The 288,358-nt window shown below is 43.0% G+C and overlaps 7 protein-coding genes across 22 annotated transcripts; 4 read left to right on the top strand and 3 right to left on the bottom strand.

Annotated features, from left to right (window-relative positions):
- Positions 1-30,155: 30,155 nt before the first annotated feature.
- On the top strand, positions 30,156-41,978 carry WNT2B (Wnt family member 2B). The gene is made up of 5 exons (XM_060086523.1): positions 30,156-30,346; positions 36,252-36,472; positions 37,519-37,796; positions 38,498-38,762; positions 41,749-41,978. Exons 1-5 carry the CDS (start codon positions 30,156-30,158, stop codon positions 41,976-41,978), a joined length of 1,185 nt encoding a protein of 394 aa, XP_059942506.1.
- Positions 41,979-58,798: 16,820 nt separating this feature from the next.
- Positions 58,799-126,938, bottom strand: ST7L (suppression of tumorigenicity 7 like). 8 transcript variants are annotated; one of them, XM_060090263.1, is made up of 14 exons: positions 126,347-126,528; positions 123,801-123,883; positions 120,336-120,498; positions 114,932-114,986; positions 112,162-112,277; positions 105,727-105,805; positions 96,801-96,955; positions 95,213-95,310; positions 94,666-94,780; positions 92,140-92,212; positions 91,100-91,202; positions 69,253-69,403; positions 65,835-65,927; positions 58,799-60,717 (listed from the first exon to the last, which is right to left on the bottom strand). In XM_060090263.1, exons 1-14 carry the CDS (start codon positions 126,447-126,449, stop codon positions 60,539-60,541), a joined length of 1,566 nt encoding a protein of 521 aa, XP_059946246.1. In that variant the 5' UTR covers positions 126,450-126,528; the 3' UTR covers positions 58,799-60,538. The 8 variants fall into 8 exon arrangements, with proteins under 8 accessions (XP_059946246.1, XP_059946253.1, XP_059946248.1 ...); XM_060090270.1 differs by lacking the exon at positions 126,347-126,528 and adding an exon at positions 125,591-125,822; XM_060090265.1 differs by lacking the exons at positions 123,801-123,883; positions 126,347-126,528 and adding an exon at positions 126,573-126,938.
- On the top strand, positions 125,932-174,326 carry CAPZA1 (capping actin protein of muscle Z-line subunit alpha 1). The gene is made up of 10 exons (XM_060090271.1): positions 125,932-126,546; positions 149,490-149,553; positions 157,779-157,830; positions 159,013-159,076; positions 163,393-163,599; positions 165,482-165,561; positions 166,514-166,592; positions 169,021-169,092; positions 171,951-172,013; positions 172,721-174,326. Exons 1-10 carry the CDS (start codon positions 126,508-126,510, stop codon positions 172,859-172,861), a joined length of 861 nt encoding a protein of 286 aa, XP_059946254.1. The 5' UTR covers positions 125,932-126,507; the 3' UTR covers positions 172,862-174,326.
- Positions 174,327-178,932: 4,606 nt separating this feature from the next.
- MOV10 (Mov10 RNA helicase) lies at positions 178,933-202,795 on the top strand. Of its 2 annotated transcripts, XM_060090272.1 has the most exons (21): positions 178,933-178,991; positions 179,096-179,313; positions 192,287-192,493; positions 192,742-192,977; positions 193,174-193,432; positions 194,814-194,948; positions 195,581-195,749; positions 196,520-196,674; positions 196,939-197,115; positions 197,226-197,373; positions 197,768-197,926; positions 198,181-198,284; positions 198,457-198,554; positions 198,655-198,871; positions 199,677-199,794; positions 200,013-200,204; positions 200,432-200,506; positions 201,626-201,751; positions 201,833-201,921; positions 202,401-202,522; positions 202,611-202,795. In XM_060090272.1, the coding sequence occupies exons 2-21, from the start codon at positions 179,177-179,179 to the stop codon at positions 202,694-202,696; spliced, it is 3,009 nt and encodes a 1,002-aa protein (XP_059946255.1). In that variant the 5' UTR covers positions 178,933-178,991; positions 179,096-179,176; the 3' UTR covers positions 202,697-202,795. The 2 variants fall into 2 exon arrangements, with proteins under 2 accessions (XP_059946255.1, XP_059946256.1); XM_060090273.1 differs by lacking the exon at positions 178,933-178,991 and having other exon boundaries at positions 179,000-179,313; positions 192,290-192,493.
- A 401-nt stretch (positions 202,796-203,196) lies between these two features.
- On the bottom strand, positions 203,197-209,557 carry RHOC (ras homolog family member C). 2 transcript variants are annotated; one of them, XM_060090274.1, is made up of 5 exons: positions 209,451-209,557; positions 205,800-205,963; positions 205,148-205,268; positions 204,715-204,845; positions 203,197-203,806 (listed from the first exon to the last, which is right to left on the bottom strand). In XM_060090274.1, the coding sequence occupies exons 2-5, from the start codon at positions 205,953-205,955 to the stop codon at positions 203,633-203,635; spliced, it is 582 nt and encodes a 193-aa protein (XP_059946257.1). In that variant the 5' UTR covers positions 205,956-205,963; positions 209,451-209,557; the 3' UTR covers positions 203,197-203,632. The 2 variants fall into 2 exon arrangements, with proteins under 2 accessions (XP_059946257.1, XP_059946258.1); XM_060090275.1 differs by lacking the exon at positions 209,451-209,557 and adding an exon at positions 208,885-209,259.
- TAFA3 (TAFA chemokine like family member 3) lies at positions 209,457-231,437 on the top strand. Of its 6 annotated transcripts, XR_009531149.1 has the most exons (7): positions 209,457-209,954; positions 222,334-222,391; positions 224,464-224,579; positions 225,178-225,327; positions 226,256-226,380; positions 227,482-227,628; positions 231,356-231,430. XR_009531149.1 is itself a non-coding variant. In XM_060090281.1 (6 exons), exons 3-6 carry the CDS (start codon positions 224,465-224,467, stop codon positions 231,365-231,367), a joined length of 402 nt encoding a protein of 133 aa, XP_059946264.1. In that variant the 5' UTR covers positions 209,457-209,954; positions 222,334-222,391; position 224,464; the 3' UTR covers positions 231,368-231,437. The 6 variants fall into 6 exon arrangements, 5 of the variants coding, with proteins under 5 accessions (XP_059946264.1, XP_059946263.1, XP_059946262.1 ...); XM_060090281.1 differs by lacking the exon at positions 227,482-227,628 and having other exon boundaries at positions 231,356-231,437; XM_060090280.1 differs by lacking the exon at positions 231,356-231,430 and having other exon boundaries at positions 227,482-231,038.
- On the bottom strand, positions 211,864-217,462 carry PPM1J (protein phosphatase, Mg2+/Mn2+ dependent 1J). 2 transcript variants are annotated; one of them, XM_060086535.1, is made up of 10 exons: positions 217,123-217,462; positions 215,405-215,519; positions 214,574-214,651; positions 214,175-214,287; positions 213,815-213,899; positions 213,107-213,225; positions 212,840-212,903; positions 212,576-212,683; positions 212,313-212,464; positions 211,864-212,168 (listed from the first exon to the last, which is right to left on the bottom strand). In XM_060086535.1, exons 1-10 carry the CDS (start codon positions 217,446-217,448, stop codon positions 212,021-212,023), a joined length of 1,308 nt encoding a protein of 435 aa, XP_059942518.1. In that variant the 5' UTR covers positions 217,449-217,462; the 3' UTR covers positions 211,864-212,020. The 2 variants fall into 2 exon arrangements, with proteins under 2 accessions (XP_059942518.1, XP_059942514.1); XM_060086531.1 differs by having other exon boundaries at positions 214,574-214,861.
- Positions 231,438-288,358: the final 56,921 nt, after the last annotated feature.

Consider the following 288,358-nt stretch of genomic DNA (forward strand, 5'->3'; position numbering starts at 1 on the left):
TGCTGTGGAGCGGCTGGGCCCGTGAGCCATGGCTGCTGAGCCTGCGTGTCCGGAGCCTGTGCTCCACAACGGAAGAGGCCACAGCAGTGAGAGGCCCGTGTACTGAAAAAAAAAAAAAAAAAAAAAAAGGACCCACCTGCCAATGCAGGGGACATGGGCTCGAGCCCTGGTCTGGGAAGATCCCACATGCTGCAGAGCAACTAAGCCCGTGTGCCACAACTACTGAGCCTGTGCTCTGGAGCCCACGAGCCACAACTACTGAGCTCACGTGCCACAACTACTGAAGCCCGCATGCCTAGAGCCTGTGCTCCTCAACAAGAGAAGCCACCACAATGAGAAGCCCATGCACCACAAAGAAGAGTAGCCCCCACTCGCCACAACTAGAGAAAGCCCGTGTGCAGCAATGAAGACCCAACACAGCCAAAAATAAATAAATTAAGTAAATAATTTTTTTTTTTTTTGCGGTATGCGGGCCTCTCACTGCTGTGGCCTCCCCCGTTGCGGAGCACAGGCTCCGGACGCGCAGGCTCCGGACACACAGGCTCAGCGGCCATGGCTCACGGGCCCAGCCGCTCCGCGGCACATGGGATCCTCCCAGACCGGGGCACGAACCCGCATCCCCTGCACCGGCAGGCGGACTCCCAACCACTTGCGCCACCAGGGAGGCCCAGTAAATAAATTTTTAAAAAATAATTTATAGGGCCTCCCTGGTGGCGCAGTGGTTAAGAGTCCGCCTGCCGATGCAGGGGATACGGGTTCGTGCCCCGGTCTGGGAGGATCCCATATGCCGCGGAGCGGCTGGGCCCGTGAGCCATGGCCGCTGGGCCTGCGCATCCGGAGCCTGTGCTCCGCAACGGGAGAGGCCACAACAGTGAGAGGCCCGCATACCGCAAAAAGAAAAAAAAAATAAATAAATAAATAAATAAATAAAAAATAATTTATAAAAATAAAATGTCTCCGTAAGTTTAAAAGGATTTATGTCATAGAAAGCATGTTCTCTGACTACAATGGAATTAAATTAGAAATTAATAACAGAAAGGTCTCTGGGGAATCCCCAAATATTTGGAAAATTGCACAGTTATAAATAGCCCATGGGTCAATAAAGAAATTAAAGAGGGAATTAGAAAATATTTGTATATGAATGAAAATGAAAATACAACATATCAATATTTGTGGGATACAGATAAAGCAGCACTTATAGGGAAATTTATAACATTAAAAGTCTACATTAAAAAAGAAAAATAGGATTAAAGTCAATTAAGAAAGTAGAAATAAGTAAGCAGGGAAAAAGGAATTACAAAGATCAGAACAGAAATCAATGAAATGGAAAACAAAAACAATAGGGAAAAATCAATGAAACCAGAAGCCAGTTCTTTAAGATCAATAAAATTGACAAAACTCTAACCAGAATAATTAGGAATAAAATAGAAAAGACACAAATGGCCAATATCAGGAAGGAGAGGTGCCATCACTATAGATTGCACAGTTATTAAAGGGAATATTGTAAATAATTTTATATCAATAAATTTAATAACATATGAAATGAACAAATTCCTTGAAAGACACAAATTAGCAAAGCTCACTCAAGAAGAAATAGGTAATCTGAATAGCCCCACACATATTAAAGAAATTGACTTCTTAGTTTAAAACTTTCCCACAGAAGAAACTCCAGGCGCAGATGGTTTCATTAATGAATCCTACAAACATTCAAAGAAACAAAATACTAATTCTACAGAAACTTCTCCAGAATACTGAAGAGATTGGATCACTTCCCAACTCACTCTATAAGACCAAGCAGTAACATGACAAAGAAAGATACAAACCAACTTCCCTCATGAACAAACATGCCAAAAAATCTTAACAACATTTTAACAAATCAAATCCAATAATATATAAAAAGATAATACATAATGACCAACTTGGGTTTATCTCAGGAATTCAAGGTTGGTTTGACATTCGAAAACCAATCAATGTAATTCACCATATTAACAATTGAAAAAAGAAAAACTATATGATCATGTCAATATTCCCAGGTGATACAGTTCTGGAGATGAGAGAAGTGATTCTATCAGTGAAAGAATTTCCTGATCAACATCATTGAAGATTACTCAAAATTTTCAAAGGCTTATGAGCCCAAGTTTGTTACTACATTATCATATTTACTGAATATATTTTCTGGAAAGTAACTTTAATACAGTTTACTCTCAAGGGAAAAAAAACAGATTTTTGAAATGTGGCTATTGTAATTATCCATCAAATCCAATGTCTGAGACAACTGGTAAAATGTCAAAGCATTTGGCTTTGAGGAAAATAAATGCAGATCTTTAGTGAAAATAATAGATTCAGAAAAAGAATTTGACAAAATCAACATACATTTCAGATAAAAACTCAGCAATCCAGAAATAGAAGGGAACTTTCTTGACCTGATAGTGGACATCAAAGAAAAAACCTACAGCTTATATCAAATTTAATCATAAAAGACTAAACACTTTCCCCTAAGATTAGGAATAGGGCATTAATACCCACTTTTACCACTTTTCTATTCAAATATATTGGAGGTACTAGCCAGTGCAGTAAAGCAAGAAAAAGAAATAAAGGTATTCAGATTAGAAAGGGAGGAGTAAAACTGTCTTTGCAGAAAATATAATCGTCGAAAATCTAATGGAGTCTATTTTTCTTAAAAAAACTACCAGAACCAATAAGTGAATTTATCAAGGTTGCAGAATAGATCAATTGTCTTTTTACTAGCAATGGAAATAGTAATAAACAGTACCATTTATAATAGCATCAACAATACGAAATACTTAAGGATAAAGCTGACAAAAAATGCACAAGACTTATACATTGAAAATGACAAAACATTGCTGAGAGAAGTTGAAAAAGGCCTAAATAAATGGAGAGACATACTGTTTTCATGAATCAGAAGACAATGTTGCTAAGATGCCAGTTCTCCCCAAATTGATCAATAGATTTAATGCAATCCCAATCAAAATCTCAACAGGCTTTTTTGTAAAAAGTGATGATTCTAAAATTTTTACAGAAATACAAAGAAAGTAACATAGTCAAAGCAACTTTGAATGGTAAGAGCAAAACTGGAAAATGTCACTACCTGACTTTAAGATTTCTTATAAAACTACATTAATTAAGACAGAGTGGTACTGGCATAAAAATAAGCAGATCAATGGAACAGAATAGAAACTCTAGAAATAGACCCTTGAATATGTAATCAGGTGATTCTGACAAAGGTGCAAAAGCAGTTCAATAAAGAAAGTATAGTCTTTTCAACAAATGCTTCTGGAGCAATTGGATATCCATCCACATGTAAAAACTAAAATTTGATCCATACCTCATACCATATATAAAAATTATCTCAAGATATATTGTACATCTAAATGTAAAACCTACAACTATAAAATCTGTAGAAAAAACAGGATAATATCTTTGTGACCTCAGGCTAGGCAAAGATTTCTTAATATGATGCCAAAAGTACCACCCATAAAGAACAAATTGATAAGTTGGAACATTATCAAAATTAAAAACTTCTGCTCTTTGAAAGACACAATTTAGAGAATGGAAAGACAAGTCATTGACTAGAAAACTATATTTTCAAATCACACATCTAATAAAGGACTGACATCCTAAATATACAACTAACTCTCAAAACTCTACAGTAAGAAAACAACTCAATAAAAAGGGGGAAAGTGTTCTACAAGATACTTCAAAAAAGAAGACATACAAGAGGCAAATAAGTAATTGGAAAGATATTCAACATTGTTAGTCATTAGGAAAATGTAAATTAAAACCACAATGAGATATCACTACACACCTATTAGAAGGGGTAAAATTAAAATGACCTTCCATATTAAGTGTTGATGAGGAAGTGGAGCAACTGGAACTGCTCATAGGAGTATAAATGGTACAACCAATTTGAAAAATAGTTTGGTAGTTTCCTTAAGAATTAAATATACACTTACCTACCATATGATTCAGCCATTCTACTTCTAGGTATTTATCCCAAAGAAATATAAGCACACGTCTAGGCAAAAGTTGTAAAATAATGTTCAATGTGTAACAGCAAAAAACTAGAAATTAGCCTAATATCTACCAACAAGTGAATGGATGAATAAACTGTGGTATATCCATACAATACCACTCAGCCATAAAAAGAATGAACTATCAACACATGCAACAACATGAATGAATCTCAAAATAATTATGTTGAATGAAAAAATACAGGTTAAAAAAAAAGAGAGAAAACCAGGTGGAAACAGGGTCCTGAAACAAGTATGGGAATTAAAGACTGGGGGGACCCAGTCAGAGGGACCCTCTCACACTTTTGTGAGTTTTATTTTTAGGAGCTCCACCAGATTCTTACAGTGATTATCGGAGAAAAATCTTCTCATGCTTCCAGCAGGGGGAGGAAAAAATAAACTGTTTTGAAATATCCCAGACCATTCTGGGGTTTTGTCTGCTTTTTGGTTTTGGGTTTTGTTGTTTTTTTCTTCCAGTTTTATTGAGATATAATTGACATACAGCACCATATAAGTTTAAGGTGTACAACAGCATAATGATCTGACTTACATACATCATGAAATGATTACCACAATAAGGTTAATGAACATCCGTCATCTCATATAGATACAAAATTAAAGAAATAGAGAAAAAAACTTCTTCCTGGTGAGAGAACTCTTATTATTTACACTCTTAACAACTTTCATATATAACACACAGCAGTGTTAATTTATCCTGTTGTAGATTACATCCCTACTATCTATCTTATAACTGGAAACTTGTACCTTTTGGCCACCTTCATCCAATTCCCTCCACTATATACCTCTGATAACCACAAGTCTGATCTCTTTTTCTATGAGTTTGCTTGTCTGTTTGTTTGTTTGTTTTTGAAGTATAATTGACCTACAACACTCAATTAGTTCCTGGTGCACAATGTAGTGATTAGATGTTTCTGTACATTAGAAACTGATCATCACAATAAGTCTAGTTACCATCTGTCACAATACAAAATATTGCACAATTATTGACTGTGTTCCCAACACCGTACATCTCATACCCACACTTGTTTATTTTGTAACTGAAAGTTAGTACCTCTTCATCTCCCTCACCTATTTCTCTCATTCCCCCACTCCTCTCCCCTCAGGCAACCACCCATTTGCTCTCTGTACCTATGACTATGTTTCTGTCTTATGTTTGTTCATTAGTTTTGATTTTAGATTCCACATATAAGTGATATCATACAATATTTGACTATTGTAAATAATGCTGCAATGAATATAAGGATGCACATGTTTTTTCGAATTAGTGTTTTTGTCTTTTTTGGATAAATACCTAGGAATTGAATTGTTAGATTGTATGGTAGTTCTAGTTTTAGTTTTTTTGAGAAAACTCCATACTGTTTTCCATAGTGGCTACACCAGTTTACATTCCCAACAACAGTGTACAAGGGTTCTCTTTTCACCACATCCTCACCAACATTTGTTATTTGTGGTCTTTTTGATGACAGCCATTCTGGTGGGTGTGAAGTGATATCTCATTGTGGTTTGATTTGCATTTGTCTGATGATTAATGATGTTGAGCATCTTTTCATGAACCTATTGGGCATCTGTATGTCTCCTTTGGGAAAATGTCTCTTCAGGTCTTCTGCCCATTTTTTTAATCAGGTTGTTTGTTTTTTTTTTATTTTGAGTTGTATGAGCTGTTTATATATATTGGGTATTAACCCCTTATTAGTCATATCATTTGTAAATATTTTCTCCCATTCCGTAGGTTGTCTTTTAGTTTTGTCAATGGTTTCCTTTGCTGTGCAAAAGCTTTTAAGTTTAATTAGGTCACATTTGGTTTTTTTGTTTTTGTTTCCTTTGCCTTAGGAGACAGATCCAAAATAATACTGCTACATTTTATGTCAAAGAGTGTTCTGCCTATGCTTTCTTCTAAGAGCTTTACAGTTTCCAGTCTTATATTTAGGTGCTGAATTCTTTTAGCTTTTGCTTATCTGTAAAACTTGATCACTCCTTCAAATCTGAATAATAGCCTTGCCAGGTAGAATATTCTTGGTTGTAGGTTTTTCCCTTTCATCCCTTTAAATGTATTGTGCCACTCCCTTCTGGTCTGCAGAGCAATAAGCTCTAGGGGTGTCCCCTATATGAGCTGCGTGGGCCCTTCTGTTGTGATGGACTGACTACTATAGGTGTGCTTGTAGGCATGGCTGGATCCTGGCCCAGTTGATTGTCAGGTCTTGCCTAGTGCAGAGGTTTCCAGCTGCTGATGGGCAGGGCTTGGTCCTAGCCCAGCTAGCTGTATTGCCTGGGGAGTCCCAGTCCTGGTGCTGGCCCACTGGTGGCAGGGCCAGGTCACAAGGTGGCTGGCTGTAGAGGCCCAGGGGGTCCCGAGGCCAGGGCCGGACCATGGGTGGGTGGGCCCAGGTCCCAGGATCTCTGACTTCAGGGGCCTTGGGGGGTCCTGAAGTTGGTATGGACCTGCTGGAGGGTGGGGCCAGGGCCCAGGAGGTCCCAGGGCTGGTGCTCACACACTGGTGGGTGAGGCTGGGTCTCAGAGCTAGTGTCAGCCTGCTGGTGGGCAGGGCCAGGTCCCAAGAGCTGGCTGCAAAGTCCCAGGGGTCCCAGGGCTAGTGCCAGCCCACTGGCGGGTGGGACCATGTCCTGGGTCCTCTGGTAGGTGTGGCTGGGTCCTGGGATGGCTGCAGCCTCAAGGTGGTCTAGGGCAGCCTGCATGCTTGTGGGCAGGACTGTGTCCCCACCCAGCTAGCTGATTGTCTCATTTCCCAGGACTAGAGCCAACAGGCTGATGGATGGGGCCAGGTCCTTGCATTAATAAGCTAGAGGGAGGGGACTCCCCTGGTGGCACAGTAGTTAAGAATCCACCCGCCAATGCAGGGGACACGGTTCGAGCCCTGGTCCGGGAAGATCCCACATGCCACAGAGCAACGAAGCCCATGCACCACAACTACTGAGCCTGTGCTCTAGAGTCCGTGAGTCACAACTACTGAGCCCGCATGCCACAACTACTGAAGCCCGCATACCTAGAACCCGTGCTCTGCAACAAGAGAAGCCACTGCAATGAGAAGCCCGTGCACCGAAATGAAGAGTAGGCCCCACTCACTGCAATTAGGGAAAGCCCGCAGGCAGCAACAGAAGACCCAACGCAGCCAAAAAATAAATATAATTAATTTTAAAAAAATAAAAACAAAAACTTAGAGGGAGGATTCCAAAATGGTGCTTGCCAGCTCCAGTGTCCTCGTAATAGAATGAGCTCCCCAAAATTGCTGCTACCAGTATCTATATCCCCAAAGTGAGCTCCAGTTCCCTCCTGCCTCTTCAGGAGGCTTTCCAAGATCAGCAAGTGTGTCTGACCCTTCTTTCAAATTATGCTTCTGCCCTTGGTCTTGGAGTATGTGAGACATTGTGTGTGCTCTTTAAGAGAGAATTCTCTGTTTCCTACAGCCCCCTGGCTTCCCCAAAATCAAACCCCACTGGCCCTCAAAGCCAAATGTTCTGGCGTTCATCTTCCCGGAGCAGGACTCCCCAGGTTGGGGAGTGTGATATGGTGTTTGGACCCCTCATTCCTTAGAGAGAACCTCTGCAGTTTTGATCATCTTCCTACTTGTGGATCACCTACCTGGGGATGTGAGTCTTGACTATACTGTGTCTCTGCCCCTCCTACATCTCACTGTGGTTCCTTCTTTATATCTGTAGTTGCAGAAGATCTTTTCTGCTAGTCTTCAGGTCATTCTCATTGACAGTTGCTCCGTAAATAGTTGTAATTTTGGTGTGCCCATGGGAGGAGGTGAGCTCAGGGTCTTCCTACTTTACCATCTTGACCTCACACTTCAGAGCATTTTTAACAAGGCCTGCCCTCAGGAGAAAACTATTTCACTTGAGCCTAAACACTGGTGTTTTTTTCAGAGCCTAACTGAACAGGGGAAAGGGAAATATGCAACTCCAATACACTTCAGTCTTCCATATGGAAAAAGAGGAATACCCAACTCTAGCCCACTCTATTCATTTTTTCCCTTGTAACTGGGTGGGTTGGGGAGTGGGGTGGTCTGAGAAGCACTTGGGAAATTCATAGTTCAGAAGAATAGGCTCATTAAAAAAACTGAGACCTGGGGCTTCCCTGGTGGCACAGTGGTTGAGAGTCCGCCTGCCGATGCAGGGGACATGGGTTCGTGCCCCGGTCCGGGAGGACCCCACATGCCACGGAGAAGCTGGGCCCGTGAGCCATGGCCGCTGAGCCTGCGCATCCGGAGCCTGTGCTCCGCAACGGGAGAGGCCACAACAGTGAGGGGCCCGCGTACGGCAAAAAAAAAAAAAAAAAAAAAAAAAAAAAACTTAGACCTAATCAAGGGCTATAGAATGCTTCCTCTCCTCCCACATCTTACCACCACATTGCTAAAAGTCTATATACTGAAGTTCCTTTTACCCAGTACATAATGTCCAGCTATCAAGAAAAAAATTACAAAGCACTCTAAAGGGTAAAAAAGCAGTTTGAAGAGACAGGGCAAGCACCAAAAACACACTCAAATATGGCAGATATGTTGGAAATATCAGAACAGGAATTTAAAACAACTATGACTAAGTACTAAGCACTGTAATGGACAAAATAGACAGCATGCAAGAACAGACAATGTAATGTAAGCAGAGAGCTGGAAATTCTAAGACAGAATCAAAAAGAAATATTAGCGTTCAAAGACACCGTAACAGAAATAAAGAATGCCTTTGATGAGCACATTTAGTAGATGGCATACAACTGAGGAAAGGATCTCTGAACTTGAGGATATCTCAATAGAAATTTCCAAAACTGAAAAGCAAAGAGAAAAAAAGATGGAGAATAAAACAGAAAAGAATATCCAAGAAATGTGGGACAACTACAAGAAGTGTAGCATACATGTACGAGGAATACCAGAAAGAGAGAAAGGAACAGAATACGTGAAGCAATAATAACTGAGAATTTCCCCAAATTAATATCAGATACCAAGCCACAGATCCAAGAAGCTCAGAGAACACCAAGCAGTATAAATATAAATATATCTATACAGGCATATCTAGGAGACATTGAGGGGTTTGTTCCAGACCACCTCAATAAAACAAATATCTCAACAAAGTGAGTCGCATGAATGTTTTGGTTTCCTAGGACATATAAAAGTTATGTTTATACTATACTGTAGTCTATTAAGTGTTCAATAACATTATGTCTAAAAAACCAATGTACATACCTTAATGTAAACATAATTTATTGCTAAAAAAATGCTAACCATCATCTGATAATGCAGGGTTGCCATAAACCTTCAATTTCTAAAAAAGAATTATAATTGATATGCTAAAGAGAGAAAATGGGTTCATGTAAAATGCTCAATTAAAACCATAAAAGGCAGAAAAAGAATGAAAGACAAAAACAGGAACAAAGAACAAGGGCGATGAATAGAAAACAGAAACAAATATGGTAGATATCAATCCAACTATGTCAGTAATCATTTTAAAGTCAATGGTCTAAATATGCCAATTCAAAGACAGAGATCGTAAGAGTGGATCAAAAAACAAAATGCAACCTGTGTGTTGTCTACACAAAACCCATTTTAAATATAAAGAAACATACAGATCAAAAGTAAATGAACAGAGAAAGATATATCATGCTAATATTAATCAAAAGAAAGCAGGAGTGGGGACTTCCCTGGTGGTCCAGTGCGTAAGGCTCTGTGTTCCCAATGCAGGGGGCTCAGGTTCGATCGCTGGCTGGGGAACTAGATCCCCCATGCATGCTGCAACTAAAGAATTTACATGCCACAACTGAGTCTGCATGCCGCAACTAAGAAGTCCGCATGCCGCAACTAAAGATCCCACATGCTGCAGTGAAGATCCCACATACCACAACTAAAGACCCAGCGCGAGCCAAAAATAAATAAATAAATAATAAATACGTTTAAAAAAGAAAAAGAAAGCAGGAGTACTATGTTGCACATGGGAAATTAACATAATATTGCAAGTCAAGTATACTTCAATAAAAAGCTTTTAAAATAAGAAAAGGAAAGGAGTAGCTATATTAATTTCAGACAAAGCAGACTTCAAAGTAAGGAAAATTATCAGGGATAAAGAGGGGTATTACACAATGATAAAGGAGTCGATTTTCCAAGAAGACTTATCAATCCTTAATGTGTATACCTAACAAGAGAGCATCAAAATACACGAGGTAAAAATGGATAGAACAGCAAAGAGAAATAGATGGATCCACCATTACAGTTGAAGACTTCAACACCCCTCTATCAGAAATGGCCAAATCTAGCAGGCAGAAAATCAGTACGAACATAATTGAACTCAACAGCACTATCGATTAACTGGTTGTATTTGACAGCTACTGACCACTTCATCCAACAACAGCAGAATACATATTCTTCTCAAGCTCACATGAAACATTCACCAAGACAGACCACATCCTGGGCCAGAAAACACACCTTGACAAATTTAAAGGAATAGAAATCATACAATGTATGTTCTCAGACCACAATGGAATTAATCCAAAAATCAGGGACTTCCCTGGTCATCCAGTGGGTAAGACTCTGCACTTCCAATGCAGGGGGCCCAGGTTCAATCCCTGGTCAGGGAACTAGATCCCACATGCATGCCGCAACTAAAGAGCCTGCATGCCGCAATAAAGATCCTGCGTGCCACAAGAAAGATCCTGCATGCTGCAGCGAAGATCCCACGTGCTGCAACTAAGAACCATCACAGCCAAATAAATAAATAAATAAACATTTTTTTTTAAATCCAGAAATCAGTGACAGAAAGATAGCTGGAAAATCCAAAAATACTTGGAGATTAAACAACACACTTCTAAACAGTTGGGTCAAGGGAGAAATCACAAGACAAAATTTTAAAATATTTTAAACTAAATAAAAGTGAAAATGCAACTTATCAAATTTTATGAAATGCAGCAAAAACAATCCTTAGAGGGAAAGTTATAACACTGAATGCACATATTAGAAAAAAAATCTAAAATTAATAATGTAAGCTTCCACCTTAGGGAACTAGAAAAAGAAGAGCAAATCAACTATAAGTAAGCAGAAGAAAAGAAATAATAAAAATTAGAGCAGAAATCAATGAAAATGGGACTTCCCTGGTGGTCCAGTGGGTAAGACTCCACACTCCCAATGCAGACGGCCTGGGTTTGATCCCTGGTTGAGGATCCCACATGCATGCCACACTAAGAGTTTGCATGCCACAACTAAACATGCCTCAATGAAGATCCCGCATGCCACAACTAAGACCCAACACAGCCAAAATAAATAAATATTTTTTAAAAGAATTTATTCTTAAAAAGAAAGATATCAATGAAATTGAAAACAGGAAATCAATATAGGAAATCATACAATGAGGTACCACCTCTCTCCAGTCAGAACAGCCATCATCAAAAAGTCTACAAGTGATAAATGCTGGAGAGGGTGTGGAGAAAAAGAAATCTTCCTACACTGTTGGTGGGAATGTAAATTGGTACAACCACTGTGGAGAACAGGATGGAGCTTCCTTAAAAAACTAAAACTAGGGTTACCATATGATCCTGCAATCCCACTCCTGGGCGTATATCCAGAGAAAACTCTCATTCGAAAAGAAACATGCACCCCACTGTTTATAGCAGCACTATTTACAACAGCCAAGACATGGAAGAAACCTAAATGTCCATCAACAGCTGAATGGATAAAGATGATATTGTACATATATGAAATGGAATACTACTCAGCCATAAAAAAGAATGAAATAATACCATTTGCAGCAACATGGATGGACCTACAGATTACCATACTAAATGAAGTAAGCTGACAGAGAAAGACAAATAAAGACAAATAATATATGATGTTGCTTATATGTGGAATCTAAAAAAAAGATATAAACAAACTTATTTACAATACAGAAACAGACTCACAGACATAGAAAACAAAATTATGATTACCAAAGGGGAAAGGGGGTGAGGGATAAATTAGGAGTTTCGGATTAACATATACACACTATTATATATAGAATAGATGACCAACAAGGACCTACTGTATAGCACAGGGAACCATACTCAATATTTTGCAATAACCTATATGGGAAAAGAATCTGAAAATTCATATATATATATATATATATATATATATCTGAATCACTATGTAAAAAGTGAAAATCCCTCTACCACCATATCCCCCATTCCATACCCCTTCTTATTTTTAAAAATATTTATTTATTTAATTTGACTGTGCCAGGTCTTAGTTGTGGCATGCAAACTCTTAGTTGCGGCATGCATGCAGGATCTAGTTCCCCAACCAGGGATCGAACCCAGATCCCCTGCACTGGGAGCATGGAGTCTTACCCACTGGACCACCAGGGAAGTCCCTCCATACTCCTTCTTAGAGTTAAGCATAATTACCTATTTCCTTCCAGATACTGTTATGCACTTGCTGTCATAAAGTATACATAATTATTTTAATAGAATTGGCATCAACTACTCATATTATACTCTTAACAACATACTTAGGTTATTTGCTATTCTTTGTAGTTGCCATGTAATATTCCAAGCTGTGCATATATCATAATTTACTTAACTACTCTCCTATTGATGAACATCTAGGTTATGTCCAGATTTATGGTACAATCAGTAGTACACATATATCTTGGAGAAATATGTGAGTATTTCTCTTGAAGTGAAACTGCTAGGTCAAAGGGCATGCCTGTTTTCAATTTTGATACATATTACCACAATGTCCTTTAAAAAGATTTTACCACTTTACACTTTTAACACTATATTATTGCCAATTTCCCTATACCCTTACCAAATTTGGACATAAGTATTTTAATTTTTTTCCAGTTTGATGGGTAAATAAGTGGTATCTTATTGTTTTATTCCATATTTCCCTGATTACCAATGCTCAATCAACATTTGTAGTTCTGAGAATTGTCTATTCATAGGCTTTGCCCATCTTTAGTGTCCTTTAAAAAAATTAGCCTGTTTTTTAGAGCAGTTTTAGGTTCACAGCAAAATTGAGAGGAAGGTGCATAGATTTCCCCTATATCCCTTACCCCTACATATGCACAGCTTCCCCCACTATCAAAATCCGACATCAGAGTGGTACATTTGTTACAATCTATGAACCTACATTGACACATCATTATCACCCAAAGTCCATAGTTTACATTAATGTTTATTCTTGGTGTTGTACATTTTATGGGTTTTGACAAATATACAGTGATATGTATCCACCATTATAGTATCATATGGAATAGTTTCTATGTCTTAAAAATCCTCTGTGCTCTGCCTTATATCACTCCCTCCCCCCAAACACCTTGTAACCACTGATGCTTTTATTGTCTCCATATTTTACTTTTCCCAAAATGTAATATAATTGTAATTATATAATTGAAATCATATAGTACATATACTTTTCAGACTGGCTTACTTCACTTAGTAATATGCATTTAAGGTTCCTCTATGTCTTGATAGCTCATTTATTTTTAGTGCTGAGTAATATTCCATTGTCTAAATGCACCACAGTTTGTTTATTGAGTCACTTGTTGACAGACAATTGGTTTCTTCCAAGTTTTGGAAGATCAAGTGGGAAGAATGGGCATTTTGACAATATTGAGTCTTCCTATCCATGAACATGGAGTATCTCTCCATTTATTTAGTTATTGATTTCATTCATCACTGTTTTGTAGTTTTCCACATATGGATCTTGTACATATTTTGTTAGATTTATCCCTAAATATTTCACTTTGGGGGATGCTAATGTAAATGGCATTGTGTTTTTAATTTCAAATACCACTTGTTTGGACTTCCCTGGTGGCACAGTGGTTAAGAATCAACCTGCCAATATAGGGGGCACCGGTTCGAGCCCCGGCCTGGGAAGATCCCACATGCCATGCAGCGGCTAAGCCTCTGCACCACAACTACTGAGCCTGTGCTCTAGAGCCCACGTGCCACAACTACTGAAGCCCGCGTGCCACAACTACTGAAGACTGCATGCCTAGAGTCTGTGCTCTGCAACAACAGAAGCCACCGCAATGAGAAGTCCACGCACCTCAACGAAGAGTAGCCCCTGCTCGCCACAACTAGAGAAAGCCCATGGGCAGCAACGAAGAGCCAACACAGCCAAAATTAATTAATTAATTAATTAATTAATTAAAAAATTAAACATCTATCCATGAACTAAAATAGACCTGGGAAAGCCCAAGCATTCAATTAAGAATCTCTGCACCTTAAACTTATGCAGTATTGTATGACAATTATATCTCAATGTAACTAGAAAAAATAAAGGGGAAATAAAGATATTCTAAGAAAAAAAGATTGAAAATAATCTATTAAAAAAAAAAAAGAACCTCCAGCCACATAGTGGAGCAAAAAATGGACAATAACCACACAGAAAGAACTGCTAGGCAGATTGGCTTAGCAGAGATATCTGGAAACAGCTAGGAATAAAGAATAAAGTCAGGGGTTATCAGTATAAGCCAGGCAGCAGATACATAGTCCCAGAGCAGCAGCCTGCTCTGCTTTGCAGCTGAGGACCTCAACAACCCTCATGACAGCCATGGACTCCATGCAGCTTTCACAGTGCAAGACTCTGTAGTGTTTGACAGTGAAGATCCCAGTGGTCTGCTCCACAGAGGATACTGGAAGCTTTCACTACTGAGGTAACCAACAGCCATTGTCACTACAAACCCCCAGGGAGGAAGACGCTGCCATACCTCTCCATCAGAAGGAGCTGCTGTTGCACTGCCTGAGGACCAGGGCTTCCAGCCCCCGTTTCTCCCCTACACACACCACTTTAACACTGTGCAAGACAAAGAACTGGACAAAGAATTCAAAATAATTGTTTTAAGGAAGCTCAGCAAGCTACAAGAGACTACAGACAGATAATTCAATAAAATCAGGAAAACAATATATGAACCAAACAAGAAGTTCAACAAGAGGGACTTCCCTGGTGGTCCAGTGGTTAAGACTCCATGCTTCCACCACAGGGGGTATGGGTTTGATCCCTGGTCAGGGAACTAAAATCCCACATGCCATGCAGTGTGGCAAAAAAAAAAAAAAAAAAAAAAAAGTTCAACAAGAGCTAAAAATTGTAAAAAAAAAAAACAAAAACAAAAAGTTCTGGGGGCCTTCCTGGTGGCGCAGTGGTTGAGAGTCTGCCTGCCGACGCAGGGGACGCGGGTTCGTGCCCCAGTCTGGGAAGATCCCACATGCCGCCGAGAGGCTGGGTCTGTGAGCCATGGCCACTGAGCCTGCACGTCCGGAGCCTGTGCTCCGCAATGGGAGAGGCCACGGCAGTGAGAGGCCTGCGTACCTCAAAAAAAAAAAAAAAAAAAAAAAAATTCTGGAGCTGAAAAATACAGTGAATAAAATAAAATATGCAATCAAAAGATCAACAACAGACTTGATCAAGCAGAAGAATGAATCTATAAAATCAAAGATGGGTCATTTGAAATCATCCAGTTAGAGAAGAAAAAAGAATGAAAAAGAATGAAGAAAGACTACATGAATTATGGGGCACCATAAAGTACAACAATGTAAAACAGTGTTTGCATTACAGGAGTCCCAGAAGGAGAAGAGAGAGAGAAAGGGACAGAAAGTTTATTTAAAGAAAAAATAATTGAAAACTTCCCAAATCTGGGAGGCATATGGACATTGAAGTACATGAAGCTCACAGGTCCCCATATAGATTCAACTCAAAGAAGACTTCACCAAAACACATTATAACAAAACTTTCAAAAATCACATACAAAGATAATTTTGAAAGCAGTGAGAGAAAAAAAAAAAACTTCATCTCATACAAAGGAACCCCCATAAGGCTATCAGTGGGGCTCTCAGCAGAAACCTTGCAGACTAGGAGAGAGTGGAACAATATATTCAAAGTACTGATGTTAAAAACTTCCAACCAAAAAGCTTTACCCAGGAAAGCTGTCCTTCAGAAATGAATGAGGGATAAGACTTCCCAAGACAAACAAAAGCTGAAGGAATTAATCACCACTAGACCTGCCTTATAAGAAATACTAAAGGGGGTTCTTTAAGCTGAAATGAAAGAAATATGGATTAGTAATGTGAAAAAACATATGAAAGTAAAAAATTCTCTGGTAAATGTAAGTATATTATCAAGTTAATAATACTCTACTGTAATGGTGGTGTGTAAATCACTTAACTCCACTATAAAGATTAAAAGACAAAAGTATTAAAAGTAAATATAGCTACAATAATTTGTTAATGGTACACAATATAAAAAGATGTAAATTTTTGCATCAAAAATATGAAATGAGGGCCTCCCTGGTGGCGCAGTGGTTGGGAGTCCGCCTGCCGATGCAGGGGATACGGGTTCGTGCCCCGGTCTGGGAGGATCCCATATGCCGCGGAGCGGCTGGGCCCGTGAGCCATGGCTGCTGGGCCTGTGCGTCCGGAGCCTGTGCTCCGCAACGGGAGAGGCCACGACAGTGAGAGGCCCGCATACCGCAAAAAGAAAAAAAAAAAAAAAAAATGAAATGAGGGAGGAGTAAAAGGGTAGAATTTTTGTATGTGATCAAAGTTGTTATCAGCTTAAAATAGACTGCTACAACTATAAGATAGTTTATGTAAGCCTCATGGTAGGCACAAAGCAAAAACCTATAGTAAATACACAAAAGATAAAGAGAAGGGAATCAAAGCATACCACTACAGAAAATCATCAAATCACAAAGGAAGATATGAATAGAGGAAGAAATAGAGGGACTACAAAACAGCCAGAAAACAATGAGAAAGTAAGAAGGCAATCCCATTTACAGTATTATCAAAAACAAAATTAGAAATAAATTTAACCAAGGAGGTGTAAGACCCTATCCACTGAAAACTATAAAACACTGATGAAAGAAATTGAAGAAGAGACAAATAAATAGATAGATATCCCATGTTCTTGGATTGGAAGAATTAATATTGTTAAAATGTCCTTACTACCAGAAGTGATCTACAGATTCAGGGCAATCCCTATCAAAATTCCAGCTGCCTTTTTCATAGAAATAGAAGAAACAATCCTAAAATGTATGAAACCATGAAAGACCCCAAATAGCCAAAGTAATTTTGAGAAAAACAAAGATGGAGCCATTACACTTCCTGACTTCAAACTATATTATAAAGCTATAATAATCAAAACAGTATGGTACTGGCATAAAAACAGACATGTAAATCAATGGAACATATAGAGAGTCCAGGGCTTCCCTGGTGGCACAGTGGTTGAGAGTCTGCCTGCTGATGCAGGGGACACGGATTCGTGCCCTGGTCCAGGAAGATCCCACATGCCGCGGAGCAGCTAGGCCCATGCGCCATGGCCGCTGAGCCTGTGTGTCCAGAGCCTGTGCTCTGCAACGGGAGAGGCCACATCAGTGAGAGGCCCACGTACCACAAAAAAAAAATAAAACAAACAAACAAAAAAAGAAAGTCCAGAAATAAACCCCACACATATACAGTCAACTAATCTTTGACGAGGGCACCATGAACACACAATGCGGAAACGATAGTCTCTTCAACAAATGGTGATGGGAAAACTGGATATTCACATGCAAAAGAATGAAACTGGGGACTTTCCTGGTAGTCCAGTGGCTAAGACTCTGCACTCCCAATGCAGGGGGCCGGGTTTGATCCTTGGTCAGGGAACTAGATCCCACATAACACAACTAAGAGTTTGCATGTCACAACTAAATATCCCACGTGCCACAACTAAAGATCCTGCATGCTGTAATGAAGATCCCACATGTCACAATTAAAAAAAAAGATTCCACATGTAGCAACTAAAAACGATCCTGCATGGCACAACTAAGACCTGGCGCAGGGACTTCCCTGGTGGTGCAGTGGTTAAGAATCTGCCTTCCAACGCAGGGGACACAGGTTTGATCCCTGGTCCGGCAAGATCCCACATCCTGCGGGGCAACTAAGCCTGTGCACCACAACCACTGAAGCCCACGTGCCCTAGAGCCTGCGTGCCACAACTACTGAACACACGAGCTGCAACTACTGAAAGCTGCATGCTTAGAGCCTGTGCTCTGCAACAAGAGAAGCCACCACAATGAGAAGCCTGTGCACCCCAACGAAGAGTAGTCCCCATCGGCTGCAACTAGAGAAAGCCCGTGTACAGCAACAAAGACCCAATGCAGGCAAAAAAAAGACCTAGCACAGCCAAATAAATAAATACTTTTTTGGAAAAGGAATGAAATTGGACCCCTATTTACCCACTCACAAAAATTAACTCAAAATGGATTAAAGACTTAAATGTAAGATCTGAAACTGTAAAACTCCTAGAAAAAAACATAGGGAAAAATCTCTTCGACATTGGTCTTGGCAATGATATTTGGATAAGATGCCGAAAGCATAGGCAACAAAAGCAAAATTATACAAGTGATACTACATCAAATGAAAAACCTTTCCTGCAGAGCAAGGAAGCAGTCAAAAAAATGAAAAGGCAATCTACAGAATGGGAGAAAGTATTTGGAAACCATGTATCTGATCAGGGGTTAATATCTAGGAGCTCGTAACTCAATAACAAAAACAAAAACAAAATAATCCAATTTAAAAATGGGCAAGAGAACTGAATAGACATTTTTCCAAAAAAGACATACAAGCAGCCAACAGGTACATGAAAAGGTGCTCAACATCATTAATCATCGGCGAAGTGCAGAGACACCACTTCACACCTGTTAGAATGGCTATCATCAAAAAGACAATAGATAAGAAATGTTGGCAAGGATATGGAGAAAGGGGTACCCTGTACACTGCTGATGGAAAAGTAAACTGGTACAGCTGCTATGGAAAACAGTATGGAAGTTCCTCAAAAAAGTAAAAATAGAACTACCATATTCTCCAGCAATCCCACATCTGGGAATATATCTGAAGAAAGCAAAATCAGTATCCCAAAGAGATATCTGTACTACCATGTCCACTGCAGTATTATTCATGATAGCCAAGATATGAAAACAACCTAAGTGTCCATTGACAAATGAATGGATAAAGAAAATGTAGTATACAATGGAATATTATTCAGCCATAAAAAATAAGAAATCCTGCCATTGTGACGACACAGATGAAACTTGAGGTCATTATGCTAAGTGAAATAAGCCAGAAGAGAAAGACAAATACTCTATGGTATCACTTACATGTGGAATCTAAGAAAAAAGTCAAACTTATAGAAACAGAGAGTAGAATGGTGGTTACCAGGGGCTGGTGGGTGGGGGAAATGGGAAAAGTTTGGTCAAGGGTACAAACTGTCAGTTATAACATGAATAAATTTGGAGGGTCTAATTTCAGCATGGTGAAGATAGTTAATAATACTGTAATGTATACTTGAAATTTGCTGAGAAAGTAGATCTTAAGCATTCTTGCCAAAAAAAAAAGTAACTGTATGAGATGATGGAAGTGTTAATTAACTTAATTGTGGGAATCATTTCATAATGTGTACGTATATCAAATCATTATGTTTTACACTTTAAATATATGCAATTTTATTCATCAAGTATAACTCAATTTAAAAAACCCCACAGAATGAATGCCTTTCTAGGTGAAGCAGAATCTTTACAGGAGGGTGACAGACAAAATTGTTAAGCGAAGCCTGATTGTTTTAGGGCTTGGATTACAGGCTAAGGAGTTTCTGTGTCATTATTCAGGCAGTGCGGAATTATTGAAGGTTTTTAATGATGGAGCAGTGTAATAAAGGCAGACATTTGGGGGACTTCCCTGGTGGCGCAGTGGTTAAGAATCCTCCTGCCAATGCAGGGGACATGGGTTAGTGCCCTGGTCCAGGAAGATCCCACATGCCGAGGAGCAACTAAGCCCATGTGCCACAACCACTGAGCCTGCGCTCTAGAGCCCGCGAGCCACAACTACTGAGCCCACGTGCCACAACTACTGAAGCCCACGCAGCTAGAGCCTGTGCTCTGTGACGAGAAGCCACCGCAATGAGAAGCCCGCCCACTGCAACAAAAAGTAGGTCCCGCTTGACACAACTAGAGAAAGCCTATGTGCAGCAATGAAGACCCAACGCAGCCAATAAATAAATAAATAAATAAATAAATAAATAAAATAAAATAATAAAGCCAGACATTTGGGGAAAAGAGTCTGACTGCAGGCTGAGCAGATCCAGTGGGGGTTTCTTTGATAGCTCAGGTATGAGAGTCTAAGGACTGCTTGAGGGTACTGTCTCTGGGAACAGAATAGCAGATGGGAGAGACTTTGAAAAAAAACTGACATAATAAAAGATGAGGCACAAAAGTATACAAGATGACTCAGAAAATGACAGTGGTATCTGGATCACTTGGGAGACTGAAGCTCCAAGAGCTACTTGCCCAGAGTGGACCAACAATGTTCATTATTTGGTTGACAGGATAGCAGCCCTTGTGGTTTGTGAGTAGCATTCTGTGGATGGAAACATCTCTACTGAAACTGAAAGCCCCAAACCTAAGTTCTTTTATTTATTTATTTATTTATTTATTTATTTATTTATTTATTTATTTATTTATTTATGGCTGTGTTGGGTCTTCATTGCAGAGCGCAGGCTTCTCATTGCAGTGGCTTCTCTTGTTGCAGAGAACAGGCTTTAGGCACACGGGCTCAGTAGTTGTGGCTCACGGGCTCTAGAGCGCAGGCTCAGTAGTCATGGCGCACGGGCTTAGTTGCTCTGCAGCACGTGGGGGCTTCCCGGACCAGGGCTCGAACCAGTGTCCCCTGCATTGGCAGGTGGATTCTTAACCACTGCACCACTAGGGAAGCCCCCAAACCTAATTTCTAAAGTCAGGAAGCTGCCCTAAATGTGTATCTCTTGGCCAAATTGGGTTTACCTGGCTATGGCAATGAGAGAAATTAATCTTTGCTAAAGCAAAGCAAATATCAAACTTACTAAATCACAGACTTATTCACAGTAGAAACTCAGGCTGATATGCAGGGGCAAGAGGGAGATTTCATCAGAAAGAGCTCTGATTCCGGAATTGTCTATAGTCATCCAACAATCATTTATTATGCATTTGATATTTTAGGGTTTGTGACACTTCCCAGCTGTTTACGAAAAATAAGACAGGCAACTCTCCCATTACTAAATGATTTTGCACCACAGGAAGGAAGCACAGAACTTTGCACATTAACTTCACAGAGCTACTGTGACTTGCGGAATGATGATCATGCTGACACGGACTGGGAAATGTTGAAAGCGTAGATGATTGGGGGTGGGGGGAAGGCAAGGGTATGATGACAAACATGACCAGAGAACTCAGTAGAGATGTTTCAAAGCTAGGGATTTCTAATTGGGAATCTAGAATCACAGTAATGGATGAGATCGCTAAGGCAGCAGTTCTCAAAAAGGTTCATAATAATACTAAGATGTCATTTGACCTTCTCACACTCATTCCCTCTTAAGTATAGAGTGGAGTTTTCCAGAGCTATAAGACATGCAATATCACAACAGGTTGAATGTAGAAACAAATATGAGAATCCTGCTATTAAGCCAGACATTAAAGATATTTGCAAAAATGTTACATAATGCCATTCTTCTCACTGTTTTTGTTTTTTGGAAATTACAGTTATTTTTCATAGAACATGACATTAATTTTAGCAAGTATTGAGTTTATTATTGTTAATTTTATTTTTTTAATATTTATTCATTTATTTATTTGGCTGCTTCGGGTCTTAGTTGCAGCACACAGGATCTTTGTTGCAGCATGTGGGATCTTAGTTCCCCCACCTGGGATTGAACCCGCGTTGCCTGCATTGGAAGGCGGCTTCTTAACCACTGTACCACCAGGGAATTCCCTACTATTGTTAATTTTAAATTAATTAAAATATCTAAATATTTTTAAAGATTTTAATCTTTTAAAACAAATTTTAATTTTTAGAACAGTTTTAGATTTACAGAAAAATTACACAGATAGTACAGAGAGTGCCCAGGTACCTGACACCCAGTTTCCCCTATTTTTAACATCTTACTTTCATTACAAATGTGTGGTGCATTTGCCAAAATTAATGAACCAATATTGACATTATTATTATTTAATAAAATCCATATGTTATTCAGATCTCCTCACTTTCCCCCTAGTGTTCTTTATCTTTTCCAGGATCCCATCCAGGATACAACATTACATTTAGTTGTCATGACTCCTTAGGTGCCTCTTGGCCGTGACAGTTTCTCAGACTTTCCTTGGTTTTGAATGACCTTGACAGTCTTGTGGAGTGATTACTAGTCAGGTATTTTGTAGAATTTCCCTCTGATAGAATTGGTCTGATGTTTTTCTTATAGTTAGACTTGGGTTATGGGGAGGAAAACCACAGAGGTGGTGTCATTTTCTTTCTTTTTTTTTTTTTTGTGGTACGCGGGCCTCTCACGGCTGCGGCCTCTCCCGTTGCGGAGCACAGGCTCCGGACGCACAGGCTCAGCGGCCATGGCTCACGGGCCCAGCCGCTCCGCGGCATGCGGGATCCTCCCGGACCAGGGCACGAACCCGTGTCCCCTGCACCGGCAGGCAGACCCCCAACCACTGCGCCACCAGGGAAGCCCGGTGGTGTCATTTTCATCACATCGTATCAAGTGTACACACTAACAACACGACTTATCACTGTTGATGCTCACCTTGATCCTCTGACAGAGGTTTGTCAGGTTTCTCCACTGTAAAGTTACTCCCCTCTCCCCCTCACACTTTTCTGTTTTGTACTCTGGAAGTCACAACCTGCAGCCCTCACCTAAGGAATGGGGAGTTAGACTCCACCTCCTCAAGGGCGAAGTAAATTATTTGGAATTGTTCTGTATGGGAGATCTGTCTCTTCTCCCCATATATTTATTTACTCAATCATTTATTTATATCAGTATGGACTCAAGCACATTTACACTATACTTTGGGTTATAATCCAAAACTATTTTGTTGCTCAAATTGTCCAGCTTTGGCCACTGGGAGCAATTTCACTTTGGCTCTTGCCGTTCGTTCTAATTTTCAACATGGATAGATATAACCCATATGAATAAAAGCTTTTTTTTTTTTTTTGCGGTACGCGGGCCTCTCCCGTTGCGGAGCACAGGCTCCGGACGCGCAGGCTCAGCGCCCATGGCTCACGGGCCCAGCCGCTCCGCGGCGTGTAGGATCTTCCAGGACTGGGGCACGAACCCATGTCCGCTGCATTGGCAGGCGGACTCTCAACCACTACGCCACCAGGGAAGCCCCTAAATAAAAGCTCTTTGGGGTCCTTGATAATTTTTTAGTGTAAAGGGATACTGAGACCCCGGAAGTTTCAGAAACTCTGCTCTAACGGACTCCCACCTGACCCCAACACCAGGTGTGGGCGTGGTTCTTCTGCAGGAAGAGGCTGAAGACAGGGCAGAAGCAAAGCAGGCCACACTCCCCGCACCCATGGGGACATCCACTTCTCCGTGCCACCCACTCCCTCGTAAGGTTTTCGACGCTCACGCTGCCATGCCTTTCTAGGAAACGCCACTGCGGGGCGCACGTCCCACGGAGTGAGTCACCCACCAGAGAGTCAGGAAGGAGCAGGCATCTTGGCTCAGGCTGAGTTTTCCTACGCGGAGCCCGCGCCTTGGCCTGGCCTGATGGGTCTCCTCCCCGCACCAGGCTCTGTAGGCTCGCCCTCCTGGGGCACAACGGGCGTGTAGGTGTGGCGCCAGTGGAAAAGAGCGCTCCTGCGGCAGTGGCGGGGTGCGCAAGGAGGAGCTGGCGGGATCTCCAAACTTCAGAAGCGCACCCCCTATGCCCTCTACCTGCCCAATCCCCGCTGAAAGCAGACGGACAGCTCCCCACCCTCCCCTCGCTGGCCGGGCTGGCTGGGCTGGGCCTTTCTTCTGCAAGCGCACAAGGATAGACAGAGATAAACGGCTGCAGCTGGAGACCAGACTAATTGATACAATAAGTTCTACAATTGCCTCGAAAATAAGGTAATGATCTGGCAGAGGGAATGCTTTGATCTTATCAGCCAATAAAGACCTCTCCAACTTGAAGGCCTCTAACTTGAAGTGTGAAATCCAGGGACTGCCTGCTTGCTCTCCCCTCCTCCCCCATATCCCTGCTCCCTGCCTGACACTAAGGCTTTACCGGAAGGGATGGAAAGACCCTTCTCTGAAAATCTGGAGAAGAAGATATGCATGGAGAAGGGGTTGCTTCTGGGCTGTTCGGGAACAGGGGGCTGGCTGGAATGATTTCTCCAGCCCTAGAGAAGCTGTAGAAAAGTGGACGGGGGTGGGGGAAGGGGGAGGAACAGACTGGGATTATGAAAACCCTGATTTGGTTCAAGCGTGATGAGGTTTCTTATATAGTGAGGGCTTGATTTGGGCTTTCGGGCAGGAGGGGGTAACAGAGGGAGGAGAACCTTGGTCCTGCCTTCTCCAAGAATCTGCACACACACACACACACACACCACGCACACACACCCCTCTTGCTCTGCTTGCTCTGTGGGTGTCCCTGCCTGGCAGAGGCCCCAGCACAAAGAGGATTAGAGAGATGAGCTAATCTGGTTTGTATCCCAGACATGGCCCCAGAAAGGGACCTTGTCTACCCTGATGTTTAAGAGGGTAAAGGAGTGAGGGGGGTCCTCCTTTTGGGGCCTGCTGGCTGACAGTATCCGAGACTCCTTCCCACTGAAGTCTGAAGGAGGCTGGAGTCCTAACTTCAGGGTGAAATTTAGAGAGCAGAGAAGCAGAACCCTCAGAAGATGGGATGGACTATGCTGCAAGAAAAAAGAGATAAAGACAGAAAGAGGCCCTGACCGAGGGAAGTAGATACCCACCTTACTTGTTTCACCAGCGAGGAAACTGAGGCCAGGAGTGGGAAAGTGACTTACAGAGTCATGCAAATCATGTGTGGTTGAGCTGGGGAGAAAAAACTCTGATTTCTTTCAGTCCAATGCACTTTGTACTGTGTTGGAGGGACTGCAGAAGAAGGTGTGAGACAGAGGGAAAGAGAAAGAGAAACAGACACAAAGAGAAACAAAGATACACACCGGGAAAAATATAGAGAGGAACACACACACACACAGTCAGAAAAGACATGGAAAGAGAGATGGAGTGAGATTCATAGAGAGAAAGATGGAGAGACAGAGATACACATCAAGAGACAAGGAGTGACAGAGATTGAGAGACAGAGGTTCCAACAGAGGAGGAAAGGCTGTCAGATACAGACACACAGAGAGACAAATGAAGACAGAAAGACAAACACCAAGAGGAATAGACACGGAATGACAGAAATATGAGACAGAGACAGACCCAGAGAGATGGAGACACGGAAGAGAGAGAGACAGAGTGAACCAAGGAAGGCAGAGTGGGAGGGAGGCAGATAGTGGGCTCTGCAGATTGTTCCACTGGAAGCAAATCTCACTTCCAGATTGTTCTGGGGCCCAAAACAGGTGGTGGGGAGAGAAAGAGAGCTCAGTGTGTAGCCTATCTGACATAGGCAGATTGTGAGGGGGGGCTGGGGGCAACGTGGGACCACCCTCCCTTGGGGTTAGGCTGGTCAGTGACCACCCAGGATCCCAGCAGCACACCCACTGGCCTCACACAGAACCTGGGCCACCCGCCCAGGATGGCTGTCAGCCCGCCCACCGCCTGGCTCCAGTCTGATTACAGCCAAAGTGCTAAAAAGGCTCCAGACCCCCAGGCCCCGCCTCTACGGTCCCGCCTCCCCAGGCCTCCTCTTCCCACTTCTCCCTTAGCTCTCTCTTTTCCTTTCTCCAGGCCCCATAGGGGAGCAGTCTACTCCCCTGTTTGGGCACTGGCTGGGAAGAAGAGGGTCTCTATCTCTAGCCCTGCCCCACCAAGCCCCCTTCCCTGGTTTGGGGCTGGATGCTCCTTCCTCCAAAGCCCTCTTGGCCTGGCCTCTTTGAGACACGTTCCATACCTCGCCTGGGAGCTCATAAATACCAAGGAGAGGCCGGGTCAGGCTGTGTACAAAGCATAGATCCCCACCCCACACGACTTAAAAGCCCCTGGGTTCTTCCCAATCTCCCTACTCTTCCCCAGACACCTGCCTGGGGTGGCTGGAGAGGAAGAAACAGGAGCGGGGGGCACTAGGGGCCTGGGTGAACCTGGCCCCATTTCAAATGAGACTTTTCTAGGTTTGCAAAGAAATCTCAGGAAAGGCGTCTCAGGGCCCCTTGTGCAAGCAGCAGGCTCAGGAATTCCTTGACTCCTATCCAAACCTCCCCCCAGCCCCTTCTCGGCCTTTCTCTCTGCTCGTTACCATCCACACCACCTCCCACCCACCGGGAAAGAGAGAAGGTCATCGCCAAAGGGGCCTAGGGAAGGGGGGCCTATAAGGGGGGGGTAGACCCGGGTGGAGTAAGAGCTGTTTACTCACACCCAAGCTCCCCTTAGCTCATCTCCACTCCCATCCAAGGGCCAGTAAAAATTCAAAATCATTCAGCCACACACAGCTGAGAATAGAGTGAAAAAAGATGAATCTTAGCTCTGAGTGGGCCCATGGGGGAGCAGAGCATGAAGTGAGGTAAAGGGGTGAGGGAGACCCTTTTCTTTGGGGCACCCACTTTTGAGAGGGCAGGAGGCTGGTTCACCTTGAGGGAGGAGGAAGGTGTGCCTCTGATGGCTGGGTGGAAGTTGTCCTGCTGGCGGCCCCAGGGAGTCTAGAGGCCTGGGTGAAGGGGAGGTCTGCAGCAAATAGCAAAGCCTATCATCCCAGCTCTCAGATGGCTTTATTGTATTTGCATGAAAATGCCTTGGGGGTAAGACCCTTTCACTCCTTCTGTGTCATTTAGGATGCCCTGGCCAGCGCTGGCACACAGCAGGACCGTGGTAAGTGACCTGACTCCAGGCAGGGTCCTTCAGACCAGAACTTGACTCCCAAGTCCGTGACTCCTCCCCCAGCTCCCATTTCGGGTGGAGTAGGGGTGGGGGATGGGAGGGAGAAGCAGGTCAGGCGCTAAGCCTGAGCCTCTGGCCTTGACCTTCTGCTTGGAAGCCCCACAGCAGGCCCTTGCGTGAGGAGCCGAGCTCTCCAGTAGAGTCTAAGGACCCTGAGACTGGAAGTTTATTTTGAGATTTGAAGTCCAAAGTGGCAGATCCCAGAAAACCTCTTCTCTGGCTCCGTATTTGTTCTCTAGTTAAGTGGTTGAGTGCAGCTCTTGCAGTCAGCTGGCTCCTGCAGCCTGGGCTTCCTCCTGTGCAGCTGGGGGCTCAGAGGGGAGGGGAAGAAGGAGCAGAGCGCCATCCTGGGTTGTCCACTCTAGGGCGGACGTAGCCTGGAAGCATTGGGAAAAAGTCTTGTTCCCTCACCCACTTCCCTCCCTCCTGGATCTGCTGATGTTTCTGGGGGCCCCCTTAGCTCAGCAACATGCTTTAATAGTTGAGCATCTATGTTATGCCAAGACACCGTCCCACTTGACTATGAAGACAGCTGAAGCCAAACAAGGGGCCTCATAAGTGAGTTTGGGGCCCATGTGGGCGAGTCCACCCAAGGTTAGGGCTGATGTGATCATCTCTAGCTCCCCACCCTGCAACCTCAGGCCCAGATGTAGGAATAAACACAGGGCCAGAGTCACACCCAGGCCTGCACACACAGGGGAGTCTGAGAGAGGCTGCCAGAGCTTGCAGAGCTTATAGACTGCTGCCCAGCATCAGGGTGGGACTGGGCTGGGAGGAGGTGACAGAATGGTCCCAGGAAAGGGGCTTGGTGAGGAATGAGCCTGGGCCCATTCCTCTTTCACCTGCCCCTCTCAGGGAAGCTCAGTATAGAGTCTGCTTCTTTTAAGCAAATGGAAGGGCCAACCGGAGCCTCCCAGACAGAGAGAAGGGGAGGGGAAGGGGAAAGTTGGCAGGGAGGATATGGCCAGCATGTGGACCCTGCCTGGCCTCTGTATTTGCCCCTCACTCATTCCCATCCAACTCCAATCCAGCCCTCATTTTCTAGCCCCCCCCAAGGGTGGGCACCTTCTCTCCTGCATGACCTAGACTACCGCTGTTACCTATCTGGACTCCTCTCCTCCTCCCTAGCTCACTCTGCACACCAGCCCACTCCCAACTGAGGGCCTCTGTCCTGGCTGTTCCCTCTGCTTGGCATCGTCTTCACCAAGAATCTACCTGGCTTGTTCTCTCGCTTCCTTCAAGTCTTTGCTTGAATGTCCTTAATGGGGCCTACCCTGATCATCCTAGTTACAACTCCATTGTTTCCCACCTGTACTTATCACTTTCTAATATGCTATATGTTTTACCTATGATGTTTACTGTTTATTGTCTATCTTCTCCCAATATAAGTTAAACTCCACACAGGCAGAAATTGTTCATTTTGCTTTGTTCACTAATGTGCCTAGCACAGTCTGTAACATAGTAGGGAATAAATATTTGTTGAATGAATGAATTCACTTCGCCCCCTGCTACAGAAAGTGAGATAAAGGGGTGGGAGATGTGGAGAGGGGATAAAGGTCTCTCTCAGCCCTTCTCCCTCACATCTGCCTCGGGGACGTCTGCGGCGAGCTGCGCCCTGTCGCTCACACTCCGGAGTCTCTAACAGCGACCCCCACCCCCAAGAACTGACAATGTCTTGGGCTGAAGGGGCTGGGCAGTTTCCAGGGCGTTGTTTACACCAGGGCTTTATAGTATAGATAAATCACGGGGAGAGGCACGAAAGACACCTGGGAATGAGAGGCTAGGCAAGAGAAACTGAGTCTGGAGAAGCGGTTGGGGCCGGACCCCAGGCGGACTCTGGAAGTTAGAAGATCCAGACCTAAAAGAATTTTTAGGTCTCAGTAAGGGCCACCCTGCCTCCAGAAGCTCTACCTGCAGGCCTGGGAAGTGCGGACGGAAGAGGGGAGTCAATTTCTACAGTCAGAACCTCCCCACCCCTTCCCAATTTACCACGCCCCCAGGCGGTTGGGGCGCTGGCGGAGGGAGGGAAGGGAGCAGTGGGAAAGAGGAAGGGTGGAAAGGCGAAGGAGAGAAATGGCTCCGGGGCTTCCACTCTCTCAGCAGGACCCCCACCCTGGCCTCTGGTTCGGGAAAGCTGCCCAGCTGTTTCTGATTCTTTCGTACTCGCAGCCCCGCCCGAAGGGGTGGGGGACCGAAGCATCGGGAAAGCTGGGAGAGAGTAGGCTCTGCCGAGCCCGGGCGGCCAAGGGCGGGGAGTCCGCGTCGGGTCCTCAGGTGTGCCGCTCCGCTTTGGCCATCGATTCCCGGTCCACAGGCCGGAGGGAAGCGTCGGGTCCGGGCAGGCGGGCGAGAGCTATTATGTCTATAAACATTGTGTGCGGGGGCCTGGGGGTGGGGGGTGGGGAATGCGGTGGGCAGCGGGTCGGAGGAACCAGGGGCAGCGAGCCGTAGATGAGAGAAGCCCCTACCTGAAGTCTGCTGCCCGTGGCGCCCCCCGTTGGCAGCGCTGGAAAGGGAGTTAAGATTCTCCCGCAACTCCCCGTGGCAGAGATTCTACCCATTTCACAGAAGCGCAAGAACGGAGAGAGAACCCGAGGAAATGACTGAGTCCTCTGTGGCTCACTTCAGTGTCAGTGTAGGTTAGGTGACAGGGGAAAGTGTCTGCAGCCCCCCTCACTCGGCCCTCCAGGCCATCACCCACGGAGGTTGGGGTTGCCGAATGAAGGGCGCTAGGACCCGGTGGCGCGGCGTGGGCAGGGACTGGGCGCTCCGGGCGCCGAAGGGCGCCGCAGCGCCCCGTCGCGTCCCGCCCGAGCAGGTGGGGGCGCGGCGCGGTGCTAGGGGCTCCGAGGGGCGGAGGCGGCCGCCACACCTAGGGCGCTGCGGGGCGCCCAGGGCTGGCGCGGGCGGAGCCGTCCTGAGGGCCGCGCGTGTCCCTGGCCTCGGCCCCGCCCCGCGCCGTCCAATGAGAGCCCGCGGCCGGAGGAGCTGTCGGCACACTCTGTCCGCAGCCCCACTCCGCGCCGCCGACCCCGTGACACCGCATCTCAGCCCAGGCAGCGTGCCCCAGATCCCGAGCTCGGCGCGGCGTCGTAGGCTTCCAGACACCGCTCCCTGCGCCCCTCTCCGGGACCTGGCGCCCCGGCTTCTGGATTCTAGGTGCCCTTAGGTCCCCAGCCGCCGGAGAGACTTATGGCCCCCCAGGGGGGTGAAGTGGGAGCAGCCTGACTACCCTCAGCCGGTGCCCCGTCCACGCCCCTCCGGGCCGCGTGGCGGGAGTTTTCGGGGAGCTATGCTGAGGCCGGGTGGTGCGGAGGAAGCCGCGCAGCTCCTCTTTCGGCGCGTCCGCGCCCCTGTCTCCGCTCCCGCGCCTAGACCCACGAGCCCCGACGGCTCTCGGGCTTCGACCCGCCTAAGTCTTGCTTGCCTTCTGCTTGTGCTGCTGCTGCTGACGCTGCCGGCCCGCGTAGACACGTCCTGGTGGTGAGTGTGGCTCTCAGGGCTGGGAGGGTGAGGTGCTGGGTTACAGAGGCCGGACGCGCCCAGAGAATATACAGCTCCCAGCACCCGCTGCTCAGGAGACCAGGTTGTCGCTTTGACGGAGTCAGAGACGATCCGTGCAGGGCTGTCACTGAAGCGGAGGGGCGCAGAGGGGCGGGGAGTGGATAAGGGGGCGCCGCTCCTTCCCCGTCCGGTGATGAGGGCGCAGGGTATTTGGAAAAAGGACGCCCGGTAATCGAGGCTTCCCAGACCCCCTGTATTTCAGCTCAATCCTCTTAGGGCAAAAGCTACCTTACGAGTTTCTCTCAGAATGGATTCAAGGAACCAATCGCCCATCTGGGGCCGCGGTGGCCGTCCAAGAGGGTCTCCTGATCCCCTAAGGTTGGCCCCCCACCCGGGGGAGGTGGAGAAAGGGGCAGCTGGCAAGGGCGGACGAGCCTCTTGCTCGTCTACCCTCACCCCATAACGCAGTAAAGCTTTGGTGAGGCAGGAGCACCCAGCGCAAGGTTTAGAAATGGAATTGAGGCCAAAACTACCCCCATTAACTCCCACAACTAAAACAAACAAAACACTTGGGTTTGCATACTTTAGACATTCAGTCTGTTTTGAGGATCTCACTTCGAACCTTGATATCTCTCTCCCTTCTTCCTTCTCTTCCTTCCCCAGATGGTCCCATCTCCCATCTTTCCCCTCCAAGAACTAGCGGCTTCTAGAGTCCCAAAGCATTAAGAGATCCTCTCCTCAGATTTCCTGCAGGCCTTAAGAGTCCGGACACTTCACAAGACGGCAGATGAGGCAAAAGGAATTAAAAATCCACTGGATATCTATTCTTTTCGGATCCCCTTCCCCACGAAAGCTCTGGATGGCACTCATCGTTTTCTCCCAGAAGAAAGAGCTGCTCTCTCTCCTCCCCCACCTTCTGGGGGCTGAGCAGGGGGAGAGTGGGACTGAGAAATGACTCTTGTCATTTCCTCTTGTCTTTCCTCTTCACCCCCCAATTAAACTGGCCGCTTGGACTGGGCTATTGCCCCTCTCTATCCATGCAGTGCCCCCGTTCCTTTCCTTACTCTGCCCCTCCCCCCAATACTCCCCTCCTCCACAGAGTGTGGTCTCTTTTCCCCTTGCACCCTGTGGCTTCTCTCCTCCGGATTTGGAATCTTGGCTGGAAGGGTGAGGGGTAGCTGGCTGAGGGGCCAGCGAGCTTGGGCTGCAGATTCCTATCATTTCAAGATGCAACTTTCTCCATCCCCATCACCCCCCCCACCCCACCCCCCGTTTTTCCTGTTTCAGGAAAATCTCTCCTTTGGATCTTTTTTATCTCTGCAGTGTTGGGGAAGGCAAGGAGGGGGGTTCTGGATGGGGGAGCAGGGAGGCCCATATCTTACATCTGGCTTGAAACATTCCTTTAGAAAGGGAAAAGGAAGGGGACGAGGAGAAAAGCCTTTCAAACTTCAGAGTGAGCTTAAAGCCACCCTTTACCTTCATGGTCTCAGTCTGGCTGGGGGCTTGTGTCTTCAGAGGCCCTGTAGAGAAAGGATGAAGTGACCACTGTGCATCTTTATCCATTCCAGATGACAGTTTGCTTTTAGGGACTCTTGATTGCTTCTTACCAATTTGGGAGGCAGTCTTGGTCCACATGGTGTTTAGGTGAGGAAGTCACTCTGGTAATTTCAGCATCCTGGTAGTGGTTCCTAAAAACCCAATTGGGGTTCTTCCTAGTCCCCATTTTGTCCCCTTGGCTACTCCTTCTTCCTTTTCCTTTCTCCCTCTACTACTCTCCCCCATGTGGTTCATATTAAAGATTTTGGAAAAACTCCTGGGTGGAAGAGCTAGCTAGGGAGGGAGGCGGGCGGGTGATACTGAGGGATTCGGCAGTCCCTGTGAAATGGAGGAAGGCAGCAACAGGGCCAGGATGGGCAGTGAGTGCACAGGTCATTTCAGTCTCCTTGCCTCACAGGGGTCATAGCTGCAGGCCCCAGATGCCTGCCTCAGTGGTCAGTCACTTGTGGGATAAAGTAGAAAGCTGCTTTCCAAAAGCAGGTCAGGCCCCAAGGTGATTATCTCTCTTTCTCTTAGGAAAAAAACCCAGCAAGATTGATATTCTGTACAACCCCCTGAAGAGATGCCTGTTGACTCTGTGTGTGTCCATGTTCCGCTCAGGAGCAGAATGTCATCACTATCACCAGCTAACAGTCTGATCTTCCTCACAGCCCTTCCCCTTACTCTCCAACCACCCCCTTCCTCTCCCGACCTTTAACTGAAGGAGGAAACGGATGGTCTCTTCTTAATCTATGAAAAACAGAACAAGAACTAGGGGTCTCCTGGCATGTGCCTCCCTGTACTATTTTGTACTCTGCAGGGGCTGGGATGTAGGGAATCACAAGAGCAGGACTGTGGATTTACAGGAGGAACAAAGTGATATCATGACATTAACATTATTGTTTTTTTTTCTTTTTGGGCCATGCCCGGGGCTTGTGGGATCTTAGTTCCCAGACCTGGAGCGACCTGGACTGCCGGGGAATTCCCCGACATTAACATTATTGTTATCAACCGCAGCTGCCATTTAATGAGCCCTTCCTAAGCTCCAGACACTATAGCTAAGCACCTATAAGCATCATCTTTTACAATCCCCAAAATAATTCAGTGAGGCAGATAATATTATTATCCCCATTTCACACATGAAGAAAGTGAAGGATAGGAGGGACGTAGTACGAAATTCAAGTTCACACCAATTTTGGAGCCAGATTGGTCTACTCCTGGTTAATAAGCACTGTGTGCCTCTCTTACGCTTGGAATTGAAAATGAGCTTGGACTTTGGAGTCAGATGTCCTTGGTTCACCCCAGTTCTCCTCTGACTAGCCCTGATGGACATAGCTGGGTATTGTTAATCTTTGTGATCTCAGTTTCTTCACCTGTAAAATGGAGATCTTTCTCTCTCTCTCTCATAGGATTTTTGTGAAGAAAAATGTTTTGTGAACTGTAAAGTGTCATATAAATTATATTGTATTAAGATATTTAGGGAGAATAATAGTTTTATCCTTGTGTTCAAAGCCCTATATGGGCTGAGCTAAACCATGTACATGCACTAAAGACTGTAAAAGAAAGGGGGTAAATAAAAAAGGACCCCCTAGCCTCATTAAAAAGACACAAACCTAAAACATCTGCAATGTCAACAAGGAATAAAGCTATAATTGAAATGAAGCTTATGGCTAGCTAGGAGGAGAGGGGAGTTGGGGATAAATCAGAGCGATCAGGTTTTGTTTTTTTCACCAAATCATTATTAGGTACCTGCTTTGTGCCAGACATTGTCCCAGGTACTGGGGATACTGAAGTGAACAAAACTGACAAAACTCCCTGCCTTCATAGAGCAGCATGTCCTAATCACCTGAGGAGGTAGGTAAAGTGCCATTTCAGTAGGGCTGGAATGGGGCCTGAGGCTCTGCATTTCTAACAGATTCCCAGGAGATGCTGACCCTGCTGTTCTGGGGACCACACTCTGAGTAGCAAGGAGCTAGAACAGGGCATGAATCACTTTGTCAAAGGAAGGGGTATGAATTGGTCAAAAGCAGGTAAAGAGAGCATTCTGGAGCAGGAAGCTGGGAAGGAAGTAAAAACCTCTGGAAGGGAAACAGAGCTACAGAGTCAGGGGCATCTCACCCTTCTACCAGCCCATCAGCTGGGAGATGCCTTAAATACCTTTGTGCCCCTAAAAGATGAGCTCAGTGCTTGGCACATGGTAGGCATTTTGTAGGCACGCGCTGAATTGAGGGGGATGGGCTGGGCCTCAGGCTGCCTCGCTGGAGGCCCCCACACTGACTGCAAGGTGCTGACCACAAGGTCAGGAGGCAAGTGCCCTGCTCTGCAGAATCTTGAAGCAGCTACTTAGTGGGATAAGGGTGGTAGTAAAGAAAATTATGTTCCTGTCTTACTGAACAGATGTTCCCACGCTCAGTGAGGATGTAACAGGAAGGACCGATGTGGGCTGCAGCAGAATGGAGTTAAGTCAGACCACAGGAAGGACTTTTTACCAGGGTTTGGCATGCCCCGCTCCACACTGTCTCATGAGGGCTGGATTACTGGTCTCCCATTCCCATCCAACCCCCGTCTTCCCAAGCCCCAGTAAAAAAAAAAAAAAAACAACAAACACCATTGCCTAGAGCAGTGCTCAGGGGGTGAACTGAGGAAGCAGAATGGTGGTGAGACAGGGACGGGCTCCAACTCCAACCGTCTTGATTCTCCAAACAAAGCACCGCAGCAGTGGGTGTAACTCCCGTCTGTGCGTCAGGCAGCCCTTTCCGGCCTGGCCCAGCCCAGGGTGTTTATTTTGTTTGTTCCTGGAAGCTGTTGCCCTGATGGACAGTGCTGGGGATGCTGATTCCATGGGATTTGTTAGTGGTGGACCAGCCCTCTCACCCCTCCCTGGGACAGATGGGCCCCATCAGCCCTGCTGAATTCCAGAAGAGGCAAACATCAGCCCTCCTTGTGTTTGAGTTGGTATCACCAGCGGTGATCCAGTCTGTGGGTGAGGGCTGGGTTTACAAATGCAGGGGGCTGGTGGGGCGGGGTGGGGTGAGTGTTGCAGAGAACACAGAGCCCGGGGCAGTCCAGCTTTTCCCTTCTCCCCACTGGCTGCCCTCCCTTCTCCTCACCCACTTCTAGGCCCATTTTGGGGCCCTTCCCAAACCACAGGCTCATTCACAGCCCAAACCAAATCTTTTCTGTCTGTAGCAGCAACTGCCCTCCATGGTCCCCACCTGTTCAGAAAAGGGGAGAGAAGGCGTCCCTTTGATGTGTTAGGACAGGAGAATAGAGAATTCACAGCAAATCAAGGCATGTGTGTGCTGGGTGCTGGAGAGATGGAAAGGGAGTGAGAAGTGGGTGTATGGGTCAGATCTCATTTGGTGGCCTTGTGGGGAGAAAAGGTGATGATGAACTCCTGTCCTCTCTCTGAAATGTTCTTCCTGAGGCTTGTGGTGGAGTCCAGGGCTAAAAAGTGTTTGAATGAAGAAAAACTACTTCCTTGAGAAAATTGAGAACGACTCTAGCAACTCACCTATCTTTTATTAGCTCACCCAATTGATCTTATAATTCTTCACATTGGGCAGATTGGGGACTGGAATATGGGGAGTGTCACCCTGTTGCTTAATCTTGGTCTTTGGTTTCCCACTGCAAACAGCCCTCTGCCATGCAGATTCATCCAGGACATTATGCCCTATAAGTTGGGAAGGATGATTTTTAAAGACTCATTAGTTAAGAAGGGTCATGGGACCTTGAAACAAAGGGTGTGGGGAAGAGAGTTGGGGTGAGGGGTCTTCCTCCCAAGACCTCGGGATTGGGAATGAGGACTCTTAGCTACACGGGTCTGACGAGAGCTGTAAACGTCACTCAAACTCGCCCACTGTATCTCTTCCCACTGACTCCTCCCTGTCTCCATCCTTCTCCCAACCATGTCTTCATGGACCAGCCTCACAGGACGTGCCTCTGGCATGTGGGTGTAACAGTGCTGTCTCAGACTCTAGTTTTATTAAGTTTATTCCTCCACGAGGCTCTTAATGTTTATTAAATAAACAGGCAGTGGGGTTTGTGTGACATGCCCACAGCTTCTGTGTATGTGACACATGCCTAGCCTGTGTTCTGGGAGTGTGTGTCATTTTGGCCTTTGGCTGGGGAACTGGTAATGGTGAGAGACCACTCAATTACTCTCTCTGCAACTGCTTAATTATTTCTCCAGAGCTTGTGAGGATCGGTTCTCCCCATCGGCCTTGGGGAATATCGGCCTTGGTTGGAGGAAGGGGAAGGAACCTCTCAAGGTTTGAATGCCAAACCTTTCCCCTCCTAATGCAGAATAAAGCCAGGATGCTCTGACAGGGCCATCTCCACCTTGCAGGTACATTGGAGCGCTGGGGGCCCGAGTGATCTGTGACAATATCCCTGGTCTGGTGAGCCGGCAGCGGCAGCTGTGCCAGCGTTACCCAGACATCATGCGCTCGGTGGGCGAGGGTGCCCGAGAATGGATCCGAGAGTGTCAGCACCAGTTCCGCCACCATCGCTGGAACTGCACCACCCTGGACCGGGACCACACTGTCTTTGGCCGTGTCATGCTCAGAAGTAGGGGCCTCTTCCACCCTGCCCCAGTTCCTTCTCTTACTATGCTTGGGGTGGTGAGTGGGTAGTATAGGCATGAGCCCCTCTCTCCTCTCCTGCACACTACTTCATAATCAGAGTAAGAATTGTGGGCAGAGCCCAGGATACAGTTGGAAACAGACCCTCAGTACCTTAGATATGTAGGCAGTGGCCCCTTTAAATTCCAGTGTTCTGGGATGATGGGTCAAAGGAACAGCATTCCCTGGTACCTCCATCCTTCTTCCTCCCTTTTCCTTCCCCTCCCCAACCCCCAGCCTGCGGATATCCATGCACTGTAAGGCTGAGGACTGGAAATGGCTGCTCTGTTCTTACCAACACCATCACTACCCTCACCCCAACACTCCCAACACTCTAATAATGGGAGCAAGGAATAAACAGAAAGGTGATATGTAAATATTTGGAGAGTCAGCGGCTTGGACCTGGCTCAGCAAAAGAGCTAAGCAGAGCTAAACAGTAAACTAGCAGAAAGGGAATGAGATGAGAATGTGGAGGTGTCAGAGGGACAAGAGTGATGATTCATCAATCCCCAAGAGCAGGGAAGGAAGAAAGCAGGCTGGGGAAAGTAGCATATCTCTTCAAATAGGATGACCCCTGCACTGGGGTCTCTATTGTAGGGGAACTGTCCAGCAGAGTGGGCCTGAAAAGGCCTGGAATGTGGACTAAGGCTGGCTTTGCTAAGCCGGGGTTGGCACTCAGTGGGAGGGAATGATTCACTGTGAAACTTTTCAATGGATGGACCCAGGGAGTTTGGAAGGAAACAGGAGTACAGGTCAGCCCAAGAGGTCAGACATACAAAGAAGTGGATAGAGAGTTGTGAGGGCTGAGGGGAAGAGGTCAGATTCACTGGGGAATGCTCTTGGAAGGGAAGGGTACCTTGAATAAAGGAGGTACAGGGGTTGCCCTGGGAAAGAAAAGGAGAAGAGGTTTCAGAGTTGAAGGTTGTGTGGGCTAAAGAAGGGGACAGACAAGGGCCTCTTTCCAGAAACACACTTCTACCTTTCTCTCTCTAGGTAGCCGGGAGGCAGCATTTGTATATGCCATCTCATCAGCAGGGGTGGTCCATGCGATCACTCGTGCCTGTAGCCAGGGTGAACTGAGTGTGTGCAGCTGTGACCCCTACACCCGTGGCCGACATCATGACCAACGTGGGGACTTTGACTGGGGTGGATGCAGTGACAACATCCACTATGGTGTTCGTTTTGCCAAAGCCTTCGTGGATGCCAAGGAGAAGAGGCTTAAGGATGCACGGGCTCTCATGAACTTACATAACAATCGCTGTGGTCGCACGGTCAGTACTCATGTCTGTGCATGTACATTCATATTGGCTGGGAGTGGCCAGTATGTATGATCATGGAGTAAATGTGAAGGTGGAAGCACTGAAGGCTTCTGGGTTACTTCCAAAAGCCCCAACCCCTGGAACAGGAGCAGTAAATGCAAGGGACCTTAGGAATGCCTAGGTTCAACCTGGAGCATAAAGAGTCTTCACACAGATGGAAATTAGGGAAAGGTGGAGAAAAGAAGGGAAATAACTTTTTAAGAAAAAAAAAGAATCACCTCCTAAAGTCTGAGGAGGATAAAAGCTTGTTCTAGTCAGTGCACTGGTCTTTGAGCACTTCCTATAGGCCTAGTACTGTGCTGGAAAATGACATGCAACAAAAGCAGAAGGCATGGTCCCTTGAACTCTAAAACACATGAAAAATAGAGGATGTGCCATAATTATGAACAGAATCCTGGGGCTTTAAAATTCAAATGGGCTATCATGAAAAGGAAAGCACTGTTGGTCTAGGAAGGTTTCCTGGAAAAAGAGGTTCTTGAATTTGATTGGGAAGAATGGGTGGAATCTGACTGGGGAGAGGACAACCGATGGCTCCACTAGCCAACCAGGGCCAGGACCAGCAGACCTCAGGGCACTCATGCTTTTAGTCCTAGGGATGACCATAAAGTACCCTGACTGGCTGCCTTTTCCTTACCTGCCTCCCCACCTCCCAGGCTGTGCGGCGGTTTCTGAAGCTGGAGTGTAAGTGCCATGGCGTGAGTGGCTCCTGTACTCTGCGCACCTGCTGGCGTGCACTCTCAGACTTCCGCCGCACAGGTGATTACCTGCGGCGGCGCTATGATGGGGCTGTGCAGGTAACGGCCACCCAGGATGGCGCGAACTTCACGGCAGCCCGCCAAGGCTATCGCCGTGCTACCCGGACTGACCTTGTCTACTTTGACAACTCCCCAGACTACTGCGTCTTGGACAAGGCTGCAGGTGAGTAAGGAAAGTAGGTAGAGACATGGAGCCCTGGTTTTTAGTGCAGGCCCCTCTAGTTAATCATGGTCTCGGGAGTTAGGGAAGGAGGTTGGAGGAGCCAGTCAGACGTGAAAAACTTGTAATAAGATTGTTGATTTATGCCTCAGTCTTCCAGGCCCAAAGCTTCCTAGAGAGGAGAGGACACTGAGCTCCTTGAGGCCTGAGGTCATCTATCACTCCTTTATATTCCCAACATCTGGGATATAGTAGGTACTACTAAGTGAATGTTTAAGTGAATCACCCATTTCAGTACCAAACAATGTATGGGCTATATAGAAGCATAAGATACAGACTAAGTTTTGGCTCTTTACAATCTAGCTAAAGAAATGAGATATAACAGGTAGACAAATGCAACTGCAAAAGAGAGAAATTAAGAAAAGTTTACTTGAAAATGTGGAATTTAAGCTGTTTCTTAAAGTGTGGGGATTATCTGGATAGCTAGAGAGAAGAACAGGTGGATATTCTCTACACACGAGTAGAGTGGTAGGTGAGAAAGCACACGATCTGTTCTAGGAATAGAGAGCAGATTAATCTGACTGAGTGAAGGTTTTGGGTAAGGGAGATTAAAGACAGAAAGGTAGTAGGAAATACACCATGAATGACCTTGAAAGGGCTTATCCAGTGTGCTGCCACTGAAAATTCTAAAATGGAGTTGGGGAAGCAAGGAGAGAGGAGATCCCTACCAAAGGCTAACCATCAGCAGAAAGCAGCAAATCATTCTTGAATCTGTTTCATATATTTGTGGTGGAATTCTCAGGAATGCTGGAAGGTGATGTGGTGTTCCCCTAAAAGAGTGGAAGTTAACCATCTTGGCTCATATTTCAGGTTCAGATAGGTTAAACTAGGAACAACCTGCTATGCAACAGAACTGCTCTTCCCCTGGTTATTGTTATGGGCTCCCAGACTCTTCTCTATAGTCTCAGCAGTCAGGACCTCGGTGAGGGGAAGCCAAAACCCTTAGCTGTCTTCCATACTATTTGTTTTCACCTATCACTGTCATTCCTGGAGAAGCAATTAGCTTGGAGCAAAACTGGGCACAGAAACAGGGTGGGGCTCTACCCAAGACACAGAGAAAGTAGTTCGTGTACTTTGAAGGGTGCTAAGAGAAAAAATGTTAAGAAAGCACTTCTGATTCTCCTGGTGATTTCCTGCCACTAAGTTTGTTTTCTTCCCACATGGTATAATTCAGAGGGCTACTCTCTAAATGCCTAGAAATAATTCCACAACATCCAGGGTGTAAACCTATGCTGTCATCCTAAAATGCACCTTTGGGGAAGGATCTTTGGAGTTAGGAGGGAGGATGAGTCTTATGTGTGTTGGTTGTTCTCAGAGGCATAAAATAGGTCTCATAAAATCCACAGTGGAGCCTGGAATTCAAAGGGTACAAGTCATCCCAGAAGGGAGTATGGAGCCAGGAATTCCCTCCAAAGCAGTATTGTCCCGTTGAACTTTCTGTGATGACAGAAATGTTCTACATCTGTGCTCTCCAGTACAGTAGCCACTTAGTTACATGTGATTATTCAGCACTTGAAATATAGCTAGTGTGACTGAGGAGCTAAGTATTAAAATTTATTTAATTTTCATTAACTTAATCTAAATGACCACATTTGGCTAGTGGCTACTACATTGGACTGCTTGGCTCCAGAGCGTAGAAGACGCTTCTGGTGCACAAGAGAATGACGTTAAGACCTAGCCCTTGAAATCAGGCAGATAACATATATAGTAGACCTAGTCAGCCTACACTCTAGAGCAGTGGTCTCTTTAACATTTTGGCTTGTATACTCCTATCATTAAAAAAAAAATCTGAACATGTGCCTCCAATGTATGTATATTTACTTATGAATTATATCTATGTTTCACTGTACTAAAATGTACATTATAAAACATACGTACAAAGTAGATATTTTAAATTGATGAGCTCAAAAACAAATATAGAAGTACTAGCATTTTCTATCCATATTCAGTGGAATGTGGAGACTACTGCTATAGAAATCAGTTAATTTATTCATACCCTTCTTGAACCCCCAGGCTAGTTATGTTCCCATCTCTGGGAAACAGGTGAAGTAGATATTCTCTAGGATCCATCCCATCTAAAATTCTATGATTTTGTGATCTGTTGGCAGCATCTCTTTTGCAAAAATCAGTCAGAATGAGGTTGTGAGCATCCTCTGTGCAAGGGGAATAACACAATCCCTACCCTTCAAGGGTTCCTACCGTAAGGGGTAAGGCAAGGGATATTCTTTAGAAATTCCTTAGGGAGAAGCCTCCTGCCAGTAATGCTTATCAGTTCGCCCCCTGAGTTGATCAGAGATTATAGATATAACTATCTGCTGAGTTAGGTGCTATTATAAGAAAACTAAAGCCCAGAGAGATCAACTAACTTGCTAGATCACACAACTAAAAAGTGCAGAATTAGGTTTTAATCCTAGACAATTTGACATCAGGCACATGCATTAAATTTTTAATGGCCATGCTATACTACTTTCTTGTATAGTACAACTTAATGAAATATAAACTAAGGACCGAAATACTAACAAATGGTAACTGGATCAGAGTTGTAACAAGGCTTCTTAGAAAAGGTAAATTATAGGCTAAGTATTTTATTTTAACTTTTTATTATAGAAAATTTCAAACATAAAGCAGAGAACCTTCACCCAGCTTTAACAATTATGACATTTTAAGGCTAAGTTTTGAAGGGGATATGGAGATGTGTATTGGCAGGGAGGGCATTGCAGGAAAAGTCAGTGGTCTTTGGGGAGCCTTGATAGTGGGAAGAAACAAGCCTGGTACAGAGGGCAGTAAGGAGATGATCATTTTGGCTAGTGGGTGTATTTTCAGGAAAAGGGATTCTTTATGGTTTCCTCATGAGGATGTGGGTAAGGGAACCCAGAGTGGCTGAAGTAAGAGGTAACTTGGTTCTCACTCTCTCTCTTCCCCAACCCAGGTTCCCTAGGCACTGCAGGCCGAGTCTGTAGCAAGACATCTAAAGGGACAGACGGTTGTGAAATCATGTGCTGTGGTCGAGGGTATGACACAACTCGAGTTACCCGTGTCACCCAGTGTGAGTGCAAATTCCACTGGTGCTGTGCTGTGCGGTGCAAGGAGTGCAGAAACACTGTGGATGTCCATACTTGCAAGGCCCCCAAGAAGGCAGAGTGGCTGGATCAGACCTGAACATATAAATACCTCACTCATCCCTCCACTTCAAACCTCCTGACTCAAAAGCACAAGATCTTTGCATGCACACCTTCCTCCACCCTCAACTCTGGGCTGCTACAGCTTCTATTTAAGGACTTGGAAAGTACTCCAGAGGGACTCTGGTGTCCTAGCTGGTTTCTTAGCCCTGGGAAGGAGTTGACAGGGGATGTAAAAAACTGAGCGGCTCCCTGACTCCCCACTCTGGAGGTTAGAAGGCAGAGTGGAAAAGGTAGGAGTCTTCAGAGCGATATGAGTTGCACTAAAGCACATGGTCAAGGTTCATTTTTCCTTTCCCTTGCATTGGCTTCCTGACACATCTTGTGTGTGCGAGAGAAAGGGTACCTGGAGAGAACTTCTTTTTTTCCTACCTGGCTGAGGGTAGATGGGACAGAGATGAAACCACATATCTCTTCCCTGGGTCAGTGTGAGCTAACTGCCTGGTACCCCAAAAGAAACTCTTAGGCTGAAACATTCTTCCATTATCAAGAGCCTGGGATTGCTAGATAAGAGTTAGCCATAGCGGACAAGTTCCATTCTCATGCTTTTATGTTTATAAACTGCTGTGTTTTGTAGGAGAAAAGAATTATGTAACTATACAAACATACATTCTCTTCTCATCTCTCCTTTTCCACCTGTATCAGCCAGCACTGCCTCTTCTGCTCACTTGCTGACTGTACAAACCGAGTGGCATGCAGTGTCATGCCATGCCTAACAAACAGATCATTAGAATACCGTAGAACACTCCTAAGAAAGAGTAATTTAGTAGGTCTGCCTAGGCCTTGGGATTTTTACTTTTTTAAACTTTCCACGCATCATTCTGGTGGGCAGCCAGGTTTGGGAAACACTAAGTAAAAGATATGTGACTCACGGAGCATGGGAGAGGGTAACAAGCCTGATCTCAAAGGCCCACATGAGGCATTAGTGTATACTAGGCAGGTAGAGATCTCTGGCTTTGGCAATTTTTAGGAGAGGATCCTAGCCTTTAAAGCTGGGAGCAGGAACCAGTGGTTACAGAAGGAAGGCGAGCTGGGTCTTGGGGCCAAAGTGGTAAACAGCTTAGAAAGCAACCTTTCCTCATTTATTCAACAAATCTTTATTTAGTGACTCTCCAAGTCCTGGTGATTATTATCCTTCAATCCACATTTGGCTTAAATTGGGGAGTTCCTTCTATGCTACTCCCACTGCCTAACTAAGCTTGTAGTGGTAGAGTCTCCAGAGATAGCAGGCTTAGTAAGCTAGAGGGCAGGACACTGAGTCCCCAAAATCATGATGTCCTATTTTTATGTGACTTGGACAGTGGTTATCTCTTGCCTGTTGATATTTTAAAGGAGCAGAGTGGTATAGACAGAGCAGTTACGACAGACTTGGGTTGAAATCTCAGCTGTGCCAGTTACTATTTTTGATATTTTGAGAAAGATACCCAAATTCTCTGAGCCTCTATCTTCTCACCTGTAAAATGAGGGTACAAACTTATCTCAGATATTGAGTTTTAATTATGCCTCAAACTCCAGCCAATAGACCCTCTTACCAAAGCCTGTAACTGGTCTAGCCCATCCTGACTTCTCTCAGAATCTTCAGTTCAGGACTATAAGGTACTGACAGCAGGCTGTATATTAAGGAGCCTACATAAGGAGTTCTGAATATAGGCCACTTTCCCGAGTTCCTCTCCAGCACCCCTTGGGGTCCTCAATGTTTGTGGAGCAGCTTTACTCCGCACAGGCAGCAAGAGGATGGGGGTGCTATAGCTCTGGGCCGTGGGGGCAGATTTATTTGGATGATAGGACTAATATTTGTGTAACCTGCTGAGACCCATGTGGGAGAGTTTAGGGTGGTTTTTCTTTTGGTGAGGGGGTTTGCTCCAGTTTCACATCCATTAACACAAAACATGAACTAGTCAGGGCCCTTGTGGTCTGCGGTGAGGGGATTCCTGTGGAGAAATAGGACTGAGTGAGTCAGGCCAGGGGAATGTCTTCCTTGCAGAGTGGAGTCAACTGGATAACTGATGAGCCAATGGTGGGATTAGGGAGGGGGGAAATGGGAGGGGAAAAGAAGAGTTTCTGACATCTTGAGCTAGGATTAAGAGGAGAAAAGCTCTAAGGTAGTGGAAGGGTAAGGGGCTCACAGTCAGTCTGAACTCAAGAATAGAGTTGAATGAATTACAAAAGGGTGCTGTCTTGTATGCTGGGCCACTGGGAAGAGCTCTCAGGTCCCAGTTGGCTTCAGCTCTCACAGGGTTATCCAGGTTACCACATAAATGATAGCCTAGGCCTTCCATGGGAAATCAACCTGAGCTAAATCTACCTGTGTTCTATTATCTTATTCTTTCTTGGTTCTTACCCTGTGGAAGGAATCGGGCCTCTTCTGGCATCTCATACTACTCTGTGCTTTTCCCTGGGCTCCAAGTTCCAGTTCATAAAGACCAAGTTTTGCAATTTCCTATAAATGGTTAAGAGAACAGCAAGCTGTCCAGAGAGTGAGAGGTCTGAAAAGTGAGGTGGATAGTGAGAGAAAAGAGGTCCATGTAAGCCCCATTACAGAGGCTATGTGGCTCCAGAAAAGAAGAATGGCCAAGCAATTAATTTTTCCTCTTATTCCTTAGCTTGCCTCTGCATTCCGACTGGCTTTACACAACTGGCATCCACTCTGCAGAACAGAAACTAAACAGAAACTAATACAAACAGAAACTAATTTATTTGGAACAAGCAGCAAAACAAGAACTTTATTTGGTGCAGTCAGGGCCCCATTTAGTTCTGCTGCTACTCACTCACTGCCTCTAATCTCCCCCTTGCCCATCTCTCCTCTGCTCAATAGAGGCCTGTCCCTCAGATCAGCAGTCTCTTAGCCTGCCACCTCTGTTTCACTCCTTCCTGTTGGTCTTCATTTCTTTTAGCTTTTAATATTTATGTATAATGCATTGCAGAAAATGCTATTTGGATACAAATTAAGTTAAAAGACATTATCCTTTAAGGATCTTAGAATCTTTTGGAGAGGGCACAAGAATTAAGTACCTCAGCTGCACAGCCTATAGCCAATTTCTCTTATGTAAAAGTAAGAATGCCAGCCTTAACATAGTCCTGCAGATAAAAGCCAACTTGTATTATTGCTGGCCTTGAATAATAGCATGAATCCATACTCTTCCTTAGAGTGATACTAGAAAAATGAAATCAGGGACTTCAGATTATTTAAAAGAATCAAACATTGCCTGGCCCTGAGCGTCTGTCTGCAAAGTCTTGTAGGTCTGACTCCTGACCACTCACTGCCTCCGTCTTCTTCCTCCCTGTTACAGAGAGTAATTTCTTCCCTTTCTCTCACCTCCCTTAGCAAGCACACCAACCACTAAGTCCTTCGCCAACTTCTCAGACCCACTCAGGACTTTGATTTCTCCATGGCTTAATATAAGAAAGATAACAAGGATTTTTTTCCCCTCAGCCTTTCTGAGGTTTTATTTAAATGCCCTCAGTGGTCACAGGGCAGAAACCCAAGGGAAGAAGGCAGGGAGAGTGTGTTTCTCATCCCTGGGAGGCCTAGATGCAGCCTGCAGCCAAATTACAGCACCAGAGAATAATGTAATGCATTCCTGGGTAGGTCGGTGGGACCCTGGGCGCCTGGGCCTTGTGGAGAGAGGTGCCAGACACAGAGCTCTCCGTAAGCAATCCTGCAGAGCCGCCCCCTGGTTCAGAAATGAAATACGGGAGAGCTTCACATTATGCAGAGACCTGTAGCTCACACCTGGTTATTGATGGCCTTGGTGGAGGCCTCTGCCCCCACCCTCCACTCGGGAACTGCCTGCTACTATGGGGGTTGGGCATCTTTGAAGCAATGTTGGAAAACAAGAAAGAGATGTTTCCTTTTCACTCTGCCCTTCCTATCAGCCTGTGCACAACCGTGAGGATATATATATATACAAATATCTCAGGCTGCATATGGGTTCTAGTCATCCTCCTTCTCCCCAGCAACAAAAAAAAAAGAGAAAAAAGCAACTAGATTTCAATCAAACACTTCAAAACTCATACCAGTAACAGGGGTTCAGCTATAACCAAGGAATATTATAAAATTATCAACATGCAGGCAGCTGTTGGTTTGGCACCCCTCTGGGAGGTGGCAGGGGAAGGATACAGAAAGGGCATGGAGAGAAGAGATCAACAGTGGACAATTCCCACCCAGGCAGAGTGGCTGAGACTGCAGAACTTCTCATGGCTGGTTCACGCTGGAGAGAGTGCAATTCGTGTCCTACATGCTATGAATGATAGGGCAGTCTCCTATGACTGCACGAGGTATGATTATCAGGCCTCCTGCTCATGACCTGTTATTGTTTTTAACTCTTACTAGGTTTGAAAACAGGATAGGTTTAGGTTCCAGAGATGATCTCCACAAGAGAAAGGCACTAGAGGGGAGCAAGCAGTGGCTTTACTAGGGTAAATATGTCACAGTTGCTGCACTAGACTGAGCTTTCCCAGAAGCTGGTGATTGGCAGGTTTCAGGTAACGGCCAGTGGGGTGTCAGTAATATACCTGTCCCTGACCCCAAAGGTCAAAGTGATAAAAGAGAGGGTATAGGTACGTTTTCCCACTTCCCATTTGTGGCTTAAATGATCTCTGAGCATCTCTGTGGTCCTTCCCCACTTACTTAAGATGTTTTAGTCATCCTGGATTTGAGAAAGCAAGGTAAGCATTCTCCCTTTTGTCCCCTAACTCTGAACTGTTCTGGCTTAAAATTTGCCTTTGCTCACTTCTGCCTACGAGTCTATGGATAGAACAGCTGGGCATGGGAGTTCTCTCTCTTTGGCCAAAAGAAGCCAAAATTGGATGACTTTACCTCAACACCATCAACCCCAGTAAGCAGACTTGACCAAACAGAAAAGCTAAGCTGAGTGAATAAAAAAGACAGTTTAATCCACAGCTGTTCTATTTGACAACTTTCAAGGTGGGGCTTCCCCAAGAATAACGGTGATATTTATAAAAAGGTTTTTCATGTATAAACACTTTAGCTTATATGTAACTGTCTCACCAACCCTGTGATAGGAATTACGCTCATTGTACAGGTGCCGTTCAGAGAGGCTCTGTGATTTGTCCAAAGTCCTGTGGATACTGAGTGGCTCAGCCAGAACTCAAACCAAGGGCTTCTGACTTCAAATCCTGTGTGTTCTCCTCAAAGACTGAGGGTGCCTAGGGCTGGAGGCACAAGAATCCCAGCACCTTTAGGACAGAAATTGATACAAAATCTCCTAGGAGAGTACACATGAGCAGAATTTACAAAAGGAACAGCTTAGGCCTTCCTTAACCTCATCAATGAACCCCCTTTTTGCCATTTCTGCCACTAATACCACCACCACCAAATGATCACTGTACTACATTTAGTGGTCCATGTTTAATCAGCTCTCGTTCCTAATTCTTTCTATTCCTTTTTTCTTTTTCAGATTAACAGTTAAATTTTTGTTTTAGTTTTATCTAGTTCTTTTAAAGGGATGCTAAATGTGTAGACAGAGCAGAAGTAGTCACGAGAAGCCATGAGAGGAAATTATGAAAGCTTTGGGCTTTTAAAGTATGTATTAGAATTTCCTTTGAGAGTTCAATCTTTTTAAAAATGCTGTCAACTCCTGGTCTAGGAAAGTAAGAACAGGGAATGAGAGTGCTTAAAGAAAACTGTCCTATCCCAGGCCAGATGCCTACTCACAGCCCAGTAAAAGTCCTGGGACCTCTAGCCAAGACAAGCTCTTTATCTACACCAAGGCAAGGAGTATCTACCCTGCAGAGAAACCCGTGTAAGATGGGGCAGACAGCAGATTTTCACTTGATCAAAAACTTTTGCTGCTCTCAACCCCTCCTCCTACCCTCATTCAAAATCTGGACTTCTGTTTAGGTCTGAGACAGTGAGACAAAGCAGCACCAAGAGATGATGTGTGTAAGGGGAACCCTTCCCTGTTCAACCCTGGAATGCATTCCATTAGAGACAGCATAAGCCCTCACATATCCTACCTATCCCACTCCTGAACCCCAACTGTGAAGGCAGAAAGGAAAACTGCAGGAACACCATGTTCATCAATCATAGATCTGGGATGCTACAGCTCCCTGACCTGGGCCCCCACTTGAGCTAGGGGAAGAACACCTCATGAAAACAGTCTACCTATAGTTAGGATTTCTCCCAGAGCAAACCTTACTTTTTGGTCCATCGATCTTGGCTCTCACTGTTCTCCTTGCTTCCCACCCCCACTGCCTCCGCATGTGGGCTCAGAAGTCATCATCTAAAGAATTCCACTGCTCACCTCCTGCATAGCAGCACAGCCCCATGAGGCCGCACACCAGATGGAGGGGATAAAAGTACGAGGTCATGGCTTCTAGCAAGAGGCTTTTTCTTAAACTAACCCTGACTCCTGGAAAAGAGGCAGAGCAGGAGAGTGTCGAGTGAGCTGCTGACGACAGCAGCTTCAGAGGTCTTGTATAAAAAGCTAACTGAGCTTTCAGTGGAAATTTCTCTACTCCTGGTCTCATGTCTACTTCTTGAAGGTGTCTGAATAGAATGCAGAGACTGTCAGACCAAAGGGTTAAATCCTGCCCAGTTGTGGGGACCTATTCAGCAGGCTGCCATACACATGCTAAGGTGGAGGCCAAACCCTGAACACATGCCCCATTTCTCCAGGAATGTAACTATGAATAAAGGGAAAGGGTATGGAAGGTGGACTAGAACTCAGGGGAAATTGAAAAGGTTGTCAGTAGGCCTTCAAAACGTTTGTGTATAATGCACAAAGACGGGAATGCAGAAGGATCATCATTCCTAGAACTGTTATGTTTGCTGGGTGACAATGTACAGAAGCAATAATTACAAAGAGACAAAACAGTCTAACACTGAGAAACAGAAGTCTCAGAATAAAGGAATCAGGTGAATGAGAGTAATCAGGCTTTCTATAGGAGGTGGCTTTTGAGCTGGATTTTTAAAATATAAGGAATGTCCTGGTTGAGAGCAGACAGAGGAAGGCATTCTAAATAGAAGGAACTGGTTTATGCTGAAACTTAGAAGCAAGAATGTGCAAGCAATATATAAGGAATTTCAAGCAAGTACATATTATATACACTGGAGAATACAGAGAAATTAGAATGCTGAGATCAGGGCTTAAATAATGTGAGGTGACTGCATGTGCCCAGACTGTCAAATGGCTCAGAGTTCCCTATAGAGCCACACAGCATCTTGATCTATGTCAGTAAACACCAGGGCACCTATGGGAAAACACAAGGATGAGTCCATTTGTTACAGATACTGGGACTAGAAGACAGCTACACTGTAAAACCCACAAAATGCTAAGTATCATTAATCATAGTTCCCTATCATTTGAGATTCTGGGGTAAATAAGAGATATCAAATATCCTATCCAGAACTGTGATGCATTAATGTAGGTTTACGGGCCTAGAACCTGACACAAATCAAGCCAAACTCTTAAGAAATTAGAATGTAAAAAAGGAACTCTTTAAAATAGAAAATACATGTTTCTCTCCCTGACTCTCAAACTTAAAACTTGACTGGTCCCCTATATCCTGTGTGGCGTACTGGACTTTTGAGGCTAGCACATTCACCATAGCTGTGGCCATACTGAATAGGAAGAGAGCTATGAAAGAGCTTTAGGGACTGCAAAATCAGTTTACTAATAAGTGAGAGGATAGTTCTGGTGTACTACAGGGTGCTAGAGCAACAGCCAAAGACAAGATACAAATTCCGATTTCATAAACTTCGAATTAGGTCTCTGGCTTCTTGCACTTGTTGGAGGTAAAAACAGAGCTATTTATCGGGCTTCTGCCAAGTTTCCTAACTGAACTTTCCTAACCTCTGATGACAAAAACTGCAAGGGCAACCCTGTTCTTCCACAGCATTTTCCTGGTGCCACTTTCAAAAACAATATTGAAATGTATGTGTGTGTGTATATATACATATATGCATTTATACATATATATGTATATATATAAATTATATTTATGAACATTGAATAAGCCAAAAGGTGAGCAGTATCTTAAATTTCTGCTTTACTTAACTGGCACAATTTAGTTAGTGCTGGAAGGGAGGCAACCATTTAAGTGATAGCATTTGTTGGTATCATCTTGGTATTTTCCTCCTCCCCTAGGCAGTTTATAAAAGGTGATTTCTGAAACCCTTCACAATAGAAAAGCTCAAGGGTTTACATTCAACTGTGACACCACTATGAATTCATTAAGAAGCATGTTTCAGGTTGCACTATAATTTCCCTATGTAACATAAACCCATGGAATCTGACATAAGCTGATTGCTCATGCTGGTTATTTTATTTACATTTCTGAATGGAAGGGATCTCAATACTCATAAAATATCTTACTAACTTATTATTTTTCATCTGTTCTCCCAGAGCAGCTATTATAAAACAGGCATAGAGACATAAGTCTCAACTTGTATGACTGGTTAAGCAACCAGGGAAAAGTTACTGCTCCAAAGCAATTTTTTAGAAAATAATTCAATATGGAGCTTGAGACCAAATGAGATATTATTACTCTAAATGCCATGTGAAAGATAAAAGTTAAAAAAACAGTGTTCATTATCTTCGTTGAAGTCCTATGGGAGTAGGGGGTAGTTCACAGGAACTTAGGGGGTCTGGAGTTTACCTAAGTCTTTCTTTAGAGACCTAATGTTAGCAGACACAGCCTAGTATAAACGGGAACACAGGTGAATGGATGAGAGTGGGCTCCTCACAACCCAGAAATATGAATGTGCCTCCTTACCAGCATGTTACTGATCAGACTTCTGAAATGGAAGATATCATCATGCATCTAATTCATTATTTGGAGATGTATGTTCTGTCCATCTATCCAAAGAATAATAATTTCCACTTATTCCAGAAGATATAGCAAGCTTAGATAAATTGCTAGAGAAGTAACAATTACCAGTTAACTCCAGAGCCTGATCTGCGGTCTTCTGCCTGTAAGTCTGTGCTCAAATCATCCCACTTTCTTTCTTCTGCTGCCACACTGAGTTAAATCAGTATATTCTTCAACCCTCTAGTACAGCCTTGGGCCTACTCTTCTACTCAATATACTTTCATGATTTTACCATATCTAATGATTACATGCCTAGCAGGATAAATTCCCCAAGGACAGGTTCTGTACCTATTTTTAAAAATATTTTAATATGTATTTCAAGGTCATATCCCCAATGATCCAGTCAGTACATATACTTGACTGAGCCCAATAAAGATAGGAAATCTTGGGCTTCCCTGGTGGCGCAGTGGTTAAGAGTCCGCCTGCCGATGCAGGGGACACGGGTTCGTGCCCCGGTCCGGGAGGATCCCACATGTCGCAGAGCGGCTAGGCCCGTGAGCCATGGCCGCTGAGCCTGCGCGTCCGGAGCCTGTGCTCCGCAATGGGAGAGGCCACAACGGTAAGAGGCCCATGTACCACAAAAAAAAAAAAAAAGATAGGAAATCTTTTTCAGTTGTTTATAGAGAGAAAATCTTGGCAGTTCCTCCTGTAAAAATGTAGAATTATCCAGGATTCAGAATTGATCAGCAAAATTCAGCTTAGAAGAGAGGGAAAAGGCATCTTATTTTAGTACCTTAATCCAATATCCTTTTATTATTTTTCTTAATTAACCTAATATATTTTCAGAATCAGTCACTGCAGGGTACAGCTTTGACATGAACAGTGGGCTCTGGGAAATTCTGAGTGGTTCTTTCCCTTTCTTTCTCACATGTCCACAGAGTTACATGAGTACCTAACTCTTTTGTACCTAAGTCTTTAGTCCTAACTCTTTGCTGTCCCATTCTGCTTCTGACATCACACTTTCATTTTCTAAACCAGGATGGTCCTTAGCCCTTATTAATCTGTCATTATTAGGAATGAGAGGATATAAAAGACAAAGATAAAAATGAATGAGTATAGTAGGCTTTAGTCTTACGGCAGCTACTATATGAATCTGAGGGGTGACATTTCTTATTTCAATCTTGAGTTGTGGAGCACTTCATTTTTTAATAAATTCTAAACTATTCAGATGAACATAATGAATACTGCTGTTTACAAAAACACGAACTTCATCATTTATGTGTAAGGATGAGTCTTTCATGTCCGATATCTGAAAAAGAATAAAATAAAGAGACCTCCTTCTATTTCCTCTTGTTTGACTGAAAGGAAAAAGCCTCTATCAGTCTAGATTGACTTTTTTGGGTCACTAAATCTTATGTGAGGCATGTGAAAATAACTCATCAGTCACTTCTAGTCAAATGAATAAATCTGCAAGGATGAACTAATCTACTGTTATGGCAGTAGCCTCTGTCTTACACTAATACATGTCTTGCCTACCTTAAACCCCTTACTACTAGACTATGAGTTATTTGTGAACAGGGATTGTGTTTTATATTTCATAAAGGTGCCCAATAAATATCTGCTCCTTGAATGAATGATGAACAAATTCATTAGTAGTAACATCTGAATATAATGAATTCAAACATCAAAAACTTACAGTAGTTTACAGGATAATCATTACCATACTATAGCATGTTAAAGAATATTAGTTAACATATTTTTAAATGCTGGGGCTCTTTAAAAACTAAACTTTGAAAACAAATTAAGATAAGCCCTACTGGAGTCTTTTCATTCAATAAGCTAGTACTGAAACAAGAATCTTTTCAGGGTATCCAGGATTCTGAACTGCATATTCTAGTGCAGGTTTTTGGTTTTGGATTTTTTTAGAGTCAGTATTATAAGAGCAAATTACACCAAGAGCAAATTAATAAGAAAAGTCTACACAGCTAGGGCTTTGTTGAATTAGAATCCCTGGGCTCCCAATAAGGACTAAATCCCAAAGGGATAACAGTCAAATAAATAAAAAATCCATCTGAATTTTATCAGAGGGCAGAGTTTCAACTTTGAATACCCCAGCAACCAAGGATGAATTATGTATAAGATTAGTAAAGTGCCTTCATCCACGCCCCAGCCAGAGAACATTCTTCCACCTCACTGTGACTGAAGGAAAAACAGCAGTGTATTTGTCTGCCAAGAATAGTTGTGGCTATACTCCACGTAGGAGTTTAACAACACTGAGGGATTAAAATTTAATTGTAAACCTGCTGCTACCTGGGAGTAAAAGCTTGAACTCTGGCATCAGAAAGAAACTGGGACTCCAGCATACTGAATAGATGAAAACAAGAGCTGGCATGTTCCTAACAAAGAGTATGAGAGTATGCTCCCTTCTTAAATTCTGCCCCAAACTGCTTCTTTCTCTGTATATCCTATTTGTAATATGCAAGAGTGCTCAATGGGAATATAGCTCTTCTCTACACTTTGAATAGTACATATACATTTCATTTCCAGAATGCTTGAAATTACAGGATGAGGTTAAAGGGTGATTATGTGGTCTGAATTCTCTGAGTATCAGTTCTATTAATTTTGTTGAGCATCACCTGAAGCCCAAATAATTTCTTTTCTTGAAGGTGGCTGTCCAGATGGACATAAGGCAATCTTAATATTATTATAGAACTAAGAGAGATTATTTTTTCCTCAAATTCAGATAGAATACCATTAACACCCAATCTTTCACTGAGGCCTCATCAGCATTAAGGAACACATCGAAGTTTCCCATGTATTGTTACAACTGCTAGAAGTATATCTACTATCTAAAAATCCCACTTTAGCAAAACAAAACAAAACAAACAAAAAAGCCCCACGAGTTATGTTACTATAGACCAAAAGTTTATTCCGTTCAGTTAAACTTCCCCTCACAGTCCTTCACAAACTTCACCTTTGATTTTGAAAGAAGAGTGATGTTGAAACATAAGATATAGATTTGTAGTTTATATTGACTTTTTTTTTTTTTACCATTTCAAAGAGTTAATTAAATTCCCTCTGAATCACTACAAATGAGTACCTACTGTTTCTTCAGTATTACTGCGTATTTCAGACAGTTAAAAAGGCTGAAGTTCTTTATACAGTTGTGTGAGTATGTGATATAAATGATCAAACAGTGTTCTTTCTTAAGTGGTTTACTAGCCAGGACAGGAATGAAATTAAAGTGAATCAGTTTGAAGACAGAAAAGCAAATGTGCATTCTTTATTTTAAAACATCAGAGTTCATAAAATAGGCTTATACTATGAAGAATTTTCCAGGTAGCTTATTTGTCTACTTCTACCTTTGCAGTTAACCACTTCTGCAATATAAGTGCCTTTTCTATTCTCTGACAATCCACATTGGCCTCTTTATTTAAAACTCTTCTCCAAATTCATCTCCTATGGGAAGACACTAGCAAAGCCAATTTACTATCATCACTCCATCAGTCTATATTCCCTCAGCATTACTATATTTGGTTTGAAATTTATTCTTTTGTACTTGTTTTAGTATATGTTGTAAGGTGACATATTTTTGAAACCAAGCATATATATGACTAAAGGGCTATCTATTGTGTGATTTCAAGGAACTCTCTTATCTTTAACGGCTCAAAGTTCCTCATCTATTACATTGGAAGATCACAGTCTGTCCTTCAATGCTTCTGGTAAGAATAAATGACAGTGTAAGTATAAACTCTTAAAAAAAGAAAACTAATGAAGTCCATGTTATTCTTGGTTTAGAATTGTAATATATTAAGTAGTTGCACTAATTTAGTTCTTTTGAGCATTAGAAATTTGATTGGTGGGGGAAGGGGCAAAATTCCACTCAAGAAAAAAGCCAAAATAACTATTCCTCACGATTTTAATTTTCCTCTGTACCCATTATTCTCTCCATTTAGAGGATTATGCTGGGTCTGCAAAACACAAAGATGTTTTCTAAAACAAAACCCAGTAGGTTTCCTAATATGAATTCTAATACCACTAGTGTAATGGGTTTGGAATGAGTGATTTACATCAATATCTGGGCACAGCTCTTCTAAAAACTGCTATGCAGTCCATTTGCCTCAAGTGCTAATAATTAACAATAAATATATTAGTAGAAGTTAGTGACAGGATGTCTTAGACTTTGGCACTGAGACTTTCACTTTGAGGGGGGAAAGATGATTAAATATACTGCCAAATAAATTCAGGGAGAGCTTTTGTGAACTTCACACTTGTCAAGCACATGTTTAATAGGGAAAGAGGGTGCTTTCCACAAACTTCAAAACTGATTAAATCCTGGGGAAGGGATACAGACATGCATTAAAAAGTACATTGCCCTAACTTTTATTATTATTATTATTGTTGTTGTTGTTGTTGTTATTGTTTTTGCCTTTGAAGAGTTCAGTACTTAGAAAATTTGGATAAAGAAGAACATTAGCAATTTCACAAATTTCTCATTCTGGTTCTTTTTGGAGGATAACAATGAGGATGAAGCATGAGAAATTACCCTTATAAAAAGTAGAGAACAACTTTTCTCTTGCTACAAATATCCCAGTTAATTCAGAAAATCAAAATTGGAATATGCCAGACTGCCCAAATAAAGACTTTAGCAGCACTAACAACGGAACAAAAGTGTAAACATTTAAAATTTTAGACCTGTCACAATAGGCTCATTTTATTATCAGGATATTCTCTGGGAAATACCTCAGATATATTACTGTGGAAACAGCATGGTTATAGAAGAGTATTTTACAGGAATTTAAGTTTAGTTACAATTCAAAATGTTTTCAAAACTATATTAGTTCTGGAAAATAATCCATTTTCAAACAAAGTAAAGCAACATTTTAATTGTCAGTTTAATTTCTAAATGGGGCCCTATGTACTTAATAAAGAAGAATGCAACTCTCATAGGTTTTTCAGTATTAATGAAGTCAGATGAAGAATATAAAAAAAATCTTTTACCTATGAACAGATTTCACATCACTGGTTATGACAATGGAAAATTAGGAACCTTTAAAAATATTTTTTTCGGGCTTCCCTGGTGGCTCAGTGGTTAAGAATCTGCCTGCCAATGCAGGGGACACAGGTTCGAGCCCTGGTCTAGGAAGATCCCACATGCTGCGGAGCAACTAAGCCCGTGTGCCACAACTACTGAGCCTGCGCTCTAGAGCCTGCAAGCCACAACTACTGAAGTCCACGCGCCTAGAGTCCGTGCTCCGCAACGAGAAGCCACTGCAGTGAGAAGCCCACGCACCACAATGAAGAGTAGCCCCCACTCGCCGCAACCAGAGAAAGCCCGCGCGCAGCAACGAAGACCCAATGCAGTCAAAAATAAATTAATTAAATTAATATATATATATTTTTTTCTACTGGTATATATCAATATATGGTTATAATTGTCTATCAAGTCCCCTAGTTATGAAGACGATCTTTGCCCTGCAAAAAATGATAATTGTGGACAAACCTTCTCAAAAGTTCTGGTCACTGTTCAGTAAAAGACAACAAGCATTTATATCTGCTTATTATTTTTTAAAATTTAATCTGGGGAGAAAAATGTTAATTATTTTTGGGAAGGGGCTGAAGAAATCCCAGTGAGACATTCTGTAGAGAGGTCTTTTGTTAGTATAACATCTGACCTTCTATATCTTTGGAAATCATGCAAAGTTGGCTAATGTAGTACTTAAAGAATTAATCAAGCAGATTGTTAGGCCCTAGTTACAGTGGAGCCAGCCAATTATGAGTTGCTCAGAAATTCATCACTGGCCTGTCTAACCACATTTTCCCACGTAAAGATTAGTAGAAATATGTGGAAACTGGGCCCATTCCCACCCCAGCGCAGCTACAATATGTGTTCAGTGAAACAAATTTTAACCAAGTTTTGCCTTAGTGAAACAAACAATTTATTTGGGAATCTTTTTGATTTCTGTCTTTACCCATAACATCTTTTCTGCCAACATTGCAAAGGCTGCCCCATTCAGTTAAAACGCAACTAGGGATTTTTATATTCAAACACACTTGGGAATTCAAAGCACTAAAAAGTCACATGCCACAAGCCTGAATTTATCAGTAAGTTAATGAAATTCCCAAAGACCATCTTCAGTCTTTTCACTGCTGTAATATGCCCTCCCAAGGCTTACTAAGAAGAAAGCTTTTCTTGCAAAAGAGAAATGAAAGAGGCCAGAGTAGATGAAGATTGGTTCTCTAAGGAGAGGGCAGTGCTGCTCTTAAATAAAGAAGCGCCTTTCAGATAAGCAGAATCAGATTCCAGTTCATTGGTTTGCTGGCTACCCTTACTTTGAACTCTCATATTTAACCCAGCAGGCTTCAAAGCAGGTGAGAAAGTGATCTACCACTTAAAAGCAATTTTTCCTTTTTCAGGAATTCTGGTCTTAAGAGAATATCAACTCTGATATCAGCACATTCCACATCTCCAGGGATTTATGCGATTTTTTTTTCATTGCTCTATGTCTAACATCCGGTGAGGAGAAAAATCAGGAAAAAGTCCTAACTTGCTGAAAATGAAGTCTTCTTCCATATAGCTTAATATCATGCAAAAGAAGAAGGGGCACTAAAACCACTGCCCATTCTAGTGCAGTCCCTTCCATTTATCTAAATCTGATGTTCAGTGAGGATTATTAAAAATCATTAATCCCTACTGCCTTGCTTCACAAAAAGGCAATTTTTGTAACAAATGCATTTTAACAAATTCAAACTTAATTTACTCTAGCATGTGAGCTAATACAAAAAGATATTAGATGAGGAGGAGACAATGGCAACAATGGAAGGAACTTAGGAAATTTTCTTCAATTGCTTTGCCTTACTAAACAGAAGAACAAATATGTTTCAAAGATTCTTCATTGATTTCTGTACTTCACTGATACTGTACTTGGCTATCAAATATCTGACCTAACTGAAAATTTTAACACAGGCAATTTGCAACTTATCAATTGGTTCTGCTCTATAAGGCACTTTGCTAGTGCGTAGTGCCTAGAATTTGAAACATTTCTCCACTTTCTGGTACACATAATGTAACAGAAGTATAGTACTAACAGTATTGTTTAAATGATACTTAACCACCATTTCTAAGGAAAAATGCATTTTGAGTTTACTAGTAGAACATGGCTCCTCCAAACATGAAGGGGGTAGGGTTTCCCACTATAGCTGCACTTTGGTGATGATGATGACAACGACAATGGCAACAACAGCTAATACCTAGTTTTTACTGTCAGCAGACACAGTTCTAAACACTTGATAAATTTTAAACTCATTTAACCCTCACAAAAACCCATGAGGTAGTACTATTCTCATTTTACAATGCGGGGTGTGGGGGGGGGGAATGTTAAGCAACTTACCCAAGGTGGCACAGCCAGTAAGTGTCAGGGCTGGAATCCAAAGCAAAGCAGTCTGGCTCCAGAGCCTATGTTCATAACGACTCTACAATCCTACCCCTTCTCCACCTTGATAAGGTGGCACTATCCAGGAATTCTAAATTCTTCTTATTGGGGGTAGAGTAAAGCAGGACTTCTCAAGTTTTAAATGTGTACATAGGATCACCTGAGGATCTTGTTAAAATGCAGATTCAGGAGGGCTGGAGTGGTGCCTGTGGTTCTGCTTTTCTAACAAGTTCTTGGGTGATGGTAATGCTCCTGGGGCAGAGACCACACTATATTAAGTGGTGAAGAAGCAGAATTTGAGCCTCTAGTTTTCTCGCTGTCTGTCTGTTGAGGTATTTGTATATTGAGTTTATAAGCTGGAGCCTGCCTATAATCATTTCCCATTAATTCTTAAATGGAACTGCCCTTGGAACTGCTGTATAACAAATATCGGTTTGCAGGTACTTTCAGTAAATACTTAACTTTTAGGAATTTAAAATGTACATGTAAAGGCCACAAGGACAAAACGTGGCTGTAAAAGTTTGCTGTCAGGCACATTTTAAACACTATACACTACCAACAAATACCAAAAGATAGTAAACAAATGCCTGTTTATTGTTCATCAACTAGAATCACAGTAAATTAATAACTTTTGGTCTAAAAAAGAAGCTTCCACTTTCAAATGTATAATTATTCATTTTTGGACACTGCTAGGAGCTTGTGCTATGCAATCTTAAAGGCTCTTCTGGTGTATCAGAGATCTCTTAGGTAAAGGCAGACACTATATATATACTATATATATGAACACTGATGAGTAGAGCAAACAGTGAGTATACTCCACATTAACTTTAGCCAGTACCTCATGGAAGTACACTACTAACAATGACTACATCTCTACTCCAGATTCTAGATCTTCCTCCTCTCTCTATTTTACCTCCTTCCCACTGCCCTGAGAGAAACCCAAGGACCATCTCTCCCACTGCTTTCCTGTGATCTCAAATACACAGCTGCATATTTTTTTCCGGTTGTTAAATTGACAAGACTCTCTGTCTAGTCCATTTTTTTCCATGCCAGATTACACTGTGAAGTCATTTCAGTTTGAGACACACTCGCTCCCCAGTCAGCACCACTGCAAGCAACAGAGCTATGGTATGATCACTAAGCTTTCTCCTTATACTAAAAGGAAGCAGAACAGTCAGTTTCCAACCCAAATATCTATATTCCCTGAACACAGTAAAAAGTCATCCTTCTTGAAGGCTGACCCAGAATCAAGTGTAGTCTCAGACTCCTAGGCCTACAGCCAGTGGCAACTTAACACATTATACAGTTGACCTTCAGGGAAAAAGAGAAACCAGTGCTCTTACTACTGGTGCCAGAAGAAAACCAACTAATCTTTAAGGCACAAAATAAACTCTTAATGCAGGAAAAGAAAGTGTGAGGAAACAGGGAGTTAGAATGGAGGCACATAGACAAAAATATAGAAGTTACATTACCAAGTAAGGCCTAGTATTTCTATGGTTCTCAGTGCTTTTCTATTTGGGAATATAATGAATTAACATTTTCTTTTGGGGTTTGAATTCTTATTAGTTGGTAAAAATACAAAGATATACAAGACACATTTTTTAAAAGGCTTGGAGACTTACAGGGACTTATCTTTGGTAATTTTGCTTTGAGCCAGTGACATTAATTAACAGGTTTATGTGGAGAAGTAAATAATCATGGGATACTCTCTCTAATATCAGTCCTCAAAAACTTTCTGGACCTGGGTCCAGAAATGGGGAAGCAGTTCAAAACTAAAGGGTAAAAATAAAAATAAAGGTCTGTACATGGTTCTACACCCAAGGTTGGGAGATCAGTAAGAACATGTAGATATAAAAACAGGGTGAAATTTTGAGTAAAGAGGCACATTCTGAACCCAGGGCAAATGTCGCAACTGTCCCACCTTACCTACTTATTCTTCATCCTAGTTGTACTCTTGAATTTAACGTTCACCAAATCCTGAGAATTAATGATTTCATTTAAATGGAAAAATCAAAAGGCTTCTGTACAAAACAAGGGATTTTTTTAAAATGCCAAAGGAAATGCATTTAAAAGGGGTGGATTATTCTTTAGCTAGTAACAAGGGCTATGCTTACCACCAAAAGTGATCTACAAAGACCAACTTTATAATGTTATGCCATTGTATTCTCTAAGCTTCTAAGCAACAAAAATACAGCTCAAATCACCAAAATCTTATGTTTGACATATTTATGGCAGCAACTTTACAAATCAATTCCTGTAATTTACTATAACAAATATCTTCACTGCTCAGCTGATTCAGCACAAACAGATCAGAGATGGTTTCTTGTGTGTTTTACAAATACTCTGCACAAGTCCTTGAGATCATACTTACAGCTTTAGCAAAAACACCCATGATTTCAGGAAACTGGTGTGTGAGAAGAGCTATCATTGCTGTAGAAGAACATAGTCCTGCTGTGAAATGGATGAAAAAAGGAAGCTCCTTCTTTGGGTAAACAGAAACATGATGAAATGCTGCAAGGGAGAAAAGACAGAAATGGATTTTATTTCAGAATACAGTGTAAGCCAGTTTTAATATTTTCAAATGAAATCCATGTATAAAAACTAAAAAGGAAAATGTTTTTAAAAAAAAGAACAAGAAGTCTCTGGTCAAGCAAGGGAGAAGGAAATTATTATCCATTATTTTCTCTAGCATCAACAGAACACCTATATAGCCAGACGACTGTCGGGAACTGGGAATAGGATGGCACTGTGGGAAAGAACAGTAATTGTAGTCATGCTGAGGTGGTTTTGAAAAAGAGCTTTGTCACTTATTAGCTGTGTGATCTTGAATAAGTTGCTAAACCCTCTAGTAGTTTCTATGGAGTTGTTATGATGAACACTATAAGCCCTTTATAAAGGTGTTGTTATAATTTTGATCTTTGGGAGCTCAGAGATAAGTATAGAGATCAAGAGACAGACGTGTGGTTGGAGATTTACCAGAACAATAAGTTAACAGTTTTACCCAGTTATTAATAAGTGTCCTATATGTGGCATTTCATTGAGCACTGTAAAAAATCTAACCAGAACACCAAAGCCCTAGGATTCTGAACATAAATGGAGTCCCTTGTCTTATTTTACCACATTCGCACATTTACTCAGGTATTATTTTTCTAATGATTGGATATTTCATTACCAATAGTATTCAGGTAGTTTTACGTTATTTGAAATTTGAAAACACTTGAATAACAATACTGAGAGGAGCCTATTACAATGACTGGCAGACAGTAGGTACTCAATAAATGTATGTTAAACTGCGAGTTATTCTGGGACTTCAGTTGACTGCTCAGGGTTGGACACAAACCTAGGAATTCCTGATGTAATATCCTGCATAAGAAAGGAATGACTAATTCAGTGCTGAATCGAGGTCAGCTATAAATTTAACTTTTTAAAACATAATGATTCACAGGGAAGATTACACCTAAGTTTCCTTCAGTAGCCAGGACTTTTTTTATGTCTTATACTATCTTCAGAAAGTATATACCAAAAAGCAAACTCATTAAAAATCCAGAAAATTTCCAGAGCCTTGAGTCATGTTTAAAGTAAAAGGACACCAAGTCTGAATTTTTTTTAGTTGGAAACATTAGAAGCTGTGGACAACATTGGGCTTTCAGCACCCAAAAAAGCAGCCAGTTCCTCCTGCTCTGTCCCTCAGCCATTAGAGGCCAACTTCTTCCAGCAAATCAAAAGATACAAACCATATTTGCAAAGACAGGGAACAAATACTTATATGTGCCAACGGTTACTATAATTGCTTTCGTGTGAGAGACAGCACAATTAATAATAATAATTAAACCGTAGCATTTTGTGGCTCACAAAGTGCTTTAATTTATATTAGTTTAATTTTTTTCAATAACCCTAGGAGATAGATAGTATTATTCCTACTTTTTAAGGTAGAAAACTATATAGCTTTAATAGGATAATTTTCTAAAATATGAAATTTTTATACTATAGGAGAGATCCAATTATTTCTTTTTGGATTGCTTTCCGTAGATTCATTTGTCAGTCAATGTTTGGCTAATACATCAAAATAATGGATGACTAGTACAGAAACACTCCCTTGGAAGTAAAGTTCAAATTTCATCACTGGCTTGTAGAGAAAAATTTATCAGGAGGCATAAAAGACAACTAAATAGCTATGTGAACTAAGGGAATAGTTCAAGTCTGAACTTATGAGGTTCATAAGCAAATTCCAGAATGCTGTAAGTCATATCAAGGTTGAAGGAGAATTGAAAACAAAAAACATTAAGTACTCTTGGGTATTAAGACTCCACATTATTAAAAATTTGTTCATTCTATCATAGTCAGAGACAGAAAAAATACTCTAAGAATATACAATATAATCAAACTAAAACCCCCAGAATATCCTTCCTCTCCTACCTTCTAGAATGTGCAAATGAGTAGAACCCTAGAAATAATAAAGGCCTGCCAAAAAGCAAGTTCTCTTCTTGTAGCCTATGGCTCTGACAATACATAACAACAACAACCTTGATTTTATTCACATTACTATGAAAGACGGCCTTATATCAGTCAACCTCTGTAACGATTGGAGGGGGGGCATAATTTTAGGCTAAATTAGCCTAACATAATACTCTTGTATACTGATGTTCCACAATTATTAGCCTAACATAATACACTCTTGTATACTGATGTTCCGCAATTAAAGATTCCTTCCTTTGCCTTAAATATCCTTGTTCCCATTAAAATGGAAAAACAATACCTACTATCACCACCGTAACAGGAAAGGAAAAATTTCTAACACTAATGACCTTCTAACTGCCGAAGTCAATGGATTCTTCTCAGTAATTACCTTACTAAATACCTCGGATACTCCTCCTCACTTGTTAATTTTTTCCTCCTTTTAGTTTCTAGGAATCTAGTTCTGGTTCTTGTCCTGTATCTCTGACCACTCCTTCACTGAATCTTCTGACTCCTTATCGGCCACCCATCCCTTAGACATTTTCATCATGGTTCACCCTTAGTTTACTTCTCACACTCTTTACAGTTTCCCTTAGTGATCTCATTCATGCCTAGAAAATGATGACTCCCAAGTCAAGTTTTGTGATGTAGAGAGATGTAGAGGGAATGAGATATTTTGGCAATTTTGTTTACATGACCTGATCCTGTCCCTGCGCCACAGCTGATTGGATCAGGGATGAACACCTGGTAAATGTGATTTACTCTCCCAGAAGTTGTAGAAGTGGGATTGAGATATTCTTCATTCTGTATTATTTGCATGAACAGATGACATGTAAACTTAGAGCTGTATGGGGGTATCAAGTTTGGCTACATGAGTGTCTAAAAAGGGAAAGCCAAACTGCAAAGATTAAGATAAAAATGAAGCAGATACAGACAGAAGCAGAAATGAGAGCTCATACAAAGAAAAGATGGAGTTGGGGAATGAAAAAAAAAGAAAGTGAGAATAGGAGAGGCTGAAAAAGGCAGTCAGAGACAGAGATATACGGACAACTGACTCCTGGAAATCCTGATAGCCTTCTAGTTTCTGGTTCTAGTCTCTTCTGAGGTGCAACTCTAATTGTTGCCTTTGGGTTCATTGAGATAATCCAGTCTTCTTCCAACAAATTCTCTTTATTTTAAAGCTAGTTTCAAGTGGCTCTCTTATACCCAAAGAATGCCTGCAACATTTACTATTTATATAACATATATATTTAATAATATACATATTATATATAACTTACAAATATATCTTAGCCCCATATATGTAGAGATACAAAATATAAAGGCTACGTATGTATATGTTAAATAGATTAAATAATAAAATATTTAAGCATATACACACCTACATACACATACACGGATGTGTGCAACATACTCAAAAATAAAAAACCCTGGGAGAAAAATATCAGCATACTCAACTTCCATAATCTCTCCTAAATTTTTATCTGTTTGAACTTTTCAGCTCATTAAGTCTGATGTTGTAAAAATGCAACTTTCCTTCCTAGACTTCAGTTCTAATGGACCCAGAATTGTAAAAACTGTGGTATAGATTGATATCGTAAGAGGAAACTAGCGATTATAACTTTCAGCATACTTACCTATCAGTTAAATTTAAAAAAAGGAAAATTAAACAGAAATTTACCAGCTCACAGAGAAAAAGACTGAGTGGATGATAAGGCAGCTGAGACAAAAAGTAAAGACAATTCTTTCAAAAGTTTGGCTTCCTGAAAGCAGGAACTAGACGAAAACACTCTCAGCAATCATAACCCTATGTATTTCTGGTTCTCCTCCTGACTCTTTGACTGCTCTTTTTAAAACTGGGAAGTATAGTCCCTCCAACTTCACTCTTCTTTGTAAAGATTGTTTTGACTGTTCTGGGTCCTTTACTTTGCCATATAAATTTTGGGATCAGCTTGTCAACTTGTAGGAATTGTACTGAATTTATAGATCAATTTGAAGAGAGCTGTCATATAAATAATATTGGGTCTTTCAATCCATAAACGTGGACTGTCTCTCAATTTACTTAGATTTTCTCAGCAGTATTTAGTGGATTTTAGTATACAAGTCTCACACTTCTTTTGTTCAATTTATTCCTAAATTGTTTGTTCTTTTTGATGCTACTGTGATTGGAACTGTTTTCTAATTTTCATTTTGGATTGTTCATTGCTGGTATATAAATAAACGACTGAGTTTTGTATAATTACATCCTGCAACCTTGCTGAACTTGTTTATTAGTTCTAATAGTATTTTTATGGATTTCTTAGGATTTCTTGCACAGAAGATCATGTCACCTGTGAATAAGGACAGTTTTACTTCTTTCTTTCGAACATGAATGCCTTTTCTTTCTTTTTCTTGCTTGACGGCATTAACTAGAACCTCTAGTACAATGCTGAATAGAAGAAAGCAGACATCCTTGTCTTGTTCCTGATCTTAGCGGGAAAGCATTCAGTCTTTCACCATTAAGTATGATCTTAGCTGTGGGTTTTTCATAGATGCTCTTTATCAGGTTGAGGAAGTTCCCTTTTATTCCCAGTTTGTTCAGAATTTTTATCATGAATGGGTGTTAGATTTTTGTCAAATGCTTTTCTGCATCTCTTGTCCTTTATTCTATTACATTTTCAGATGTTAAAGCAACCTTGCATTTGTGAGGTAAAGCCCAATTGGTCATGGAATATAATCCTTTTTACATGTTGGTGGATTCAGTTTGTTAACATTTTGTTGAAGATGTTTGTGTCTATATTCATGAGAGATATAGCTTTCTTGTAATGCTTTTTGTTTGATTTTGGTGTCAGGGTAATGCTGGTCTCACAGAATGAGTTGGGGAGTGTTCCTCCTTTATTTCTTAAAAAGAGTTTTTGAAGGATTGGTATTATTTCTTCTTCAATTGTTTGTAAGATGACTTCTTTTTTTTGATATCTTTAATCTTTGTGTCTTTCATTGCATCTAGCACAGGGTTTTACCCAAAAAATATTCAGGAATGAACTAAATTATGCAACTACATCCAAGAGGTGGCTAAAATAGTATTTAAACAGCATCCTGAATTTCAACCAGAGGTACTTTTAAAATGGGAGAATACTATGAAAAACAATCTCACAACTAATTTTAAATTTAGGAAAACTTGAATATTTACTTACGAGGTAATAGCTCTCTATCAGCAGTCTCTGTGCAGCTGGGATAAGGATAAAATAGATGGCCTTTCTCTAGTGGGTATGGAATCATTCTAAAAGCTGAGTGAAAAATAAAATACATATGTTGACATTCAATTCAATCTCACTTTCATCCTCTACTACAATCAAAGCTATTTTGGAGACGTATTTTTATTAAATTTTCACACAGTGTTTTATTTTCTTTTTTAGAGAGATATTTTAGATGAAAGAAACAAAGTACGCAAAGGAACAAATAAGGAGAAGAATAAGATCTATATAGAGAATCATGAATGGTCTGGCTGAAATAAAACTAAAGGGAGTAACGGATGGTAAGACTAGCTGTGTCCTTCTTGCCTCAGTCTCCTTACCACAAACACAATAGACTTAACTCTCCACGTGTGAATTCCACTTCTTAGGGGAATCACATGACTGTTGTAGTCATAACTACTGGCAACCTAAGAGTTCTCAATGGCTCCTAACTTCATATGTGAGCTGTCACCAAGTTTTCTGTGAGCTTAGTTTAGATCAGGGGTCACCAAAGTATCTAAATTAAGTACCTAAATGGATCACCTTTGGCCAGACCTGGCCCACTGTTTTTGTAAATAAAATTTTATTAGAATACAGCCATGCCTGTTCATTTATATATTATATAAGGCTGCTTTCATGCTATAAGAGTTGGGTAGTTGTGACAGAGACTATGGCCCACAAAAACTAAATATTTACCATCTGGCCCTTTACAGAAAAAGTTTACCCATCCCTCATCTAGATTATCATCAACTCCTACAAACTTCTTAAAGAAGAAATCCTTATTGACCCACTCAACTATCAAAGTTGAGATAAGGTTTTTGTTTTTCCCTTAGTCCTTGGCTCTAAAAACTTTTGTTAAAATACGGATTTTGTTTTGCTACAATAAAATATAGTGATTTTTCCAAAGTCACAGAGCAAATCAGTGGCACTAGGAAATCATTCATCAAGATGATTATTCATGAAATACAGAATAAATCATATACTTATTGAAAACTTCCTATGTGCCAAGCAGAACACTAGGCACTGAAGACACATACCAGGTGAATGAGATAGAGCACCTGGTTTTGAGAAGCATACAGACTACTGGAAAAAAAGCAAAAGAAAGTCTAATTACCCCAAAACATCCAGCTCCTCAGTTTTAGTAGTCCCACTTTCATTAATCTGTATATTGTCAGTATCAAGCACAGCGTCTGACCCTCAGCAAGATGTTAATGCAGAGGTTCCCAAATTTTCTTGGTTCAAGGACATGTGGTGTCCTTCGTGTCTCAGTAATTTGCTATTGATGCCCCTACACTGAAAGAAATATCTAACAATTCCACTTATTAAGTAGTGGGTCTGATCAACTTCAAGTTTTTGTTCTAATAACTTAGCAGCGATATGAAAAAAAAAACACATAAATTAACGAAAAAAATAGTTATTTTATTTTTAAATAACCATCATTTCTTCCTAATGGGATATATGAGCCTGTTGGGCACTGCATAATTTCTCGAACCTTGGAATCACATTGGACACCACTATCTTCATTTCCTGTTCCACACTGATTTTTGTGTGGTACTTCTTTTTTTTTTTTTTTTTTTTTTTGCGGTACACAGGCCTCTCACTGCTGAGGCCTCTCCCGTTGCGGAGCACAGGCCCCAGACGCACAGGCCCAGCGGCCATGGCTCACGGGGCCAGCCGCTCTGCGGCATGTGGGATCCTCCTGGACCGGGGCACGAACCCGCGTCCCCTGCATCGGCAGGCGGACTCCCAACCACTGCGCCACCAGGGAAGCCCCTGGTGTGGTACTTCTTTTAATCACAGCAACTAACAAAACCCAGCTTTGTAAAGCTGTGACAACACTGAAAAAAATAGAGAATGGAGAGCTATCTAATGTTGAAACCGTGAACTATCTAGAGCTACAGTTTGAATGGTGTATTGCTATGTTTCTACTAAAAATTTAAAATATCCCATGGCACTCTTGTGAATTTGCTGTAATACCCAAAGGTGCGTCAGTGCAAACTTTGAGGAGGTTAACCGATTTTAGTGAATGAACATTGAATTTATTTTTGAATTTTCACTGACAGGTGATTTTAAGAAGTTACAAATGAGAGATCTGGTAGTTAGTGGAAAATAATCCACTTTGCCAAAGAAATGTACGAATCGCCAATTAACACATAAAAAGATGTTCAACATTACTAATTATTAGGGAAATGCAAATCAAAATCTAAATGAGATACTTCTCCATACCCATTAGGATGCTATTACCAAAAAAACCAGGAAATAACAAGTATTGGCAAGGATATAAAGAAAGTGAAACCCCTGTGCATTGCTAGTGGAATGTAAAATGGTTCAGCGGCTATAGAAAATAGTATGGTGGTTCCTCAAAAAATTAAACACAAAATTATATGATCTAGCAATTCCACTTCTAGGTATACACCCAAAAGAAATGAAAGCAAGAACTTGAATAGATATTTATGTACCCACGTTCATAACAGCATTATTCACAATAGTCAAAAGGTAGAAACAGCCCAAGTGTCCATTGATGGATGAATGGATAAACAAAATTTTGCATATACTTACAATGGAATATTACTCAGCCTTAAAAAGGAATAAAACTCTGACACATGCTATAACATTATGGTAAGTGAAATATTAATATTTTACTTACCATAATGAAATATTGAAATATTGAAATATTAAGTGAAATATTGTATGATTCCACTTATATGAGATACCTAGAGTAGTCAAACTCATAGAGACAGAAAATAGAATGGTTACCAGGGGACTGGGGAGGAGGAAAGAATGGGGAGTTATTGTTTAATGGGTAGAAAATTTCATTTTGGGGTGATGAAAAAATTTGGGGGAAGGATAATGGTGATGGTTGCACAACAATGTACATGTATGTCACTGAACTGTACATTTTAAAATGTTTAAAGTGGTAATTTTAATGTTATATGTATTTTACCACAATTTAAAAAAATTTTTAAAGAATCGAATTGATATCAGTAATGAGGAAAATAGTTTCATGTTGTACACATCTCAAAACAAAACCAAAAAAAAAAGTCCAATTTTTAAAATATTAGAACAATAGCTAACCACATTAAAAAACTTATAAATGAAGGGATATAAGTTTCCATTCTTTCCTTATAAATACTTAATTTAAGTGAACATATAGCAGAATACCCAAACAGTTTCTCATTCTGTTTTTCCTAAATGTGGCATTAATATAAGCACATTACACGTTTCTTCTACCAGTAAACCAATAAACACCACTGAGTTCACTTCGAAACCAATCTGAACAGCTCCTTAAAGAAACTCACAATCTCATTACAAAAAGACTGCCTGTGAATGGAATAATTAGTCAGAAAGATTAGTGTTGCATTTGGAAAAGAATACTTACTGCCTTCCCATGTACACTGTAACAGATTAAGAGCACCTTCTATTCGCTTCCAGTGCTGAAGATGAAAGAAAGCATAGGCAATTGCTTCACTATCGCCCCGTTTCAGAATGTGTTCTGGAGGTAAAATGAGACTTTTCATCTCTAGTAAATACTAGAAAAATAACACACACACATAGACACACCACAGAAAAAAAAAGAAAAATTATGCTAAATTCAAACATCCACAAAAGTGTAGATTCAAATTTTATAAAGTTAATTTTGATTTAAAAAACAAACAAACATTAAGCTAGTTGAAATGACATGAAGGTCCTACTGACAAAATGCTTATATAAATGCAAATTCCAAAGATCAGAACATTCCTATAGGTAAAAATAAGGTAATAAATGGTTTATGTGTGGCTTTACTAAACACAAATGGAAACTCAAGCTGAGGAAATAATGTTGGAGGAAATTACTTACTTTTCCAAAAAAGAATAAGTGTAAAAAATTATAAAACACAATTTTGGAATAACACGTTGGGGCAACATTCAATATTTTTTCTTTATTCCCCTTCTATAGTGAAGGAATTTAATTGTTAATAAGTTCAATTAAAGTAATATTTACTGAGTGCAAATCACTATGCTTGTTAGGGAATGCCAAAACACTATTCTCTAGAGCTTCCTAAGGTAATGAGAAAGACAGATTTCTTTTTCTATTTTCTCGGCCGCACTGCACGGCTTGTGGGATCCTAGTTCCCCAACCTGGGATTGAACCTGGGCCCCTGGCAGTTGAAAGTGCAGAGTCCCAACCACTGGACCGCCAGGGAACTCCCGAGAAAGACAGATTGCTTAAGTTAAAAATTTTAACCAGACTGGGACTTCCCTGTGGTCCAGTGGTTAAGAATCCACCTTCCACCGCAGGGGACGCAGGTTTGATCCCTGGGTGGGGAACTAAGATCCCATATGCCTCGGGGCAACTAAGCTCGCGTGCCACAGCTACTGAGCCTGCGTGCTCTAGAGCCCATGCATCACAACTAGAGAGCCCACATGCTGCAACTACTGAGCCCATGCGCTCTGCGCCACAATGATGGGCCTGCACACCACAAGGAAAGATCTCACATGCTGCAATGAAGATCCCATGTGATGCAACTAGAACCCTACGCAGCCAAATTTAAAAAAAAAATTATAACCAGACTATGGTAAGTGCTTCACTAGAGGTACAGATGTATACAGGAATATGGATAGGAGGTATTAATTTTTTAATTTAGTTTTTAATAACAGCTTTATTGAGATATAATTCACATGCTTTACAGTTCACCCATTTAAAGTCCACAATTCAATGGTTTTTAGTGTGTTCACAGATATGTGCAACCATCACCACAATTTTAGAACACTTTCATCACTTCAAAAGGAAATCCCAAATGTATATTGGTGCAGCCTCTATGGATAACAGTATGGAGGTTCCTCAAAAAAACTAAAAATAGAGTTACCATATGGTCCAGCAATCCCATTCCTGGGCATATATCCGGAGAAAACTATAATTCGAAAAGATTCATGCATCCCAATGTTCACTGCAGCACTATTTACAATAGCCAACCTAAAAGTCCACTGACAGATGAATGGATAAAGATGTTATACATATATACAATCGAATACTACTCAGCCATAAAAAGAATGAAATAATTCCATTTGCAGAAACATGGATGGACCTAGAGATAATCATACTAAGTGAAGTAAGTCAGAAAGAGAAAGACAAATACCATATGATATCATTTATATGTGTAATCTCAAATATGACCCAGGGACTTCCCTCGTGGTCCAGTGGTTAAGAATCCGCCTTCCAATGCAGGGGACACGGGTTCAATCTCTGGTCGGGGAACTAAGATCCCACATGACGTGGGGAAACTAAGCTTGCGTGCCACAACTACAGAGCTCATGCGTTCTGGAGCCTGCATGCCACAACTACAGAGCCCACATGCTCTGGAGCCTGCGTGCCACAACTAGAGAGAAGTCCGCATGCTGCAACGAAAGATCCCCCATGCCATAACTAAGACCCGACACAGCCAAAAATAAAATAAATTTTAAAAAATAAAAAATAAAATAAAATAAAATAAAATAAAATATGACCCAAGTGAACTTTTATGAAACAGAAACAGACTCATGGACATAGAGAACAGACTTATGGTTGCCAAGGGGAGAGGGGGTGGGGGAGAGATGAATTGGAAGTTTGGGATTAGCAGATGCAAACTATTATATAGAGAATGGATAAACAACAAGTTTCTACTATATAGCACAAGGAACTATATTCAATATTCTGTGATAAACCATAATGGAAAAGAATATGAAAAAGAACATATATATGTGTATAACTGAATCACTTTGCTCTACAGTAGAAATTGACACAACATTGTAAATCAACTATACTTCAATAAAAATTTTAAAATAAGGAAACCCCATACTCTTTAGTTATCACTCTCTACACCCACAATCCCCCTAAGCTCTAAGCAACCACTAATATACTCTCTGTCTCTATAGATTTGCCTATTCCAGATATTTCATACAAACAGAATCACATAATATAGGGTCTTTTGTGACTGGTTTATTTCACTTAGCATACACCCATGTTGTAGCATGTATCAGGACCCCATTCTTTTTTGTGGCTGAATAATATTCTGTTGTATGGACAGACCACAGTTGTTTATCCATTCATCATTTGATTGACGTTTGGTTTTCACCTTTTGGCTATTATGAATAATGCCGCAATAAACATTTGTGTATGAATTTTCATGTGAACAAATGTTTTCATCTCTCTTGGGTTACCTAGGAGTGGAATTGCTAGGCTATATATGGTAATTCTATGTTTAAGAGGTATGAATTATGATTTAAACCACTTGATAGAATTTGGGATTTGAGCTGATATATAAAGACAGGTGGAATGTGGATGAGCAGGCTGGGGGGTATGGTGGGGAGAAGAACAGGAGGACATATTCAATGTACAGGGCCAACTTGAACAATTTCAATTCTTGAGACTTGAGAACATAGTGCAAGATGAGTGAGTGTGCCTGTTAAAGAAGGATAAGTGAGTGTGCCTGTTAAAGAAGTTATAACCTATCAATTCTTATTCACATATGAAATTAAATTCTAAACTCTTGAAGAAAATACTTGCCTTAATATTATAATCCATAACAAAAGCAGCATGATCAGTTACTACACTAATCAAATATACTAATTACATGAAGAAAGCTGCAACAATTACACTTGTACATCATCTTTATTATTAAAGTGGTCAACTTAAAACAAAATCTTTTAAAAAATATTTAGTTAGCTAACTACTTCTTCCAAAGACTGAGGCCAGAGTACACCTCCCCTACTAGACTAGGTGTGAAACAACCACTTTGGTTTTCAATAATTTGATACCAAATTATGTGTCATATGGTCCAAACTACATTAACATCTATTATAAGTATAAAAAGAGAAACATTCCAAAGGTGTCTTAAAAGATATATTCTCACATTTCAAATTCTAAGTTCCTCAGGTCATTTACACAAGCTAATAAGATAAACAACATAAATTAAACAGTTGAATGTGTGAAACACTTTGTAAAACTACTACAAACAGGAAGAATTCTAAAAATAATTGAAGTGGTTTTAAATTTTAAGCCTTAGGTTATTAATCAACACATATGTACTCATGGTATTAATACATCTAAAGTAATTTTTCTTTTTTGTTTATGGAATGTGCCTTTCCAACACTCACTGAGCTTAATGCTCATCTTGAATTACTCTTATTCCTATACCCCAATAAAGGTGAAATTAAAAAGCAAAAAGATAAAAAGAATAATTACTCTTAGTCTTGATGTCTCTAGCTCTCTCCTCAAACTGTAAGAATGCAGTCTGCTTATCAATTTATTTTAGCAGATGTCACAAGCTATGAGATTATTTACTAATCCAGTTTGGGGACTTAACATTTCCCATTCAGTTTCTTAAAGGAATGCAGCAGAGGTTGTGTCCTGGTCAAGCAAAGCCCATTTGCTGCCTGGCTGGGTTCTCTACCCTTAGTGCCTTGGGCCTATATTCAGGAGGGTAATATTCTTTCTAATCCTCTTTAATCCTTGCCCATTTTTTAAAACACAGTAAAAGATCACTCACACCAGGCGACTGTGGGAAAATGGACTCAAATAGCTGACCTCTGACACGACTCCTTATGCTCTTTGCAAGTGCACTAAGAGCTTCTTCAGTAGGAAGCAAAGAAAATGAAGCAAACACAGTGGAATCTCCATCATAAAAAGAATATCTTATTTTCAGAGAGGTTTAATACTTAAACCAAGTCCTTTCGATTAGAGTTATGTTTTATTTTACAGATAAAAACATCTCAAATTATTTTCAATGTGTTTTAGAACCCTGAAGCTTTAGACTAAACCCTATCTTGGTAGCCACTTAGCAAATGGTAAGCAAAGATATTAAGTTAACAATTATTGAGTAAACCTTATATTATAAAAAGTATCAACTTAATATATCTAAAAATACTTTTGTGAATAGCAACTATATATTATACTTTCACTGAGTAATAATCTAAGTGACAATTCAGAATCAGATATGGTACGTTTATTAGGAAATAATACTTCAGTTTATATTAAAAATCTTCACTATTTAATCATTAAAAAATTGTTTCCTTATGCTACCTTATTTTTTATTATCATGTCTTACCTACCAGCAAATGTCCTCTACAATTTGACTTCAAAGAAATTCTTATTTTTCAGTTTCTGAAAATAGGACACTGAAATAAAATATAAAGAAAAATTTTCAGTTTTAAGAGAATATACTTAGGGACTTCCCTGGTGGCACAGTGGTTGAGAATCCGCCTGCCAGCGCATGGGACACGGGTTCGAGCCCTGGTCCAGGAGGATCCCACATGCTGCAGAACAACTAAGCCCGTGCGCCACAACTACTGAGCCTGCGCTCTAAAGCCCACAAGTCACAACTGTTGAGCCGGAGCGCCACAATTACTGAAGCCCACGCACCTAGAGCCCGTGCTCCGCAACAAGAGAAGCCACCGCAATGAGAAGCCTGCGCACTGCATTGAGGAGTAGCCCCCGCTCACGTCAACTAGAGAAAGCCCGTGGGCAGCAATGAAGACCCAATGCAGCCAAAAATAAAATAACTTAAAAAGACAAAAAAAATATATACTTAAAATATGTAATTATAGGATTATTACTCATTTTATCTCCTCCACAAAGTGCTACTCAAGAATTTCTGCTACCCAGAATAAGCTGTAGTCACTACACAATAGAAAACATATCCTTCATATTCTACTTCAGCACCTAGTATATTACACTATCCAAAGCAGGTCCTAAAATAATTAACTGACTGGATCTGACATATATAGCTAAAATGTCTTCAGACTCATACCTTTAAGTATTTCAGTTTTACTTAAAGATATTTTCTAACTTTCTGGGCAAACTAAAAACAAAACAAAATGAAAACAAAAAAATTCAGCTATCAAGACTTTACTTCTGTATGAAGAAGAATATGAAAGGTTAAAAACTGACGGGTAATTTGTTTTGTTTTGGTCTCTCTTTTTTTTTTTTGCTTATAAAAGTACATGCTCACAGTACAAAAATGCAAACATTACAGAGTTACACATAAAAGAATCTATTACAAGATTGGAGAATAAAAGAAAAAAGGAAATAAAGATAATAATCTGATTTATGTTTGTCTGGATTTCTTTTTTTTAAGTATAACATACTGATTCTACTTTTCTTAAATATAGTATCAAACTGTTACACAACTCACTTTTTACTTCACTATATATCTTGTATATCTCTTCCCATCTCTATATAGATCTAACTCATTTAAAATATAGTATAGTATTCCATTAAAAGCTGAGTTCTTTTATCAGTTAAGAAATAAGGTCATGCTGAAATTGTACTACTGTCCTTAAAAGGCCCAAAGTGACATAATGTAGCAAAACTCACAAAATATTAAATGGCTTAAAAATTTGATGGGATCTAAAATTTTATTTTCTTTACCTTAGATAGGTCTTTATAGTAATGCAGATCTAAATTACAAACATGTTTATTTACCAAACATTTATTGAATGCCTGTTACGTGCTAAGTAGAATATCAGACATAAAATGATGCTAAGACAAGAGTCCTGCTTTTTAAAAAGCTCACAAATAACTAAGGGAGAGACATACAAACAGACCAAAAAAAAAAAAAAAAGATGATTAAGGTACTAAAGAAACAGAAGAGCCATTATCTATGCTTGGGAAAAGTGGGAAAGACACCTCTACAAAGGAGGCAACAGATGAGCAGGATCTTGAAGAATGAGTAGAAACTTGCCAGGTAGAGAAGTGACTGAGCATATGTACAATGGTAGGGAGTCATAATGAGACCTGGCCAATCCAGGGAATAGTAGCACTGGAGGTAAGGAACAAGGCAGAAGTGGTGAGGAGCGAGGCTGGAGACAGATACTGGGCCCAGACTATGAAGGGTTTCTATACACGCAATACTATGGGGTTGGTCCTTATCGTATAGGCAATAGGGAACAAGCAGAGCCCTTTAGGCAGAGTAAGATTTGCTACTTAGGTAGATAACTCTGGCAATGGCCGGAGTAGGGAGGGGTTGATGGCAGGGAGACCACAGAGGAATCTGTTTTAATGGTCCAAACAAAAGATGGTAGAGTATTTGAGATTACTGTATTTCTACACATACATATCTGTATGTTTAAAAATGCATAGAAAATGTCTGGCATCATATACACCAAACAGAAACAGTCTTTACGTGAGAGAAGTAGAATTGGGAGAGAAGAAACAGGGGATTTTTTACTTTATAAACTTCTAAAGAGTCTGAATTTTTTATAAAGCATTCATTACTTTTATAACAATAATAATTTTTAAAAGAATAGGGCTTCCCTGGTGGCGCAGTGGTTGAGAGTCCGCCTGCCGATGCAGGGGACACGGGTTCGTGCCCGGTCCAGGAAGATCCCACATGCCGTGGAATGGCTGGGCCCGTGAGCCATGGCTGCTGAACCTGTGCGTCCGAAGCCTGTGCTCCGCAACGGGAGAGGCCACACTAGTGAGAGGCCCGCGTACCGCAAAAAAAAAAAAAATAGGTAGTGAAGGTGCACAATGAGCAGTGACAGTGGGGATGGAGTAGATGGCTAGATCTGAAAGAGATATCAAAGGTCATAATACGAGTCGGTAATTTGGAAAGAGCAGAGTAAAGGTTAATTACAGAAGAGAATAATAAAGCCGTAAGTCAAAATATAGAAATAAGGAAGGAGAGGCAAGTTGGAGAAGAGACTAAAAAATAAATTTAAAAAAAAATCAGTTTGAGACACATTAAAGTGTCTGAAGTACTTATTAGATACCCAGGTAAAAATTTCCACAACTAGATAGAAATGCAAGTCTAAAGACAAGGAAGGAAGCCAGAGTTAACATATTTGGAAATAACTGGCAAATAAAATATAGTCAAAGACATAAACCAAGACTGGTACCTAGTATGTGCAGGACCTTCCATATTACCTCCAAATCACCTTCTTGTTATATCTGGAATTTGCCTGGGCCAATTTTAACTAGTGTTCAACTATGGACAATATACTCAAATAATTACTCAAAGTCTCTTGCTTTTCACTAAAAATATTAAAAATTAAAGCTACTTTGGAAGCTATAGTTAAAAAGACATAATGATGTGTGGTCTGATGGTATCTTTTATAACTCTAAATCCATACCTATGCTTGCGCTCAAATTCACTTTAATTTTGAATTGCTTTGATCTTTATAATTTATCTCTAGATTACTTTGTTTCTATTACTTTGCAAATCTTACAACAGCTTTTGACCAAAAGCAATATAATTCTGACCTGAAGTAACGATAATGCTTTATAATCTTCCTCTTAAAAGCAGAGGTTAAAGAAAAATCTCTCTGAAGGCATCTGAAATTAAGGTACTTTGCTCTTGATCAGTCATGCACATCAAGACCAATTTATCTCTCCAATTAGTTTTCTCAGTGCACATTCTATGAGATTGGACAGGCAGGCCGAATGCAAAGATTCCACATGGAGGTGCATTATAAGAGAGACTAAAGAAAGTTCCCAGATAGAAAGTAAACAACTGCTGTATGAATAAACTGAAAGAAAACATGATACTACCTAGCAGCCTCAGGAGCAAAGGGAAAGTGATATTATATTAAAAGGAGAGGGACGGGAGGCTAAACAGGGCATGTGCTTCAGGAAAATGACTTTCCAAATCATCCTACAGAGCAGCACCTCAAGAGATAAGCATTTCATATCTCAACCCTTCCACCTGGGCCACAGTACAATATAATGGAAAGGCAAAGGCCTCACTGTGCTCTAAGTATGGGTCACAGACTTTAACGCCACTTCCCTTTTCTCCCTGTACTCCTGCTATGCCACTCAGAATCTCAACTGAGTGCCCATCTCCCTCATCTTTTACTTATGCTGCTATAATATAAGTAGTCTGGCCAAAGAAATGTAAGCCTGCTGCTAAAGACCTAGTACCTTCTCTGATGGATGGGACTCATAACATCCTACGGGCTTCAATTTCTGATCAGCCAGAATGGATTTTACCTTTTATGTATCAATTTATTTTTAAAATTCCCGTTGCACTTGTAAAGGCCTCCTGGCATGGTCTACTTTCTTAGCAGCACAATACCAAAACCAGTTTTATTGTAAAATAAGAAATAATAATTTTAAAAAGGCACAGATAGCATATTCCTAAACATGTACTCAAGTTGTAGAGATTTACTAAACAAGGTTTTGTTTTGTTTTTAAATGTTCTACGCCCTCTTCCCTCAAGGGCTTCTTCTGGAAGACACAAACTGTCCTCAGGGTATTAAGTAATTCAAATTAGTTAATTCCTAACTGTCTCACCTAACCATCTTCACCTTCACCCCATCTCAACAAAGGAATCCCCAAATCTTATACACCCTAAAGCACTAAACTAATATTTACAAGGAAAGAGGACACACTGGAACAGCCTAAACAGGAAGAGAAAATGGTAACATAGTATAATAAAGCAGTGATGGCCATAATAATAAATGCTGTTGCCTGACACTCAGACATTGTGTTGAGAACTTCACATATATCGTCTCATTTAATCAGGAGGCATGATACCTTGACAGTGTTTTCCATGTTGAGTCAGATTCTTTTTTCTTTATTGAGGTATAATTTAAAAACAGTAAAATGTACGGGTCTTAAGTATTCAGTTCAATGAGTTTTAACAAGGGACTTCCCTGGTGGCCCAGCAGTTAAGAATCCTCCTTCCAGTGCAGGGGATGCGGGTTTGATCCCTGGTCAGGGAACTAAGATCCCACACGCCGCAGGGCAACTAAGCCCGCAAGCTTCAAATACTGAGCCTGAGTGCCACAACTACAGAGCCCACACGCTCTGGAACCTGTGCACCACAACTAGAGAGAAGCCCAAGTGCTCCAATGAAAGATCCTGAGTGCCACAACTAAGACCTGACACAGCCAAAAATAAATTTAAAAAGAAAAGAAGAGAAAAGAAAGAAAGTAGACAAGCAACACCATCACCCCAGAAAGTTCTCCTTTCCAGTTAATACCTCTATCCTGACCACCTGAGGCAACCACCGTTCTAATTTCTACCACAATAGATCACTTTTGCCTTTTCTTGAATATCACATAAATGGAATCATTCAGTATATATTCTTTTGGACGACGCTATATTTTTAAGATTCATCTATGTTTTGCTGTATCAGTAGTCCTTTTCTTTTTATTGCTAAATAAATTTTTTTCTCTTGGGTGTATACCTTGGAGTAGAACTGGGTCATAGGGCGAGGTATATGTTTAATTTTATAAGAAATTGACAAAGTGGTTGTATCATTTTATATACTCTTAGCAGCAATGTATTAGAGTTCTAAATGTTCCACATTCTTACCAATATTTTATCAGTATTTTTAATTACAGCCATTCTGATAGGCATGATACCTTGTAATTTTATAATGCATTTCCCTGATAACCAATGACGGTGAGCACCTCTTTATGTGTTTATTGGACATTCCAATATCTTCTTTTCTGAAGTATCTGTTCAAGGCTTTTGACCATGTTTTACATTAAAGTTGTCATTTTATACTTATATATTCTGGATTTGAGTCCTTTGCCAAACAAACAAACTGGAAATATTTTTTTTCCTATTTGTGGTTTGCCTTTTCATTTTTTTAGAATGATGATGATTTTATTTTATTTATTTATTTATTTTTGCCACACTGCACAGCTTGCGGGATCTTAGTTCCCCAACCAGGGATCGAACCTGTGCCCACGGCAGTGAAAGCACGGAGTCCTAACCACTGGACAGCTGGGGAATTCCCTGCCTTTTCATTTTTCTTAACACTGTCATCAGTGAGAAGAATTTTAAATTTTTGAAAAGGCCAATTTAGAATTTTTTCTCTTACAGTTAAGTGCCTATTGTGTCCTAGGAAATCTCTGTCTACCCCAAAATTTCAAAGGTATTCTTAGAAGTTTTCTTCTAGATGTATAGTTTTAGCTCTTACATTTAGGTAAATGATCCATCTCAAATTAATGTTTATGTATGCTATGAGAATATTTCATGATTTTTCCCCCCATTCAGACATTTAGATGTTCCAGCACCATTTGTTGAAAAGAGTTTCCTTTCCCCACTGAACTGCATTGGTGCTTTTATCAAAAACCAAATGACAAAATACATATAGATATATTTCTGGACTTTCTATTCTGTGATTTTGTTTTTAAGGCAAGTATCTCAAATTTAAATCTAAAAATAATAAAATTTAGAAGAATTTGGTGGTAGTATGCTAATAAAAAAACCTTCAATGAAATATTGCAGCAAGCTATTGCTAGATCCTAAATTAAAGTTAGATAATACTATTCTAACTGATGTGTAAAGTGTCATACTAAGAACAATTACATCTATAGTAAATCACTGATATTTTTGGATTTAATATTTACGATTTAAATCATCTGGGCTATCTCTAAACATCCATGATTTATAAAGCCATAATTTTGCTAAGGAACAAATTTCAATCATTTGTGCTCTGAGGCTTGTGCACACATGTGAGTAACTTACCAAATGAATAACCCTAGTTGAATCTTCAGCATCCATATCTCAGCAAGGTTCACAACACATCCTCATGTTCTCATTTCAGGAGTAAAATTATATGTTATACTGGTATTTCTCAACCCATGGAGATTCACAATGGTTTTGGACCATATTAATCAAGAATGTCAATGGCTAACTATAATAATAATGTTAAAGAATACTTTTTATAATAAAAGGATGAATTTAAAAATGTGCAAAGGACATGGATATTTATCCAAAAAGGATATACAATCCCACTCCTGGGCATATATCCGGAGAAAACCATAATTAGAAAAGATCCATGCACCCCAACGTTCACTGCAGCACTATTTACAATAGCCAAGACATGGAAGCAACCTAAATGTCCACTGACAGATGAATGGATAAAGAAGATGTGGTATATATACACAATGGAATATTATTCAATCATAGAAAGGAATGAAATAATGCCATTTGCAGCAACATGGATTGACCCAGAGATTGTCAAACTGAGTGAAGTAAGTAAGACAGAGAAAGACAAATATCATATAATATCACTTATATGTGGAATCTCAAAAAAAATTGGTACAAATGAACTTATTTACAAAACAGAAATAGAGTCACAGATGTAGAAAACAAACTTATGGTTTCCAGGGGGGAACGGGGGGGAGGGACAAATTGGGAGATTGTGATTGAGATACATACACTACTATATATAAAATAAATACCTAATAAGTACCTACTGTATAGCACAGCGAACTCTACTCAATACTCTGTAATGGCCTATATGAGAAAATAATCTAAAAAAAAGTGGATATATGTATAACTGATTCACTTTACTATGCACCTGAAACTAACACAGCATTGTAAATCAACTATACTCAATAAAAATTATTTTTAAAAATTAAAAAAAGAAGATATACAAATGGCCAATAACCACATTAAAAGATGTTCAACATCATTAGTCATTAGGAAATGCAAATCAAAATCACGAGATGCCACTTCACACCTACTAGGACAACTATAGTCAAAACACAGACAATAACAACTGTTGGCACAGATGTACAGAAATTGTAACCCTCAAAAATTGCTGTAAATTTTTGGGAATTTTTTACATTTTTTACATTGGGAATGTAAAATAGCACAGCCAACTTAGAAAAAGTTTGGCAGTCTCTCAAAAAGTTAAGCATAGAGAATTACCATATGATCCATCAATTCCACTCCTAGGCATATACCCAGGAGAAGTGAAACCATGTGTCCACACAAAAGCTTGTACATGAATATTCATACCAGCATTATTCATAATAGCCAAAAAGTGGAACCAACCCAAATGCCCATCAACTGATGAATGGATAAACAAAATGTGGTATATCCATACAATGGATTACTACTCAGCCATAAAAAGAAAGGAAGTATTGATACCTGCTACTTATGCTAAGTGAAAAGGCCACATATTATATAATTCTAAATCTACAGAGACAGAAAGTAGATCTGTGTTGTCATGGATTAGGGGAGGGAGGAATGGGGAGTGACTGCTAATAGCTACAGGGTTTCTTTTGGGGGTAATAAAAATGTTCTAGAATCAGAGAGTGGTGATGGTTACACAACCTTGTGAATTTACTAAAAACCATTGAATTGTATACTTTAAAAGGGTGAATTATATTGTATGTGAATTATTTCAATTAAAAAATACTTTCTATAAAACTTCTTGATGGTTGGATAATAAAAAAATGTGAGACACAAGAGTGAATGAAACAGGATGCTATGGAATATTTAAAAGGTATGAAATATTTTCTACCATAAAATTTTAAAAACCAACAATTTCTATAGTAGCTGAAAGATACATAATCTTTTTCTTGTTTGGTGACTAAAACAAAATGTTTATTGAACCAAAGCCATACCTAGGTAATGAAGAAAAAGTCAAAAATCATGAAAACATGCTGTTCTAATTTTTTACTATTACTATCACAGTTACTGTATACTGAATTCATTCTGTAGATTAAAAAAATCTGTAAAAGCAATCAATACTGATGAAACATCTAAAGCAAATTCATAGCCTGAAGAGATTTATGTGATCTTTTTCTACTTCACTTCTAATAGCTTCCAGCTTTAACAAATTGCACAGCTCTAGACTTACAGCCATTTCTGTTGTAGTTATGTGGAAAGTAGCCAAAATAGTTCCTTCTAAAACAGCTTTACAATTTGTCATTTTACTGGTAAGATTCATACAACATTTGAAAATTTGCATAATAAATTTGTAAGAATAAAAGATTTAAAAATATATGTATATATATTTAAATGTCACTGTTCATTAGGTTAAGTAAGTTATCACGACAGATTGTTGAAGTCTGAGGAAGAAAACCCCTAAAGCCCTTTATGTTTGCGAGCTCCAGCTGAGAGAATCACAAATAGAGACTATAACAGAAGAGAGAGGGAGAGAGAATATCTGTACATACTTCATCACTTGTAAAACCCTAGCAAAAACAGCCACAAATTCCAGCGCTCTCCCAATTCATATAACACTAATGTTATTTAAGTGGGATATTATCCAAATTGTTGGAGCATAAAATTTCCCCCTAAAACCTTAATTTTTATCCTGTTTGGTAACACCCAGCTTAAACTGTCTATCCACAAACAATAATGTAAGGTTACAGAGCCATTCTACTCAGTTGGATATTTTGATAGAGTTGAATTGTCAACTGGTTTTGATATTTAGGTAAGGAGAAAATATACAAATTTCTACCTATAAATAAAAATGATTTTTTTTCAGGCAAGGCTTTACTGGGGCTAAAAATGATTTTCAAATATTGCAGTATATACATATTACATACTTATTAAATGTATATTTATATTTAAATAACATATTTTACAGTTTTAATGATGTATATACTTTATATATCACAAAATTTACCATTTTAAGTATACAGTTCAATGATTTTTACTAAATTTATACAGTTGTGCAACCATCACCATAAAAAGTTCCCTCATGCCTGTTTGAAGTCCATCTCCACTCCTACCCACAGCCCCAGGGAACCACTGATCTGCCTTTTGTGTCTATAGTTTTACCTATTTCATAAATTTCATATAAATGGAATCATACAATATGCTGTCTTTTTTTAAGGAAATATAATACACTCCTTGGCTCAACTGTAAGTATTGATGATAATTTATTTTTTAAAATATTTATTTAGTTATTTGGTTGTGCCAGGTCTTAGTTGTGGCAGGTGGGCTCCTTTAGTTGCGTCAGGTGGGCTCCTTAGTTGCGGTTTGCCGGCTCTTTAGTTGTGGCACGCAAACTCTTAGTTGCAGCATGCGTATGGGATCTAGTTCCCTGGCCAGGGATTGAACCCGGGCCCCCTGCATTGGGAGCGCAAAGTCTTAACCACTGCGCCACTAGAGCAGTCCCCAATATATTGTCTTTCTTTTTTTTTATTTATTTTTTGGCTGTGTTGGGTCTTCGTTGCTGCACGTGGGCTTTCTCTAGTGGCAAGCTGGGGCTACTCTTTGTTGCAGTGCACAGGCTTCACATTGCAGTGGCTTCTCTTTGTTGCAGAGCATGGGCTCTAGGAACATGGACTTCAATAGTTGTGGCTCACAGGCTCTAGAGCGTAGGCTCAGTAGTTGTGGTACACGGGTTTAGTTGCTCTGCGGCATGTGGGATCTTCACGGACCAGGGCTCAAACCCATATCCCCTGCACTGGCAGGTGGATTCTTAACCACTGCGCCACCAAGGAAGTCCCCAATATGTTGTCTTTTGTGTCTGGTTTCTTGCACTTGGTATAAAGTATTTGAGGTTCATTTATGTTGTTGCATGTACTTATACTTTGTTCCTTTTTAGTGCTAAGAAGTGTTCCATTATGTGGCTATATCACAATTTATTTATTCATTCACCCATCTTTGGACTGTTTCAAATTTTTTGCTATTCTGAATAATATTGCTATGAACACTTCATACAAGTCTTTGTATAGACATACGTTTTCATTGCTCTTGGGTAAATACCTAGGAATGGAATTGATGGATCATATGGTAAGTATATGTTTAACTACACAACTGTTTTCCAAAGTAGCTATACTATTTTAAATGCCTGGCAGCAATATACACATTTTCTCTACATTCTTGCCAACACCTGATATTGTCAGTCTATGTGAGTATAGCCATTCTAGTGGATATAAAGTAGTATCACACTGTGGTTCTAATTTGTGTTTTCCCAATGACTAATGATGCTGAGTATCTTTTCATGTGCCTTCTTTGATAGCTAATTCATAAACTTCTTCTTTTTTTTTTTTGCAGTTATGCGGGCCTCTCACTGCTGTGGCCTCTCCCGTTGCGGAGCACAGGCTCCGGACGCGCAGGCTCAGCAGCCATGGCTCATGGGCCTAGCCGCTCTGCAGCATGTGGGATCTTCCCGGACCAGGGCACGAACCCGTGTCCCCTGCATTGGCAGGCGTACTCCCAACCACTGCGCCACCAGAGAAGCCCCCTATAAACTTCTTTGATGAAGTGACTATTCAAATCCTTTGTCCATGTTTTAATTGAGTTGTTTGTCCTATTATTACTGAGTTATAAAAGTTCTTTATAAGTTCTGGATACCAAACTTTAAGATAAAATGACCTGCAGTCATTTGGCTTACCTTTCCATTTTGTTAATGATAACTTCTGAAGAGCAAACATTTTAAGAAGTCCAATCTATCAGTTTTTTTATTTTATTGATCATGCTTTTGAAGAAATCTTTGCCTAACCCAAGTTCTGTTTCCTTCTAGAAGTTTTATAATTTTACCTCTTACATTTAGATCTTTGATCCATTTTGAGTTAATTATTTATTTGGCATGAGGAGAGGGTCTAGGTTGTTTGTTTTTCATATAGATGCCTGATTTTCCCAGAATCATTTGTTGAAAAGATTATCCTTTCCCCATTGAATTGCATTGGAACTCTTGTTGAAAATCAACTGACCAAAATTATGTGAGTTTATTTCAGGATTCTCTATTGTCTTTCACTGATCTACATTTCAACCTTCATGCCAATATTATACTATCTTAATTACTGTAGCTTTAAAAATGTCTTGAAATTGGGTAGTATAAGTCCCTCTAACCTTACTGTTCTTTCTCAAAACGGTTTTGGCTATTCTAGATCCTTTGCATTTCCATATAAATTTTAGAATAAGCTTGTCAGTTTTTTGTTTTGTTTTGTTTTTTGTGGTACACGGGCCTCTCATTGTCGTGGCCTCTCCTGTTGCGGAGCACAGGCTCCGGACGCGAAGGCTCAGCGGCCATGGCTCACGGGCCCAGCCGCTCCGCGGCATGTGGAATCTTCTCCGACCGGGGCACGAACTCGTGTCCCCTGCATCGGCAGGCGGACTCTCAACCACTGTGCCACCAGGGAAGCCCGAGCTTGTCAGTTTTTACAAACAAGTCTACTAAGATTTTAATAGGAACTGCATTTAATCTACAGATCAATTTGGGGAGAACTGTGATCTTAACAATAATTAGTCTTCTAATCCACAAACATGGTATATATCTCCATTTATTTAGGTCTTTAATTTCTCTCAGAAGTATTTTAGAGTATTTCACTATATGTGTGTGTAGGTTTTTAAACTCAAAACAAGTATCACTAAAAGCATCACAGATTATTTAGACAGATTTCAATATGAAGGTTAATATATATTACATATCCAACAATTTAATTTTATAATTTGGGCAATGCCTGGGATTTCCACTACCCTCTCCTCACCCATGTGGCTCTGGAAGTAGTTTTGAAAACCAATGCACAATGCACACCATCAGAATTGTTACTGCTGAAACTGACAAAGGACTAATCTCCAAAATACACAAGCAGCTCATGCAGCTCAATATCAAAAAAAACCAAATAACCCTATCCAAAAATGGACCAAAGACATTTCTCCAAAGAAGACATACAGATTGCCAACAAACACATTAAAGGATGCTCAACATCACTAATCATTAGAGAAATGCAAATCAAAACTACAATGAAGTATCATCTCACACCAGTCAGAATGGCCATCATCAAGAAATCTACGAACAATAAATGCTGGAGAGGGTGTGGAGAAAAGGGAACCCTCTTGCACTGCTGGTGGGAATGTAAATTGATACAGCCACTATGGAGAACAGTATGAAGATTCCTTAAAAAACTAAAAACAGAACTACCATATGACCCAGCAATCCAACTACTGGGCATATACCCTGAGAAAACCATAATTCAAAAAAAGTCATGTACTACAATGTTCATTGCAGCTCTATTTACAATAGCCAGGACATGGAAGCAATCTAAGTGTCCATCGACAGATGAATGGGTAAAGAAGATGTGGCACATATATACAATGGACTATTACTCAGCCATAAAAAGAATGAAATTGAGTTATTTGTAGTGAGGTGGATGGGCCTAGAGTCTGTCATAGAGTGAAGTAAGTCAGCAAGAGAAAAACAAATACTGTATGCTAACACATATATATGGAATCTAAAAAAATAAAATGGTTCTGAAGAACCTAGGGGCAGAACAGGAATAAAAATGCAGACGTAGAGAATGGACTTGAGGACACGGGGAGGGAGAAGGGTAAGCTGCGACGAAGTGAGAGAGTGGCATGGACATATATACACTACCAAATGTAAAATAGATAGCTAGTGGGAAGCAGCTGCATAGCACAGGGAGATCAGCTCCATGCTTTGCAACCACCTAGAGGGATGGGATAGGGAGGGTGGAAGGGAGATGCAAGAGGGAGGGGATATGGGGATATATGTATATGTATAGCTGATTCACTTTGTTATAAAGCAGAAACTAACACACCATTGTAAAGCAATTATACTCCAATAAAGATGTTTTAAAAAAAAAGAATTGTTACTGCTGAGAATACACTTTACGTAAGAGGGTTTTAAAAGCAGAAAAGAACAACCCCAGGAACAGACAATCCCTATTTTGTTATTTTGAGTGGGAATTAAATAAAATTTTTAGATATCAATGGTGTATTTAATTTGAATAGTTCTGATTAATAACTGCTGCTTATCTTCTCACACAAGGAACAGATTTCCACCCCATCCTGGGTAATAACAATAACAACCACTTCTGTAAAGCTTACTACATGTTAGGTACTCTTCTAAGCACTTTAAAGATATGCACTCATTTAATCTTAATAACAACTCTAAGAGGTAGGGAATATTATCCCCAGTTTACACATGAGGAAACTCAAGTCTAGAGAAGTTAAGTAACTTGTCCAAGGTAATACAGCTAGGAAGTAGTGGAGCCAGAATTCAAATGTAGGCAGTTTAGTTGCTGAATCCGTTCTCTTGACCACTCTGCAGCAAGAGAGAGCAGAGCATTTCATATACAAGTATTTTTAGACCTCTGCTTCCGGTAATGGAAGACTGGGTAACTCAGATGAACCCTCCCAGACAGCTAGAAAAGCTGTCAATTTTTAAAACTGAATCAAATACATCAGAGAATTAACAAAGGGTAGAGAATTACCAGGCCACAGTCCAAAGACAGCAGAAAGCAGAGAAGTAAGCCACACCTGGGGCTTCTTTCACTATAGGGACATTTGACAATTCTGGAAAAGATAGCTAGGAGGCTGTTCAGTATTTTTGCCAGTTTCATAAGGCTACAGGAACAAAAGCTGAAGTCCAAGTCCTGTCAAGAGTGAGAGCCTGGCAAAACCCTCAGGATTGGACTGGGACTCTGAAAGGCTGCATCTTAGGAATAAGGGTGAACCAGAAATAAACTGAAACTTTCATGGACTGCAGTCCAGTTTCAAGTCATCTGGGTAGACCAGAACATTTCAATCCCTGAAACTGAATTAAGGTGATCCTGTCCTACCAATGCTTCTTCCAGGCATCTAAGGGCAAGGAAAATCCTCTATGAAGGAATATAATATTACCTGAGATTTTAAGCTATTTCTACAATTTTTCAAATAAAATATCTGGCACATAGTGAAAGAAAATCAGGCATAAGAGAAAAGACAATATGAACATGATGCAGCAGAAAAAAACAGATATTAAAAACAGAAACAGGGACATTCTAGATATTGGGATTATCAGAGAAAGACTTTAAGATAACTACTTTATTTTCAAACAGATAATAGATTCTATTTACACTTTTGGCAGAGAATTCAAACCTATAAATAATATGAGAGATGTGAAAAATAAATAGAAATTCAAGAATTAAAAAATGTTTCAAAGGGGTGAAATCACACAGAGTATGTTCTCTGGCCATGATGCAATTACGTCAGAAATCACTGATAAAAAGATAATTTTCATATGTTTTAAAATTAAGAAATACATGTTTAAATGGAATAAATATACCTCTAAATCAAAGAGGAAGTCATAGTGGAAATTAGAAAATATTTTTGAACTAAATTATAAAAAAAATAATGCTATAGTATGCAGTTAAAATTGTACTTAGAGAGAGGTTTATAGACTTAAATGGATATGTTAGAAGAAGAAAGACTAAAAATTAATGAGTTAAATACCTTATAAGAAGATACAAGAGGGACTTCCGTGGTGGTTCAGTGGTTAAGAATCCGCCTGCCAAAGCAGGGGACACAGGTTCTTGCCCTGGTCCGGGAAGATCCCACATGCCACGGAGCAACTAAGCCCATGTGCCACAACTACTGAGCCTGTGCTCTAGAGCCTGCGAGCCACAACTCCTGAGTACACGTGCCACAACTACTGAAGCCCGCACACCTAGAGCCTGTGCTCTGCAACAAGAGAAGCCACTGCAATGAGAAGCCCGCACACCGCAACAAAGAGTAGCCCCCACTTGCCACAACTAGAGAAAACCCGCACGCAGCAATGAAGACCCAACGCAGCCAAAAATAATTAATTAAAAAAAAAGAAGATACAAGAAATAAAAAAAAATAAAATGGGGCCAAAGAAAGTTGAAAGAAGGCCGTAAAGAGCAGAAATGAATGAACCAGAAAACAAACAGTAGAGAAGATCAACAAAGCCAGAGGTTAGTTCTTCACAAAGACTAATAAAATTGATAAATCCCTGAGGAATCCAATAGAGGGGCAAAAAGAAAGGTAGCCAGTGTTATGAATTAAAAAATGGATGTTGGGCTTCCCTGGTGGCACAGTGGTTGAGAGTCCGCCTGCCGATGCAGGGGACACGGGTTCGTGCCCCGGTCCGGGAAAATCCCACATGCCGCGGAGCGGCTGGGCCCGTGAGCCATGACCGCTGGGCCTGCGCGTCCGGAGCCTGTGCTCCGCAACGGGAAAGGCCACAGCAATGAGAGGCCCGCGTACCGCAAAAAAAAAAAAAAAAAAAAAAAAAAGGATGTTACAACTGATTCTGCACATATTAACAAGCTAATAAAAGGATTTTATGAAATCTTTATGCCAATAAATTTGAAAATTTTGATGTAATAAATTCCTAGAAAAATACAACTTACCAAAAACTAACACAAGAAGAAACAAGAAATGTGAATAGTTACGGAATGGTTAAAGAAATTGAATTTGTAATTAAACTATTAAAGATACGAAATTTGTAATGAAAATTCTTCTCACAAAGAAAAATCCAAAATCAGACAGCTTTATCAGCAAATTCTTCCAATCACTGAAGGCAGAAATAATTCTAATTTTTACACAAATTATTCCAGAGAATGATAAAAGAGGGACAATTCCTTAACTTGTTTTATAAAGCCAGCAATAAAGGAAAAGTATAGACTAAAAATATAAGAAAAGAAGGAAAAACATAATTAATAAACAATTAATGTCAGAATGGTGGTTACGTTTAGGCAGGAGGGAAGAAGTTGTAATTGGGAAAGGGCAGGTGGGTTTCTGGGGGCTGACAATGTTGTTTCTTGACCTCAGTGGTAGTTTCCACCACTCGTTTGCTTTATAATAAATCATTAAGATACACATTTCTGTTTTTTACACTTTGCTGTATATGTATTACAATTCACACTAAAATTTTTATTGAAATTTATGGGACCAGTTTTACTTAATGAGAGAATGGCATAAATATTTGTTGACTCTCCTCCTTAGATTTCAGTAATATTCTTGACTCTGTCTTTACTTACTCTAACAGACTTACAACTTGCATTTCTTCAAGATTATTTTTTAGAGGTTAATCCTTTAATGTTTACTAGTTTCCAAATTCCACTAACATATTATATTGGAATCAACAGTTACAATTACTCTTTTAAATAAAGGCATATTCTTGAATACTCTATACTCCCTAACTTGGGCATTATTTTTAAAACCCAAAATTTCATCTCGGGTTATAACACACAAAGATTAACCAATGAGCTGTATGTCTGCAAGGTGTACAACATTAAGACAAATGAGATGAGTACAGTTCATCTGGGACTAAATAAACATCAACTCAGCAGTTTTTCTGGGAACTTTCACATCTGTTTCCTAACACTGATTATTTTAATCTATTTGTCTTCAGTCTTTGTCTACCCAGCCCTCATTCAAAAGCATCTGTCTAGATGTAAAAAGCTTTTATAGTAACAGGAAATTTGATTTAATGATCTGAAATATGAATGATCTTTTATTAGGACCAAGCCATTTTATTTCTTCTCTATAACTATAGTAAAAGGAACAGCTAAGTGAACATATTGTACATCAAATTTTATTTTGACAGCAATTATAAAGCCTGTACTGAAATACTGCTCCTATCCACCTTTCTAAATTCTTTTTAACATCCCCTTTAGGGCAAACACTAAGCATCAAAATATAGCAGACTAAAACAATTCTGCCTCAAATTATGGAGACCCAAACTTTGGTCTATACACTGTTATCAATTTGATTAACTTAAATAAAAGTAGTATTTCTATCATAAAGTTTCTTACTTTTGGAACATGAGGATTAAATTCCACAGCTCTATGAATTGCTTCCACAGCATTAATTTCTGCTGTGCTTAACCCTCTTCTGGAGGCTGTTTCTGGAGAAAATCTATAAGAAAACCACGAAATGAAGAAATAAATATTTAAATAAATAAGTATTTTAATCAATTAATTAATTGAGATCTTAATCTAGCCCCCTAAATAAAGAGGTTTCTGGTGATGGCCAAAGTCAAAGCCAAATAGCTACTAAACATAAAAGTAAAGCCTTTGGTTCAACATATAAAGGAAGGTAGCCTAAGAAATGGAAATCTTCAAGTTAAGGTGAAGAAAGCCTTCAGAAGTCCATTAAAGGCACACTTTGGGCAAAGTAATAAAATAAGAAATGCTACACAAGGACATCTAGAGAATCTCATGAAATAGAAGTATATTCTTATCAAATTTTCACTGTTCACAGACTGGGAACAGTCCATTCTAATTCATATCAAGCCACAGTAATCTAAGGTGAAAGAAAGCAGTTGCCATTTGGTTGGTTTCTGAATAACTTACCTGTGGAATAAAGAGAAATTCATTAAGGACAGCCAAAAATACAAGGAAATCAGAATAACTCAGAATTATAATCTCAAAACAGGTAACATGAAACCTATTTCCCTACCACATACCTTACCATTACCATCATAGCTACTATGTACTGGATGTACTTTCTATCTAGCACTGCTTTGGGCATTTAACACATATAATCCTCACACAACCATCCTACAGTATTATTATTCTCATTTTACAGATAACGAAGAAACTCAAACTGATTAACTTGACCAAAGTTCCACAGCTGGTATGCTGTAGACTTTGAATTTGAATCCAAGTTTACTTAGCTCTAAAAACCTTGCTCTTTCCACTACACATAGTAAGAAGCTTCTAAGCCCCATAAGATCAAGGGTTATTCAGCAGGAAGTAGGGGGGAAAAAAAGCATTGTTTAAAGTCAGTGGATGAAAAACAATATTGAGTTTAGCAGTCTTTCTAAACTATTATAGTTTTCATAACTACTTACTTATCTGAAACAGTCCTTGTCTTCAATAGTGCTGCTGTATAACAGATGGCTGCTGACTTTGGAAGGCTTATATCTATAATAATAATTTTTAATTTAGGTAAGAATCACAAAAATATCTTAAGACAATTTCTAATAAGAATAATTCATAGTCCAAATTCAACAGATATAATATAGTAGTAAAAGCACAAGGACATATAATTGGAAAACCTGAGTTTGAATCTTGATTCTACTATTTACCAGCTATGCATCCTTGAACTAGCAGCAACTTCTTTAACCTCAGTTTTCCCAAAATAGAGAAATGGTACTTTTCTAGCAGAGATTAAATTAAACCATGTCTGTGAAAGCCCTCATACAATGGTAAAAAGTACTCAACAAATGCTTATAAGAAGCTGCTTATAATAATACTATCCAAGGAAAAAGCCATTGTATAGACAGAACTATGTAAAAACTCCACCTTTTCACAGAGAAGAACTAAGATTAAAAAAAAAAATTAACGGGACTTCCCTGGTGGCCCAGTGGGTAAGACTCCGCACTCCCAATGCAGGGGGCCTGGGTTCAATCCCTGGTTGGGGAACTAGATCCCACATGCTTGCCGCAACTAAGAGTGCACATGCTGCAACTAAGAAGCCCACATGCCACAACGAAAGATCCTGCGTGACACAACGAAGATCCCACATGCCGCGACTAAGACCTGGCGCGGCCTAAATAAATAAATAAATAAATGTTTAAAAAATTAATAGTAGTTAAATCCAGGTGACATAATCATGGGTGGTTTTCATTTTTTTCTTCTTCCGATGTTTTTGCATTTTCTACATTTTCTTAATGATGATTTTTTATAAAATAAAAAGAAATTGAGAACTATAATGAAATTAATTGTATAAGTTCTTTCTTAAAGAATGACCAAAATAATGTTATTGGCAGAGTAAGACTACAGAACTCTCTTTCCAGATTCCAGTGTTATACCAGCAAATGGAGAACTAAAGAAGTAAACATGCTTTTAACTTTTTCAGGATTCTAGAAGGGTAAAAACTGGGGACTCATAAATAACTGAAAACACAGATGCATATCCAAGTTACTAGTTTTATTTTATTTTTAATGAATAGGTCCTATCTGATTTTTCATATTCAGTCCCTAAGCTTGTTCATCATAAGTGTCATAAGCAGGCCATGCATCTGATAAGTAACATACGGAAAGAATTTCTCACAAATTTCTCCATGAGCCTATACTACTCTAAAGCACTTCCTAACAATTCCAGATGTTTAAAAGAAATAAACTTCTCTTTCCAAGTGTAACAAATTTCAAACTTTCCAAGTCATGGAGATTCCCAAGCTAATGGGTAGGAGCTTACAACAGGAGAGTGTGAATAAGTGACTTATATGTGTTCTAATACAGTGAAAGATAGGACCAGAAATATTAGGCTATTAGGATGTTTTCAACTTGGGATTAAAAGCTGATGCCTGGGCCTCCCTGGTGGCGCAAGTGGTTGAGAGTCCGCCTGCCGATGCAGGGGATGCGGGTTCGTGCCCCGGTCTGGGAGGATCCCATATGCCGCGGAGCGGCTGGGCCCGTGAGCCATGGCCGCTGGGCCTGCGCATCCGGAGCCTGTGCTCCGCAACGGGAGAGGCCACAGCAGTGAGAGGCCCACATACCGCAAAAAGAAAAAAAAAAAAAAAAAAAAAAAAAAAAAGCTGATGCCTCACTCAGAATGAGGAGAAAGGCTATGCTTCTCAAAAATTATCCCAACTCCATTTGTGGTAAACTGGCACTGTTATCGTATAATAATAAAAATAGCCAACATATATTGACTTCTTACTTACTGTTGGGAGACTAGTAAACAAACAAATGGAATACCTAGATTTAAGTTCAAGCTTGCTACTTACTGGCTAGAAGACCTTACCCAATCACTTAACCTTCCTCTGCTCCAGTTTTCTTATTTACTAACCGGAAACAGTAAAAATATTGTACTTGTCCTACCACCTCACAAGATTGTTATAAGGATCAGATGACATAACAAATTACACTTTGTAACTAAAAAGCATTGTAAAATGTTATTCTGAGTTACTCTTATATATACTCTAAGCAACTTCTGTTAGCCTTCCCTGCCACTCCAAAACAAATGAAGTGCATAGCACCCCATACTTTTCCATTACCTCACCTAACACGCTATGCCTCAATATAACTACTATTCATTTGTCTGTATGTTCCACTAAATGGTAAATTCTACGAGGGCTAAGTCCATGTCTTCTTATTCACCACTGTATTCCAAGTGCCCCACTCACATTAGGCGCTCAATAAACAAATGAATACATCTTGAGAGAAGGAAAGTTCCTCCTTGCAGACTTTTGCTACCAAAAGTACTGATAAAGAAGATAGTTAATAGCAACTTGTATCCACAGATACTAGATACTGACTGGTAAGAATGCAAAGAGAAAATCACAGAAATACCAGAGTAGGATCACATTTATGATTACTTAATAGAAAAAAAATACTTTAATCATGCTATCAACTAAGAGAATTATCACTCACCATCATATTTTGCTAGAACTGCTTGGACATCTGCATAGGCCTGTAATTCTAAAAGTGATTCTAGGAGATTTTCATGGATGTTCAACATGGTAAGAGGGGGAAATTCTTTCATCAACTGTATATTAAAAAGAAAAAAGATTAAAATTTTACAAAAGGAACTCAATAGAGCTGAATCAAATTCACTGAGGTAGAAATTCTTTTGTCTCTTAAAACTGTGGAGACTCAACCTCTAAGAAATCTATGTATATTAAATAAATATCTTGTTATAAAAATATCAATTAAAAAAAACAGTGATTCTGGGGAATTTCCTGGCGGTCCAGTGGTTAGGATTCGGCACTTTTTCTGCTGGGGCCCGGGGTTCGATCCCTGGTCAGGGAACTAAGATCCCGCAAGCTGGGCAGCACGGCCAATCAATCAATCAATCAATCAGTGTTAAAAAAAAAAAAAGAAAACACATAGTGATTCTGCATTAACTTAACTGGCAACTTAAAACATATTTTGTTTTTGAAGGAATAAAGATAAAGGTTGAGTCATCAAATTTACTTACATCTCTCATTATTTTTACTGCTTCTCTTATTCTTCCTAATTTTCTTGCACACATTGCCAGTCTTCTTTTAATATACACTAGTACATTGGTATCTCTCCCTATTTAGAAAAACAACAAATGACACAAAGCTATCACTTTTATATTATGACCTGCTACTTCATTAACATATTACCAGTTAATTTTATATGCTTACCTTGGGAGGTTCAATTAAAATTAAATTGTGTCAGAATGGAAGAATATTAATAATAGTTGAATTTGGGTGATGAACAATGAATGAAGGTTCATTATACTGCTCTATTTTTATAGATGTTTGAAGTTTTTTATATTAAAAGCTTAAAAAATATATATATAGGATTACTTTTGCCTCTAACATTAAGTAATCTGAGTACAGTATATATAAAGTAATTTGTGTATACTTGGCAAGTAGATTTTACTATTAAAATAAAAGACATACATTAATAGGAAGAAATAACATTATTAAGTTTCTGCATAAACAATCTACTATTTTAATATTCTCTATTATCTTAGCTGACAAACAAAAGATATTCAAAACAAAATTTCCATGCCAGCGTAAATTTTTGGTCAACAGCAAGTAACTGACAAACTACAAAACTACTTCTAGAAAGGGCTAACAAATATTTCTGGAACTATCTCATAACTATATTTGAGATTATACAAGGACAAATGGCATGACCTTTTTACAGATGTAGTTTCATTGGTTCCAGACTGCAAAATTACATATTCCCACAGTTGTGTGCTATAACAACACGCATTAATGAAACATACTATATAAATCAATATTTAGTTTAGAGAGAAAACATGATCCTAATTTTAATTTACACAAACAAAAGATTTAGAACTTAACTCCAGGAGATAATGCATTATATAAACATATTTCAATTTATTGCCCACTATCTGCCAAAATCATGAAACTAAAGTCCTCTGGCCACACAAAATAGCAGGAAGCAGCAGCATTACAGATTCTAACATCTTTGGTAAAAGTGTCTTGATTACAACTGGGAGAGTATGCCCGAGAGTGGAAAGAAAGGACCTCAGTTGCTATGGCCCATATGGTCTCAAACACATCATAGAGAAAAAACCACCAAAGAAATAGTCAATATCAAGTGTAAGGCTGGTTTTGTGCTGAAAGGCCACTCCCTGGCACTGTATGGAGATATATACTGTCTGAAGAGCAAACCAAATGATATACCTCTACTATTGCTTGGGTAAGGGTGAGGATAAAGGTAATAGCTGCTTATCATCACTAGAAGGTTCTCTTGAATCTTGAATACTTTTGAGTTGTGTTTCTCCAATGACCAGCCCAATTCTCACATGAAATAAATTACTGTTAAGTTTCAGAGCAGCACATCTCTCAATAACCAGAACAGATCTGTTCCCTTCTACAAGCATTCTCTAGCTAATATACATTTCTGTCTTGCTGACTTGAATAGATTTGTTATCTCTTATGAAAAGTAGCTAACTTTTAAGTATTAAGTTTTTAAAAATTTTTGTTGTTTTGTGTTTTACACATAAAACAGGCAGTTGCAGGAACTAAAAGACAGGGGAAAATTAGTTCAAATTCACTTACTCAGTTGAGCTTCATGCTGAGGACTTTGGTGCTGGCACTGTTGTGACCGCCTGTAAATTGTTTCTCCTGCCTTGAGTGCCTGTTTAAATAACCTTTCAGCATCTACAATAGTTGTTGCTTCTTCCTCAGCCAGTAGAACATATGCAGTAGCACAGCTATAAAGAAAGCAAGCAAGGCAATTTTAAGTAAAATGGTAAAACAAGTATTTTCTTTGGGGTATGTCCCTTTACATCACATTTCCGTATCTTTCCCTATACTTTCTGTAATAGGGAAGAACATTTGTATTCTATTACAAATTAATCACTATAGGGATGTTGCCTATAAGTTTAAATTATATATAATGACCCATCTCTCAGAACCCTGCCTCTCAGGTAATGAGCATTAAGCTAAAATACTTCTGTTTACCTCACAAGAAACATCTTGACCAGGCCCACCTGTGAATGACTGCAGGGAGGAAGAAATTAACACATCCCCTCTGGAGGCTGATGGGAACCAGAAAATGTTTGACTTTACTCCTTCCCCTTTTAATATAAAAGAAGACTGAGGGCTTCCCTGGTGGCGCAGTGGTTGAGAGTCTGCCTGCCGATGCAGGGGACACGGGTTCATGCCCCGGTCTGGGAAGATCCCACATGCCGCGGAGTGGCTGGGCCCGTGAGCCATGGCCGCTGAGCCTGGATGTCCGGAGCCTGTGCTCCGCAATGGGAGAGGCCACAACAGTGAGAGGCCCGCGTACCGCAAAAAAAAAAAAAAAAAAGAAAGAAAACTGAATTCCAACTCAGGCAAGATGGTTCTTTGGGGCATGAGCCCACCATCTTCTCAGTTTGCTGGCTTTCCAAATAAAGTCATTATCCCTTGCCCAACAACTCATCTCTTGATTATTGGCCTGTCATGTGGCGAGCAGTACGAGCTTAAACTTGGTAATAAATTTTGGTTGTTCATAAACACTTTCTATTTTTTGTTTTTGTTTTGTTCTGTCATTGCTGTTAAATGCCTCTTGTGAAGGGGTATCTCATTGTGTTTTTCATTTTCATTTCCCTTATGATGAATGACACAGCATCTTTTCATGTACTTTTTGGTCATTTGTATGTCTTCCTTGAAGAAACAGACATTTCAAGTCCTTTGCCAATTTTTAATTGGTTGTCTTTCTGTCATTGAGTTGTAAGAGTTCTTTATATATTCTGGATAACTAGACCCTTATCAAATATGACTTGCAAATATTTTCTCATCCTGTGGGTTGCGTTTTCACTTTCTTGACAGTATCCTTTGATGCACAAAAGAATTTTTTTTTTTTTTTTTTTTTTTTTGCGGTTCACAGGCCTCTCACTGTTGTGGCCTGTCCCGTTGCGGAGCACAGGCTCCGGACGCGCAGGCTCAGTGGCCATGGCTCACGGGCCCAGCCGCTCCGCGGCATGTGGGATCCTCCCAGACCGGGGCACGAACCCATGTCCCCTGCATCGCCAGGTGGACCCTCAACCACTGTGCCACCAGGGAAGCCCAAGCTTTTAATTTTGATGAAGTCTAATTTATCTAATTTTCCTTTTTTGCTTGTGCTTTTGGTGTCATATCTAAGAAACCACTGCCAAATTGACAGTCATGAAAATTTGCTCCTATGTTTTCTTCTAAGAGTTTTATAGTTTTAGCTCTTAAATTTAGGTCTTTAATTTTTAATTAATTGTGTATGATGTGTGTTAAGGGTCTAACTTCATACTTTTATATGTGGTTATCTATCTGTTACCATTTGTTGAAAAGACTATTGTTTCCCCCACTGAATGGTCTTGGCACCCTTGTGAAAAATCAATTGACCACAGATGTATGGGTTTTTTTCTGGACTCTAAATTTAATTCCATTAATCTAGATGGCTATTCTTATTATTTAATTACTGTAGGTTCATAGTAAGTTTTGAAATCAGGAAGTGAGTCCTCCTACTTTGTTCTTTTTCAAGATTGTTTTGGCTACTGGAGGTCTCTTGTAATTCCATATTTTAGGATCAGTTTGTCCATTTCTGCAAAACGGGCAACTGAAATTTTGATGGAGACTGCACAGAATCTGTAGATCAACTTGAGAAGTACTGATATCTTAACAATAAGTCTTCCAATCCATGAACACAAGATGTCTTTCCATTTATTTAGGTCTTCTTTAACTTCTTTTGATACTACTTCGTAGTTTTCAGCGTACAAGTCTTGTACCTCCTTGGTTAAATTTATTCTTAAGTGTTTTAACATTTTTGACGCTATTGTAAATGGAACTGTTTTCTTAATTTCCTTTTCAGATTGTTCATTGCTACTGTATAAGAAAACAACTGATTTTAGGTTGATCTTGTCTCCTGCAACTTTGCTGAACTCTTTTATTAGCTCCAATAGTTTTTTGGTGGATTCTTTAAGGTTTTCTATATATAAGATCATGTCATCTGTGAAGAGAGAGAGTTTTACTTCTTCCTCTCCTATATGAAAGCCATTTTCCCCCTCTTCTTGCCTAAGTGCATTGGCTAGCACCTCCAGTACAATGTTAAATAGAGGTGGTGGGATTCCCTGGTAGTGCAGTGGTTAAGAATCCACCTGCCAATGCAGGGGACACGGGTTCAAGCCCTGGTCTGGGAAGATCCCACATGCTGCAGAGCAACTAAGCCCGTGCACCACAACTACTGAGCCTGTGCTCTAGAACCCGCAAGCCACAACTACTGAAGCCCGCATGCCTAGAGCCTGTGCTCTGCAACAAGAGAAGCCACCACAATGAGAAGCCCATGCACCGTAACAAAGAGTTGCCCCTGCTCACCATAACTAGAGAAAGCCCACACACAGCGACAAAGACCCAATGCAGCCAAAAATAAATAAATAAATAAATAATTAAAATAAAATAAATAGAAGTGGCAAGAGCAGACTTTCTTGCCTTATTCTTGATCTTAGCAAACTTTCAGACTTTCACTCTTAAGTACATAGTTAGCTGTAGGTTTTTCATAGATGTTCTTTATCAGTTTGAGGAAGTTTCCTTACATTCCTTATTTGTTTTTATAATAAAATGGTGTTGGATTTTGTCAAATACTTTTTCAGCATCAACAGAGATGATTGTGTGGGTCTTGTCCTTTGTTCTATTAATGTGATGTCTTACATTGACTGATTTTCACATGTTAAACCACCCTTGCCTTCCTGGGATAATCCCACTTGGTCATGGTGTATAATCCTTTTAATCTGCTGCTGTATTTGGTGTGCTAGTATTTCATTGAGAATTTCTGCATCTATATTCATAGTGAATATTAGTCTGTAGTTTTGTTTCTTATGATGTCTTTCTTTGGTTTTGGTATGAGAGTAATACTGGCCTCACAGAATAAGTTAGGAAGAATTACTTCCTCTTCTTTTTCTTTGAAGAGTTTGAGGACTGGAGTTAATTCTTCTTTAAGAGTTTGGTAGAATTCAGTGGTGAAGCAACCTAGTCCTGAGCTTTCTTTGTTTGGAATTTTTTAAATTACTGATTTAATCTCTTCATTTGTTATAGGTCTATTCAGATTTTCTATTTCTTCTTGAGTCAGTTTTGGTAGTTTGTGCATTTCTGGGAATTTGGCCATTTCATCCAAGTTAGCCAATTTGGCATACAATTGTTCATAGTATTCTATTATAGTATTTTTAATTTCTTTAAGGTCAGTAGTAATGTCCCCAGTTTCATTCTTGATTTTAAGTAAGCTGAGTTTCTCTTTTTTAATTGGTCAGTCTAGCTTAAAGTCTGTCAAGTTTGTTGATCTTTTTAAAAATACCCAACCTTTAGTTTCATTGATTCTGTCTATTGTTTTTCTATTCTGTTTTGTTTGTATCACTCTAATCTTTATTACTCCTTCCCTTCTGCTTGGAGTTTAGTTGGCTCTTCATTTCTAGTTCCTTAAGGTATAAAGTTAAGTTTTTGATTTGAGATCTTTCTTCTTTATCAATGAAGGTATTTACAGATATAAATTTTCCTCTGATCACTCACAGCTTTTGCTGTATTTCATAATTTTTTGGTATGTTATGTCTTCATTTTCACTCATTCCAAAGTATTTTTCTAATTTATCTTGTGATTTCTTCTTTGGCTCATTGGTTGTTTAAGAGTTGGTTGTTTGGGCTTCCCTGGTGGCGCAGTGGTTGAGAGTCCACCTGCTGATGCAGGGGACACAGGTTCGTGCCCCTGTCCGGGAAGATCCCACATGCAGCGGAGTGGCTGGGCCCGTGAGCCATGGCCACTGAGCCTGCGCATCCAGAGCCTGTGCTCCGCAATGGGAGAGGCCACAACAGTGAGAGGCCCGCGTACTGCAAAAAAAAAAAAAAAAAGAGTTGGTTGTTTAACTTCCACATATTCCAATATTGTGAAATTCAAGATTTCCTTCTGTTATTGACTTCTAATTTCATTCCACTGTAGTGAGGGTGAATAGTTTATATGATTTCAATCATTTTAAGTTTATTGACAATTGTTTATATCCTAATTATGATGTATCCTGAAGAATGTTCCATGTACACTTGAGATGTTGTTGGGTAGAGTGTTACATAGATGTGTTAGGTCCAGTTGATTTATAGTGTTGTTCAAGTCTTCTATTTCCTTTTGTATCTTTTGCCTAGTTATTCTATCCAGTATTGAAAATAAGGTGTTGATGTCTCCAACTATTATTGTTGAATTCTTTATTTCTCCCTTCAAGTCTGTCAGTTTTTGCTTCATAAGTTTTGTTATTAGACATATATAAGTTTATAATTGTTATATCTTCTTGATGAATTGAACAGCTTTTATCATTATATAATGTCATTGTCTTGTAAAAAATTTCTGTCTTAAAGTCTATTTTGTCTGATACCAGTTTAGCCACTCCAGCTCTCTTTGATTACTATTGGAATACTTTTTTACACACTTTCACTTTGTACTTCTTTGTGTCTAAAGAATCTCTTGTAGACAGCATATAGTTGGACTACTTTTTTTTCCTATTTATTCTGCTAATCAATGCCTTTTAATTGAAGAGTTTAATCTATTTACCTGTTTAAGTACTTAGTGATAAGGAAGGAATTGTTTCTGCCATTTTCCTATTTGCTTTCTATATGTCCTTTTTTTTGTTCTCAATTCCTGCATTATTGCCTTCTTTTGTGTTAGATACGTACCTTCTAGTATACCATTTTGATTCCCTTATTACTTACCACATTTTTTTTGTTATTTCTTAGTGGTTAACAGTTAACAATTACATTTAACATCTTAACTTATAAAAATCTAGTATGAATTAATACTAATTTAGTTTCAATAGCATACAAAACTTTGCCCCTATATAGCTCTTCCCCCTATCGCTTATGTTGTTATGGTCACAAATTGCAACTTTACAAACTGTATGTCCATCAACATAGATTTATAGTGACTGTTTTACATAGCTGTCTTTTAAATCATATAGATAAAAAGAACTGCAAACCCCCCCAAAATTAATATTGACTTTTTAATTTGCTTATGTAGTTACTTTTACTGGCACTCTTTATTGTTTTGTGTGGAGTCAAGACTGTCTAGTATCCTTTTATTTCAGCCTGAAGGACGCCTTACAGCATTTCTTGTAGGACAAGTCTACTAGCACTGAACTCTGTTTTTGTTTATCTGGGAATGTCTTAATTTCTCCATTTATTTTGAAGGACAGGGTTGCTGAGCATAGAATCCTAAGCTGACAGTTTTGTTTTGTTTTTTTGAACTTTGTGTTATCCCACTGCCTTACATGGTTTCTGATGAGAAAGCAGCTCTTAATCTTTTTCAGGATCACTTATATGTGATGAGTTGCTTCTCTCTTGCTGCTTTCAGGCATCTCTCCTTATCTTTGGCTTTCGAAAGCTTGATTATAATGTGTCTCATTGTGGATGTCTTTTGTGTATGTCATACTTGGGGTACATTGAGCTTCCTGGATGTGTAGATCCATATCTTTCATCAAATTTGGAATCTTTTCAGCCATTAGTTCTTTAAATAGTCTTTTTGCCCCTTTTGGTCTCTCTCCTCTCTTTCTGGGACTCCATTACGCACAGGTAAGTATGTTTAAAAGTGTCCCACAGGTTTCTTAGGCTCTGTACACTTTCTTTCATTCTTTTATTTTTTACCTAAATCAAGTTTGCTGATTACTTCTTCTGCCTGTTCATATCTGCTGCTGAACCTCTACAGGAAATTTTAAATTTCAGTTATACTTTTCAACTCTAGAATTTCTATTTAGTTCTTTTTTATTATTTCTACCTCTTTACTGACATTCTCTAATGGTGAGACATAATTCGCATGGTTTCCTTTAGTTCTTTTTTTTTTAACTTTTTTTTTTTTTTCTTTTTTATACGCGGGCCTCTCACTGTTGTGGCCTCTCCCGTTGCGGAGCACAGGCTCCGGACGCGCAGGCTCAGCGGCCACGGCTCACGGGCCCAGCCGCTCCGCGGCATGTGGGATCTTCCTGGACCGGGGCACGAACCCGTGTCCCCTGCATCAGCAGGCGGACTCTCCACCACTGCGCCACCAGGGAAGCCCCCTTTAGTTCTTTATACATGGTTTCCTTTACCTCTTTGAGCATATTTTAAATAGTTGATTTAAAGTTTTTGTCTATAAAGTCCAAAGTCTGGGCTTCCTCAAGGACAGTTTTTATTCATCTTCTTCTTTTCTCTGTATAGGGCATCATTTTGCTTCTTTGCATGTCTTATAATTTTTTTGTTGAAAACTGGAAATTTCAAATATTATAATCTAGCAACTCCAGAAATCAGATATCCCCTCTTCTCCAGAGATTATTGTTGCTGCTTACAGTTGTGACTTTGCTGAACCGATTTTGTAAAGTTTGTATTCTGTCATGAGTGACCAGTGAAGTGTCTGCTCCTTTAGCTTAATGGTTAGTCAGTGATTTGACAGAGATTGCCCTAAACACCTGAAACCAAAAACAAAACAAAAAGCAAGTCTTTGCAGATGGGTTGTGTGTGTGTATTGGGGCATACCTTCAACATTCAATCAGGCAGTTTACAACTCTGCCTTAGCTTTCACTTTCTGTTTGTGCAGAACCTGAAAGTCAGACACACATGAGAGCTTAGGGTCTTCTCAAATCTTTTCTGAGCAGGTGCCCAACTTTGGGCATGTGTGGAGCCTCTGAGACTCCCAGGAATATGTGGAAGCGTTTATTTCCCAAAGTTTCTCATTCCCCAGCCTTTCCTCCCAAGCTTTCTAGTTTGTCTCGTTTGCCCTAGTTGTTATCCCTTGATCCCGGCAGCACTGGCTAATACATTTGCCTTTAAATATTTTCAACAACGCCCCCACAGTGTAGCTGTGTCAGTGCTGGGAGAGTTTCGAATTAACCAAAATATAGGCAAGCCCTTTGAGATAGTTCTTCAGAGAGTAACCAGACGGGTCAAAATAAACAACCATAATTCTTTGAGAAAAAGGTCCGTTCTGCTTCCTTTGATAGTAGGAATTATACACAGAAGGCAGACTGTTGTCTTCAAGGCTGCCACTGACCTAGGGAATGGAGGATGGGGTCAGTGTTAAGTTAAAACAGCACAAAGCTCTCTTAGAGAAATTCAGCTATTTTTTTAAACTGATTAAGCATTCTCCAGGTTGCAATAAACTTTGATTAGTTTTCAGAGTTTCAATAAAATTCATTCACTGCTTGTTGAGTTCCCTACACTGCCAGTTTTGTTCCACCTTGGGTAAGTCTTCTTAATAAGGATTAGTATATCTGTGGTAGGGGAGTAAGGAGGGGTACAGGGACAATGCTAAGTTCACATTATTCAGGAGGCATTCCTTGATTAATCCCAACTGGAGCCATATTTTTACTCTTGGCACTTATTTAATATTAGATTAATACTTATTGATCTGTCCCATTTAAATATTAAGTTCACTTATTTTTATTTATTTTTTTTTAAATTTATTAATTTTATTATTTTTGGCAGCCTTCAGTCTTCGTTGCTGCACGCAGGCTTTCTCTAGTTGTGGCGAGCGGAGGCTACTCTTTGTTGCGGTGCGTGGGCTTCTCATTGCAGTGACTTCTCTTGTTGCAGAGCACAGGCTCTAGTAGTTGTGGCACGCAGGCTTCAGTAGTTGTGGCTCGCGGGCTCTAAAGCACAGGCTCAGTAGTTGTGGTGCACGGGCTTAGTTGCTCCGCGGCTTGTGGGATCTTCCCAGACCAGGGCTCAAACCTCTGTTCCCTGCATTGGCAGGCGGATTCTTAACCACTGTGCCACCAGGGAAGTCCCTAAGTTCACTTATGATTCTACATTTTGTTTTATCAAAATATAAAGTTGATAAAAGGAGCTATAAAAAAATAAAGCTGCTGTAGGGCTTCCCTGGTGGTACAGTGGTTGAGAGTCCGCCTGTCGATGCAGGGGACACGGGTTCATGCCCCAGTCCGGGAAGATCCCACATGCTGAGGAGCGGCTAGGCCCCTGAGCCATGGCCGCTGAGCCTGCGCGTCCGGAGCCTGTGCTCCGCAACGGGAGAGGCCACAATGGTGAGAGGCCCGCGTACCGCAAAAAAAATAAATAAATAAAATAAAGCTGCTAACATTAAAAAGAATTAAATTAAAGCCACATTTTACTTATTTTGAATTCCCTTCCCGTGCCTCCAATCCTACTAGCAACTTCAGTTCTCAGGACTGAATGGATGCTTTAAATAAATGACTTAAATGAAAAACAAAATTAAAACAGGTGGCTTAAGTATTTTAGTACTCTTTAATTATCAAGTATTATCACCAATCAGATCAGCATTCTCCCTTTTTAAAAGTATTTCTAGCATAATTTCTATTCAAAAGCATAGGTAAGTTTACAATTTCAGAAGCAAAATACAAATGTCAATGAACACTGCAAATTTTGTCTCTAGTATGCAAAAAGAGAAAGGGGACTATTAATGACTCCAAGTGTCTTAGGAACAGAAAAAAGGAAACAAAATCACTTGCCTGGGTTTCCTTCAAAACAAACTTATTTTCCATATATTTCAAACTTACTCATTGTTTAATTCTAAAGCTTGATAGGCTGCTTTGATTCGAGCTGGAGGATTTCTTTCCCTCCATGCCTTCTGCATAACTGTAGGAAAAACATTTCAAAAAGTAGATGATATGGTAAACATAAAGTCTCTTATGCAAAACGTATGAAGAATGAGTTATAAAAGTAAACAAAGATTTAAATAACATGTTCTTAAACATAAGAAACAAGAAATTGGGGTGATGGCTCACATTAACCTCATGAAAAATTTACATTAAATTTGGAAGCTTCACATAAAGTAGAAATTAAAATATTATTTCTCTGATTGATATGAATAATAACATAGATGGTAATTAATCAAGTTAATTATATCATTATACATGAACATTTATATATCTAAATGCATATTAAAATTGATATCAGATTATAATCTATGAAATATTCTAGTTCCTTTATCCTCTTGAAAAGGTTCTATGGAACTGTTAAAAATATACAAAAAACTTAAAAAACACAGTATTTATTTAATCAATGATTCAATCCATGAAGAATGTTTGAATTTGCATTTTGTATAAAAAGGGGGGTAAAAAGGAATTAACTTAGACTATAGTATATTTATGGAGAATGTCAGTCTCTACTAAGAGTCAAGAAAAGCCTGAATTAGGATCTCTCTGGAATAACAATATTAGTTTTGTTGTCATTTACTGCACCAAAATTAAAATTTCACACTAAGCAAAGTTTCTTAAAAATTAAACAAACAGGGACTTCCCTGGAGTTCCAGTGGTTAAGAATCCACCTTCCAATGCAGGGGACGCAGGTTTGATCCCTGGTCAGGGAACTAAGATCCCACATGTCGCAGGGCAACTAAGCCCATGTGCCGCAACTACTGAGCCCGCGCGTTCTGGAGCCCACATGCTACAACTAGAGAACCCGCACACTCTGGAACCTGAGCACCACAACTAGAGAGAAGCCCGTGTGTCGCAACAAAGATCCCATGTGCCGCAACTAAGACCTGACCCGACGCAGCCAAATAAATAAATAAATAAAAATTAAAAAAAAAACTAAACAAACAAAGTAGATCCATGAAACTATCTGGCCTATTTCAAGTTCGATAAGAAAAATAGAGAATCTATGAATGTTGCTTTTGGAACAAAACCTACAACTGTCCAGAAAGAATAATGTGGAAAATGTTTGAGTTTTCCTTTGGAAACAAAATATTAGTCTTGGCTTAGAAAAGGAGACAATATATTCTACTTGGGTAACAAAAATACATTTCTCATATCAAACATGTCACCAGCTAGCTGACAGCTAATGCTTCCTGAACTTGACAAATTGATGCAAGTCAGCACCCATTTGATAATGACTAGGTAAAGAATAACATTTTGCTTAAACATTAAAATATTACATAAAAATCAAGTATAATATTTGACTTGCCATTTTTGATGATGAGGCTCTCTTCTATAAGTTACATGATATTTTCAGGTTAAATTTTGACACTGAATCTTTATTAACAGTTTAAATGGTTATTTGGTACTCTAGCATATTAAGTATATATAGTAATTGATTTAACCAGTTCTCTTTTGATGGATAATTAATTTTTTGCTAATATACAAATATTGTGATAACCATCTTTCAACACCTATCTTTGCAAACCTGACCAAATATTTCATTTTTAGAAGTGGAATGGTTGCAAAATGTATGCATCTTTTATTTATTTATTTATTTATTTTTATTTTTATTTTCTGCAGTACGTGGGCCTCTCACCGTTGTGGCCTCTCCCGTTGTGGAGCACAGGCTCCAGACGCGCAGGCTCAGCAGCCATGGCTCACGGGCCTAGCCGCTCTGCGGCATGTGGGATCTTCCTGGACTCGGGCACGAACCCGTGTCCCCTGCCATCAGCAGGCGGACTCTCCACCACGGCACCAACAGGGAAGCCCTGAATGCATCTTTTAAAGGATTTTGGATATATATTTCCAAACTCCTCTCAATGAGACTGTATTAATTTACATTTTTTCAGGCAGTGCAGGAGAGTAACTATTTCCCCACTCCCTTAGCAACACTGAGTAGTATCAATCTTTGCTAATTTAAAACATGAAAACTTATCTCATTTGCATTTGCATTTCTTCTATTTCTAGTAAGGTCATCTAATCCACCATTAAGCATTTTTTCCTATTCTCATGTTTTCAAATGCTCTATCCAGCCTTATTATTCCTCACAACCAATGCAGTTCTAAGCCAATGAGGAAAGAGGAAATAAAGTAGAGGAAGGAATATACTTCCTTCTAAAACAAGGTTTAGGAATAATTTAAAGCAATATGCTCATTTAGTATTTAACTGTCCTCTTTAAGAATACTCGATATGCTTAAAAAATAACACAAGCAGTTAACAATTCAATCAAATTTATCTGTTTTTCAAGTTAAATACTATTCTAATATGCTAACCAGCAGAGGAGACTACCATTCAACCCAAGACCATGGGTCACAAATATAAATGCCTTAAGACCAGGCAGAAAACATAAATAAGTGAACTAAAAGCACATGCACTGTCTAAGAGAGTCACAGCTCAGGTCTAACTAATTACTGCCAAGTGGAAATGCAGGTCCATATTTCCCAACTTAAAATTGTAAATCTGGAGTTTAATGTTAAATCTCCTGATTTTTTTAAATGTTGAAAAAAAAAAACATGAAAGCAAATTATCCAAAAAAACACTGCTGGCTGGCCCTGAGAATATGTTTGTTTACTGTCCTAAATAAACAAATCAATAGAATAAGAACAAAAATCTACTAATTTAGGGCTCCCCTGTTGGTGCAGTGGTTAAGAATCCGCCTGCCAATGCAGGGGACACCGGTTCGAGACCTGCTCCGGGAAGATCCCACATGCCATGAGGCCTGTGCACCACAACTACTGAGCCTGTGCCCTAGAGCCTGCAAGCCACAACTACTGAAGCCCGAGCGCCTAGAGCCCGTGCTCCGCAACAAGAGAAGCCACCGCAATGAGAAGCCCGCGCACCACAATGAAGAGTAGCCCCAGCTTTCCTCAACTAGAGAAAAACCTGCACGCAGCAACAAAGACCCAATGAAGCCAAAAATAAATAAAATAAAATAAATACATTTATTTTAAAAAGTCTACTCATTTAGTAATTACTGATGACAAGAGTCAAGAGAAATTTGTCACATCACATATATAGGTATGTTTGTCTTTTTTTAATATAAAACTATAGACATAAATCATTATCTTTATGTGAGTATCTGAAAAGATCAATATGGAACCAACAGTCCATTTCTGGATGATCATTTGTGGATAAGGTTTAGTTCAGTCTTTAACTGGGATTATGCATACCTCTACAAGTACTACATGAAACTTTGCAAGGACCAAAATGGGACACACGGTTTTAAGAGAATCAATTTCTAAAGCTTCAACTATATATGACTCTTTCCTATAACTGATCTACCTGAAGAATATTCCTCTGATTGGTCTGTCATGCTGGTTTTCCTTTCCTAGCCAACATACACTCCCGACTCACTGCATCCCCTAAAGATATATTACCTTTTCCTACTTTACAAAAGAAAAGTTTACTTTTCACCCATCCTGAATCTTTCCAAGGTACATTGCCCCAGAGTGTAAAGATCTCCATGTGCCTCAAGGGACAATTCAAAGTTTGGGTTTGGGAGGAACCATTTTTAATCAAGGAACCTATAATAGGGATTTGTGCCATTTACTTATTTAACAGTGAAGCTCAGCATTAGAAATAGAGTATTCTGGCCCCTGGAATTTCTGAATTCAAGTATATTGTAGAGTGGGGAGGGAGTGATAATTTTTATCAGTTCCATTTATCAGCACCCTTTCTCCCCTTACTATCAAAGCATGCATTGCTCCTAAGGGAAGGTACCCTCATAATAAGGCAAAGAAAGCATTAGTAAGGGATAATAAAGGCAGTGGAATCTTGTTTTGGCCAAGTGATAAGCTCATGGCAAGGCTTTAAGACTTATCTATCTTTCTATCTTAGAATCTGAATTCAGAAGAGAGATGGTTGTCATAGGGATGCATGTTAACATGTTTATTCAAATTAAAAAATGAAGTCAGACTTCTCTGTCAGAAAGTAAGTCTGATTTAGTTGACAGGAATGACAATGAGAACTCACCCAGCCAATTAGGTTTTATGGAGGACTCTTTCCAAAGTTTGAAGAGCCAAATATGTAGCTCCAAGGATTTGACAAAAATATAAAGTACATGATTCCATTTAGAACTTTATGATCAAAAGAAACTTAAAATTTTAAAAATTTATACAAAAACTGTTTATTGTGGAAAAGTATTTAAGTGTGATTAATAAACTCTCAAACATAAAATAATTATAATAAAATCATATAGAGGTGTGGAATGGATATGAGTTCAACAAGAAAAAGTACTTATATAAAATTTACTACTGTTAGAGTATTTGTTCATGTGCTTTTCAATGGATCATGGTGGATATCACGTCATTAGATTCCTTGAAATACATTCAAATATAGAGTATTTTAGTTTTATTTTTAAATGTCTATATTTATAATATGTTAAAAATCACATTCTTTGCAATTATTTAACCTTATGATGTCAAGTTAAAAATGTGTGAAGGGTGGGCTTCCCTGGTGGTGCAGTGGCTGAGAGTCCGCCTGCCGATGCAGGGGGTTCGTGCCCCGGTCCGGGAGGATCCCACATGCCACGGAGCGGCTGGGCCCGTGGGCCATGGCCGCTAAGCCTGTGCTCCGCAACGGGAGAGGCCACAACAGTGAGAGGCCCACGTACCACAAAAAAAAAAAAAAAAAAAATGTGTGAAGGGATACATAGTTTTTCAAAATTCTTTTAGGAGGTATGTGAACAAAAATGTTTTAAAGACCACAGCTTTAGTGGATAGCCATTGTTGCTATTTGAAAAGCCTGCCAAGGTTTGCAATTCTGCCCATGAGAGGGAGGTGAAGCCTTAATATCCAGAGTCACCTTAGTCCTCATAGTTAACATACAATACTGATTTTCCACTGCTATTATTTTCTTAACATTATACTTTTGCCATTAATGTAAACATTAAGCATATAAACATACACCAATTCCTTTTTCTCTGATTTGCAATTAAACCATTTTATGTCACCATACCAAAAATCCTTGGGTTTCCTGCTACTATACATGCTGAATATATTTAATGCAGCAGAGATATAGCTCAATGAACTCACTTCAATGTTGGAAAACTGGCTGTTTTTCAGACCCTAATTGTTGGTGATTTTCTTCTGCCTATCAATGTGATGAGTAGAAGCAGTAATAGTATAGTGGTTAAGAGCCAAACTTGAGCTTGAAACCCAGCTTTTTCATTTATTAGCTAAGTGATTTAGGGCATGTTACTTGTTTCCCCTTTGCCTCAGTTCCTTTATATTTAAAATGTGGCTGATAATAGTACCTATATCATGAAGTGATTGGGAAGATTAAATTAGTATCTTCATATAAATTGCTTAGAACAGTGCTTGGCACATAATAAGTGTTATACAAGTGTTAGCTATTATTACTGAAATTGCTTAAGACATCTGTGACACCAAGGCTATTCATTCATTCATACTTCCATCAAAGAATAAATATTAATATTTACAGTATATTAGGCAGTGTTCTAGATGATAGGGATTCAAAGATGACAAATATAGTCCCTAATTTCCACAGTTTCACACATTATTAGGGAGGACAAACATTAAAACAACATGATAAATTAGGAAATAAGTGTTTACAGTTGAATAAATTAACTAAAATTATTATAAAAGTGAGGTTTGGACTAAGTACTGTAGAACTGCAGAGAAGATCAGGGAAGGCTTCCCAGAGAATGAGACTTTTAATTTTGAAGGATAAAAGTAGAAGCATAGATAAGGCGGGAGAGGGCAGTCAAAATAGTTGTGATAAAGATCCCTGTCTTTAAGCCAAACATTTAAGAGTTTCTATACTCACTTCTACAGAGAAGATTAGAGAAAACTAAACACAGACATTTCTATGATCTTCCACCACTTTACATGCATCTCTGACTTATGACTGGAATAAAATATACCCCATTTTTCTCTACATGCTGTGCCCCAATGTTTAACTTTGCCTTATTCTTTTTTTTTTAATGTGTAATTATAGGTGTTAACTTCCCCAACCAAAACTGGGTACACTGTTCTCTGTATAAGCAATTGCTGTATTTGATCTGAAAGGTTTTTTAAGTAATAAAAGAAGCAATTTAATTAATTTTTGTAAAATACTTTAAATTCTATAAAGAATTTAAATTTCATCTTATAAAAGACAAAAAAGTACGATAACCTAGTTTATAATCATAATTAGTTTCAATTTAATCTGGGTTTTTTATCAATGATGCAAACAACTCCAAGCCAAATAACTTTGTATAATAAATAACTCTAAAAAACTTCAAAAATAATTTTTATGACTACTGTTTACCCCAAGAACATATATGACACATACCTGTGTCTGAAGGACGTAAAAAGTCCGTGTCACAGGTGAAAAAGGTCTGATGGTCCTGAGCTGACAAATTCATGTCATAGTATGTAAGTGGCTCTTTACCAGTCACCCAAGTGTATCTTTACCAAAACACAATAAAATATGTAAATTGAACATGAGAGAGCATCTGTCTGCTACAACAGACACTTTTTAAAATTCAAAAATATACTGCTACAAATCTTATTTCAGGATGTTTCAAAAGCTTATTATAATCAATAAAACAAAAGAGATAACCTATCCAAACTACTTAGAGTACAATAATAAAACATCAAGAACCAAAACGGAAAAGGCTAGATTATTCAACAAACAGTACTTCAAAGTTGAATTTGAAGGGATAAAACAATTTGACTTAAATATATACTTTTTAAAGTATACTTAAATAAATTCTCAGTGAATTAGAATTAAGTATTAAAAGTAAACTACAAAAAAACTAGAAGAAAACACAAGTGAATTTTTACTAGATATCAAGATGATAAAGCATTTTCAAAGCATAAAGGCAAAAAAAACTTCTTTCAGATTTTACTAAATTAGAAATTTTACCTTTCATTTCCCCCTAAACCCCTCAATAATTAATAGCAGGTAACAAACTATCTAATAAATACATTTTAAAATATCCAATCTCAGTGGTAATTAACAAATAGCAAATTAAAATAACTAATTTTTACTATTCAACTATAAAATTGGCAAATATATATTGTCAAGGGTGAGGTGGGACTCACACATATTGCTGTTATAAATATAAATTGGTATTTACATTTCTTTTTCCAGAAATCAATTAGATAATATCTATCAAGAGTCTTAAAAATATTCACACCTAGTTAGACGATGGGTATATGGAATCCCATTATACCACTCTCTCTACTTTTGTTTATTTTTGAAATTTTCCACCATTAAAAGAAGGAAAAATTAAAGGGGGGGAAGAAGGGGGGGAAAAACTGTTCACACCTTTTGATTCAGTAATTCCAGTGCTACAAATCAACCCTAAGGAAATAATCATATATGTGGCTAAAGATTTATATATAAAGCCATCCCTCTAGAGTAAATGTTAACAGTGAAATATAACCTGTGACCTGGATAGGGGAGCAGTAGGTAAGTTATGTATGGTACCTCCATATAATAGAATAAAGTACAACTATTAAAAATCATGTTTTTGAAGAAATTCATGTTTTGAAGAAATTCTGTGGTAAATTCACACATAATGAATTTTATATATTATGATGTTCAAGTTTTGTTTCTGTATATGCATATAGAAGAGAGACTGGATGGAAATACTAATAGCAGTTATCACTTAGTGGTAGAAAAAGGTGATTTTTTATTTTCTTTTTTATACATCTTTTTATTTTCCAACTTTCTACAATGAATATGTATATATTTTATAATCAGAAAAAGCATTTTAAAAGCACATTGTGTTATTTATATACATGATCAAAGATTTTAAGTTATTTAATAGTATAAGTTGCCTTTAAAGTCGCTATTTAAAGTTTTTAGCTATTTTAGGAGAAATTATCATGAAGAAAAAGGAAAAAGTAAATCCTTGTTCACTTAGCAAAATTTGGTATACTTTCTAAAATCATTAAAAAAATGAACGATCTACATTAATCCCAAAATGATTTAAAGCAGCTAAAAAACACATGCACAGTATCAATAACTTAAATTAGCAGTAAATTTTAAAAGACTCAGTAAGGTAAAACAAGGATTGGGCCATAAAATGGCTCATACCAAAGAATTCTATACACTTGTTAAAGGTTGGCTACGATATGATTCCAAGCTTCCTAGAACCACACAATGATTACCAGTGCAATGTAGACTTTTACATTAAGACAAACTAATCATTCAAAAAAGAAGCATTAAGAGTTCGTTATACTAAGATAAGAAATTCCTCTTTAAGATTTTCATGAAGTAGATACTATAAGATAACAAGAATAGCCTAAAAACTTTTAAATAAATACAGTGAGAAGTTCAAGGACCTGTTTCTTGCAGAATCCCTTAATATAGGCTAATGACATCTATCATAAAAGCCTAGCTTTGGCTTCCCAGGATGTGACTGTCCTACGCTATCAAGTACTTATGCACAGGGATTACTGCCATATTATTTTGTATCCCCATCATTTTGCATAGTGCCAATACATAGTAGACATAAACTGTTTCTTGTTCAATGAATTAAATAACATGCCCCAGTCTACCTCCAGGTAAAACACAGCCCTTTCAAAACAAAAGTAAAGTATCTTTGGTCATAAATTTCAAGTCATTTTCTCATTTAGAATAAAAACCAGAAGAGAAATGGACACAATAGTGTAGCTAGGGAAAGGCAATACAAAATACAATATAAAAATATTATGCTCTGTACCGTTGCACAAATGAAATTTATATTCACATTCAGATTGATATTTTCTAGTGAATCATCAAAGTTTGCAATTGAGCACATGTGCACAGGAATATGCTGACATTTGCAATTTTTTCTCAATCTCATGAATTCTTTGAAAAGGCTTTCTGCCATAAACCAAGAGCCAAATGTATACTTATATCACAAACATATGGTTTGATGCAATGTTTCTCATGATTATAAAAGTAAATATAGTCAAGATGCTGCCAATTAAACCATGGGCTAATCATTTTACCTTATATCAGTATCTCCAACTAGAAGAGCTGTGATATATTTGTAAAAATAAATTTTTCCATAATACTTTTATTCTAAAACCAACGCCATAATTATACTGAAAGAAAAATGTAATACCTCCTATATTCTGCTCCTCTGAAAAGATTTAGAGGATTTCTCCATACCTTGCATTCTAAAAAACAAAGAGAAAAAGGGGGAAAATAAGACGGTTTAATCAAATGTAGTTAAATCTTAATTTGGTCAACATGTATAGTCACTGTATGTTAAGTACAGTGCTAGCCACATATAGCACAAAGATGAATAAGGCATGGATCACCCCTGCTGTCACGCAGTGTACAACTAAATCTAGTCATTCCCTTATTTCTGTCTCCATAGCATTTGGTTCACAATTCAAGTACAGCACTTACCATATTACAATGTGACTATCTGGTTTTCAGTTTCTCCTTTAAAATATGAGCTTTTAAAACTTTGCTCATTTTGTACTTCTGGAACCTACCACAGCACTTGGAACTAACTTAACTGAATTAAATGTAGCATGAGAATTAGTTATGTAAACTATCACCTACACTGTGTGATAAGTGCTATGATAGAGATATTTTGTTCCAAGAGATAAAAAGGAAGTGATTAAGTTTGTTCTGGAGAAATTAGGGGAGACTTTAGAAAGGTTGTGACATTTAAACTTGAACCACTGTAAAAATGAGTAGAAGGTTGCCAGATGAAGAACATTCTAAGCAGAGAAGTATCAGAAAACCACACAGCATACTTAGGTTAGAGTACATGGTAGAAGGTGAGAGGGAGAGCTGTAAATGAGGCTGGAAAATAGACTGGGGGAAATTGATGAAGGGGCTTACATACCATGTAAAGAGTTTAGACATTATCCTTAGTCAATCAGAAGCCATCAAAGGTTTATAAACAGAAAAATAACAAATATCAGGACTTTGTTTAGATCAGCAGTTCTCAAAGTATCATTCATGGAACTGCAAAGTAACAACTCATTTCATAATAAATGTTAAGACATTGTTTGCCTTTTTAACTTGTTGACTTGAACCCAACCCTGAGAGTAAGGGCGTCCTTAAATTTTGTGCCCCAAGCACCTGACTTGCCTCACACTAGTCCCAGTCCTGCAAAGTTGGGCTAACGGTACAAATCAAAGGTTGGTAAAATTGCTGGTACTTTAAAGTAGTGGTCATTGGATTCCTCACCCCCACCCCAGTAAACAAGGCAACCAAGTATGATGGTTGTCTCCAGTATAAGCAATTGTTTTTTGAGCTGGACTGCCCTTTTTTTTTTCATGGAATCTCACTTTTACTTGAGTCACTAACAGACAAACTTATGATTATTCAGACAGATACCTGGCAAACATTTTCTCAAAGTTGAACAAAGTGAGTCTGTCAAATTCAAGAAAGAAAAAACAGTATTTGCTGCCAATGATAAAACTTGAGCTTTCAAGTACATATTAGAATTTTGAAAAACTTGTATCAGTTACCATGAGCTTGACAATTTCTCAACTTAAAGGCTTTCCTGTGAGATTAGTGGTGATATTAACAAATGTCATTTTTAAAAATTATACAATATTTCAATATTTGGAAGACATGTATAACTCAGGGAATGAGTGTTTTCCAAATGGCCAATGCATGATTTATAAAATTATTCATAAGTGAAAGACCCATTCAAAATGGGACACCAAGGGATTTTAATGTACAGAACATGAAAAGTTAACTGGTATAGCTTCAGATTCCACATTGCAACTAAACTTTAAGAAAGTACCTCAGTAAATTTTGGTGTTGTTTTGAAAATGAATATCCACAAACTTCTGAAAAGGTTATTAAAATACTTTTCCCTTTTCCAACTACATATCTGTGTGAGAACAGATTTTCTTCATAGATGTCAAGCAAAACAACATTTCACAACAGACAATGCAGAAGCAGATATGAGAATAAGCAATTTTTTATTAAGCTAGATATTAGAGATTTAAATAAATGTAAAGAAATGGCAGTCTACTGATTAAAATTTTCTCGTTTTGGAAAATATAATTATTTTTCATGATATGTGTATTAGCTCAGGCTGCCATAACTAAATACCATAGATTGGGTGACTTAAACAACAGAAATTTAGTTTCTCACAGTTCTGAAATCTGGACGTCTGAAATCAGGGTGCCAACATGGTTAGGTTCTGGTGAGAGCTCTCTTCCTGGCTTACAGATGGCTGCCTTCTTCCTGTGTCCTCACATGTCTCCTCCCATAGTGGAGAGAGAAATTAATCTCTCTTCTTCTCCTAAGGCTACCAATCCTATCACATTAGAACCCCACCCTTACAACCTCATTTAACCTTAATTGTCTCCTAAAAGTCCTGCCTCTAAATATAGTTACATTAGAGGTTACAGCTTCAACATATGAATTTGAGGTGGGGGAGAGACACAGTTCAGTTCATAGAACTATGTTAACAGGCAATGGGTTTCCTGTTATTTTAAAAATAACTACTAAATAAATATTTTTTAAATTTCTGTTTTAATTTCTAATATGGTAAATATTGTGGATATAATCAATATATAAACAAAAGCTCTTTGAGGTCCTCAATAATTTTTAGGAGTATAAACGATTCCTGAATCTAAAAAATTTGAGAACCACTTTTTTACATAGTAAGGGGAGAGAATGTACTAAAAGGAGAAGTATCATAGGCAGGGAAACCAGTTAGGATATACAGCAATAGTCCAGGAAAGAGATATCTAAGGCCTACATATGGGACACTGAATGTTGAAATAAAAGAAGGTAAAATACAGTCAAGGTAATTTTTTAGGGGAATCAATAGCATACGATGAGGGTCAATAGTCTGGAGAAGGAAGGGGAAACAAGAGATATAATCTAAAACAACTCAAAGGTTTCTATTTTGGAAATTAATAGATTTTAGGATTATGGAAAGTACCTACTAAAAGAAGATAATTAGCAGTTTCACTTTGGACAGAATGAGTTTAGGGTTGCTTAGGGCCATCAAAGGTGGAGATTTCTAGCAAAGAGTTAGAAATGTGGGTCTAGAACATAAAAGAGAGCTTGGGGAAAGAAAGTTAACATTGGTTCTCCCAATATATGTCTGTGGGTGACAATATTATAGAAGGAGATGCAGTTACCCAGGGAGAGAAAGTGGAACCAAAGGAGAACTGTGACTCACTTCTGAGGTCAACTCATGCATCTCTTCTGTGAAACATTTTGTGGCCTTCCTTCCAAGAATAACTGACCATTCCCTCTTTTCATCACCATAGTATCTTCTATACACTATATAAAAGTATCTTTTGTGGGCTTCCCTGGTGGCGCAGTGGTTGAGAGTCCGCCTGCTGATGCAGGGGACATGGGTTCGTGCCCCAATCCGGGAAGATTCCACATGCCGCGGAGCGGCTGGGCCCGAGAGCCATGGCCGCTGAGCCTGCGCGTCCGGAGCCTGTGCTCCACAACGGGAGAAGCCACAACGGTGAGAGGCCCGCGTACCGCAAAAAAAAAAAAAAAAAAAAAGTATCTTTTGTATCTTTTGCCATCACTTATTTATACGTCTGTATCTTATACTAAGCTGGAATGTTCTTAAGGTTATCTTCACTTTCATTATGCAATGGTATACTCAATCTCACAATAGGGAATAAGATTGTATAATGCATTATTGTTATAATTATTTACATACTGGACTCTGAGCTTCTTGAGGACAGATCTATGTCATATTCATCTTTTTTTTAAGATTTATTATTTGTTTATTGATTGATTTATTTAATTTTTGGCTGCGTGGGGTCTTAGTTGCAGCATGCAGGATCTACGTTGTGGCGCGCGGGCTTCTCTCTAGTTGCGGTGTGCGGGTTTTTTCTTCTCTAGTTGTGGTGCGCAGGCTCCAAGGCACATGGGCTCTGTAGTTGTGGCATGCAGGTTCCAGAGCGTGTGAGCTCTGTAGTTTGCAGCATGCAGGCTCTAGTTGAGGTGCGCAAGCTCAGTAGTTGTGGCACGCAGTCTTCGTTGCCCCGTGGCATGTAGGATCTTAGTTCCCTGATCAGGGATCAAACCCGTGTCCCCTGCATTGTAAGGTGGATTCTTTACCACTGGACCTCCAGGGAAGTCCCTCATATTCATCTTAATATGCCTTATTCTTAAGAGTTCCGTAATTATTTCATGAAAGGGGAGAAAGGAGTAGGGGAGAGAAAATTACCATTATTCCTTCCTGTACTCCTAAATGGCTGCCAACCTCATCCTTACTAATCCTGGTCAACACCCACTCAAGCTTTTTTTTTTTTTTTTTACTTATTTATGGCTGCATTGGGTCTCTGTTGTTTCACGTGGGCTTTCTCTAGTTGTGGTGAGTGGAGGCTACTCTTCGTTGCAGTGTGTCGGCTTCTCGTTGTGGTGGCTTCTCTAGCTGTGGAGCATGCGCTCTAGGTGCGCAGGCTTTAGTAGCTGTGGTGCGAGGGCTCAGTAGTTGTGGCTTCCGGGCTCTAGAGCGCAGGCTCAGTAGTTGTGGTGCACAGGCTTTGTTGCTCCACGGCATGTGGGATCTTCCCGGACCAGGGCTCAAACCTACGTCTCCTGCATTGGCAGGCAGATTCTTAACCACTACACCACTGGGGAAGTCCCCCACTCAAGCTTTAGGGCTCAGTTTAAACAGTTCTTTCTTACAGACTTTCCCTGATCACACCTAAAAAGTGCCAGCAACTGCACTCAGGTAGTATTTTTCTGCTAAATTAATATAACTCTAGTGGTTTACTGAACAAATGAGACATTATGACATTCTGCAGAATTAACTCATTTGTATGAGTTAACTGTATGACTATAACCTATACCACATGAAAGAAACAATAATCCAAAAATGTCATTTCTATCTGGCTTCAAATATTTTACTTTCCTAATTGCATAATTACTAGATACATATAGAGGAATAGTCTACAGTTTATGTATGACAACAGATTATCCATACATGAATAACAGATTTTGATGTCTTTGTAAATATACTGAGAAGAAAAACTATTTTTCCTAACTTCGCTCTCTTGGCAGAGATGGCTAATTGTCTCTGTTCTCTCCTTTACAGTAATAATATCCCCTTATCACCTGTGCATATATACACTGAGAAAATGATTACAATTTCTAGCCTCCCTTACAGCTAGTTCTGGCTATATGACAAAGGTCTGACCAGTAGCAAGTAAGTTGAAATAGTATGTGACACTGCTCGGAAGTGTCCTTGGTTGCTGTGGGGTGGGGTGTGGGGAAAGCGTCTTCTCCTGGCTTATTCTCCTTCCTGATGACTAGACTGTGGACATGATGGCTGAAGCCAGAGCAACTGTCTGGAACCACAAGGAAAAACTGCATTGGAGATGGTCGCAAACAAAATAGAAGGAGTCTAGGTCTCTGATAATCATTGCTCTCCATATCAGCCATGGATTACCTATATTTAAAGGAAAGACAAACTGCTCTCTACTGTTATGAGTTTTCTATCTGCCACAGCCAAACACAACCTTAACAATACAGCTCTGAACACACATTAAGTCAGTAGTAGTCACCTGACAAATTCTGTCTGCTGGTTTCACTTTCTCTGCTGCTGGAAGGAGAACCTGGCTCTGAAATGCTGCCGTCTGCTCCTCCCATCAGTGGTCGCAAATGGCTTACAGATACTTGCTCAATAAAAGATGTGCCGTGCTTATGGAAGTACCACCATTCAAATATCTGTGACAAACAGAAAACATCTTTCACTTAAAATAGAATTAATCAGCAGATATATGACCTCAAATCAAAACATTCTCTCAAGATGTTCCTGTTTAATTCAGCATTTGAAACGTGCCCTCCTTCCAAAAAATAAGCCAAACACAAGATTCCCTGATGACACATGCCAAGCCAAGGTAAAATGTTTTACAACTTTGTAATGAAATTCAGACAAGCTTAGGCAACACTAGAAGAAATACGTCTGTAAATAAAGCATTAAAAAAACAGTAAGACGTGTTTAAGCTATAAATAATGTAACTTACATTACAATGTCATTTTAGTCTATCTGTAGCATAATTAAAAGACAAATTTTGAAACAACTAGCATGGTGGATTAACCACTAGACTAGGGTTAGAATGCCCACATTTGACTCCCAATTCAGCCATATATTAGCTGTGTGTTTTGGGCAAGTTAACTTCTAACCTCTCAGAGCCTCAATGTCCTATCTAGTAAATATGGTTAACAAGAATTGTAAGTGCTTTTAAAAAATAAAGTACTACTCCAGTATTTGGTAGTATTATTAATGTAGGTTAAGAGTCAAGTTGATTCCCATATTGAACCATTTAAAAATCAGGATATTCATTTCTTTCTGTTTCCATGGTTTATCATTGTTATAAGAAGAGGAATCAAAAAGCAGCTGTGTTGAATGAGCAGAATGTTTCATATTCGGATACTCCAGCCTTTTCAACTCCCCTTGCTGGCTCCTTTGGGTCTGAGCTTAAATGACATGTCCGAGGGAACTTTTCCTGATTCCACAGAACAGAAAGCTATGTTATGCACTCCCATTGGTTCTTTTATTCTCCTTTCAGAGTAATCTTTTTACTCGTAATAATTAAACAACTGGCTTTGTTGCTATTCTTCAAGCTTCCAAGCACATTACCTCTTCAGGTAGAAATAACACAAGCAGCACAGCTAGCTTTCTCATTTCAGGTGGTAAAAGAAATTATAAATAAACTTTGCTAATAAAAACTCATCAAGATTTCAAGGGTAATGACACAGTTTAACCTTTAAAATGTTACTTGAATTCTTAAGTTTTGTCAGTTTAAAACGTTGGTTTAAAAACAGTAACAACAGGGCTTCCCTGGTGGCGCAGTGGTTGAGAGCCCGCCTGCCGATGCAGGAGACACGGGTTCGTGCCCCAGTCCGGGAAGATACCACATGCCGCGGAGCAGCTGGGCCCGTGAGCCATGGCTGCTGAGCCTGCGCATCCGGAGCCTGTGCTCCGCAATGGGAGAGGCCACAGCAGTGAGAGGCCTGCGTACCGCAAAAAAAAAAAAAAAGTAACAACAAATTTTAAACACTTTTACATATTACATATGCAAGTTATATATTATATAAATGTAAGCTTTCTCCCCTCCTTATAAATGAGGAAATTAGGACTCAGAATTCATGTGACTTGCCCAAAGTCATCAGATAGTAAATGGCAGAGTCAAGACTCAAAACTGCATCTGCTGGTTCCAAGACCAATGCTTTTTCTACTACATCAGCTGTTTAAAGATAGTTTATCTTCTTTATTTAGATTTTTATATGCTATGACAAAATATGCTAAATTATGAGTAGGCTTTATAAATCAATAAATTTTGAGGCTTTTAATAACAGAGTTTTCACCCAGAATTCCTCAATAATTTTTTTTAAGTCAAGAGAAAAAATTTTCTCATCCGGTATTTCACTTCAACAAAATGGTCAAGTGTTCGTCCCTATTTAAAAAAACAAAACAAAACAAAAAACCACTCCAATATAAATGCTATTATTTTTACATTTCTACTATAGTTATAGAGCACCACCTAGAGATGAGAAAAAAATACAGAAAAATTTCATTGGCCATGCATGCCATAATACTTCCTAAGATTTTTATCTGTAGCAGTATTTTTCCAAAGTTTATACTATGAAACACTAGTTCCCAGGGATGTTAATAAAGATTATAAAATTTAAAAAAATCTTTTTAAAATAAAAATGATAGCTTGGTTAAATAAAGCAAGGGAAAGCTGAATTAAACAGGTTTCTTTATTGTGGCACTTCTTAGAATAACGTGGCCAAAATTCATTAGTGTATGTCATGTTGTTGCAAGCTTTCACACACACTATCTCATTTAATCCTCATAACTATGAAGTTGATACTTTTTTTTTTTTTTTTTGGCTACACCGGGTGGCTCATCCAACCCGGGCCTCGGCAGTGAAAGTGTGGAGTCCTTTGGGGCTTCCCTGGTGGCTCAGTGGTTGAGAATCCTCCTGCCAATGCAGGAGACACAGGTTTAAGCCCTGGTCCGGGAAGATCCCACACGCTGAGGAGCAATTGAGCCCGTGCAACACAACTACTGAGCCTGCGCTCTAGAGCCTACGAGCCACAACTACTGCAGCCCGCGTGCCCTAGGCCCCGTGCTCCACAAGAGACACCACTGAAATGAGAATCCTGTGCACCGCAAGGAAGAGCAGCCCCCCACTCACCACAACTAGAGAAAACCCGCGTACAGTAACGAAGGCTCAATGCAGCCAAAAATTAATTAATTAATTTTTTAAAAATTAATTAATTTTTAAAAAATTAATTGAGTCCTAAACCACTAGACCACCAAGGAATTTCCAAGTTGATACTATTATTATCTCCAGTGTACAGATGAGGAAATTGGAGCTTTAGAAAAGTTAATTCACTTTCTTGAAGTCATACAATTAAAGTGATGGTTAGCCTGTTTCCCAAACTCTGCTCTTAAACAGAAGGTAACTGGCAGCCTATAAGCCTAATTCAAGACGGATAAATTTTTAGTCTGCCCGATATTGCCAACATTAAAGTATTGGAAGATTTTATATAAAAACTTTATATCCAGGTTCTCTTGAAATCGTCTGAAAAAATTGGAAGACCTGGTAATACTGGTCTGCAAGTCTACATGGCAACAGTTAGCTTTAGCCTTTTCTAGAAGGAGTATGTACTGTCCAGATTACCCAGTCTTCAAAGTAAATAAAAATTTCAATTTTTACACTCTGCCAATTTTACTCATTTTTGTTACTAAGCCGAGCCTGCAAGCATTTAGATCACAACCCACCTCCCACTACACCCCCCCAACATACAAGTCTTTTATACGCAAATGAATACTATCGATCTCTAAAAGTGGAGAGGAAGTTGCAGTGTTTTTTTAAACGTTTTTTCACATTTTGAGAATGTGAAAAATTTTGAGAATGCTGATCTATAAGTATTTTTAATTATTATAATAACTATTTAAAGAGATCTGATTTTGAGATAAACACCAAAGCACAAAGGAAATGGAAACTACTTACAAATATTAGTCCTGATATCAAAGAAGATGTCCCTGTAAGTGCCACATAGAATTTGGGCGTCAATGAATTTAAAAATACTGTCACTGCCAAAAAGAATAAAAAAATCAAAGTTAAAAAAATAAGTACCCAAGTTACAAATATGCAGGTGTCTTTATGAGTGGAGGGACATAAGTAGTATTAATATCTAGTATGAGATTCAGTTGAGAAAGTTGTAATTTTTAAAAAGCTACTTTAAATTCTCATTGTATCACATCTTCAAAATGCCTTCACATATGTAAGCGTAGGATTTTACACTACTGATTTGTTAAATAAGCAAATCAAAATGAGATCATTTAGCTTGCTGTTGAGAATAAAACCAGGAATATCATAATTTAGACAAGAACTTTTGCAATTCCATAAGGATAATATGAACAAACATACTGTTACAAAGGAGGATTAAAACTACTTCCTAATTATTTTGGTGAGATACAAACCAGTGTTTCAAATTAGAAGGAAGGAAACTGTGTGTATTTGATGTCAGCTACAGAGGCAAAATAACCCAAAAAGAATAGCAAACTAAGAGCTCCCTAAACCTGATTCACTGAAAACCTGGACCACATTCTTCACTTCAAGTAATTGTCTCATAAATACTTTGGGTTTTAGAAAGAAATAAAAATCTGTAAAGTCATTGACTCTCATCTAAATGGTGTATCTAGTTAATGTAAAAAAAATGATAAACTCAGTGAATAACATTTCACTGAGCATACAAACCATTAGTAGTCACTTCATTAACCTGTAACAGAAACACCAAATTAGCTTTTCAAACAGTCTAGGAAGGCCAATTTATCTAGCTTATTTTAGTGTGTTAGTTGCATCTGAATTTACATACTATGTTCTTAAAAAGTCCAAAACATTTCAGAACATTATCTCACAGTCTTTCATGTCATTTCACAGAATAGAAAAGGGGACATTTGCCTTCTCTTGTTACAGAAAAATAAAACACAATACTGACAGTCATAATCATCCCATAACAAAAATACTTCCATTTTAATCTGAGGTTGCCAATTTGTAATGACATGGTAAGAAGCCCTGGCTCCCATCCACTCTGTCCTGGCTACAGCTAAAGAATAATATTTGCAGAATCCAAGGGAATCATCACCTCTTATACGTCTTTGTAACTTCAGCCCACACTACACAGCAAGCTCTCTACAAATGTTGAAAGAACGAACTAAGGAAAGAACCCACTGCTGTTTGTGGCTCTCTTTCTCTTTACTTCCTGTACTGTTCTATTTTATTACTCAAGATAAAGCCTAAAACAGAGAACGGACAAAAATATCACGAAAACTATTTCCTGACAAAACTATTTTAAAACATGAGAATGGCTGGCTAAGATCGTGTTGGTTTCTTTCAGATTTTTATTGTCTGGGTGTGGGTTCTCTCAGCTGAGTGGCGGGAGAATCAAAAGGTGTGTATAAATTCTGCATTCAAGTCTGAAAATGCTCTCATCTGCCCTACCACCTGAAGCTTACATTTTATCAGGTGGCTTCTCCTCGGGTGAACGAGGACAGAGGAGAGAGGGCGGACCTTAAGAGCTTTAGGGAGGAGCCGGTAGTTGCAGCTCAGGTTTGGCAATCAGCTGCGGAGTAGCGGCCCAAGAGAAAAAGAACCCGCTCGGTCGCACACAGCGACTCATTCTGCGAAGCCCTCCAGTGATACTGAAAATCTCTGCCCTTTGGCCCTTGCCCCCGGCACCTCTCCTGCCCCCCAATCCCCCACGCCCGCCCGTCCCTCGGGAGCTCTGGGCCTCTCACCCGCTGCCAAATTCTCACAGAGCCTCAGCGGGACCCTCAGAGCGTAAAGCAGCCCCAGCCCCGCCACGAACCACAGCGAGGCCCCAGTGCCCGCCAGTCCGGCCCGCAGCCGCTCCCTCCAGCCCAGCGGCGGGCTCAGGCCGGGAGCAGGGGCAGGAAGAAACGCCGCAGCAGTCGCTGCTTCACCTAAGCCGTCACCGTCCGCCATCTTGCCGCTCCCGGTGGCGCCGGGAGTTGGGAGGGGAGAAGGGCAGGAAACCGGGAGTCGGGAATCCTGGGATAGTGGCGGACCTGAAGTTGGCCTCTGTGAAGGCTCAGAGTCCCAGGGAACGGGGACCGAGAAGATTTGGAAGGTGGAGGAGCGCCCCAGGACTGGGGCTACCTATTCCTTCCGAGGGAGGGAAGGGGCGGATAGCGGCACCTATTCTGGAGGAACTGGGCTAAGATGTGACCCCGGAGTGAAGTGTTTTAGCCTCCAAACGCGTGAGGGTCACCTTCCATCCCATTCCTGGGGTTGAAAAAGCCACCGAGCGTTCCAGAGTCGGAGCAGCACTTAGCCCTTTGGACTCGGCTGCCATGGAGAGCACTGGTACCGGGAAAATCTACAGGAGTAGCGACTGCAATTTGGTCGGCCGGAGCTCGGGCGCCAATACCAGCCGAAGCACGCTCCCAACGTCCCATAGATGAATGGGGAAATTAATGTAATTCAGTGAGAAAAATATTAGACTTAAAATCATTTAAGTCACGCCGACTTACTGGGGCGTCGGCGCCAGGACCCACGCCCGTAACTGACATGGCGCCCTAGCGGTCGGCGTTTCCGGGCGGGTCCTTCAGACGGCCCTCGCTGTGATTCCATCATTCGGCCTCCTTCCCGGCCTGCCTCGCGCCAGGGCCGGGCTGGGCCAGAGCAGCCCAAGATGGCCGACTTCGAGGATCGGGTGTCGGATGAGGAGAAGGTAAGGGGTCCGCCTCTCTCTCTTACCTCTTCCCGGGACAGGGAACGGGGGCCCGACCCGGCTGCGGTGGGAACCCCAGCAGTACCCCCAGAAGAAAGAAGCTTCTTGGCCTGTGCTGGCATACGCTCTCCGCAGTCGGGATGCTTCCCTCTTGAGGGGCTTTCCTCTGCCTCACGGTGGCCCCAGTTCCCCATTCCTCAACTCTCTTTTCCCCCCGGGCCTGACGCACAGCCCAGTGGCCTTCCTGCGAGCGAAGAGACTTTCCCTTATTGAATCGTGACTGTGGACTCTTTTTTGTATTTAAGAGAGGGGGCGATGATGATGTCGCGACGTATCAAGAAGCAGTTATTTTACCGCCTTTAGCCGCAGGGGCTCACCCCATCCCCCCATCTTTAGCTATGATTGGGGCTAGCTTAGGGCGAGTCACTTCCTGGTCAGGGTGGCCTCTTAACTTCCCTTTTGCTCCTCCTTCCTCAGGAAGTGATTTTGCTGTCACGATTTCTCGACAGGGAGAGGTCTCTAAGGTGTTGGCCGCCTATCCACACACACCTCTTTTCCCACATGCTGTCGGCTGAACTAATTCGCAGTAATAAATGTGTAAGCCTCAGGGACATTTGCTTCAGGATTTGAACACCACTCTTTTCTCTGTAGACACTCCCTTGATTGTATGTATACGGCACCCGCGGTGACTCCATCCCTTCCATCTTACAATCTTTTAACGATAATTTTTGAAAAATAGTTTTCCATTTCTTGTTAACAAGACTAGCCAATGATTTTTTCTTTTTAACTCCAGAAAGGTTTTATGTAGCACATAAACTTCATGTTAACACATTCAAGTCTGGACAAAGCATCCTGCCTTCTTTGGTGCTCCAGTGTGGTATCTTTTTGATTATAGTTGAACTTGCCACTGAGTAATTTGTACACTTATTTCTTTAAAAGTGTCTTAAATACAAGAGAATATTTCACCTTAGGTGGAATAACTTTTTTCCTGACAACTGCACACCTTTTTTAACAGTTTGTCAGGCTTTTCAGTAAATATGTTAAAGATTTGAGAGTCCATGGAAATCACAATGCTTTCATTACATAACTCGTAATAGGACAAGAATTATGTCTTTTGTTTTCCACAGTGGTTTTTACAAAATGTACACCCTTGAATGCTCTGTAAATGTATCTGGGGTTTTCCTCTTTTAATAAAAGAGATTGGGATGGCAAAGGGGACTGTTTATGATCCAAGAGTCCTCTGTACAGAATAATTTGATATATCATACATATGCCATGCCATTTTGAAACGCTGAAGAAAGTGCTAAATATTCACGTGCCGTTGAACAACACTTCAGCATTAGATTTTCTCATACTTGGAAATTGATTCTCATAAATGTATAAGATTTGGGGGGGGGGAAGGGCATCTTACACTGTATGTGAACTTATGCTAGAGAGAAAACTATAATAAAATCTTTATTCTAAGGCAAACAGTTATGATTCACATGAAATTAAGTTACAGTGAAAATCATGGGATAACAAAACATTTGTTAGCCCAACTGATGGTCCTCTTACTTTAAGCAAAAATACTGTTACAGCAAAATTTCACTAAGAATTTAAGGTAATAAACTTTTAAGTTTACCAGTGTTGGGTTTTTGTTTTTGACACAGGGTTAGAATGCCTTTCTAATTAAACTTGGGGGGAAAATATGTATTTCAAAATGTAAATTAAGATGTTTTTGGATATTGACAGTGTTCAAATTAGTAACATTAACAGCCTTGATTTTGTAATAGCAGATCTCTGACCAGTTTTCTCTTATCTCCCAGCATACCTCTTTTGCTGTTTAATTTTAATAATGACAAAGCAAACAAATCATAATTAGTAAGGTAAATCTACTGCCAAAAAATGTTGATGAATTTTATATTCAGTGAACAGGTTTTAGATTAACTACATTGTTTTCATTAGTGTAGATAATTAAGAATAGCTGATATAAAAAACCTCATATAGTAAATCCATATGATTTGGGATTACTGAAATTTTGTTAGATTTTTATTCCCAGAGATGAAGTGATCTGTATTTCTCTGTTGTGGATCAATAAGTAAAAAGAAAGGGCTTTGACTTGTAAGATTACTTAAATTCTCCTTCAGTTTTATACCTACCTTGACCCCCTTTCCTCCAGGCTTCTGATGCCTTTTAACTGAATTCAAGAATTGAAAAAGTATTTTTCCAAAAAGACTTGTTGATATGAATATCTTAGCATTCATAAACAATAAGTGACCCTTAAGCGAGATTCTTGTTGTACAAAACTTTCATAACCAAGGCACTATTACAAACAAGATATTTTCAGGCTTAGTTTGTATATTGACTCTTCCTCGAAGGAACCGTGAAGTTTTCATTTTTTTCTTATTTTAACTAAGACCTCAACTGCATTTGATTTGATTTTTTTTAACACATGTGTGTCATGCCAAATATATTTTAATACTGCTTTTTATCTTTGTTACATTTTCTGAAAGCAGTGAACCCAGAGGTGAATTTGGTGGTGATGGTCTCTGATTTCCTTGCAAGTATTTCTATAAAAGCTAGTAAGATCAACCATTCTCATAACTAACTGCTGAAGTTTTTATCACTTTATAAAGAGGAAGTTGGGTTTTTTAACTTCTGCATTGTTACCTGAAATGGTCATGATGAGCTGCCTAAATAAAACAGGAAGTTGAAAGTATAATAACTTGCAGAAATAAATACTTTTAGTTTTATCCTCAAGTTCAGTTTCTGAGAATGAGCTCTACTCCTCTAGTTACTTAGACTCTTCAGTTACTTGGTTCCAAAATGAAAAGATGCCATAATTAGGAAACTTGAGGTGTTTGGATTCTTTGCACTGACTGTTTCCTTTATTTCATGATTCAGCATTTTTAAAACATAAATGCAGACAGAATTTTAGGGCTGAAAAAAGTGCTACTAGCACATTTTTTTCCCTTCAGCCTAACTAGTAGAATATTTGTGTACAACTTCAAAAGTACCATAACTGAAAAATGGATCCCTTTGCTTTTAGTTTAGACAGTGCCGTTTTTAAGGCACTTTTTGAGAAATGGGCTTATCAAAATTATTTAGGAGAGATGTGGAAAATGTTGTAAATAGATACTGAAATTTGAGGGCTCTGTTAGAGCTCATGAAAGATATTTATACTTTTAAAGTGGATTTCCTTGATTATGTGTTACCCCCTTAATTTAGTAGGTGAGTTATTACCCTTTAGGGCGAAATAAACCCTAAAGCTTAATTGCCATGGCTATTTTGTAATAAGTCGTTGACTAGAATTAATACTACCATTTAAAAATCTTCTGTTAGCTTTGCTGAGTAGTATTCATATAATCTGTTAAAAGTCCTTGGACAGGAGCATAAAGCCTAAGCAGGTACAAACTCAGATGCCAATCTTTGGTGAGGAGCGTAGGTTCATTATAATTTCTTCTAGAACATCTAGCTATTTTATTAGGACCAGCCTTAATGCTAAGCAAAGCAGTGTAATTTGTCAAAAAAATTCAGACCCCAGGTTGGTCTAATTCAGAAGCCATGCTTTTTTTCACTATACTGTTTTTAGCATGTATCCATGAATGAAGAAATCAGAATAGAGTCATCCATTTAATGAATTATAAATGAGGTATTATGGGGGGGTAGTGGGAAGGAAGGATTCTGAGCCTCAGGAGATTTGGCCTGTCCTTGCTATGCTTTTGGTCACCGGTGTGATTTTTGAAAAATCACATACCTCTGTGGGCCTCGAAAGTTTTCTTCTAAAATAGGTAAGGGAAATTGGATCAGACTGACTGAACAAAGTTTAATGAACTTTTTCAAACTCTAATTAAAAACACACACACACACACACAACTCTAAGAAACTGAAACATTAAAATGTTCCAGGAGTTTCTGTCATTGTTTACTTTGGCACATTTGCCCCATAACGAACCTGTGAAATTCTTGGTTACTGCAACCAAGTCTTTTTATCTAGTGCCTAGCATACTACCAGGTACATAGTGTAGGCACAAGCTATTGGTATGAAAGAGACCAATCAATCACAGGTTCATTCATTCTTATATTTCCCCAGCTCATGCTCCCTCATTCTCCCTCCCCAATTATTTCTGGTAATCTGTAGGTATTTCTTGTGTTCAAGAATGTGTCCACACTCTGGGTGCCTCTTCCAGCATTCATTGTGCCTGAGCATCTACTGCCGTTACTGGTGCTCTGTCATGGCACTGCTAAGAACATTTGATCCCCTGGGAGCATTTTCCTAGTAAATTCCATAAAGTTCCGAAGCCTTATTGCATATCAAAATCAGTATGTATACTGTTGTCCCTAGGTATCTGTGGGGTAGTCGTTCCAGGACCCACCCCCACCATACCAAAATCCACGGATGCTCAAGTCCCTTATATAAAACGTTGTAGTACAGTCATCCCTCTGTTTCAGCGTCCATGGATACAGAGGGCCAACTATGTATACTTTGAGCCTTGAAAAACCCCTAATAAAAGTATTTCCTTCATCTTCTATAAGTTCTCTCCTTTAGAGCTCAGAAAAACACACACTGTAGGATCAGGTGTCATTGTTCTTTTCTGTCTCCAGTGCACAAACTCCTTCATCTTTTTGAAAAAAATAAAAAAGTTAAAGACCTTATATGGATCAGGTCCTGAAAATAAAAACTCTGAATAGGGGAAACTAGTTGTGATAATTTCCCCCCCCCCTTTTTTTTTTTCTCTGCGGTACGCGGGCCTCTCACTGGTGTGGCCTCTCCCGTTGCGGAGCACAGGCTCCGGACGCACAGGCTCAGCGGCCACGGCTCACAGGCCCAGCCGCTCCCCGGCATGTGGGATCCTCCCGGACCGGGGCCCGCGTCCCCTGCATCGGCAGGTGGACTCTCAACCACTGCGCCACCAGGGAAGCCCCCGTGATAATTTTTGATAGACAGTTTGACTACTTACAGATTTCTGAACTAGGTGATAATTTTAATATGTACTTACTATTATTTTCCCTTCTTCCTTTATCAGAACCTCCTGCCAACCTCTGCATTTCTGCTCATCCCACCAGTATTCTCTTTTAGTCACATAGGGTCGGAACACTGCCATCATCTTTTTCATCCTTAACCTCTCCTCTCATGTTCAATTAGTATTTCAGTCCTGTAAATTCTTCTTCCTATCATTAGGTTCTCTTCCTCCATTTCCATTAGTCTTTTTAAAAAAATTATTTTGAGTATATAGGAACTATAATCACATGCTTAAAATGGTAGGAAAGGACATGAGTAAAAAGTCCCCTCCCACCCATTTTCCAGCTGCCCAGTTCCCTTGAGCTGCAGCCAATATTACCAGTTTCTTTTCTATTTTATGTATTTATTTCTATTTTATTATTTTCAAATAAGTAAGTATACTTTTCATTGAACAATATGTCTAAACTGTCCACATTCCTTTTACCGTTTTCTTTATACAGGACCTTTTCTTATGCTTGGATTATTTTTAACAACATTCTTAATTGTTCTCTTTGCCTCCAGCCTCCCCTTTTCTTTCTATATTTTCACTGACTTACCATCTTCATACTACTAAATTTTGAGCAGTATGTAAAATTTATCTTTGCTATAACTACACATGCATATTGTTAGGGCAGTGTCTCTGTAGATGGAATGTTCAGTTGAGTGCATCATTTGAAGTGTAGGTTGTGATATATATAATGCATAAACAGGAAGACAGCATGATACCAGGCTGCACTAAAGAAAGGTGGTGGGTTTATCGGAACATGAGAGAACTTTGCCTTGTGAATTCTTTGTTTTGCATCTAGGTTACATTTAAGTCCTTATAATGTGCTAGATACTTTATGCATTAAAATGTATTCATCTCAAAATATCCCCATAGGCTGCTTACCCCATTTTAAGTTGAGTAAACTGAGGCACATTTCAGGTTAAAAAATATATAACCAAGTGTCCAGAACTAGTAATAGTAGAGCAGATGCAATCCGCTGGTAATCTACTTCCAGACCTGTGCCTTTACCCACTTTGATTCCTTTGAGTAGATAGTAGGTAATGAATTGAGATAGCAAACAATTCTACTGAAATAATGGCATAATCCTAAACTGCAGCCAAGTTTAGTGGTATAGTGATGTGGATGCTTGTATAGACACTGAAATACTGATGTTTTCTGGTCATGACTGCATTATAATTACTACCAAATTTGGGGAATGCCCTGGCGGTCCAGTGATTAGGACTCTGCATTTTCACTGCCATAGGCCAGGGTTCAATCCCTGGTCCGGGAACTAAGATCCCGCAGCGAGGGGGAAAAAAATTACTACCAAATTTGCATAGTGCTCTTTTGAGCGTCTACAAATATGCCACTAAGAATTCTAGTATTTAAAATGTGTTATAGGGGCTTCCCTGGTGGCGCAGTGGTTGAGAGTCTGCCTGCCAATGCAGGGGACACGGGTTCGTGCCCCGGTCTGGGAAGATCCCACATGCCGCGGAGCGGCTGGGCCCATGAGCCATGGCCGCTGAGCCTGCGCGTCCAGAGCCTGTGCTCCGCAACGGGAGAGGCCACAACAGTGAGAGGCCCGTGTACCAAAAAAAAATAAATGAAATAAATAAATAAATAAATAAATAAATAAAATGTGTTACAAACTCAAGGTATTGAGAAACATGACTTTAGAAGTTTAAAGATCTTGAAAGTCCTCATGACAAGGTCAAGAGCACTGTTTGTCTTCTTAAGAACCTCAGAACATTATTGCCTACAGCAGAATTGCTTATGTGTTTCTTTCGAAAGCATGATTTCTGGGTTCTTCCCTAGACCAGCTGAATCAGAATTTGGGTGGACCAGTGTTCAGGAATCTATTCTTTTTTTTTTTTTTTTTGCGGTATGTGGGCCTCTCACTGTCGTGGCCTCTCCCGTTGCGGAGCACAGGCTCCGGACGCGCAGGCTCAACGGCCATGGCTCACGGGCCCAACCGCCCCGCGGCATGTGGGATCCTCCCAGACCAGGGCATGAACCCGTGTCCCCTGCATCGGCAGGCGGACTCTCAACCACTGCGCCACCAGGGAAGCCCCAGGAATCTATTCTTAATAAGCTTCCCAATAATTATTGTGCAACTCGAGAACCACCATTCATATCGTAATCCTCTGCCTGTTAAGTTCAGAAGCTTGATTCATCAGGATAGTAAGGGACAAACTCATATTAGCTAGGCTGATGAAACTAGTGTATAAAAGGAGGATAGCAACTAATTTAATAAATACAGGAGGGATTAGATTCCTTTTTTCAAGTAGATCAGATACATAGGAAATCAAATTATAATTTTCTCAGTTTAAGCATGGAGTCAGAACCAGAGATGTAACTATACAGTGTAACATTTTAATGGTGTTTTCCTCCATAGTAGGGATATATTTCCAACACCAAGACCAAGTCAGATCTTTGCGTAGTGCACCTTCTAACTTTTAACAGCAGTGGACTTCCTTTCTCCAGACAAATTTTACAAGGCTGGAAGGAAGTCATTATATATCAAAAATTTGCATATTGCAGTTTCTCCTGCAGTCTTTACCCTCTTAGTTAATGGCACCTTCATTCTTTAGTTGCTCAGGCCGAAAAGTTTAGTGCCATCTTTGATTCCTGCTTCTCTCACAATACACATACTGTCCATTAGCAAATCCTATAGGCTATGCCTTCAAAACATACCTAGAACTTGGCTGTTCCTCACCATACCCCTATTTCAACCATCTTGGAAGAAGCCACCATGATTTCCCATGTAGATTATTGCACTGGCCTTCTCTCTGGTCTCCCTGCTTCTGCTTTTGTCTCTCCATAGGCAGTCTGTCCTCAATGAAGCACCCAGAGTGATCTGGTTAAAAAATGTAAGTCAGAATATGTCACTCCTCTGCTCAGAATCCTCCAGTGGCTTCCCATCTTTTTCAGAATAACAATTTTTACTCTAACTACAAGTCCCTACATGATCTGGGATTTACCTCTTTACCACTTATGTCTCTGACCTTATCTCCTACCTATTCTCCCCTGGTCCTCTCTAGCCACACATCCTCACTTAATGGGTCTTTGCATTTGATCTGTTCTTTGGAGTTCTCTTCCTTCTATATCCCTCACTTCCTTCAGATATTTAATCAGAAATTACCTTCTCAGTGAAGCCCTCTGTGATCATCCTGTCCAGTTCCAATCTACCATTTTATATCCTCTTTCCCTGCTTTATTATTACTCCTTAGCATTTATCACTAGCTAGCATACCATGTAGGTTAGTTGTTAAATCTCATCTATTGTTGGACTTCCCTGGTGGCACAGTTGTTAAGAATCCACCTGCCAATGCAGGGGACACGGGTTCGAGCCCTGGTCCGGGAAGATCCCACATGCCGCGGAGCAACTAAGCCCGTGCATCACAGCTACTGAGCCTGCTCTCTAGAACCTGCGAGCCACAACTACTTAGCCCACATGCCACAACTACTGAAGTCTACGCACCTAGAGCCCGTGCTCTGCAACACGAGAAGCCACCGCAGTGAGAAGCCCGTGCACCCCAATGAAGGGTAGCCCCTGCTCGCCACAACTAGAGAAAGCCCATGCGCAGCAACAAAGACCCAATGCAGCCAAAAATAAATGATCATAAATAAAGTAAATATTTTAAAAATCTTATCTATTGTCTCTCTACCCACTATAATGTAAGCTCTGTAAGGACCATATACTGTTGAATCACCATTGCCTAAAACAGTGCCTTCATAGTAGGCCTTCAGATATTTGTTGAATGAATGAGTGAATGAATCTTGCTTGGATAGTATTCTTTTTTTTTTTTTTAACATCTTTATTGGAGTATAAGTGCTTTACAATGGTGTGTTAGTTTCTGCTTCATAACAAAGTGAATCAGTTATACATATACATATGTTCCCATATCTCTTCCCTCTTGCGTCTCCCTCCCTCCCACCCTCCCTATCCCACCCCTCTAGGTGGTCACAAAGCACCGAGCTGATCTCCCTGTGCTATGCAGCTGCTTCCAACTAGCTAGCTATTTTACGTTTGGTAGTGTATATATGTTGGATAGTATTCTTAATTTCATAGTTAACTAACTCTTAGAGGGCAGACTAATTTCCAGGTTTTGTGAAGCCATATTGAGGACTCCAGTACTTCCAGATTAATTTTTGTTAATGGAACTTCCCACACAGAAGGCTTTGGCAGTTCTCCATTACCTACAGAATAAAACCAGAATTGTTAGCGTAACTACTGCCATCTGACTCATTTTACTCTTCCTTTCGCTTTTATTATCTCCAAATAAATCTGTTTCTACCAAACTGGTCTGCTTACAAAACACTGTTTCTTCCCTACCTTTTTTTATTCTTACCAGTTCCCTTAGTTGTAATGCCCTCCCTCTTTCTCCCACCTCCCTGCTATTTAAAGCGCTTTGTAGAGCCCAGCTTAGATCCCCTTCCCTGTAGTTGTCTTTAACCAACCCAACCCATATCCATCTCCTTCCTAAGAGTTCCATGTTGTATATTGTCTGTAATACTCATTTGGCAGTTTTGGTGCTTTGGATTAGTTATTTTTAAATGATTGACACATCTTTACTGAGGGCTATTGTTTGTAAAGTTGTTTTGCTAACAGTGGTAAAGTATACAAAGATTTGAAAAGCCAGGATGCTGACTGTATGCTTGTCTTATGTTATTTGTATCCACTGTGAAGATTTGCACTTAGTATTAGCTTAAGGTAGTGGCTTTCAACCTTGGCAGCACATGAGAATCACCCTAGGAAGCTTTTAAAAATTCTGGTGCCCAAGCTGTACCCCAGGTCTATTACATCAGAAGCTCTGTGGGTGGAACCCAGGCATCAGTAATTTTAAGGCTCCCCAGGTGGTTCTAATTGTATAGCTGTTCTTCAGAACCAAGGCTTAAGGCAAAAGGGAATTTGTTGGCTTACTTCTTTTGCCATTCTCCTTTTTTATTTTTTTTTGGCCGAGCCGGGTCTTAGTTGCGGCATGCGGGATCTAGTTCCCCGACCAGGGATCAGACCCAGGGACCCTGCACTGGGAGCTCAGAGTCTTACCCACTGGACTACCAGGGAAGTCCCTGCCATTCTCCTTTTTTGTCTTTATCTTTAGTACTCAGCTCACCTCAGTGCCTGGGACCCGATAAAGTATAGTTTGTTTTGTTTTGAGTGAATGAACAAATTGGTAAACACAAAGATTCAATAACATCTAGGCATTTGCTTAGGGAAAGAAAGTTAAGTATCTGCTATGTCTAAGTCCGTCTCATGTTACCTCATTGGATTCCTAAAGCAGTGCTAGATATATGAGCAGGTATTATACTCACAGATGAAGAAGCTAAGACCCAAGTAATTAAGTGCTAAAGCTGGCATGTGAAACCAGATCTGACTCCCAATGATTTTGAAAAAAAAAGATAAATTTGGTAAAAAGATATACCTTTAAGTTAGAAATACCATAACGTGCCAGATATGCACCAGATCTTAAAGGCAAAATGCTTCTTCCCACTGCATCTGTTTCCAAGCCAGCATGGGCCCTCACTGCTGAACTCTGCCTATTTGGACTTGGCATTTGCATCATTGCTTTCTGGCACGTGAATCTCAAGGCGTTTGGGTGGATTTTCCCCTGATTTCTTAATTTGGTCCTGATTATTTCCAAAACAATAGTCATTGTATCTGGCCGCTTGGAACTTTTTACCTATCTGCCCACGCTCCTAGGATTGGGGGTGAGAATGTATATTTTAACAATTCGCTTATGTGATCTTTTCACTCACTTTAGTCTTTTTTTCTAACCCATTAGAACACTATATCTCAGACTTTTATATTTCCTCAGTTCTTGATCTAGACATTTAGGTAAATCCTCTAATTAAGCCAAATAGGGTCCTTTCCCTCCTTTCATATGTATATCAATGCTGTTTTGCATTTAAGATCAGACAGCTTTTTTATCTTTACTGAGATTGAGCCAGTACTTTTTTTGTTTGTTTTTTGACTTAAGGCTTTGTCACTTTGAACTTCTAAATGAACACTAAAGATATATACTTGGAAATCTTTTTACCTACATTTTGGATGTATTATATTAGGATAGTCCAGAGTGAGGACTGAGGAATGATTTCCTTCTAACTCGGTGCATAGAGAAGTTGTAAATTAAAAGGGAATGGTTGGGAAAGATAACTAGAAAACAAAATAGGAGCTATTTTTTGGTTCTTAAATGTTGTAAATTTTATGGTTAAGTATGTTGTTTTTATATTACTGTTATACAGCATAAAATACAATGCTGACTACTGTTAAAGAAGATTAATCTGACACTTGTTAAAATGATAAGAAGACTTTATTCAATACTTTTGTATTAGGGGAGAGAGATTGAGTTCAGGTCCAAATAAGCAAAGACTGCTGGGCATGAATAGCCAACAAGCAAGTGAGCGGGTCAGTAGGTGGAAAATTACTAACAGGAGACATCAAGGGTAGAAGGATTCTTGCTAACAGAAGATAGAGGACTTATACATCAAAGGTTGGGGACAAGGAACTTCAACAGATATCAAGAGTGGGGGAATTCTCTTTAAACTGAGAGCAGGATTCTTGCTAAGACTGGGCTAGGCAGGCCATAGGCAGGATGGGGCCAAGATAAAGACCTAACTGAGAAGAGGGCTCAGAGAAGCCTGACTAAAGTTTGGACAAGGAGAAAGTCTTTGGCACTCCATGTGTGTTATATTATTACTTTAATAAATCTTCAAGCTGTTTTCTTTAGCATTGGTAGACTTTTTAAAAATGAAATTGCTCTACTTAAACTTGCCTGCCTTCACTACCTGTTTGTGTATAGTGGTTACTAATAGAACAGTTTCTAAGAAATACTTGAAATGGCTTTTAAAAGAGTATACATAAAACAAATTACTTGAAAGTGTCGCCATCTTTTTTATAATGTTGATTCTAATTTAGACATATCTATGCTTTTTAAACCTTAGGCCTTACTGATAATGATAAATCAAAATAAACTATCAATATATACATCTAAAATTTTATTTTTTTGGCCATGCCACACGGCTTGCAACATCTTAGTTTCCCTGACGAGGGATTGAACCCTGGCCCCTGGCAGTGAGAGCACAGAGTCTTAACCACTGGACCGCCAGGGAAGTCCCCTAATTGCATTCTGAATCTTTATAATATCGCCAGGTCTAAACTGGGAAAATAATATTTAGCTTATTTGGAATTTAAAAAAACATAGCTAACCATAAGTTTATTAAGTGAAACCTTTTATTCCATATGGCCTTGGAGATCACTGAAAATGTATTTTTTTCTGAAATTATAGCCCCAAATTAAATTCTCACTAGCCTCTGGGAACTCTCTGCCAGCAGGGATTTTGTTTGATAAAGGCACTGAAACTGGAATTCTAGAGCTAGTTTGATACTGAAATACATGCATGTCAGCAGCTTGGAACCATCTATTAAATTATTGCCCCAGGCAGTTTATTGTTGATATACTGAAAGCCTTAGAAGCAGACCAAAAAAATGAACTACATTGAGGCAAGATGTATTTTAAAACAAACAAACAAACAAATAGCATCCTAGGGGGAGAGAGAGATGAATGGGCAAAGCACAGAGGTTTTTTAGGACAGTGAAAATACTCTATGGTACTATAATGGTGGATACATGTCATACATTTGTCCAAATCCATAGAGTGTGCACCACAAAGAGTGAACCCTAATGTAAGTTACAGGCTTTGGATGATAAAGATGTGTCAGTGTAAGTTCATCAATTGTAACGAATGTACCGCTCTGGTGGGGATTTTAATAATGGGGGGGACTGCACATGGGGGGACAGAGTATATGGGAAATTTCTGTATGTTCCTCTCAATGTTGTTGTGAACGTAAAACTGCTCTTAGAAAAAATAGTCTTAAAATACAAAATAATAATAATAACAACAGCAGTAACATCCTAAATATCTTCAAATAGGAAAAACTGTCTTAAGAAATAACATTGAATTCCGTGCAAATAGAACTTTCTTACCAGGATAAGAATAAGGTATTATCTCTTTCTGGAAGAGGAATGCAACTGCTTATCCTTGAATACTTCTGGAATGATGTAGAATAAAAATAAGTAAAATAAATATTTATGAAAGCACAATTTACTACTATTTTTTTGAAGTATAGCCTAGTTGAAAACATGAGTAAACTTTGAAAAGATGTATTATCAATTTAAAGGGAAGCAGAGGGACTTCCCTGGTGGTCCAGTGGGTAAGATTCTGCACTCCCGATGCAGGGAGCCCGGGTTTGATCCCTGGTCAGGAGCTAGATCCTGCATGCACGCTGCAACTAAGAAGTCTGCATGGCAACTAAAGATCCCGCATGCCACAGCTAAGACCTGGCACAGCCAAAATAAATAAATATTTTAAAAATAAAAATAAAAAAAATAAAGGGAAGCAGAGTAGAGTCACTTTTAAAAACTTTTTTTGGTCAAAAAAAGTTGTTGATGTTTATAGTTATTGATGAAGATTGTAATGATGGAGAATATTAGGTGACTAGGACCCAAAGAACTTCTGGAAGGGAGGAATTATTTTCTCAATAATTTGAAGGCTTTGTTCAGTTTAATAATTTAAAGCAGCAATTATCTTGCTGTGACCGCTTAATAATAACTGACATTTACTGAGCCTCCATATTATGTTTTAAATATTTTGCCAAAGACTTGACATATATTATCTTATTTAACCTTCACAGCAATTCTAAGAAGTAGATAGTATCCCACTTTAGGGAGAGGCTGTGATTCAAAGAGATTAATAGACTGAAATTCAAATCCAGGCCTGTCCAACTCCAGAGTCTTTATCTTTCCATTTTGCCATAGTACCTCATAATAATCTTAAAAGCTAAGCACACTTCCTTAGTGTCATTTTATTCAAAAGGGATTTTGTAAACATTTACTAATTGCCTATGTGCCGTTTACTTTGCTAGACCCTGTATAGGATAGAAAAAGAAAGCAAGGCAGTTTGTCCAAAGAAAACTTAAGTCTTCGGGAACAGAATGGTACCTATAGAACTAATTGTCAACAGCAGTTATATTTTAGGTGCTATGATAAATGTTCAAAGTATGGTAGAAGTAACAGAGGATTCTTGAGACTTTAAGTAATGGGGAATATATCTTTGAAAGAAACAGATTCCCCAACCTTGGAAAATAGGAGTGATTTAGACAGGCAAAGATGAGAGAGGCACAAACTCAAGGACAGTGTGAGTAAAGGCCCAGAAGTGAAGTCTTTAATACACTAATGAGGGAGATAAAGATTTTCATAGATACCTTGCTGGCAGAGATTTGGCTCATGAAGTATACAAAATTTGGGCAGTATAAACTGACCTGGGCCTTGCTGATAATTGGAATATGGATATTATCTAGTGAAAGATTTCTTCCTTGCCTGTCTGGAATTATCTACCGAGCATTCACAAAGAGCTGCAGTTGTTAAATATTCAACTTCAAATTCTTTTGTTAAGGAAACTACTTTAAAAGGTAGTTATGAATAGATGTAATATTGAAATGTGTGGGATCTGTTATTAAAAGATTATTTAAAGGAATTCCCCGGCGGTCCAGAGGTTAGGATTCGGTGCTTTCATTGCCTAGGGCCTGGGTTCAATCCCTGGTCGGGGAACTAAGATCCCACAAGCTGCATGGCGCAGCTGCATGACCAAAAAAAAAAAAAAGATTTGAGTTTTATAAAAATTTTGTAAATTTATTTTTCTACTACATTTTCTAAACTTTCTTACTAAAATTTACAAAATTAAGCAGTTTCTAGGGAACAATGGGATATATTACTTCTCAGTTTCATTTTTAAACTTCAGTACAGATATTAGTAATATAAAAATGAAATTTTGAATATTGTAAGGATTGAGTATTTTACTTTATTTTCCTTTTTGGAGAGGTAAGAGGATAAGAAAAATGGGAAGAAGCTGAAATCTAAGAAAACTTATCTTTCATTGATACTTATAGGCTTTAAATTGCCCCTATTTAGGTTAGAAACATAATACAGTGCCTTCCATGAAATTAACATTTTGGGAATATTTAAATATATGAAGGGGTAGAATTGTGTATGAGGCTTGAGTTACTCCCCTTTTAAAATACATGGAGTTATACCCTTTACCGCAGACACTATCATATTAATGAGTGTTATGTACAGTGAACCTGTTACTTTATGAAATAGGGACTTTTTTTTTTTTTAAGCAGAGTGAAGTTTTTGTTCAACTAAAACGTCCATAAAACTGATTCTCAATTAGGAGGGGGATTACATGCCTCCCCTCCATGGGATATACCTGCTGTCACCTTTCTTTCCCCATCCCAATCTTGAGAATGATTGACTAAATTACTGTTACTGTGTCATCCCTCATTTGTATTGCAGCAAAAATATTTTTGCAATCACTAGCTGCTTAGCCATTTCTCTTTTCCCTTTTGCTTGTGCCAGTGATTTTGTTTACCTCTGTTAAATTTCATCTTGTTAGTTTTGACCCAGTTTTGAAGCTGGATGATAAAATTTTGACTTTTAGTTATTATTTATCATTTGATTTACCCCTCCCAACTTTGTGACAGTTGCAGCTTTCACAAGGAATGCTTTGTCTCAATTCCTGGTTTAAAAACAAAACTGTAAAAGGGCTAGGCCAAATCCATCAGATCACACTATAGATAATCCTGAATTTTAATACCTATTAGTACTGCATAGTATAGATGATTGTCTAGTTCAGTGCCACCCCTTTGTACGTATGTGACCTTGGACAAGGCACTTCTGAACCTGTTCCTTCATTTACAGTGGGGATAATAGTCTCTTCCCTGCCTATTTTTAACAGGCTGTTTTAAGATCAAAAGAGAGGTTATGAGAGAGTTTTGTAAACAATAAAATAGTATTCATTCATTTACATTCCTAGCTTGTGCCAGGTCTCAGTCCTAGGTATACAACAATGAACAAACATAACAAGTTCTTATGCTGTGTGCTAGGAATTGGCAGATCTGGTCCACTGCCTGTTTTTATATGGCCTAACAGCTAATATATTTTGAATGGTTAGAAAAAAAATTGAAGAATATTTCATGATGTGAAAATTACATGAAATACAAATTGCAGTCTCTAATGTGTTAACTCAATGAGAGTAATCCTTTCACACTGTATAAGTGTATGTATATCAAAATCATCACATCGTACACTTTAAATATCTTATAACTTTACTTGTCAATTGTACCTCGGTTAAAAAACAAAGTCTTACTGGAACACAATTATGCTCATTAGTTTACAGTTGGGACAGAGATCATGTGGCCCACACAGCCCTAAAATATTTACTGTCTGGCCTTTTACTTCAGCAGTTTGCAGACCCCTGCTCTGTGCTCTTGGAATTCTTTTGGAGGTGTTGAGCAGTAAAAATAAGTATATGTTCAGTGGTAGCAAGTTCCTTGAAGAAATTTAAAGCAGGTAAGGGGCAAGAATTATGAAGGGTGTGGAGGGTACAGTAGCTAATTTATAGAAGTCAGGAAGTCAGAGAAGGGTACTTTAGTAGGTGATATTTGAACCGAGACTTGAATGAAGAGGGAAGTGAACTCTGATAGAAGAACATTTCTGGCAAAAGGAATAAAAATTGCAGTAGCCCTGAGGTGGGAGTGTAGCTATAGGTCTAGGAGCTAAACAGTAGGAGAATGAGAGAGGGTGAACCAAATTGTAAAAGAGACTGTGGAGCACACTTTAGATTTTAAAGTGATTATATAAATATATCATTACGATTTCTATTACAGGTATTCCTTCAAGGTATTTTTATGGTATTATTATAGTGACAAATCAACTTAATACTTCAAAGCCTGTCTTCAAAGACTCTCAGATGTTTATCTAATACTAAGTATGGTCGTCCCATGGAGGGGGATTGGTTCAGGGACCCCCGAAGATGTCAAAATCTGAGGATGCTCAAGTCCCTTACGTAAAATGGTACAGTATTTAACTTACGCACATCCTGCCCTATATTTTAAATCATCTCTAGATTACTTGTAATGCCTAATACAATGTAAATGCTATGTAAATAGTTGCTAGTGTATGGCAGATTCAAGTTTTGACTTATGGAACTTTATGGAATTTTTCTTTCCTCTGGATATCTTCGATCCTTGGATGCAGAACCCATAAATACAGAGGGTCGACTGTAATCCATCTTTTTTACTAACTCTCAGAAGGTAACATGGGGACTGTTGACCATGACAGTGGTTTTTTTTTTTTGGTTTGTTTTTATTTCTGGCTGCGTTGGATCTTTGTCGCCATGCGCGGGCTTCTCCCTGTAGCGGCTTCTCTTGTTGCAGAGCATGGGCTCTAGGCGCACGGGCTTCAGTAGTTGCGGCATGTGGGCTTGGTAGTCATGGTGCAGGGGCTTAGTTGCTCCACAGCATGTGGGATCTTCCTGGACCAGGGATCGAACCCATGTCCCCTGCATTGGCAGGCAGATTCTTAACCACTGTGCCACCAGGGAAGTCCAACCATGACAGTGTTTTAGGACCCCATGTTGGCATCTAATGATGTCTACATTTCTTTTAACTGCTCATTTAGAACTTCACCCTTGCCAAGTGGATATATCTTCAAATCTCCCCACTTTCATTAAAAACTAGATGTTTTGGTTTCTTTAATTGGACATTTCTCTGGTTCTTGATATTCTCAGATAATTTTCTAAAAATTATTTATTGTATGGGGAATGTTGGCATGCCCCTTTTCTGCTTTGTAAAAAATTTAAAAAAATTTTTTCATACAAATAATTTATATTCCTTGTACAACTTTTTGAACATAGAGATAAGCCAAAAAATAGACGAAAAGTATCTTTTGTAATACTACTATCAGTGGTAGTCCCAGTTAAAAGTTAGTAGCTACACATATATGTAAATATATATACTTTAAAAAAACAGGAATACATCATTTTGTAGCCCTTTTCACTCAACAGCATGATAAATATCAACCCATGTTAACAGATAGAAGACTTCTCAAACTCTTCTGCTTTCAGGACCCATTTACACTCTTAGAAATCTGGTTGTTTTTTTCCCCCCGTTTTATTGACATATAAGTGACATACAGAACTATAAGTTTAAGGTGTACAGCATATGATTTGACTTACATACATCTTGAAATGATTATCACAGTAAGTTTAGTGAACATCCATCATCTCATAGATACAAAAGTAAAGAAATAGTTAAAAAAAAAAAGTTTGCTTACGGTGAGAACCCATAGGACCTACTCTCTCAACAGCTTTCATATATAAAATACAGCAGTGTTAACTGTTTATCATTTTGTACATTACATCCCTAGTATTTATTTATCTTATAACTGGAAGTTTGTACCTTTTGACCCTCTCTCCCCACCCGTGTCTCTGGTTTATCTTATAACTGGAAGTTTGTACCTTTTGACCCTCTCTCCCCACCCGTGTCTCTGGTAACCACAAATCTGAATTCTTTTTCTATGAGTTTGTTTTTGAAGTATAATTAACCTACAACACTATGTTAGTTCGTGTTATACAGTGTAGTGGTTTGATATTTCTATACATTTCAAAATGATTACCACAATAAATCTAGTTATGGTATGTCACCATATAAAGATTGTGCATGAACTACAACCCTTAATAGTTATTGATTATATTCCCCACACTGTACCTTTCATACCAGTCACTCATTTATTTTGAAACTGGAAATTGTACCTCTTAATCTCCCTCACCTATTTCTTTCCTCCCCCCACCCCCTCCCTTCTGACAACCACCTGTTTGTTCTCTGTATCTGTTACTCTTTCTGATTTGTTTTTTAGGTTCCACATATGAGTGAAATTATATAGTATTTGTCTTTCTTTGTCTGACTTATTTCACTTAGCATAATACCCTCTAGGTCCATTCATGTTGTTGCAAATGGCAAGTTTTCATTCTTTTTTATGGCTAATACTCCATTGCATATATATGTGTACACACACACACACCACATCACATCATTATCCATTCATCTAGGTTATTTCCATATCTTGGCTATTGTAAATAATGCTTCAATGAATGTAGAGGTGCATTTATCTTTTCTACTTAGTTTTTTCATAGAAGTTGAGTTTTGGTTTTTGTTTGTTGGTTGGTTGGGTTTTTTGTTTTCTTTTTTTTGGCTGCACCATGTGGCATGTGAGATCTTAGTTCCCTGACCAGGGATTGAACCCCTGCCCCCTGCAGTGGAAGCACGGAGTCCTAACCACTGGACTGCCAGGGAATGCCAAGAAATTGAGTTTTTATTTATGTGGCTTATATGTATTGTATTAGATATTAAAACTTACAGATTTTTAAAACAATTCATTTTAATATAATGATAAATTTATTGCATATTAACATAAATGATTAGTATTTTGTGTTTTTTTAAACTTTTTTTTGAAAATGCAGAAAGAATCAGTAGAAAAAGTAGCATTGTTTTACATTATGCACATCTTTTAAATATCTGCATTCAGTCTGTTATGCTGTGTTGTCTTAGTTTGTACATATTGTTCCCTCCACGGGGAATGCTGTCCTTGGTATCTACTCATCCTCCAATCCAGCTCAAACATCACTGCCTTTGAAGGTCACCCCAGCCCCTCCTTATATACATATGTAGAGTTGATTGCACCTTCCTTTGTGCCTCATTGTGCCTTTTAATGTTTTCTATATTACTATCTAGGTGACAGATCCTTTGAGAATGGTGACAATGTCTTATTCAGTATTTAATCTTTATTTACTGACTCTTCTCTTCCTAGCTGCTCAGTAAATGTTTGCTGAATGGATGAACTGCTACTTTTTTACATGCAGAGTCATTTCATCCATTATCCAAATGACTGTTTTTCAATTATGGAAACTCCATTAGATTTTATAACTTTTGAAAATTTGTGGATAGCTTCAGAAATATTAGTAACTTGAATTTACAATTTGGTAACTTTTATGCATTCAGACATTAATAAGTAGTATGTAAAATATGGCTGTGGCTTTTTTCTTTTAAGGGAAGTTGCTTTTGGGGTAGTATATGAATATATTTTTGAACTACACACACTTAATTTTGCTTGACCAAGGGGAATTTCATAATTATGTAAGGATTATGGGACATACACCTTGACAGAAAGTGGGATAGACCATAGCTGCTCAACAGACTTGCCACAAATAGACTAAAAAAAAGGTTTGTTATTCAAAATAGGTTTGCTAATTTCTTAAATAAGTGATTGACACCAACAGTTGACAAGTACAGTAATATGATTAAGTGTACATGCCAAAGCAGATATACACAGTTGGAAATCCATATTGGAACTATTAGTCCTGTGTAATATAATTCTCATGAGTTGAGCAGCATTTCTTACTTCCTAATTAGAACCCCTTGTTTTATTTTTGTTGCTCAGTTAATTTAAGAGCTTTATGGAATATTTCCTCTTAATCTCCACCAGTTTTCATCCCAGAAAAATAATATATTATCGACAATTACCCTGTCACATTAGGGTTCTCAAACTGTATGTGCATAAGAATATCCTAAGGTGTTGGTGATATAGATCCCTCATACCTGCTTCCAGATGGTCCACATAAAAGTTTTGTCTTCTAAGTCTTAAGAAGTCATATAGAATTTTATAGCTCAAAGAAATTTTGCAGATCTCCTAATCTCTTTTAGGAGTAGGATTATTATGAGGAAACTCAGAACCAAAAAAGGTTAGCAATGTTTCCAGAATCACAAATCTAGTTAGTTAATGGACCAACAGAGCCAGTAATTAGAATCCAGGTTTTCCATTCTGCCTTGCTCCATGAATCAGTAAGCCTTTCTTGACTGAAAAGATAAGTTTGGCTATGGAGCAGCTTTTCTTTTACTCTTTTTAGAATCAGAGCAAAGTCACATAAGATCTTCCATATAAACCTAGGGATTCTAAAGTTGTAAAGTATTTCCATCTTTTTCTAATTCTCTTCTCAATCCCAGCTTTATTTTCCAAAGATTCTTAAAAGTCTTTTTTTTCCCCCTTAAGAATGGTTTGACTTTGATGATAACCTTAATTTGGCTGGGTCAATAAGAACTTAAAATTGTTTGAAGGAAATGGAAGAAGTCAACAGAGGATGCCTATCTGGAAAGTAGAGCTCACCTTATTGTCAGATATACCATGTTCCTCTTTGCCCCTCATCAGTGATTTGATCATCTTTTTACTCATTACGTCAGATATTAGGGAATTTTCAATGTCCTTTCTCTCATAGTGTGTTAGAATTATACTGAGAGACCCATTTGAGGTCAGTCCTATTATCATTGCTAACATCATTATTACATATATAGAGATATAGATATAGCTAAATGATACTCCAAATTGTTTTTTTTCTTTAATATAGGTTTGTATATTCTTTGTATTTCATATTTTACTTTATGAGAGATGAGAGACTGATTTATATGGCAGACTGAGTACATGGTTTTACCTTACCTTTTATGCCAAAACTTTTAAAATGAAAAAGTAGGAAAAAGTGGAATGAGAAGAGAAATAAATTAGTAATAGTTTAAGTAGTGTCATGGGAGGACATCTATTTAAGGAGCAAGAAGGGAAGAACTCAGAACAGTCTTGGAGTGGATTAGTTGGGAAATTGTTCTCTAAACTTACTAGACCACTTGGCTCCTCCTTTCATTCCCATCTGGGCTAAGCTGCAGAGGAATAGCATTTGTCCTCAGAATATAGCAATGAGAATGAGCACTGGGAGCAGAGAGGCAGGGCAGTGCCCCAAGGAGCCTGTGGCCTTAGGAGGCTCACTCAGAAGGTAATCAGCTCATACATTCTCAACAGCAAGTCTACTCTTTCCCTCCCCTACAATCAAGGAGACAAGCTACAAGTAAACAGAACAGGCAAACTAAATTAAATTCAAAGAGGAGCAACAAACATTTGTGGAAAACCAGTACCATGAAAGAGAGGCACCAAACTCGACAAACAGTATATCTAAATTCTTAAGAAACAGTCAATAAAACAAGACTTTAAAATAAGTATAGTTAATAACCACAAGGAGACTGAAGAGATTATTGCACACACAAGAAATAAAGTCTTGGAAATTAAAAATAGAACAGTTAAAATAATTGTCTGAAAACAAAATGGGCACAGCTGAAGAGCATGTTAGTGAGTTGAAAAATGGAGCTGAGAAATTCTCCCTACACAAGGCATAAAATGACAAAAAAGATAAAACATAGGAGGAAAAATTAATTATGCAGGTTAGATAATAACATTTCAGCATACATCTCTAATCAGAGATCCAGAACAGATTGACAGTAGTGGGCAGGGGAGGGAATTAGAATGAATAACAAAAGAAATATTTTCCATGGCATTTTTAGGGCCTTTAGTACAGTGTTGAATAGTTTAGGTGACAGGAGTCATCTTTGTCTTGCTTTTAAAATTAGTGACACTGCTCATGTTTCATCATTATTGAATAAGCCATAAAATTTTAGTAGATAACCCTTAATAAAGTTAAGGAAGTTTATTATACTAAAAACTAGTAGTTTTGTTGTTGTTTTATGATATTTGGATGGGTGTTGAATTTTGTCTTTTTTTTCCAGCATGATCACAAGGTTTTGCTTTTAATTTGTAAGTTACATTGATTTATTAGTATTGAATCATTCTTGCATTGGGATAAACACAAATTGGCATAATACCAATTAGTTAATATTTTATTTAGTTTTGCTGAACTGTCCATAAATGAAATAGTATCGTAGCTTTCTCTTTTTGTGACTGCAGTATATTTTGACCAAAAAGTGATTATTTAGCTTTTTAAAAAGAAAAATTCAAAATTAAAGCAGCATGTATATCCCAAAATTAGAACAAATCTGCATTGGTAATAAACACTTTGAGATGTTTTGTGAGAAGAAAATCTGAAGGCTCCTAAACAGTAAGGTTTAAACAGGAAATTATATTTTAAGGGATGTGATAAAAATTTTGTTATCTGCTAATTCCTTCCCCTCTTATATGCTACTCTTCTCCTTCCCCTCCTATATGCTACTCTTCATAATTCTTTTACTAAAAATTTTATTTCTGTTTAGGTACGCATAGCTGCTAAATTCATCACTCACGCACCCCCAGGGGAATTTAATGAAGTGTTCAATGGTGAGTAAAGATTCGTACTTAGTTATTTTAAACCCTCCTTAATCACATACGAGCACTTATTGAGTGTTTGCTATCTCTTTTAATCCTTATAACATTATAGCTATAGCTAAGGAAATCAAAATTCAAAAAGGTTAAAATAATTTATCCCACATCACCCAGCTGGTAAGTGTCAGAGCAAGGATTCAAACCCAGGTCTGAGTCAAAAGCATGCTCTTAACCCATACATTAGGGTACCTATCTTATGTGAGAAAAGATTTAAAGTAATTTAATACTGATAAATGTAGAAATAATGTTTAATTGTTTTATATCATTATAAAATATAGCTTAAGTCTCTTCAGTGCTTTTACTCAGGAAGTGCCATAGCATAGGACATTTTCTAGAGCAGCTGGGGCTGAACTGACTGTATCTGGGAAGCTTGTTAAATATACAGATTCCAACGTTATCCTCTAAAGATTCTCATTCATTAGATCTGGGGTAGAATGGGCAATCTGTTTTATCAATCTGTTTTATCAAGTTGTCCAGGTGATTCTGAGTCACAGCCAATTTGGGAACCACTATTCCTATATATGTACAATCTTCCATTCTATTTACTATGTTAACACAACTTACAGAATGAAAAATGTAAATGAGGCATTATAACATTGCGTTAATATCAATCATCATAATCCCATTTTAAGTTATAAATTAATTCATCTTAAAGTTCCCCTTAAGTAAAATCATAATCTTTGTGCATCTTGATTCATTTTAGGAAACATTTATTTTGAAATTCTAGTTTTACATTAGAAGGTTACCTGCTTAAAATATCATATAATAACACGTATAGACTACAATTCTGCAGCCTGTGGAAGGAAAACCATATTCACAGAAACACAGACAAAATGAAAGGGCAGAGGACTTCATACCAGATGAGGGAACAAGATAAAACCTCAGAAAAACAACTAAATCAAGTGGAGATAGGCAACCTTACAGAAAAAGAATTTAGAATAATGATAGTGAAGATGATCCAGGACCTCGGAAAAAGAATGGGGACAAAGATCGAGAAGATGCAAGAAATGTTTAACAAAGACCTAGAAGAATTAAAGAACAAACAAACAGAGATGAACAATACAATAACTGAAATGAAAACTACACTAGAAGGAATCAGTAGCAGAATAACTGAGGCAGAAGAACGGATAAGTGACCTGGAAGACAGAATGGTGGAATTCACTGCTGCAGGACAGAATAAATAAAAAGAATGGGGCTTCCCTGGTGGCACAGTGGTTGAGAGTCCGCCTGCCAATGCAGGGGACACAGGTTCGTGCCCCGGTCCGGGAAGACCCCACATGCCGCGGAGCGGCTGGGCCCATGAGCCATGGCTGCTGAGCCCGCGCATCCGGAGCCTATGCTCCACAACGGGAGAGGCCACAACAGTGAGAGGCCCGCGTACCACAAAAAAAAAAAAAAAAGAAAAGAAAAAAGAATGAAAAGAAATGAAGACAGCCTAAGAGACCTCTGGGACAGTATTAAACGCAACAACGTTTGCATTATAGGGGTCCCAGAAGGAGAAGAGAGAGAGAAAGGACCTGAAAATATATTTGAAGAGATTATAGTCGAAAAATTCCCTAACATGGGAAGGGAAATAGCCACCCAAGTCCAAAAAGTGCAGAGAGTTCCAGGCAGGATAAACCCAAGGAGAAACACACTGAGACACATAGTAATCAAATTGACAAAAATTAAAGACAAAGAAAAATTATTGAAAGCAACAAGGGAAAAACAACAAATAACATGCAAGGGAACTCCCATAAGGTTAACAGCTGATTTCTCAGCACAAACTCTACAAGCCAGAAGGGAGTGGCATGATATATTTAAAGAGATGAAAGGGATTAATCTACCCAGCAAGGATCTCATTCACATTTGACGGAGAAATCAAAAGCTTTACAGACAAGCAAAAGCTAAGAGACCTCAGCACCACCAAACCAGCTCTACAACAAATGCTAAATAAACTTCTCTAAGTGGGAAACACAAGAGAAGAAAAGGACCTACAAAAACAAACCCATAACAGTAAGAAAATGGTAATAGGAACATACATACTGATAATTACTTTAAACGTGAATGGATTAAATGCTCCAGCCAAAAGACACAGGCTTGCTGAATGGATACAAAAACAAGACCTAAATATATGCTGTCTACAAGAGACCCACTTCAGACCTAGGGACACTGTATACAGACTGAAAATGAGGGGGTGGAAAAAGATATTCCATGCAAATGGAAATCAAAAGCTGGAGTAGCAATACTCATATCAGATAAAATATATTTTAAAATAAAGAATGTTACAAGAGACGAGGAAGGACACTACATAATGATCAAGGGATTAATCCGAGAAGAAGATATAACAATTATATATACACACAACATAGGAACACCTCAATACCTAAGGCAAATGCTAACAGCTATAAATTAGGAAATTGACAGTAACACAGTAACAGTGGGGGACTTTAACACTTCACTTACACCGATGGACAGATCATCCAGACAGAAAATTAATAAGGAAACAGAAGCTTTAAATGACACAATAGACCAGATAGATTTAATTGATACTTATAGGAAATTCCATCCAAAAACAGCAGATTACACTCTCTTATCCAGTGCACACAGAACATTCTCCAGGACTGATCACATCTTGGGTCACAAATCAAGCCTTGGTAAATTTAAGAAAATTGAAATCATATCAAGCATCTTTTCCAACCACAAGGCTATGAGATTAGAAATCAGTTACAGGGAAAAAAACATAAAAAACACAAACACATGGAGGCTAAACAATACGTTACTAAATAACCAAGAGATCACTGAAGAACTCAAAGAGGAAATCAAAAAATAACTAGAGATAAATTAAAACGAAAACACAACGATCCAAAACCTATGGGATACAGCAAAAGCAGTTCTAAGAGGGAAGTTTATAGCAATACAAGCCTACCTCAAGAAACAAGAAAAATCTCAAATAAACAATCTAGCCTTACACCTAAAGGAACTAGAGAAAGAAGAAGAAACAAAGCCCAAAGTTAGTAGAAGGAAAGAAATCATAAAGACCACAGCAGAAGTAAATGAAATAGAAACAAAGAAAACAATAGCAAAGATCAATACTAAAAGCTGGTTCTTTGAGAAGGTAAACAAAATTGATTGAACATTAGCCAGACTCATCAAGAAAAAGAGGAGGGGACTCAAATCAATAAAATTAGAAGTGAAAAAGAAGTTACAACAGGCACCACAGAAATACAAAGCATCCTAAGGGACCACTATAAGCAACTCTATGCCAATAAAATGGACAACATGGAAGAAATGGACAAATTCTTAGAAAGCTATAACCTCCCAAGACTGAACCAGGAAGAAATAGAAAATATGAACAGACCACTCACAAGTAATGAAATTGAAACTGTGATTAAACATCTTCCAACAAACAAAAGCCCAGGACCAGATGGCTTCACAGGTGAATGCTATCAAACATTTAGAGAAGAGATAACACCCATCCTTCACAAACTTCCAAAACATTGCAGAGGAAGGAACACTCCCAAACTCGTTCTACGAGGCCACCATCACCCTGATGCCAAAACAGACAAAGATACTAAAAAAAAGAAAATTACAGACCAGTATCACTGGTGAATATAGATGCAAAAATCCTCAACAAAATACTAGAAAACAAAATCCAACAACACATTAAAAAGATCATACACTATGATCAAGTGGGATTTATCCCAGGGATGCAAAGATTCTTCAGTATACGCAAGTCAATCAGTGTGTTACACCATATTAACAAGTTGAAGAATAAAAACCATGTGATCATCTCAATAGATACAGAAAAAGCTTTTGACAAAATTCAACCCCCATTTATGATAAAAACTCTCCAGAAAGTGGGCATAGAGGGAACCTACCTCAACATAATAAAGGCCATATATGACAAACCCACAGCAAACATCATTCTCAATGGTGGAAAACTGAAAGCATTTCCTCTAATATCAGGAACAAGACAAGGATGTCCACTCTCACCACTATTATTCAACATAGTTTTGGAAGTCCTAGCCATGGCAATCAGAGAAGAAAAAGAAATAAAAGGAATACAAATCGGAAAAGAAGAAGTAAAACTGTCACTGTTTGCAGATGACATAATACTATACATAGAGAATCCTAAAGATGCCACCAGAAAACTACTAGAGCCAATCAATGAATTTGGTAAAGTTGCAGGCTACAAAATTAATGCACAGAAATCTCTTGCATCCCTATACACTAACAACGAAAGATCAAAAAGAGAAGTTAAGGAAACAGTCCCATTCACCACTGCAACAAAAAGAATAAAATACCTAGGCATAAACCTACCTAAAGAGATAAAATACCTGTACTCAGAAAACTCTAAGACACTGATGAAAGAAATCAAAGATGACACAAACAGATGGAGAGATATACCATGTTCTTGGATTGGAAGAATCAGTATTGTGAAAATGACTATACTACCCAAAACAATCTACAGATTCAATGCAATCCCTATCAAATTACCAGTGGCATTTTTTACAGAGCTAGAACAAAAAATCTTAAAATTTGTATGGAGACACAAAAGACCCTGAATAGCGAAGGCAGTCTTGAGGGGAAAAAACGGAGCTGGAAGAATCAGACTCCCTGACTTCAGACTATACTACAAAGCTACAGTAATCAAGACAACATGGTACTGGCACAAAAACAGAAATATAGATCAATGGAACAGGACAGAAAGCCCGGAGATAAACCCACACACCTGTGGTCAACTAATCTATGACAGAGGAGGCAAGGATATACAATGGAGAAAAGAGTCTCTTCAATAAGTGGTGCTGGGAAAACTGGACAGCTACATGTAAAAGAATGAAATTAGAACACTCCCTAACAGCATATACAAAAATAAACTGAAAATGGATTAGAGACCTAAACGTAAGACTGGACACTATAAAACTCTTAGAGGAAACCTAGGAAGAACACTTTTTGACATAAATCACAGCAAGATCTTTTTTGATCCACCTCCTAGAGTAGTGGAAATAAAAGCAAAACTAAACAAATGGGACCTAATGAAACTTAAAAGCTTTTGCAAAGCAAAGGAAACTACAAACAAGATAAAAAGACAACAGTCAGAATGGGAGAAAATATTTGCAAGCAAATCAATGGACAAAGGATTAATCTCCAAAATATATAAACAGCTCATGCAGCTCAATATTAAAAAAAACAAACAACCCAATCAAAAAATGGGCAGATGGGCCTCCCTGGTGGCGCAGTGGTTGAGAGTCCGCCTGCCGATGCAGGGGATACGGGTTCGTGCCCCGGTCTGGGAGGATCCCATATGCCGCGGAGCGGCTGGGCCCGTGAGCCATGGCCGCTTGGCCTGCGCATCCGGAGCCTGTGCTCCGCAATGGGAGAGGCCACAACAGTGAGAGGCCCGCATACCGCAAAAAGAAAAAAAAAAAAAATGGGCAGAAGACCTAAACAGACATTTCTCCAAAGAAGGCATACAGATGGCCAAAGAGCACATGAAAAGCTGCTCAGCATCACTAATTATTAGAGAAATGCAAATCAAAACTACAGTGGGGCTTCCCTGGTGGCGCAGTGGTTGAGAGTCCGCCTGCCAGTGCGGGGGACATGGGTTCGTGCCCCAGTCTGGGAAGATCCCACATGCTGTGGAGCGGCTGGACCCATGAGCCATGGCCACTGAGCCTGCACATCCGGAGCCTGTGCTCCACAACAGAAGAGGCCACAACAGTAAGAGGCCCGCGTACTGCAAAAAAAACCAACCAAACAAACAAAAAACTACAATGAGGTATCACCTCACACCAGTAAGAATGGGCATCCTCAGAAAATCTACAAACAACAAATGCTGGAGAGGGTGTGGAGAAAATGGAACCCGCTTGCACTGTTAGTGGGAATGTAAATTGATACAGCCACTACTATGGAGAACAGTATGGAGGTTCCTTAAAAAACTAAAAATAGAATTACCATATGACCCAGCAATCCCACTACTGGGCATATACCCAGAGAAAACCGTAATTCAAAAAGACACATGCACCCCAATGTTCATTGCAGTACTGTTTACAATAGCCAGGTCATGGAAGCAACCTAAATGCCCATCGACAGATGAATGGATAAGGAAGATGTGGTACATATATACAATGGAATATTACTCAGCCATTAAAAGGAGCGAAATTGGGTCATTTGTGGAGATGTGGATGGATCTAGAGACTGTCATACATAGTGAAGTAAGTCAGGAAGAGAAAAACAAATATTGTATATTAATGTATATATGTGGAACCTAGAAAAATGGTACAGATGAACCAGTTTGCAGGGCAGAGAGACACAGATGTAGAGAACAAATGTATGGACACCAAGGGGGCAAAGTGGCGGGGGTGGTGGTGGTGGTGGTGGGATGAACTGGGAGATTGGGATTGACATATATACACTAATATGTATAAAATAGATAACTAATAAGAACCTGTTGTATAAAAAAAATTCAAAAATTGAAAAAAAAATAATGCATATATGTGGAATCTAGAAAAATGCTATAGATGATCTTATTTGCAAAGCAGAAATAGAGGCATAGACGTAGAGAACAAATGTATGGATACCACGGGGGAAAGGGGTGGGGAGGGAGGAATTGGGAGACTGGGATTTACACATACACATTATAGTTACTACATATAAAATAGACAACTGATGGGAACATACTGTATAGCACAGGGAGCTCTACCTAATGTACTGTGGTAACCTAAATGGGAGGGAAGTCCAAAAGGGAGAGGATATCTGTATGTGTATGACTGACTCATTTTGTTGTGCAGTGGAGGCTAACACAACATTGTAAAGCAACCATCCTCCAATAAAAATTTTAAAAATAATAGAGGGCCTCCCTGGTGGCGCAAGTGGTTAAGAGTCCGCCTGCCGATGCAGGGGATACGGGTTCGTGCCCCGGTCTGGGAGGATCCCATATGCCGCGGAGCGGCTGGGCCCGTGAGCCATGGCCGCTGGGCCTGCGCATCCGGAGCCTGTGCTCCGCAACGGGAGAGGCCACAACAGTGAGAGGCCCACATACCGCAAAAAAAGAAAAAAAAGGTTACCTGCTTAGTTAGAGGAACTGTGTAATGTTCATTTGCACTTGGCTCAGAGCCCCACAAATTGTAGATCAATCAATAATTTCCACTGGTAAAATGAATGATGCAGAGCAAAAGTAACTAAGAGAACATATAAATGTTATTTACAAGGAGTGAAATAATACAATAGAAATAAATCAAGACATTCTTCTTTATAGACTTGTTTTTTGGATATTTGAGCAGTAACACCAAGAAAAACAAATGCAGCCTTTCTTTGCCTAGTCTCTCTTCCATATTGACCAAATGTAAATTTTCAACAACCGAGCTTTTAGAAATACTCCTATGACGTGAACTTTATCCAGCTGATTAGCTCAGATAAATCCTTGACTTAACAAAAATTAGTGGTCTTTGTAGTTAGAAGTACCTTGTTGTATTTCTGACAACTGAATGTACTTTATAGGATTATCATGAGAATAATTGATACCAAAGCATTAGATTGAGTTAGCAAGCTACTTATGACATGACGGCTGGTTTTTATTGGCATGCTACACATTGGCCTCTGCCAGCCCCTTCTTTCAGAAGCTCTAAGAGTCAGTTGCCTTTGGCTTATAATCAGCCTTCTCTCTTGGAGTTAATGCTTGGTAGTTTCTTAGTAACAAGGACACACCTCTTCCAAAAGAAAAGTGACTAGACTCTTGACATACAGCTTTTTAAAAAGATTGTAGGCCCCACGTTAGATTCTCTAAAGAAAAATATGTTCAGCAATTTCACTGCCACTGACTGAATTGTGCCCAGCTTTCTTGGTCTGATGTTACAGAAAAGCCTACAATTCTTAATCTATTTTAAAAGAATTCTTTAGATACAAATAAATAGTCCTAACTGTAACCTTCTGTAAACCATGTTTTTCATTTGCTATGAAATTCCTTGAGAATTTATTGTTGGATTATTGTATCACAAATAATTCTGTGTATATCAGTGAACATTAGCATCTGTTTGTGTACATTTTTAGAATTTCTACATATACAGTACATCCAAAGACTAATCTTGCAAAGCCTGGTTTTCTAAAAATCTAATCTAGAAATTCGCTAAAATTTCTCCAAGTTTGTCTTCTACTGAACATTTGAATTTTAACATCTTTAACATTGTTTTCCTCTTCAGATGTCCGGCTACTACTTAATAATGACAATCTCCTCAGGGAAGGGGCAGCACAGTAAGTATCTTTCGAAGTCCACTTACTTGTTATTCTAATATTGGGTAAATTATGTTGATAGTAAACTAGTACCCTGAAAACTAAGTTTAAAATACCTCAAAATAAAGCAGTTGGTTTTTAACAATTTTAGTTGGGTTTTTTTTCCCTTGGAGAAAACGTATTCCCCCAAAATGTTGTTTACTTCCTTAAAGTTTATTTTATATGGTCTTACTTATTTTTATTTTTGCCTAGATTTTCCCTGTTAAAGCAGGTTTAGTTCTTTTAGTTCAGGCTGAATTTTTTTATAACTGCCAGTTATAGAAAGATTAGGCTGCTATTGAGGAGTGATAATGTTTCTCAAATTGCCAAAAAATAGCAGATACTCAGAAAGTACCTTACTAGAGTTAACCATAGAATAATTGCATTATTATTCTACCCAATCATTGGCTGCTTATCACTGTCAGGCTAATTAATGTTTCTAGAATATCATTTTCATTTTGTCCTTGTCCTCAAAAACATTAGATTGGTGGTTGGTTGGTTGGTTGGTTGGTTTTCTTGTCTTCTTCAAATCTAAATACTATCTAGCTTTCTAGGCCCCCTGTTCTCTGGCTTTATCACTACTGTTCTTTACTCTTCAATACAAAGTACACTTTCAGTTACTGTCTATCCAACTGGCCCAGAGTTCCTCTGTAAAGAGGAAATCAGAATTGGATAATGACTGGGCAAGTGTGGGGTGGGGAGATGGAACAAGGATTTTGATGCAGAGCAACAAATAATTATTATTAAGGCATTTGGTGTGATACATAATTTGTTTAGATTTTAGGTGTAGAAAATGTTTTAAGAATTGCTGCCTGGGAAAGTCTTCTGCCCTGTCCATACTGCTTTTTCAGAACTCATTTTGGGACCAGATCCTACAAACCTAAAATTTGCACAGCATCACTATAATTGCCATAATAAACGATACCCCAATTATACATTCTCTTTCACTGTTCTGTCAACTACCTTTTTCTTCTTTCTTTTGGCTGCGCCACATGGCATATAGGATAGTAGTTCCCCAACCAGGGATGGAACCTGTGCCCCCTGCAGTGGAAGTGCGCAGTCCTAACCACTGGACTGCCAGGGAATTCCCTGAACTACCTTTTATATTTATTTATATATAATTATTTTCTCTCCCTCTTCTCCCTTTAAAAAAAAAAAAAACAGTGCATTTGCCCAGTATAACATGGATCAGTTCACACCTGTGAAGATAGAAGGATATGAAGATCAGGTAATAGTTGTTTCTATTAGATAGACTGTGCCTGGAAAGTAGTAGAAATACTATAAAACAGATGTCTGAAGATAAGATGCTGAATGAATGCATGTCTTAGTATTCTTAGCTTTTGTAGATATTCTACATATTAGGAAATTCTTCCTCCCTCTGAAAATACTAGGAGTTTCTTTGAAGAGAGAGCTGTCCCTAACAAGAACAGTAAAAGTAAAAGGAATTGAGTTTTACACAAGTTTTCCAGCTGTCTCTAATTCTCCTTGGTAAGAATAACAGGAGACATTATATTTAATGGGAAAACAAGAATTCCTGTTCCAATACAGGAACAAAGCAAATACATATTCCCATTTTTACCACAGTTATTAACATTATATGAAAGGGCTTTACAAATTCATTAATGTATACTTCAAAGGCAATATGGCACCAAATAGCAAATGCCTTTTAAAAGTCTGAATCCCCTTTGAACCCACAAGTCCATAGAATTTATCCTAGGGAAATAAGTATATAAATGTGTAAAAAGATTATCTGAAGCAAGGTTTATGATAATGAAAAACTGGGAACAATCTAAATGTCCAACATTAAATTAAATATCTATAAAGCAATTATACTCCAATAAAGATGTTAAAAAAATTTTTTTAATAAAATAAAATAAATAAATAAAATATCTGTAGGCCAAAGTCCTATGTAACCATTGAAAACTGATAGCTGGGAATATGTTCATGATATATTAAGCTAAAACATAAAGCAATATGTAGCATTATGCTAGTTTATTTTTTAAATAGATATTTAAATGAACAGTTATACTATATTAGAATCTGCATCTTATATTCTGTGAAAGGTACATCTTACTTTATGTGCCACTAAGAAAGAAAAAACACTGTCAGTTAAACTATGACACAGTCCTAAGATGCTGTCAAGTTTAAGATGTATCCCATTTTATGAGATGTTAAATCATGAGGGGAATGTATGCATCTTTAGACTCAGAAATAAAGTAGTATATAGATGTGCATAGAAATGGAAATGTGGGAAAATATACACCAAAACATTAACTCCCTATGTTGGGATTACAGGATTACTGTAATATGTTTTGTTTGTTGTTTTTTGTTTGTTTTAGTTTATATTTGTGCTTATCTTTATTTTCTCAATGAAACTAGATTAATTACAAGTATAAAAGACAAAAAATACTGAAAAATACATGATAAATACTGCTTACAGTTGATATTGTATACTTCACTAATACAGTGGAATTATTGAAATAATAAGGTCTGTGTCCAGATAATGATATAAGAACATTCCCATATACATGCGGTAGCCAGCTTAAAAATGTAGTCAAAAGGAGATCACATTCTTAGCCACAACAACAACACATTACCTAGACATAAAAGGGAAATATGGAAAGATGTTTGAGTTATTAAAGTAGATGCCATCACTGCATATAATAGAAAATCAACTACAGTGGGTTAACTAAATAGAGACTATTTTTGTCACATAAGAAATCCAGAGGTAATATTTTGGGATGTTATGGCAGTTCCATATCATCAGAGACGCAAGTTGCTTCTAGCTCTCTGTTGTGCCATCCTTATGTATGGTTTTCATTATCATGTTCTCAAGATAGCTGATCCATCTCTGGGCACTGAATGCATGTTCCAGGAAGGAAGAAGGAGGAAGGTGCAAGAGGTGCTATTGGCTGTTCAGAAGCACCTTCCACTGATAAACTGTTGCCAGAATGCATATCACTTTATCATTCCTAGCTGAGAAGTGTTGTCTTTTTAGTTGGACATATTGCCTTCTTGAAAACCTTTGAGGTTCTATTTGTAAGGAAAAGGGAGAGAATGGATATTGGATAGGAAACAAGCAAGAGTCTGTCACACAGTTCATATATACCCACTCACACACACACATTTTAATCAGAGAAATGAATGGAAAATTAAATAGATGTAAATGCCACATTTCTGAATAAAGAATATAAATAATATGGAAAGTTTATCCGATTTAGAAATATAAATAATATGTGAAGCTTTTTCAAATAGATTCCATACAATTCCTAATGACAATTGTAATAGACCATACAGGATTATTCTGATCAAGAACAAAAATGAAGGAAGACTAATGCTAGCAAACATAAAGACATAAAGCAATGATAGTAGAGCCTTAAACTAAGTAACATAAAATAGAAGGGAAAAGGAAGTAATTGATAAAATGTATAAGTTTGATCTAATTTTGATTTCCAAAGCCAACTGTATACCTAGATTAATTCCAAGTGTAGTTTAAAGGTTAACTATTTTCTGAACATAAAAATTTAGTAGGAAATGGAAAGAGATTCATAACTTGCATAATGATGAAACATTAGAAAAGTTTATCAAAGAAAGTGACTTCTGCAAAATAAAAAGATCTTAAAAATAAGATTTAAAAAGGAGAAAATATGTACCTCAAACATAATAAAAAGGTTATTCAAATACCTAAGGGTGGTGCCAAGAGTTCAGTGGATAAATGAGCAACAGACGTGAACCAACTGTACCCAATTGGAGAATACAGAGCAAACTTGAAGTGTTAGATCACCTACTAATAGTAATTAAGGAAGTACAAATTAAAATTTTAATGTGAATATATTTACCTTGTAGTTACAAAAGTTGCAAAATTATAATGAGAAAGCTTTATGAAGGTAAAACTAAGGAAATAGTTTTATGTATTTTTCCTACTGTCATTATAAACAAGGTTTTTAAAGATAGTCTGATGATAAGGACAGAAATCTCAAAAGTAGGAATTCTTTCCAAAGAATTCTTTTTAAGGAGAAGAGAAAACTTTATTTATGGTACAATTTATAGTGGCTTTCAATGGTAGAAACTGTAACTAGCTTAAAGCTCCTTCAATTCAGAAATGATTAAGTATACTATGGTATGTGTAATGAGATATACATATAATGAGATCGTATATAGTTAATTTTAAATGGTAACTGTGTCAAAAGACAAATGGCAAGTTAGGGGAAAATATGTGGAACTCAAAAACACATGCAAAAGGATAATCTCCCTGAGGTCCAACTAGAAAAACACCAAAGACTCAGTAGAAAAGTGGGCAAAAGTTAGGTACACATAGTTCACCAAAGTGGAAATATAAATGACTTTTTTTTTAAGGTGAAAAGAAGTGGGCTTGTACCATGGTACAACATCCTGTGATGGCGGTTTGTCGATCTCTATCAAAATTATGAATGCATTTACCCTTGACCCAACTGTCCTGCTTCAGGGAATTTATCCCACAGGTGTGCTTGGCACATGTACATAATTTGTACATAACGAACATACAAGGACATTCGTTGCAGTATTGTTCATAATAGCAAAAGATTAGAAACTACCCAAACTATCTATTAATAGGGGACTGGTTGAATAAATTTTTGTACACCTGTACAATAGAGTCATACATGGCTATAATAAACAAGGAGGTTCTCTAAGCACTAGTATGGAAAGATCATCTAGATATGTCAGATTTAAAAAGAAAGAAATAAAAAGTACAGTATAGTATTCTAGTTTTTGTGTAAAAGAAAGGGGTGGAGAATTAGAATATTAAATTCTATTTGTTAAAAAAATAAGAATAATCCAAATCGGAAATTGGCAAATTTTTCCTGTAAAGGGTCAGATAGTAAATATTATCAGCCTGTGGGACAAAGAGTCAGCCTTGACTACTCAGCTCTGCTATTGTAGCAGGAAAGCAGCCATAGACTATACAAAAACAAGCAAGTGGGGCTGTGTTCAGCAAAACTTTATTTACAGAAACAAATGCCACCTCATGCATAGCTTGCCAAAGACAACTCTTGCTCTAAATTAATAAAATCAGTTACCTTTGTGTGGAAAGGGGGAATATGTTGGGAATTTGGTGAATGGGAGATAAAGGTGAGAAAAAGATTTTACTTTATATAGTATTTTTCATTTTTGACATGTGATTTATTTTATTACCTATTTTAAATGCTAAGTGTAATGACTCTGGAAAAAGTTCATGAAATATGTGAAAAAGGAATACAAAAGTGTACATATAAGTTATTACAGTTATATGTATATACATAGGTTGTATATTAAACAGAAACCAAGAAATGAAGGGTATTGTTAGGATAGGGGAAATGTTGCAGTTTAGAGTTGACTTATCCCAAAACATAATATTTTTATAAAAATAAAAATGTGAATTGGTTGAAAAATTGATTATGAAAGAGAAATCTGACTAACTGAAAAGTTAATCGTCTCCAGAATTGTCTTTGTTTGTTTTGTAAAATGTGACAAGAAGAACTGTCTTTTTTTACAGAGTTACTTATTTTTGTAATTATTCTTTGGAAGGTCTTAATTACAGAACACGGTGACCTGGGTAATAGCAGATTTTTAGATCCAAGAAACAAAATTTCCTTTAAGTTTGATCACTTACGGAAAGAAGCAAGTGACCCCCAGCCAGAGGAAGTAGATGGAGGTCTGAAGTCTTGGAGAGAATCCTGTGACAGTGCTTTAAGGGCCTATGTGAAAGATCATTATTCCAACGGCTTCTGTACTGTTAAGTATCTGCCTGCTTCATTATTAGAGTGTTGTTTTTCTTATACTTACCTTATCATTTGGAGGCTTTGGCCAGCCACAAACATCTCTTTTTTTTTTTTTTTTTTTTTTTTTTTTGCGGTACAAGGGCCTCTCACTGTTGTGGCCTCTCCCGTTGCGGAGCAAAGGCTCCGGACGCGCAGGCTCAGCAGCCACGGCTCACGGGCCCAGCCGCTCCACGGCATGCGGGATCTTCCCTGACCGGGGCACGAACCCACATCCCCTGCATCGGCAGGCGGACTCCCAACCACTGCGCCACCAGGGAAGCCCTACCTAGAAATATTTTTATTTCTCCTGTCCTTAAGTGGGTTGGGTATGGGGTGGGGGAGGACATTTCTTCAGTCAAGATAGTAATTCCTGTAAGTTACTTCTCTTTCTTCTTCTTCCACCTTGCCTCTCCTCCCTCTCCTCTACTTCTCCCTTCCCTCATCTCTCTCTGCTATACAACCAAACCATGGAGCGTTCTGCTCCTACTAGTGCCTTCCTCATTACTTATCCACTTCTTAACCCTATGAGTTTTGGCTTCAGTCCCTGCTCTACAAAAACTGCTCTCTGAGGTTACTAATGATTCCTGAATTGCCTGACCCAGTGTCCTTTTCTTGGTCCTTGACTTTTGTATGGCATTTCACACTGAGGCCAACCAGCTACTTCTAGAAATTATCTTTTCTTAGACTGCTATGTCAGTACCCTCTAATTATTCTTACTGTCTCTGCTTATTTCTTTTTCTTTCCCCTACTTTTGTAAAGGTAGGCATTCCCCATTGCTGTATTTCTCTCTCTCAAAAACTCATAGTTTATTTAATGTAAGGGAAGTTACAGAATTTGGTGTCAGAAAAGCAATGGGTTTGGGTTCTACCTTAACCACTTTCTGAATGACCTTGGGCAAGAAGCTCTATGAACTTCAACTTTATCATCTATAGATAATAACAGTGTGTTTCACTATATTTATTAGAGCAAAAGGAAATATAAAAACATTTTGTGGACTGTAAAGCCTTTTGTTTTTTCTTTTCCTTGGTGGTCACATTTTTGTTCACCTCTCCTACACTAAGAAACAGTTGGTATTTCTAACTCCTAGCTGGACATTTCCATCTGAATTTTCTGATTTGTTAATGACAGCACTGTCTTTCTAGTCACCTAAGCATGCATGTACTTTGACCCCTTCCTTTCTCTTGCCCTTCACTTGCAATATATTGCCAGACTTTTGACTGTGCTTCTGCATCCTTATGCCCATTGACACTACCCTGTTTTACTGCCTAGATTAATTCTGTGGCCTAACTTTCAACTTTTCTCCCATTTTACTCTGTACACCAATATTGATTATTATCCCCAAATAATAGTTCTGGTCATGTTGTTTTGGTTTCTGTCCGTTGCCTGTAGAATAAAGTCCAGTCTTCTTACCTTACATCTACTACTACATGGCCTAAATCTACAATCCTATGTTATCTTCCACAGTTCCACTTCACACACACCCTCTAACCTGACAGAACTAATTACCATTGAGTCATTCACTGGACCAGCACCCCCGTTTTCTCCCTGAACTGCCTACTCATCTTTATTCTCAGTCTCTACGTATCAGAATCTCATCTGTCTTGTAAGGCCCATTCCAACTGGTACCTCTCTTGTACCCTAAACCTAAAGCAGTATTTCCTTCTGTATTCATTGTACCACTCTCTTCTCTTAGAACTTAACATGTGGTTTGTGTTCATATTCCATGAACTCTCTGAGTTGTAAGCTTACCCTGTTTGACTCTTCATCTCCCCCAAGGATTTAGCACACTGCTTTTTTATAGTGTTTGTTGCTTAAATATGTTTTCAAGAATCTAACTTTTTTTTTTTTAACAATAGGTTTATGCTAAAACTATAGATGGGCAACAGACCATTATTGCATGTATTGAAAGCCACCAGTTTCAGCCTAAAAACTTCTGGTAAGAAAGTAGATGTTCTCTTCTTTTTAAAATCTAATTTATATAGGAAAGAAACCAAACCAGCAGTTGAGACTTGTTTTTTTGTTTTTTATAAATTTATTTTATTTATTTTTGGCTGTGTTGCGTCTTTGTTGCTGCACACGGGCTTCCTCTAGTTGCGGCGAGCGGGGCTACTCTTTGTTGTAGCACACGGGCTTCTCATTGTGGTGGCCTCTCGTTGCGGAGCATGGGCTGTAGGCGTGGGGACTTCAGTAGTTGTGGTGCACAGTCTCAGTAGCTGTGGCTCGTGGGCTCTAGATCGCAGGCTCAGTAGTTGTGGTGCATGGGCTTAGTTGCTCCGAGGCACGTGGGATCTTCCTGGACCAGGGTTCGAACCGGTGTGCCCTGTATTGGCAGGCAGATTCTTAACCACTGTGCCACCAGGGAAGCCCGAGACTTGGTTTTTAATCTAACTAGCTTGCTATAAGTTATCTGACTTAGAGGCTTCAGTTCCCTACTGCAGAATGAGGGATTTGGATGTGATCATTTAGATTTCTTCTAAGATTTTATAATTTATCTTTCAAATAGTACTCTTACATTGAGTGAGAATAAGTGATTAATAAAGTACCCAGTGGAAAGTGTGAGTTTTACTTGAGTTTGTTTAATAATACTTGAGTTACTGCATAACTCAGTGGCCCATCCATTTGTTTGTGGAAAAGCCTCTCATGAGCAGAATAGGCATGGTTTTCTACTCCAAGATAAAAAATGAAAGGTGAAAGTCAAAATAACTTAGAAAAGGCTTATGATTAGGCCAGTTGGATACAAACTTACATTTGAGTGGATAGAGCCCTGGATTTGTCAAACTGGAAATGACTTGTTTCTTTTTTTTCCAATTTCCCAAATTCTCTGCCTCAGTGGCAAATCACCTTTCTCTTATTGTTAATTCTACAGTGTTGTGTGTGTGTTTTAATAGGAATGGTCGTTGGAGATCAGAATGGAAGTTCACCATCACACCATCTACAGCCCAGGTGGTTGGAGTACTTAAGATTCAGGTGAGATCCCAGTATGTTAATAGGCCATGTTAAAACATCACATCTTCAAAACAAACATGCAAGTTGATATTTGTTCTGACATTACAAATAAGGAACAGCTATATGTAGATGCAAAAGGAGATCAATGGTAAATAGAAATAGAAGTTGAAGCCTCCTTCCTAGGGAAGTACTGTAGTTAATCAGAGCTATTCTGGGTTGATAAAGGATAGTCATGGGAAGTGTACTGCTTGCTTGTTATTTTTCTCTTTCAAAGATAACCTAAGATTTTTCCAGGAATTATCAAGCAGCAGTTCTATGAAAGAAGAAAATAACTAATTATTAAGAAGTGACTATATAGCAGCTACTGGAACTTACTTAGAGTCTTTTATGTATCTCGTTTAAATGTGTACATATACATATACTTAAGGTTAACTCTTAGCTCTGAAGAAAGCTACATGAATGGACTTGTTGTTTTGTTTTATTTATTTATTTATTTTACAGTAATGACAGGAGGTTTTAAACCAAGTAAATAAAACAGGAACTAGAGAGAATGGCCAAGTGTGATAAACCAAGCAGAGTAGATGTCTAATGCTGGTGTCAGAACAGGCAGGTGAATAAGGAGCTTATTAACTCAATTGATGCCTATCTGGATTGAAGTCTTCTGATATCCTAACAGGTTTGACTTTCAAAATTCATGGTGATTTAATTCTTAAGCCCAACTAACTCTGAAGTCAGATTAAACAGTTAATGATATCTAAGAAGATCAGTACCTAATTTTACCTCTATTGTATTGTGGTTAAGTCTTGCTTTAATAACAATTAGCAAGAGTTGCCTTTTTAAATGGTATAATTTAATCGAAATATACATAGGAGATGTCATCTGTAACCACTTTTTTCGTACATACTGATTACTTACTGCTACAAGTAGCTGCACCTCTCTTCCTGGGAGCTTTTCCTAGCTTTAGGAGCATTCCCAGCTCAGATGAGGCAAACTGGAAGTATTACATTCATAGCTCTGGCACAGCCCTTAGTGCCATTCAAAAGCTGGTGGGTAAATATGCCAGCTTCTTCACCCCTCAGGTGGGACAACTCTAAAGCCTGTTCTGCGTAGTCTTCCAGAGTCCAGCGCCCGCAGCTGTAATGTGCTCCTTATTGCACCTAGAACACTTCCTTGCCTTCTGTGTCTCATTTCCTCAGTCCTTACTAGTGCTTCCTGAGTTTACCTCCGAAATAAACTTTATCTCACAAATCTTTATCCCAGGGTCGGCTTCTGAGGGAGCCCAACGGAAGAAAATATATTGTTCTATATCTGTTGACTATGTCTATGAGTAGCCCTATGCTCTTGACCTCTTGTAACTGTGGCATCAGTATTAACCTGGCAGCTTACTATAAACTTATGCAGGGAAATTTATTTTCCTCCTAGAAGGAAATAAGTTACTCGTGTTTCAGCTTTGCCAAGGCAAACCTATAAATTAAGAGCGTACATCACAGAGGTTTCTGATAAGACTTTTACAACAGGGCCCAGTACCCAGACCTCATTTATAACTTACCCCAGACTGGCTGATCACACTCTGGGGGAAAGCTTACTTCATTTACATATCTTTTAAAAATCAGAGTGAGAGTTATTTGGAAATGTCATTAAGATATTTAAACCTTTGGTTATTCTATAAGCAGAAGGATAGCTCTGGGAAGGCAACAATTTCTGAGGATTTACATTGATGATAGTCATGTTGAAATTTTTATTAGCAGATGAAACCTAGGAAAGGTTTTGTTACTTTTGGTGACTGTGACTGAACCTATCGTGTAAATTGCTGAAACTTCCTGAGCCTTACATCTAGTTGAATGGTTAGTCTGTCTCTTGGGTAATCCTCCTTCTTGCTAATTGTTATCATAATTGTAGTACCCCACTTTGCCTTACATCCTCAGAACTGCTTTTGCCTTATTTATTTTTGTAGCCTGATTTACCAATAGAATATTTATTTTTCAGTCCTGTCTTTAACCCTCAATCAAGCTTTTCCTGCACTTGGTCAGATCTACTTAACCAAAAACGATGATGGTATATATGGAGAGATGTGTAAAGGATTAGGATCCATTAAAATTTCTTGGTTTTCACAGAGAAAAACTAATGTTAATTGATTTTATTTTAATACTTTTAAGAGTGGAATCCTATTTAAGATCTTTGTATTCACAATGCGTAGCACAGTGTCTGGAAAGCAACAAGCCCATAATAAATGTTTATTAATTAATAATGAGTTTTCCCTGCTAAGGAAAGAGAATTCTTAAATTTAAGTCTTCTGTGAATTTTAACCACCATTGTAAATTACCATTGGTCATATTAATTATTTGCTCAGACTTGATAAGTTTGGGGATGGCTGAAAGCATGGATTTGTGCTCTAAGCAGTAAGTTTCTATGTGACCTACATAACTTGCTCAAACATTGTCTCTCACAGGTTCACTATTATGAAGATGGCAATGTTCAGTTGGTTAGTCATAAAGATGTACAGGATTCAGTAACTGTTTCGGTGAGTGTGGAATATTTAATGTCTGTCTCACTTTCATCTTGTTTTTGTTTAAAAAAAATTAGTTTTGATCCTGAGTACTGATTCCTTCTTTTTCTTTTAATTTATTTATTTTATTTTTGGCTGCGTTGGGTCTTCGTTGCTGCGTGGGCTTTCTCTAGTTGCGGTGAGCGGGGGCTACTCTGTGTTGCAGTGCGCGGGCTTCTCCTTGCAGTGGCTTCTCTTGTTGCGGAGCACAAGCTCTAGGTGCAGAGGCTTCAGCAGTTGTGGCTTGCAGGTTCTAGAGTACAGGCTCAGTAGTTGTAGCACACAGGCTTAGTTGCTCCGCAGCATGTGGAATCTTCCCGGGCCAGTGCTCAAACCCGTGTCCCCTGCATTGGCAGGCAGATTCTTAACCACTGCGCCACCATGGAGGCCCCTGAGTACTGATTCTGCCACTAGAAATTTAGGTTGTTTTCACTACTTTGATTTTGGCAGGCTTTACTTTTTTTTAAAGCACTTTATAAAAGATTCTACTTTTTTATATTTTTAAAATCTTATTAAATATAGTTGATTTACAATGTTGTGTTAGTTTCAGGTATACAGCAAAGTGATTCAGTTACATATATATATATATATATGTATATATATATTCTTTTTTTAGATTCTTTTCCATTATAGGTTATTAACATACTGAGTCTAGTTCCCTGTGCTATGCAGTAGGTCCTTGTTTTGGGCAGCTTATAATTGTTAGTATGTAACCAACCCGTTTTGTTGGTTGCTTGATGTTAGTTCACAGTCTTTGACTGAGAATAGTGATAACGGCTTTAGAGAATTCAAACTTCTTTTTCTTTCTCAGTTGTGAGATTTGCTCAAGGAACAGCAGTATCTTCAACTGATAAATACCAGGAGGAAGGAAAGTTTGCCAAACTAAACCTTAGAGGGGTTATCATTCATACATTCATATCATTAGAGAAACCGAACATTTTTAGGAATATTCAATCAAACAGTATTGTGTTCCATACCTGGAAAGAAGGGACATAATTATTTGTGCATTCACAGTACTTCTTTATATTCCTAGAAGTTACTGAGCACTCTCAAATAGCTTTTGTTTATGTGTGTTATATCTATCTACCTTAGTAGAAATTAAAACCGAAAAATGTTAAAAATACTTATTTATTAATTTAAAAATAACAATAACAGGGACTTCCCTGGCAGTCCAGTGGTTAAGACTCCGTGCTTTCACTGCAGGGGTGCGGGTTTGATACCTTGTTGGAGAATTAAGTTCCTACATGCTACAGCACGTGGCATGCCAAAAAAAAAAAAAAAATCTAAAGCAAAAATAACAATAACAAACCCATTACTTGTTAACCTTCACTTTCACAATAAACAGCTGTATTTTCCAAGTTAAAAAAAAAATCAGTGAAAAGAATGTCATTGATTTACATTTTCACAAAGTGTGTAATGTCTGACTTAATAAAAGACAACTGGATTCTCATATGTGCTTCACACATTAGCCCTCAAAAAGTAATGAAGTCGGGACTTCCCTGGTGGCACAGTGGTTAAGAATCCGCCTGCCAATGCAGGAGACATGGATTTGAGCCCTGGTCCAGGAAGATCACACATGACGTGAAGCAACTAAGCCCATGTGCCACAACTACTGAGCCTGCACTCTGGAGCCCGCGAGCCACAACTACTGAAGCCTAAGTGCCACAACTACTGAAGCCTAAGTGCCTAGAGCCTAAGCGACCGCAATGAGAAGCCGATGCACCACAACAAAGAGTACTCCCGCTCACCACAACTAGAGAAAGCCCGTGCACAGCAATGAAGACCCAACACAGCCAAAAATAAATAAATAAATTTATTTAAAAAAAAAAAAAGTAATGAAGTCATCACACATTACATAGGTTCTATGAAACTACACTGTACACACGAGAGTGAGAGTGGAAAAGGCAATTACCTATGTCTTAGTATTATTATGAATAGAAAGTAGTTTTGACTCCTTGAAAGGATCTTGGGATGCTGCCCTGGGCAGTAAATCTCACCCTCTTTAACTCTGTTTTACTTAATTATGAAAGAAAGAGATTCAATTCATTTTGTACCCGAATCATGTAAAGCAAAATGTGATTGACTGGCTTAGAGGAGCCTCTGAGCTTAGAATATATGACTGATATGTCTGAGGGCATTGTTTATATCATCTTAAACCAGAGATATTTTCAAGGCATAAAAATTTCAAGACATCATGATGTCTTTTGGGCATACTGAAACCAGAGATATTTTCAAGGCATAAAAATTTCAAGACATCATGTTGTCTTTTGGGCATACTGTAGTAGATTGGAAAGAAGTGTGGGTTTTTTTGATGAGGACCTGGATTTGGATCCCATCTTTATCATTCGAAGGCTGTATAATTTTGGTCAAGTCACTTAAGAGGATTCTGTTTTCTCATCTGCAAAATGGAGGTGGTAATAATAACAGATCTATTTCACAGGGTTGTTGTGAGAATCAAAGAAGATAATGTGGGGGCTTCCCTGGTGGCGCAGTGGTTGAGAGTCCGCCTGCCGATGCAGGGGATACGGGTTCGTGCCCCGGTCTGGGAAGATCCCACATGCCGCGGAGAGGCTGGGCCCGTGAGCCATGGCCGCTGGGCCTGTGCGTCCGGAGCCTGTGCTCCGCAATGGGGGAGGCCACAACAGTGAGAGGCCCGCGTACAGCAAAAAAAAAAAGAAGATAATGTGAATGGGAAAGCTTGAAAAACTAAATTGTCATACAAATGTTAGTTTAGATGGACTTTTTAGTATTTTTTTATTCACTGCTTACTGAATTATATTCACTGCTTAAGAATTTTTAAAATTCTTATTTCCCCCTTTTCCTCTCTCTATTAGAATGAAGTCCAAACTGCTAAGGAGTTTATTAAAATTATAGAGCATGCAGAAAATGAGTATCAGGTAAGATGATTTGAAACTGATTTTTCTATTTCTCATGCCTTATTTTGCTTTTAACATATTTTGTTACACTTCTCTCTCCTTTGAACATAAATATACATGTTGCTCAGTGTTAGTAAGTGTGAGACTTTGCAGACCTTCTTGCATTCTGCTTACAATCAAGGTTTTGGCATTGGAAGGTACTACAGATTTCCCCTAGTATCCCAAAGTAAAGCGTTCCTGTGAAACCTTTCCTAAGTCCAAATGGCATAAAGCAGAGAAGCAATTACCTTAGAACACATCTTGGTTTCAGGTGCACAAATAATTGAGGTACAGCACAGATGCTCACAGATGCAGTTCACAGCTCCAGCTTGCTTAATGCTGAGCTCCTGAGTGTAATTCCTGAGGAAGGAGCTTGGTGGGGTCACTGTTACTGCTCATGGTGCACCCTGCCCCTATAACAGCCTCACTGCAAAACAAATGCTGAACGCTGTTTTTGCTTTTTGCTTTGGTAAAAGCAAAGTGACATAAAGCAAACTTTGGAAAAGCGGGTGATACCTGTATAGCCCTTGTTTTAGAAATAATATAGGTGGGCTTCTTAACCTGCTTCAGAGATTGGAGAAATGCTCACTAGAAGTCTTACAGCCTGTATGTCCTTAGGGGACTCAAGCATGTCCTTTGACTACATCTGGTTTCTGTTCAAGCAACCTATTTTCTATTATCTATTGCAGACAGCAATTAGTGAAAACTATCAAACAATGTCAGACACCACGTTCAAGGCCTTGCGCCGGCAACTTCCAGTTACCCGCACCAAAATCGACTGGAACAAGATACTCAGCTACAAGATTGGCAAAGAAATGCAGAATGCTTAAAGGCTGAATGTAGGATTCTTCAATACATGGGAAGAAAGGATGCAATGTGTGGTCATATGATAAATAAGTGATTTATAAACAAGAGTGATATTTTGCTAGGGCTTTCAAAGTTAACAGGTTTTCTAGCCTCATGGAATACTGTTGAACCTATAGCATTGTCTTGATTCTTTTGTGTTTTCTGCCTGGTAATTTTCTGTTTTCACTATATCTACTTGTAAATTTTCTTTTTTTAATTCTGCCACATTTAATGATGGAGAGAGATATCTATCCTGGAGTCATTTTACTGTTTAGAAAATTTTCCTAGCTATGAAGCCCTGTCACTGACATAGACAGGTAATATGTTCAGTACTTTTCTACCCAATCCTTCAAAGCACTTCTGGTACTTCAGTGGTTTTTACTGATCAACAGCTAAAGAGACTATGCTACAAACTACAGCTGAATGGAAGACACATTCATCCTTCTCCCTCCAGTTGCTTTGATCATCATTTATAGCATCTCATAACTATAGTTTCAAACATTTGGATTGGGGTTTTTCAGATCCTTTTTGGAGGCAAAGGAAGTTTTCTGGAAGTTCCATTATAGCCAGCTTCTCTGGGGAAGTTGTTTTTAAATCCAAAGACTTGAACCACATTCCCTACAAGTGAACATGTTTGTTTTCTTCCCTTCCATCATTGTTTCCTTCTCATCTAGTACCATTATAGTTATAGACATGTGCATTTTTAGAAGAGTTTTACCCACTTATTATTTTTTTAATATTCAAAAACTGCTGACATACTAGGGATATAGTAGAGTATAAAACTTGAAAAAATGCAGATGTTGAAGGAATAATAGGTATCTTGTGCTTTAATACTTTGTGGCAGAATTGTACTATAAGCGAATGAATCAAACAACTGTGTTAATCACAAACAAAAACTAAAAATGAACCAAAGTGAGAAGGACAACGTTCAGACAGTATCTTTCTATTGTAACCTGTTATTTAAGGGAATACTAGTGATTTGTTCTGAATAGGATGTAAAACTTTTTCCAAATTACTTCCTCAGTCCTGCCTGCCAACTCAAATGTAACTGTGATATAGCAACCCTTCCCAAGTTTATTGGCAGGTACAGCTGTGATCTCAGAATACACAGGTAACATAGATATGATATAACAACTGGTAATGGTGGATTCATTTACATTGTTTACACTTCTATGACCAGGCCTTAAGGGAAGGTCAGTTTTTTAAAAACCAAGTAGTGTCTTCCTCCAAATACATGTCAAAAGAAGGGTTTGTGTTTCAGCTTTGTTTCTGCTTGGTAATACAGTCAAGCAAGAGTTTATTTCCAAGTGACCCATTGAGCTGTGTAAGCATTTTTGTTTATTTCAAATAAAATATATTTGTATTATTTGTCATTCATACTATCCATCCATACCACACTATCCTCTGTATCAGGTAGTCCAATAGAAATATACCTGTTTTGTTCTTAAATTGTCTGAGTCTCTCCTTTTTGAGCCAGTCTCTTCAGCCTTTGTTCTCAAGGTAAGATATGGAACTGATCTTATTTGATGAGAATGTTCAGGGTTTCTGAAATTGGTTTCTACCTTCAACTACGATAAATTCAGTGACTATCCAAACAAAGACTGCAAAGAACAGCATTTTTTTGTTTGTTTTTTGGTGGCCATGCCATGTGAACCATAGTTCCATGACCAGGGATTGAACCCATGCCCCCTGCAGTGGGGAGCATGGAGTCTTAACCACTGGACCACCAGAGAAGTCCTATCCCCCTTTTTTTCTTTTTTAAAGTTTGAGCAATTTCTCTATGGATCATACTGCTTTACACTCAGTGGCTACTGGTGTTTCAAAGGCTTTGTTTTGGGGTTTCCATTTCTGTCAAAAAGAAAAATCTAGTTATCTTCTCTACCTATCACTCAGAAAACAAGGCCCAAGTAATTATAGTTACTAGGTAGGAAGTAGAAGTGAAAGAATCCCTGCACCGTAAACTTGGGTAATATTTCACATCAACTTAACTCTAAATGCTGCTTTCTTTCCATATGAGTTTAACTTGCTTACAGACATGTGGGAAAGGCTTCTGTCCTGTTTCCCAAAATGGAACCAGAGGGGTTTCAGTGCTTCACCTTCCATTCAAGGCCAGTTCAAATTCCCACCCCGTTGAGGGACATTTAGGTATACTACACTATGTACTTGTAGTACAGGTTCAAGCATTCTGGCCTTTGCCTTTAACTTACTAACCCCATCAGCCTGCCCCATAGATTTCCTTAGTCCATACAGACTTTTGTAAAGACTCTTAATCTCTTGGCTATCTAAAGCCCTTGGTTTCTTATATAACTGGGAGGAAGTCAACTCTCCTTGCCAAGTCCTACACAGACCTCCTGATTTCCTTAACCTCCTTCAGCAGAGTATTTGCTTGAATTGTGTCTGTTTTATCACACTGCTGAAATCAGCCTATGGTATCCTAGGGCAAAAGTTTCCCAGCCAGAGGGAGAGGAGTTTTCTGTGAGGCCTCACTCCTAGATTTGAAATTTTGAAATTACACTGCTGAAATTTTGAAATTACTGCTTCATTTGTGCCTGGATGGTTGTGCTTCTGTTAGTTGCCTAGTTCTAGTGCCTGTTCTTTTTTTTTTTTTAATAAATTTATTTATTTATTCATTTTTGGCTGCGTTGAGTCTTCGTTGCTGCACGCGGGCTTTCTCTAGTTGCGGCACGCGGGCTGCTCATTGCGGTGGCCTGTCTCATTTTGGAGCACGGGCTCTGGGTGCATCACCTTCAGAAGTTGTGGCTCGCGGGCTCTAGAGCGCAGGCTCAGTAGTTGTGGCGCACGGGCTCTTGCTCCACAGCATGTGGGATCTTCCTGGACCAGGGCTCGAACCCGTGTCCCCTGCATTGGCAGGCGGATTCTTAACCACTGTGCCACCAGGGAAGCCCTGCCTGTTCTTTTTTATAATCTAGAACTCATCTAGATTCATGAGATACTTAGCAAACCTTGGCACATTTTCTCCAAACTCACAAAAGACTGATACAATCTGAATGCCAATTTATAAATTCATAATTTAAAAGAACTACCAAGCTACTTACTACTTGGGAAATCAAAGAAAGAAATTACGACTGGTAAATATAGAACAAAACTGGCTGGTCCCATAAGATAAGCTGAGCTAACTAAAATTCTCGCTTGAACAGAGTATATATTAAAAAACAGAGTAGGGAATTCCCCGGTGGTCCAGCTGTTAGGACTGCATGCTTCCACTGCAGGGGGCATGGTTTCATTCCCTGTTCCAGGAACTAAGATTCCACAAGCTGTGCAGTGCAGCCAAAAGCAAAAAAAAAAAACAGGGTAGATCTAAGCCCTCTGAGGGCAGAAACCAAATGTATCAAAAAGCATTCTTACGTATGTTGACTCATTTACTGTGGTTATGTTCTGTAAAGTTGCCAGCAAACACTGAATTAGCACATATTGAAACATGGCTCCTAGAGGAGATACAGAGTTAGGTTCCTGCAAGCTTCTGGTCACAACATTTTTGTCAACCAATCAATACATAATCTTGGTTTATGTTTTTATTTAAATCACCTTATTTAATATTCATTTTTATTCATTAACAGTGAACTCACACTGACAGCTAATGCTATCATAGGAACTTAACATGGGAGTTTTCTCTGTAAGGGACATCACAGCCTTCTTAGGAATACTAGGCAGCGCTTCAGCACTACGTAGGCTTGGGGACCATTTTAAGCAGTGAAATCAACAAAAAAGCACAAAAAACATGACCACAAAATAGACCACGAAAAGGATTTTTATTATATGAGCCTGAAACAAGAAAGCAGGACATGGCCTTGTTCCACTTCAGCTGGGAACATGCACATTGGGCAACTCAAATTTTTTTTGCCACTCTGCACATCCACAGATGACTACAAAAGTGCCGCAAGTATTGATTGGGGGGTTCCTAATTTTAGTGAGTAGGTGAATTTGAAAATACAAAATCTACAAATAACGAGGCTCAGCTGTACCTGCCACAGCCATTCCTTTGGTCTGTGGTAGATTGACCAATTTCAGCATCTCAGTTTAAGGGCTGTTTCTAGTTGCCTTAAAGTACAGTCTTACCGGAATACATAAAGTTAGAGACAATTCAAACGCTGAATTGCAGAATCCAAGTAACTACAGAGTAACGAGAATTTTGAAAAAAACAGGGCTTTTAACATTCTCCAAAGTATGGTTATCTTCGGAGGCTCTAGGTTTGTTCCAGTAATGTCATTGGCCAGAGTTAACTTTCAGATTGCCTTCAGTGCTTATTTAGTCCCAAACTAAAATCAACCTTACTACTTTAAAGTCAGATACTTATAAGTACAGATGGATTTGGAGAAGGCTTCAGGAAAGTGAGACTTGAGCTGGTTTGTGAAAGGTGGGAAGGAAGACCATTCTAGCCATCTAGACAGTCACATGTGAAAATAACGATTACAACTCCAAGGGAAGTGGATTTTTCCAGATGAAACTGGTTTATAGAGGTTCCCTTGTAACAAAAGCCACATAACATCACATTTTCACCCATGTTTTTACTATACTACAGCTATTTGTGTATGTTTTGTGATCCAGGAGACAGGCATAATTAGAGCAGGGGGAGGTTATGTACTCAGGAATAATGGGGGCTTAGATTTGTGGATCAGAATGGAGCCAGGATATGGGGATATATGTATACATACAGCTGATTCACTGTGGTATACAGCAGAAACTAATACAACATTGTAAAGCAATTATACTCCAATAAAGATGTTAAAAAAAAAAAAAAAAGAATGGAGCCAGACATTCAGTTTGGGTATGGTGGGTGATTGATAGGTTTTTGAAATGGTAAGTAACAATGCAGTTCTGAGGAGTTCACTCTCTTTAATACTCAGGCCTCGCCAGATAATTGGGGGAGAAAAAAGATAAAATCCTTGGCTACATTCCTAGTATTTCCCCCTACTTTGAATAAGCAATTTCTAAGACAAGATTTTCCCCTGTTCTGTTTCCCCCCCTCCCTGTAGCTTTGGTTCCCACTGACATTGAATTTCCTGTTGCTAAAGCCTGTTTTTCTTGGCTTTAGTTGCTTGTTGGCCTGGGAAAAGGTACTGGGGTAGCCCAACTGGAGCATGATCTGGGTTCTGGGCATTCTTCACACTAGGTTAGACAGAGCGGGTGGCTTCCTACAGGGAATTACTTCAGAGAACAGCACCACCTTGGATATATTTGGAACTCTGGTATTTTTGTTTAAAGATTTTTTTACTGTAACTTTTATTATCTTTGCTCCATCCTAGTGTATGTGTTTTTGTTATTCAGAAGATAAATAGAAGCTGAGGCTTGTTTTAGGTTTGTTCTTGTAGCCCTACCCCCTTTAGTTTGTCTTAACAGTCCGTCTTCTGAAACTTCTTTTACTTCTCTTCCTGGTACTGATGCTGTAGCTATTAACCATTTATTGCCTAACATAACAGCCTCTTGCTCTCAAGAAGCTAGTATTTTGATGACTAGGGCAACCCTTAGGTAAATACTAGTAACAATTAAAGAGTAATACAGACTGGAGTGCAATTAAGTGCCCAAATATGTGGCTTAAGCCTCTCCACATAACGAAGCCTATGTGACAGAGAAAAGTAATGACTCTTCGTCCCAGCGGAGCCCCTTTTCCCTCCCTCCCACGCGTACTCACCTTTATCAGAGACACTTGGTTCTTTCCCCCCAAACTTCTTGGCTCTTACGCCTTCCTCCAAGCGTCTGAAACCCCGAGAAGGGAAAATGGGGGACGGAGGGGGGCGTGCCGCTCGCTTCCGTACTTGCCTGTGTCCCAGGCTGTCTGGGGGAGGTGTTAGACGAGCCGCCCCAGTCCAGCTGCAGCCGACCCAGGTCCCAGTCCCTGCCCTTTGCTCCCCTGCTTTTCAATAAGTCCCGAAGTCCTGGGAGGTGGGCGTGGGAGTAGCCCAAGCTGAGACTAGGAAGTCCTCCCGGACGGTTCAGGGGGCCCCAGGCGATAGCCACGTTCGGATTCTGGCTGGAAGCCAGGGGAGGGAGCTTGGGGTAAGGGGAGGGCCCTGAGGGAGGGGTCAGACTCCTTAGGAAAGAGTTAATGGGAAGAGGGGGAGGGGATAGGACGAAGAGACCGAAGGGAAGGCTCAGGTAGGAAAAGAACGGAGGAGGGAAGCCTGGTGGGGGGAGAAGGGAGCCTGCAGGATCAGAAGTCAGAGTTAGGGGGTTTCTCCCCTGCTGCACCCTCATCCTAGGGCCGCCAACTTCCCGCCGCGGCGGCGACTTTCAGTTTCATTTCTACGAACCCTCCTGCCTGGGCCGCAGTCGCCGCCGCGATGCCCAGTAAGTTCAGCTGCCGGCAGCTTCGGGAGACGGGCCAGAGATTCGAGAATTTCCTGGTCGATCGGGGACTGGACAGGGAGACAGATCGCGAGCGGTTGCGGACCATTTATAACCAGGACTTCAAGACCAGGTACGGGCCGGCCCACTCCCCGGCCCCAAATCGCGGGCCCAGCTTGCCGCCACGACCCCGGCGGCGGGGCCACCCTTCCCGCCCCGGGGCGCGGAGGGACGCAGCTCCCCCAGTGGCTCCGGCCGGTCCCGGGGCCGCGCAGTCCCCCCTCCCGCTCAGTGCCCACGCCCCGCCCGCGCCGCCAGCGCCGCCCGCAGCCCGCCCGCTCTTCCCGGGCCGGGCCCCTGCGCCGAGTCCCCGTGGAGAGCCTCCCCGTCATCCCGCTCCCCCGGCGGCGCGGGACCAGTCCGGGGAGCCGGGTGCTGCGCCCACGCGCCGCCCGCGGGAGCGGGTTGCGGCGGGGGCAGCGCTCGGAGTGGGGGAGGGGAGCTCAGGAGAGGGCCAATGCTTTGCGGAAGCGCGGGGAGCGAGCTGCCTGCTGGTGCCTACCCCTGCTGCGCAAGCTTTACGGGGACCCCCGCCCCCTCGTCGAGGGGCTACTTCCTCGGTGGTTCACTATCCCAGAGAGCTGAAGAGACGCCGTGTAGCAGGGAGAGTCTCAGGGAGCTCGGGGAAGAAGAAAAGGGCACAAACTGCATACGTACCAAACCTCCATTAGCACCTGTGGCTTCTCCATGGAGACCCGGGCTGGGGCCAGTCTCCTGGAGGCCCCTTCTCATCCTGTGGCTAAAGGCTGTTTGGTCCCCCTTGCCTGTTCCCATCCAAGTGGAAATCAAAGAGACTTCTCTTTCTCAAACCACAGAATTGTGCTTCAAAAAACCTCTATCAACAGGCTGCAGTCTTGGGCCGAAGACCAAGGAACAATTTTAAAGGGATAAATGTAAAGACTTACAGAAATAAACACTGGGTGATGGGAACTTAGGCTTACTAACAGACCTCTTGAAAAAGACCATGGGTTTTCGCACACCAAAAGGCGGATATGGCTGTTACAAGAGCCAAAGAAGTGTTAGACTGTGTTAATAGAAGTGTGGTTTGGGGTGAGGGGCAGGAGGTAAGTGATTCTCCAGATTGACCAGATCATTTCTGGAATATTGTTTTCAGTAATGAGTGTCACGTTTTAAGAGGGACATTAATGAGCTTGAGCAACATCTGAAGAAGGAGCAAAGATGATGATCTGTTTTATGTCCTCACACTGTGCTGGGCACTGTGGGGAATATAAAGAAAAATACACAATCCCAGGGGAGCAGAAGAGGCCATGATATGCATACAGTGTACTACAATAAATGGTAAAATAGCATGACGATTATAATAGAGATAATAAGAAAAATGCTGGAGGAAAGAAAAGAAAGAACAATTACCCTGGAGTCACATCATCAACACTTCACATTCATGAATTCACCTATGTCCAAAAAAATAAGTACAACGTGGCTCTGAACAAAAGTCTACGACTTCTTTTGGCTCTGTTAAAGAGATTATTATTCTTATACTTGTTTAAATGGTGAGGAAGACTCTATTTGATTCTGTTGCAGTAGGGGTATTGCAATGGGGAGAGAGATCTAGCTCAATTCTCAATACAGCAAAGACAGCTGGGAATTTATAACCAAGAGCAGAGTGAGGGGGTCATGGATGGAAAATCACTAAGAGGAGACAGTAAGGGGCTGGGGGCGGGGCAAAGTTGAGGCCTAATGCAGAAGAGGGTTCAGAGGGGCCTGACTAAAGTTTAGTCAAGGAGAGAGTCTTTGTCATCTCTAAATCAAAGTTACACAATATCTTCCAATACTGGGGGAAAACAGGCTATGTCAGATAACCGCAAACAGTCATATAGAAAACTACCTTTACTGTACATTATGGGTGAATTTAAAGGATTTCAAAAGTCATTTTTTAGTATGTACTTGTTTTTAGGCAAGTAAGATACCACTCCCGTGAAATTATTAGGGAATTCAGTGGAGAAGGTGGCATTGACCTCGGCCTTGGCCTTGAAGGCTAGATATCTTAGTACTTGGAGGAGGAGGAAAGACTAACATGTTGATTCATTCTTTTGTGAAACCCAGTCAAAGAAAGGGAGAAATGTTTGCCTTGAGAAGAGAAAAATTGGAGAGGACAAGGTAGTTATCCCTGAATATTTTAAAGACTGTCCTGGGGGAAAGGATTATACTTTGGTGTCACTCCAGAAGGCAGAACTGGGTTCACTCAACATGGCCCCCTTGAGGAGTTTCCTGGTGGCCTAGTGGTTAGGATTCCGGGCTTTCACTGCCCGGCCTCGGTTTAGTCCCTGGTCGGGGAACTGAGATCCCCGCAAACTGAGCAAACCGAGTGACGCGGCCAGTAAAAAAGGCCGTCTCACCCTCCACCGGGTGGAAGAGATTTCTGTTCTGATTAGAGAGAACTTTCTTATGCTGTGACGTCAACCCTCATCCACCCAATGGGAATTCATTGCTTCTTCCTCTGGGCTCTCATAGCTTATACTTCACTCTTGGTTATAGCCAGATGACACCCTGCCTTGTGTTAGAGCTAGTATGTGACTGTCTCCCCACCAGACTGTAGAGCCTCTGAAGGCAGGGACAGGCCTTTCATCATGTTGGCGCCTTCCCTCAGTCCCCAGCATAGAGCCTTGTATGTAGTAGATGTTCAACAGAAGCTTCCAGAATCTAATTGAGTTAGTAGGTAGAGCTGATCTATACGAGAAAAGGCTGTAGGGGAGGTATAGCAAGTCACCTGGTATCAGGAATTCTGGGGCTCTTCCTCCCCTGGGTGGGATAGGTCCCTTCCAACTAGGTTATTTTATGATGTTATGAAGTGCCCTGTTCCCAACTCTTAACTTTTCCCATCTCTTTATTCATTTAGCAAATATATTTAATGGGGGCTCTACTATTTGCTTGGGCCTTGGTTCCTGCCTCTAGAGTGTAGTCTAGGAGGGAGTGGCAGATGTGTAGACAAACATGTCATTCAGTACTACAGGAGCTAGTATCGTGTTTTGATAGCTGGAGTTCAAATCCTGACTCTGCCACTTACTAGTTGCATTTGATTTTGACCAAATTTCCCTAACTTTTAAGTGTTTAAAATACTGCCTTTCTCTCAGGGTTGTATGAGGCCAGAATAAGCTATCACAGGTAAAGCATTTCCCCTGGGTAACAGAGTGCATGGGCTTTGGAAGTGGTAGCTATCATTAACAGTGCTGGTTAGGAGTCTGTTATGGAATAAGTACTGGCATCGTGAAAAGTTTCTTAGCGATGATTCTTGCCTTGGGCAAGAGACTCATTCTTGTATTCAACAAATATTGGCTGAATGCCTCCTATGAACAAAAGCAAAACTGTGTGAATTGCTGTAGATACACAGAAGGAACCTAACTAAGGAAGATGGAGGCAATTAAAACCAAATACTCTTTAATTTCTGTTGTGATAAGTGCTTGTGAGAAAGTCTTGGATGCTTGAGAGCATATAACATGGAGACCTGACCTAGTCTAGGAACCAGAGGTTTCTGTGAGAAAGTGATGTTTGAGCAGAATCTCGAATGATAAATGGAGTTAGCAGATGTAAAGCAAGGGGAGGGCAGTCCAGACTGAGAGAGTAGCACCTTAAAAGGCTACGGGTGAACTCTTGAGAACAGGGGACAAGAGGCCACAGGGAGGCAAGGGCTGAACTGGGCAGGACCTTGTGGGCCGTGGGGAGGCATTGTGGGTTTTTCTTTGTTTTGTTTCGTTTTTAGTCTTAACAGAAACAGGAAAGCACAAAAATTTTCAAAGTAGGAGACTGATAGAATCAGGGTTTTTAGAAAGATCATTCTGGACCTCCATCCACAGTAAAAAATACATTTTACTTTGGGGTCTGGTATACACAGCTTTCACAGAACGGTTTGTGTCCTTGAAACAGTACTTAGCTTCACTCGCTGCCCTCTGATATTTTTTATTCTATTTTACTCCAGTTTTCCAAGTCCTGGTTTTGAGAGTTGCAGCCCACAGCTTGTAAATCCCAGAACTATATGTCCCCTTAAGATCGCTTCCAAATCTTGTTAGGTAGCTAGTCAGACATGAGTGGTCCTGCCCCATCCTGGACAGGGTCATCTTTCCCTCCCCCACCTGGACACTGGTGATGAGAACACACCCAGAGATCCTCCCTTTTTTGGTTAAGGACCGCTAAGTTTCCAGCCAGTTTCACGACCAAGCAAGGTATCAAAAACCCAATGGGGCGGGGGTGGGGGCTTCCCTGGTGGCGCAGTGGTTGAGAATCCGCCTGCCGATGCGGGGGACACGGGTTCGTGCCCCGGTCCGGGAAGATTCCACATGCCACGGAGCGGCTGGGCCCGTGAGCCATGGTCACTGAGCCTGCGCGTCCGGAGCCTGTGCCCCGCAACGGGAGAGGCCACAACAGTGAGAGGCCCGCGTACCGCAAAAAAAAAAAAAAAAAAAAACCACAAAAAACCCAATGGGCTTTCCAAACTGCCATCACCGATTGGCGCAGGCGCACCAAGACCTAAGCGATGACTCAGAGTAACCCAGGGTTCGTTATGCTGTATTTATAATAAATCAGCTTTGCAATTTTTGCCCCGCTGTGGGTGGGGCGTGGCAGTTTATGCGTAAGCCCCTGTGCGCAAGGAGAAAAGTTACAGAAGCTAAAGCTGTCAATCAACTTGTCAATCAAATGACGCAGGACACAGGGAGGGACTTTTCACCACTCTTAAAAACCAACCCTATGCTCACTGCAGGGCTGCTTCTGGTTCCCAGACAGCCCTCTCTCCTCCCTTCTTGAGAGGGTACTTTTGCTTCGCCTAAAAACTGCTGCTGCTTGAAACTTCTCTGTCTCTTGATTGAATTCTTTCCCTCAAGAGGACAAGAACTGAGGAATGGCCGTTCTACCGGTAACAATCTGATACTGTATTCTGAAATACCATTCCTCGGGCTAGTAGGCTTTCCTGAACTGGGTCTAAACGATTAGTAATTTTTCACCCAACAAACAACAGGGGGCAGGACTTCACAGACCAAGGATGTCCAACGGTGGCAGAAAAGTCTGGAAGGAGGTGCAGCAGTACAATAGCTGGGAATGGCTGAGGTGCCATTTAGAATGGATGTGGGGTGGACCTGTTCTTCAGTTTCTTCTCTAAAATGGGGGGATAATAGTTGCTACCTCAAAGGGTTGTTGTGAGGAGTAAATGAGATAATGCAAGTAGCTACTTAGAACAGCACAAAGTAAGTGCTCAATAAATGTTTTCTGTTGTTGATGATATTGTGTTGTTGATGTGTCATTTTTAATTGTGGTGCATCCACGTGGGGCATATTAAAGGGTTAGACTTAGTCGGGAGACATTATCTGACTTGTGTTTGTTGAAAACTCCTGCAGACTCTTAGGGGATGGACCAGGAGACGAGGTGTGAAGTCAGAAGCAGGAGGAACAGTTCATAGCGCTTGGCAAAATGATAAGATCATCAAGCAGTTCACAGAAGAAATATAAATGACTAATAAACAGAAGGAAAGATACTTGATTATATTAATGATCAGGGAAATGCAGATTTAAACAAGATACCATTCTTTTCCTTACCAGATTGTCAAAAATTTAAAGGATTGAAGATTTCTGATGTTAGGGTCTGGGAAAGGGTTCTCTCAAATTCTTATTAGTGAGAATGTAAGTTTGTACAACTTCTTTGGAGGACAGTTTGGCAAAACTTATCAAAGTAAAGATTCATTATTCTCTTTGACCCAGAAGGATGGTTATTGTAACATTTGAAATAGCCAAAAATTGTAGGCAGCCTAACTGTCTATCACTGAACAAATAGTTAAGCACACCACAATGCATTCATACTGTGCTATCCTTTGCAGCCATTCAAAAGAGGTGGCTTGGTAAAATGTCATGGAAGGCTGTCCATGGTGGTGAAAGAAGTCTGTTGTAGAATAGTATATGTAGAACACAAAAAATCTGTGTAATTAAAAATGTATTTTTTTAATTCATAGAAAAGGGCCTGGAAAATATATATATCGAACAGTTAAGCAGGTAGTTGGGAGTGAGGGAGTGGGAGCCCTTAGTGTTTTATGCTAGGTATTTGTCCTGTTTAAATATTTTTTAATACTTTTGGTAACCACTCTTTGACATCTCTTTATGCATGCATACTGTCATCCCTTGATATTCGAAAGGGATTGGTTCCAGAACCACGTCCCCTACACACACACACACACACACACACACACACACACACACACACACACACACACACACACACACACACACACACACACACACACACACACACACACACACACACACACACACACACACACACACACACACACACACACCACCCTGCCGATTCCAAAATTTGAGGGTGCTCTAGTCTCTAACATAAAATAGTGTGGTATTTGCATATAACCTCTGCGGCATATTCTTCTGGGTTTCTTTAATCACCTCTAGATTGCTTATAATACCGAATACAATGTAAATGTTAGGTAAATAGTTGTAAATACAATGTAACTGCTATGTAAATAGTTTCTGGTGCGCAACAAATTCAATTTTTGCTTTTTCCAACTTTCTGGAAACTTCTTTTTCCGAATATTTTTGGTCTGTGCTTGGTTAAATCCTCAGATTCAGAACCCCTGGATAAGACAGGCCCAACTCTAGTTACATCACACCTATGTAAGTTTACCAACATGGGATCATGATGATCTAATCCTTTTGTCGTGGACCCCTATCATATCAGCATCCCACTCCGATTTCCACATTCTGCTCCACACTCAGGTAACTCATATCAATCAGGGTTTGTTTGTTTGTTAGTTATTGTTTTATTTTAAAAAGATCATGTTATACACATTTTCCATATCCTGATTTTCTTATTCATCAATACATCGTGGAAATGACTCCTCATTGTCTGGTATATTCTTCTAATGCATTGTTGGGTTTTTTGCCAACATTTTGTCATGACAAATTTCAAACATAAAGAAAAGTTGAAATAATTTGACAGTGAACAATCATATACCCTTGTTACTGAACACAAGCTGGTGTGCCCCACGCACAGTGAGGCCAAACAAACCGAACCATCAGAGTCTGGAGCAGAGAAAGGTTTACTACAGAGCCAAGAAGGAAAACAGGTGGCTTGTGCAGCTCCCCGATGTTTTTAGGGAGAAGTTTTAATAGGCAAAATCTGGCATGAGAGCTTCTAGGTGTGTGACTTTCTTCTGTTAGGTTGGTGGTGAGGTAAGCAGTGTGGTGCTCCAGGAATCTTGTGCTCAGGGTGAAGTTACTGTCATCCACCTGGGTGGTGGCCTAAGTTCCTACAGAACTCCAAGGTATTGTTATGTATATTCCTTGAGGAGGAACCAGGACCCTGCCCCAAGGCTGCACTATTGTTTCTTGACTTCAACCCCCTTGTTTCTGCATTCCCTCCTTCCCTGATTAGCAACTGTTTGAATCTGCCTTTTGGAACTCTGGGAAGGTAAAGGGGGCTGAATGAAGCTTATTTCTACAAACAAGAAACAAGGGGCACAGAAAGACTTTTGTGCCACAGGATCCTGCTCGGTTTCACCTCACCTGGACTTCTTAATTTGCATTTGACACATGCCTGCCCATTGATCTATCCATCCAGATAGATAGATAGATAGATATATCCCCGGCATATGGGGATCTTAGTTCCCTGACCAGGGATGAACCCATGCCCCTGTATTGGAAGTGGGAGCCTTAACCACTGAACCACCAGGGAGTTCCCCATCTAGCTATATTAATTTTTTGATGCATTTCAAAGTAAGTTACAGACATCAGTACAATTCACCCCTAAACACGTCACCATGATCATTATTAACTATAACAGTTCAAAATTTGTTTATGATATACATATATATATATATATATATATTTTTTTTTTTTTTTTTTTTTTTTTTTTTGGCTGCACCTCACAGCTTTTGGGATCTTAGTTTCCCAACCAGGGATTGAACCCACACCCTTGGCAGTGAAAGCGTGGAGTCCTAACCATTGGACCACCAGGGAATTCCCATGTTTACGATTTTTTTTTTAAGTATAATTTACCGACAGTGAAATAGACAAATTTCAAGTGTACTGTTGTGAGGTTTTTTTTTTTTTTTTTTTTTTTTTTTTTTGCGTTACGCGGGCCTCTCACTGTTGTGGCCTCTCCCGCCGCGTAGCACAGGCTCCGGACGCACAGGCTCAGAGGCCATGGCTCACGGGCCCAGCCGCTCCGCGGCATGTGGGATCTTCCCAGACCGGGGCACGAACCCGTGTCCCCTGCATCGGCAGGCGGACTCTCAACCACTGCGCCACCAGGGAAGCCCTGTTGTGAGTTTTAACAATCCATATACCTGTGTGCAACCCCCTATCGAGATATATGATGTCACCCCAGAAAGTTCCCTCATCTCCTGTCCTGTTTAGTCCTCACCCTTACCCACCCAGAGGCAACCACTGCTCTGATCTTTTTTTTTTCTGAGATAGTACCTGTTCTAGAATTTTATGTAATGGAATCAGATAGTATGTAGTATGTACTCTTTTGTGTAAGGCATCTTTCACTCAGCATAATGTGTTTGAGATTCACCCATGTTGTTGTATCAGTAGTTGCTTTTTACCACTGAATATAAATCACAGGGACTTCCCTGGCGTTCCAGTGGTTAAGACTCCATGCTTTCAGTGCAGGGGCCTGGGTTTGATTCCTGGTCAGGGAACTAAGATCCAACATGCTGCACGGTGCAGCCAAAAATTTGTGTGTGTGTGTGTGTGTGTGTGTGTGTGTGTGTGTGTGTATAAATCATAGTTTGAAGGACAGTGTTTTCAGTTTGGGGCTATTTTGAATAAAACTGCTATGCACATTCTTGTACAAGTCATTTTGTGGACATATATTTTCATTTTTCCTGGGATATACCTAGGGGTGGAACTGTTGGGTCATAGGATAGATAATGTTTACTTTTTTTTTAAATCTTGGGCAAGTTGCTTAACCCCTTTTGGTGGTGGCAGCAAAGTCTTCTGGACTGGTCTTCTGGTGTGACCTTGCCTGGGGTTAGGCTGTCCAAGTTTGGACAAGATATATAACCTGACACTTAACATTCCAAGCCATTGCACAGCAGTGTGGTGTGGCAGCCAGAGGTTCAATGTTTGCATTGTTATCTATTTCATCTATAAAATAACAGTCTGGGATTATCTGATACTTCTTTTACCCATTCTCCCAGCAAGTACTTATTGAATAAATACCAGTGCTAGGTCTACACTAGATGTTATAGTCGCATTACTTTCTTAATGAATTTTTATTCCATGCATAATATAGTAATATATTCTTTTCATTAAAAATCAGAACATTACATTATATGTTTGGTTTTACAAGAAACTATCAGACTATCAGATCACTTTTTCTAAAGTGATTGTACAATCTAAAGTGATTGTACCATTTTGTATTCCAGCCAACAAAGCACGAGCGTTCTGGTGTTTTTGTATCCTTGTCAGCATTTGTTGTTGACAGCCTTTTAAATTTTAGTCATTTGAGTGGGTGTGATGCATTCTTTTTAATGGTTGTGTAATCTGTAGTGTGGGTGTTTACAGCTTATTCAGCTATCTCCCTATTTATGGGCATTTGTTTCGTTTTCAATTCTTGGCCACTGAGAATGACTCTACAGTAAGCATCCTTGCACATATGTTCTTATATGTTGGTACTTTTCTTTTCCATGGGATACATTCTCATGAATTAAAGGATACCTGTATATCAGATGTTAGGAGATATTGCCAGATTGTTTTCCAAAAGGTTGTAATACTTCACCTTTCTACCAGCAGTGTATGAGAGTTTTCTTTTCCACATAGCAACACGTGTTGTGCCTATTTTCCTTTTTTATCAGTCTAATGGAAATAAAATGATACCTCGTTTTTACTGTAGTTTGCATTTCTCTACTTTTAGAGCATCTTTTCATACTTCTGGGTCATTGGAGTTTGCTCTTTACGCTGAATATTCAGTTTTTCTATTGTTCATTTTTTTTCCCCTAGAAATCTAGGTGACTAGATGTGTAAAAGAACTGGTGCTTTTTTCAACTAGTATGTACTAAGTTTGTGATTTAAAAAAAATTTTTTTTTAATTTTTTATGACTGTCACCTTAGACCAAGTGAATTTGGGTAGTAGTAATAGATGTGAGGTACAATTTGAAAGCTACTTAGGTGGTAGCACCTATAGTAGAAGTTGCAAAACTTGTAAAGTTGAGTTCCTCCTGCCCATGTGTCCATGCAGAAGCTTCCAAAGATAGGAGATTTCACCTTAAAACTGTGCTTTGGACTTCTCTTAAAAGCCAGATCTGGCCATCTTGGGCCTGCATTCCCTGCTGGCAATGTCTGTCTGGAGATGAGTAGAGGTTCCCCCCTTTAGACAGGACTTGTGCTCCTGGGTTTGTCCAGTCCCCTCAGGGTTCTGTTGCCTCCCCAGCACTAAGCTGAGAGCTCCAGGGCATTTCAGAGGACCTGCACTTTTCTTGTAGTAGATTATAGTATATTAGTGTAAGAAGGACATGTGTAGGACTACACATGTCCTTCTTACACTAAGGACTCAAAAATGGGACTGTACAGGTGCCTGAGATGGCTGCAGGTTATCAGATACCCGTGGAGTCTGGCAGCTGTCAGCATTTGAGTGTGTGCCTGATCCATGGAATTTAGTGACTCACTGACCAGGGGACCCGGGGGGAAAGTTTCTGATGACGCCCTGATTTCAGTCCCTTTGCCTGGACCCCTCAGCAGCGTTTGAGCCTGATACCTGATTCTCCTCCCTCTCTTAGTGGTACCTGCTGTTTTCTCTTCCTCCCTGGGTTATGCTGGCCTCAGGTGTTCTCAGACTACTCACACTCTCTGGTTGTAACTACTACCTGACGTCTCCCTAATATTAAGCTCTGCTTTGACTTTAGCCTGAGTTCTCAGCCTCTGATTCATGGAGCTAGCTGCCTCCGGACCACGGGGATCTCAGACTGACCGTGTCCATACTCAAATGTCAGCCCTTCCAACCTCCTCCTCCTCTTGTTTTTACCTCCTATCTCAGGAATAGTTCCTGAAGCCAAGCCATTGGTTTGGGTGTTGTCCTCGACTCCTTCCCTCTTCCCAGCCTCCATTCCCTCTCCTGTCCAAAGCCAAATTCTGCTAATGTTATATTCTCAATATCAGATCTGTCCCCTCTTCTATCCTCACCACTGCCTTGTTTGGGCCCTTGTCATCTTTTAATTGGACGATTGCAATGGCCTTCTTCTAACTGGTCTCCCTGCCTACAGTCTTGCCTCCAGCAAATCCATCCTCCAATCCTGATGCCTGAGTGATCTGAAATGCAAATATGATCTTGCCACTCCCCTGCTTAAAACCCACCAACGGGGTGGTTCTGTAACCACAGTGTAGCCTCTGGTGCAGGCTGAAAGTAAGTTGCTACTCTTACTACTACTGCTACTATTAGTACTACTATTGCTACTAATAGGATACTAATAATAGTAGCTAACATTTCCTGAGCATTTTCTATTGTGTTTTCAAATGATTTATTATCTCTTTAAGGCAAATCAGAGCCGATTCAAAGTTTTCTGAATGGTATCACTCATTTGCTTGGGGGGAGGGAGAGGGGCAGAGTTATAGGCAGGGGGCACCAGGGAAATGTCCGTAACCATAAATGATCTTATATATGCTAGTGAGTGACCATGCTGATTGAGCCTTAACAGTTAAATAGGCATTACCATGGTTCCTAGGAGCTAGGATTTCCTTTCATTCCCTACAAAGCATGGAGGGTGGGTGGTCTGCTGTCCAGATCTTGAATGTGTCCATGAAGCGTGTCGCATGTGGGGATGTCCTCTGGCTCTTGGGTACCAGTAAAGGAGGAGAGCTTCTGGCCTTCAGGGTCAAGTGCAGGCTTCATGGCTTGGCATGCAAAACTATGCAAGACCTGGTCCCTGCCCGCCTCTGCTGCCTCCAGCCAATCCCTTCCTTGCACTCTTCACTCTAGTACAACCAGACGGGGTGTGATACTAATCAGAGCGCACCTTACTGAGATCTTATGTGCCAAGCACTGGGCTAAGTGGACACCACAGTGTCCGTCTCTCATGTAATCCTCACAGCCACCCCGGGAGATGAGTCTGCCGTTATCCCCATTTTATAGAGGAGCAAAGTGAGGCTCTGTGAGGTAACCGAGATGGCTCAGCTAGTGGCAGAGTGGGCGGTCCCCCCAGCCTCTCAGCACGTGTTCTCAGTAGACGCCCCGCTCCTCGGCTCACGCTCTGTGCTACCCCCTGCGCCTGAATGACACCCATTCAGCCTTCAGGACTCAGTTCTGACGCCGTTTCTTGGGGAAGCCGCCAGGGCTGAGCCCCACCCCGCTGAGCTCCCGGCAGCGGGCTGGAACGAATGTGTTCCGTCTGTGCTCCTCGAGGCCTCTTTGAAGCCCCAGCATCTAGCGCAGTGTCTGGCACATAACAGGTCTCTGTAAGCGTTTGTTGAGCGGACTAAACTGAATTCCAGGCGCTGAACCTCGAGGTTGTTGTTCTTCTGACCAGTTTTCCCTGTCTTCACCTTCTCTAGGCCCAAACAAGCTATTTGATCTCTGGAGAAGGATCCTTTCCCTCCTGCTTGGGTTCCACCTGCACCCTATGACTTCAGGGGGAAACTGCTGTCTGATCAGCCACCTTGCCCACACACCCTGGACATCTGTACTCTCTGCCCCTCTCTCACTCCTCACCAGTGGGCTGGACCCCGAATCCACCCCCTGAATCAGCTTCTTCGGCTTCCCCCTCAGCTTTAGCTCTTTCCGCTTCAGTGTTTGTATCTTTTCTGTCCCAGATTCCCCCTGCCCCCCACCACAAATCTTCCTTTCTCTCTCTCTTCCCTCAGTCCTCCAATTCAATAGCCCATCGTTGGGCTGTTCTCCTTAGAAGTGCACCGTCCACCACCTGCTGTTTTAAACAACCATATTTTGTCTTGAGGGGGTCCCACTGCCTTCCCTGAAAACATTAAAAATCCCTGCCATCCCCAGCCCCATCCTGTCCCGCACAGAGCGGCCCTCAGACGCCCTCCCCAGCTTGCCACACCCGTCCCTCACTCCCCAGTCTCCTCTGCTCCCAGCAGCTTTGGGACCCCCGCCCCTGGCTTCTCCTCCATGCTGTATGGAATGAAGATTGCCAATCTGGCCTACGTCACCAAGACCCGGGTCAGGTTCTTCGGGCTCGACCGTTGGGCCGACGTGTGGTTCCCAGAAAAGAGGAGAATGAAGCCGGGGTCGGAGATCAGCAAACACCACAAGTCGCTGCTGGCCACGATCTTTTATGACAGGTGTGTGACGGGGTGGGGGACGTGTCTGGCTGTGGGGAGAGGCGGTTGCCTCCGCTTGGGGTAAGGCTCCATCCTGTAAGGATTGGGGGAAGGGCAGGAAAGGAGCTAATTGGCCTGGGGGAGGGGATGGGTTTCCTGAGCACAGCTGGCACTTGGCCAGCCTCCCCAAGCCTGTAACTTTCTCCAAGGGCAACCCCAGGCTTGGCTGCTCAGGCTCCAGCCGAGCTCTTGACTTCCACTCTCCCCAGGGCTGAGTATCTCCACGGGAAACATGGGGTAGACGTGGAGGTCCAGGGGCCCCATGAAGCCCGAGATGGGCAGCTCCTTATCCGCCTGGATTTGAACCGCAAGGAGGTGCTGACCCTGAGGCTTCGGAATGGAGGAACCCAGCCTGTCACCCTCACCCACCTCTTCCCATTCTGCCGGACCCCCCAGTTTGCCTTCTGCAATGGAGACCGGGAGCTGCCCTGCCCACTGGGCCCTGGTGAGTGGGTTCCCAAAGGAAAGAGCCTCTGGTGGACAGAGTCCTGCCCTAGGAAGGTCTGATGCTTCAGGAACGTGCTGTTGGCTGGCCCGTGGGCTCCTACCTTGGGATGGGGCTTTGGCGGGGAATGTCAGGGTTGGGGTGCTGGTGGGAGGGTCCCTTCTCCACCCCGACTCACTCAGCCATCCTCTCCCAGGTGAATGCTATGAGCTCCATGTCCACTGTAAGACCAGCTTTGTGGGCTACTTCCCAGCCACCGTGCTCTGGGAGCTGCTAGGACCTGGGGAGCCAGGCTCAGAAGGAGCTGGCACTTTCTACATTGCCCGCTTCTTGGCCGTCGTGGCCCACAGCCCCCTGGCAGCACAACTGAAGCCCACGACTCCCTTCAAGCGGACCCAGATCACTAGAAACCCTGTGGTGACCAACCGGATAGAGGAAGGAGAGAGACCCGACCGGTAAGTCCTCCCTCCAACCCAGTCCTGGCTGGGGGTGTCCGAACACCACAGTGTGAGTCCTTGGGAAGAACACAGAGCCCCCTTTCCTAACTGTGAGTTCTTAATTCCTCCAGACCTCAGAGACCTTTTCTGTCTAGGAAGAAAAGCAGATATGAGGACAGTGTGAAAAAATTTCAAGTATTTTTGACTATATGATGGATTATCAGTCAGCCAAGGTGGACACGTGTCTCTCGCTCTCTCTCTCTCTCCCTCTCTCTCTTTTTAAACAGCTTTATTGAAACAATTCATATACCATACGATTCACCCATTTAAAGTGTACAATTCTGTGCTTTTTTTAGTATATTCACAGATATGTGCAACCATCACCACAATCCATTTTAGAACATTTCATCACCCCCAAAAGGAGCCCGTACCCTTTAGTTATCACCCCTTTTGCTCCCCATTCCTGTCCCCCAGCCCTAACCAGCTACTCATCTACTTTGTGTAGATTTCCCTCTTCTGGACATTTTATATGAATGGAATCATATACGTGTAAACAGCTCTTTTTGACATGTCCAGGTGTTCACAAAATACTGAGCAAACCGTAAGACCATCGTGCTCTTTCTGTTAAAAATATGTGTGTAAAAAAAAAAAAAAAAAAAAAAAGTGTGTGTAGGGGAATTCCCTGGTAGTCCAGTGGTTAGGGCTTCGAGCTTCCACTGCAGGGGGCATGGGTTCGATCCCTGGTCAGGGAACTAAGATTCTGCATGCTGTGCAGCACAGCCAAAAAGTTAAGTGAGTAAGTAAGTAAGTACATAAGTAAAAATATATGTGTATAATACAATTTGACAAAGAAAAATGTCTGGAAGGCTACATACCAAAAGGTTAACATTGGTTATCCCTGGATGGTGAGAATGTTGTTTATTTACTCATTTATTTATTACCTGTTTTCTGAATTTTTTTTCCTCTGGTGAACATATATTGTTTATATACATATCAATATGCATATATATGTGTGTGTATATCCTTTTTTTTTTTTTTTTTTTTGCCACACCACGCAGCTTGTGGGATCCTAGTTCCCTGACCAGGGATTGAACCCAGGCCCCCTGCAGTGGATGCACAGAGTCCTAACCACCGGACCACTAGGAAATTCCCTATGTATATATATATTTTTTTAATGCTTCCAAGTATCATGCTTTCCAAAAATGAGGATGGTCCAACCTTGGCGTGAGCAGCCTCATGAGACAGTGAGTCCTGTCTCCTAGGGCAAAGGCTGCCGACCCCCTTCAGCAATAGTGTTGAAGCAGAGCCTTGTGCTTCCTCCAGGGAGGGGCCTTCTCAGAGACTCTGAAGGTGAAGGGTCTCTGTGTTTGTAATAGCTTTTCTTCTCTCCCTCCTGCAGTGCTAAGAGCTATGACCTGGAGTTAAGTATGGCACTGGGAACATACTACCCACCCCCCCGCCTCCGGCAGCTGCTCCCCATCCTTCTTCAGGGAACAAGTATCTTCACTGCCCCAAAGGAGATTGCTGAGATCAAGTAAGTACCACCCCTCTGCACCCTTTGTGCTGCTTTATATGTTTCTTTTCCACTGGCTTCTTCCCACTGCCCTATGCCTCTGTCCTCAGCCTCCTGTGCTCAGTTCATTCATCCCCTTACTGAGCACACGCCACGTGCCAGACACCATTCAAGGTGAATCACTCACATGATGGCCCTGACATCCTAGTTGGGGAAAGTGAGCATCTGTCACCTTATTTCGTGTAGTGATGAGTGCTATGAAGAACTAACTAAAAGCAGGGTAAGGGGGTGGGCTGTGCATTTTGCAGAGGGCAGCTAGTCCCGGCCTCTTTGAGGAGGTGACGTTTGAGCAGAGAATGACATTTGAATGAGGTGATGGTGTGAGTAATAGGAGGATCTTGGAGAAAGGACGTTCCAGGCTCGAGGATCCACAGTGCAAATGCGAGTCAGGTCTGAGCTTGGGGAGCAGGGGCTCCCTTCTTGGAGGCCTCTACCCCCATCTGCTTCTCTGCCCTTCTAGTCTTCCCCGATTCCTGATGTCTTCATAGTCCCAGAGCTGCAGAGGGAGAGGGTGGATGCTCCCGGACGTGGGGGCTGCCTGACCCATCCCGTTCCCATCCCCTCCCTCCAACCCCCCCACCCATCACTGCCAGGGCCCAGCTGGAGACACCCCTGAAGTGGAGGAACTACGAGGTGAAGCTCCGGCTGCTGCTGCACCTGGAGGAGCTGCAGATGGAGCATGACATCCGGCACTATGACCTGGAGTCAGTGCCTATGACCTGGGACCCTGTAGACCAGAACCCCGGGCTGCTCACGCTGGAGGTCAGGGGTTGGATCGGTAGCGGGGAGGATGGACTCAAGTTAGCCAACCCACAGGCTGTGGGAAGAACAAAAGGAAGATGAAGTTTTTCCTGTCCCAGAGGGCTCAGCAAGTTGCCGAGTGGGCATCTGGGCCCCAAAAGAGGTGTCAGAGCAAGGCAATAGGGAGGACTGGGGTTTTAGTCTAGACTTTGCTACCACTGGCTGTGTGACCTTGGGCAAGTCTTTTGCTATCTCTGGGCCTTAGTTCCCTCACCTGAAAAGCATGGAGCTGGACTAGAGAATTCTTAGAGCCCTCTCCAGCTCTCAGATGTTGAATGGGTACATCTAAGCCCAGAATTACACACGAGAATGGATGCCTGCACACTTATGCTGAGAAAGGCACTCAGTGAGAAGGGACGACAGGTGAGGATGATCAGGGAAAGTTTCCTACAGGAACTGAGTTTTGAACAAGATTTTAAAGGCAGAGTAGGAACAGAGCTGGCCAAGAGGGCAACCGGACTTTCTGGGAAGCTGGCCTCCAAGTCTTGAAATCATTCTCTGGAGGGTTTCCAGGATTCCTGGGCTCAGCATCTCTGAGCACCTTGGGCAGACTTGTCCCTTCTTCATCTCCCCTGACTCTTGCCCTGTCTGGCAGAAGAGGAAAGAGGCAAAGCTCCTTGAACCTGGGGTAGAGGGTAGATCCTCAGAACTTGTGTCTCTGTTGGGGTCTGGAGTGGGCCCTCCACTGGCCATCTCCGGGTTAGAAGCTTGCTGCTGTTCGTGCCCCATAGGTTCCCGGGGTGGCCGAGAGCCGCCCCTCAGTGCTGCGGGGTGACCACCTATTTGCCCTCTTGTCCTCTGAGACACACCAGGAGGACCCCATCACCTACAAGGGCTTTGTGCACAAGGTGGAACTGGACCGGGTCAAGCTGAGTTTTTCCACAAGGTAGGTGTTGGGGGAATCCTGAGCTACAGGAAGGTCTACAGGTGTCCCGGAGGCCAAGGGAGGAGGGTGTTTCTCCTCAGAGTGAGTGGGACCCCAGGGACAGGGCAGGGGGACCCTGAGATGCCTCACCATCTTCCTCTCCTGGAGGATTGCTTGGAGGTCTGGGAAAGGGAGTGGAGTTGGAGTAGATGGAGAGAGTCCTGGCCTTTTATTGCCCACCCCCTCAATTGGAATTCTTCCCCCTCTCTCTCCCCCTTCCCAAAGCCTCCTGAGCCGCTTTGTGGATGGGCTGACCTTCAAGGTGAACTTCACCTTCAACCGCCAGCCCCTGCGGGTGCAGCACCGTGCCCTGGAGCTGACGGGTCGCTGGCCGCTGTGGCCCCTGCTTTTCCCTGTGGCCTCTCGTGGGGTCCCGCTGCTGCCCTCAGATGTGAAGCTCAAGTAAGACTGTGGGCAGGGGCTCTGGGGCCACTTGGAGTGTGGGTGTAGGGGACGGGGTCAGGGAAGCCTCTGGGACGCGGACAATACCGTGTTTGTGGCCCCTCCGCTAGGCTGTACGACCGCAGTCTGGAGTCCAACCCGGAGCAGCTGCAGGCCATGAAGCACATTGTTATGGGCACCACCCGCCCCGCCCCCTACATCATCTTTGGGCCTCCAGGCACTGGCAAGACTGTCACCTTAGTGGAAGCCATCAAGCAGGTGGGGCCTGAGCGTAGAACCGTGGCCTACACTCTGACTCCCCCCGGGACAAAGCAGTTGTCCCCAGGTTCTGGTTCCTTCCGGCTCCCTGAACGCACGCCCCCGAACTGGCCTCGAGGGCCAGTGTGGCTGTCGAGCACGGCGTGCAGCTTGGGTACTGCACGTCTCAGTCACCATAGCCTTGTATAATTACGGCAGCAGTTTTCCAGCATTAAAGGGCTGCTGGACTAGCAGGGGGCTGCCGATCTGAACTTGCCTTTTGAGTCACCCCCTCCCTCAGCAATGGGAGGCAAATGCCACACTGCGCCAGCCTGAGTCACAGGCATGTTTCTCCCTCTCCCCTCCCCCTGGAGACCAGAAGCTGCTTCTCACACTGTGCTCATCCCCACCCCAGGTGGTGAAGCACTTGCCCAAAGCCCACATCCTGGCCTGTGCTCCGTCCAACTCGGGGGCCGACCTTCTCTGTCAGCGCCTCCGGGTCCACCTGCCCAGCTCCATCTACCGCCTCCTGGCTCCCAGCAGGGATATCCGCATGGTGCCTGAGGACATCAAGGTACTTGGGGAAGGCAGGGACCAAGGGGTGGCTGGTGCTGCTCTGGGTAGACGCTGGGGCCAGGAAACTAGGAGACCTGGATTCTGATACTCGCTGTGTGACCTTGGGTGGGTCAGGACTGCTCTCTGGGCTTCAGTTACCCTGTGTGTAAAGTGAGAGAGGTAAATAAAATTGCCTGGGGGGTGCCCAGACCCAGAGCGAGGGTGAGAATGGAGGTGGAGGTAAGCTGACTCCCCTCCCTGCACAACCCTCAGCCCTGCTGTAACTGGGATGCAAAGAAGGGGGATTACGTGTTTCCTTCCAAGAAGAAGCTGCAGGAATATCGTGTGTTAATTACCACGCTCATCACTGCCAGCAGGTGGGAAGTGTGTGTGTGTGCATCTCTTAAATTGTGTGTTAAGAGGTAGCGGGCTGGGGAAATGGGGAAGAATGGTGCCTGGGTATTTGCGGGGAGGGCCAGCTTGGGGGAGCATTCAGGTTTGGTAGTTGCGTGCCTGGATGTGACCCCTGCCTGGCCTGACACCTCCCAGGTTGGTCTCGGCCCAGTTTCCCATCGATCACTTCACACACATCTTCATCGATGAGGCTGGCCACTCCATGGAGCCAGAAAGCCTGGTGGCCATATCAGGTGAGGGGCTCAGGGGCGGGGAGGCTGCGAGTGTGTCACCCCACATGGCATCGGGGAGGTCCCACCACACACCCTTCTCCTCATGCTACCCATCTCCCAGGGCTGATGGAAGTCAAGGAAGCAGACAATCCAGGAGGGCAGCTGGTGCTGGCAGGAGACCCTCGGCAGCTGGGGCCTGTGCTGCGCTGCCCACTGACCCAGAAGCATGGGCTGGGGTACTCACTGCTGGAGCGGCTGCTCACCTACAATGCCCTGTACAAGAAGGGCCCTGATGGCTATAACCCCCAGTTCATAACCAAGCTGCTACGCAACTACAGGTATCCCACACCCTCTGTGTCATCCCCTGCCTTCACACCCCCTACAAGCGCAGCTGGCGGCTCCATCCCACAGTCCTCAGAGGCTGCGTGATGCAGAAAGACTATCAGCTAGAAGGTGGGAGTTCTTCTCCCCAGTCCCGTCCCTGCTCCTCCAGTTGCTTATCTGTACCTTAGGGGATGGTCAGTGGCTCCTAGACACTGGAATATATATGACTCTGGTCCCAGGTGAAGTTTCTAGGCATCCAAGGACAAATGAGAAAAACAGGGACAATGTATTTTTTCATAAACCTAATGGTTATTCCAGTTAAAGAGCTATGTTTCCTTTAGTCAGTGAGTTCATATCTCTAAAATGCTCAGATGAGTTCCTACATCTTTAGTTCCTTAGATGAGTCCACTAGGAATTCAACAAATGTTAGCTGTTGTGTTAGTACTGCTGATATTTTTGGATTTAGCACATTATCTCATCCAATAATGGCGATAGTAGGTGATTCTTGCTTTTGTATTGTCCTTCCTTGACAAAATTGAAACTTGAGAATGGGCCCCTAATTTCTTGGTGTTTTCATTTAAATTTGACTGGTCTATGAAATCTGTGGATTGGATGTTCAGCCACATTTGGTTCTGATTTCTGTGGTTAACAGTGCCCAGCAAGCAGCAAAAACTGTAGCTGAATGAGTCTGCTATGCAGTGGGCAGAAAGACAGGAGGATAGTGTGTGTGAGTTCCAGGCAGGTGGAGCGGAGGTCCCTGAGGGCGGGGCAGAACTAATCCGCCCCCTGGTCTTGCTCTTCCTTCCTCCTGCCTCCCAGGTCTCACCCCACCATCCTGGACATTCCTAACCAGCTGTATTATGAAGGGGAGCTGCAGGCCTGTGCGGACGTTGTGGACCGAGAGCGCTTCTGCCGCTGGGAGGGTCTGCCTCGACAGGTGAGGCTGAGCGGGGCTGGGGCTCAGGCTCCTACCCCTGTACCCCAGCCTCCGTCTTACTGAGGGTGCTGGGTAGCAGGAGGCTCTGAGTGGAAGCCACGAGCCCCTCCCTTTGTCACCTAGGCCTGGGATCCCCCCACTCCCTGGAAGGGTTTGAGGGTGGGAGGGAAGGGAGGCAGGGAGGTCCAGCTGAGGGTTTCCCCTGACTCCGTGTCCAGGACTTTCCCATCATCTTTCACGGCGTAATGGGCAAGGATGAGCGTGAAGGCAACAGCCCGTCCTTCTTCAACCCCGAAGAGGCTGCCACGGTGACTTCCTACCTGAAGCAGCTCCTGGCCCCCTCCTCCAAGAAGGGCAAAGCCCGTCTGAGCCCCCGAAGCGTGGGCGTCATCTCTCCATACCGGAAGCAGGTCAGGTCCTCAGTTCCCATCAGGGGTGGGTCCCCCCAGATGGTACCTCCTTAGCCAGACCACTAGGCAGAGGGTCCAGCTCAGGCCTCCGCTGGCCCCATATCTCAAAAGAGCGCAGAGGTCAGCTGCACCTCCCTCTTTGCCCCCCAGCTCCCTGGCCTCCTGCCTGGCACCCTCTTGCACTGGTGTAATGGCATGAGAGAAAGGCACCTGTCCCCATCTTCCAGGTGGAAAAAATTCGTTACTGCATCACCAAACTTGACAAGGAGCTCCGGGGACTGGATGACATCAAGGACTTGAAGGTGACCCTCACCACTGTTTCACATTCCCTCCCTGACTTCTGTCCCCCTCGCTTCCCCACTTCCAGACACCTCCTCGGGTCCCTGCCCCACTGCTGCAGGCCAGCCCAAGTCCCTGCTGCACCCTCGCTGCCTGAGACAAACTTGGGCTTTCCCCAAGCCTCTCACTCCTGGAGATCCCAACTTGTAGGTCTGGGATGGGACCAGGAAGCCCGCATGTTTAGCAAGCACATCACATGATTCTTATGATCAGGCTGGTTTAAGGTCTCTGCCCTAAGGATAAAGTCCAGACTCCCCAGCCTGCCTGACCTGTCATGTGATGATGTCCCCACTCACCTCTCCCACCCTCTGAGTCAGTCGGCAGCTCAGTTCTTTCTCAGATAAGAATCACCTGGAGAGCTTTTAGTGCTGCCAGCGCCAGGCCTCCACCCAACCAATTAACACAGCTATCTGGGGGCAGAGCCAGGGCATCAGGTTTTTTTACGGGATCCTCAGGTGATCTCCCGTGCAGCCAGGGTTGACACCCAGGGCTTTAAGAGTTAGAGGGCTCTCCCATGGAAATTCTGATTCTGGTTTTTTGTTTTTTGTTTTTTGTTTGCGGTACGCTGGCCTCTCACTGTTGTGGCCTCTCCCGTTGCGGAGCACAGGCTCCGGACGCGCAGGCTCAGCGGCCACGGCTCACGGGCCCAGCCGCTCCGCGGCATGCGGGATCCTGCCGGACCGGGGCATGAACCCATGTCCCCTGCATCAGCAGGCGGACTCTCAACCACTGCGCCACCAGGGAAGCCCCTAAGGTTACATATTTTTAACAAGTACTGAGTGATTATCTTCAGGAAAGTTTGAAAAACACTGCTGAGTTATTGTTCTTTGCAGTCCTGTTTTCTTTGCTTTTAGAACCCTTTCGAGCCCCCACCCCTTTAACTGGATTCAGCCTTCAGGTTTCAGCTTCCATGGCACTACCCTGTCCTCTTTCCTGCCCAGCAGGACACTGGCTCACTCCACGGTGACAATTGCCCTCAGGCTCACTGAGGCGAGGCGGGGCTGGTCCCTGGGTCCCCCACTGCCTCCCTCCCCATTAGGTGGGCTCCGTGGAAGAGTTTCAAGGCCACCCCTCCCCTCTAGGTGGGCTCCGTGGAAGAGTTTCAAGGCCAGGAGCGCAGTGTCATCCTCATCTCCACCGTGCGGAGCAGCCAGAGCTTTGTGCAGCTGGATCTGGACTTTAACCTGGGTTTCCTCAAGAACCCCAAGGTTCGGGGGCTGGGGGGTGGCAGGGACTTCTCCTTCCTGAGGGCCCTTCCCTGCTGTGACCCCAGCACTTCTTCTTATCAGAGGTTCAACGTGGCTGTGACCCGGGCCAAGGCTTTGCTCATCGTGGTGGGCAACCCGCTCCTGCTGGGCCACGACCCCGACTGGAAAGTGTGAGCATCCCACCCGCAATCCCTCCTGGTGGCCACAGCCCCCAGCCTAGGAAGGCTGTAGTTTTATGAAGCACACCTGGGGCTCAGTTAATCTTCCAATCTGTTTATCTTTTTTTTTTTTTTTTGTGGTACGCGGGCCTCTCACTGTTGTGGCCTCTCCCGTCGCGGAGCACCGGCTCCGGATGCACAGGCTCAGCGGCCATGGCTCACGGGCCCAGCCGCTCTGCGGCATGTGGGATCTTTCCCGGACCGGGGCACGAACACGTGGTGTCCCCTGCATCGGCAGGCGGACTCTCAACCACGGCACCACCAGGGAAGCCCCAATCTGTTTATCTTAACAATATTCCCATTTGCCAAGGTTAAGTAACTTGCCCCAAGCCACAGGCCCCGTGTGCAGTACCAAGGCTGGGCCTCCAGCCTCTGCTGGTACTCAGCCAGCCTTGTGCAGCTGTGAGTGTGAATGTCCCTGTACCCCACAGATTCCTAGAGTTCTGTAAAGAAAACGGGGGGTATACCGGGTGCCCCTTCCCTGCCAAACTGGACCTGCAGCAGGGGCAGAACTTACTCCAGGGTCTGAGCAAACTCAGCCCCTCTACCTCAGGTATGGCTGGGCCAGGGTGGGCTAGGTGGGGGGACAGTGCTGAGGGAGGATGTAAGTTACTAACAGAGCTGGCCTCCTCTCTTTATAGGACCCAAAAGTCACGACTGCCAGGCGCGGGAGGATGAAGGGGGCCTGCCCCTGCAAGTGGAGCCCGAGTGGAGGAATGAGCTCTGAGGACCGCCCACCCGACCCTTCCCCTGCTGCTAACATCAAGCTGCTAACAATTGGGGGAAGGGGGAGGAAGTAAAACTGAAGGAAAAAAAAAAGCTTATTCTATGCAAAAGCCTTGTCTCTTCAGCCTGGCCCCAGCTTCCTGAACTCCCAAGATGACCTCACAAGGGAGGGTGGGACCGTCACACCAGCCCAGGGCCATACCCCTCCCTCCGCGCCCCCAAAGGAACCCAACCCCCATGTCCAGGGGAGGAAACCTAGTGGGAGGTGGCAGAGAAGCCACCCACAGGCTTCTAAGTTTAGCCCAGTGCTCCAGACCACTCCCCTCACCCGCCTCCAAGGCCCAGAGCCAGGCATGACCTCATCCTTTTCTCCAAGACTCCACCCTGCCTGCCCGGGAGTCCTGCCTTTGCAGACAGGGGGCCAGCCTGGCAAGCACCCTGGAGAGATGGGACTCCAGGCTCACAGGGACCAGGAGAGAAAGACAGGAAGCCACACACATGTTGGAGCCTGTGGCCTTTATTCATGCCCCACACCAAGTTCAGCCAGATGCAAGGCCCCTGTCCAAAGCAGAAACACCAGGGGCCCGGGACTCTGGGTTACACCCTCCAAGTCCCCTACCCCAGATACTCTCCTGTGAGCCAGAAGTGTATAAAGTGCTGGTGTGATGATCCTCTGGGGAAGGCCAAAGGGATCAAGAGCCCCACCCCTGGACCAAGGCAACAGGAGGAGGGACTGTGCTCTGTTTCCCAGAGTGCTGAGACAGGGCCTACGGCCACCACCGTCAGGGCTGGGGAAGCGCGATGCAGTCCTGGGCAGGAGGGAATTAGGAAAGGGAGCCTTCAGCAGGGATCCCTGATAGGGTGGGGCTGCTGGGGGCAGGGGGAGTTTCTGCACCCCTGTGAAGGGAGGTGGGGGAGGAGGGGAGGCTTGGGGATCTCAGAGAATGGGGCAGCCCCTCCGGCGCTTATTCTTGCGGACCTGGAGGCCAGCCCGAGTGGCCATCTCAAACACCTCCCGCACCCCCTCCTTGGTCTTGGCTGAGCACTCAAGGTAGCCAAAGGCACTGATCCGGTTTGCCATGTCCCGGCCTTCCTCAGATCGAACAGGCTCCTGGGAAGGTAGAAGGAGAGTGGTCAAAGGAAGCTGCTGGTTAGGTGCACCTCACCCATATTTGTAACAAGAACAAATATCTCCTCCAGCCCTGACCCCACAAAGCATCCAAGCCCCAGCCACCATGGATAGCTTCTAGGCTAGAGACCCAAGACTCATATTTACCTTCAAAATTCTCTCCATCAGCCCTATACCCCACGGTACACTCTTCTCTTGCCTGAGTGAGGATCTACCATCTCCTGACTGACCTCCCGGCCTCTGTTCTCACTTTCTTCCAATCCATCCTCTATGGCTGCCAGAATCATTTTTCTAACATACTGACTCTGACCATATCTGTCCCCAGTTTAAAACTTTGCCATAATTATCTTCAAAGAATAGTCTAGATTCCTTATCCTGGCAGCTCTCCCTAATCAACTCGTCCTCTGGCTAGAAAGCCACTTACCAGGTCCCCAAATAAGCCAGCTCCCTCACTCTGGGTCTTTTCCCAGCAGCTTATAATACCCTCCGTTCCACATCCACAGCAGCCCACACACCTCCCCAGGTATACTCTGATGGCTCCACCTGCATACCTCAAGCAAAACATCTACTGTAAGAACCCAGTTCGCTGAGGGCAAGGATTTTCTCATTCATCTTAATAGCCCCAATGCCAAACAGTGGACAACAGACAAAATGCCAAGTGACCTTGGACAAGTCACCGTCCTCTGACAGTCTCATCGAATATTGGGTCAGACCCTAAGGGCCTCTCTGGTTCTCCCTCTCCAGGATGGGGGTGCCAGGGGGGTAGGAGGTGGACGCTAGTGTCACTTCTAACACGGGGAGTCAGTAGGAGGGAGGCTCCTTCACCAGCCTACAAGCCCTCAGAGGGCACCTTCCTCCCCAAGGCCTCCCAGCCTGGCAGCTGCACCCACCTGCTTCATCTTGGCCAGCTCTCTCCGGGTATGTTCATCTTGCCTCAGGTCCTTCTTATTCCCCACTAGGATGATGGGCACATTGGGGCAGAAGTGCTTCACCTCTGGGGTCCACTTCTCAGGAATGTTTTCTGCACAGACACGTCCCAACAGGTGTTGGTGCCTCCACTTAGGCTAGAAGGCGTCCCCTTGTCTCCCCAGGGCAGAGTCTTAGAGGCTGTTCAGCATGATAGTCCCTTTCACAGGTCAACCCCCACCTCACAGTACACACCCTCCCCTGAGCCCTCCGAGGGCCAGAGTCACCACAGGGAAGGAGGCTAATGGGGCTCCCCAGCACCCCTCCCACACAGCTTCTGAAGATGGCTGAAAGGAGCCAAGGCAAGAGCTCCCTCTGGTTGGTTGATTCTCAGCCCCCTCCCTCCAACCCCCTCACCCAGGCTGTCGGGGCTGTCGATGGAGAAGCACATGAGGATGACGTCAGTGTCCGGGTAGGAGAGAGGCCGCAGGCGATCATAGTCTTCCTGCCCTGCTGTGTCCCACAGAGCCAGCTCCACCTGTCACACAGGGCCAGTGCTTAGCTAGCCTGAGGGCCCCAGTTACACACCCCACACCCTGCCACCCAGAGGTCCTCTCTGAAATCCCGGTCCCTTAAGTTCACTGAACATCTACCTATTGAACACCTACTATGTGCCAGGGATAGTGCTAATCACTGTCATACAACATAAACTAAGGTGAGTTTCTTAAATCCCGAGACAACAGCGTTTGATCTTTGTGCAGCCATTGGGAGCGCCACTATTTTATTTAATACTCATAAAAACCCTTCGAAGGAGGCCTTACCATTATTTCCATTTCACAGCTCGGGGAGCTTAAGCCCAGAGGCAAAGGGACTGGGCCCAGATTACAGAGCCAGTGTGTAAAAAACCAGGAGGTTATCCAGATTTCCTAAGACTGCAGTTTCACTTCCTAACTTCCACTGGTTCCAGCAGGGAGAGTGAAGCAAGGACCTGGGTGGATGGTGAGCACGGACAACCCAGGTCCATAAGTGATGGGGGCAGGCGTGATTCCAAGGGGCTCTTCGCCTTTACCTGCTTGCCGTCCACCTCTATGTCTGCGATGTAGTTCTCAAAGACAGTAGGGACATAGACTTCTGGGAACTGATCCTTGCTGAAGACGATGAGGAGGCAGGTCTTCCCACAGGCCCCATCCCCCACGATCACCAGCTTCTTTCGAATGGCAGCCATGTCTGGGGCTGGTAGGGAAGAGGCAGTGGGGATGTTGGGAAAAGCCAGTAAGTCCACAAACACTTCTCTGGGGCCCCCAAGCCCTCCCTGGAAACTGAGGCATCCAGTGAAGGGAGAGGAGGGAGGGAAAAGGACTTGCTCAGGCATGTTCTTGCCAAGAACCAATTGGTCGGGCAACTGAGCTTGAAATTCCTAATCTCAAGGTCAGGGACAGGTCTCCCCCATGGGTTAGAATACAGAAATGGGAGGTGGAAGAACCACCCACTTGGGAGCCAAAAAGCATGAGTTCTAATCTAATCCACTCCCCAACTGTGGGCCCCTGGACACCTAGAGGGGTGCTCAGGGACCAGTGACGTGTCCAGAAGGGCAAGCTTTTATCTATTCTACATATCACGGTTTCAAGTCAGATGTATTTGTTACCAGGATTTCGATACTTTTTAAAGTTTAATAATTGTGAAGGTCCAATCTGGAACACATTGTCCCTCAGTCCGCACAAGTCATGCCTGCCCAGTGAAAAACGAAGAGTCCCTACCCATATGGGGGGGTAAGGGAAAGATTATTTATCACACCCCTAGGTGCCAGGCACTGTGGTGGGCATTTGGACAAAAATCACCTCCCTCAGTCCCCAGAAGCCTGGAAAGTAGGTAGTGAGCTCCCCATTTTGACAAACTAGGAAAGTGAGATTCATTGAGGTTAAGAAACGAATTCAGAGTTGTGGCAGGGATGGTACTCAAAGCAGGGCTGTGTGACTCTCGAGTCTGTTGCTTTTCTACATATCACCCCAGAGGTGGGAAGGAGAGCAGAGGGAGGGAAACCCAGACAGAAGGCAGTGGCAGCAGCCAGCAGGCTTCCCTGGCCCACCCTGTCCCGGTCCCCAGAGCCCGGAGTCACACAAAGGAGGCTCAGTCCAGGCAGTGCCCACAGCCCACATTCGGGCAGCCTGCCTTCCTCCCCCTGCTTCCTACTGGGCCTGGAAGCTACACTGGGTCACTCAGCCCCAGGCAGGGGACAATGACCACACTGTAGGGAGCCACACATCTACCACAGCAGAGCGACTGAGAATAATCCACTAGGGAATCACTTCCACCCACTCCCTGGAACAGCCCCTTCCTCCACTCTGTCCAGCTCACCCTGAGGCCCTGCCCACCCCTCCCTGTGACTCAGGGCAAGGAGTCAGCTTCCTGGGGTTTCCATGTGTCCCCTGCCCCCAACACACACCAAAGAGCATCTGCACAGTTCATCACACCTTCCCAGCTTCCCCGAACCTAAGCTGAGCCTCACTTCCTCCTTCCCTGGGGAGAGGAGCTGACCTCCAGTCGGCTGGAGTTCCCAGGCCTACAGCCCAGGAGGAAGAGAGGGCGGGCTCTGGGCTTGAAATGAAGTCGAGGCTGTTGGGAGAAGCGGGGGCTGGAGCCGGTGCTGGGAGGAGCCCCCAAAAAAGAGACAAATGAGGGCCAGTCCCAGCACCAACCACACAGGGAGCAGTTAAAAAAGAAGGGGACGGTAACCTGATCTCTGCCCCAAACCTGGCTTTTTCTCAGTCCCACATCCTGTCAAACTAGGCTGAACTCCTTTACGCCCCACACACCACCACCACCTCACAGCCCTGCCTTGGTCTGCCTTTTAGGGAGCGAATACTCCAGCCCAAGGCAAGCTCTCTTCAGCAGTGGGATCCCGGGTGGCCTCCCTCCCCTCCACACACACATGCACAACAGTGGGATAGGGACAAGTGGACATGAATCAGAGGGAATTTATAGGAGTTGAATGCACGGCCACACTCTCCTCATCACAACAGGGGCTCTCTCTGATACCCCAAAAACAGGCAAGAAGGCATTCACCCTGCCAGCAGATCCCCTCCAAAAATGGAAACCACCCTTCAGAAAAGGGGGTCTCAGGCTTCCCTGGTGGCGCAGTGCTTAAGAATCTGCCTGCCAATGCAGGAGACGGGCTCGAGCCGTGGTCCGGGAAGACCCCACATGCCGTGGAGCAACTAAGCCTGTGCGCCACAACTACTGAGCCTGCGCTCTAGAGCCCGCGAGCCGCAACTGCTGAGTCCCTGTGCCACAATTACTGAAGCCCGCGCGCCCTAGAGCCCTGTGCTCTGCAACAGGAGAAGCCACTGCAATGAGAAGCAGGCGCACTGCAACGAAGAGTAGGCCCCGCTCACCGCAACTAGAGAAAGCTCCCGCGCAGCAACGAAGACCCAACGTGGCCAAAAATAAATAAAATACATTAATTTTAAAAAAAAGAAACAAAAGGGGGTCCCCTGGAAATTCCACCCAGGTGACCAGCACCCTCACCTACTCCCACAGGTTCCATTGGTCCAACTGTGGGAAGACAGGCTGGGGTAGCCTCAACCAGGTATGGGCAGTGTTGATGGAGGGATGGAGAGCATTCACCACTGGGGTGAATACCAGTTGCTTAGGCATGAGGATGCCCGCCCCAGGCAAGGCAGTTTAGGTGGCACCAGATGGTGGTGGGCAGAGGCCAGAACTCCAGGGCAAGGGCATGCATTAAATGACCTAGAGCCCCCCAGCTCAATTAGAAGACGTTCCCTTCAGGCTCAGAAGAGTAGTTGGCCCAGGCCAGGCCAGGCCACCAGGCCCAAAGCCAAGATGGCGAGAACAACAGCTCCCTGTGAGAGGCAGCCCCTGAGGAACTGCCCCACTGACCCTAAGAGGGACAACCAAACCCCACACGGGGCCTGGAATGACCCTGGAACTTCTGGGGCCTTCCCTGGAATAAAACAGCTGCCGTCTCCTCAATCATTCTCTAGATTTCCAGATGAACCAGGTTCTGCTGTACCCTGCCCACCACCCCTGAGGTCTAGGGAGGAAATCAGATACCTCCCCCTCAACTTGAAAACCACACACACACACACACACACACACACGCACACACGGGCTGGATCCTTCCCAATCTCCTGTACCTCCACTCCAGGCCGGCTCCAGAAACCATCTAGGGCGACGTCCAGACCCCCGGGGCAGTGGCAGCCCCCGCGGTCACACCCGCCCCTATTCCCGCCACTCCACCGGCCTGGCGGGAATTCCCACCTCAACCCGTACTCGGGCCCCGACCCACACCCAAGCCCAGGTCCACAGAGGGCCGCCAGGCCTGGGAGCTACAGCGTCTGCGCTGGGGCTCCCTCGCGGAGACCCAAGTTGCCGTCTTTCCCCTCGCCCGGCCGGGCAGGTTCCGGGAAGCCAGGAGGAGAAGGGAACTGACTCCGACTCGGACACCAAGAGGCGAGAGGCCCTGCGGGGCAATTCCCGGGGCCCCTCACTGCAGCCCAGGAGGGCAGGGAGGGGCCGAGCCGGCCCGACCCCAGCACCGCCCAGACGCCGCGTACGAGGGAGGACAGGCGGCCCGCGCTCGGACCAAAGCCCCTCCCCGGCCGGCGCCCCGAGCTCCTGCCAGGCGGAGAAGGGGGGAAGTGCTCTCCTGGGGATGAGTTCCCAGGACGACCCCGCCGCCCAGAGCCCCAACCCGGGATACCTTCCGCTCCGCCGCTTCCAGCTGCGCGGCCGGTGCCGGAGGCAGAGACTGACCCGAGGGGCACCGCCCCGCCCTCCTCCAGCGCCGCGGCGGGGAGGGGCGACTCGCGGGGAGGGGCGGGCCGGGCGGCCCTTGGCTCCGCCCGCCCACGGCCCCCACTCACGGCCCCAGAGGGTCGCCCAGCAAGAGTCCCCGGCGCCTGGGGGAGATGCTGGGACTGTGGAGGAGTGGGTAGCGGGGCGAGGCGCGGCGAACGGGACCCCTGAGGACTCTGCCTCTGCCCCACCTTCCAGCTCCTAGCGGCGGACCGGCGTCGGGAAAGTTGAGAGGCGCCCGGGGTGGGGTCAGGAAAGGGCCGCTGCTGCCCTCGCGTGGCCAACCGGCCACCCGCGCCTACATCACCTGGGGCTTCGCGGGAGGCGGGACTGGAAAAAGCGTCTTCGGGGACGCCCGCGGAGGAGGCCGCGGAAGATGCCCACCCTCTGCTCCTAGGATCATTGCGGAGTAAGTACAACCCACCATCATCCCCCCAGGCCTGGAGACCTTTCAGAACCTTTGAGATTCAGGGCACTTGGTTCCACCTCACAATTCCCTTCCTTCCCCCTACCTGGAATTTCCAACTCCTACCCATCCTTCCACCCTGGAATCTTTCTGGATCCCCAGCTGGGAATTCAGTTGCCACCCCCGTTATATTATTTCTGTGCCTCTAGGGACACCTAGCCGCGCCTGACTTGTGCGTTGGGTATTTACCAACACGTGTATCTTCTTCCCTGAAAGGTACCTGAGGAGGTGGATGGAGGATGAGGAAGTCTACTCACATTTCATTAGCTTGTGCAGGGCACACTACATAGCTTCTAATAGTCATCACAGATCTCTAGGTTAAGTGTACCCATCCCCTTTTGCCTGTAAGGAAACTGAGGCTCGGGGGAGTTAAGTGACTTAACTTAAGTGGCTTAATTTTGCCATTTGTATGTGGCAGAGCAAGAACTCAGATAGTCAGGCCTGTCTGGCTCCAAAGCTGGTCTCTCTCCCTACTGCCCACTGTGATCCTCCAACCTGTCCCTTCCCACTGTCCGGCAGTGTGTGGCACATAATAGATTTTCAACAAATATTTGCTGAATGAATGAATGTTAGAAGTCATACAGACTTTAAAGATCTGAAGAGCAAGCCACACATTTGCTAAATGATGAAACTGAGGTGCAGTGCAGTTTGGTCCCAGGCCTCTTAACTGGCTCAATAAACTGAGGTATGTGCTCAGTTCATATCAGTTTCTGCCTTCAAAGAACTTACAATCTAAATTCCAAATGCAGACAACTTAAAGATAGGTAATAGTTATTGAACCCTTATTACATGGACCTGGCTCTACATACATAAACTACTTTAGTTCTAAAACTACCTCCTGAGGTAGTACTGTTATCTCCATTTCTCCAAAAAGCAAATTGAGGCTCAGAGAGATTGCAAACCTAGTACTGGGTTTGGCACCAGGACCCAAACAGCAGGACTTTCAAGCCCCTGCTCCTTAACTGCTACTCCGTACCAACTCCTCATATAGACAGTTACAGTACAAGAGGCGAGCACTGTAGTGGGGGCAGGCGTGGGCTGTGGAAGGACAGGTGAAGCGTTCAGGATGAGGTGATGTGTAGATTTTAAATGAGTTGGAGCTACTCCAGACCCACAGAGTTGTGGAAACCACAAGGCGGGGTGGGGCAGAAGACAGGGCCGGAGAAGGAAGCAGTGGCCGGATCATGAAGGTATTTATATGTCATGCTCAAGAGTTGAGTGTCAATTTTGGTCTAGGTGCAGTAAGGAGCCCAAAGTATTTTCTCAGAGGAATCACCAACGCAGATTCACCCTGGGGAAAGGGCTCCCTGGCTGCTGTGTATATTATATATTGGGGAAAGCAGGGGAGTGGCTTGGAGACAATTAGGAGGCTAATATACTGAAGGACTAAGGTAGTGACTGTAGGGATGGACAAATAGAAATATATTTAAGGGACTTCCCTGGTGGTCCAGTGGTTAAGACTCCGTGCTTCCCATGCAGTGGGCACAGGTTCGATCCCTGGTACCCCGGGGAACTAGAATCCACATGCAGCGCGGCCAAAAACTAAAAAAAGAATTTTTTTAAGAAATATATTTAAAAATATATAATCAACAATACTTAGTGATTGATTAGCTTGATGAGGAAGAAACGGAAGCCAAAGGTGCTCAACTCCAAGAACTCTAACTTGAGTAGCTGAGCTGGTGCCCCCTGAGATGATGAGTGGGGAGAGGACATATTTGTGGAGGAAATAATGAATTCAGTTGGAGGAATGTTGAGTTGAAGTGCCTGTGAGATGTCTAGGAGATGTTCTGGAGACAACTGGGACAGTTTTTAGTCAAAGAAAATAAAGACACACACATTTATCCATCTGGTTTATTTGCCAAGAGCTAAAATTTTGGATCTAACTGGCACCCCTTCTTCAGTTAAACTGCCACTAAAGAAGGTCAAGGAGACAACTTCAGAATTTGGGTTGGGAGAAGGGTAAGCATGGAGAGGCTGGGATGGTGGAGGGAGGTTCGGGGCTGAGCCCCTCAGGAATAGCTGCCTGGCCCTCCCAGGGGGATGACGAAGACCGAGATGTCATCCCCGGAACCCAGCTTGTTGTTGGAGAGACGCCAACCACGGTCCCGGGGGGTGCCCCGGGCCCCCAGGACCAGAGCTTGGGCCAGAGCTGTGTACCTGTCAGAAGCACATGTGCACATTCATGTACCAACATGTATATGGGAAGATGGATACACAGGCCATCATGAGGGTCCCCAAGCATTTCTTCCCTGTGTCCCTTCCTTCCCCATCGTCATCCCCTTGCCGCCATACAACCCCTACCTGCTGGGGTCATTGGGCTCATAGGCTGACAGCACCCTGTCCACAGTGGCAGCTACCTCACAGTCACTGGTGACATCCCACAGCCCATCTGTTCCCAGGACTAGCACGTCATCTGGGCAGTGCTCATACTGCGTCAGGTCATACACTCGTACCTGGTGGGGAGAGAGGGTGCAGAGGGAGCTTGGGGATAAAGCGACCTTGGGAGAAAGCTAGCCTGAGACCCCTAGAGCAGGGAAGGCTAAGGAGGCTCCCATGTGACTCACCTCAGGGAAAGAGGAGAGGAAGGGCTTGATGGGCAGGGTAGAACTGCAGACCCTGAGGCTGTGGTCTCCCAAGCCCCGGGTCACCCCAATGGTGGCCATCATTCGAGCCTAAAGGAAATGAGGAGGGGACACTACTATAGCCTTCTCCCAGTCTCTCTGGGACCGTGGACCCTTTCCACCCCTACCCTTGGGTAGAACCTCCACCTCCCTAGACAAGTTGTGGTGGGTCCTCCTGCCCTCTCCCACCTCTACCATGGAGTTTACCTTTTTGCCCTCCCCACAGACCAGAGGAAACCTGAGATCCTCCAGCTCGATCTTTTTGTAGGCCCTGGGGAGGGGGGAGTACAGGAGGCATCACCCAGGCATCAAAGTCCCTCTCCCCTAGGAGCCACTCCCCTTACACAAACCCCTTAGAAGGGCCGCATTCCCCCAGCTCCCAGCCTGGCCCAGCCTCCAGCTTCCACCTTGCTGCTGGCGAGGGACTGGTTGTGTTGCCATGGAAACGGGCCCCAGCTCTGAGGGAAGTGTTACCAGCCAGTCATGTTCTGGTCCCGGTACAGCATCCTCTGCCCCAGCTCCTTAGGCTGAACTCTGCGGGGGAACTCAAGGTGGGTGAATTCACCACCCAGCAGCTCTGGTTTCAGGAAGCCCTGGTGTTGGGAGCAGCCAAACAGAGCAGAGGGCCAGGGGGCATTAGGTTTACAGTACACCCTGATGTAGAGGTGATGTTAATTATAGCGGACCCTTAAATGGAGTTTACTGTGTACCATGCACTGTTCTAATATTATTGACATATATTAGCTCATTTAATCCTCACAACAACTTTTAAGGCAGGAACTCTTGATTTATGGAGAAGTTCAGGGAACTGTTGAAGATCACACAAAGTACTCAAACCAGGATTCAATCCCAGGCAGCCCAGCTCCAGAGCCATTGCTTTAAAGCACTAAGCTATCCTGCCCCTTAAGGGCCTTTGCTGTTTCCTTCCCCGACTCTGACCGCACTTCCTTCCTCAGTTAGGGCCACAGTGGGAGGCACTGGAGCAGCCCACGCTCTTTCCTGCCACATCCTCCACACCAGCTCAGCCCTGCACTCCATAGTCTGTGGAGTGGCCTTCCCAGTAAGCTCCCAGTAAGGAGCGGTCTGTCTGCGTGGTGAGGGTCGGAGAGTCCTTGGGACACAGGGTACAGAGAGGCACAAGATTAGTAAGGAATGGGAGTAGGGAGTTTAGTTCCTACTTACAAGCATCTGAAGACGCTGGCGCTCAGTCTCCGGGGTGAACTCCCGGGACATTGGAATGATTTCTCCATTCCGGACAATGATGGCTCTGCCCAGAGAAACAAAAGGTTTGGGCTCGGCTCTCTGCAACCCCCTCATATAAAGAGTTCCAAAAAGACAAGGCCCTCCCTTAGCGTCCCTCACCCAGACCCCCAGTTTTCCTCCCCTCGTAGCTATTTCAGGCCCTTCCTTATATCTGTGATCCCTCCTGACCCGTTCCAATCTCTGAATGTTAACACCCACCACGTCACTCTCTTCTGTTCCCCCATCCCAGAAGCTTGACCCCTCCCCCACACAGCCTTTTTCAAAGCTCCCACCCCATACCTGCTGTCACCTGCATTGGCTACGTACACCTTGCCTAGCAAGTAGACCACAACCAGTGCACAGCAGCCCCCCTCCACTTGGTGGCCACGCCGCTCCCGGGCCATCTGCTCATCCTGCCATATGAGGAAGGGTCAAAGGGGGTGGATGAAGAAGAGGCTCCAGACACACAGCCACCCGCCCACATCTGCAGAAATAAACTGGCCCAGGCAAGCCACACTGGTGGACAGTAGGGAAGACATCGGTATAACACCCACTTCTCCCTCCCTCTGAACCAAGTTCTGCTCAGGTTCTCAAAGCTGTTATGGGTTCTCAGCGTCACCTCCTCAGGCCACCTGACTCCCATACAGAGTTGACCAAAGTGTCTGCCTGGCAAGCCCTTGGCCCGGGCCACCCACTTACCATGAACAGGAAGGCATTCTCAATGGCACCCACTACCAGGCTCTCATGAGTCACTTCCTTCTGCGAAGACCAGCAGGACTGAGGACCAACCAAGTGAGAGGAATCAGAGGAACCTGGAGCCCCCGGGGTGGACGGGAGGCAGAGGGGAGGTGGCGAGGGGTCCTGGAGTATCTCTACCAGGTCCTTTAGCTGCTCCCGAATGTGGCGATGCAGGAGCCTAGAGGCCATTTCGGCAGCTCTGCCCCCTGCATGCCCATCAAACAGGCCCCAGTAGTAGAAGCAGAGTCCCTGGTGGAGGAAAAGTTGGAGGTGAGTGTGTGTGTGTGTGTGTGTGTGTGTGTGTGTGTGTGTGTGTGTGTGTGTGTGTGTGTGTGTGTGTGTGTGTGTGTGTGTGTGTGTGTGTGTGTGTGTGTTATGCAGGGAAAAGAGCAAGACTCTGGGCATCCATATAAACATTAGAGAGGAGGTTAGATTTTGGTATTTAAGGCAAATGAGATTCATTCATTCATTCACCAAAGGCATACTGTGTCTGAAAGCAAAGCATCAAAAAAGTCAAACTCAGAGGATAAAACATGCAAAAATAAGCAATGGTAGTTATTAAATCATCAATGAATACATGAGCATCTCCATTTTAAGTGGAAAACTAAATATTCACACTGACATGGTAGAATCTACCTGATCAATGCCAGATAAAGGTTCTGTGCCACTAAGGTAGAAAGCTAGTGAGTTAGGGGGTAGGTCTATCACATGGCTCAGATTAAAACCGAATGCCTAGAATCCCTGGGGATAGGTGTCTCCTGTGGAGGTTAGGAAAGGGGGTGGGGAGTTTACCTGGCCTCGGCTAGGCTCCCTAGGTGCCCCTGAAACACTCCTCCGACCTTCCACATAAACCACTTCACAGCAAGCCTGGTCCTCATTGTGCCGACTCTTGCCAGCATTGATGACCCTGTCAGGCCAAAGTGACCACATCAGGTTGGACACCAGACCAGGTCCTGGAATAACTCCCACCTGAGACGCACATACCCTCTCCGGCCTACTGGTCAAGCTGAGAAAGGTCACAGCCACCTGGGAACCAGGCCAGAGGGAGGAGGAGAAGGGAGGCAGGGCAAGGCACAAGGAGTACTGCCTGGGTGTTGGGCTCCACCACCTCCTAGAAAGGCCACAGCAGCACTCTCCCACCTCAGGTCTCCCATCCCTTCCCTAATGGTGCCACTGGGGGAGGACCTGGATGGAGGGAAGGAGGTTTTAATTCCTGGCTTGCCGAGACCCTGCATCCACTCTGACCCCAAAAAACTCTTCTAGCACCTTGTCCACAACACCCCACCCCACCCCACCCTCATGAGCACACCCACCTTCATCCTAAAATCATCCAGTGAAAGTTTCTGCTTTTTTTTTTCTTTTTCTTTTTTGGCCTCATGTGGGATCTTAGTTCCCCCACACACACCAGGGATCAAACCCGCGCCCCCTGCATTGGAAGCATGGAGTCTTAACCATTGGACCGCCAGGGAAGTCCCAGATTCTGCTGTTTGGCAATGAGTAAGTGCTCCGGCACAGATCAGGAAAGAGGAATTGAAATAGGGTAGGAGTGTTAGCCTCCCTGGACTGCGCAGGAGCCACATAACCCCAAACTCTTCCCAAATAGGAAGTTAAAGGAGCCGGTAGTGGGGCCGCGGGTCCACCAGCCCCCACCCTCAGCCCCTCAGCGCCCCCATCTCCCTCAGTGCTCTGCTCTCCCAGCAGATGCATTAAAAATCCACCGGCCCTGTAGGAATTCCCTAGTGGTCCGGTGGTTAGGACTCCGCGCTCTCACTGCCGGGTCCCCGGGTCAGGGAACTAAGATCCTGCACTGCCAACAAACAACCAAACAAGGAAAAAAAAAAAAAAATCACGCAGCCTTGGAGCAAGCTGGCTGCTGCCGCCACTCCCACCGCTCTGGCCCGGAGGTCCGCTTCCTTGCCTGGCCAGGGCATGTCCACCCGCCAAGGGGTGTTCAAAGGGGGGCCCTCCCGCTTCCCCGGGCGGCCCCCTCCCCCGCCCCTGGGGAAGCCGGCGGCCGCCTGGTGTCGCGGGCTATTTCTGGGTGTGGAGGGGGAGGGGAACGGTAAGAGGGACAGGGAACTGGGGCGCTGGGGTCGGGAAGCCCAAGGAGTTTTTCCAGCCGCCATCTCCTATATTAAAAGGGACCCCCGCTCCTTGAAACCTCTCCTCCCTTAGCCATTAAACTACCGGGCCGCGACTGACAACTGGCCAACTCATCGTTCACGGGCCCTCCACTCTCCGGGCTCTGGGAGAGAACAAGGTCCTGAAGCGGCGCGGGTGAGGATAGTCAGCGAGCTAGAAAGTCCTGAGAAAAGCTGCACCCGACTTAAGAAAGGGCTGGGAGTGGGTGCGGCCCGAAGCCCAGAGGACAGCAAAGGTCCTGGGAAAAAGGAGCTCCTGGCACCGAGAACGGCGACGGGGGATGCGTCCCAGCGCCCGGGATGCCGAGGTGGGGAGGAGGTTGGGAATGGGAGTCCCATCCTGGTTAGGGTGCCCCCGGGGGCGCTCACTCGGCGTAGCCCGTGCTCCAAGGCAGGCGACGGCCAGTGTCCGGGGGGCTTTGCACAGCCCGGCCAGCGTGGTCATCGGCGCGTCGCAGGCCCCCAGGGCTCAGCTGCAGAAAGGTCGGTCGGGAGAAGCTTGCTCGAGCCTCTACTGTCCTCGCGGGCGCCGCACTCCCGCTCCCAGCCCTAGCCGGAGGGCTTCTGGGAGCTTGTGGAGGGGCGGCGGGTGGCGCCGAGGTCGAGTTGCGCAGGTCCGGCGACTTGGGGCGCGGAAGCGGGGCGCCCCCAGAGCTCACCAGGTGCGCCACGGCCGAGCGCACCCGGTTTAGCATGCTGCCTCCCTGCCCCGCCCTCGGCCGTGGCCCCGCCCCAAGACAGGCCCCGCCCCCTAGGGCTCTCGAAGGGCGGTGCTCGCTCCGGTCAGTTGGGCCCCACCATTGGCTCGCGGGCCGCAGGGCCAGTCCCCGGGAAAACTACCTGCGGCTCGGGGCTACCCCGGGAACAGCCCCGCCGGTTCGCGGCCTCTCCCCAGCCCCATTCCGACTTCTCCCGCCTCCATTTTTTGGGGGGAAGAAGGGTCTGCTATTGTAGGAAGGGAACAGAAATCTTATTTCAGCCTTGCTCTATATTCATCAGCTAGGACTTCCCCATTGTGACGGGAGGGTGGTGCCTCCTCGCCCTGGGTTCGTTGTGGCTAGCCTGCCCAGAGGGTGATGGAGCTGATGATCTCCGTTAGCGACCGCTGGGTGTGAAGCTCCAGGTGTGGTAACACCTCTGGCTGGGGCTGCCGGAGTGAGAGTGAGGGCCAGCGAGCTGGTGCTGGGAGTGGTGTGGAAGTGGTAACAAGGCAGGCTGGAGCCAATCATCCTGAATTAGGGAGCTGGGTAAGTTCCTGGATTCCCGAGGGCGCTGTTCCCCGTGAAGACCACCGCTAGATCCGGCAAAACAGTTACCACTCCGACTCCACTTTTTTTTTTTCAGGACCCAATTTCTGCCCATATTTGGACCTCCCCTGACCCCAGCAGAACTGTTAGTAAGGATAACAATAACTACATTTATTGAGGACTTACTAATAATAGGCCCTCTACAAAGCACTTTCTATACTTTAGGCCCTTTACACTGCACACTAACCCTGCAAGGTAGGTTTTATTATGTTCGTTTTATGGATGACGCAGGACTGGATGCTCCTGTCATTTTACATGACTTGTTCCAGGAGGTCAACAGCCAGTGGGAAATTCATGCCCATGTCCGTTCCCCAGCCACCCACACCTATTCTTAAGAACCAAGCTGATTTATCTAGATCAGAGAGGAAGGGTTAAGAGGTAGGTGAATAGAAGAGGGGAGTATTCCTCCTCTCCCACCCTCCTCCTCTTAAGGCAAAGGCTGAGAACAGTCCAGGTGAACAACTTCTGTGGCTGCCACCGGGGGGAGACAGAGGCCAGGCTAAGTCCCTGCCTGAGAGGGGAGGGTGGTACTGACCTGATGCTGGAACAGCTATGTTCCTAAGCCTGGGAATTGATTGTTAGGCCTCCAGAGACACCTCCTACCCCACACATGGTTCAAATGGGGACAAGGCCCTTATGGTCCTAATGCAAGTCAGGGTAGTCCTCAGGGACTGGCACCCAGTTCATGGTGGGGATTCCACCTCTGGACTCTTGTCAGCTGGGTGCTTCCTGACCATGACCCTTTCTGTTCCTGGCTAGACTGTACCCCCAGAAGGGGTGTCTTTTCTGGTAGCTTCCAAATACAAATCTCACAATGGTCATTCAGGTTTGTAGACTTCTATAATTATGCCTGCACTTTGGGCAGAGAGAAGGAAAAAGAAGAAAAGAAAACCAGAAAAAGTCAGACCCAAAGGCACATAGAGTGGCAAGGCAGACAGGGAGATAAAGAACATGCTGCTGCTATGAGTATTTCCCTCCTGTTTGAGAAAAACTGGAACCAGCTCACAGATAAATGGCATAAACAGTGGCAGCAAGCCATAGAAGAAAAAAATATAACATCTCGGCTATTTTTATTATTCAGTGTTTCTGGGACAGTTTGCTTACCACTTCTCCGTGTCATCCAGCTCCATAATCCCTGCTCTTCACAACACCCATCATGGTGTGACTGCAAGTGGGCCACAGAGCCAGGGCCCAGAGGCCCCCTAGTTCCAGCAACAGATGGTCAGCAGGGATGTCAACAGCTCCCTTGGGCTCTAGAACAGCCCTCCGACCGTACCCAAATCCTAAGACTCTCCTCTCCCTGAACCTCTCACCTCCTATTCCTGGCATCATCACAACTCCTCCATCCTCAGACGACTGCCCCAGAACCTGGTGAGAAGGTCACCACCTCTACTCATCCCTGAGGCAGCACAGAGTGAGAGGCAAAAGGGAGATAGAGTGGGAAGAAGCAGCCTTGTAGGATATTCTTTGCTGAGAACTGCTCAGAGGCTGGTCCTGCCAGGAGTGTGCGAGGCCTCAGCTAGGGGTGGGAAATGGGCATCCTCAAGAGAAATCCCTTTAGGGATTTCCCTGGTGGTCCAGTGGGTAAGACTCCACTCTCCTGATGCAGGGGCCCCGGGTTTGATCCCTGGTGGGGGAACTGGATCCCGCATGCATGCCGCAACTAAGAGTCCTCATACTGAAAATAAAAAAGATCCTGCGTGCCACAACTAAGACCGGGCACAGCCAAAATAAATACATAAATATATTAATTAATTTTAAAAAGACAGAGAGAGAGAGAAGTCCCTTTATCCTAGGCCACATGCAGTGGCTCAGAGCCAGGAACTGGGCTTCTTCCCTTTGCCTCTCCCCTCCCCATTACTCCAACCCCAAAGCCCTCTTAAACTAAGAGGGGTGTCCTTCAATCAAGAGACAGATTCACAGACCACCACTTCCTCTCTCATTTGTCTAATACTTTCACATCCAGAATCTCACCCTGTAAAAAATTACACACTATACAATTGCAATTACATTGCAATTTTTATGGTGAAGAAACTGGGTCTCAGCGTTTTCGTTCCCAAGTTGGGGTTCATACCCATCATCCACAGGCCTACCAAAGCCCTCCTGCCTGCCAGGCCCCTACCCACATGCCTCCCCAGGTCCTTCCTGCCCCAGAGGACACCGCTCCTGGGGTAGAGATCATTTGCTATTTCCTCCTGGATTTTAACATTTTAACACTGAAGGGCTACCATAGCAATCTAAAAGAGCATTGTGAAATAGGATTTTGTGCAATGTGGGAATGTTCTATATCTTTTCTGGCCAGTACAGTAGTCCCTAGCTGCATGTGGTGATTGAGCATTTGAAATGTTGTGAGTGTAAATGAGAAACTTAATTTAAGATGTTATTTACCGTATTGGACAGTGCAGTTCGGGAATCTTCAAGGCTCAAAACCCGTGAGAGTCTGGGCTAGCACTCCTCACACTCAGCACCCCACCCCAAGCCCCAAGACCTCCAGAGTCTTGAGGGACCGCTCTGAATTACCTGCCTATACCAGGGACCACATCACGGGGCTGTCCTCTCTTCCCCGGTCTTGCCTCGAGCGCCAGGGGTCGCTGTGCCCGCGGGGTCGGCGGAGCGCAGTGCGCGGTGCCCGGCGCTGTCTGGGAGGCGGCGGCGGCTACGCCCGCGCGGGGCTAGGGAAGCGGGGGCGGCCCCGGGCTAGGAGGAGGAAGAGGCGGCGGCGGCAGCCACGAGCTCCCAGGCCGGTGGGCGGGAGCCTCGGAGAGACCCAGGCTGAGCTCTGCAGAGCTGGCCGAGCGGGCCCGGAGCTCCCCCGTGCCCAGGACGGGCCCCGCATGACCGTGATGCCAGTTTGGCCAGAGCCCCTCCGCCTCGGGGACGCAGCAACTTGGTGAGGGGGACAGGACTCCGGAGTAGACAGCACCGGAGCTGACCGCTCCCGCCTGCAGTCCGCCTTTCGGAGTCTCGGTCCCGGGCTCAGAGGCGAGGAGAACCTCAGGCCGGCGGGTGGAACCCGTGGGTACCGCCGTGGGGCAGGTAGGTCCCAGGCGTGGGAGCTCAGAATTGGGAGGACTGAGTGGGCGCGGGGCAGGGGCGGGAGAGGTCAGGGAAAGGTTAAAGGATCTTGTGGTTCACATTCTCAACCCCATGCTGGTATGCAGAGGTTTGAGGCAAACAGCCTGGGAAACTGAGGCAGGAGTGTGGAAGCCTGAGAACAAACCCCAGAAGCTTCTTTCTCAAGCTCTCTCTGAGGGAAGGAATAGAATGCCAGAGAAGGCACCCCAAATGCCCACTCCAGGGTCTTTTGGGTCTTGGGGTTCATAGGAGAGATGGGAAAGTTGGGTTGGAGGTGTGGCAGCTCAGAGAGAAATGGGTTGGGGGACTGCCAGAGAAAAAGCACAGCTGCCTTTGTAATGATCAAAACAAAGGTTCCTGAAGGGGGCAGGCAGAGGAGATACCTACTCAGAAAAGAGGTACTTCTAGAAGCTCTCTGTCCGTGGAGCACACCCATCCCAGGGGTTTTGGCATCACTTCCTCCATCTGCCCCCGCAGTCTTTTTCTGGGCTCTCACTCTGGGGAGCTAGGACACATGGCTCTTGGTCCTTCTTGAGCCCCACCATCCTACCTGCCTCAGTTCCACCTCCCTCTGGAGGTTGAGGGAGGGGAGGTCTTGGGAAAAATGGAGATGCTTTGGGGCTGAAGCCGCTGAGGCTCAGAGACCTGGAGGACTCCCGTTCTAGCCCTCTAGAGTGGGAATGGGGCTGAGGGCAGCATAGTTGAGCCAGCTCCTGGCCAGTCCAGGAAGCAGGTGTGAAGCAGGGCTAGGAGGAGGAGGAGGCAGAGAGGATTCAGGACCTCAGGGGTTATTATTCTCAGGCGCCTCTTCCCAGCAGCGGCTGTCAGATTCTGCTCAGGAACTCTTCCCCGGCCTTCAGCCCCTTCCCAAGGCCAGAGAGATGACAGGGTGGGTTCTTAGATACCTCCTACCATCAACCCTGCTTCACTCCTGGCACAGAGAAGCTCCCTCCAGCTTCTCTTCTCAGGCCTACCAACCTACATGTTCCCAGAGTCTGCAAGGACCTCTGCGAATTCCCAGGGCAGAGGAGGGACTCTGCCCCCTCTCCTGGCACCTTGGGGAACAACCTCAGAATTAGGCACTACTTCAGTGCCCAGTCCACCCACTTGCTCTCACCCAGGCCCTCCTCCACCCCCTGCAGGGCCACGGGCTCCCTCTGTCCCTTGCAAACCACAAGAATCTCTCCTATTTGTCTAGGAACAGTGAATCTGAGGCCAGTGGATGAACTGACAGAAGATAAAAGATTCCAAAAAAGGTGAGTGAGGAGACAGTTGAAGAGGGGGAGTTGGGGGAGAGGTGGGTAGACAGAGATCAAGCACCCTACCCAAGGGAGCAGCCGGGTCCTGGCATTTGGTTTGGCCTCTAGTGTTCCCAGCACTAAGCTGGCACCTGAGGGAGCCCAGTGATGCCCCAAGGGGTAGCAGTGCAGCAGACGGGGTGGTTCATGCCCCTTCTGTGCTTGGGTGGCTCCCAGCTGCTCTGTGCCTCTGATTTACTGGGGTTCCCTCCATTTCTAGTCCGCTCTCTGGGATAGATTTGGGAGATTCAAACCATCAAGGGTGAAGGAGGAGAAGGAAAGGGGAAGAGAGCAGAAGCAAGGTGGTCCAGTGGTAACAGGGCAGGTTTCTGCGCTCAGGGTCTTCTACCCACATGCTGCCTGGCCTTCGGCAAGTCACTTGACTTCTATTAGCCTCCACTTCATTTCTTCCTTTTTATATTTATATTTTGTTTAAGCTGAGTTGCTAGTACCTTCCCGTGGTTCAAATCGCAAAAGATTAAAGAGCAATAGGGAGAGGGATTTCCCTGGCAGTCCAGTGGTTAAGACTTTTCTTCTAATGCAGGGGGTGCGGGTTCAATCCCTGCTTGGGGAGCTAAGATCCCACATGCCTTGCGGCTAAAAAGCCAAAACATAAAACAGAAGCAATATTGTAACAAATTCAATAAAGACTTTAAAAATGGTCCACATCAAGTATTACTCAGCCATAAAAAGAAACAAAATTGAGTTATTTGCAATGAGATGGATGGACCTAGAGACTGTCATACAGAGTGAAGTAAGTCAGAGAGAGAAAAACAAATACCGTATGCTAACACATATATATGGAATCTAAAAAAATTTTAAAATGGTTCTGAAGAACCTAGGGGCAGGACAGGAATAGAGACGCAGACGTAGAGAATGGACTTGAGGATATGGGGAGGGGGAAGGATAAGCTGGGAAGAAGTGAGAGAGTGGCATGGACATATATACACTACCAAATGTAAAATAGATAGCTAGTGGGAAGCAGCTGCATAGCACAGGGAGATCAGCTCGGTGCTTTGTGTCCCCCTAGATGGGTGGGATAGGGAGGGTAGGAGGGAGACACAAGAGGGAGGGGTTATGGGGATATATGTATACCTATAGCTGATTCACTTTGTTATACAGCAGCAACTAACACAACATTGTAAGGCAGTTATACTCCAATAAAGATGTTAAAAAAAATGGTCCACATCAAAAAAAAAAAATCTTAAAAAAAAAAAAAAAGAGCAATAGGGAGAAAAAAATCTCCCTTCTACCTCTGTATCCCAGCCAACCAGTTTCCCACTCCCAGCCAACTAGTTTCCCTTCTTGGTGGCAAACAATGTTATTAGGGTCTTTTGGTACATTTTTCAGAGCTAGCTTAACCCATATTTGAGCAACATATATAATCCCTCCCTTTTACACATTGAATACACATCACCAGGCACTTTGCTTTTTTTCCCTAAATGATGGATTATCGTTGGAGATCATTGCATGCCTCAGTACATAAAGCATTTCCTCATTCTGTTACAGCTGTCTGGATGGGCATTGCACAAATGGCCCACAGTATATTTAGCCAGCCCTTTATTGATGGTTGTTTAGGTTGTGTCCAGGCTTTTTGAGTATCAGTTTGCTCATTTGTAAAATGGGTACAAGTAATCCTACTTTGTAGGACAGTCGTGAAGGATTCAAGAGTATGTTTGCAGGGTCAAGTGCTCAAAACATGGCAGTCAGCATTATTATTCCTTCCATGTCACAGCCCTCCATGGCACCATGCCTGGTCCATTCTTTAAGACCCCTCCTAAATGTCATCTCCTCCACAAAGCTTTCCATGTTTTTCCCAGCAGAACAGTCTCCCTTCCTGCTCCCCTTTCTGACTGTAGTACTCACCACTTTCTACAGTGAGTCTGTGCCAGGCCGAGAGCTGCCTGGGGACAAGTCGTGCACCCTGCCCGCCTCTGTGCCCCCCAGAGCACGTGGCACAGTGGTGCTGGCACTGGGCACGGGGAGGGCTCCTGCCTGGAGTCAAGCAGGGTGTGTGCTTCTCTCTGCAGGATGCGTGAGAGGGCCACACAGAACTGGAGCACGGGCGGCTGGCTGCTGGCACTTGGCCTGGTCTGGCTGTGGACCCACCTGGCCTCGGCTTCCTTGCAGCCTCCAACTCCAACAGGTCTAGGGGAGGTGGTGGGGCCCTGGGGCGGGTGTTTTTCCAGGATGCCTGGAAAGCTGGACACCACTGCACCCCGTTCCACAGCAGGCAGATCTCTGAGGCAGAGTAAAACCCACAGATTCAAGGGCAGACCCATTCTCACCTTCCCTTCCATGCCGGAAGGTATTCTGCAGGGAGAGGAGCCCCTGGGTCAGGGCTTAAGTCTAGCCTCCTGGCCTAATTCTGTGGTTTTCCTTCTGGGATGGCTAAAGCCGGTGTAAGCGGATGATCCTCCCCACGCATTGTAAGCCTTCGGGGCCCTTGGCCTTACCCAGAGGAAGCCAGGAGATGGGGGGATGGTGTGGACCCCATCTTTCTCCTGCCCAAGAGCCAGACTCTGCCAGGGTGATGAGTGTGGCCTCACTGGGGAGGAAGGAAGGATAGAAACACTGATGTGGCAGGAAGATGTCATCCGTTTCCTCCTCCCCTGCAATTGGAAATCTCTTACCTACCCCTGCCCTGAGCTGGGAGGAGGGGCTGGAGGACAACTAGGGCTGGTGGGAGGGGAGAAGGGGTGCTGGCCTGGGCCGGGCATCTGATGGTGTGCTGGCCCTTTCAGTCCCCGTGAAGCAGGGCACCTGCGAGGTGATTGCGGCTCACCGCTGCTGTAACCGGAACCGCATCGAGGAGCGCTCCCAGACTGTCAAATGCTCTTGCTTCTCTGGCCAGGTGGCCGGCACCACCCGGGCAAAGCCCTCCTGCGTGGACGGTGAGTGAGAGGCTGGGACCCGGCAGGGAGGGCTTGGTCAGAGAGATAAGAAGGTCTGTCCAGGCTTCGCCATCTGCTGGGGATACAATTTCATGCCCAGCTCAGGGCTTTCACTGTCGGAGTCTCAAATGATGGGGCCACCTCTGGGAGGAGGGGCACAGATGTGACCATCCCCATCCTATAGATGAGGAAAGCTCTGTCACAAGCACGCGCCCTCCCTCCTGGCCACACCTACTGCCTGGCACATACGCAGATTCATTTCCTCACACGACCTTCTCAGGCCCCCCGTCAGCCTCATCACCTCACACCCACTCCTCCAGACATTGACCTCTTCACCTGCGGCTCCTTCCCAGGCCTCTTACACATCCCCTCCTCTCGTTCTCAAGCTGGCCTTTACCCTCCCCTCACATGGACACACGTGTATCGCTTGGCCATGAATTCCTTCGTATCCACCCCTTTCCCACGGCCCCACCCATGCTTATTTTCTTACTCTCACATGGCAGCGCCATAAACGTGCCCACTTGTGCTCACATGCACACACCTGCTTGTGCACTCCCTCAAATGGCCTGCACGCTTGCTCACATACACCAAGGGGTATGTTGAAGACTGTGCCTCTCTGCTGCTGATGTGGTGGCTCAACTCAAGTGTTGCCTTAGAGACAACTGCCCCTGCCTTCACCCCTCTCTGTCTTTGGTGAGATGTAGGGGTCAGTGGGGTTGAGGTTGGTATGGTTGTGTCCCAAGGCCTCAGCCTGAGTACTGCCCTTCTGGGCAGCCTGGAGTAGGAAAAAGACAAGGGGAATGCAGGGCTCTAAGCCAGGGTGTGTAGAAACATGCCCTTATTCTGCACGAACCACTCCCACGCCCACAGCTGCATGCTGTACTTGCAGAGAACTTAGAGCTGCCCTCACTGCTTCCTGCTCCCACAGCCTCCATCGTCCTGCAGAAGTGGTGGTGTCAGATGGAGCCCTGCCTGCTGGGCGAGGAGTGTAAAGTGCTCCCAGATCTGTCGGGATGGAGCTGCAGCACTGGACACAAAGTCAAAACCACCAAGGTATCCAGGGAGAGACACTTCATCCCAGCCCTACTCTTCCCCCTTCGCTGGGGGTGGAAAAGGGGGCACAGGAACCCTGGGGTCTAGGATGCCGGTTTCCCAGGGTGAGATCTGCAAGCCACGTGGGCTCATCCCCGGACAGTCTCCCCTGGGTTTGTCTAGACTCTGGGGACCGAAATCCAAGGTGTCCTTCTGGGCATATTCCTGATGCTCCTGAGGCCTTAGTTTCCTTCTCTGCCAAGAGTGAGTTTGCCTTCCAGAACATGTCAGGTCCATAGAACAAAGTAGAGAATTGAGGGAATTATCTAGATAATTGAGAGGGGAATCTCTGCAATAGCCATTCTGCCTTCCCACCCCTGCTGCAGGCCCACCCCCACATTCCCACGATTCACTGCCTGTAACTCACACCTGCCTTTCTCTGGTTGAACTGCTGTGCTGACACCAGCCGAGAGGATTATTATTTCCATGGTTTGCTGCCTGCCCCACAGAACAAGGGATAATCAAAATTTTATCGAACTCGTTAGCAGTTCCATGTGTGTCACGGTTAATCAGTTGTATTGCTCTGTCATGGCCGTTTGTACAGATGGGTGACAGTGTGGGGCAAGCCAGAACTCGGCCTCCTGCCTTCCCTCCCCACCATCACACCCAGCAAACAAACAAGCAAAGAAAACAATACAGAAGGAAAGGCGGGCTCCGGAGTTCTGAAGAGAACATTTTCATAAGGCACAGAACGGGAACTACAGCAAGAAAAAGTGTGGCTGGATCTAAAGTAGAGCTTCCTATCTGCAGGCAGGCAAGGGACACAGCCATTCTGAGTATATTTGACTAGAAGAGACCCACCCCAGAGCTTCTGACATTTGTCACTATTGTATGGGTTTGGATTTGTAGCCTGTAGATCACTGTGCTTGCAATTTGGTAGCTACTCTGAAGCAACCAGCAGTGACGCAAGGCTGATTTATGTTTTCATGGGCCACCCAGCCACACTTTCCCAGTCTGGACTGCTTTAGGGGAAAGTGACCTGCATATCCTGGGGAATCTCGGGCACACTGGCATGGGACAGGCATTCCCTTCTCTAACCTTGCCGCATCACTTGCTCTCTAGGTCACACGATAGCTCTTGGGGTCATGACCTGACAGCTTGATTGAGCCACCCACTGGAGAATGGTGTCCAGTTATCAGCTGGCAAATATGGAGATTCACTTCCCTGGACCCACACCCTGTGCAAAGTGCAGCAGCACTCTTTCCAGAGGTATTGCAGTAAAGCTTCTCAGCAGATACGTCCTCATATCTCCAGGCCAATCTCCAGCCACATACCTGTGGTGCTGGGCTCTCCCTGGGGGACACAGAAGAAGGTTAAGATAGAATCCCTACCCTTAAGGAACGTTCAGTCAAGTTGAAGAGCTGACGAAAGGCAATCAAGGTAACTTAGATTAAAGTGTGTGGTATCAGACTGGTTTCTGGCCCATATGCTATGAGCATGTTGGGGGCTGTTCACCCCACTCCAGTTGAGGAGACTCCCATAGCCCTTCAGCCACCCTCTGGCCACAGGGCACAAAGACATAGGTCACATTCACCACCCACTACTTTAGTGGGACCTCACATCGGTCCAAATCCCCGGCAAGCTGCTGACCTACTGAAGGAAAACACTCTCCCCTGATGCCAGACCAGCTGTATCTCATTTGGATGGGGCTGAATTGACTTGGGGAAGGAAAGCAGAGATGAAGCCAAACAACTTTCCAGAAAAGCTTCTGCAGAGGCCTTGCCTGCTTCAGACACACTGGGTATGGGCTGGACAGGACTGTAAAATCACCCTCACCCAAGCACCCCAGGTTTTTGTTTGTTTGCTTCTTTTAACAGATGAGGAAACTGAATCCCAGAGAAATGAGGTGACTTGCCCAAGGTGTCACAGCTTGGGCTCCCAAATCTCTAAGACGGCTGACCTTTCACTTAGCCTGGATGTTGGGATTCCAGCCTGGGCCTTCCATGCTGTTTTTATCTCAAGAACAGGAACCTGCAAAGAACTGGCTGGACAGCTCAATGATTTTGCGCAAGAACTTTTACAAAGTTCACTCCTATCTGAAATCATCCAGAATACCTACCCACCAGGATGCAGGGCCACTGGGTCTCCACTCTGCCCTCAGCCCCAAAACTTCCAAACAGAACCCATGACAGCCCAGAGGTCACTCAGCCCAGTTACAGCTGGGCACTCTGAGCTGGAAGCCTTGTCCACTCTAACCTGTCTTTTCCAGAGTCCTTAGGCTGTGCCTCTCAGTGGCTCTGGCTCCAACAGAGGGTCTGGGTGGTGTCCAGGGCTAGTCAGAGTCCTCCTCCTTCAAAGGCCCTGCTATGCAGCAGGGGAGCCCCTGCTACGCAGCAGGGGAGCCCCCGCGCTGGATGGAGCCTCTGTCCAGGACTGAAGGTCAGCCAGTCAGGCTGGCACCCTAGGTGGTTTGCAGATGACACACAGGCCTCAGGGACTCAGAGACACGAATTACTTGGATGTCTCATCAATAAGAGAATTACAGCCTCAGTGACTGCTGGCATCAGCTGGGATCAGGTAGGATCCGCTGGGATCACCAGGACTGCAGGGTGTGATGGGGCCTTGAGGGGAGGGGCGTCAGTAGAGACCAACTGGGACAATGCTGAATTGTGACCCTCAGAGAAGATAGATCAGATGATGGGTTGAGGCTGAGAGTCTCAGTCCCTCCCTGCTTCTCTCCCTCCCTCCCCATGCAGTAGAATCAAGACCATTCACCCCACTCCAGGGTTTATCTTCTTGTTTGCCTTTTTGTTGTTTTTGGTAATGGAGTGAACAATGATGCCAGCCTCCCACTAGGCTGTAGATGTCAGAACTCTGACAACTTCGAATCTTTGCATATAGTGGGGTCACAGGGTAGGGTAGTCAAGGAGTAGGTCAAAGGTTGTCATCACCTCCTTCAAGGTTGGGGAGTGGATTAAGGGATTGGCACTCTTTCTGGAAAGGATAGTAAATATTTGCAGGCCACATACAGTCTCTGGCATATTCTTTGTTTTTGTTGTTGTTTATTTTGTTTCATGTTGTTTTAAAAAACGTTTTAAAATGTAAAAACCATTCTTAGCTCAAGGGCTGTACAAAACCAGGCCCCAGGCAATTTTTGGAAAGTTGCCAACCCCAATAAACCTCTGAAGGCCAGCCATCTCTGCAGCTTGGGTCTGCCTCCCGGCCTGCCTTCGGTGCAGTGGGAACCTGAGCGTGAGGGGTGGGTCGGGTTTTGTTTTTCTTCTAATGTTCCTTGAGAGACTGGTGAGTGAATTATTTAGGCTACAAATGAGACAGCTTTAGCAGAGTCGGACAATAAGAGCCTGCTCTCCTTGAAGCCAGGATGCAGGCTTCTATACTCCCTCCCCATCCCTCAAGACTGTGTCCAGGAGGGAGGCAGAGGGCTCCAGCCGCCTGCGCATCTGCTGCATCCATAGCCAGTGAGCTGTGAGCTGGGGGATGGTGCTGTACAAACTCCCCCCAAGCTGCCAACCACCGCCCGCCCCTGCCCCAGCCAGGCTCCTTGATCCTCCCTGACTTCCCTCATCCCTGCTTCAGAGAAGACCTCCTTCCCTGGCACATGCTGGAATTTGCTAATTCATTTTTTTAACCCCTCAAAGCCTCCATTTCCTCCTGACCTAATCATATATTTATTTGGTGGGCTTTGAGGGGTATTCTTTATAGGGCCAGGAGAGCCCCACACGAGAGGATCTGATGGAGAAGGGAAAGCTCACCTCCCAACAGAAGCTCCCTCAGGTCCTGCTTCCAACTAAGTCAACATTTGTACACATTTTGTAGCTGCTTCAATGGCAGTATAGGAATGCAAATTAATTTTCCTGGAGCATAGGGGTCCTGGATCATCTGTGTTCCTTTTCTCCCCTTAGTGGGATGGGCTCTCAGATTTCCTGAGGTTAGCTGGTAACCCTACCCACCCAGCTTCGGAAGGTTGCCAACTACAGAAGATCATGTGGCTACTTTCTGTGGCCTCCTGGCAGTTTCATTAAGGTCTGTGAGTGACATCCTAATTAATGGCTCCAGACAGTTGGCTAGAGTTGAAGCTGCAGCTTCCTAAAATCACAAGCTTAGAGCTAGAAGGGATTTAAGAGACCTTAGCCAGTTCCCTCATTTGACAGATGAGAAAAGGAAGGCTCAGAGAGGTTAGGTAATTTGCTCAAAGTCACACAGCAAGCTGGTGGCATGTGCTGCCCAGTGATCCAGACAAGTGCTCTTTACGCTACTGCACATTGCCTCTTACTCTAGTATAGATGAGAGCCCTGAAAAGAAGCCAGAATTTCAGCAAGGATGAATGTGAAAGAGCCTCACTCTAAAATCACCCAACCCTGTGAGTTCCAAAGGACAGAATAAAGAAGAATGGGAAGCTTTTAGAGATATATACACAGAAAGAGGGGAGAAGGGACAAAAGGGGGGAATTGAGATCACTCAGAAGAACATCAAAACACCAAAGCACCACACAAAATAATTAGAATAAAACTTGATTTTTGTCCTTTTTGGAGGAGACAGAATGGAGCTCCTGTCAATCTTTGGGAGACCTGTGCAGCAGTTTTGATGGTTTCAGGATTCTTTAGAGCCTAATGCAGGGGGCTGCAAACCAAGGCCCATGGGCCAAATTTGGTCCACCACCTGTCTTTGTAAATAAAGTTGTATTGGAATGTAACCATGCTTATTTGTTTATTATTGTCTGTGACTACTTTCCTACTATGAGATAGCAGAGCTAAGTCATTGCAGAGAAACCATACGGCCTACAAAGCTTAAAATATTTACTGTTGGACCCTAGAAAACTTTTGCCAACCCCTGCCCTGACGTTTTTATCAAATCTTTCTCAATACACGCTGACAATTTGGAAAGTGATGACTGTATGTTGAATTTCTAGGTTTGGGTTTTTTTTGTTTTTTTTTTTTTTTGAGTCTGTGCTTGTGTCCCCTTTAATCCCTTCCAGTGCCACTTGTGAGCTCTAACAACCAAAGAAACGAAGAAACAACGACTAAGACAGAGGCCAAGAAAAAGACTTGGAACAGATGGAAGCTTCCCTGATATGTTGTCACAGCCCAGATCAGCTCAGTTCACATTTCCCAAGGTCATGTAACTTCTACTTTTAAACCTCAGGGAAGTAACTGCAAGTGCACCCATGTGTAAAGATGTAATTGTGTACGCATGTTTGCTGCTGGTATTTCTGTGCATCTGTGGATTTGAGCAACTCCATGCTCAAAAGCAAGGCTGATATTCAAAATATATAAAAACTAGCTCACCACAGAGACTGACTAATCAAGGCAAATGCCAACCTGTACGTCAGACCAGGGCATGCCGACTGCACAAAGCCCAGCGCGTTTCCACTCCACCTGCTGTGGCTGAGATGGGACTTCAGAGTAGGGGAGCAGCTAAGCTAGTTCTTGATTTCCTTGGTCTTGTGATGTGTCACTGAGGGTGGGTCTGGGTCCAGAAGCTACTGGACTCAGATGGTTATAAACATTGTATTTGGAATAGACATATAGACTGGGTATAAGGAAGAACAGGCAACTGCCTTTCAAGCCCTACATAAGGGTACACACTCCCCTTTAGTCTGGCTTAGAGGGATAGGATTCCAACCATTTTCAAGGGCTGGATTGACTTCCATGCTGGGTGATTGGCAGTACACAATCGCTTCTGCTAGTGAATGTCTACCTTGTGTCAAGCACATTAAGCTCTTTATATAGGTAACAATATATTAAATGGGACTCTTCCCATCTCAAGATTTGGGCAGAGGCCTCAAAGGTGAGGAAAAGAATAATAAGGATCAGCTATTATCAGCTACCACATTCTAAATCAAGATGCTAGACTAGGGACTTTTTTGGTGGTGCAGTGGTTAAGAATCCCCCTGCCAATGCAGGGGACACAGGTTCGAGCCCTGGTCTGGAAAGATCCCACATGCCGCAGAGCAGCTAAGCCCGTGAACCACAACCACTGAGCCTGCGCACCACAACTACTGAAGCCCACGTGCCTAGAGCCCGTGCTCTGCAACAAGAGAAGCCACCGCAATGAGAAGCCCACGCACCGCAGCAAAGAGTAGCCCCTGCTCGCCACAACTAGAGAAAGCCCACGCACAGCAACAAAAACCCAATGCAGCCAAAAATAAATAAATAAATAAAAAAGATGCTAGACTATATCTCAAATTTGTAAAACGGATGGTCCGTAGGCCTTTACTCCCCTCCAGACTGTATAACAGAGGGCTAAGAGCTGAGGCTGAAAGGCAGGTGGTATTGAAGGTCTGTCTGCAGTGAGTTGTCACTTCCTTCCTCCCCCAGCCAAGGGGAAGGTTTAGGTGTCAATTCTGTCTTTCACCCACTTAAGGGGAATTGCAGAAAAGAACTCCAAGAGCTATTGGAGTGTGAGGGACAGAGGGACTCAGGACTGAAAATAATCTAGTGGTGATTGTGGCTGGCTTGTGGGCCTGGATAGTGAGTCTAAAAAAGTGTCTTGGGTGTGAGCTGTACCTCCAGAGCTTAGCAGAGCATGGATGTTTGTATGTTTTCCAAGGGCCAGATGTGGACTGCCCAAGAGGGCTGCCTGGAATGGAAAGGTGCCCCATGTAGGGAAAGACTACCAGAAGCCATGAGGCTGAGAGGGAATCACAAGTGGCCAGAGAGAGGAGGTACCGGTAAGTGGGGGGATCCCCAGCAGCAGGGCATCTTCCAAAAACCCAGGAAAATGTCCTGGATGACAATATCCAAACCTGAGATGGAAAGAGATTTAGACTCATAGACATTAAATAATTTGCTCAGGATCAAGCAGCTAATAAATGGCAGGTGGTGATTTTATACTGTGTTGACTTGAGTAAGCTGGAACTACATTTTCCAGAATCCTCTTCCCTGATGGTTTCTGATCACAGTTAGCCAAAAGATTAATTTGTGAATGATTTAGAAGAGATAAGTGCAGTGGTAGTAATTACTTTCTGAAGGTTGTCATGGATAGAAGTGCCACCAGGTTCCAGGCTGTACTCATTCTCCCTCGTTCCACAACAAGCTTTCTTAGCAACCCCCAGGCCTTCTGACCAAGAGCAACCCCAGGCCAACCCCCAGATGCAGAGGCAACAGGCTTCCATGTAAACTTCTCCACCAACTCTCTAGGATCCTGCTCTAACTACTGGGCATGCCTGACTTCAGAAGGGTTGATGAGTGACTATTCTTTGGTCCTCCAACTTCTCCATTCAGACTCTGATTTCCCCAGTTATTCCAAAAATGTGTAAGCCTTGTTCCTAAAATAAACCCTTGTTTCATAATATTCTTAGTGTCTCTCCTTCCCTGACTGAACCCTTTCTAATATCATTAGTATCAATATCAAATCAGTATCAGGTACCATTATAGGTACTGGAAATTGTTCCAGAGGAACAGAACTTTAAGGATAGGACTCTTGAAATTGATCTGTTTAAAGGCATTAATGACCCTGTTGCTAATGGTAAAAGTGACACTGGTAGACCATGGCCAGCAGCGGCAAGACAGATACATTAATTATCACCTGTAGACAACTGTAATCAAATACCTATAGGAGGCAAGGCTTTGGGTAACCAAGTAGTTGCTGCCACCGAACAATTTAATGGAAATAAAGAGTATAACGGGGTTAGTTGTTTCTTCTCAGTGCACCCAAGAACTTTGAAAGAAAATTATGAGCTCAGGTCTTTAAATTCCCAGCTGAAGTAAGGAGTAAAGGAGTAGGATAGTTCTACGATTACCTGAAAAGAAACCCTATTTCCTATAGCTGCAGGGTTGAGATTTTTGAAACCCAAACTCAAAGTAGTCAGGTGGTAGTCTCTACTTTCATTTTAGTAGAATCATTGTTGTGCCCCCTGGTGGAGACATTCTTCCCTTGGGGACTAACACCCTTAAACCAGCCATGCCCAAAGTTTTAGGAACAGGAGATAACATTTGGCTAGTGAATCATTAGAGTTAGGAATGAAAAGAACCATTCCCACTTACCCCATGCTGGTTCACCAGCACACGCAATGAGGACTATGATGGTGGGCAATGTCAAGTGGAAACCTCTAGAATGGCCTACCAAAATGGTAAGCTCAAGGCAATTTCATTCCTGGAGGGATTGCAAAATTAGTATCACCTTCAGAACTTGAAGGATGTAGTAGTGGTGATTCTTACCTCTTTCAAGTTGCCTATTTGTTCTTTGCAGAAAACAGAGAGATCTTGGACAATAACGGTGAGTTATCATAACCAGGCAGACTCCATTTTCAGCTTCTGTTCCAGACATGTTTTCTTTACTGGAGAAGACATCCCTTGGCACCTGGTAGGCAGCTATTGATCTGGCAAATGTTTTTTCTTTATACCTGTGTAGAGGAACAAAACTTGAACCCTAAAATATCTCTTTGGCATGTGGATTATTTCCAGCTAAAAACAATCTATGCCCAAAAAACTCAGGAAGAATCTTTGACCTTACCCCTAACTGCCTGAACAATTTAGATAGAGGGCCTGTTATAGGAATAGAGCTATCACTGAGATGTCTGCAAAGAACATGGGCTAGGTATGGTGGAGGAAACTCTTAGAGATCAGAGTCCACTCTGTGTCCCATATTCTCTGCATAGTGCAGCAAACTTTTGTTTACCAAACATTTGCTTTTCCATCTCCTTCCTCCCTTTTGAAGTTCCAAACCATTATCCCCAACACCCTCTTTTGTCTTTAGCTGAAGATGGTATTTAAGGTGAGGGTTTCAGCCATTTTGGTGAGTTACTCGGCTTTCCTGAGTCTCTCCCATGTATACATGTTATTAAACTTTTGTGTGATTTTCTCCTGTTAATCTGTCTCATGTCAATTTAATTCTTAGATGAGCCAGAAGAAGCCAGAAGGGTAGAGGAAAATTCCTTCCTCCCCACCACCTGTTAATAAAGATCACCCAAAGCAGTTTACTTCCAACTGGCAGGGCCAGCAACACAATTTTACTCTCCCTCCTCAAGGCTTTATCAACTACACGGATGCTATCATGCTAGATGGATCTGGTGAGTAGAAGGTTGCTAGTACTCCAGACACTGTGGCAAGACACACACATGCCAGATGGTGAGAAATAAATCCCACAGAAATTTAGGAGCTTGCCACCCTTGTGAATTTTCTAGGGACCCAGTGATCTGAGGCTATGTCAAAATACCCCTTCTACAGTGAAAGACAAGTTGCTGTCTCTGGCTTCTCCTACCAGAAAAAAAGAGCTTAAATGCTTAACAAGCCTCTTGAAATTTGAAAATATCCTAAACTTCATTTGGACATGCTGCTCTCATTTATCAGAAAAGTCAAATGTCTGCAAGTTTTGAGTAGGACCCAGAACAAGAGAAGGCTCTACAATAGATATGGGCTGTCGTGCAAACTTATCTGCCCCACAGGCCATGTGAACTCTCACAGTGTCTGCACTGTACGGAGCTTTTGGCAACCTCTGAAGATGAATCTCAGAGCAAACCCTTAGGATTTTGGATCAAACTATGCCTTTCTCCTCAGATAACTATTTTCCTTTTGACAGATAGCTTCCAATTTTATTGGGCTCTACTACATACTGGATGTTTGACTGTGAATCACCAAGTTACTGGGTGACCTGAGCTGCCCATCATAAACAGGGTGTTATTTGGCTGTAAAGGCATAAAGATGGGCATTCACAGCAGTATTCTGTTATCAGGTGGAAGTGGACTTCATACATGATTGGACTTGAGCAAGACCTAAAGGTAAAAGTAAGTTGCAGGAACAAGTGCCTCAGGTTCCCATGGCCCCTATTCCTGCAAAACTGCCTCCTTTTTCTCACACCTGTGGCCTCATGAGGAGTTCTCTATGACCAGCTGACTGAGGAATGAAAAAAGTCTGACCTGCTTGACTGCTGGTTCTGCATGGTATGAGTTGGTTCTGCAGGATTTGAATTATTTCTACCAGAAGGTGGAAAGTTGCAGCACTGCTGCCCCACTCAGAGAGGACCCTAAAGCAGCGGTCCCCAATCTTTCTGGCACCAGGGACCATTTTGTGGAAAACAATTTTTCCATGGACGGTGGGGGATGGAGGATGGCTGAGGCCGTAATGCGAGCGATGGGGAGCGATGGGGAGCGGCAGATGAAGCTTTGCTCGCCCACCGCTCACCTCCTGTTGTGTGGCCCCAGGGGTTGGGAACCCATGCCCTAAAGAATAATGGTAAAGGAAAATCTTCCAGTGTGTAAACCTTTGAGCAGTACACATCGTTGCTCATTTTGCCTGGAAGGAGAGATGGCCAGAGGTAAAGACATACACTAAAAAAAAGTGTGTGAGAAAAAAAAATGTGTGTGTGTGTGAGCGTGTGTGCGTGCTGTGGCTAAAAATTTGACTTGATGTTCAGGGTATTGGAGAGAATGTGTTTGGAAAATTGGTGACAAGGAAGTCTGCGGAAAAGGTATGTGGATGAACCACTCTAAACTGACACAAAGTGTGAAGATACTCATGTCCCATGTGAATGTTCACCAAAGGGCAACCTCATAAGAAGAGGATCTTAATAGGACACCAAGATGCCACATTCTTTCACCAACCATTTTCTGCAGTCATCCCTGTCTTGGCCCAATGGCTGGTGATCAAAGTGTACACAGTCTAAGATTAGAAACTTTTCAATGTCTTAGTTGTTTTTGTTTTATGTTTTTTTCTGACTGAGCTGCACAGCTTACCGGATCTTAGTTTCCCAACCAGGGATTGAACCTGGGCCACAGCAGTGAAAGCGCCAAGTCCTAACCACTGGACCTCCAGGGCATTCCCTGTCATAGTTATTTTTATCCTGTTGTGTTAAATAAATATCGGTCGCCAAGTTTGTCTCAAAAAACAAAGTGTACATGGTGGCAAGAATAGAAGTTACACATGGCTCAGCAACATGAGCTTCTATTCATCAAGTCTGATGTGGTTACAGCCACTGCTGAGTGCCCAGCCCACCATCATCAGAGACCAACACTGAACCGTAAGTGTGGCACCACTTCCCAGGGTGAACAGCCAGCCACAGGCCATCATGGAATGGGCAAAGCTTCTTCTCACTAGTAAATACTTACTCTGGACATGAATTTTCCTTCCCTGCTCACATGCTTCTGCCAAAACTACTATCTATGGACTTCTAGAATATCTTATTCATTCTCACAGTATTCCAACAAACATAGCTCTGACCAAGGAACTCAATTAACAGCAAATGAAGGAATGTGCTCATGAACACAGAATTCACTGGTCTTATAATATGCCTGATCACCTTGAATTAAATGACATGAAAGAATGGTAGAATGATTTTTTTTGAAATTCAGCTACAACACTAGCTGAGCACCAGCACTGGGCAGGGCTTGGGTAATGTCCCTAGGATGCTGTATATGTCCTGAATCAGTGACCAATATGTAGTGCTGTAGTCCTCCCATAGCCAGGATTCATGAATCTGAAAATCAAGGGGTTGAAATGGAAATGGCTCCTCAATTGTAACTCCTAGTGATCCACTAGGGAAAATTGTGCTTCCCAGACCCACAACTTTGGGCTCTGCTAGTTTAGAAAATAATTTGTCTGTCTAGGTTAGTTATATATAAGTAAAATATGTTAATATATATACTTTTCAGTGACTGTACTAGGTGAGGTATTTGCTGAAAGCAAAGGGAATATGGAATGAATAGCAGAGAAAGAAGTTAAAAATACCAACTTTGGGACTTCCCTGGTGGCACAGTGGTTAAGAATCCGCCTGCTAATGCAGGGGACACAGGTTCGAGCCGTGGTCTGGGAAGATCCCACATGCCGTGGAGCAACTAAGCCCGTGTGCCACAACTACTGAGCCTGTGCTCTAGAGCCAGTGAGCCACAACTACTGAAGCTCGCACACCTAAAGCCTGTGCTTCACAACAAGAGAAGCCACCGCAGTGAGAAACCTGTGCACTGCAATGAAGAGTAGCCCCCGATCGCCACAACTAGAGAAAGCCTGTGCACAGCAATGAAGACCCAACGCAAACATAAATAAATAAATAAATAAATGAATGAATGAATGAATGAATGAATAAATAAAACCCAACTTTGACTACATGACCAGTTATAGAAATGAAGACTGTAGTAGTTACAAGTACTTCTGGCTTACATTAATATGAATGTATTAATTTAAATATTAACCAATTATTATCTCCCATTTTCCCACTCATGAAAGTGATCAGGACTATTTACTACTTGAAGGCAAACAGGAAACTATTTAGAAACTGCCCGAGATTTCATCCAGAACCACAAAAATGAATCCATACGTTGATGTTAAAGGTGAAGGTATGATAAAGAGTAAAAGTGTTTCCTGCTTGAGCCCTACCACATCATTTTAATTCAATAAACTGGTTTCGCATACCTTGAATCATCTCATCTCCATAAAACCCTGTACGGTAAATGTTATTAACAGCAGTTTATAGATGCAAATGCTCAGAGAGGAATAAAAAGTCTGAGAGCCTTAATAGCTGTCTTACTAGCTGGGAGGTCAGGACCAGGAAAAAGCACATGGTAAGTGAGAATCGAGGAGTGGACATTTTTTATGTGAATTGTCTCAATTAATCCTCAAAACAATTCCATAAAGTAGGTGTTACTATTCTGATTTTACAGACAAGGAATCTAAGAGAGGTTAAGTAAATTGCTAAAGATTACACAGCAAAAAAGCGGAAGTTTGAACCCGGGTCTGCTTACTTCTAAAGCTCATATCCTTTCACCACTCATGAACTGTATTCTGGTCATCTCCTCAGGGACTGAACTACTCAGAGTCCAAATACTTTACAATTAATGCTTAGGGAAGGTGAGAGGAGCCAGAGGATGGACTGGGTAATAAGCACCATGATAGAGGTGGGTCCTCTGTGCTACAGGAGGAACTATCTAGAAAAGAAACTAAATCCAGCATAGGGAAGGCATTCTGAGGACCAAGTCTTTAAAGTTGAGTGGGAATCAACCACATGAAAGGGGCGCATGTGCGTGTGTGTGTGTGTGTGTGTGTGTGTTGGAAGGAAAGGAGGCATAAAGGCTGAGGAAAAGCATTTGCAGAAGAGGAAGACGCGAGACAAGTTCAAGTAAATAGCTAGCTGTGGCTGGAATATAAGGGATAAGGAGAGATGGTGAGAGATGAGGCTGAAGGTCAGTCAAGAGTGAGCTCAGAAAGAAGTAGGACACCATGTGGTTTGAGTTCTATTTCAAGACAATGGAGGACCTTACAAGGGCCCAGGGGCAAGGGAAGAGGCAGGTTGCCACTTTAGACAGCTGTAAAACCAGATGACAGTGTGCCTATGCAGACAGGGAAACTAGTTACCAGTTTTTAGCAATAATCCAGGTAAGAAATAATAAGGCCTTGAACCAAAAGCAGTGGTTGCCTGGGAGTGCAGAGAGGGGAGAGGGGAGGAAGATGAGTATATTTTCAAACTCTGAAATCTCTCTCCATTCCCTAATGGATGCTTGCTTTTTCTCTTCCACCATCACAGAAGTCTGAGTGCCAGCATTGACCCCATTCACAAGGCAAGTGACTGCCTATATGCTGCTTGAAAGACACGAACAGCCCAGCATCCCACCATGCAGCCTTCTCCAGGGCCTGTCCAGTGGAGTCCCTTTTGGGGGCTGTATTCATATATTACAAAACAAACATTTACTAAGCACTAATTGGTGCTTTTGGTTAATGACATTTTAATGGATCACCATTTGAAACTTAGCTAATTTCAAGGCAAGGTTGGAAGAGGAATTTGGACATGGACTGTGGCAAGTCCAGGGGACCATGCCCAGGAATTCTAGGGTAAGAAAGGAGGGTATACTGCCCAGGAGGGATGGGCTGCTGGGTTGGGACAGGGAGTCTCTGCCATAAGGAATTCCCGCCCTTTAGCTCTCCGGAAGTTTAGGGCATTGGTCTTTCCTTTCACTCTGGTACAGGTCAAGTTTCTCTTTAACTTCTCTTTATGCATATGAATTCCCAGACCTAGCTTGGTCTGTACCAACCAGAGCCTAGGCCCAGCCAAGAAGGCACCTGATGGAGCACCTTCTCTGATGTGTGTTTGGAGGACGATTGGGAAGGGGACGCTGAAAAGCTGTTCTTTTTATTTTTTTTATTTTTTTAATTTTTGACTGCATTGGGTCTTTGTTGTTGCACACGGGCTTTCTCTAGTTGCGGTGAGCGGGGGCTACTCTTTGTTGTGGTGCGCGGGCTTCTCATTGCTGTGGCTTCTCTTGTTGTGGAGCAGGGGCTCTGGGCACGCAGGCTTCAGTAGTTGCGGCTCACTGGCTCTAGAGCACAGGCTCAGTAGTTGTAGTGCACGGGCTTAGTTGCTCTGCGGCATGTGGGATCTTCCTGGACCAGGGCTTGAACCCGTGTCCCCTGCATTGGCAGGCGGATTCTTAACCACTGCACCACCAGGGAAGTCCCTGAAAAGCTGTTCTTAACAGGTGAAGACTTGCAAGCTCCATCAAAGCAGCCCTGGGCCCCTCAGAGCTCTGGAAGCTGACAGACCAAATTGCAGGAGCAGCGTAGCTGCCCCCAAGTCCCACCTTGCACCATCCCTAAGCACTAGCCAAGGACTACCCAAGAGGCATTGATGGCCGAGGGGATGGGAGCGCTGAATTTTTCTCCTTGGGAGTGATACCCAGGACAGTCCTCAAGGCTGGAGGTTAGAGGTTTGCTCTGTCGCTCTGCACAGGGAAGTCGAGTTTACCATGCTGCCTGCTCGAGCATCCGCTGGGTAGCTGGCCACCAGTCAGTGAGACGCGCAAACGCTGTTTGCTTTTAGTCGCCGATTTTTAAAGATTAAGCTGCTTGCTAGTAAGCCAAGTGAACATCAACAGTCTTTCCAGGAAAATCTTTTAATTAAGTTTACACAGAAACAGTCGCGATTGTAGACATTAGTCAATTAGAAGATGTAAATATTTACAAGAGCCAGGTCATGGAAGCAACCTAAATGCCCATCGACAGATGAATGGATAAAGAGGATGTGGCACATATATACAATGGAATATTACTCAGCCATAAAAAGGAACGAAATTGGGTCATTTGTAGAGATGTGGATAGACCTAGAGGCTGTCATAGAGAGTAAAGTAAGTCAGAAGGAGAAAAACAAATATCATATATTAACGCCTATATGTGGAATCTAGAAAAATGGTACAGATGAACTGGTTTGCGAGGGAGAAATAGAGACGCAGATGTAGAGAACAAACGTACTGACACCAAGGGGGGAAAGTTGGGGGGGGGCAACGGGGGCGGGGTGGTGGGATGAACTGGGAGATTCGGATTGACATGTATACACTAATATGTATAAAATAGATAACTAATAAGAACCTGCTATATTAAAATAAAAGAAAATTAAAAAAAAAAAAAAAGATGTAAGAGAGGGAGAGGGAGCGAGAGGTAGAGCGGGGTCCCGGGTCGTGTGTGCGTGTGTGTGTGTGTGTGTGTGTGTGTGTGTGTGTGTGTGTGTTGAGTCCAGGAGACTGAAGGTTGTGTGTGCAAGATTTGCGGAGGGAGGTGTGTCTCTGCGGGCAGCGCTGGCGGGATGGGAAGGGTCTGTCGGTGCCCCAGCTGGAGCCCTTGAACCTGGAGGAGGAGGGCTGCAGGCAGCGATTCCGAGAGAGAGAGCCCCCTGCATCGCTGAGATGCGCCTCAGTGGGCGATCAGTGGGCCCGGAAGGCTGCTGGCCACTCCCAGCAGCGGGTCGGGTTCCGAGTGAGGGCTTTGCCTTCGGGAAGGGGGCCCGCGGAGAGACGACTTCACCGCGGAAGGCGGAGGGCTGAGCCCAAACGCCGACTAGCGGGACTCGACGGGTCAGAGCGGGTCATCCCCAGGCTGGGCTCTTACCCCTCAGGTACCCCAAGCAAGGCAGGGGCGTCTCCTTTCTACCCGGCCCGGACGACCTCACTCGGGCCCTGGTTAAGCGGGGCGCGCCCGCCCGCCCCACTCCCGCCTGCCCCTGGCGCCGGGTGGCCCGCGGTGGATGGCATCCTGCTCGCGTCCCGCCGAGTCAGGTCACCCTAGGTCTCGACGGTGCAATCCCGAGGCCTCGGGGACGCAAGGGTCCCCGCCCAGCGGACGCGCGCTCGGAGTCCTCTGGGTTCAGCCCGCGTCCGGTCGCCGTCGCGGGGGCAGGTGCCGGGAGACGTCACCGTTTCGGCTGAGTGGTCTGGGGCTCCGGCTGGACGCGCAACACCCCCTCCGCACTCGCGGCAGGATTGGCCTCCGCACCCCTAGCCTCACATCCGACGAGGCTGCGACAGCGAAGGCCGTCGCGCACCACCTCCCCCGGCCCAGGAGTACCCCAGAGCTGCTGAAGATGTTAACTCTTGGATTCCTGTCGGTGGCCGGCGCTGAGGCACTCGTGGAAAGTCTTCCGGCAGAAAGACCCGGGCCTTGTGGGTGCAAATGGAGAGGTACGAAGGGTGCAGATATTGTCTGTGCAAATTGGAGCCCTATTAAATGCTGTGCCTCCTTACTTTTAAGAATCAGCTTTACTGGGGCTTCCCTAGTGGCGCAGTTGTTAAGAATCCGCCTGCCAATGCAGGGAACACGGGTTCAAGCCCTGGTCCGGGAGGATCCCACATGCCGCGGAGCATCTAAGCCCGTGCACCACAACTACTGAAGCCCACGTGCCACAAGTACTGAAACCCGCGTGCCTAGACCCGTGCTCCACAACAGGAGAAGCCATCACAATGAGAAGCCCGTGCACCGCAACGAAGAGTAGCCCCCGCTCGCCGCAACTAGGGGAAGCCTGTGTGCAGCAACGAAGACCCAACGCAGCCAAAAATAAATGGATGTATTTAAAAAAAAATCAACTTTACTGGGGTAGTTTATATACAGTAAGATACCCATTTAAAGTGGACATTTTGATGCGGTCTGACACATTTGTACCCCCCTACCATGATCAAGATACAGAAAATTTCCATCTCCTCCAAAGTTCCTTTGTGCCCTGTTCCAGGCTACCTTCTCCGCCACACCTCATCCCGCCCCCACCCTCTCCCCCATCCCCACGCCTGGGCTCCAGGCAACCCCTGGACTGCTTTCTGTCACCACATATTACATTTTCATATTTTCTAGAATTTTCATATTTTCTAGAATTTCATGTATCATACAGTATGAACTCTTTTGTGTCTGACTTCTTTCAGACACAGAATGTGTCTGAGCATAATGTTGTTGAGAATCATCCATATTGTTGGAAGGATCAGTAGTTTAGTCCTTTTTATAGCAGAGCAATTTTGCATTATCTGGTTACACTGCAATTTGTTTATCCTTTCTCTTGTCCATGGACATTTGGACTTTCCCCCAGTTTTTGGCTATTTTGAAGTAAGCTGTTACGAACATTTGAACAAGTCTGTGTGGACATATGATTTAACTTCTGTCAGGTAAATATCTAGACATGGAATTGCTGGGTTACATGAAAAATGAATTTTTAATTTTATAAGAAACTGCCAAACTGTTTATCCAAAGTGGTTGAACCATTTTACACTCTCATCAGTAGTATATGAAAGTTCCAGTCACCTCCACATATTCACCAACATTTGATATTGCTAGTGTTTTAAATTTTAGTTATTCTGGTAGAGGTCCAGCTGTATTTCAATGTATTTTTAAATTTCACTTCTCTAATAACTTATGATGCTGAACTTCTTTTCATGTGTTCATGTTTTTAAAAATTCATATACCAGGCTTCCCTGGTGGTGCAGTGGTTGAGAGTCCGCCTGCCAATGCAGGGGACACGGGTTTATGCCCCAGTCTGGGAAGATCCCACATGCCGCGGAGCGGCTGGGCCCGTGAGCCATGGCCGCTAAGCCTGCGCGTCCGGAGCCTGTGCTCCGCAGCAGGAGAGGCCACGGCAGTGAGAGGCCCGCATACCGCAAAAAAAAAAAAAAAAAAAAAAGTTTATGGGAGGGAAGCCTTTGGCTTGATGGGGAGGAGGGAAAGTTCACATGGAGAGGGCCCTGGGGATTACTTCCTTGGCAGCTGGATGTTCTGACCAGAAGCAGCAGGTGAGGAGGAAGGAACTGGCCAATTCCTGTTGGTCTGAGCAAGGGTTGGTCTACTACCCCCCTCGTTTTCAGGGCTCTGAGTGTGTGTGTGTGTGTGTGAGCAAGCGATGATGTGAACACTGTGAAACCACCCACTTCCTTTTCCCTTCTCTCACCTCTATCTGCTAGGCGAAGTGTGTAGACTCCTTCCCCTGTTTGTGACTGCCCAGAGTTGTTCTCAAGTCATTTGTGAAATACGCAGCTTCTCAATTCAAGCGTAGACTGTAGTTATACCCCTTTACACTTGGCCCGATTCAGAGACACGGCCTCTCAGAGCTGTGAGAAAACCTAGCTGTCATCTAATTACCCCCTGCTCTGAAGCCCAGAGACCACAGCTAGTTGGAGATACAAACAGGACTGAATCCCAGACTGTGGCACGGCTTGCCTATGTCATCTCTCTTCTCTCCATAACCACTCATATTCCACCCCTCAGGCACACTTTATGCCAAGACCACAGTGTCTTGATTACCTTAGCTTTATAATAAGTATTGAAATCAGATAGAGTTGGTTTTTCAATTTAGTTCTTCTTTTTAAAGTTGTTTGGCTATTCCAGGTCCTTTACATTTCCATATGAATTTTGTAATTTGGCTTGTCAATTTCTACAAAAAGCCCTGCTGGAATTTTGATTGAGATTGTGTGTGATTTATAAATCAATTTGGGGACAAGTAGGTGGAATGTAAGCTGGAACGGAGTTGATATTACAGCATTTATCACAGGGGTTTGAATTTGCCTGTTTAGTGTTTTTCTCTCCCAACAGGCTGTAAACACATTGAGGCCAGGGACTGTGCTTTATTTACCATTTATTGTTTGCTGTTATAGCTCCAGCCCCAAACACTGTGCCTGGCATATAGTAGTTGCTGAATGCATATCTGTTACAGGAACAAACATTTACTTGATCATTTATTTGTTTATTCAACAAAGAATGGATTTTTGTTTGCTTTCATTCTACTTTTTGTCTTCCTTACAGACAGTCTAATCCTATAAATGCTTGCTGAATCACTACCATGTTTTGAGGAATATATCCAAGGCTCTGCGTGTCTTTCTGAAGTGTGTGTGTCTGTGTGCGTGTGTTGCACATGCAAACAGGTCTGCAGGTGATGAGTGTGTTTAACATCACAGGAGACCTTCTTCTAACAGCCCTCATTCATAGATGCCTTTCCATTTCTTTCATTCTAGGATTTATGGAGTGGCAGCTGTCGAAGACTAGGTGTTAAAAACATGTTAGGACACTACCCTGGTGGCGCAGTGGTTAAGAATCCGTCTGCCAGTGCAGGGGACATGGGTTCGAGCCCTGGTCCAGGAAGATCTCACATGCCGTGGAGCAACTAAGCCCGTGTGCCACAACTACTGAGCCTGCAAGCCACAACTATTGAAGCCCACGTGCCACGACTACTGAAGCCCACATGCCTAGAGCCCGTGCTCCGCAACTAGAGAAGCCACCAGAATGAGAAGCCACACACCACAACGAAGAGTAGCTCCCACTCACCGCAACTAGAGAAAGCCCGCACGCAGCAACAAAGAACCAACGCAGCCAAAAATAAATAAATTTATATTTTAAAAAAAGTTAGATGTGCTTCTCCTTTCTCTGCTAGTTTTTTTTAAATTTATTTTTATTTATTTTTGGCTACATTGGGTCTTCGTTGCTGCGCGCGGGCTTTCTCTAGTTGTGGTGAGCAGGGGCTACTCTTCTTTGCAGTTCACAGGCTTCTCATTGTGGTGGCTTCTCTTGTGGAGCACGGGCTCTAGGCACGTGGGCTTCAGTAGTTGCAGCATGCAGGCTCAGTAGTTGTGGCTCACAGGCTCTAGAGAGCAGGTTCAGTAGTTGTGGCACATGGGCTTAGTTGCTCGGTGGCATGTGGGATCTTCCTAGAGCAGGGCTCGAACCCATGACCCCTGCATTGGCAGGCGGCTTCTTAATCACTGAGCCACCAGGGAAGTCCCCTCTCTGCTAGTTTTTAAACTTCATTTTATTAGAAAATGAATCAAATAATTATGTCTATTCCTTCACTTCTGAAACATGACTTTCCCCAGTCTGGAGCTAGAGGAAACATTTACTTAGATTTAATGTAGCTGCTGCCAGCTGGTGAAGGCTATGCCTCCTCTGAGGTCGTGAAGTTCCCTGCTCTGTGGATGCTGTAGGAGCTGCTCCTGGGCTGGACAAGGCGCCTAAGGAAGTGGCTCATCTCCTCATTTCTCTTCGGATATTTTCTCTGCCATTTGACTGAAATGATTTCTACTGTCTAATTAAGTGAACGGTTAAAGCTCCTTTTTCAATCAAAATTCAATTCCAGCAAATAGTAAGAGAAGGAGGGAGAGAGAGAAAACACTGATGAAGCTTATTTAAGCACCATGCTTCCTTTCTGCAGAAAATCAAATTGCCTGACAGAAAAATAGCTTCTTCCCATCAAGATCCATCAGCCTGAGTGTACTTTACACTAACTAATCCATGTTAGGGCTCAACTTTGGTCCCACAGCAGAAGGACCAGACCGACTTGAGATTAGAATCTGGTGCTGCCACTTACCAGCTCTGTGGCTTCAGGCAAATGACTTCACATTTCTGAGCCAGTTTCCTCACCCATGAAATGGTAGTTAATAACTCCTACTGTATACAATTCATATAATGATCCGAGAGCAATGTGTAGCATGCAACGAATAACTATTGTGTGTCTCTGGTTTGTGGGCTGAGTGTGAGCACAGACTGACATGTGAGTGTGTGGGGCAGAATATATGACCTGTGTGCGGGTGGGGTAAGTGCATCATGCGGGAGGGGAGCTTGTGGGGTGCAGCTCTGTGTCAATGGATGTTTGAATATCTGTGTGGCCGTGATCTCTCTGTAGGTGATGAGGTCCGCATTCTCCATCCTTCTTGTAGAGGTCTCCAGACAAGCTTGGGTGGAAACCTCAGAGGGGATTGCTTAAGGGTTGTCTGAGGCTTGTGGGGCACGACACCCGCTCCCTTGCAGCAGCAACAGCTCTCAGATCCTGTCTCAGTAGTCTAGACATCACTTCTACGCCTTCATCAGTCCCCGGTGACTTGTTAAAAGGCTTCAAAGGAGAAACTTCAGACTAGAAACCTCACTTGCCATTCACATTTTTTAAACATTGAAGACAAAACTATAAAGAACATATCTGTGAATGCTAATTAGCCTCCAGAGAGGGAGAAAGAAGAGGATGGAAGAGAGACATAGACATAGAGCTGTAGAAGGCCAGAAAGTTGCTGCAGGGACAGCAAGGGGAAAGGGAGTAACTCCTTGAATTCTGTAAAATTACATTAAGGATACACATGCCTCACGAAGGTGAAAAAGGCCAAGTATCAACAACAAAAGGATCTGATCCCAGAGATGAGTAAGTAAGACCAGAGCTGGAGCTGGAGCAGAATTTCCCTTTTCAAAGAGGCTCATGCAGTGGGCTGGGCTGTCCCCTTCATAAAGACAGCAGAGACCGCCCAGAAGGGGTGCGATAGGCACTAGGAGTATGGGGTGTGATCTGAGGGTGTCTGTTCAGGCTCTCATCCCCAATCATTCATTCCTATACCCACTAACCCCCAGTCACTTATATCTGGACTCCTGCTTTAATAGAAAGTACAAAAAAATGAATCTTTAGCACCAGGTATATTTATAAATACTATCTTATTTAATTCTAACATATCCATATGAAGTAGATACTTAGGAAATATTATCTCCACTTTATAGATAAGGAAATTGAATATCAAAAGGTCACACCTGGGTCTGACTCCTGTCAGTGGATCAGGCTGCTTCTAATCTTTGGGTCTTGAAAGTTTGGTTGGTTGCTATCTAATTGTTTCAATCTTCATTTTCCCTCTGATTACCAAGTAAATACATGCTTACTAAACGCATTTTAAAAATACTGAAACTTACAAAAAAGAATATAAAAATCATTAGTAATCCATAGTGATCTGTATTTTCTTTTTATTTTCTTTGTGGCTTTGATAATTATTGTCACTAGTAAGATGCTCTGTTAGAAATGCTTTCAGCTGTAAGAAACAGACAACTTGACTACCAGTACAAAGATGTGTTTAAAAAGAGGTTTTTTGTTTGTTTGTTGTATATTAGGAAGTCTGAACAATTGCCACTGTTGATTTAGTGGTTCAGCAGTGGATTGACATTTGAAAATGTTCTTAGCATTTGCCTCATGATTACAACATGGCTGCTGCAGCTCCAAAAATCACAGGCAGGTTCAAGGCAAAAAGAGAAGGCAAGGCACTAGCATCATCTGTTCCTTTATGAGAAAAGAAAAGACTTTCCCAAAAGTTCCTGGCAGATTTCTTCTGTTTAAAATCTATGGGCCATAACTGGGTCACAAAACTACTCCTACTTTTTTTTTTTTTTTTGCGGTACGCGGACCTCTGATTGTTGTGGCCTCTCCAGTTGCGGAGCACAGGCTCCGGACGCGCAGGCTCAGTGGCCATGGCTCACGGGCCCAGCCGCCCAGCCACTCCGTGGCATGTGGGACCTTCCTGGACCGGGGCTTGAACCCGTGTCCCGTGCATCGGCAGGCGGACTCTCAACCACTGTGACACCAGGGAAGCACCCCCCCAGGCAGATTTGACTGGTCCAGAGGTCAGCTTTCCCAGCATGTAGTACATTAGAATTCTCACTTGATGGAGTACTAATAGCTAATATTTACTGATCACAGTTCTAAACACTTTACTGATATTAACTGCTTAATCCTTATGAATTTCAATCTTATGAAGTAGGCACTGTTATTAGCCTAATTTGCAGATGAGAATACAGGCAGAGAGTTTAAGAAATTTCTTCAACTTTACTCAGCTAGAAAGTAACAGAGCCAATATTCAAACCCAGGTAGTCTGGCATCCCCCTCCCTCCTCCCTGCTTGTCCCCCTCCTCTTTCCCCTGGTTGACTTACCAAAAAAATGCACACCGTGAGAGTTTCTAGTTAAGTTTTATTTGGGGCAAAATGAGGACTGCATCCTGGGAGACAGCATTTCAGATAGCTCTGAGAAACTGGTCCGAGGTGGTGAGGGGGGAGCTAGGACATGTAGGAGTTTTGCAACAAAGGGCAGGTAGTCGGGAACATCAAAAGATTACTGTTAATTCAACAAACCAGATACGCTAAGTTTAAGGAATTTAGCGCTTTTCTATGTATGGGAAGATACAAGAGTCTGGGCTCACTGAAATCAGTCCTTTGAAGTGCACCTCAGCTATCTGGGGCCATTATCGTCTGTTTTTACATCCCGAGTTTCCTCACCATAGGGAGTGGCTGCAGTCTGATGGCTGCTGGATGGCAGGTATTCTTTGCCTTCCTGAGTTCCCTCAGGGCTCACCAGCTCACCACTGGCCGTGGCTGTAACTGTGGAAGACTGTGACATCCTTTGTTTACTGATGTGGCAGCAATATTCCATTTATCACCCTTTTCCTCTCTTATAAAGTTCTAAACAGGCAGAAAGTTTGGCAGACTGGTATAGTGAATTTCCATACACTCATCACTTATTTTTAACCAACTGCTAACATTTTGCCGTAGTTGCTTCAGCTATTTTTAAAACCTTTAATAGATAAGGACTTAAAAAAATAACATTGCCACAATACCATAATCACACACGACTAAATTATAACAGTAATGTCTCCATATTATCTAATACTCAGCCCATGCTCAATTTTTTTCTGATCCTAGCAAAAATGTCTTTCTACAGTTCTTTGATGTAAATAAGGATCCAGAGTTTACACATTGCATTTGGTTGACACAAGTCTTAAGTCTCTTTTAGCTTATAGCACTCCACCGTTTTTTAAAGCCATTAACTTGTAGAAGAAACACAGTCATTTTCCCCACAGTATTTCCCATATTCTGGATTTGCTGATCGTGTTCTGGTGGTGTTGTTTAACGTGTTACTGCACTGTAAACCAGAAGTTAGATCTGGCACACTGCTTACTGTAGCACAGCTGTGGATGCTTCTCCACTCCCCTTAGCATTCATTCCTGTTGAGGCAGGAGGTAGATGGGCCCCCAGGGCAAATGGTTTGAGTTCGTTCCTGTGGACCCATACTCTGAAACAAGAATTAAAGGACAATTGAGAGAGGAGGCTGGGCCCTGCCCAGACAGAAGATAAGAGACCACATATTCCTCATTCTCGAAGTCAGGAGACCTCCCCGACTACACATGCGCAGAAAGGCTCCTTGGAGGTCCAAAGGGGAGTGATGCCAAGTGACTAAATCTACCCATAGGCATCTGCCATAGAATCCATCTTGGCTAAGAGATGTGCACACACACCTGGGAAAATCCCGATATATACCAAATACAGACTTTGAACCAGGCAAATCAAAATGATTGGCCAAAGGACACCCAGAAGAAATGCCCCATATAAGTGAATTAAACTTCCACGAGGACACGACTCACTCTCTGATAGACACCCATGTGTCTATCCACACATACTGTACTCTTTTTTCTCCTAATAAATACTTGTTTCACTACTTTCTGTCTTTGTGGAAATTCTTTTTCTGCAAAGCTGTAGGGCCAGGGCCTTGTCACTGACCGCTAGTCTAGTGGCTAGAATTCGGTGCTTTCACCTCCACAACCCGACCTCAATCACTGGCCAGGAACTGAAATCCTGCTTCAAGCCACAGCAGGCCGAGGCCACCCGAGATCACTATGTGCCAAAGGTTGGCATCTTGCTGCCTAAGGACTTTTTGTCTCACTGTGAAGCACACTTACCTGTGCTCTAGGCAAGTCAGGAATGCAGGAGAATCAATGTCCACAGTAGCAACCTTCAACCAATGAACCAAGAGCTCGTGAATGAAGTCCCCAGCTTCCTCATCCCTTAGTTGGGATAACTCTGAAATTTGTTCTACGCTGTCCACATACTCCAGTGAGGTTGAGTTGTACCTGTCTCACTTTCTCACTCCCCTATTGGCATTTTCTGGAGACATCTCCCAACTAAACTCCTTAAATTGAATCCTAGTCTCAGGGTCTGCTTCTAGGGTTACACAAATCAAGACAATTAGATTCTGGTTCACCTTTTTTTTTTTTTCTGGCGTGCTGTGTGGCTTGAGGGATATTAGTTCCCTGACCAGGGATTGAACCTGCACCCCTGGACAGTGAAAGCATGGAGTCCTAACCACTGGACAGCCAGGGAATTTTCCTGAATACAATTTTTACAAGAAATGCAGGATAAATGTTTCATTGACTTTTCTTCTTTTTTTAAATATTTATTTATTTATTTATTTATTTATTTGGCTGCATCAGGTCTTAGTTGCGGCATGAGGAATCTTTAGCCGCGGCATGTGAACTCTTAGTTGTGGCATTCTAGTTCCCTGACCAGGGATCAAACCCCAGGCCCCCTGCATTGGGAGCGTGCAGTCTTAGCCACTGGACCATGAGGGAAGTCCTGACTTTTTTCTTTTTATCAGTTTCTAGAAAAATGATTTAGTGTCCCAGAAACCTTCAAAGGTGACAAATGATGAGTTTTTTATTTTAAAGTATAATTATGAACTCTTTGATTTTTATACTTTTGACATGTTATTATCCACTGCTGTCACTATTTTTTTTTTGATGCTTATATTTTCTCAACTTTGGCTAGTGGGGCCTGATCAAGTTGACCGCTGTGTCATTTTGACGTAACCCTTGAAGTCTTCAAGACTTGATTTCAGGCAAGACAAGAAGACTTGGGCTTATCTTGTACATTTCCAACTCCAGACTGCATTAGCCATTTCTCCAATAAATTCTGCTTCCTTTTAGTAGGAAATGGTATTTGAGAATACAGCATGTAGCAGTGTTTCTTGCTACTGACTTGTCATTGCTTCTAGGTCTTTTTGAACAGAGCTGAGAAATACGTATTTCTTAGAAAAGAAAAAATATAATATTTCATAAAACTTAAATTAAAAAATATTTAATATTTATCTGAAAAACATGAATATAGGGACTCCTCTGGTGGTGCAGTGGTTGGGAATCCGTATGCAAATGCAGGGGACACAGGCTCGAGCCCTGGTCCGGAAAGATCCCACATGTTGCGGAGCAACTAAGCCCATGCGCCACAACTATTGAGGCTGCACTCTAGAGCCTGGGAGCCACAACTACTGAGCCCACATGCCACAAATACTGAAGTCCATGCACCTAGAGCCCATGCTCCGCAACAAGAGAAGCCACCGCAATGAGAAGCCCGTGCACAGCAGTGAAGAGTAGCCCCCGCTCGCCACAACTAGAGAAAGCCCATGGGCAGCAACGAAGACCCAAGGCGGCCAAAAATAAACAAATTAAAAAAAACTTTTTAAAAAATGAATATAATGACTCATTTGCTTTATATCTATCTATCTATCTATCTATATGTGCGGTAGGCTGCATTAGTGGCTTGAATTTTTCACTCTACGTGTTTCTGCATACACACCGCTTGCCACGTGTCTTTTTCAGTCTTTCCCTAAAGAAGTTCAGTCTGTTTTACCACTCTTTGAATCTGGGCTGGTCTTGTGCCTATCTTTGACCAATAGAATGAAGCCAAAGCAATGGTATGCCAGTTCCAAACCCAGGCATTAAGGCTCCTTAGCTATTTCTGCTTAATTATTTGTGCCTGGGAACATGCCTGGTCAAGCCTGCTAGAGACACGTGGCGCAGAGTCAAGGCCCCCCAGTCATTCCAAGAAGTCATTCCTAGATCAGCCAACAGCTATTTGGTTGTTCCATTATTTTGTTTTGAAAACATAAGCAATTATATATATATGTATTCATATCTCTGTATTACTTTCCTAGGTTTGCTGTAACAAAGTGTACTTAGAAATTTGTTTAGTCTTTCACAATTCTGGAGACTAGAAGTCTGAAATCTAAGTGTTGGCAGGGCCGTGCTTCTTCTTACTTCTACAAGGAAGAGCCCTTCCTTGACTGTTCCTAGCTTCTGGTGGTGGAATTCTTGGCATTCTTTGGCTTGGAGCTGCATTACTCCAATCTCTGCCTCTGTCATCACATGGCCTGGCCTTCTCTGTCTCTGTGTCTACATTTCCCTCTTCTTATAAGGACACTGGTCATTGGATTAAGGTCCACCTTAATCCAGTATGACTTCATTTTAACTTGATTATATTTGCAAAGACTCTATTGTTTGTTGGTATGGGGAGATCCACCCCCCCTCCCAACACACACACGGAGTAGAATTGGGTTCAGAGCCCCTTAGCAGGTTATTGAGCTACTCTAGCCAAGGACTTTGGCTGTCTGGACAGAGGGTACCCAAGGTCATTCCCCTGACCCTGGCCTGAGATCTTCCCTTTGTACCTGGAAACCTGTGCCTCCCACTCCTAGAAAAGAGATTGCTAATCTATCATTCCTGCTCCTCACCAGCCCCCCTCCACCAACTCCAACATCTGGCTCTGCCTGATGAAAAGCCATGACTCCCATTCAGCATTTCTGGTTAAAGCCACACCCCACAGCTGTTTGTATTTTCATCAGAGGCTTTGGCAACTTTTCTCCGCTGCCCCCAAAGCCATGTTTAGAGGGAAGATTTAAATATGGGACTTTCAGATCAGCGGCAGCCTGTCTGCAAGCTTGTTTTTATCCCCTTCAGTCTTCTTATTTCTATGCATGAAGGAAGAAGATGGGAGCCATGGAGGGAGGCAGGATCACAAAGCGGGTCCAAGGATGGGTTATTTCCTCTCAGAACAAATTAATTAGTGTCTGAAGAAGCCTGAGTCAAGTCTTACTGTAAGGGCTGGAGACAGTGGAAGGTTCTTAATCTGAAAAACGAAGACCCTCCTGAATTTGGTCTAGAGAGTTCCAAGCTCAGTTTTCTATTTGCTCCACCTCTGCTGCTTGGGGGGCGTTGCTGGAGCATTCAGGGCCACCTCTACCATCTACCTCACACCTTCTGAGGCCCAGTTGGCTTCCTTTATTCTAACTCTGACCAGCCCAGAGATGGTGTAACATTTGTTTCTGTGGAAAGACGATGGCTTGGAGTCAGGGTGGAACCTTCGTGCGGGTCCTGGTTCCACCATGATCTAACTATGACTTTGGGCAAGTCATCACTCTTCTCCAGAATTCAGTTTCCTAAATTATAAATTGGGAACAGAATCTCAGCCTTGTCTACTTCACACGGGTGTTGTGAGGGTGAGATATGGTTGTGGAAATTTCCTGTTTACTTGTCTGACCTACGCACTCCATGCTCCACAGGACAAAAGTATGTCTAACCTGTTAATTATTGTGTTCCCAGCACCTGGAAGAGTGCCTAGCACGAGAGCTCAATAAACACATGCTGAATAAATCATTGTAAATGTGTCTCATCAGCTGTCATATACCATTACACAGGATTATGTTTAATGCTGCTCTGTCTGATTTATGGGAAGACTCTCCATGCACTCCTCACAGCACCTTGAGTTTACAGATCCAGTAAACTCATAGCACAGACCCAGTGTGGGTCTGCCCCTCCAGACTAGAAGCTCCTAGAGGGCAGGGACATCTCTGCATCTTGTGCACCTAGCACTGTACCTGGCACACAGCTTTAGAAATGTCTGAGGAATTAATGAATGGATGAACAATGCAGAGTGGTTAAGTGGTTTGCCTGAGGTCACTCAGCTAAGGATTATGAACTGAAAAACAAAACTTTTTTTTTTTTTTTGCGGTATGCAGGCCTCTCACTGTTCTGGCCTCTCCCGTTGCGGAGCACAGGCTCCAGACGCGCAGGCTCAGTGGCCATGGCTCACGGGCCCAGCCGCTCCGCGGCATGTGGGATCCCCCCGGACCAGGGCACGAACCCATGTCCCTGCATCAGCAGGCGGAATCTCAACCACTGCACCACCAGGGAAGCCCCAAAACATTTTTTAAAAGTTGAATAAATACACTATGAACTCAGGTTTTTGCTAAGTATTTTCCACTATCTTATACCAGTTGTCCTGACTTCCAGGGCTATATTCTCTCCGTTGCCCTCTCATGAGTGCACCTCACCCATCCCATGCTGTCCAGTAATGGGATTTGAACCTCCTGGTGAGGGCAGGTCATTCTACCTACCTGAGACATAGATGTGAATGCAGAGTGTTTTGGGAGGTGATCCCAGGAAACATTCATGGGGGTGGGAAAGTGAGATAGGGAAAAAAAGAAAGCCAATAAAGAGATGTTAACAAGCCAGCTACCACTGTGGACAACTGGAGACCTGTCTTGCTGGGGAGCCTTAGGAGGTGGTGAGAGACATGCCTTAGAGTCATCTCAACTGAGGGCGAGGAAGCTAGGTGCTTATGCCCTACCCTGTTGTCATTCATGGAGGGGTGCTCCTTCAACTCTCTGGTACTTCTGGTTTGCCAGGCATGCCGATGTTCTAAGTGGCAGCCTTGGAGTATGGAGGTGAATGCTAAGGGTATGTGGGCAGAGCCCACTGAGGTCTCATCAGGGTCGCAGCCTGGCTTGGTGTCCTTTGAGCCTTATCCTAATCTTCTGTAAAATAGAGGTAACAACCCACCTCCCCAGCTGGGCTGCGGTGAAGTTAGAGGAGATGAAGTTATGTGACATCACTTACAAGGTGATGATCGACAGTTATGACTAATGACAAGTCCTGTTCTTCTAGTACATTAAAGGAAGATTTAGAAATCAAATGCCAAAGCGAAAGCTGGGCAGGTCACTCCAAGGAGGAATGGCTTTAGATTTAGATCTTGATTAAATGTCTGAGTCGTGTAATGATGGAGGCAGGACCACCCAGGCTGTGCCCAATTACTGGTCAATTCACACCCAACCCATACCCAGACATCTGGGAGGAAAAAATCACTTTCATCTCAGCTCCAATTCTTTTTTTTTTTTTTAATTTTATTTATTTTTGGCTGCGTTGGGTCTTCGTTGTTGCACGCGGGCTTTCTCTAGTTCTCTACTCTTCATTGCGGTGCGCGGGCTTCTCATTGCAGTGGCTTCTCTTGTTGCGGAGCACAGGCTCTAGGTGTGCAGGCTTCAGTAGTTGCAGCACGCGAGCTCAGTAATTGTGGCTCGCGGACTCTAGAGTACAGGCTCAGTAGTTGTGGCACACGGGCTTAGTTGCTCCGCGGCATGTGGGATCTTCCCGGACCAGGGATCGAACCTGTGTCCCCTGCATTGGCAGGTGGATTCTTAACCACTGCAGCACCAGGGAAGTCCTCAGCTCCAATTCTTGGCTCAGTTATTACTCCCCAGTGGGCAGGAAATGCCAGAGAAGAGAGACAAAGCTACTGAGATAAAGAGGGGCTGTTTACTGTTTGGCAGGCAGGAAGGACAGGGCAGGATGTGGTCAGGAACAGATGAAACTGCCCCAATGGATGCAGATCATTGAATGAATGGCATGTATGATTTACATGCTCTTACCCTTGAAGATCTAGATGTTTCAGAGAGTGGGGAAAGGAAAGGAGAATGAAGGAAAGGACTAAAAAAACAAACAGAGGTCTCTGTTTATTCTGCTCTTTCTCCATTACTGGCCAAGGCTGCTAGCAATAAACTCAGCAAATCTAGCTGATGCTAATCTTGTTGGAAGAATTTACTGTAATTTGCTTCACTGGGGGGATAATCAGATTTGTGTAAACTTTCATAATAGTCTGCAAAAGCTTCATATCTCTTGACAGATATGATCTTTAAAATGCCTGTGCTATCATCTTAGCATTGGAGAGGAGAGACTGTGGGCTGTGGGGGACCTTGGTTTTAGCTACCAAAGAGGTGCACAGACCTGCTGTTTTCTCTGGACCCCCACTCTCAGGCCTTCACTCTACCCCTCCCTCATCGCCTGGCTCCAAAGCTGATAGGGTCCCGTTGGTGAGTGGGACTGATAGTGGCCTGGAGCAGGGGTATCTTAAGGATGAGAGGGTAGTTACTCCCCCTGTCCCCAGGTCTAATTGTCCAGTGATTCCTGATCTAATCAGCCAAGAGTATTACCTTTAAAAATCTTTGTTTTGCAGTCCCTGTAGCAGCAAACTTCATTCTTACCAGTATTTTTATAATTTTCCAATTACTAATAAAATTATTTCTGTTTTATTTTAAAGACATAAAAATACTTATTCTATGCATTTTTTCATGCCTAGGAAACTTGCCATGAGTAGCAACTGTAAAAAGTAGAATAAGCATAATAAACATGAGCTATCCCTCTTAGAAATAGTTGGTATTTTTTTGTTTGCTTATAAAAATGGGAACTGGATTCTTGGAGCAAATAAAGGGAAGTTAGAGGTGGAAGGAGAAAACTAGGATCTGGGAGGACAACTGGGGCAACTAGTGCTCCTTGTAGCATGACAAGGTCTGGAGGGCATGAATTCATATTTTATTTATGATGACGTGAAACTACCAATCTCCTTTCCTCAAACAAAAACACAGACCTCCCACTCCAATCAAAACCAAGCCTAAATATTTTACTATAAAACGCAATTCTCTGTGACTCATTAAAGCTAAATCTTGCCTCTCTGTACCCCGACACCAAATTAAATCTCAGAGACAGAGATTTGGGTGAAGTAGAAGAGAATAGCTTTATTGCTTTGCTAGACAAAAGGGGCCACACCTGGCTAATGCCCTCAAAACTGTGTGTCCTGACTTGGAGGGGGTAGTGAGGAGTTTTATAGTAATGGTTCAAAGAAGGTGTTATCAACTCATGGACATTCTTCTGATTGGTTGGTGGTGAGGTAAGTGGGAGTCTGCATCAACAACCTTCTGGTTCCAACCAGTCTGGGGTCTATGTGCTTGTGGGCAGCACACAGTTAACTTCTCCCACCTGGTGGGGGTTTTAGTATCTGCAAAACAGCTCAAAGATATTGTAATGTATATCCCTTGAGGTGGAACTGGGACCCTGCCCCAAGGCTGCACTATTGTTTCTTGACTCTTCCTCCCATGTTTCTGCATCCCCTCCCTTCCCTAATCAGCAACTGTTTGAACTTGCCCATTGGAATTCAGGGAAGGTCATGGAGGCTGAATGCAGCCTACTTCCTGCTAACAAGAAAATGGGGGACACAAAGACCTTTGTGCCCAAGAGCCCCCACCCCCGCCTACCCAGGGTCCTGCTCAGTTTCACCATCATCATCATTTGGGAATGTGTGCATGTGTGCAGTTAGGATCTGAGAAGCCAGGGGGAAAAGTGTCCTCAGGGGCAGGGCTCTGAGACAGGGGGCTGTATTGGTCATCAACCTGGGTGAGGAGAGCTAAGGCCAGAGTGCATTCAGAGAGGTGAAGATATGCTGCAAAGAGAAAAATAATCAAAGCTGATATCAGATCTGGTATGGGGTTGTGGGTATTGAGGAAGGATATGTCTAAAATGACTGTAGGGTTATTAGCTTGGGGAAGGGAAAATGGTGGTATTATGAGAAATGTAACCATTGGGAAGGAGGAACATTTAGGTGAGAATATGATTAACTCGGGGTTGGGTACACTGAGAAGTGGCTTTGGGGCAACTAACTGAAACATCCCGCACTAAAGGTTGGCATAGGACTGAGCATTTAGGGCAGAAGATAGAAAATTGAGAATTATTCACATAAGAAACCTTTAGTGAGCCCCTGTTACATGCCAGGAGTTCAGGTAAGTGCCAGGTGGAGAGGTGCCTGGGAGCACAGTCAGAAAGTGGGGTGATTAAGTGCTCGGACTTTAGATCATACAGATCCACGTCCCAGTTCCCACTTTGCCACTTACTAGCTGTGGGACCTTGGGCAAATCATTTAATGTTTTTAAGCCACAGTTTTCTCATCTTACAAAAAAGTAGAAGAGTGTGTCTGGCACACAATCATCAATAATAAAGGCAGTTCTCATGAGGATTAGCGAAGATAATGCATATAAAGTGCATAGCATTGTGTCTAGCATACAGCAAATGCTAAACAAAAATGTTACCTGTTATCAGGAAAAAAAATACTTTTGAGCTTAAGGTACCCTAGTCCAATGGTTATGAAAACAGCAAGGGTGTTAGGAGCTCAGCTGAGCTGGAGTGGATAGAGACAGACAGAGACAGAGCAGTAGCTGAGCAGTCAGTTATCTACGAAGCAACTGTTGCAGGAAGGGGGACCCCTTCCAGGGCCCGAGAGCGGGCTCTCGTCTAACACTCGGAAATGAATTGTCCGAGGAGACACGTGCTGACAAAGCAGGAGACTTTACTGGGAAGGGGCGCCCGGGCGGAGGGCAAGAGGGAAAGGGAACCCAGGAGGACTGCTCTGCCACGTGACTCGCTGTCTCGGGTTTTATGGTGAGGGGGTTAGTTTCTGGGTTGTCTCTGGCCAATCATTCTGACTCAGGATCCTTCCTGGTGGCATGCATGTAACTCAGCCAAGATGGATTCCAGCGGGGAGGATTCTGGGAGGTTGGCAGGACACGTGGACTGGCGTCTCCTCTCTCCTTTTGACCTTTCCCAAATTCTTGCAGCTGGTGGTGGCTTGTTAGTTCCGGGTTCCTTACCAGGATCTCCTGTTGTTAAGATAACTCATGCAAGTGGTTACTATTGGGCCTGGCCCGGGTGGGTGGTTTCAGTCAGTGGTTCCCCTAACACAACTGTCAGGAAAGAAGAAATTTTCCTCTACCTTCTAGGTTCTTCTGGCTGGTCTAAGAAGATTAACAGATTAACAGGAGAAAATCACTCAAAAGTTTGATAGCATGTATGCATGGGAGAGACCCAGAAAAACTGAGTAACTGGCCCAAATGGCCCAAACTCTCACTTTAAATACCATCCTCAGCTAAAGACAAAAGAGAATGTTGGGGGTAGGGGTTTGGGACTTTGAACGAGCAAGGCAATTGACATGGAGTTAGAAAAGCAAAAGTTTGGTAAACAATTGTTTGCTGAGCCATGCAGAGGCAATGGGACACAGAATTTTAACAGATTTCTCTAGGTTTCTCCCAGTCTACACACCTAAATCATACTACAGTTATCTGTGGTGATGGCTGCCTTCCTGGAACAGGTCCTCTATCTATATTCTTTAGGCAGTTAGGGGGAAGTTCAAAGTTTCTTCCTGAGGCTTTTGGGCCTTGATTGTTTTCAGCTCAAAATAATCTGCATGCTGAAGAGACATTTTTGGGTGGCAAGTTTTGCCCTCCTACATAACCAGCCAAAAATGAAAACCTTAAGCCTCTAACCACTTACTATGATGGCAGAAGAGGCTAAAACTGTAACTGAGCAGGACCCTATGGGGCCTTCCTGGGACAGACCCCTCCCCCATATCCTCTGCTGTAGCTCCTCTCTGAAGTACCTAGATAATGGTATCTGACGCATATTTCCTGAGTTTTCAGGTGCTAAAACCACCACCAAAAGGAAGTAATTAACTACTTGATGATCATGAGCACTAGCCCCCAGACCTTCTGGCGCCTAAGGATTGATCACCACCAACCAGTCGGAGAATTGTGCACTGAGCTGATCACATACCCTGGGATGCCCCTCCCTCACGTTGCCTTAAAAAATGCTTTGCTGAAACCTTTCTGGGGTGCTCAGGGTTTTTGAGCACAAACCACCTATTCTCCTTGTTTGGCTCTGCAATAAACCTTTCTGTGCATCGGGTTCAGTAACAAAACTGAGAAAGTGCTGGCTCCCTCTGTTCCATTTTCCCCTGTGGAGGCACCAGTGGAGGGACAGGTGGCTCAGCACAGGTGTAGGGTCATCTCACTGTTGAGGGGGTGGGGGAGGGGAGCAAGGAGGAAGTATGAAGAGTGTAAAAGTCCTGAGCATTGAGTCACGGTAGGGAAAAGCGTCTTAAGGTTTCCCCTCCTCCCCTGCAAGGAGGCCTGGGTAGAAGAGCCTGAAGAGGACCTGGCCCAAGGCCTCAGATCAAGAGATCTGGGAATGAAGTCACTGGATGAGGAATGTGAATGTGTGAAACAGCCAGGGGCCGGAGTCCTTGACTGAAATACCCCTTAGACACTGTAACACACTGACTGGGCCAAGTCTGCTGTGGGGAGGGCAGCCTCTCCTGTAGACCTGCCAGGTAAAGCCTTTGTAACTGCCCAAGGTCAGGCCTGAAAAATCACACGTGGGTTTTTAACCAGGAGTCTGACTCCTCAGAAGGTACATGATAAAGGAATGTCAGACCAGCAATGTTTCTGTGACTATAAAGCCGGGCCAGTGAATGTAAGGTTAGAAACAGGAGGCCTGAGCTGTGAATGAGTTAGCCTGGGCTCTGAATTTGGAGTTCTAATCAGCTTTGCTAGGATAGTTTATTTCATCAACACCCTTCACTGATTCTTCTTGGTCCCTTTCCTTTCAGAGTTACAGAGAGGAAAATATAACTGAAACAAGGTGACTATGTTTACATTCTGACTATCAGGTCTGTCCCCCAGGCTGGTAGTTACCTGCAAGGCCACTGGCTGTGAGAGTAACACATTCACTTTAGTGTGAAGAGAACTCCAGGGTTTCAGTCTGTTTAGTAGGAGTAGAAGACAGCCCTGGGGAATGGCAGAGGTTTCTCTGTTACAAAAGTGTTGGCAAATGAGTTTCCAAGTAATTTTCTCCCCTTTGTCCTTCAACCCCAGGAGATTATTGAGATAGTTACTGAAAGTGCTTGTAATTTGCATTTCAAAGTAATATATGCAAAAATAATACGTTTCAGCACATGCTTCAATAGCATATTAAAACAAATTGGCTTTGGGTCCTGCCATTTATATCTTTGTCATTCTAACTCCAAGTCCTTTAATGCATTTAGGAAAAAAGGAGAAGGAGCATTTGGGAGGAGGTGGGGAAGAGAGAAAAGTGGAGCAGGGACCTATAGAGCCCGCTGTGTGTGTGGCTAGAGGGGGTGGGCATCTTACTCATCTCGTGTGCCCAGGCTCAGGCCTGTGGGATTCAGAGACTCCAGAGTGAAATGGTTGCTGTGAGATAAATGTGGGAAGACATCCTATCCCCTGGGAAAATGAGAGGAGCCCTCCTTAGGAACCACCCCACCACTACTATCATCACTCAGGCATCCTGTGGTCTCTCTCTCTGGCTGTATTTAGATGATGTGGTTATCTATGGGGGAGTCTTAGAGGGGATAGAAACTGCAGGTCAGGAGAAGTTCCCCTTGTCAAAATATAATTTTCAAAAAGTAAGACATGACTCTCACATAAATATATAGTGAGCATTGATTTAATTCATTAATGAGGGAAGGAGCAGAATGGTAAAGCCATTTCAAAGAAAAGTATGCGAGGCAGTAAATATAACAAGAGAAAGAAAGATTGCTAAGTTAACTACAAAACTTGGTTAGTTTGCTCAGGGCAAGAATACTGTAATGTTTGGACCTATCTTTTCTACTGGATAGAATATATTTGAGCCTCTACTGGACAAAAAAAAAAAAAAATCATTTACAACTTATCAATCATCTAAAAGTTAACATCTAACTTTACAGAGTGTGGGTCCCTATCAACACCAGACAAAGGTATAGTCCCTCAGGAGTCAGGAGATGCATAGGCAGGCTCGTCGGGAAATGCTCTAGTATAAATTTGAAAGTGTATGCAGCAATATATATATATATATATATATATATATATATATATAATAAATTTATTTATTTATTTTATTTTTTAGCTTTGACTGTGTTGGGTCTTCGTTGCTGCGCGCAGGCTTTCTCTAGTTGCGGTGAACCAGGACTACACTTTGTTGTGGTGCACGGGCTTCTCATTGTCGTGGCTTCTCTTGTTGCAGCCATGGGCTGTAGGCATGCAGGCTTCAGTAGTTGTGGCACCTGGGCTCAGTAGTTGTGGCTCGCGGGCTCTAGGGCTCAGGCTCAGTAGTTGTGGCACGCGGCCTTAGTTGCTCCACGGCATGTGGGATCTTCCCGGGCCAAGGCTCGAACCCGTGTCCCTTGCACTGGCAGGCAGATCCTTAACTACTGTATACAGCAATATTTTTGCCTTATTTACAAGTTTTGGATAATTTTTCTTAACACCCCGAAGCACACTCCAACCCCACCGTAGTTTTATAGTTCAGTTATTTGGCTGATACCTCTCTGAGTGAGCAGGTTGGGAGTGTGGGCTACAAAAGGCTCCAGGCATGAGGTTCACCTAGACCCTCTCTCCATCCTAGTCCTCCCAGCTCTTGCATCCCACACCTACACTCAGTCACTGGAAATGAGACTGTAGGATATTGAGATATTGAGGCCAGGATGGGAACCCTGTAGCTTTTGCTGGCTTCACAATGGGGCACAAATAAGCCCCCTGCTTCAGTAGAGTGAGGGTTTCTGCCACCTGTCCCAAGGCAGAAGAAATTCTTACAGTTGAAGGTTAAGGGCCTAGAGCCAGATCCCCAGCCCTGCGGCCTATGTGTTTGTGAATTACCCCTCCTCCTGCCACCCAAACACATCCCTCCCTGTACCCAAAGAAATTCTTACAGCCGCAGCAATAAACAGATGTGCACAGTGCTGAGAACTGACAAAGGCTCTCTCCTTGACCAAACTTTAGTCAGGCTCCTCTAAGCCTTTTCTCAACTAGGCCTTGACCTTGGCCCCCATCTTGTGTCCTGCCCTGTGGCCCTGCCTAGCCCAGTCTTAGCAAAGAGCCCTGCTAAGTCAGTGTGGTGACAATTCCCCACCTTTGACATCGGATGTCCCTCATCCCCACCTTTGATGTGTAAGTTTTTGACCGTGCCTTTAGCAAGGATCCCGTTAAGTCAGTTTAGCAAGATTCCTTCTACCCTTGATGTCTTCTCTTAAAAATTTTCCACCCACTGACCCCCTCACTGTGTTCATTGGCCATAAATCCCCAGCTGCCTTTGCTGTACTGGGAGTGGAGCCCAATCTCTCTTCCCTATTGCAATAGTCCTGAATAAAGTCTTCCCTACTAATTTAACAAGTGTCAGAATAATTTTTTCTTTAATGCAACTAAGAATAAAGTAATATGTATCCAGTCCAAGTCCAGTCCTTCGTGCTGCTCTCAGATCCCCACTGTCAGAATGAGTCTCCCTCCGCCCACGTCTCCCACTGGATTTTGCTGCTGCCTCCATTAGGGCATCAACAGGGATGGGGCCCCTTGTTCAGAAAGCAGGGAAAAGTACCATTAACATTACTAAAATAGAAAGCCCTTATGTTTCTTTCTTTCCTTTCTCTCTTGTTACAATGTTTATTTGCTATTTAATGTCATTTTCTTTCTTCTTTGACTTTCTTGAATTAGCCAGCCTCTAATACTGAAAATGATGACATAGAAGGAAAGGGAAAAACAGGACCACTCATAGTGCATTTCGCTTTTTGTCCTTCTTTAGTCATCGACAAGCTGTAAGGAGGAAGTGTTGGTAGGATGTGCACATATCAGGAAGTCAAATGAAAACAGCTGAGTTAGTTTTATGCCTTTCTACTCTTTAGGTAAGAGCAAAATATGTGTAGATGTACAAACTATGAAATGTGAATTATGTAACTTTGGTGATTCTGCATATGAACTAAATGACCTAACATTTGCATTTTAAACTGGAATTGTGCAAAATAAAGATGAACAGTAAAATTTATGTTAATAATTCAATATTTTTAAGGTTTTTTTTTTTGTTTGTTTGTTTTTTTACTTAGAATGACATTAAATAGCAAAGAAACACCATAACAAATCAAGAGAGAAAGGAAGGGAAGAAAGAAAAGGGCTTCACATTTTAGTAACTTTAATGGCACTTTTTCCCTGCTTTTTGAACAGGGGCCCCATCCTTGTTGATGTTAATACGCTGGATCTGATGGGGAGGCTGAATGCTAAGGGAAGGAGCACCCGGACTGATCAGAGCAAGGCCAGGTAAACAGGCAGGGTGTAATATACAAGTGAAATTGTCCTGTGAGTACAAGATCCCATAAAATGCTCCTAGGAAATTTTTTCGAATTGGCTCCCCCGACCCCCAATAGGCTAGAAGAGCCATATATTTATGACAAAAAATTTTAAAATAAACTAAAATGTTCTACATTGCTTTAGAAATGAAATATATTTTCTTTACAGTTTATTTCTTTAACAGTAAATTAACATCAGCATGACCATAAAATAATGAAAAGATAAGGCTAGACTGATAATTCTGGTGGGTCGGTTGGGTGAAGTTCCGTGAGTTACCCTTGGAGGCTTAGTCTAGAGCCCACTCTTCCAAACCTTCCAGTGGGTGTATAAGCACCTCATTCTCTGTATTAAATTTCTCGCTGCTTAAAATAGCTAGAGTGGTTTGTTTCTTGGACAGACCCTGACTGATAAATGGGTTTGAGAGCACAGGTCAAAGGGAGCAGTGTCAGAGACTCGACATGATGAAAACTGCATCCTGCATGAGAGAATAGAGCTGCCCTTTGCTGTGAGCTTCTCTCTCAGATCAACTAAATCCCTCTCTAATCAATTAAGCCCATTTACTCCTTTATCCTCCTCTGCAGAAAACCAGAAGCGCTAGACGTTGGGCTCCATTTCAGACATTGGGAAATTAATATCTGCTGGAGAAAGCAGAGGCTCAGCCCAGCCTGGTTTTGTCTGGGATATGATGGTGGGACTCCTACTCACGTGGTGGTTTAAAAGCCCTCTTCATGAGCCTTGCAGAAGTTTTGTTAGAAGCCAGAGTGAGGTTGGATAACACCACTAGGCCACACCTTCCATCCATGCAAGATTTATTTTTTTATTTCCTGAGGCAAAAGTACCTCCTACCAAAAGCCTCCTACCTTATTTCCTGAAGCTAATTTCCCTTTGGCTGACACTGTGAAGCAAAATGTATTAATACCCATGATGGGTGATCAGCATTCAATAAATAATGCTGGTTGTTCTAATGTACCTGGTATGAAATATTCAGAGCTATTAATGCATTTCAGTTTAAATCATCACCAGGGCTTTGGTCCAAATCAGTGGTGAGCTTAGGTTCTATCATCTTTTTCTGCAGAGATCAGATGTAGAGTGTAGGCTGAGGGTTCCAGGAAAAGGCACCGAGGAGCCAAACCTCTGCAGAAGGTAGGGGGCTATGCGGTGCAAGAAGATGTGATGGGGGAATGGCCAGAGTCCTTGCTTGTGGTTCAGGACTCCTGTCCTAGCCTGGCTGCACTGAAGGACTTGTTAACCAAAATTTCAGAAGCAGGGACCTGATTGAAATAAAGAGGCATTTATTTTGGATTTGTTAGGACCGCAGCCCAGGAGACACAGACTCAAGCAGCACTTGAATTGTGTTCTGCTGGACTGCAAAATGGAGAAAGCTTATAAGGGCAAAAGCCTCAAGGTCACAGTTAGTTACATGAGTTGTTTATCAAGAAGTATAATTGGAGCTGGTAAGAAGTAAGGGTGCTTATTTAGCAAGGATGGTTGGGGTCTGAAATGGTTGCATAGTTACAAGGGGGAACAACCTTGGGACACAAGGTTGCAGCTGGCAGATGTTTTAAAATGGCTGGTGTTCTTCGGTTTGGTGCAGTTCACAGCAAGTTCAAGTTCTTAGTGGTGCAGGGACATGTCAGACCAGGTCCTCCATGGCCACTCAACTCCATTTTTTTTTTTTTTTTTTTTCAGTACACGGGCCTCTCACTGCTGTGGCCTCTCCCGTTGCGGAGTACAGGTTCCGGACGCGCAGGCTCAGCGGCCATGGCTCGCGGGCCCAGCCACTCCGCGGCATGTGGGATCTTCCCGGACCGGGGCACGAACCCGCATCCCCTGCATCGGCAGGCGGACTCCCAACCACTGCGCCACCAGAGAAGCCCCCAACTCCATTTTTGATGCCTGAACTATGATTACTCCATCAGGATTTCAATGTCATCATACTTGAGGTTCATGGGGTCATGGGAAGCCAGATTGGAGCCTTATAGGACGTCTTCCCCAGTCCTTGATTGTAAGCACTGAAAATGCCTTCTGTCTCCTGAGGCAGTAGAGGGAACATGGGAGAGAGGGGGAGTCTATATAACCACATAGATTGGGAGTGGGACTCACATCACCAAGCCTTAGGACCTCCACAGGAAACGTTGGACAGCTAGAGATTTCAGAAGGTTAAGCTCAGATATCCTGTCAATATGGATGTGGCTGACAGGTCTATAAATCATGTTTGCTTAGCATGTGGTGAGCATGGGAGGAATCTGACAGGTGAGCTGACAGAAGTGAGTCAGTCAGGACCTAGTGGGGCGGCAGTACTTCCTGCCTGTCTTGTTAATTTTTAGGACATTAAATGAGAGGTAAAGAATTGTTGGCATGGGAGAGCTCTCCAGACAGAAAGCGGAATTGCCTAGGCGCCCCAGACACCAATATCCCCACACCCTTCTCAGATTTCTGGCCCCGCCCCTGGTGAAGTCCATTAAGAACCTAATCCAGGGGGCTTCCCTGGTGGCGCACTGGTTGCGAGTCCGCCTGCCGATGCAGGGGACACGGTTTGTGCCCCAGTCCGGGAAGATCCCACATGCCGCGGAGCGGCTGGGCCCGTGAGCCATGGCCGCTGAGCCTGCGTGTCCGGAGCCTGTGCTCTGCAACGGGAGAGGCCACAACAGTGAGAGGCCCGCGTACCGCAAAACAAAAAAAAAGAACCTAATCCAAAGGGATCTGAAAGGAAGGACAGGGTTATTTAGTTCCACAAAGTGTTCCCTAAGGACAGGGTTATTTAGTTCCACTAAGTGCTCCGAACACAGACGGATGTGGGGAAAGGAGGCTTCAGAGCTAGAATTAGCTCTCCCAGCTCTCCTCTCTGAATCCCAGCTGAAAGCCTGTTTTCTCATCCTTATTCCTAGGGAATACTGACCTCCCCTCACTCTTGCCTCTCCTCCCATCCTTCCGACAGCTTAGGTCCCCCAAGTGCTCTGGGTTTCTGACACTGCCAGTCCCCAGCAGCTCCATTCTGATCTCGATGCTAATAGGCTGATCTACTTTCCCCAATATGGCAGCTCTCTCAGCTGACGCTGGCTCCCCCTGATCTTTGCTTTACTCGGCCCCCTCTTATCTCTCAGAGACCATGAGGTGAATATGAGAGAAAGCAGTAGTTGGACTGGCCTTAGACAGTAGGCAAGGACCATAATGTGTGCCAGTTATTCAGCTCTTGTCTCTCAGCTTCAATCCTACCCTTCTATCCTTTACTTTGTGATGCTGGGGCAAGAACTTTGAAAACTACTTTTCTGCTCAACTATCTAGCACCCTGTTAGGTTCTGCCAGTAGGTCTCGCCAGAGGTAGACTGGAAGGCAGAAGGGATATAATTTTCCTCTGCTTCCTGTTTCTGTCAACATCATCTAGTCTTGCTTTTTTACAGCAGCTGAGGCAGTTCTTTCAGCAGCAGCAGTTGCTTCCAATTTGCAATTGCTCCTCCTCTGTTCAACTTCTAAATGTTGGGTGCTCCAGGGCCAGGGTCCAGTCCTGCATGCCCATCATTTTCTGTGAACTCCGTGAATGATTTCAGCTGGTTTATGGATTTATGTGCCAGATATTCTGATGACTCTCAAATCTGTATCTCTAGCACTGACCCTTCCCTATACTCCATGTTTGAAATGTTAGATGTGTTAAGTCTAACATTTAAGTTAGATTTAAGTTAGATGTGTAATCTGCATCTTCAATTTATTTTATTTTATTTTTTTACGGTACGCGGGCCTCTCACTGTTGTGGCCTCTCCCGTTGCGGAGCACAGGCTCTGGACGCGCAGGCTCAGCGGCCATGGCTCACAGGCCCAGCCGCTCCGCGGCATGTGGGATCCCCCCGGACCGGGGCACGAACCCGTGTCCCCTGCATCGGCAGGCGGACTGTCAACCACTGCGCCACCAGGGAAGCCCTGCATCTTCAATTTAAATGTCCAAGCATAATTTTAAATTTCTTCTCTTCCAAACAAGCTTCTCCTTTTGTCCACCTCATCTCAACTGACCACACGTCACCACCTTCACTACATCACCCCAGTATAAGCAAGCATCAGCTCAGAGTGAGCTGGGTAGAAAATTAGGAAAGCTCTTGCAGTAAAGCTTCTAGAGTGCACAGTTAGAGAGTCTCAGGGCACAGTGACTTTCTCCCTGAATGAAAAGAAACTTGGGATAACAAATCTGTTGGGAGTGAAACCAGAACTATGAAATGAAGGAGCCGGGAGGGGACACTCCTAAGAAGTGGGATGGAAGGAAACTAAAAAGGGAAAGTTGCCCTTTTGGATGACCTCAGCCTCCCTGCCTGTCAGGGTCCTCATGCTCCCGCTCATTGCTTGTACCAACTAGGACTGTGTGCTGGGCTGGGATGATAGACCATAATTACTCATAATGACTTCCCAGGGCTCAGCCCAGGTAGGCGCCCAGGCATTTCAAGATAATGGCTTTTCTTCTCTTTTTATTCTGAGTGTGTTAGCTCCCTACATGGAGTGAAAGGTGCTTATTGAAAGTGCCTTTGATAATTAGGTTGGTCCTGGCTTCATTAAACACTGATAAGCTTCCTGCTTCTGGGTCCAGACAAGAAAATGGGCCAAAAAACTGGATTCTCCTTTAAATGAGTCCCTGGGATACAGAGGGGCTGGAGGTGCTTCCCTCGCCTGTTCCTGGGTTGAGCTGAGAGGAGAGGAAAGGCAGGTCCCCGTGGGACAACAGAAGGAGGCCTTTCTCCCATGCACACCAATCACATACTAAGCCTCGATTTTCTTATCCATTATATGGAGCTTAGAAGCTAGAGAATGTCAGAGCTAGAAGGGGCCTCAGGTGTATCGATGCCTACACCTTTACCCTATAGAGGAAAACATACAGCTATGGAGGCCCAGAGAGGGGATGGAACTTGCCCAAGGTCACACAGTTCAGCTGTGCCAAAGCCATGCTCAGAACCCAGGTCTTTTCTGGTTGCTCAAGGCTCTGTGATCCCTGATGTACCTCGAAGGATTATCATGAGACCTTAGAAAGTGAAAGAGAGAAGATAAAGTGGTGTGAAAAGTGAGACACTCTATGCAGAGGTGAGGGGTTCCTGTCTGGGGGGTGAGGATGGGAGATGAAGAGAGGAGGTCCAGAAGTCTCCTGGGTTTCAGCCTCACCTACCAGGCACGTGAGCATGGCCAGCTCCTTCGGCCCCCTTGAGTCTCATTACCTGCCCTGCTTACCTCACAGGGCCCTGGGGAAGAGGGCGTGAGGTGAGAAAGGAGACTTGTGAAAGTGCCTTAAGAAAAAAAACCCATCAAACTGTTGCAGGAAGGGGAACCCCTTCCAGGGCCCGAGAGCGGGCTCTCGTCTAACACTCGGAAATGAATTGTCCGAGGAGATACACGTGCTGACAAAGCAGGAGACTTTACTGGGAAGGGGCGCCCGGGCGGAGGGCAAGAGGGAAAGGGAACCCAGGAGGACTGCTCTGCCACGTGACTCGCTGTCTCGGGTTTTATGGTGAGGGGGTTAGTTTCCGGGTTGTCTCTGGCCAATCATTCTGACTCAGGGTCCTTCCTGGTGGCAGGCACGTCGCTCAGCCAAGATGGATTCCAGAGAGAAGGATTCTGGGAGGTTGGTAGGACATACGGTCTGGAGTCTCCTCTCTCCTTTTGACCTTTCCTGAATTCTTCCGGTTGGTGGTGGCTTGTTAGTTCCGCATTCCTTACCAGAACCTCCTGTCACAAGAAAACTCGTGCAAACGGTTACTGTGGTGCCTGGCCCGGGTGGGCAGGTTCCGTCCGTGGTTCCCCTAACAAAACTGCACAAAAGGCTGGCTTTGTGCTCACTCCCTCCTCTGCCTGCCCCAAAGTCACCACCCAGGAGGCCAAGGGTGTTGCTTGGAGTCCAGCCAGGCGCAGACCTCAATCGGCATCAGCAAGTCACTTCTCCACTTGCTCTCTGAATTATTGAGCTCTCCTGCCCAACCCAGCCCCAGACCTTTGACAACATTAAACCTTTAAATAGGCCTGGGCCTTGGCTTAGGAGACAGTGTTTCCTTATTGTCCCTGATGCCCTCCCCACTCTTCAGAGAGCAGAACACCATGGAGAAGGCTCATCTGCACACTCCCCTTGGCTGCGGATCATGGTGATGGACTCCACCTGGGTCCTAATTCGGGAACAGGCCCGGCTCTCAGCCCAGCCCTGAACTCGTCCCTTGCCCTGAGCTCTTCCATCTATCCCTGCCTGCCGAGCACTCGCTGAATATCTGATACCCTTCTCCCAGCCAGCCCATGGCAGTCCTGGGGCTAGAAGGCTCCGCAGGAGGCCATTCTGTCCCTTCTGCTCTCAGGCTGGTGCAGACAGATGTGCAGACAGTTGTTAACTGCAGCTCTGTCTTGCCCCGACTCCCACCCCTATCTCCTGCCCAGGGAATTAAGGCCCAGAGGGTTAATGCTTGGGTGTCTGCATCAGTCCTGGAGAAACTTTTGTGTGGACTCTCTGGAAGATGCTGGTTGTTTAGAGGCCCCAGAGGAAGAGTCTAGGGAGAGGGTGGGAGAACCATTGTGGGGTGGGGTCAGGAAGGGAAAGCCCTCCAGTGCCAGGACCCAGAGGATGAAGGGCTGTGCTGTGTGGGCTCAGGAGAGCCCAGCTGAGCTGAACGGGATCCTGCCTGCTTCTGCACATCTCATTGGCATGTGTTTGTTTGTGGGTCCTGCCTGGACTAGCCAAGAGTCCAGCCCTCCTCTCCACCCCACCTTGCCGGGGCCGAGCCTGCAGAAGGCTTTGGTCTGCCTACCCCACACCCCTCCTCCCTCCCCAAAACCTCTTCTGGGTGTCTCCCACCCCCACTGGCCCCTCAACCAATACTTGTTGAATGAATAATTATTGCTCTGAGCCCTGGAGGAAGGAGTGGGCAGTGTCTCCAATGGGCTGTGACCATGGCCTCCATAAAGGCCTAGGGCTGGGGTCCAGGAACGGTGTGGACCCCTCTGCATCCATGCAGTCATGTGGGTGTGTGCTGGGTGAGCTTGCTGGTCAGGCCAGGGCAGGTGCCACCATGAAGGGACAGTGCCATCTAGCTGCACCTGGGGCCAGAGCAGCAACAGGGTCCTAGAGTTGGCTCAGTCAAGCGATGTCATCCAGGGAATCCCTGGGCACCGGCCAATTCTTTAGCAGACCAGTGGCCTTTCCTGCCATATAGGGGGTGACACAACCTCAGCTGAGCTGGTCCTCAGCTAGGGGACCTGTGCTGCTGAAAGGGGGACCCAGGTCAGACTGAGGATACCCTTGGAGGAGCCCCAGGTGGGGACTAGGCTTATCAAAAGCACCTGGAAAGGGACTTCCCTGGTGGAATTCCGCGCACCTAGAGCCCGTGCTCTGCAACAGAAGCCACCGCAATGAGAAGCCCAGGCTCCGCAACAAAGAGTAGCCCCCGCTCGCCGCAACTAGAGAAAGCCCGTGTGCAGCAACGAAGACCCAACGCAGCCAAAAAGAAAGAAAGAAGAAAGAAAGAAAAGAAAGAAGGAAGGAAGGAAAGAAAGCAAGCAAGCAAGCAAGCAAGCACCTGGAAATGTCTGACTTGAGCCAGCTGGGGACCAGGCTGCTTACAGAAGTGGAGTGTCCAGGCCATTGGGTGGCTGTCCTACTGTGTGTCTGTGCTCCGCTGTCCAGAGTGCAGTGCAGCACTTCAGCTGTGGGACAAGTGCACGTCATCAGGACTGCTGAGGTGCTGGGGCAGGGTCTGCACCATCCTGTCTTCCCCACAGCCAGGCAACATCCTGGCACCACATAGACCCTTGCTCTGTGGCTCTGCCTGCAGGAGCTGACCAGTATGAGAAGAGCCTTCTAGCAGTCCAGGCGGTCTGGGCACCAAAAGGGCCACTCTCTGAGATGACAAGTCCCTGTCACGGTCAGTGTTCCACCAAGGCCCCATCAGCCGGGTCAGATGCTAACCGTACTACCGTGCTGGGAGGGAGGCTGGGCTTCGTGCCTTCTGAGGTTCCTTTAGTTTATGATTCTATAGAATGTAAAATTTTACATTCTTAATTTGTAAAATTACATTCAAATTTAAATTTGCTTAATTTAAATCTCTGTCACAAGTTGAGAAGCAAACTCAGAGATGGAGATAAGTGTGCAGGACATTCATTAGGGAGTTCTCTTGGGATTGTCACCTGTGGAAGAGGGTTTGGCAGCAGGGTTGACCAGAAGGAGGTGAGCTGCAGTGCAGTCTGAACAACTGCCCGGCCAACCCTCCCAGGAGCACAGGAGCTGACAAAACTTTCAGAGGTGACCCAAATCGAGGTGAGAATGCTGGGCCTTAGGACCTCATGTTAACTGTCACTGGGTGCAGGCTGGCTGGTCACACCTGCCAAGGTGTGACCTTGGGCAATCCAGAAGGGCCGCAGCTGAGGCTGTCTGCTGGCAGCCATCCCAGCAGCTGGGGAGTGTCCTGCATGCCTGGAGCGGAATCTGGGCCACAGGGCATCACAGCGTCTACCACTATTCCTGTGGTGACATTTTAGGCAGCAGTGAACCAAGCAAGAATGGTGGATTTGGGGCAATGGACTTTGCCCAGTGTTTCTAACCCCTGCTCAGGAGCATCTCCCTGAGGGCGATGGCCAGAGTCCTCCAAGCTCCTCTTCTGAGAGGAGGCGTGGCTGGAGGTCTGTGGGGAGACAGTGGGAGCAAGAGGCTGCCCAGGGATCAGAGGCCTTTGCTTTAACTGCCAGCAATTAGATCCAAGGGAAATCAGCTCATTTCCATTCTCACCATGCAGGGGCCCTAATTAAGATTTAAACTCATGTTTCCTTTTTTCTTTTTAAAATTTCCTTGGTAGGTAATTAACTTTTCCTTTCTGTGGGTAAGCAATTAATCAATGCTGTGTTAGTGACCGTGGAGGTCAGAGCACTGTGATTTGCTTGGGAGTTTGTTTCTTTCACTTACTTCTACTTTCCAAAAGAAGGAGCTGCAGCAGGGGAGGGAGCAGGGGGAAGAAGGAAAGATGCTCTAGTGAGCATCGGCTGTGCAACGGATTCTTTGTTAGGATTCTTATGAAGTCCTTACAACATGAAATCCTTACAACAAGGAGGGTATAAATGGTTTTCCCTGGAGCAGCAGGGCAGCTGAGTGCAAAGGTGCCCCTATCTAAGTGAGCTTTCCCTCAAGAGGGGCCAGCCGAATGCTTCCCGGAAGCCTAAATTGGTTCCTAGACCCAATTGCAACATGTGGGGGACTGTGAGTGCATGAGGTGTGTGTGGGGGGTGTCTCCCAACCAACAAGCAATTCTCCGAGGCCACGTGGGTGTCCTACATACAATTGAACTCGATTCTGACACTATCTACCCAGAGACAGCATCAGATTCCACAGCTTAAGGGCTCCTACAAGACTTCCTCCCACATCACCCCACTCTCCTGCCCTTCAGACACCAGTTGCTAGTCCAGGTTGTTAACTGGACTTCTGACAACAAGCTATAGATTGGAGGTTCCAAAGACATCCTCCTTGGGTTGGATTAATTTGCTAGGTAGGCTCACAGAACTCAGAGAAACATTTTACTCACTAGATTACCAGTTTATGAAAGGGTATGACTCAGGAACAGCCAGATAGAAGAGATACATAGGGCAAGGAAGGTATGGCAGAAGGGCACGAAGCTTCCATGCCCTCTCCAAGTGCCACTCTCCTCAGCTCTCTATGTGTTCACCAACCCAGGAGCTCCCTAAACCCTCTCCTTTGTTTTGTTATTATTATTATTATTATTATTATTATTTTGACTGCACTGCACAGCATATGGGGATCCTAGTTCCCCGACCAGGGATAGAACCCACGTCCCCTGCATTGGAAGCCAGTATTCGTAACCACTGGACTGCCATGGAAGTCCCTCCTTTTGGGTTTTTATAGAGCTTCATTGCACATTCATGATTGATCAGATCGTTGGCTGTTGGCAATTGATTCAACCTCCAATCCTTCTTCCCTCCCTGGAGGTCGGTGGGTGGGAATGAAAGTTCCAACCCTTATTCACATGGCAGGCTCCTCTGGAAACCAGCAGCCAACCTTAGGTGCTGTCCAAAAGTCATCTCATTAACATAACAAAAGACACCTTTGTCTGCCCTCCTCAATTAGGAAATTCCAAGGGTTTTAGGAGGTCTGTGCCAGAAATGGGATGGGTATAAAGACCAAATATATATTTCTTATCATAAATCACAATATCACAGGGCCTGAAAGCTCCTCTGGCTGAGTTGGGCTGGGCTCCATGGGCATGTGGGTCCTCCCACTGCCAGTCTCAGTGCCTGGGAGCCTCTCTTCTCTCCCAAGGCCCTGGGTCCACCTCCCCACAGCACATACCTGAGGGAGAACATGTGGATCAATAGGATTTTGTGTAACTTGAAAGTGAGAGTGTAAATTGGTGCAACCATCTTGGAAAATGATTTGAAGTTGTCTTGTTTGCATATCCTAGGACCCAGCATCCTATGCTTAGGTATAAATGTGGAGAAACTTGCACACATGTACCAGAAGACATGGACCCAAGAGACAGCATTATTTTTCAAATAGGAGTGGAAACAACCCAAATGTCCATCCACAGGAGAATGGATAAATAAAGAATGCTGAGGTAACCCAGAAATAAGAATGCCAGGAAGCAACTACCCCTCCAGAGGAGGGGAACAAAAGGGAAAAGAAGAGCTTTATAGAGGCTTGAATCTTGGAGGAGGGAGCACCACTTACTACTTATAGCCAATCATTTCTATAAAGATCAAAAAAGCAAATGAAACAAACATATTATTTAGACGTCTGTGCCTATGTGGCAAAACTTTTTGAAAAGCAAAGGAATGATAGACACAAAATTCAAAATGGGGTTAGCCTCTCACACAGGGAGGCAGAGGGTAGATGACAGGAGACGTGATGTTCTGGTTCTCGTGTGAGTGGTGGGTTCATGGGTGTTGATCATATTTTGTTGTTTTTTAAAAAAATTTTGTTTTTAACATTAAAAAATTTGGGGGGAAGGGGATTTCCCTGGCAGTCCACTGGTTAGGACTCGGTGCTTTCACTGCCATGGCCCCGGGTTCAATCCCTGGTTGGGGAATTCAGGTCCTGAAAACTGCATGGCCAAAAAAAAAGAAAAAAAAAATGTTTTGTGATAGCTAGCCTCTAAGAAGGACCCCAGCGATCCCCACTTCCTGGAATTCATATTCCCTCCCACTTTGTTCTAGCGCCACATGGCTTTCAGGATCTTAGTTCCAGGCCCCAGCAGTGAAAGAGCCAAGTCCTAACCACTGGACTGCCAGGGAACTCCTGGTAGGTCCCTTCTGAGGTTGGGTTTTAATATTTGGGTTTCTCTTGCTCTCTTTCCCTGGGAGCATTTGCTCTGGGGGAATCCAGCTGACATGTCGCCAGCAGCTTTATGGGGAGGCCCAAAGGCAAGGAACTAAGGGCTTTCGAGGAAGACAGTGTGAGTGAACTTGGAAGTGGAGCCACCCCAGCTTTCAGGTGACCACAGTCTCAGCCAGTGTCTTGACAGCACCTGCATGAGAGACCCTGAGTCAGCGCCACCCAGGTAAGCTGCTCCTGGATTTCTGACCATCAGAAACTCTGTGAGGTAATAAATGTTTGCTATTTTAAGCTGCTACATTTTAGGGTAATTGGTTACATAGGGTTAGATAACTAATACATACTCTTTGATATGTATAGAACATTGAATTTTAAAATATAAGTGAGAAAGCATTCAGAGGTAAAAGAAGGAGGGAATGTAGCTTGGAGGCGGGCCAGTTGGAGTAGTGGTCGTGGGCGGTGGCACAGCCATGACGTGCGTGGGACAGCGGGGCCCGGGGCTCCGGCAGGAGGGCAGCACGCGTGCAGGAGGAGGAGAAGGAGGGCAGCCTGGGATCCTGGTGGCGGGGCTGCAGGGCCGCTCTCGACCACACGAGGGCGCCCCACACCGCCACATCCAGCCTGGGGGCGGCAGGAAAGGAGGGAAGCGGGGGTGGGGGAGAGGCCTTTTGGGGAGGTTGGGGTGGGGGGGAAGCATCCTGTGATGCAACGCTGAGACCCTCACATGGGATTTGGAAGGTGGAAGGGAGCCAGAGGCCGCCTCCCTACTGCTTTGGCTGCTCCCTTCTGGCAAACGGGGTCATACAGATGTGCATCTTCTACTGCAGTGATGTCCAGTGTGTGGTCCCTACCCCCGGCAGCAGCACTGGAGGCCCTGCCTGTTCCTTGGATCCCCAGGATGCACTTGTACCCTGAATTCAGGAGTGCCAGGGCAACCTCCAGATGTTCACCTTCCTCTCCTGCCCACAGCGAGGGAGCAGATCCTCTGGAGACTCAGCCTTACCTCCTCCCCTCCCCCGTCCAGCCATCCAACCACCCCATTAGCACCTAACCCCCCCCGTATCAAGTCACTCTCTGCTCAAAATACCTTGAGTGGTTCCTGTTTCCTGTGCTGAACTCTGGTTGATACGACTGTTGTTATCCTTATTTTACAGATGGGAAACCGAGGCACAGAGCAGCAAAGTGATCTTCCCAGAGCCACACAGCCAGTGGGTGGTAGGGCCAGGCTCCACACGCAGGTCCTTCTGAGCCCCGAGCCCACTGCACCATCTTGCCTGGTCAATATGTGCTGGTGTTGCCGGCTGTGGGAGGAGGCCCGGTGAGCTTTTAGGCGGTGGGCTGGGCTGCCACCCATGGCAGGTCCTGAGCAGGTCCCCAAGGTGTCTGTTCCTTCCTGAGAAGCACAAGCGGCTCAGGTTCCTGGGGACTGACCCCGAGGCTGGGGCTGTGGGATGTGTGGGGCAAGGAGGCTGCTGAAAGCCAAGTTCCCAGGGTTGGAGCCCATCAGCCGTGTCTGGAGAAACACTTAAGTGACCAGTGCAAGATCAAATTAGGGGGATGGTGAGGTGGAGGTGTCACCAGGCCCGGAGGCCGTCTTGGGTGGCACCACCTTGGTGAACTTGTAGTGGTTTGTTCTTGTCAGTCCCCCAGGGTTGAATGGAGCCTGAGGGTCTGACAGACACATGATCATTCACTCGCCTGAGGCCACACGCCAGGTTGCCTAGTGGGGAGTTCTTACAGGAGGGTATCTCTATCTGGACTGGAATGTCCTTCGTGAGTGCTTAGCATTTTTGCTCCCTTTGGCTGATAGAACTATGGGTGGGGAAGGTGAGGCACGTGCTACAGATGGGGAGAAAAGTAAACCCAAAGGAGTTGGTTGATGCTTCAAGTGTTTAAAAGAACACCAGTCTTTGGCTACATCTGAGAGCACTGAGCAGGGCAGCTTGTGTGCCAGTCCCCACCCGGGGGAGTTCCACCTCTTGAGTCTTCATTCACTCATTCATTTATTCATTATTTTATACTTTCAGCACATACTTGAATGTTACCACATACCACATCCTTGACTGCATACCAGAGATGGAATCTTCAGATACTCAAAGTCCCTGCCTCATGGAGCTTACATTCCAGGTGGAACAGATTTTACTGTGCTTTCTTGTGCTCTCTTTTGACCCATTTCTTTAGGCAGATAATACATTTTCTTCTCAATAATTTTAGATGTACTACCCCAGCCTCTGGTTGCCTCTTCTATAATCAGGCCTAGAGAACTGGGCTCAAGGAATAGGGACATTCACTTCCTACTCTATACTAACCCACGTTCACCCAAAGGGGAGAGAGGGAGGGAGAAGGTTGGGGGGTGGGGTGGGCGTAGAGCACAGGTGTCTCTTCATTCATTTCTCCAAGGCAGCCCATAGGCACACAGGGATGTCCTCTGCCCTCTGCCCTCATCAGACCTGGGCTTGGGAAACACTCTGCCCTTGATTCACTTTTGAGTCCTTGGAGTTCAGCTCCTGGATTTTTGGGGTTCTCATCACATTGTGTTATAAGTACTGATATACTTTTATTGCCCCCAACAGACAGAAAGCCTTTTTTTTTTTTTTTTTAAGTAAGCAGGAGTCTTCTTCCTTTTTTAAAAACATTATTTATTTATTTAGGCCGCATTTGGTCTTCATTGCTGCACGGGAGCTTTTTCCAGTTGCGGCAAGCGGGGGCTACTCTTCGTGTGGTGCGCGGGCTTCTCATTGTGGTGGCTTCTCTTGTTGCAGAGCTCGGGATCTAGTCGCATGGGCTTCAGTAGTTGTGGCACGTGACCTCAGCAGTTGTGGCTCGTGGGCCGTAGAGCTCAGGCTCAGTAGTTGTAGCACACAGGCTTAGTTGCTCCACGGCACGTGGGATCTTCCAGGACCAGGGATCGAACCCATGTCCCCTGCATTGGCAGGCAAATTCTTTTTTTTTTTTTTCTTTTTGCGGTATGTGGGCCTCTCACTGTTGTGGCCTCTCCCGTTGCGGAGCACAGGCTCCGGACGCGCAGGCCCAGCGGCCATGGCTCACGGGCCCAGCCGCTCCGCGGCATATGGGATCCTCCCAGACCGGGGCACGAACCCGTATCCCCTGCATCGGCAGGCGGACTCTCAACCACTTGCGCCACCAGGGAGGCCCGGCAGGCAAATTCTTAACCACTGTGCCACCAGGGAAGTCCAGACAGAAAGCTTCTTATTCAACGTTCTATCTTTCTAGCCCAGCCCAGGGCCTGATGCATAGTCTGTTAACACATGGTTGCTCAATTAAGATAATTTGTACAATTTCAAAGCCTCGTTGGTCCTACTGTTGGTCTCTACACACCTATCTCTGGTTTTTCCTTTCTAAGAGAGATGCCATCCTTCCCCTATCTACCCACGCCCATCCAACTATTCAGGGCCCAGCTGACATGCCACCTCTTCCAGGAAGCTTCCTCAGCCCTCCAATCAAAAGGGATGTCTCTTTGCTCACTGTCTCAAGAAGTTCACACTCTGATGTGTGTGATGATGGTGGTTCAGAAAAGCAAGTCACAGTGATAAGTGTTATTTATGATAGAGGTAATGACCATAGTGAATATTGAGTGTTTACACGAGGTCAGGAAGGATTTTACTGCCATTGCCTTGTTTAATCCTCATAGCAACCTTCTAATGGAGTTCTGCTGTTATTCCCATTTTACAGATGTAGAAATTGAGGCTTAGAGAGGTTAAATGCTATGCCTGGGGAGTCAGAGCTGGGGAAGATCTGAGCTGGAATTTAACATCAAGGTTTATTCTCTTAATAACTATTGCAGTCTAGCCATGAAAAGACATCAGAACCCAAAAAGGGCCACTGAGAAAATTTGGAGAGTGTATCAGTCAGGATTGTGCACAGAACAGAATCACTAAGAATGATATGAAATAAGCAATTTATGATAAGAATTACACCTTACATAATTGTGGGAACCAGTGAAGGATTCCGTGGAAGGTTGTGGTCCCTGCATCTGGCCTGGGCCTGGAATTGCTGTATACCTGCAGGGATAGGATTTGGGAAGAAAAACTGGAGGTGAGGCTGGGGAGAACAAGGTCAACAAGCCCCATAAGAACAAACTAGAACCCATGTCTCTCCCTTACTGCCTCCAGCCTTGAACAAGCCAGGTGACCTGCAGCAGAAGCTGCTGGTGCCATTTGGCCTGGAGCTGCCCAGGTAGGTGGCCCAGGACTTGGAGGGAGCTGGAGCAGCTGTGAGCTTGGCTACTGTCCGGGCAGTGCCAACAGGCTGAACCAGCAGTTAAGTGTCAAGGTTGCAATAGTACCTCATTTTGGCAGTGTTACACAAAATCATCTAAAACTTAGAAATAGGGCAAATGATGATTATGTGTCCTTTCAAAGTCCTCCTTGGATGGATCCTTGTCTAATGCACCTACCTACAGATTATTTAATTCTCTAGGTTCTAGAATCCAGGAGAATAAACCTTTTTTAAAAAAACATTTTTTAAATGAAGTATAGTTGATTTACAACACTGTGTTAATTTCTGCTGTACAGCAAAGTGATTCAGTTATACATATACATACATCTTTCTCATACTCTTTTCCATTATGGTTTATCACAGGATAATGAATAGAGTTCCCTGTGCTGTACAATAGGACCTTGTTGTTTGTCCATTCTGTATATAGTAGTTTGCATCTCCTAATCCCAAACTCTTAATCCATCCCTTCCCCGTGCCCCTTCCCCTTTGGCAACCATGAGTCTGTTCTCTATGTCTGTGAGTCTGTTTCTGTTTTGTAGATAAGTTCATTTGTGTCATATTTTAGATTCCACATAAAAATGATATCATATGGTATTTGTCTTTCTCTTTTTGACTTACTTCACTTAGATGATAATCTCTAGGTCCAACCATGTTGCTACAAATAGCATTATTTCACTCTTTTTTATGGCTGAGTAGTATCAGGAGAATAAACCTTTGCTATCTATTTACTATTGTTTAGGGCCCAGGCTCTGGGATGCTCTGTGTTCACTCATAGTTTTTGCCTTGCAGAGATGCAAATGATCCCTCGTCCAGTAAAAATATATAACCCTGGTAGGAGCTCAGCTGAGACAGGAGCAACAGAGCTGTCAGGTGTCAGAGTAAGTTAAAGCAACCAGCCCTAAATGGAAGAGGTAAGCCTGTAACCACTTACTGTGATGGTATAAACAAGAAGCTAAAACTGAGGAAGCAGCAGCTTTCCCTGTTCCATTTTCCTGAGGCCCAGGTGGATCAGCACAGATGTGGGGTCATCTCACTACTGAGGGAGTGCCCCAAAAAAGGCTCCAGCAGTTTGATGGACTCAGTTTGGTGAAGGGTGAGGTGGGGAAAGACCTGGGCACTGAGGACTGGTTTCCCCCTCCCCGCTCCCCTGCCCACAAGGAGGCCTGGGCAGAAGTGCCTGAAGAGGACCTCACCGAGGCCTCAGATAAAGAGACCTGGGAATGAAGGCAGTGGCTGAGGAAGGTACATGTGTGAAAGAGCGAAGGTTAGTTAGTTTTATTGTATCTCTAAGTTTGCAATCATTCCGGCATTCCTTTTTCATCGACTATATTGTTTCTTGAATTTTCCTTTGAACTGGATTTACTATTCTGCTGGTTCCTTGGTTAAGGAGTTAAACTAATCTTTGCCACATGCTCCTTATATGCGTGTATGATGGGCATGTTTTAACCTCGTCATGGTTATACTTTGACAATAGCAGTGCTGAGGGCGGATTGGAAGTGAGGAGCGAGACCCCAGCCTGTGGGGGTCCTTTGGAGGCTATTTCAGGAATTCTGATGAGTGTGTGAGGGCCTGACCCAAGGCTGTAGCAGGGAAAACAGGTGAGGAGGGGGTGGACAGGGGAGACGCTGAAGCACAACAACTTTTGGGTGTTGGTAAGTGATGAGAAGTAAGCAGGAGGGATTCCTTCTATGTGGGAGGAGGCTGAGAATACTCCAGAGCTTCCAGCTCAGAAAACTAGCCCAGCAGGTCCAAGTCTTCCTTGGCTTGTGCTTATCCTCAGCATCTGAGAAAGTGGATAATGCTTAGAATTTACCTGGTTCTAGGACTGAGGCAGTGGTTGTCACTAAATGACTCTACAGCCTCAGGGGATTAATAGGTACAAACCACTGTGTAAAAAATAGATAAGCTACAAGGATTTATTGTACAGCACGGGGAACGTAGCCAATATTTTAAAATAACTATAAATGGAGTATAACCTTTTAAAATTGTGAATCACTATGTTGTACACCTGAAACTAATATATTGTAAATGAACAGTACCTCAATTAAAAAAAATCATTGACGCTTGGTTCCACACTAATCGGACTTATCTGGTCTTGGGTGTGTCCAAGTGATCAGAATTTTTATTTATTTCTTTTTCTTTTTTTTTTTTTTTTTGCGGTACGCGGGCCTCTCACTGTTGTGGCCTCTCCCGTTGTGGAGCACAGGCTCCGGACGCTCAGGCTCAGCGGCCGTGGCTCATGGGCCCAGCTGCTCCGCGGCATGTGGGATCTTCCCAGACCGGGGCACAAACCCGTGTCCCCTGCATCAGCAGGCGGACTCTCAACCACTGCGCCACCAGGGAAGCCCTCTTTTTCTTTTTTTTAATTGAAGTACAGTTGACTTACAATATTGTGTGAGTTTCAGGTATACAGTAAAATGATTTGGGTATATTCTTTTTTTGATTCTTTTCCATTATAGGTTATTATAAGATATTGAATATAGTTCCCTGTGATATACAGTAAATCCTTGTTTTTTATCCACTTTATATATGGTAGTCTCTGTCTGTTAATCTTATACTCATAATTTATCCCTCCCCCTTTCCCCTTTGGTAACCATAAATATGTTTTCTATGTCTGTGAGTCTATTTCTGTTTTGTAAATAAGTTCATTTGTATCATTATTTTAGATTCCACATATAAGTGATATCATATATTATTTGTTTTTCTCTCTCTGACTTCACTTAGTATGATAATCTCTAGCTCCATCCACGTTGCTGCAAATGGCATTATTTCATTCTTTTTTACAGCTGAGTAATATTCCTTTTTAATTATATATATATGTATGTATGTATATATATATATATATATATATATATATATGCCACATTTTCTTTATCCATTCATCTGTTGATGGACATCTAGGTTGCTTCCATGTCTTGGCTATTGCAAATAGTGTTGCTAAGAACATTGGGGTGCATGTATCTTTTTGAATTAGAGTTTTCATCTTTTCCAGATATATACCCAGGAGTGGGATTGCTGGATCATGTGACAGCTCTATTTTTAGTTTTTTAAGGAACCTCCATACTATTTTCCATAGTGGCTGCACCAATTTACACTCCCACCAACAGTGTAGGAGGGTTCCCTTTTCTCCATACCCTCTCCAACACATTATTTGTAGACTTTTTGATGACGGCCAGTCCAAGAGCTGTGAGGTGATACCTCATAGTAGTTTTTATTTGCATTTCCCTGATGATTAGAAATGTTGAGCATTTTTTCATGTGCCTATTGGCCACCTGTATATCTTCTTTGGAGAAAGGTGTGTCCAGGGGCTTCCCTGGTGGCACAGTGGTTAATGCAGGGGACGTGGGTTTGAGCCCTGGTCCGGGAAGATCCCACATGCCGCAGAGCAACTAAGCCCGTGCGCCACAACTACTGAGCCTGCGCTCTAGAGCCTGCGAGCCACAATTACTGAAGCCTCTGTGCCTAGAGCCCGTGCTCCGCAACAAGGAAAGCCACTGCTATGAGAAGCCAGAGCACCGCAACGAAGAGTAGACCCCGCTCACCGCAACTAAAGAAAGCCCACACACAGCAACGAAGACCCAAGGCAGCCAAAAAAGAAAAAGAAAAAGAAATGTCTATTCAGGTCTTCTGACCATTTTTAAAAAATTAATTAATTTATTATTTATTTTTGGCTGCCTTGGGTTTTCGTTGCTGCGTGCAGGCTTTCTCTGGTTGCAACGAGTAGGGGCTACTCTATGTTGTGGTGCTTGGGCTTCTCATTGCAGTGGTTCTCTTGTTGTGAAGCCCGGGCTCTAGGAGCATGACCTTCAGTAGTTGTGGCACGTGGCTCAGTAGTTGTGGCCCACAGGCTCTAGACAGCAGGCTCAGGAGTTGTGGCGCACGAGCTTAGTTGCTCTGCGGCAGGTGGGATCTTCCTGGACCAGGGCTTGAACCCGTGTCCCCTGAATTGGCAGGCGGATTCTTAACCACTGCGTCACCAGGGAAGTCCTTCTGCCCATTTTTTGATTGGGTTGTTTGTTTTTTTGTTATTGAGTTGTATGAGCTGTTTGTATGTTTTGGAAATTAAGCCCTTGTTTGTTGCATTGTTTGCAAATATTTTCTCCCAGTCCATAGAGCGTTTTTTTGTTTTGTTTATGGGTGATCAGGACTTTTAAAAGCTACTTTAGGTAAAAACTGTTTTGATAGACTGAAAAGTATTAGAATTTACTGACTTTATCCAGGTGTTTCACAAAGTGACATAGTAACATCAAATATAGTCATCAGGTGGTAAGAAGCAGCATAGTGTCTAACCCTGGTCTTTCCTTAAATTTAATTACAGATTATGTACTTTGTTTAATGTCTTTCTCACCCTCTAGACTATAAGCTCTCTGAGGGAACATCCCCATGTTAGTCACTATTGTATATTCCCAAGGCTCTATACAGTGTTGGGCATGTGGTTGGCCTTCAGATATTACATATAAGATGAATAAAGAAATACTTATAAAATTTTTTAAAATGTCTCTACAGCCTCAGATTTGAAAAGTATTCAGAATTATAGTCAGAAAAGCAGTCAGGTGCTTTTCTTCCTTTTTTTTTTTTTTTTTTTTTTAAGTTGGGTGGGAGGGTACAGAGAATGAAGCACAGCAAGAAGAGAAAAACACCCCAGGGTGAACATCTCTTGAATACACATTTATAGATTGTCAGCCTACCGAGGGATTTAGTCCCAGCCCACTTCCCCTTCTGGCTTCTTAATGGCTGCTGGCCACCTCCTCCTGCAACCCAGTGGGCAAGAGCTCAGCAATGCAAGCTCTTTTAATTCTTGAAATGGTAAAGCATGGTAGGAAAGGAAATCCACAAGTGAAGAAATCACATTATGAATTCCAGTGCCAAAGAAAAGGACTGTAAATCAGATTGCGAATTCATTGGGGACCAGGAATCATCTTGCTCTTTTTGGTGCAGGACCTGAGTGATTGCTTTGGCCATTATTTACCCTCCGGGATTACACAGGACTCGCCTCTTCCATTCTGGTGTTTGTTTCCAGAGTTTCCATCCAGCCCCACCTTCAGCTCTAGCCGCTGAGCTGCCATGTTCTTCTGACAGTAGATGACCTGCTAGGATGGAGGGGTTGTGTTGTGAATTTTTTTGGTTTTTGGTTTTTTCACTTTTCATTGAAATTTTAAACTTACAGAAAAGTTGGTACAGAGTTTCTATATGCTCTTCACCTAGCTTCCTCTGATGTTTTTTTAAATTTAATATATTTTTTAAAAAAATGTTTTATTTCGGGCTTCCCTGGTGGCGCAGTGGTTGAGAGTCCGCCTGCCGATGCAGGGGACATGGGTTCGTGCCCCAGTCCAGGAAGATCCCACATGCCATGGAGCGGCTGGGCCCGTGAGGCATGGCAGCTGAGCCTGCGCGTCAGGAGCCTGTGCTCCGCAACGGGAGAGGCCACAACAGTGAGAGGCCCGCGTACTGCAAAAAAAAAAAAAGTTTTATTTTATATTGGAGTATAGTTGATTCACAATGTTGTGTTAGTTTCAGGTACACAGCAAAGTGATTTAGTTATACATATTTTGCTTCCTGTGATGTTAATTTCTTTCATAATCATGGAACATTGGTCATAACTAAGAGGTTAACACTGGACAATCCTATTAACTACAGACCAGTTTTTCCATTAATGTCCTTTTGTGGTGCCAGGATCCAATCCAGGATATCACATGCATTGTTTTTAATTATAGCTACCTCCCTGGGGTTTTGTGTGGATTGGATGATAAACTGCATGTAGAAGGGCTATGTAAACCATGAACTATGTAAGTGTTATTAGCAGTTCTTTTTCATTGTTGTTCTGGTTAATGATGAAACATACTGACGCTTCCCTCACTGCACAGCTCGGTGTGAGTAGATTCCAATTTCATTATTATTATTATTTTTTTTTGCGGTACGTGGGCCTCTCACTGTTGTGGCCTCTCCCATTGCGGAGCACAGGCTCCGGACGCGCAGGCCCAGCGGCCATGGCTCACGGGCCCAGCCACTCCGCGGCATGTGGGATCCTCCCAGACCGGGGCACGAACCCGCATCCCCTGCATCGGCAGGCAGGCTCTCAACCACTGCGCCACCAGGGAAGCCCCAATTTCATTATTAAAATGACTAAAACCATATGCTGGGCACTTTAATCCTCACAACAGTTATATTATGCTTCTGTTATGAGACTCAGAGTTGATACACTTTCAGGCTTTCTAGACCCTCCCAAGGTAGAGTTAGGTACCTTGTCATGTGCTGTCTCATCACAGCACTTACTGTGCAGTCCTCCCCACTAGACGAGAAGCTGTGGGTTCCAGGAACTGGACTTTGTTCACCGTTATCCCCTCTATCCAGCACATAGTCAGGCATATAGATGATGCTCAAAAAAAAAACCACTGCTTAGATGAATGAATAAATGAAGGCTGATCTTTTAACCATTCCTCTATTCTGAAAACTGCTGTTTTCCTTACAACTTACTGTTAACTGTCTGCCTTCCCCTACCAGAAAGTGAGATCTGTGGAACACAGAATGAATCTTCAATGCCTAGAACCCTGCTTAGAACTGACACTTAGGGTAAATGTCAAGAATATCTGTTGAGTGAATGTATGGAAATGTAGACTTCCTCCTTTGGTCCACATCACCCTGTCTTTTTGTGACATCATTGTACCCTTTTCTTTCCAAAAAAAAATTATTTATTTAGGCTGTGCCGGGTCTTAGTTGCGGCATGTGGGATCTTCATTGTGGTGTGCGGACTCAGTTGTGGCATGCATGCGGGATCTAGTTCCCCAACCAGGGATCAAACCCGGGCCCCCTGCATTGGGAGCACAGAGTTTTACCCACTGGACCACCAGGGAAGTCCCTCACTGTACTTTTTTCTGATGCTGATCTCAGTAAGATAATGTTCAAAAGCATAACGCTGTGATATGGGTAAGTGCGGAATGCTCTGGCTTCCTGAGTTAAACATGCATTTGCAGCTGAATGATGACTGGAAGGGGAACCACAGGAATGCTGTCCCCAAGAGCACTGTCTCCAGGAGGGAAGCAATGATGGCTGCCACAGGTGGCCTGTTGACTCTACCCTCCACAGCTTTGTCCAGGACAAGCAAAATCATGCCTTGAGGCTATTCATGCTCTGTGCTCTCAACTTCCATGTCACACTCCCTTTCACCAGAATGCAACCCTTAAAGATAAACAAATAGATAATGGTTTATAATAATCATTAGCTTTATTTTCTTAGGAGATAAGTGCCTCTTGTCAGAACTCTTCTATTTCAAATCTATTCATTTTCCTCTGTTATTAGTGAAAATCACAATCACATTCATGTTAAGGAAAATGAATATAGGGAAAAGTCACCATTCCAACACAAGTATGGTTGGAATTTTGTGTTTATCTCTTTCCTCTTTTTTTCCCTGAGAGTATATTATATATACTTATCTAGTTTGTGTTCTGCTTTTTTCACATAACATTGTACCATGCTTATAACAGACAGATCTTTCCATGCTATTAGACTTCATAACCATCTATTTAAATACACTGCCACACATTTAAGGATGTTCAAATATATTGTTCATTTCACTGTCAGATATGCCAGGAAAAGTCACCTAAAGAGTTTGAAGGACAAAACCTCAAGGCACCTAAATTTTTTTTTTTTTTTTTTTTTCCTTTTTCCTGCGGTATGCGGGCCTCTCACTGCTGTGGCCTCCCCCGCCGCGGAGCACAGGCTCCGGACGCGCAGGCTCTGGACGCGCAGGCTCAGCGGCCATGGCCCACGGGCCCAGCCGCCCCGCGGCATATGGGATCCTCCCAGACCGGGGCACGAACCCGTATCCCCTGCATCGGCAGGCGGACTCCCAACCACTTG

Source organism: Mesoplodon densirostris, chromosome 2, assembly GCF_025265405.1.
Source record: "Mesoplodon densirostris isolate mMesDen1 chromosome 2, mMesDen1 primary haplotype, whole genome shotgun sequence".
Taxonomy (NCBI): Eukaryota; Metazoa; Chordata; class Mammalia; order Artiodactyla; family Ziphiidae; genus Mesoplodon; species Mesoplodon densirostris.

Excerpts from the sequence above, each read along its gene's own strand:
- WNT2B (XM_060086523.1), top strand. The coding sequence starts at position 30,156 with ATGCTGAGGCCGGGTGGTGCGGAGGAAGCCGCGCAGCTCCTCTTTCGG. Across the intron at positions 36,473-37,518 it reads TGGCCGTGTCATGCTCAGAA|GTAGCCGGGAGGCAGCATTT; the intron begins GTAGGGGCCTCT and ends TTCTCTCTCTAG. Across the intron at positions 37,797-38,497 it reads ACAATCGCTGTGGTCGCACG|GCTGTGCGGCGGTTTCTGAA; the intron begins GTCAGTACTCAT and ends CCCACCTCCCAG.
- ST7L (XM_060090270.1), bottom strand. The coding sequence starts at position 125,798 with ATGGCGGACGGTGACGGCTTAGGTGAAGCAGCGACTGCTGCGGCGTTT. Across the intron at positions 123,884-125,590 it reads CTGTGAGAATTTGGCAGCGG|TGACAGTATTTTTAAATTCA; the intron begins GTGAGAGGCCCA and ends TCTTTTTGGCAG. Across the intron at positions 96,956-105,726 it reads GCTTTAGAATTAAACAATGA|CTGTGCTACTGCATATGTTC; the intron begins GTAAGTTTGAAA and ends CTTTCTTTATAG.
- CAPZA1 (XM_060090271.1), top strand. The coding sequence starts at position 126,508 with ATGGCCGACTTCGAGGATCGGGTGTCGGATGAGGAGAAG. Across the intron at positions 163,600-165,481 it reads ATTCCAACGGCTTCTGTACT|GTTTATGCTAAAACTATAGA; the intron begins GTTAAGTATCTG and ends TTTTAACAATAG. Across the intron at positions 166,593-169,020 it reads TTGGAGTACTTAAGATTCAG|GTTCACTATTATGAAGATGG; the intron begins GTGAGATCCCAG and ends TGTCTCTCACAG.
- MOV10 (XM_060090272.1), top strand. The coding sequence starts at position 179,177 with ATGCCCAGTAAGTTCAGCTGCCGGCAGCTTCGGGAGACGGGCCAGAGA. Across the intron at positions 193,433-194,813 it reads GAAGGAGAGAGACCCGACCG|TGCTAAGAGCTATGACCTGG; the intron begins GTAAGTCCTCCC and ends TCCCTCCTGCAG. Across the intron at positions 197,927-198,180 it reads TGGTGCCTGAGGACATCAAG|CCCTGCTGTAACTGGGATGC; the intron begins GTACTTGGGGAA and ends CACAACCCTCAG.
- RHOC (XM_060090274.1), bottom strand. The coding sequence starts at position 205,955 with ATGGCTGCCATTCGAAAGAAGCTGGTGATCGTGGGGGATGGGGCCTGT. Across the intron at positions 205,269-205,799 it reads TAGAGGTGGACGGCAAGCAG|GTGGAGCTGGCTCTGTGGGA; the intron begins GTAAAGGCGAAG and ends CCTGTGTGACAG. Across the intron at positions 204,846-205,147 it reads CGACAGCCCCGACAGCCTGG|AAAACATTCCTGAGAAGTGG; the intron begins GTGAGGGGGTTG and ends GTGTCTGTGCAG.
- PPM1J (XM_060086531.1), bottom strand. The coding sequence starts at position 217,448 with ATGCTAAACCGGGTGCGCTCGGCCGTGGCGCACCTGGTGAGCTCTGGG. Across the intron at positions 215,520-217,122 it reads TGGAGCACGGGCTACGCCGA|GGTCATCAATGCTGGCAAGA; the intron begins GTGAGCGCCCCC and ends TTGGCCTGACAG. Across the intron at positions 212,684-212,839 it reads TCTGTGGGGAGGGCAAAAAG|GCTCGAATGATGGCCACCAT; the intron begins GTAAACTCCATG and ends CATTTCCTTTAG.
- TAFA3 (XM_060090276.1), top strand. The coding sequence starts at position 224,465 with ATGCGTGAGAGGGCCACACAGAACTGGAGCACGGGCGGCTGGCTGCTG. Across the intron at positions 224,580-225,177 it reads GCAGCCTCCAACTCCAACAG|TCCCCGTGAAGCAGGGCACC; the intron begins GTCTAGGGGAGG and ends TGGCCCTTTCAG. Across the intron at positions 225,328-226,255 it reads AAAGCCCTCCTGCGTGGACG|CCTCCATCGTCCTGCAGAAG; the intron begins GTGAGTGAGAGG and ends CTGCTCCCACAG.